The 241,565-nt window shown below is 49.9% G+C and overlaps 3 protein-coding genes across 10 annotated transcripts; 1 reads left to right on the forward strand and 2 right to left on the reverse strand.

Annotated features, from left to right (window-relative positions):
* Positions 1-13,939: 13,939 nt before the first annotated feature.
* POLR2E (RNA polymerase II, I and III subunit E) lies at positions 13,940-52,178 on the forward strand. The gene is made up of 8 exons (XM_078669520.1): positions 13,940-14,092; positions 17,395-17,569; positions 35,992-36,107; positions 41,072-41,152; positions 41,426-41,484; positions 42,441-42,519; positions 48,823-48,891; positions 51,626-52,178. The coding sequence occupies exons 1-7, from the start codon at positions 14,036-14,038 to the stop codon at positions 48,886-48,888; spliced, it is 633 nt and encodes a 210-aa protein (XP_078525646.1). The 5' UTR covers positions 13,940-14,035; the 3' UTR covers positions 48,889-48,891; positions 51,626-52,178.
* A 2,505-nt stretch (positions 52,179-54,683) lies between these two features.
* Positions 54,684-56,967, reverse strand: LOC144798793 (uncharacterized). Its single transcript, XM_078669841.1, has 2 exons — positions 56,008-56,967; positions 54,684-55,799 (listed from the first exon to the last, which is right to left on the reverse strand). The coding sequence occupies exons 1-2, from the start codon at positions 56,965-56,967 to the stop codon at positions 55,740-55,742; spliced, it is 1,020 nt and encodes a 339-aa protein (XP_078525967.1). The 3' UTR covers positions 54,684-55,739.
* On the reverse strand, positions 54,684-236,810 carry ARHGAP45 (Rho GTPase activating protein 45). 8 transcript variants are annotated; one of them, XR_013603644.1, is made up of 24 exons: positions 236,491-236,791; positions 194,703-195,042; positions 176,348-176,491; positions 149,721-149,805; positions 144,605-144,677; positions 143,961-144,039; positions 133,775-133,912; positions 132,670-132,734; positions 117,175-117,285; positions 103,410-103,490; positions 101,640-101,819; positions 101,024-101,161; positions 95,255-95,445; positions 94,634-94,776; positions 93,772-93,870; positions 85,565-85,675; positions 84,046-84,215; positions 81,886-82,074; positions 81,456-81,593; positions 79,147-79,367; positions 60,897-61,080; positions 59,490-59,601; positions 56,162-59,409; positions 54,684-55,681 (listed from the first exon to the last, which is right to left on the reverse strand). XR_013603644.1 is itself a non-coding variant. In XM_078669838.1 (23 exons), exons 1-23 carry the CDS (start codon positions 236,581-236,583, stop codon positions 59,120-59,122), a joined length of 3,375 nt encoding a protein of 1,124 aa, XP_078525964.1. In that variant the 5' UTR covers positions 236,584-236,791; the 3' UTR covers positions 54,684-59,119. The 8 variants fall into 8 exon arrangements, 4 of the variants coding, with proteins under 4 accessions (XP_078525964.1, XP_078525963.1, XP_078525965.1 ...); XR_013603643.1 differs by having other exon boundaries at positions 56,093-59,409; XR_013603646.1 differs by lacking the exon at positions 93,772-93,870 and having other exon boundaries at positions 236,491-236,810.
* Between the last annotated feature and the right edge of the window lie 4,755 nt (positions 236,811-241,565).

The following is a 241,565-nucleotide window of genomic DNA, read 5'->3' on the forward strand; positions in this document are numbered from 1 at the left end:
GAATGTCATCCGTGGCAGCGATGAGGGCGGTCTCGGTGCTGTGGTTGGCTCGGAAGCCGGACTGTGAGTGGTCGAGGGATCCGTTCGTCTCGAGGAAGGTGGCAAGCTGTCTGTTGACGGTCTTCTCGATGACTTTGGCGGGATACGGGAGGAGCGAGATGGGGCGGTAGTTCTTGAGGTCGGTGGGGTCTGCTGATGGTTTCTTCAGGAGGGCGCTGAGTTCGGCATGCTTCCAGCTCTCCGCGAAGGTGGCGGTGTTGAAGGAGCAGTTGATGATGTCCCGGAGTTGGGGTGCGATGGCGGAGACGGCCTTGTTGAAGATGTGGTGGGGGCATGGGTCAGTTGGTGATCCGGAGTGGATGGTGTTCATCGTGTGGATGGTGTCTTCGGTGCTGACCGGGGTCCAGGCACGGAGGGTGGTGGTGGGGGGCATTGGTTCTGTGGATGGGTGCGTGGACTGTTTGCCGAAGCTGTTGTGTATTTCTGCGATCTTGCTGTGGAAGTACGAGGCGAGTGAGTCGCAGAGGTCTTGTGAGGGGGTGATGTCGTTGTTTCCGGTGCTGGGGTTGGAGAGCTCCTTGACGATGCTGAAGAGTTCCTTGCTGTTGTGTGCGTTGTTGTCTAGTCGATCCTTGTATGCTGACTTCTTGGTGGTATGTATCAGCTGGTGGTGTTTGCGGGTGGCGTTCTTGAGGGCGGTCATGTTGTCTGTGGTCGAGGTTTTTCGCCAGGCTTTCTTGAGGGTGCGGCAGTTTTTCTTGGAGTTCTTGAGGTCATCGTTGAACCAGGAGGCTCTCTTGCTTCCGGGCTTGCTGGGATGGTTTTTCAGGGGTGCGAGGTCATCAGCGCAGTTGGTGATCCACTGTGTGAGGTTGTTGGCTGCTTGGTTGGGGTCCGTAGATCTGGTGGGAGGGTTCTGGTTCAGTGATGTGGTGAGCTGGTCCTTGGTGATCTTGTTCCAGCTCCTGCGGGGAACCTGTTGTGGGAGGTGGTGAGTTGTGGTCTTTCTGAAGCTGAAGAGGACGCAGCTGTGGTCTGTCCAGTGGAGTCCGGTGGAGTGGCTGAAGGAGATGTACTTGCTGGAGGAGAAGATTGGGTTGAGCGTGTGTCCGGCGTAGTGGGTGGGGGTGTTTACCAGTTGCTTGAGTCCGAGGTTGGCGAGGTTGTCCAGCAGGGTGGTGGTGTTGTTGTCGTTGTTGTTCTCCAGGTGGAAGTTGAGGTCCCCTAGGAGAATGTAGTCAGCGGAGGGGAGGGCGTGTGGGCTGATGAAGTCTGCGATGTCTTCACTGAATTGTGTGCGGGGTCCTGGGGGTCTGTAGATGAGGGTTCCTCTGAGAGTGGTCTTGGGGTCGGTGTGTATCTGGAAGTGAAGATGTTCGGCGGCTGTGAGGGTGTCGTCGGACTTGGTCATGATGCGGATGGTGTTCTTGTGGACGATGGCGATGCCTCCTCCTGTCTGGTTGACGCGGTCCCTCCGGGTGATCTTGTATCCGTCCGGATTTAACGGATTTAACAATTTATTAGTTAAAAATGTCAGATTATGCTAAAGATATTGTATAATGTGGCAAATATGGCAGAACCATAATTATATAGAAAACTTATGCAAACTAGGATATTTTGCCATTCATGTTTGTAATGCTCTTGTGGAAATAGGGAGGAGAAAGGCTGATGACAGAAACTCCAAGGACTCAGAGACAAATGGCTTGTGATTCCACTTCTAAGTGTATTTGGGACATTCTGTGATTGGAAACATATCCCACTTTGTGAATATATTTTACTGTCAATAACTCAAATAAACCTTAAATAATCATCCGTATCAATTGGCTGTAATAAGCTGTAACTGGTCAGTGAAAATGCCAAACAAATACTAAATATTGGGATACTTTGCGCAATCTGGCCACACCTCTGACTGCGCCCACTGAGCCAATCCTCTGGTTATTCCCGCCCTCTGATTCTCTGCCCACAGTTCACCTACTTTTTTCCCCTTCTTTGACCACTGGTTAGATGCAGGGCCGGCTCTGGGGCAGTGCCATCGGTGCCACCGCACCGGGCGCTGACTTGGGGAGGGGGCATCATTTCTGCAAGTATATTATCATTATTAGAGCACCCACTGCCGCGTCCTGGCCTCCAGCAATTTTCAGGCATCAATTAAAATGTCAAGATAACTCCAGTGAATCATCGTCTTCGTGGAAAGAGACTGGAGGTTTGTTTCGTGGAAGTTTTAACTAATCCTAAGGTAGCACAGAGGGTTAAAATGCCTGCTGCTAAGAATGTGTACCTTGCAGCTAACAAACTGCATATAATGTAACTCGGTCAGAGGGTTACTGCTTCTGTAAGAGAGCTCCTTGTGTTACTTGTCGTTTATAAGTCAAAATCCTAATATAGAACATTGAGCTATGAACTTTAATCAAAGAGCTGCTGCAAACTGCAAGGTATATGTTAGCGCTATATGTTTTGTTGCCCAGTCTATCATTATCCTAATCTTGCCAAAAGGGTTCATTTGAGTAGAAAACAATTCTTATTATTAAAAAGAACCCCTAACAATGGTGTTACATTTCAAATTCTGAATTTGTGCTTTAAAGAATAAGGACTCTTAAACGATATTGCCTACCAGTATTGATGACACGTCACTCCTACACTACACCTTGTAGTCTTGTCTGTTGTAAGATTTCCTATACACTGATTTACACATGTATGAATGTCTCTGTGCAATGTGTGTGTGATTTAAAGCGCCCTGACACCTTACACTGGTGTGAGCGGCGCTATAAAACTAAATGAATCTGAGAGACAGAGGATATGGAGACTTGAGCGGAACTGTTGAAGGGTTCTAGTGAGGGATTCCGTGGCAAAGGTGGTCGTTGAGGGGCTCCAACAAGCATTGTCGCACAGGGCGCCACCAGCGTAAAAGCAGGCCCCTATTATATGAACTGAAGCAAGAAAAACCAAAGGTGGTGATGGACGGAGCGTTGACAATACAAACACTCACCCCCAGTCAACTGATCTGGGTTTAATCCATATGAACTGAAGCGACACTTCGACGGATTCCCGGAAAGCTCCGGCAGGTGATGTGTGAGCAGTACAGCAACACCCTGCAGCGTAAACAATAATTATCAGACTTTTCACCACAGAAACACCTGGACCAAGGGATATGAAAACAAGGGCCTGTGCTCTGTGCCCAACAGAAGCAAGGGTACTGCAGGTGAACGTACCCACAGGGCGGTGGGTGGGCCGGGGCAGTTCTTGAAAGCAGCTGCTCAGACAGGTCTCTATCGGGCTCTCCATATCTGCCCTCACCCTCAGGGTGGAAATCAAATCTTACCTCTGCCGCAGCGCCCCCTTCACTGCCTCTGATGGTTCTTCAAATAGACTCGTTATAGTTCTTTCAGTCTCATCATTTCAGAACGGAAGCGTTTACAGTATTCTATTCAACGAAGCCATTTTAATCTCTTATTTCTCGTATGCAACTAACAACCATTGACAAAGCCAATAGTCCTCGCTTGTTGTAGGTGTAATGATACTTGTTGCGGAGGCGTAACTAGAGCCACATTTGTGGGGGGGAGGCTACTAAAAATTTCACGGGGGAAGGTGTCTCAGTCCGGGCTGACACACACGATGGGGAGGCTGAAGCCATTTGCCCCCTATGGGGGGTTGCGCGCCTGACTTGTTGTATTATATATCCGGATGCAATGACAGAAGCAGCAAAATGCCAGTCTGGGGCACACTATGCCAACTCAGGTTTTAAGCATACTTGTTTTAAGCCACACCCTTGATGTCATCTGCCACGCCCCTTTGAGGGACCCCCCTAGTTTTTTTTCTTCCACTTAAACCCTGTCTACACAGCACCAGGGCGCAGAGATCTCTGACCGCCTGGAGGCCTCCTGCTAACTTTGGGTGGTCGTGGGGCAGAGGAGGGGGCCTTGGCAGGCCTGGCAAAGGCCAGCAGTGGCACAGAGCCAGGCAGCAGGGACCAGCAGTGGCTGCCACTGCTGGTCACAGAGAGGAGAGCCTCCAGAAGGCAGGGGGTAAGGTGGGCTCAGACATGGAGAAGATGGGTGCGGGACCCCCAAACTGTAGCGGAGTGAGGCCGCTGACGGGGTTCCTGGAGGCATATGGAGCCGAAAGGTGATGCAGCAACCAACCTGAAGCAGCAGCAAAGCCCCAGATGCTGATTGGAGCGAAAGCTGTTCTGTGTACAGCTGGGGGGGGCATGCACCCCCTGATTCCATGGTACCCACACACAGGGGTGTCTAGGATGCCAGGCCCAGTACCAGTTCAAGGAGGGGACTTTGCTGCATATGAGGGCAGTCACACTGTTCAAACATGCTTGTCCTAGCACCTGGACACCCTTCAGCCTCCTTCTGCCAGAGAGGAACAAGGCCTCTGACACACAACAGCTGGCAAAAGAGCAGTCACCCAGCGGTTGTTAAAGAGGAAGAAAGGGCGAAGCCACAGATATCCGAGTGATGCCCCGCGTGCAGATGCAGTTGGATGGCCTGGGGTTGTGTAATGTTCTCTGTTGCTCAACCGTCTGTTGAGGCACAGGCCTGGTCACCCGCCGGTGCTTCAGATGGAAAGTATGTGTCACAAAAGTGTTTATTCCACAGGCTGACTCAAAAGAATCCAACAGCACAGCATCTCACTTCAGAGACCTCCACTGGCTCCCCAGACACAAATGCACCCCCCAGTTCAAACTCCTCAGGCACACATACAAAGCACAAATGCAAAAACAACAGTTGATGGACAGAATGCAGAACAATGTCATACATTCACCCCTGTACAGAGATCTGAGCCTAAATCCATCGTTTTTTTGCACTCCACATCACCCCAGGTCAGACATGGCCATATGCAAATCAGCCTTGACCCTGTGCCTCATGTGAACAGTCCAGTCCGAACTACCAAGCCATGTCTTTCCCAGACCGGAATCAAGCATCCAAGGACCAGTTTCTGGCTATCAGCCGTCTTCAGCCAGGATAGCTTGACTCCGGTGGCGTGGAGAGCACGGGACTCACGTCTGAGCATACCCAGCACACTCGGGGTGACAAATGCAAAAACAACAATTGATGGACAGAATGCAGAACAATGTCATACATACAAAGCACTACACAACATCGGCCTGCACACCTAAACCCCGGAATATAGTCAACCCTCCAACCTCTGCTCGGCAGGACGCTCAGCAGGACGCTCTCTTGCACGCGTTCCCCACATACACACCTGCAGGGCAGGAGATAGCGCCTCTCCGTCATCTCCCCCAAAGTCTGAAACGACCTCCCACTCCACTTCAGAGCCTCCCCTGCACTTCTCCAGTTCTGCAAGAAGGTGAAGACGTTGCTTCTCGAATAACTTTCTGGGAGTCTGTCGCCTAACACCCTCTTTGCTCTGCGCTCGGATATCCTTATGGGTCATTATTGTGCCATACCAATCCTCTTTAACACAGCGCTACAAGGGCGATCTTCGGCAGCTCTGCTAAAGAGATCCTGGAAATCTTCCCCAACCCGCCATGACCGCCCAGCATCTGTCGATGCACTGAAATCATCAAAATCACAAAGGTTCCCACGGAGGAAGCTTTAAGTCTATGCTTCCTTGGCATAAAAAATGTGTAAGCGTACAGACATATATAAACAGTTACTAAACATATTTCACAAGCTGGTAGCTTTTCCAACCCCAAACGTCTGGGATTCAAATCCATCTTTATGTCCATGTGACGAAAAATCATTACAAACCACCCTTCATACCGTCTTGTTCTGCAAATTTTATCAGGAATTCCGTAAAGTTTGGCTACTGACTCTTCTAAAATCTTGGGGTCTTAGACAATGCCGACCAGCCATGTTGAGCCTGCAGCTCTTGGACACTGAAGCCACCTGCTACCATGTTCTCAACTTCTTGAAGTGTATACAGACACAGAAAAAAATCTCTAAATTAACAGTATTGAACAAATTAATTGATTTTTCAAAAATTAGATATGTAATTTTTCATGTTATCTGTAATCTATTTTGCACTGCATATTTTATTGTGTACCGCTTTTATGGATTTCCAAATAATCCGAATAAAGTTTATTATTATTATTATTATTATTATTATATAAACAGTTATTTAATCACTGCTCTATGTTATCATGTTACAGGGATTCTGCTCAGGAACAGAACTATACTTGGCATCATAGAACATCGGCTTGTATGGACCGACTCACCATACCACCTCAGTACTTATGAGCCCGAGTCCGACTTGCCATAGTGCCTTACTTGCCCTCCTAACCTTATCAGAGAAACAAGTGAATTGGCACCCGAGAATAGAACACTCTTGACCCTCTCAGGAATCGCAAGAATACGATTCATCCTTTCACTCTCTCACTCGTACTCGCCCACAATAAAATAAACAAGAGACACAAAGGAAGTTTAAAATATTTATCCAAACTATTGTGTCCTAAAATGCAGTATTCGTGCTACAATTAGAAAACAAATGCCAACTAAAACTACTGTTAGCATGGTCAGCAAACCATATATCATAAAAAAGCCCTGTCATGTTATAAGACAGAATATCCTAAACCCTCCTCCCTTCTACTGAAACTAAATGATTATCAAAGATCTCTGGGATAAGTGGCGGGCCCCGTACCTTGGCATACACAGATGGACGTTCCACATCTCAGCTGACGTGGCAATCTTGTTCCAGAACCCTCGCTCAGTGTGTCTACTTAAACTCTTGTGCTCGGTTATGTGACAAGACATGTGTGCTCATAAACAGCAGCTGCATTGACGTGTTGTGTCCAGGTGCTAGTGCCTGACCGCAGAGAATAACAAAGAGCATTGTTGTTTGACCTTGTCCGTGGTGTTCAGACTAAATGCCAGGAAAAGAACAGAACACAAAAACATATGCAGGTTTTGTGTGAAAGTACAATGTGGCACAAAAGCAAGTGTGTTTATATAGTAACGAGTGCAAAAGACAATGTGGCCTACAACATATACAATGGGGCTAACATAGGGAAATCGACACCGGGCCAGGCAGGAAACACATTACCATCAAATACTCAAAATGGAAAAGTAAGTGCTCCAAAAAGCGCAGCACAGTGATGGTAATTGGTGACAAGAGTGAACAACTGTGCACTAGTGTTATTTACAAGAGCAATAGAGTACCATAGCGAACTCCCATGAGATCCTACCAGCTGCCGCAGCCCAAAGTCCACCCACTCCCTTACCTCACCTCACCTCCTACCCAGACTCCTGCACCATCTCAGCTTCTCAACTTTATCTCCAGTTGAAATTTGGGAAAATATTTACCTTCATTGAAATATATGATGTACCGTCAGTGATTTGCGGTTTCTTGCAAACAGCCTGTATGAGAAATGAAACTTCAGTTCCAAAAATGCATTTTTACTCTGTTGGTGAAGAAAAGACAATTTCGAAAGAACAGACCACGTATGTCAGAAACTTGATGAGCCCTTTTGGGGGCATGTTTGACCTCTGTGACACCGGTGTTACCTAGCTGCATTTTTGCTGATTGGCGATTGGGGTATCAATTGTTAGTGTGCTGAGCCCTGCTCATATTACGAGCACGCCTTTTAAGTTGGGCCCTCTGAGAATCATCTGCCATTCCTTATAGCCAGTGTAGCGTACAATTCTGACATCTACAAATTGGCCCTAGCCAAGAATACATGCTCCATCGTTCAAATGTCCACCTTCTAGCCAAGGGTAGACGCTCCATCGTTCAAATGTCCACCTTCTAGCCAAGAATACACCCTCCATCGTTCAAATGTCCACCTTCTAGCCAAGAATACACCCTCCATCGTTCAAATGTCCACCTTCTAGCCAAGAATACACCCTCCATCGTTCAAACGTCCACCTTCTAGCCAAGAATACACCCTCCATCGTTCAAACGTCCACCTTCTAGCCAAGAATACACCCTCCATCGTTCAAATGTCCACCTTCTAGCCAAGAATACACCCTCCATCGTTCAAATGTCCACCTTCTAGCCAAGAATACACCCTCCATCGTTCAAATGTCCACCTTCTAGCCAAGAATACACCCTCCATCGTTCAAATGTCCACCTTCTAGCCAAGAATACACCCTCCATCGTTCAAATGTCCACCTTCTAGCCAAGAATACACCCTCCATCGTTCAAATATCCACCTCAAAATCTAGCAATAGCCTTTGTTTAAGAACAGTCCCACATTGAAATGTACAGAAGCTGTTCTGTCTGTCTTTAAACAAAGCTCTCTGTGCGATTATCCCCTGATTGAGGTGGTCGATGGATAACTGGATGGTGGCGCGAGTGGAACTCCATTACCTTGACCCCTCAGCCGCATTTGATACGATTTCCCGTGATATCTTGCTGACTCAATTACATGAGATTGGCTGCATCCAGACAGTAGAGCAAAGCACCCCCCAGGGTTCATCTCTCAGCCCTACGCTGGGTAGTATAAATCTATTCTCCTATGGCCCTCTTGATTGGGTCAGATGGTTTCTCCTTTATGACATACTCGGATGATACACAACTCATCCTCCGACTGGACGGTCCACCCATCTACCCTAAGGACAAGTTTAAAAAATGCCTCTCTCCTGCTGCATTTTAGATGAGCGACAATATTTTAAACTGAAACTCAGACACAATGGAATTACTTGTTACAGGCGGTCCGGCAGAAGCCTGGTCATGCAGCTGGTGGCCCCAAAAACTGGGCACTCCCCAAACTCCTCATTCTTGTGTTGAGAGTCTGGGTGTCTGGCTGGAGAATCTTTTACCTTGAATCTGCAAGTTAACAAGCTTACCCGCTTCTGCTTCTTTCTAACAATACTGCAAGCTTTTAGGCCTCTCGACTTGCACAAACTTGTCTACTAAGCCACAGTTTTGTCGAGACTAAATTATTGCAGCGACCTGAACGAAGAAACGACTCCACAGACTTCAGCTGATTCAGAATTGGGCTATGCATAATAGGTTTGGTCTGCACAGAATGGCGCTCCTTTCCCCAATCAGACTCCAAATACACTGACTCTCTATTGAGCAAAGGGTTTTGTTTAATTCCCTCTATCTTGATAATCATCCATCTTGTACTACAGGCCCTCGCTATTTTCAGACCAGCTTGTCTGTTTATCAACTCTGCAGATCGCTGCTCTTATCCCCTTCTGCTGGGTTAAAAGCTCCACCATATAAGCATGAGCGAGCTGGGGGCTAGGATCTTAGCAGCCAAGCACTGAAAGCACTCTTTCCTCATCTCAGACAAAACACGACAACCTTTGTTTCTGAAAGTTTCTTAAGAAGCATCGATTTTCATCTCAGCAGAGGTCATTCGCTTGACTCCGGTCCATCTCAGTTTAGTGCCAGGAAGCCTTTAGGGTAGCTGTTTAAACTTTACAAATGTCTTTATCATTAACAATAAGTCATATAGTCAAAATTGGCTTGGGTGTCATCTTCAAAAAAGCCTATTTTAAAAAGAGAAACTGTAAGTTCCAGAATGCAACAAGCTGTTATCTAAACATAAAGGCTTGACTGGCAGGAGTTCTCATGTATGCATGGATTGCTCTTGGCATCTATGGAGGATACCAGCTTGTGTGTCATGACTTAATGCTGACGAACAGGCAGCGCCAAACTTCATACCTACTTTCACGTCCTTGTGGAAGTAACTCGTACATAATATGACTTATTAGGGGCCTGTTGTGTTAAGAATAAAAAAATGTTTTATTAAAGTACAAAACATTGCAGTTCACAGGTCCAAATGTATTTATTTAAAAGAGTTTTATATAGCGCTGGCTAGACCCGAAGGTATCAGAGCACTTTACATGAGAATCAACAATGTAACAGAACAAGTTCAACAAATTACACAATGCATCAAAAAATAAGCAATACAATTAGGAGGGGAGAGGGGAGGTGAGAAAGGGAGGATAAGGGAAGAGACAATAAGGAGAGACAAAAATAAGTCTGTCTAAAGACCGACTGGGTAGGTGACGACCAAGGAGGGAATCCACGCCCCATCTCCTCTATAGCTAAACCATGTAGCTCCATCGGGCATCAGACAAAATAGTTTGGTCTCAAGTGTTGAGGGAAGAGGTTCACTGAGAAACAGGGTGGGGACAAGGGGAAGGGGCAGGTGAAGGCAGAGGATAGAAGCTGGAGAGAGTAGGAGCGGAGAGGGGAGAGGGTTGGGGGAAGGGAGAGGGGGAAGATAAGGTGAGGAGAGACGCCGGAGCGTTTGCACAAAAGTCCGGCTGGATAGGTGATAGCCCAAGGAGGGAGTCCAAAGTTAATCTCCCCTAAGGTTCGCGAGGTAGTTCCTCGCAAATGTGGGGCTCTGCTTGCGTTGGTAGCTGAGGCAGAAGGTGCAGATCTGGTTGGGCTGCTAGTTATCGCCCTCCCGGGCCGGGCTGCTGCCCTGTTGGTTGTCAAAAACAGTTAACTACACAGAAAAATGTATATTTGTTATTTCTCTGGTCTGGGGATGAGGAACATATTTCAGCTGGAATCCTTGTTTGTAAATAATTCATACATGGCCCTCTACGACAACTTCAGTGAACCAACGACGTGCACCACCCCCCTACCTACCGCCGCTGACAAGCCGACCATCACGTCCTGGGACCCCGCTACCGTCGAACTCATCACAGCGACCATGAAGAAAACACACTCAGGAGCCCCAACGGACCCCTGCCCACCGCACATCTTCCAGAGGGCCGCCACTGTCATCGCACCCGAACTAGGACGCACCATCAACGCCTCCCTCTGATCAGGCATCTGCCCAGATGACTGGAAACGGGCAGAGGTAAAACCCCTCCTCAAGAAACCATCGGCCGACTCAACAGACCTGAAAAACTACCAGGCCATCTCTCTCCTCCCGTTTGCGGCCAAAGTCACCAAGGGAGTCTTCAACGCACAACTGACCGCCTTCATATAAGAGAACTCCATCCTGGACGCCTCCCAGTCTAGATTCCGCAGCAACCACAGCACTGAGATCGCCCTTCTGGCCGCCATCGACGACATCTGCATGCTACTTGGCCAGGAACACACCGCAGCCCTTATCCTTCTAGACCTCTCCACAGCCTTCGATACCGTTTCACATCGAACTGTCGCAGCCAGACTGCACAATGCAGGAATACAAGGAACCGCCCTCAACTGGATCCTATCCTTCCTCTCTGGCAGAACTCAGAGGATGTCTATGAAAAATCAGATCAACCATATAGTTGGCTCATGCTTCGGAGTGATGCGAAATCTCCAAAAGGTTTTCAAATGGATCCCTACGGAGGGCAGGAAACCACAAGTACAGGGCCTGATAATAAATCGCATGGACTATGGAAATGCCCTGTTGTCCTTGATAAACGGCTATTTGACTAAACACCAAATCCTGCAGAACACTGCGGCGAGATTGGTTCTGAACCTTCCTCCTAGATCCCAGTCTCCCCCCTGTCTGAGGTCTCTACATTGGCTTCCTGTTAGACAGAGAGTCCTGTTTAAGACCCACTGTCTGACTCATAAAAACATGTATGGAAAAGGCCCAGGTTATTGGTCCAAAAAACTACAATGGTACCAGCCCGGCAGGTCACTCAGATCGAGCAATGAATTTCTACGTACGCCCCTCAGAATCTGCACGGCAAGACATGGAGGAAAGTCTTTTTCCTATCTTGCCCCTGCGTCCTGGAATAATCTCCCTCTTAACCTACGCACCATTTCAGACGATGACTGTTTTAAAACAAAATTGATATCTTGGCCATTTGACAACCAAATAAGTATCTTATCAGAGCTGTCTGCAAGTGCCATGAGACTTCCGAGTGATCTGTGCGCTGCACAAATGTCCCTGATTTGATTTGAGAGGATCCGACTCCCTCCCTTCCTCTCCAAACCCACGGAAATCAACTGCTGAGTACCCATGGGATCATTGCTCAGCCCCACACTCTTCAACATCTACACGGCCCCCCTTGTTGCCATCATCAGGCAGCATGAGCTCAGCATTGTATCCTACGCCGACGACACCCAGCTCATCCTCTCGCTCACGAAGAATCCGGAAGACACCAGACTCTGTTTCAAGGAAGGGATGAAGAACGTGGCAGCCTGGATGAAGGACAGCAGCCTGAAGCTAAACTCAGAGAAGACCGAGGTCCTCATCCTCGGCCCCTGCACCTCCGCCTGGGATAACACCTGGTGGCCCTCAGCCCTCGGGAGCCCACCCACCCCTACAGACCACGCTCTAAACGTCGGCATCATCCTTGACTCCTCCCTCTCAATGAACCGCCAGATCATTTCCGTCGCCTCCACCAGCTTCAACTGCCTTCGCATCCTCCGTAAGACCTTCAAGTGGATCCCCGCTGACTGCAGAATGACCGTCACCCACACACTCATTACCAACAGACTGGACTACGGCAACGCCCTCTACGCCGGAATCAACAAAACTCTTATGCACAGACTCCAGACCATCCAGAACGCCGCAGTCGTCCTCGGGACACCACGCCATGAGCACATGACCGATCATCTATGAAGCCTCCACTGGCTCCCTGTCGAGAAGAGGGTCACCTTCAAACTAATCACCCACGCCTACAAATCTCTCCACAGCATCAGACCCAAATACCTCAACGAGAGTGTATCCTTCCACGTACCCAAGAGGAACCTCCACTCCGCCGACCTCGCCCTGGCAGAGGTCCTCTGCATCCGCAGGAACAGAACCGGCATGATGGCCCCCAGCGGTGAGTGGAGCTCCGGTTGCGAAGAGAGGCGGGGGGCTCCCTAAGCTATGCTTGCCACAGTCATTGGAAGTACCCCTTAGACTTGCGCCTGACCTTAAGATGGCGGCGGTCAAGCGCCATCTCAGCGTTACAGGGGAGCCCCTTTTAGGCAAGCTGCCTCTGCCCGTTTTAGGCAAGCTGCCTCTGCCATGGCGCCCACTCTACATGATTTGGGAAGTCGTGAGACCACCAGACGTTAGCTTGTGGGGCAAATTAATGTTTTCATTGAATCATAGGCGTTTCTGGACTAAAGACTTTCAGTCAACCAAGACCTCCTCCCTTGAGTGCAACACCGCCTGAACACCTGGCTGAACAATGGCAAGAATTTCCTGTTCTGTAAATTTGTGATTTTAAAGTTTATTTGTTTGTATCTCTTCCTTGAGTGACTCTAAGAGGGTAAAGAAAGAATTGGGAGACACCTGCTGAATGCGGGTGAGTTGATAGGTGTGCAAGAGGGATAGCCATTTTAGGAAATAGACATAGGTTAGTGACCTTGCATACATATTTCAGGAGTATGACCATAGTTTAAGATAATCTATAGATCATATTCATACATGCCAATAGACCCGATTCAGGCGGGAAACTACCGATTCTTTAAGCCACAAATGGCTTTATTTCAGCTGTCTCCTGCCTGAAATTGCATTTTCTACACTAGAAGTCAATGAGAAATTTTCATTCTCCCAATTTTTTACTTTAAATCTCTCACGTCCCTGTCCTAAAATGTTGGCATGTATGTATTATTAGACATGTGGTTCTAATGGCTGAACTTTATCTAACTATATGGACATGGCTGTTTTGTTTAAGCAGTGGTAAAATATCACTCAAAGTGTCACACATTAGCACACCGAAAACAGAGGATAGGTCACACGTAATTAAGCAAACCGATACCTATTATAAAAGTCATTATACAGTCCTACACTAAAATAATGATATTCCCTTTTAGTTGTGATAAATATATAATTTATGTTATTTACCTATAAATTGTCTCAACCATATTTAATGAAATACTACACTAATCAAATGTTAGCACTTCTTAGATGGCAATAGTGTCACTAAAGCGCTACAGTTTAGAATTGTAGCGCTATATCGCTCAGTCCGAAGTAGCGCCAAGTGGTCGCCACTTCCAACATGGCCGTTGTTCAACGTCACTAAAACGTGCCTGGAGTTGTCGTCGGCCATGTTGGAATCAGGCATGGTTTCCCGCTGGCCTGACGTCTGAGCCGTGGCTCTAGTGAGCCGTGAGTGACGCCTGCGCAGTACCTCGTCTGCAGCAGTGCGCCTGCGCAGTAGCTTCTGTGGTCGCGGTTTGCGGACTGCGCCTGCGCAGAGAGAGCACCGGGGCAAGCATGGACGACGAGGAGGAAACCTACCGGCTCTGGAAGATCCGCAAGACGGTCATGCAGGTGCGGGGGAGGAGCTGGAGGGAGCCCCCGGAACCACCCCCGGTCACAGGAACCACCCTTGGCCATCCCCACCTGTACCACAGCCCCTCACCCTGTGCCCTCCACCTGTACCACAGCCCCACCACCTATGCCCACCCCAGCCTCTCCATCTGTGCCCACCACCAGCCCCTCCACCCTGTGCCCACCACCAGCCCCTCCACCCTGTGCCCACCACAGCCCCCCCACCCTGTGCCCACCACAGCCCCTCCACCCTGTGCCCACCACCAGCCCCTCCACCCTGTGCCCACCACAGCCCCTCCACCCTGTGCCCACCACCAGCCCCTCCACCCTGTGCCCACCACAGCCCCTCCACCCTGTGCCCACCACAGCCCCTCCACCCTGTGCCCACCACCAGCCCCTCCACCCTGTGCCCACCACCAGCCCCTCCACCCTGTGCCCACCACCAGCCCCTCCACCCTGTGCCCACCCCAGCCTGTACCACAGCCCCTCCAACCTGTGCCCACCCCAGCCTGTACATCTTTGTTACAGGAGGTGGGTACAGGACGAGGGGCTGTGTGACAGGGGGTGGTTGGCACAGGTTGGAGGGATGTGGTACAGGTGGTGGTGGACACAGGGGGGAGGAGCTACAATACAGATGGTGTTGGGCACCGAATGGAGGGGTTGTGGGTACAGGGGGTGGTGGGCACAGGATGAAGGTATTGTGGTACAGTTGATGGTTGGCCAATGCTGGGAATAGGGGGCCCAAAGGTGATGGGCCCAGGGTGGAGAGGCTGTGGTACAGGTGGTGGTGGGGACAGGGTTAAGGGGCTATGGTACAGGTGCTGGTGGGCACAGGGTGGAGGGGCTGTGGTACAAGTGGTGGTGGGCAGAGGACAGAGAGGTTGTTTCTAAGGGGTACGGCACCACCTCCATCCTGTGCCCACCACCATTTGTACCTTTTAAACCAAGCCTGTACCTCCATCCCTCCATTCTTTGCCACAGACCCTCTCCCTGTGCCCACCACCAGCTGCACTGCTTATCCTCAGTCTGTGCCACAACGCCTCCATCCTGTGCCCACCATCACCTATACCTCTTATCCCCAGCTGGCACCACAGCCTTTTCATACTGTGCCCATCACCAGTTACCCCTTCTCCTCAACCAGTACCACAACCCCATCATACTGTGCCTGCCACCACCTGTACCTCGTGTCCCTCTCCTGTACATCACTACCTGAACCACATGCAAATAGTAGCCCCAGTATCGTCAGCTTTGGCCTCCCCATATTTTTATACTCGCCAGATTCAGTCTGTGCTCCCAACAACCCCATCCTTTGCCCACCAACACTTTTCATCCCCACAAACGAGAGGTATGCCTCCCACATCACAAGCCTGACCCACTTCCAGCTTGTGCCCCTATATCCATATACTGTGCCATCAACACGCTTGTCTGTAACTCCCATAGACAGTGTGACAACCATAGACAACGTGACCAGCAACTTGCGTCTATGCCATTATATCCTAAACCGTACTACCCCCATGCTGCACCGATAATTGTAGGTGATCCGCTACTATAGACTGCCTTCCAAACATATAGACTTCCTACATTTATCTGTGTTCTTGTAGCTCAGGTAATACAAGACTACGTCAACAACTCCCAATTTTGAGCCCACGCCTCGCAGCATCACCACGCCACATACCTGTTTCTTATTTTTAGAACCTCCCATAGCACAGTTCACTGGAATTATAGGTGCACATGTATCAACATTAGGAATGGTGCTTACCTAATTGGGATTTTCTGAAAATCACAATTAGGTAATCGCTATTCCTAATGTATGAAACTAATAGATTTTCATTCAGCGATTCCTAGTGGGTTGCAAATCGACCTACCTCATTATTATTATTATTAAAGAGGTGGGTCGCAATTTGCAACCCCCTAGAAATCGCTAAAATCACCGGGATGGTTGACTGCTAAGGTCAGCAGAACACCATGACTGCTTTTCAATAAAGCAATCATTAAAAAAAAAATGCAGCCTATTTTCCTTAAAGGGAAACCGGTTGCATTTATGAGAATAAAATGAAAAGTTTTCTTAACATTTTTTAAGAGCAGGCAGTGGTCCGTGGAACCACTGCCTGCTCTTAAATGTTTTTGCCATCATTCCCAAAGTGGAAGGTGGGACCCCTTCCCATTTGCGAATGGGTTACCACTAACTTGAAGTTGGTAAAATGCGAATGTTTTGCGACCGCATTCACCATCACAAAACATTCATACATACCACTGCGATTGGGTATTTGGAAGGGATGCCCTAAACACCGCCCCTCCCAAATACCGAATCGCAAACCTATTTTGCGATTTGGTAACGGGTTACCGAATCGCAAAATAGGGTTTGATACATAGGAAAAGCGAATCAGCCTGTTTGTGAACGCAAAATAGTTTCATGCATATGGCCCGTGGGGAAGTAAAGGAGCATAGTAGGTGACAGTACAGGCTAATTTATGTCAAAGAAGAAATAAGTGCATATTTGGTGGTAGGAGTAGGCTAACTGTGTTACATTCTTTGGCTTTTTCTTCCCTTTTTAATGTAGTTTGTATAGAGTTCCCGATGCTGTTGAAAAGACAATGGGTTCTTTTAAATGTGACAATTAAAATGTTTCTTTAAAAAGCTAATCATCACCATCGATTTTTTTTTTTTTTTTTTGAGCATGGAAGCTGAGAAACCCTATTAACACTGGTGCTTCTAACTATTAAAATAGTTTGTGTAAAATATGTGTTAACCGAATCTACAAGTGCCCACTTTTTGTAATAACCTGTGCCCTTATACAATGTGATGCTGCTTTGTAATTTTCGAAGTAATTTAACTGTGGGGGTAACTCTGCCCTCACACTACAGAACATTCCCCAATTTTTTTTCCCAAGAATAAACCAATGCACACCGTCCCTTAATTAGTGATATTAACACCATCTGGGCAAAATAGTCATTTGTTTAATACCTGAAAGTAGCAATCAGCAGGTAAGAGATGAGTTAACGTTTAAGTGTCTGGAGAAGTATTACACTGAGTGCAGCATTTTTAAAATCGTTTGTTGCCAGAGCACTTTTTTAGTTGAAATCTGAAACGTATGTGGAAGAGCCATATATACGCAAATAATGTGGTAGAATTATGTAATTCTTGTATGCACCGGGGTGCTCCCAAAAGCTCAACTGAAGCCTCACACCTAAAGCGTGTGTGGCTCTCATGCTGCATTCCCTTACTGAACTTGCGCGCACACAGACACCTTCTCTGCTGTCAGCCACGACCTTCCTTGAAACTATAATCTTTGGTCCCCACAGCTCTGCCATGATCGTGGTTATTTGGTGACCCAGGATGAGTTGGATCAGACCCTGGATGAGTTTAAGGGTCAGTTTGGGGATAAACCCAGCGAAGGGCGTCCCAGACGAACTGACCTCACAGTGTTGGTGGCCCACAATGACGACCCAACAGACCAGATGTTTGTCTTTTTCCCAGGTAAGACCCTTTATACATTCTTCATTGTCCCAACTTTGTTCTCTGGTGAATCTCTTCAGGAAACTGTATAAAAAGTTCACTTGTTCTTAGACTTTTATTAAAATTCCGTAGAACATTTAGAAAAGTTGGTGTAAGAAGTGGTCACACAAAACACATTACATTTACTGTAGTTGTGACTAGTTTTGGTGGTGTTTTGATGGATGCCTCCCGCGTGTTGGTGGCCAAGAGAATCAGTGTTTTAATGACTCTTGCCCAAAGTGGTGATGGTAGAAGTATCTTTCGAATTGTTCTCATCCCATGTAGCAATGGTTGCAAAGTGCGGTTTTGGTCACTGTTGTAACTGTTCTCCTCCAGTGTTGCAGTGGACAGCTTCAGCTGTGTACTTGCAGTGGCAGTACCACCGTGTTGGGATGGTTTCTTTGATGACGCTGTTTGTGATATCCATATTCTAACGGGTCTTTCCTTCTGAGGTGATTTGTCACAGTATGGTGGTGTTCTGATAGTCCTCAAACCTTGTGATGGTGGTCTGTAGGATTCTTCAACTCAGCAGCTCTTAGCTTTCGGGAGGTGAAAGCCTACCATGGACTATATCAAGAACTTGTATTTGGCTTTGGCATAGGCCTTTGCCACTTTATTTTCTTGTGTTTTAGGGTCGGCCCTCTGGGAGCAGCATGTGCTCTCGCTTGCGAGACCATATTGTTTACAAAAAGGGCTTGGAGCTCTCCCATTGTTAACCGTTCGTTGGGCTTCAGAGTCACTCTTCTTGGACTGCATAGCCCAGGCACCACTTCCTGTCCTTTGGAGCACGGACCAAGCACCGATGGATTCTTTTTAGTTAGTGCTTCTCCACTGCTCATGCTGTGATTGAGGTAAATTTTTTTACTTGCCCGCACTGTGATTGAGATTTTCTTTCCCTGTGTTGCTTCTTTCTCCTCCCACCCGCCACTTCTGTTTTGCTTCTCCCACTCCTGTTTTGCTTCCCCCCACTCCACCCACCCTTCCCGGCCATCCGTGCTTACACATACATCTTTGCATCATTTTATCTTTGTTGCTTCCCAGTCATCTGTCATTTCCCAAAACCCATCTCCTCCCCTGCTTGCCATCGTTGATGTTTGTCCAGGCTCCCACCCGCCATCCCCTCCTTGTTAATCCTCTCCCATCTCAACAGAAGGAAAAAAGTGCTATTACTAGGCCAGCACTGTTCGCTTCATAGCTCTATTTTTTTATAACCATCTTATTCCGGACCTCGAAAAATCATAAAAAAATGTTACTAAACCTGCAGGTCTAGTGACTTATATCATCTACTCAACCTATTTGTAATGCTCTTGACCCATACACTGGTTTTAAATTATGTGAATGTGGGGAACTATTTTAATTGATGACGCCACCATTTTCTTCATTATCACATATCAGAGCACCTTCAAATATGCAAGTTAAGCATGTCTGCTGTACAAAAAACTTTTTTTTCTTTCTGAAATCATGTTTAAAAACTATCACTTTTAATAAATATACCATTAAAGCATGAAGTGGTAGCACACTGTCATATGTAATCTTTAGATTTTACATTGAAATGGCCACAAACTTTCCCACTGACACGCAGCTTTTCTGATAAAACTATATAGTGTACAAACAATAATGTTTGGAAATTGTTTTTGCATATATGTGTCATTTTCATATCACTGAGTAAAGTTTTCTGGTTTGTTTTTCTCCTATTTAACTCTTTGTTTGGATAACTCTTCTTAATACCCAAAATGTGCTTTCATAATTCCTGTTATATTTTGAAATATTTGTAATATTAATTAAGGTTTATTTATTTAAATGTTATGTGTTGGAGAATAATAACTGACATCTTCAGACAGCTTACCCGAAAAAACCTCTAACTCTAGTAAGAGAGAGAAAATAAACTAAATTTTACAAGCAGCAGTTAGTAAAAAGACAAACTGGCATTTGACCTCTTTCCTTGAACAGACTGCAAATGTGTCAAGATAAAAACAAAATTTAATGGCATCTTTATTGCTAATTCACTTTCTGAATGAACAGAACACCTGCTCCTTTCCAGCCTAAATTCACTCGCCAAATGGGACTAGTAGGTGCTAAAAATAGCTCGACCTGATAACATTTCAATTGCGAGTGGGCGAGTATATTTGTCGAGGCCTGCACCCACCTGATTGCCAAAGCCAATTGCTTGCCCCTAGGGGAGACCTATTGGCTTTGCCAATGTTTGAAGTTTGATGGCATTGCTTGCCCATTATTGTTTGTCCCTCAGCTGGAGCATAACCTCATTACTGTCTGTTTGAATGGATGACTTGTATCCTTCCACTGTTCACGTTTAGAAACAACTTTTTTCCTATTCTTTCAGCACACATTGAGGGTGTGTGTGTTCTAGCTGGCGCCCATCTCTGCTGCTTCTCGCCCCTGAACACCCTTCCTGTGTGCTCCCTGTTGAGTCCTGAATCCTCCTCCCAAGCTTGTCCTTTGCTTTCTGCACCCCTCCATGGTTTGTCCCTTCCCTGGCCCAGCTGCTACCTCTTCCATAGTTCCCTTGCCCCTGTCCTCTCCCTGCCGATTTAAACTTTTTTGTGTATTCATGCTAGTCACATTTAGATTTATTTTTTTTTAATTTTAATTTTATTTCAGTTTGCAGAACACAAAATAAAACAGTACAACAAGCGACACTTCTGAAATACAGACTACATACGGGCAGCGCACTTTAGGAGGAAGAGTCTCAACGGCAGTGTAGCATAGAGAATTCAAAGTCAAAGTCTGAATTCCAGTCAAGGAGGGCAGCCGGAGTTGAGGCAAGCTGTCTCGTGCACAAATTGCTGAACCCATCTAAAGGTGCAATGGATGTCGCATAACGGGATCAACCCTCAAAGAAACCCCCCTCCCATCCTACCCCCCGTGGTGATGACAGCCATTCACACATACAGACATACTTCTCACAATTAAAGTTGAAATAGGTGGAGCGCGCATACCGAGGAAGGGCAGACTGCCGAGGGCAATCCACGTGAAAGGAATCGGACCAGAGGGCCCCAGCGAAAGATGAAGTTCTTAAAGTTTCCCAGAAAGATGTCCGCCACTCTCTCCACACTCAGGAGTCTCCACAGTCTCGCGTGCCGGAGGGAGATCGCTGGAGCAGCTGGCGTCTTCCACGCTGTTCCAAGGGTGAGTTTAGCCGCCCCAAGGCAGAGCCAAAGAATCTGCTTGTCGGCTCTCGTTTGGTGCGCAAGGTCCGGGTCCCGAAGCCCGAGTAGGACATGTTCCAGCGAGGTAGAGATTGTGTAGCCAAGTATGTCCTTGAGGTGGGACAAAATCTCATCCCAATAAGGGCGAATGATCAGGCAGTCCCACCAGATGTGGCGGAAATCCCCCAGGAAACCACAGCCTCTCCAGCAGCGGTCCGAAGAGGACGGAAAGATGCGGTGCAGTTTGGATGGGTACAAGTACCAGTCCATCATTGTTTTGAGGTGGGCTTCTCGCAGCGCCACCGAGCGATTGTGCGCCGAGATGTCCCGCCAGAGGCCTGCCCATTCGGAATCGGTGATGTCTCTTCCGAGCGTTTCCTCCCAATGTCCCATATAGCGTGGGCGGGGCGATGCCGCTGTAGCGAGCAGCAACTTATAGAGAAAGGAGATGGCCCCTTTCATGGTGGTAGTGCGCAGGAGGAAGGCCTCGAAGGTGGAAGGTGGTCTCGTAGCTGCATCGCCCGTCCCGGCGGAGGTAGCCCAGTGGAGGAGCTGGAGATGGTGATATCTTTCAGACGGGGGGACCCCATAGTCTCTCATGCAATTAGCGAAGGTGAGCGGAACGGTACCGTGGAAAAGGTGAGTAAGTGCTCGACAGCCTCCCTCGCGCCACAATCGGAAGGGACCCTCTTGCAATGCTGGGGGTAAGGCCGGGTTGAAATGAATGGGGGTAAAGGGCGACGGGAACGTCGTCCAACGATCATCGCCTTCATCGCCTGAGACTGTGTCCCATACTTTCAGCACCGTGCTGGTGGGGGTACAGATATAGGCATTCCTGGGCCTATCTCCCTTGGGCTTCCAAGCCAGATCCCATACGGACCTACCCGTGGCACTCCTGTCCATATGCAGCCAGTGTTTTTCTGAGAGTTGCTGGGACCATTCCACAAGGACTCGTAGTTGTGCCGCCTTATAATACAGGTGCATATCAGGAAGACCCACGCCCCCCTCCGAACGCAATTGGCGCAATGTAAAAAAGGAGAAACGGGCGCGCCCGTCTTGCCAGATGAAGCGGAGCATCAAAGTTTTGAGGCGTCTAAAAAAGTCTAGATCCAGCGGAATGGGAAGGGCCTGAAAAAGGTAGAGGAACTTGGGGAGGAGAACCATCTTAATGGCGTGTATTCTGCCTGGCCATGATATGTATTTGGGCCTCCAGCGGGCTAAGTCAGCCCGTATGGACATCAGCAGCGGAGGGAAATTTGCAGAGAACAGGCCCCCCACGGTAGGTGTCAAGTGGACCCCCAGATACAAGAGGGAGCCGGTCGCCCAGGACAAGGGGGTCAAAAGCCGCACTCGCTCCATTTCAGCCGGTGACAGTGTGAGGTTTAGGATGTACGATTTCCCAAAGTTAACCTTAAATCCGGCTACCTCCTCAAACTCGGACAGGACCCTCTGGACGTGTGGGAGCGAGCGAGCAGGGTCTTCTATGGACAGTAGAACGTCATCCGCGAAGAGTGAAATCTTGTGTTGCTCTCCTGTGAAGGGGAGGCCCCGAATCCCCTCGTGCTCCCTCACCACCAACGCCAGTGGTTCAATGCTAAGCGCAAAGAGCAGAGGGGAAAGGGGACAGCCCTGCCTTGTGCCGCGGGAGTGAGAGAAAAAAGGGGACAAATGTCCATTAACGGCTACCCTGGAGCGGGGAGTACTGTAGTTCGCCCGGATCGTCGTGATGAATTTATCCGAGAATCCGAAGGCCGCCAGTGTACCAAACAAAAACCCCCAATCCACCCGATCGAAGGCCTTCTCCGCATCCAATCCCACTAGCACCGCTAGGATGCGGAATCTATTGGCCTTTTCATTCAAATGGATCACCCGACGCAAGTTATCGTGGGTCTGTCGTCCCGCGATAAAGCCCGACTGATCCGGGTGGATGAGGATCGGCATCAGATCCTGGAGGCGCCGTGCAATAATAGCTGAATACAATTTCGCATCAATATTTAAAAGGGCAATCGGTCGGTAGGAGGAGCATCTAGCGGGATCCTTCCCGGGTTTAGGAATGACCGAGATCACTGCCTCGGCCATAGAGCCAGAGATGCAGCCAGTCTCGGCCATCGCGTTGAAGAGATCCACTAGGTAATCACAGACCTCGGTGGAGAAAGTCTGATAAAAAAGGGCGGTATACCCATCTGGCCCCGGCGCCTTGTGAGGCTTCAGGGCTTTGATGGCATCTAGAATTTCCTCCCGGGAGAAGGGGGCCGTTAAGAGTTCGTTTCGATCAGCAGAGACTTGAGGTAGTGATAAGTCTGCCAGATATCGCCTTTGCGCTTCAGGATCGTGATCGTCGCGTTTATAGAGGTCAGCGTAAAAGCGGCCAAACAAGGCCGCCTTTTCCTCGTCACGGTGGAGGGGGTCCCCCGCCCCGTCTCGCATGCTCCCAATATATTCTCTTTCTCGTTTGTCTCGAAGTTGTCGGGCTAAATGTCTCCCCACCTTGTCACCCTGCGCGTAGGAGGTGTGGCGCAGCCGTAGCAGAGTAAATTCCGCTCTGTTGTTGTAGTGGGCCCTCAGTTTCCCCCGCACCGCCGTAAGGGGGCGAAGGGTGAGTCGGGAGGGGTTCAACTTATGCGCCGATTCCAGAGAGGCCAGCTCGGCTTCTAGCTCCTCCCGTTCCGCCCTCCGCAATTTATTAAGATTAGCATTTAGGGCGAGGCACGTGCCCCTCAAGGAGGCCTTGCAGGCATCCCAAGTAGTGAAGATAGAGGTGTCCGAGACCGGGTTTAGGGCCCAGAAATCTCGGATGGCCGTTCGCAATGCTTTACAAGAAGTATCATCTCGGATTAAGGCAGCAGGGAAATACCATTTGCGCAATCCGTTTCCCTTCGCCGACCAGCGCAACCCAAGGACCAGCAAGCTGTGATCTGAGACAGAGAGCGGAAAGATGCTGGAGTCGCGGACATCGCCCCGGAGGGCCTGGCTTAGAAAGATATGGTCTAGACGGGAATAGGAGCGATGGACAGCAGAAAAGAAAGTGTAGTCTCGGGAGTGGGGGTGCAGTGCGCGCCAACTACCAATCAAACCCATTTCACCAATCTTACGCTGCGTGGCTGAAGAGAACGAGCCGGCATCGGCTCTAAGAGTGCCTGAACTATCCAGGAGTTTGTCCCACACTAAGTTAAAATCACCAAGAAGAATCAAATGACCCTCAACAAAGTTCTCAATTTTTCGCAGCAGGTCCTGGAGAAAACTATTCTGCCCTGAATTAGGAGCATACACCACCACAAACGTACATATCCTTTCATGCAGCAATCCTTTGACCATCAACCAACGGCCCTCCCTGTCACTTTGCATCCCCATTGGTTGAAAATGAAGGGCCGCTCGAAACAGAAGGGCCACCCCTCTATGTTTGGTGGAGGCGGAGGACCTATAAATAAGTGGAAAGTGCCTATGCCTAAGACGGAGCTCATCCTTACGCGCCAAGTGGGTTTCCTGCAGGCCCACCACATCCAGCTGATGATCAGTCAGGTATTTCCAAATTTTTTGGCGCTTTTGCGGAGAGTTCAAGCCCTTCACATTCCAAGTAGCAATATTAAGTGGCATAGAGATAGAGTAGATTCACCCGCTCTGCAGTCATCACAACCACCCGCCTCCCCGAACCAGCCAGCATATCAGCCCAAGTCCCCCAGTCTCTCCAGTACACAGCGTCCCTTGCACCGACATCAGCACGCACAACAATCCACGCATTCCTGTCATCACCACCCGTTCGAACAACCCACCCAACCACCCCAACCCCCAACCCCACCGTCCCCTCAACAACCCCCTCCGCATTCAACACTTCTAAACCCCAACAACCCTCAAAAGCGGCCCAACCATCCCAGATCCCAACGGACCCCCCCTCAGGTGACCTCCAAGTCTCTCCCATCCCCCCTTTCCCAACCCCAAACCAAAAACAAAAACAGTGTACTTAGCAGTCCCATCGGGGAATACGTCGTAGTGGTCCTCTTGGGCTGGGGATGTGGTGTCCAGGGTGTGACCCCACAGGCCACGGTACGGGGTGTCTTCTCCAAAAGTACACTGAACCCCACGGTACCTGGCAGCCCGTGCCCCTCCGGCACCAACCGGCTGGCGGCTCAAGCGGCACCGGAGCTTTGCTGGGACGACGCCAAAGTCGCCGAGGCCACCGATGCCACTGCATCCCCTCTCTCTTGTAAGCTAGCCACACGATCAGGCCGCCCACGATCCGCGGGCGGGCCTACTCTCTGCCATGAGGAAGAACGCCTGCGTCGTCGCGGCGGCGATCTGCCAGACCCCTGCGAGGGAGTCTCATCATCCAGCCCCAACAGGTCTTTCGCCACCTGGAGAGATCGAATCTGCGCAAGCCTGTTCTCCCACCGGAAGATGATGCGGAAGGGATGACCCCACGAGTAGGAGATATTGCGTTCCCGGAGGAAGGTGGTCACTGGGCGGAACTCCCGCCGCTTCTGGAGGGTCGATGCCGCTAAATCCTGGTACAGCTGCGGATGGTGTTCTCTGAATTGCAAGGAAGGGATAGTTCGCGCCTTCCGTAAGATCCTCTCTTTTAGCTGGAAATCGTGCACACAGGCTAGGATGTCCGGGGGCGGCCCCCCACCCCTTCTAGGGAGACCGACCCTGTGCACTCTGTCCATTCTGATTTCCTGGACATCAGCGTCGTCCAGAACTTGCAAGAAAAGAGCTTGGACATAACCCCGCAAATCGCCTGCTTCACCGTCCCAGGGTACCGCCCGAATACGGATGTTGTTCCGGCGGGAACGGTTTTCCAGATCCTCCGTATGAGCCTGGAGATCCAAGTTCTGCTCCGTGAGCCTAATTATATCTTGCTGCAGCTGATGGACATCGTTCGCCACGTTCAGGTCGTGGTCCTCCAACGTGGCCACTCTCTCTCCGAGGCCATCCACGTCCCTCCGCACTTCACGGAGGTCCGACGCTAGTTGGGCGCGAAGATCAGAGATGTCCTCCTTGATAGAGGCAAAGAGTTCCGTCATAAAGGCCTTGGTTGCAGGGGCCTCATCGTCCGAATTCTTGGGTGATACGCTGGGTCCGGGTGAAAGCGGTTGTTGAGAGTTCTTTGCTGCGCCATCTTTCCCAGGCTTCCCCTTGCGTAGTGTGGAGGACATCGCGACACCTCTGGGAAGGGTAGCAGGCACCTCTCCGGTATTCACAAGGCTCCTCAGCCCCAGTGTCGGGAGAGCAGATCGTGTATCGGTTCCCCCCCGGCCGGGGTACTCCAAAAGGCAGGTCTCAGTCCGTATCTCAGGTGTCCGCCTCTGGCACTCCGCCTCTGGGGGCTGCGCCGCCGATTCCACTGCTAGTGCCCCAAGGGCAGGGGACCCCCCGTGCTCACGGTCCCGTCCTATGTCCGGCCCCGCCGCGGCCAGGCGGCGCCGCTCAGTTCACCACACACTACTAGAGTTGCAATGCTCTCCAGCCGGCCCCCAATGAAGGTCACCTCCGTGACGGACCGGCACCGCAGGGCACAGATGTGGCGCAAGCAGGGGGGCGCTGAGTCTCCTCCGGGGGTCCCCCCCAGGTGCTCGAGTCCCAGGGGGCTGCTCTGCAGCAGGGCCGTCCCAACCTCCTGGGCACGTCAAGGATGCGGTGGGGGAAGATAGCGCTGTTGCTGGGGCTCCTATTGGCAGCCGGCCCTCCTCCACGGTCTCCACTCTCCGGCCACACCGCACATCCACCCTCTGCTCGGAGCCGCTCCCCAGGGCCGCGGGGGGTAGGCGCTAGCCCAAAGGTCTGGAGTCCCCTCCGCCGCAGTTCCACCTTCACGTCTTCTCCCTCCACGTGCTGCGCCCGGGGCCCGAGCCCGCCAAGCTCCCAGGGCCCGGGATCACGAAACTCGAGCTGCTAGGGAGGGCGCTCCCCCGTCTCTCCGCTCGGCTCCCCCGCCAGGTGGCAGCCCGACAGGGCAGAACGCCAAGAACCTAGTCTGCCGCGGCCCCTCTCCAATGGGTCCTCACCGCCTCCTCAGAGCAGGGAGCCCGGGTCCCTCAGTTAGCCCAGGCCGGGGATCCCTAGGCCGCAGGCTGCCAAGTCTCCGCTGCTCCCTTCCAGGCCCCCGCCGGCTACTAAATCAACCACGCCGTGCAGGGGCCCACAACAGGACCTCGCCCGGGGAGCTTGCGTGGCCGGGCGGCCCCGTGCCACAGATCAAGTTAGAGGTGGCGAGGGGGCAGCACCGCGGCCGCCGTGCTTGCTGGTCCCAGCCGGCCTCTCTAACCGGCACCTGTCCGTCGACCGCCGCGGGGCTCCCAAGGCGGCTACTTCTCCCCAGGCGTGTGGGCAGTGTCCGGCAAGCGGCGGGGTGAGAGCCGAGAGCTCCGAGTCCGCCGCGGCTCTACGCTGGTGTCTGTGCCGCGCCGCCGCAGAGCAGGAAGTCCGGCCCCTCTCCTACGCGAGGCCGAGGCTCGCAGGGCCGCAGTCCGCCGCCGCACCCAAGACCGCCTCCAGCCAGCCTCCGCTCTTGGTCGCAGGACCGGACCCTACCCCTCCGTTCCGGGGTCTACCGCTGGCCTCTGGTAGTCGAACAGCACGCCGCTAAGTATGCTGAACAAGGCTAAGCTGGGTTCGGCGCCGGAGGGACTCGAAAGAGCGTCTCACTCCGTCGCCATCTTGGCCACGCCCCCCCACATTTAGATTTTAAATTTACTGATCCATCTCATCAATATATTTAAATAAGCATTTGCAATTCAATAGGTCTCTTATTTACGAAAGTTTGAGCTATTGGCACTGCAATAGCTTAAAGTCTTGCAAATGTGAGACCTAATGCATTGCAAATATTTGTTTGTTTGCTAGCGCCCTTGCGGCAGTTTCATATTCATAGAGACCGTGCCCCTTTCTTTATACAAGCCGCGTCTAAAAAAGGGCCGTGGCCAACATTAAAGTGAAACTGCGGCATGGGGTGCATGTGACAAAAAAAACATCTGTTCGTCAAGTTGACAAACAGGTGGCTTTTTGTAAAAGCGCCCATAATGCGCTTTTACTTAAGTAGCGGCCGCACACCTTTCTTTAGATGTGGCTTGTCTAAAGAAAGGGGTGCAGCCTCCATGAATGTGAAAGTGCGCAAGGGCACTAGTAAACAAACAATAAATAAGCGCAACCCCTATACATAAAGCTGACCACACTGGTAAAATAAATAAACACTGCTGCCAATAGTAAATAAAATAAAAGTGGGCGGCGTGCTGCGACGTAGTGGGTGGAAAAGGGGCAAATCGTTAAACAAAGTAGTACTTCCAGCCAAGATAAAGCAGACCATGTAACAAGAGAAGTAAAAGGTCCAGTCGTTATGGGAGGTAACAAATGCAGACAAGGCGGTACCAAGGAGGGACTAATAAGCCTAATAACGAATCGGAGGCCAGCGTTTATGAAGGACAATGACACAAGCCAATTAAAAATATGGACGGTGAGTATGCAGGGCTTCAAGTCAATACCCCAATACTGCATGCATTGCAGCAGTGCATGCGCTGCCCAGGCTTGACCAAAAAAAGATGCCTGCGTCCTTTTGTAGGCATGTGCGTCATCATGCATGTGCACAAATACGAAATTTTGTAGTCGCGCCATTGTGTGTCATTGGCTTTGCTAATGATTGTTTTTCCATGGTGGTGGTCACACGATCTGGTGATGGTCAGCCTTCAGTACTGATGACACTGGGGGTAGCAGTGGTCTTATTGTTCCTCTGCTGTATGGCAGTAACTTTCCACTGTGAGCTGGCTGTGGTAGTGATGTTCAAAGGTTTCCGTGTCCTGGGTCAAAGCCCTTGCTTTGAGGTCAACCATACCTGCTTAGCACTTGATTTAGCTAAGGGTACTCTAGGAGCCGTTAGTCGGTCGCTGTTGTGAAACCTTTGAATGAGAAGATTAGTCTTGTAGTTTCCACACATCTTATTGTTCATAGGGTGGTGTGGAGGTTCTGCTAGATCAGTCAGCTTTGAGTTTCCCACCAGTTCTGAGTAGGTGTGTCGGTGTGTGCTGTCGTTAGAGCTGTCAAACGTGTTGCTTACAATGTGCACAGAATGGGCTTGGGTTTTGCTTCTTTTTAAAATTGTCTTTCTTTGGTCAGACTCTTTGAGCGTCTGGCCTGAGACTTTGTCAATCATGCTTTAGCACAGCTGAGTGAAGTAATCTCTTTGTAACTGCTTTTGAATGTTTGAGTGTATCCTTCCGCCTTCTTGTCAGTTGTGCTTTGAAATGCATGGGGTGCAGTGATTTCAGTGGTATCACCAGATTCAGGCAAGTATTTAGTAAACGGAGAGGCTTTCTTGTTAAAGCAGCCTTTCCTTTAAAAGCAGCACATTTACCACATTTATTTATTTATTTGCGGGTTTGTAACGCGCTTGAATAAACTCCCGGAGGAGTATCTCTGCGCCTGGGAGCAAGGAAACAAAGACAGAGCAAGAGTAGAATCAGATGGATCTAGATCTGGTTTCTAAACAGCAGGGTTTTGAGCTGCCTTCTAAATTTTAGGTGTTCTGAACATTGTCTGAGAGACAGAGGGAGCTTGTTCCACAGTGATGGTCCATAGAACTTTGCCTCCGTGTCTGGCCTTTCTTGCACGGGGCACCACCAAGAGAAGGTGGTTGCTAGATCTGAGAGATCGGGTAGGGACATATGGAATGAATTTGTTTTCCAGGTAGACGGGCCCTTGTCCGTTTAAGCTTTTATGTATTAAACAGCATATTTTAAACTTTGTTCTCTGTCGGATTGAGAGCCAGTGTAGTTGGTCCAAAAGAGGTTTGGACGCAGTTCTCGGAGGGACATTCAGGACCAGGCGGGCCGCCGTGTTCTGGATTACTTGGAGCTTGGCCAGCACTCTCTCGTTTGCAGAGAGTAGCAAGCCGTTACAGTAGTCGATCCGACTTAGAACAAGAGCCTGTACCAGAGTTCTCCTGAAGGAATCTGGGAGCAGGGGAAAAACTTTGCGCAACAGGCTAATAGTGTGGAAACAAGAGCCTATGACATAGTTGCTGTGCTGTTTCAGCGAAAGTTCTTGATCCAAACGGATCCCCAGATTTCTAACGACCTGCTTTGGTTCAGGAACTGTTCCCAGGTCGTGTGGCCACCAGTCAGGAGTCCATAGCATTTTAGCCTCCCCGAACAGCATGACTTCTGTTTTACTGACATTGCACTGAAGGCAGTTAGAGGACATCCATTGTGCTACAGCCTTCATGCCTGATGAGAAGGAGTTCTTTACTTCAGTGGAGAGAGTTTTGAAAAGAAAGAGGAGCTGCGTGTCATCCGCATATGACACTGGGATGAAGCCATACGTCTGCATCACTCTTGCCAGGGGTGCCACGTAGATGTTATAGAGGGTTGGGCTCAAACAAGAGCCCTGTGACACCCTTTTCGAAATCTCTACCTCCACTGAGCGATATGCACCCATGGTGACACTCTGGGTGCGATTGGATAAGAAACCCCTTAGCCAGGCAAGGGCTTTGTCCTTTAGTCCAATGTTCGCCAACCGGTCAGTCAGGATGGAATGTGACATGGTGTCGAACGCTGCCGACAGATCTAGTAGTACCAGGATCACGGCGTAGCCCTTGTCCTGATACATATGCAAGTCGTCTGTGACTGACAGACGGGTGGACTCCGTGCTGTGCTTCGGCCTGAACCCTGATTCAGAATAGTCCAACTCCCCTGCATGCTCAATGTAGTTTGACAGATGACGATTGACATGTTTTTCGGTCAGTTTCCCTAAGAATGGTAGCAGGGATATGGGCCTAAGATTGGATAATTCGGTCCATGGTATGGCGGTATTTTTCCTGATCGGTCTTACCAAGGCCCGTTTCCATCCCCTGGGGACGTCACCTGAGTTTAGTGAGAGATTCACGAGCCTCTGAATCACAGGGCATAATTTTTCAGCATGCATGGGCATTATTCTAGCTGGAATCGTGTTATCCGGACTTCCACTCTTTATCTGTGAGGTTAAAGATAATACCTCCTCTGCGGTGATAGGGGGGAACATGTCAAAGGTGTGGATGATAGAATTAGGTTCATCCTTGATCTGAGGGAGTGACTTGTCTGTACTAAATGCCATATTAGAATTAACAATTTTCTCATAAATTGTGTCTATTTTATTAGTGAAGAACTGGGAAATCTCATCACATAGCTGCTGTGATGCCAACTCAGAACTTTCACACGCTACAGGTTTGACAAAAGATTGTAGGATTTGGTACAACACCCTAGGAGAATTTCCTGCAGCTGTGATTTGGGACGCGATGTATGTTTTGCATGCTGTGCGAATGGCTTTGTGATAAATTGATAGGGAGTCCCAGTAGCGGTTCTTGTCATCCGCCAAATGGGACGTTCTCCACCTCTTTTCAAGTTTTCTGGCGGCTTGTTTCAGTGTCCTTAAATGCTCTGAAAACCAGACATTTCAGAGGGGCTATATCATTTATAGCTGCCTTAGTTGCCCCTTCGAATTTCTTTAGAGCTGTTTTGATATTCTCTAAAGGAGTGATAGCGGGTTCTACAAACCTCTTTGAATGAAACTTGATTAATTTTGTGCCACTGTCTTCATTTGCTGGGCAAAGGGACCGGGCCTGAGGGGGTAGGTTTAATGTGGGGAGTATGAAATTCAATGATAAAATGGTCAGTCCAATTTACTTGTATTGGGGGAAGGCAAGTGACCAAAGGAGAATTGGATAGGATCAAATCCAGGGTGTGACCTGCCTGATGTGTGGGCCCGCAATTTCTTTGTATTAAGCCCAGTAGGGATAGGTCCGTCGGTAAAGATTGTGCCTCACTGCAATCTCCTAATTCACTGTGTACATTAAAATCCCCTACTAGTAAAAAGCCACTGTCATTATTCACATATGAGGCAAGTGTTTCAACCAGTGTATTGTGTATTGTGCACGATCCAGGGGGGCGGTACACCAAAGCTCCCATTCGGCTTCCCTTGGGTGTGAAGCTAATTTTAAAGATCAGCAATTCTAGTTCTGGTGTGCTTATTTCCTCTAATATGGAAATATCAATTTCCTGTTTGTGAACAATCGCAATCCCTCCCCCTATCTTGGTGGGGCAATCTAATCTAACTATTTTGTACCCAGTCGGGATTCCTAAGGTTATGGCAGGAACCGAGTGGGGTTTTAGCCATGTTTCTGTAAGGAAACACAGATCAGGTTCTTTCGAAGAGATTAGATCCCATACCTCGGCTGTGTGTTTCGATAATGATCTAACGTTACAGAGCAGATTCTTGTACCCTAAAGAAGCATTATTCTTTTCATTACTGATAGGGTTAGGGTGGTACCTATCAATGCGACCAGTAAGGCCACCTTCCTCCTTAAGCGTGTTAAACTGGGATCGACAATGGCGGCAGGAAAAAGGCCCTTCTAGAAGAAAGTTTTCTCCGCCTATACATCCCTGTAACGGTTTCTCCCGTAATTTTGTAAGTAGCTGAGAGGAATAGGATATCCGACTGGTAGAGTGAGCTCCCAGATTTGCAGATGTAGTCCCCATAGCCCCTGGCCCCGTCCAGTTGCGGAAGGGCGCAGACTGGACTGGTCTTTGGCTCGTCTTAGGCACAAACTTAGGCGCCCCACTGCGCGCAACCGCTGCGCGCTTGTGCTGACGAGTGGCTAAATAGCCCTTTGAGCTGTAAGGCTAGAGCGCTAACCGCTCGACTGGCTGGGAGTGTCTGGGCATGTCTGGTTCTTACCTGTCCCGCTCTACGGTATTGGATACCGAGTCGGACCGGGGCGGGCAGGCTGAAACACCGAGCACAGACTTCGGAAAGGAGCCCCAATGTCCCTGGCAGCTCCGGGAATGAGCGTGGGTACACGGTGGGTGAGTGGTTTGAAATTATTAATCAATTTCAACACAGCGTGAGTGGATTAAAATCGTAGTCAATTTTTACACAGCGTGAGTGAATTAAAATTAGTAATCCATTTAAAAAGAGTAACATTTAAGTTTTGCAACAAGATCAACAATACCATACAGAGTGTTCCGCTCTGAAAATGTTAACTGGCGCCAAGCGGGGTCGGGAGACACTGCCACCGTCGTTCCCTTACCGCAATCAGCCAATGCCTCCTCGCAGCCTTAATAGCCCTTTGAGCTGTAAGGCTAGAGCGCTAAACGCTCGACTATCTGGGAGTGTCTGGGCGTGTCATTCATTTTGAATTTCTTTGCTCTGCCTCCCAACGTTTCCATAACCGGGTTGCTTCTCCAATCGCCTTCCAATGGGTTAGTGTTCCCTCTCCTTTCAGCGGTCCCACCTGTGGCCCGCTCCCCTGTGCCAATTACTTTCCTTTTCAGTCGGTACTTCCTGTGGCACCTTTTCAGCTTGTAAGTACAACCAGACCGACAATAACAAGCGCTTCAGCCCCTGTTTGTATCCTGTATGGACCAGCTGCATCTTCAGCCGGTCACTTTGTCCGCTCACTTGGCAGCGAAGCATGAGGTACCAGCATCTTCAAGTTGGAAAGCGCTCCCTTTCCTTCACTGGAACTACACACGCAACACGTGCATCACAGGGAATTAGTTTTAAACCGGAAATGACAACCGAATATACCATCCAACCAATGAGGGTCCCAGTTCAGCATGGCCGCGGTAATGTGCCCGGCGCTGTTGTGTAGTCCATCTTGCCATGCTGACAGTGGCATCAAGGAGGTTCTGTGCTGGTGTGTGAAGTTCACTGAACTGCTGTGAGCATTGTGCTCACCGGAAGACCTTGAAGGAGAGTGCCATCTGCTAGAAGGCCTTCACCTGGCGGTGGTGGTAGGTTCCTCATCCGTCCAGATGTGGACTCTTCACATATTTACTGAGGCAGCGGCTTCTGATCACATGGTGGTATCATGCCAGAATTGCTTCTGTTATCTTCTTTTACTTGCCGCAGCCCCAGGTCTCAGCGACCCCTCTGAGCTGAGCCTATAGTGCACACTGAAATGGAAAACCTGCTCAGAACGGGCCTTGGAGTTAAGTGGGGAGCTGGTACAAGAAGGGGTGCATTGAATCCAACGCACCATTTCTTGCATTGGCCAAAACAATTTGTTTAAATGTTTTAATTATAGATTAAATAGAGCATGCTTGAGAGCTGTGAATTATTATTTTCAATGTATGAAACACAGAGAAAGGACTCTGTGTCCAACATAGCACCTTGTGTGGTAGAGGTTAAAAGCTCTGGTTTGAATTTGAATTGTTTGAATGAAAAAGATTAAAACAAAATGAAACTCTTTGAATTGTTAGATTTTAACACCTGTATCACCATTGCATCAAATCTCCATGTTCAGTCTCTATCCAAGAAAACAAAGCTGCCCTTCTAAGGCAGTTTAAATGTGTCTCATCAGGTGGCATCACCATGCACGAGAAAACGCAGGAGCGGTGCCCCTCCCAAAGTGTGTGAATGTCCATTGATTCCCTGAATGTGACCCTGATCTGTGGGGGCAGAATGTAACGGCACATTCAACCCCATGGAAGAGGACGAGTGGCTGTTCAGAGTGGCTGTCCCCTCAGCCTACCTGCGCCTGTAGTCTGATGAAAGAGGCTGTTTCCACTGTTGGCTTCTCTGCCTTCACTGCTGCACAAGGCCTGGCTTCTCTTTCAAAGTCCACAGCATAAATATTCTGTAATCCAGGAAAACCATTTTGTGATTAAAAGCCTTCAAATACTTAATAGTCATTCCTGATGTGAGGCCGGCGATTTAATTGGAAAAGCCAATGTGAGGCATGGTGAATTGTGGCCTGGCATTCGTGCAACAAACTCTATATGTATTCACGCTGGATTCCAAATATCACGCGCCTCCCCAACCTGTGCCGTGTTCTGTTCGTATAGAAATGAGAGCAGACCACCATTGAAGGCGCTATTGCCTCATTACAGTACTGTTTTTGTTTGTGAAGTAAGGGTCCTCTAGCATGAAACTGTGATGTCTCTAATAAAATGGAAAGAATAGCAGGACACAACAAAGCCATCTTTACCATCCACCCCAACCAAGCTTTTCACAGATCTGAAACCAAGACTGTATTGAAGGCTCCCTTGCCTTAATTAATCCTGATTTAGCACATTCAAGCCAGAAGTGTTAGGCAGTCGTAGAAGCTCTGATAAAGTGTCTAGTTTCCCTCTATTTGCGTGTGGCTGTTTTTAGGGACTTGTGAAGTCAGACGAAGGTCCTTAAACTTCTACGTATTGAGTGTCTTTTATTCAGGTCTCATGCCTCTGAAACTTGCAACCTGCACTTTTTATGTTTTAAAAAGCGCATGTGTAGTCTAATTAACACATTTGTGTTGGAGAATGTTGTGTAGGTTTGTGAGAGAGTTTTCTGATGTCCATGCTCTACATGTTATGTTGGTAGCTTTGCTCCTTGCTTCATGAAGCAGAATCTGTTCATAAAATCTCTTCCACCTTGAAATGAGTGGAGCAGTCGCTCCACGCAACAGTGCGATGATGGTGTTTCAAGAATAGCATGGTTAGTACTCGATGAACATTGGTGACCGACTGTGCCCCACGGTTTACACTGTTAACCGCGGGGCACAGTCGGTCACCAGGGTTTGTCGGGTATTAAATGGTTTTTAAAGCACTGGGGTTTGTGGCTCTGCGGCTGCTGATAGCCAATCGGTGGAACTGTAATCATTCAAGCAGAATTCTAGACCCTGTGGCTATGAAACTCTTAAAAATCAGTATGTGTCTGGGGAAGGAGGTGGCAGCAGCCCTGTGAGTTGAACTCTGTAGACTGATGAAAGCTTTGCCTTGTAACATGATTGCGTAATGTGGAGAAAACATGGATACGAAGGCAGAGTGCGCTGGATTACCATGGGGGATCGGGTGCTAAAATATCATGACAGAAATGCGTGACTGCTGGGAGATGGAATAGCAAGCGGGAGGCTTTGCAAGAAAAATTGTGACAGCGCTTTATAGTAAAGACTCAGTTAAAGAAAAGGAAATAGTTGAGTACTTTACTGTGAAAGTAGGTCTGTGATTAGGAGAGAAGAAACCAGTGTGGTCTGTAAAAGCAACTCCCTTCAGTGTTGGACCAGTGGTGACCGCGTTAGACCGGTGCCGACTCTGAATTTACAAACTCGCGAATGGGCTTCTTATGCGTCTCTCCTTCTTTATGTTTTCTGTTCACATCCTACGCCCCGCGTTCTTCATGAGTAACTGCAGTTTCCTGTGTTTGAACATCTTGTTCTAGCATGTAACCCCTGGAGTTGTCAATGGGATGCTGACCCTTTAGTTAACAGTGCTATAAACCAATCTCTTGTTTTCTCCACAGAGGAGCCCAAGGTGGGAATCAAAACCATCAAGATGTACTGCCAGAGAATGCAAGAAGAAAACATCACCAGGGCTTTGATCGTGGTCCAGACGGGCATGACTCCCTCAGCGAAGCAGGTAACCCGCTCTAGCTGCCCAGTTACAACCGCAAGAGGGCAGGACGAGGAGGTGCACATGAGCAGGAGGGTCATCTCCAGAGCCAAACCTAGAGAAAGCTAGTGCTCCCAGGCCGTGCTCTGCTAGGAGGCTTTGGAGGCCAGGGGCAAAAAGCACCACTCTGGGTACACGCAGGAGAGCTTGAGAAGATGATAACTTAGCCACTGCAGGGGTTGGGTAAGAACCCTTCAAGGCAGCTCACAAAATTATTTCGCTGCTGCTGAGAGTTTTGTTTAATCATCAGGTCACTGCTTCTTATCCGGGAAGCACCAACATAGCCTTCGATCCACCCTGGGTTGTTAAATGGAGTGCCACGACACTGGGTAAAAGTAACATGCTGTTCTACCTTAGCTCATGGGGTAGGGAGGGAGCTACTTGCCATCAGCAACAATTCCAGACCGGTGTTGAGGGACTGGGCTCCTTCCCCTGCGTGTCTAAGGTACAGAGGGCGCCCTCGTGCTCATGGCCCACTGTACCGCTGTTTAAACACCATCTAACGAAACGGCCATGAGCCCGACAGTCCAATCCCGCCTCCAGGTGCTGGTGTGTGCATTTTATTTACTCAGTAAACATAGCTGTGAAGGCCGCGAGCGGTGGAGCGCAGTGGAAGAAAGGCTTTTCAAGGTGTCGTTTCTAAGCAGCGAAAGCCCGTCAGAGGCGTTCCAGGTCCAGCTCATTCCACTTGATGCGACCACAAGGAGAGTGTCTGGGTCACAGACATCTTGGAAGGGTGACTGTTGTTTAGTTGAGGCCGAGTCCTTTGTCTGTATTCACCCACACCTGCACAACATCCTGAATTGTACTGCACATCAGTACAGCTGTTGATTGTATAGCAGTTTTCTTACTGCTGTGACTGAGCCGGATAACACCGACCGATTTGGGAAGGACCAACACATGACACTTTTTTCCCCTGCCTGAATCTTAAGCTATAATCTCTGTTGTTGGGTTTGAATGAATATCATGCAGCCGTGGATTGTCACAAGTTTCTTTCTACACGCTGCTTTCAAAATGTCAAAACTGAACTCTTTGTACAGATGATGTTTTTAGTGAATGTTAGTTACTCCGACTTCTAGTTCCTTTCCCGCCTGCCTTGGCCTTGTGAGCTGTCTATTAAGACTCCTCCTGCTGAGACGCCCATCAGGGCTCTGGTGGTTCCCTTGGGATGACCGTGTGCCACCTGGTAGCATTCCCTTTAGAGTGACTGGGAGGAAAACATCTGACTGGTTTCTGTACAACATTAAAACTGTTAAACAAAGATGTCTCGGTGAAGCACACAGAAGTATACGTCAAACAATCTATGGAGGATGAGGGCCCCATAAGAGCAGGTATAGTGCTTTGAAATACAGATAACTGTCCTTGCACGGAGACATAAAGAACTTTATTCGGACAGTTGCAGTGTCGTTATCAAAGCATATTACATAGAGAAGCCAAGCGCCGAGAATAACACTTGTGCTTTTTGCTAGTTAATGGTTTAGGCCAGCTTGATATTTAAGAGCCATCACTGGAAGTTGACTAACGTGGAGAAGGTATTGACGTTGTTAGCTCAGCAGGTGAAGCCGCCTCCAGTCAGTTTGAGGCTTTTCATCCTTAGCAGGGCTTTTCTATGCGAGTGGTCCTGATGCAAGGGATGAAGGATGCTGGAGATGCTCCAAGGATGCTGTGGATGTGACGCGGTCGATGGGTCTTCTTGCAGGGCTTTTCTATGCGAGTGGTCCTGATGCAAGGGATGAAGGATGCTGGAGATGCTCCAAGGATGCTGTGGCTGTGGCGCGGTCGATGGGTCTTCTTGCAGGGCTTTCCTATGCTAGTGGTCCTAATGCAAGGGATGAAGGATGCTGAAGATGCTCAAAGGATGCTGTGGATGTGACGCGGTCGATGGGTCTTCTTGCAGGGCTTTTCTATGCTAGTGGTCCTGATGCAAGGGATGAAGGATGCTGAAGACGCTCAAAGGATGCTGTGGATGTGACGCGGTTGATGGGTTTTCTTGCAGGGCTTTCCTATGCTAGTGGTCCTGATGCAAGGGATGAAGGATGCTGAAGACGCTCAAAGGATGCTGTGGATGTGACGCGGTCGATGGGTCTTCTTGCAGGGCTTTCCTATGCTAGTGGTCCTGATGCAAGGGGTGAAGGATGCTGAAGACGCTCAAAGGATGCTGTGGATGTGACGCGGTCGATGGGTCTTCTTGCAGGTCTTTTCTATGCTAGTGGTCCTGATGCAAGGGATGAAGGATGCTGAAGACGCTCAAAGGATGTTGTGGATACAACGCGGTCGATGGGTCTTCTTGCGGGGCTTTTCTATGCTAGTGGTCCTGATGCAAGGGATGAAGGATGCTGAAGACGCTCAAAGGATGTTGTGGATACAACGCGGTCGATGGGTCTTCTTGCGGGGCTTTTCTATGCTAGTGGTCCTGATGCAAGGGATGAAGGATGCTGAAGACGCTCAAAGGATGCTGTGGATGTGACGCGGTCGATGGGTCTTCTTGCAGGTCTTTTCTATGCTAGTGGTCCTGATGCAAGGGATGAAGGATGCTGAAGACGCTCAAAGGATGCTGTGGATGTGACGCGGTCGATGGGTCTTCTTGCAGGTCTTTTCTATGCTAGTGGTCCTGATGCAAGGGATGAAGGATGCTGAAGATGCTCAAAGGATGTTGGGGGTGCAATGCGGTCGATGAGGTTCTGGCTGCAACTCCTTCTCGGTCCACGAAGAAGTTGAGGCGGTCCAGGTTACAGGGTCGACGTCCCTCAAAGTCCTCTTGGTGCTGTCAGAAGTCCAGTCGCCACTGGACTCCCTGTCGCCCGCTATCGAAGTCACAGCCAATCCTTACTGGGTCGATAGCTCGTCCTCTGGAGGTCGCAGATGCACTTTGGCGACACTCCTGGGCTTATCAAACGTAGGTGCAACTTTGTGCGTCAGGTACTGGTCCCTGGTGCTACACAGCGGCTGTTGGTTGCGGGTTAGAGATTTTGGGCTACCAACTTGCCCCAGCAGGCTTCTCAGCTGTTATGTCTCTGTGCTATGAATAGGAGGCCAGCTTACTGACCTGGAAGTCTCTCTGCTTTGGCTGGGCTCTACAAACCACTTGTCCTTGAGCAGGATGCAACAGGCACAGTCTCTCTCCTTTGATAGCCGTTAGGTGCAGTCTTTGATGGTGCAACCTCCATTTGCCGCTTGCACGCGGCAGCAAGGCAGTCCTTCTTCGGTCCTCCTTCCATTCCAGTCGAGATCTGAGATGCTCAGAAAGTGACTAGTAGGGCAGGATGCGGTTGGTAGCCACTGGACTACCATGTTCCCTCTCGCCTGATGACTACTTCCTGCAAAATATAGCATCCCAGGTTGCACCATTCTGCCTACTTTCAATATAGCAGGACCCCTTTTCCAGCGTGTGGATCTCTCTAGCCCATCCCAGAGGTGTGGCTACCAAGGGGAGCTAAACATCTCTGGAAAAACGGTTTTGCAACAGATTTCCCGTCTCAAGTGCCAGCCTGCCTCAACAATGGAGCAGCCCCTCCCCCAAGTGTTACTCATTTGCCCTTCAAAGGCGGCTTCTCCTTTGAAACTCTCCTTTTGGGCCAACACCTGAGTGACTTCCTGTAGAAGGGAGTTGACACCTCCGTCCAGAGCAGGCCTCTGTTGTATCCATTCCTGGGAGTTATTAGCTCGTCTCTCTGCGGGGGCAGAAAGTGGTCTCGGCGACAGGACCCCATGTGCAACCAGTATGGGCATAGTGGACCAAAGACCCCAAACTAGCAACCTTGCTAATGTTGCACTCTGCATCTTGTTACATTAATTTTGACCTGAGAGACTGAAGTCCGGCTTAATGTAACGAGTTGTTTGCTACCTTGGATCGATGTAACCCACTTTAGCCGAACCGTTGCAGAGCTAGCACAGCCGAGGGGGCAATGTGTAACGTTATACTTGCCAGTTGGGCAACCAAGCTTTTCCACAGTAAAAACAATAGTTTCGCGTTTTTACTATCGGAGCACGTAAGACACATGTTCTGCTTGTGAGATATATTGTACAGGGGTAAGTCTGGCTTTGCCCTTACTTTAAATGGCAAAGTTGAGTGAGCAGGTTAAACTGCTCTTCCAGTCTGAAAATGGCCGTCTGGGAGTCTTGTTTTGCTCATGTCACACCCAAGGTGAGGGGGGAAGCCTCTAACTTGCATGCCCTGGGTACCATTAACTAGGGACTTACAGGTAAGTTAGTTAAGCCAATTCAGTATGAACCAATTCAACAGATCTGTTTTAACCCCTTCGACGCTGATGACGAGCTGGGCTCGTCATGAGGTAGCCTCCTCGCACGCTCATGACGAGCCCAGCTCGTCACGTAAAGTGCGCTTTTAAAAAAGTCATCGTACGAGCGGAATTCCGCCCGCACGCATGCGGTTAAGGGTGAGGGCACATGCACTGGGGTATGTTTAACAGGCCTTAGTGCACTCTCAGTTGAAAAACCTGCCGCATCAGCCCACAAGCCTAAGGGAGACAATACAGAAAGAGGTATTTCCGTACAGGTGGCTTTGCATGGTCGGAATTGCTTTCGGCCCAACTGCTGTATCCATCTTGTGGCTTCCATAGCGCACAAGCAGTGTTGACAACGGCTCAATTCGTATTTGTAATCTTGATCTGTCAGTGTTTTTCTGATTGAGTCCATTGTTTTGAGTGGGAGTGGCTAGGAGAGTTGGGATTTAGTAATGTCTTGCACCCTGCTGTGGTCTGTTTCAGCATGAGTGTTCAGGAACCTTTCTTGTGCAGTTCTGTGTTCTTGCTCGGTCTGTTTTCTTGAGCTTCGGATCAGCAATAGATTGTTTCCTGCAATGGGTGGGTAGCAAGTTTCATGAATATATCCTGGGAGGCGAGGAGCTGCAGTGAACATAAGGCAGCGTGCGTTACATGAATGTGTTTATAACTCATTGCTTTCCTTTTCAGTCGCTGGTGGACATGGCTCCCAAGTACATCCTGGAACAGTTTCTGCAGCAGGAGCTGCTCATTAACATCACAGAGCATGAGGTGAGTCTGGTCACTGGTGAACGCAGAGCTTATTTGAGACTCACCCTGGCAATGAGATTAACAAGTTTGAAACTGGGACAAGTACCTGCTTGTGTGATCTGTATCAGAGTCAAAGAGGCGCACACGCCTGCTATAGAGCGTAGCAGAAGAGGCCTGCTTTGCCTCTTCCAACTTCAGATGTCAAAATCACCAGTTTTGGGGCCTCCACCCTTTAAAGCATATGATTTGCTTGTTGTCTGTGTTTTGACTATTTTTTGTGTTTGCTCCTTCTAGCTCGTTCCAGAACACGTTGTCATGACAAAGGAAGAAGTAACAGAGTTATTGGCGAGATAGTATCCTTTTTGAGCGGCTGACTTGTGCGATGTGCTTGTTTTCACATTAACCAAAGGCCCTGTTTTTTATTCATCCAGGTGGAAGTAATTGGCAGTGAACTCCTGGCTCTTTTTCAATTTCTTAGAAAGCTAATTACTGTGATTTCTTTGTTATACATTTATAGTTCTTGTATTCTTTTTACATTTGCTGATTTTCCCACCCTTTGCGCCATTCAGCCTGTTTGTGTTGTCCTGATAACCAGTATTTCAGTCTGCCTCCTCTCCCAAGCCAAACATGGATGCATTGTGATGAGTCAGTTCAGGAGATGGTGAGAAATGTTGTTCTGACCTTTGGTTGGCATAAGGACACCAGGGAAGAGGATTGTATATGCTGAAGATGGGTCGATCCAATGAAATCAGTTCAATCGTTCATGTTTTACTTCTTTGTTTTGGTATCGTCCTGTAATCTATGCATGACAGTTCTTTGGGCACCTGGGTGGGTGCAGTGAGACTGCAGTACTGACGTCAAACAGCTTCTGCTGAGATACCCAGATTGTTGCTTGTTTTGTATCTGCTTCTGGGTGGTGCTTATTCCATAGCTAAGGAACAGCAGATTGTAACAGTGCTTTGGAGGTACAGCTCTGTCTTGTTACCATCGGGTCCCTCGTGGTTTTATTACATGTTACGTAGCCTTTACTTTTTTGCAACAGAGTTTTGAGATGCGATTGACAGGAATGTTGAAATGTGTGTGTAATGTTCTGGATACGCTGTGTGTCTAAGCTCAGACCACCGGCTTTGATGAGTGAAGGATTATTCATTTGGCTTTTCCTCCCGCCCTTCTACTTAAATCACAGTTTAGCCGTCAACCAGTTGCATTGGCTGTTCGAACAGAGAGTCTGTTTATTTTGGCCCCACGGCTCCACCCTCTTTATCAGATATGTCCGTCTCTGGTAGTCTTCCTTAACTATTCCTCCCAGCAAGTTGCGTGAATCTCAGCTTCCCAGAATACAGGCCGGAGATCCCGTGGCACGATACTTTGGCATCAAGCGTGGTCAGGTAAGGCGCACTGCGGGGCTTTGTACATGGCGTGCATGGAATCCACCCTTTTGTCAGGGCTTGTATTGTTGTCTTAATGATCCTGGTGGACGATGAAGGCCCAGTGCAGGATGGCCTGTTTGGAAGGGGGTGGATGGGGATTGAGTAACTGCGGGGCTGCCCTGCAAGTGGATACGCTGATGGTCTCACCATGGTGTGGCCACCAGCTTATGATCTTGTATTTCTGTTCACTGTGCAGAGGGCACTGGCTGTTTTGGCTAGCATTTCATCATTTGTACCGATGACTTTTGAGGACATTTTTACTATTTCTAACTGCTTCCAGGACCTGAACATGTGGGATTGGCATTACATGTGGGGTGTTTCTTTTGTCTGTACCTTTAAAGCCTTTGTTACTCACATAGCAGTTCTTTCTCTGCCTCCGCTAGTTTTGCTTCATAGACTGAATTTGAGATTTATGCAACTCATTTTATCACCCTCCCCTTCCAGGTAGTTTCTGTGTCACATTATTACGATAATCCACTGAGAAAAGAAAAGGAAGATGTTAACATTGTAGAAAATGGTGGAGGCTGTGTAGTGGTAACCCAGAGTTTCTGGACATTCAATGAAGTTTAACCATGTTGTAGTTCTGCTTGCAATGTGGAGCACATCTGTTTTCTAAATTACCTAGAGGGGCCTGAGAAGGATTGAAAGCGATGATGTAATCACCTACCTTGTCCCTCCTCAAGAGGAATTGTTCTGAAAGGTCATTGTGTTTGTCCGTCACCAAGGAATGCAGGTGCATCTGATAAAGACATCTAACCACAGATTACTTAACTTAGAATCCTCCCCAGGCGCCAGACTTGATCCGGACATTTTTCAGCAGTACCGATGCGCTTCAATCGAGGGCGTCAAGCGACTCTGCAGCAACTTCGTCTCCTGAATGTGACACAATGGAGTCCATATAAGCCCTCCCCTCATGCGCCGGCATCCGTTCCTTCTTTTCCACACTAGCAACACGGATCTGCACTGCAGCTGCTTGACGTTTTTCCATCGATGGTGCAGTGTGCCTTTTTTTTTTTTACTTTTCTTTAATGTCCTCGGAGTTGAAGCCTTGTGAATCCTGTGGATGACAAATGTCCACCAAAGACCCTCACTTAGTTTGCATGTGGTGCCTGAGTGAGCACCTTGACTCAGATGAATGCGACTTTTGTCCCCCGCTCCTACCGCAAGCACAAAGAGAGCGTCGCATGAAGCTCCTTGGTGTTCAGATATCACAGTCATCGAAGTCTTCTTGTCGTCCCCTGTCCCTACGTGCCGCACTGTATCGTCCGGCTCCGCGTCCGCTGTTGGAGCCGTTCCTTCGGGCATTATTCTCCTTAGACATCCGGAGGTAAGTCTTGACGTAGGCAGTCAGTCGTGGCGCTTCCCACCTTCTCAGAAACAGGAGAGCGGCCCGCCCCGCGTCTCTCCACTTATCCTGGGGCCTGGGCGTCTTTGACCCAGATGAGTCCATATTCTAAATCTCTTCTATTTCTGGGTCTCGTCGCCTCCCTCTGGAGCGTCATTGTGCTCCATGGAAGTGCATGAGGTTGTGCGTGTGTCCCTGCTGGCGGGTACTCCCTCTGCTTCAGTTCAGCTTCTGGTGTCTGACACCATAGCGGTGCCAGTACTCAGCCCGTCAAGGCTACCACCTTCGGCTCGTGCTTCTGGTCTGCTGACTCAAATGTCAGCGTCTGGCTCTTGTCTTCTGGCTCCGATGGTGGTGCCATCGACGCCCCTTCTGATGTCGAGGATTCGCCTTCTTGGTGTCGACTGGCTTCGGTTACCGCATCGGATGCGGCGCTGATGGAGCCGACCGGCTCAGACTCCCTTACTCTGGTTTAGGGGTTTATCCTTCTGAGGAACCTGGTTGTGAAAGTACTACAGCCTCCTGTCTCCTCATGATTTGGTTACGGAGGCGAGTTCCGCTCTGGCAGACTTGCTCACTCGAGTTTCATTTGTACTGGATTTACAACTTCCTTCTGTGGAATTGTCAACAGACCCTTTACTCTGCGTTCTACATTGTGACGATTCTAACTTAAAGCCTGTGCTTCTTTATAGTAACTGTCTTTTCAATATCCTGTTGGGTGTTTAAACTAAACTTGAAACAGGGCTCCATTTGCATCGCTCGATTTTGACCCTCCGGAAAGAGAGGCCAGAAAACTTGTCACTTGTGGTAGGCGTATTTTCTCTAGCTCTTGCCTGTGTTCGCCCAACACTTCCTGTTCCCTAGCCCGCTCCCTTATGGAGGCAGCCTGGAATGCTCTTGTTCCATTGGTATGAGTTAGTCAGCAAGCTGCCACACGTAACGTCTTCTATGGCAAAGATACCACCGATTCTGAAGGTCGGGCTTTGGCCTCTTCCATAGCTCTAGTCCGGCGTGCATGGTTCTGTACTTCCAGTTTTTTAAAGGATGTGCAAACTAATTTGATTGATATGCCTTTTGATGACGCCTTCCTTTTTGACATGCATGCTGACTCTGCTTTACACAGGTTCAGAGATAGTCATGGTGGTACAGAGTCTTAACTCTGTTGTCCTAGGTTTGTCGGGGACAATTTGTTTCCAGACTGAGCCCCCCTCCCTGGAGCTTTCGCCCCCTCCCTCCATCCCCATCTCCCCGTGTTAGGACATGATGACAGCACACTGTGTTCCAGAAGAGAGGCGGCACAACAGTGCCAGCTGCACGCAGACAAAGAGCTGAGGCGGCCCCCCACCAGAGCCCAGAGCGGGGGCTTCTGCACTCAGAGCAGAAGGGGGTGTCTGGCAGGGCAGCCGCGGGGTGTCCAGGATACCAAAAGGGCGTGGGTGGGCTGGATGCACCCGCTGGAAGACGAGAGCACTGGCGTGGGCGCTGTAGTAGCGCCTCGGTTTCTGGTGGGCGCTACCTGCGTGCCCACTGCTGCGTGCTGAGCACGGCGTGGACCTCGCATGTTAACCATTGCACCCCCATATCGCTCAGCGCGGCGATCTGAGAATGAAAAGAGGCGTGTAGCGCTACATTGAGGAGTGAAGCCCTTCTAGGCGCTTTCAGGCTAAATAGGACATGACAGTTTTGAGTGGTCTTGCCAGAACGGCTCCGCCTGTTTCAAAGCTGCGTCTTTTTTGTGTCGGTGCACGGTATCAGACATTTGTTTAATGGGCAGCCTAGATAGAACCCAATCTCTAAGTCACAAATTGGCAATGAAGTCACTGGTCTAGTGACTTTTGCTAACAACAATTGTGTGCACATTTAGCTCATCCCACATGTATAGAAATTTAGCACAAACGCGTGTGTCCATTGTTTTAGAGGCAAGCCAGCAGGTTTATAGGGCGAGCCGAGGTCTGGCGTGGCTCTCGCACACACTACACTAGGCATGTAAATTGTACAACAAACGTCAACTTAAAATATGATAAAGACGCTTCAAAGTTCTAAAGAGTGAAAGGTTTTTGTAAAGCACACTTGATAGGGTGCTCAGCAAAGGGGAGGAGCTCCCACACAAAGGCTCCCCAGAATCCCCAGTTCCAACAGTAATCACAACCACTCCTTCAGATATCACCAGGAAGTGATTGAAAGCTGTCAGATCGATTCTTCTTTATTGGCATTATTCTTTCGCAAATGAAGTTCTTGCCAGCCAACATGTTTCGTCTTGTGCGGTAATAACCAGGTACTTCATCAGGGCTTCTGTAACCAAATATTCAGGCAATCGCCAAGTCAGTCCTCAACCCAGGGTATGGTTAAAAAAAGATTGGAACACTCTGACTGCTTAAACATCAGTACAGGAGGTACAAAAAGGGCCAGTACACAGGAGTGTGTGGGGCTCTGTGTGTGTGTGGGGCTCTGTGTGTGTGTGGGGCTCTGTGTGTGTGTGGGGCTCTGTGTGTGTGTGGGGCTCTGTGTGTGTGTGGGGCTCTGTGTGTGTGGGGCTCTGTGTGTGTGGGGCTCTGTGTGTGTGTGGGGGGCTCTGTGTGTGTGTGTGTGGGGCTCTGGGGGTGTGTGTGTGGGGCTCTGGGGGGTGTGTGTGTGGGGCTCTGTGTGTGTGTGTGGGGCTCTGTGTGTGTGTGTGGGGCTCTGTGTGTGTGTGTGGGGCTCTGTGTGTGTGTGTGGGGCTCTGTGTGTGTGGGGCTCTGTGTGTGTGGGGCTCTGTGTGTGTGTGTGGGGCTCTGTGTGTGTGTGTGGGGCTCTGTGTGTGTGGGGCTCTGTGTGTGTGTGTGTGTGTGGCTCTGTGTGTGTGGGGGGCTCTGTGTGTGTGGGGGGGCTCTGTGTGTGTGTGTGTGTGGGGGGCTCTGTGTGTGTGTGGGGGGCTCTGTGTGTGTGTGGGGGGCTCTGTGTGTGTGTGGGGGGCTCTGTGTGTGTGTGGGGGGGGGCTCTGTGTGTGTGTGGGGGGGGCTCTGTGTGTGTGGGGGGCTCTGTGTGTGTGTGGGGGGGCTCTGTGTGTGTGTGGGGGGGCTCTGTGTGTGTGTGGGGGGCTCTGTGTGTGTGTGTGGGGGCTCTGTGTGTGTGGGGCTCTGTGTGTGTGTGGGGCTCTGTGTGTGTGTGGGGCTCTGTGTGTGTGTGGGGCTCTGTGTGTGTGTGGGGCTCTGTGTGTGTGTGGGGCTCTGTGTGTGTGTGTGGGGCTCTGTGTGTGTGGGGGGCTCTGTGTGTGTGTGTGTGGGGCTCTGTGTGTGTGTTGGGGGCTCTGTGTGTGTGTGGGGGGGCTCTGTGTGTGTGTGGAGCTCTGTGTGTATGTGGAGCTGTGTGTGTGTGTGTGGAGCTGTGTGTGTGTGGAGCTGTGTGTGTGTGTGTGTGGAGCTGTGTGTGTGTGTGGAGCTGTGTGTGTGTGTGGAGCTGTGTGTGTGTGTGGAGCTGTGTGTGTGTGTGGAGCTGTGTGTGTGGGTGGAGCTGTGTGTGTGGGTGGAGCTGTGTGTGTGGGTGGAGCTGTGTGTGTGGGTGGAGCTCTGTGTGTGTGGGTGGAGCTGTGTGTGTGTGTGGGTGGAGCTGTGTGTGTGTGGGTGGGGCTCTGTGTGTGTGGGTGGGGCTCTGTGTGTGTGGGTGGGGCTCTGTGTGTGTGGGTGGGGCTCTGTGTGTGTGTGGGGCTCTGTGTGTGTGGGTGGCTCTGTGTGTGGAGTTCTCTGTGTGTGTGTGACTCTGTGTGTGTGGGGTTCTCTGTGTGTGTGTGTGTGTCTGTGTGGGGGGGGGGCTCTGTGTTTGTGTGTGGCATTTGCGAGAGATTAAGCTATTGGCATTGTAAATGACAATGCCATTTATTTATCTGTTTTCAAAACCAACACATAAATAAAAAGGTTGTCATTTAAAATGCCAAAAGCTCTAACTTTTGCAAAGGCGAGAGCGTTGCATTGCAAATGCTTGTTTAATAAAAACATGCAGGGAATCTTTTCGGTAAATCAGTCGACAATGACTTAAAATCTTCACTATTGTTTGTAATCCACAACTGCTGTTTTTGCAGTCTGTGCAGCCTTGGCAGCCTCTATATCTAAGCACACTATTTGCTTGCTGATCAGAATGCTTAAGAACAGTTTATCGGTCGGTGTTGACTGAAATCAGTCCAGGGTAATGATTCATGTTATTCGGATAAGAGCTGAAGGAGGTTTCTACAGTCCCGGTAATAACACTGGGGAAAAGTGCTTTAATACCTGAAGAATATTGAAGTCAATCTCTTTTGACTTTAAAGTGCTGAGCTCTACTTTTAAGTCACCCAAGCATCTTTGATGTTGTATCTCTCCTGGTGCCACTAATGTGTGTGAACCCAGTGGCAGGAAATAAATGTTGATGGCATCTACAATGTGGTTAATTGTGACCTTTGGTCTGAGGGCACAGTGACTTACTATCGACACTAAAGCACCCACAACTGCTAAATGGTGCAAAAAGCACCAAAGGCAAATCCATTCTATACGTGCATTGTAAATTTGCTACTAGTTGTAAAACTTAGTTCATTCCAGTTCCTGGCATGTGACTCGGTGACCCTCCCCATGTCAGAGAGGCTTCTTAGTAGCTGAGATCTGCTGTTAACAAACCTCATTCCAGTGCCGGAGAAAGCACATATCAGTCCAAGATCTCCATTTTGTGGGGGGGCAGCCCAGCTAAATGTTCATGGTGGGCTGCGAGTACTCTTTCATGTCCACCTTGCAGCTCTCCCAATATACTCTCAGCCATGTTTTTTACCCACACTGTTTGTGATGGAGTGGTTTAGAATGGCTGTTCAGACAACTGCTGAGGCTTTGAAGGTTTTTCCCTCTTTGTTGTTTGAGATTTCCTCTTGTTAAGGATTTGTGAACCTTCTCTGAAGATTGCTCTCCTTTCTGCCCTAGGTGGTGAAGATTATCCGGCCCAGTGAGACTGCAGGGCGATACATCACCTACCGCTTGGTGCAATGATGGGTAAGTGGTTGGAGTCGTGTAGATGTATTGCTGCATGCTTTAGTATCTGCTCTTGTGTCCACTGTGATTAGTACCTGTTGTGCTTTCATGGGAGCCTTCACCTTTCCAGAATCTGGCCCTGTTGTATGCTTCCTAATACTGCAGCTCTAGCACTGCATCCTTCCACTTTGAGCCAAGTCCCCGGAGCTCACCCTTTGCATTTACTCAGGAAAGCAAAGAACATGTTCTACTTTTATTCCTTGACACTTTGTTAGATTGCTTATGCTTGTGAATAAAAAAAATGTCTAGCTTGTGCATCAAGAATTTTCAATTCTATTAAGGACACCTATTTGAGGATTAGGCTTCGCTGTTTTAAATACCAAGCGGGTGGATTGCAACTTCCATTTTGTGCGGTCTTGTTTCTAGCTCGACAACGAGCACTGGTACAATGGGAGCAGGGGCTCTGACTGATTCGCTGCTTAAGCGAGTGAGCACAAGAGCATTCCTATTTCTATGTGCACGGAGTAAATAGTAAGACTATATTGACGGGGAGGGTGCCAATGATTATGTAGAGGATGCCCTCATTGAAGCACTGGACAATTCAGTCCAGCAGGCTGTCAGTCAAGCGCTGCCATTGGGATTTAAGCCCATTAATCCTCAATCGAAGCACTACACGTGGAGGCATCAGGGCGAAAGTTCTTTAGGCTTATCAGATCCTCCAGAGAGCACCACAGTATCAACCCAACTAACAACCAGGGGAAGAGGCAGTGGCCCCACTCTGAGGCTGTGGAGAAGCTTTCACAGCACTACTTACAGGGCCATGAATGTAGTGCCTTACACCCTAGAGTGTGTGATGCCCAGTCTGGGCATACTACTACGGGCACTGATTCAGACACACAGCCCTTCTGATCCCTCGACGGGGCAGCCTTCTGGGTCCAGACGGAAATCTCTCGCCATAACCTGGTGATCACACCTCCGTGCCAGTTGGGGGGATGGTCATTCGACCCTGAGGATATAGTGCATCCGCGTTCTGCCGTGAAGTGAGGGAATCCAAGCAAGGCTTTGGAAACGTATCAAAGAGGTCTGAAACCGCCTCTGTGCGGAATGTCCTCAGCCCGTCTTACAGAGGATGGTGGGGAAGACCTGGATGTTGACCCCCAACATGATTACATTTGTGTGTAAGCTCTTTAGGGACCCCAAAAAAGGAACTGATCAGGCATGAAAAGCTTGCCATGATAAGCTCCTTGATTAGTGTGGGTCCTTTTAAGATCCTCGAACTTGCCTACCAGGCTAAGGAGTTCGGGGAGACTATTAATCTGGACACATTGATTGGCTGGTTGCAGAGGGCTGTTTGTCAGATCGGTAACGCAAACTACGCCCTGCTTTGATCCGAAATTGGTGGAACTATATTCTCAGCGGAGGCGGGCCCAGTTGTGAACGGGCTGCTCTTTGATGACCCGTGTTAAAGATGTAGGAACATTTGTAACTAGTTTCACTGCTCTAGACGGGGCCCAGGTATTGTTGAAGGTGTTCCAGGCTGGGCTTTTTGTGCAGGCTGGGTGATATTAGGGCAAAAGCCAGGCCATTCATACTCACAATGCCCTCAATTAGTATATTCCTCCAGTAGAAAAAGTAGATGGCATGAGGGTAAGAGAGGCAATAATATTTTTTGCTCACGGTCCAGAGGAGGATGAGGCCGCATCCACAGAGTCCGTTATAGAGGGGCGCAGGCAGGAGGAGCCGCTCCATGATATTCAGGTACTGCTGACTCGGGATTCACACGTTCTGGGGTAGAATACGTCCTTTGTGCACAATTAGAAGCTGATTACGAGAGATGCTTAGGTGTTCTAGACAGTGAGAGGATTCAAACTCTTAATTTTACGGCGCACTGAGACAGTCTGTGAGACCATACAGCTACTAATTTTCCCTACAAGAGCGTGCTTTCATAGAGGCAGTGGATTGCTGAGGTATTACCCAAGGAAGCAATTTGTGTCTCGGAAGCCCACTCCAGAGGGTTGGGAAGCAACACTCTTCTGGTACAGAATAAGAGTGGGGTCGATGCAATGTCAGCAAATCTGACCGTGTTATAACCTGAGAGTTCCTCACTCCTGCTGCTTGAGTTATTTCAGCCGTGAGCCAGCGGTGGAACTAGCCGCTCTTTCACGGACTCGAGCCCCAACCCTCCTCAGCGTGCATAGGAATGGTACTGCCTTTGTGTTGAACCGCTTCAGCATCGAGGCAGGGCTATCCCCCAGGCTCATTCCTACTCCTCCGATTCACATTGGCAAGGTAGGAATAAGACTGCATGAATGGGAAGCAGATATCTTCCTGCTTGGTATTGAAAATTGTTAAACCTAATCGAAGCCTCTGATACTGCCCAAACATTGCATTCTATGAAAGCTCTAATTTGTCATCGAGGTTTGATCGTTGCTACATCGATTAAGTGGCTTGCGCTCAGAGATGCTAAAGGGGAACAGGGTTGGTAGTAGCAGCTGATAGATTGTAAGGAAGCTGAAAGAGGCAGTGAATTGCTTCAGATGCACTTTTACTGGTATTTTTGTAGTTGGTATATATCTCAACTTTTGTCTTGCCCCACGTGTATAGCACTTTTTAACTGAAACATAGTAATTGTGATTCCAGCCGTGTTAGGGCTTACTCGAGAATAAAAGGTGAGGTTAGTGTCGACAGCACCTTTTTAGAAGTAGTCATGGACAGATTCCTAGGAAATAAACTATTTTTTTTCTCCCTTTCCCAGTCCTCCCTTATTGGCAATGAAAATCAAAGTACCTGGACTTCTGAATCGGCCTCGCTCCCTGTCCTCTTCCATCAAAATCCTGTTGCAGGCTGCCTGCCCTCCACACGCCTCGAATTGAACCATTAGGCATTGTCGGATTGAAGTTGCCCAGATGCTGCCATCTCCCTTGCTCAAAGACATGGACCTCGAGTCACTCTGCTACCGCCCTTGTCCTTGATGTTGGAACCAGAGTCACTCTGCTGCCTCCCCTGTCCTTGATGTTGGAACCAGAGTCACTCTGCTACCTCCCCTGTCCTTGATGTTGGCCTTCAAGAGTCTATCTGGAGGGAGCGGTAGCAGAGTTTGAGATGTGCTCTAGAGCTCTTGCTACACTTCAGGATTGTGTTTTGGATTCTGAATTTTCCATATCTCTGACTTTCGCTGTTGAAGCTGCATCTGTGCAGCTAGAGAGACATTGTAGTTCCATCCCTTTTTGTGTTTTATTTGTTGTTTGCGCTTTAAGGGTTTTAGTTATTCATTGTGATGCAAAAATAAAGTTATTTTTTCTGTGAAATATTGTTATTTTAATGTTCGCTTCCTAGGTGACAGGGAAATTTCTGGAGGTTGTTACTGTTGGTACTCATTGGTGTGCGAATTCCAGACCTTTAGCTCAACTGCTTCCCTCCCTGCTGCTGATCTTGAGCTAGAACCCATCTCTTGCACCTCAGTCACTTCCCTTCAAAGTCAAATACTGGAGCCTGCTTGCCTTTAGACTCTGTCCTGGCACTGTTGTTGCATCACAGCTCCCACGCAGACATTATAGCTACTCAATTGTTCCTTGGCTGTCAGTCAGTGGTACTTTCCATGGGAGAGTTTCGTGCATAGAAGCACACTGTGAGGCAAGGTGAATACTGGTATGGCCACAAGACACATTCATTCTGCAGACCGTGGGGTAGGGTCTGTAAGACCGTGCTCTTCAGTGTGGGGGGAAGAGGGCAGTACTTTCCCTTAATCACTCAACCCAAGGAATAAACGGGTCATATAAACGAAGAATTTAATTTACTCATTAAGATTGCTGTAACATGTTTTGAAACTGCCTTGACATATATTAGTTTAGGAGGGGTGGGTGACCCAATATACCCTTGCGAGCTTGGGCTATAATTCAATACAATAAAGATGCCTACAAGGGAATTTGTTCAAAATTGAATCACAGGTAGTTGATCGCACAAACTATATGTATTTCTGATCAACTAAATTTAATTAATGCCTGCTGTTATAATATTTTGTCTCATTACTTTGGACACAGTAATCAAAATTACTCTTTATAAAAATTTGTATTAAAAGGGTACTGTTACAATAAGAAGATTCATCAAAAACAAATGGATTAGAAATAAATGAATTATTCGTGGGATCCACTTGCCCTGTAGTCCACTCTTAATGATTCAATAACAATGAACCTTGCACAACCTAAAACAATGATTCAATTGTCTAAATTATTTCAACTTAAATGATGTGGACAAAAAAAAGTCGACGTTTCGGCCTTGTAGTTGTTACATCCTTAAGGCCATCCTCAGGACAATTCAATCTTTAGAGAGTAGAGACCCCCTTTGCTTAGTTAGCATACCAGCAAGAAAAGATGATGGAATCAGCGTTTGCGATATCTAAGATTTTACGATTTCCAAGAGTCCTTATCTTGTAAAAATTTAGGCAAGAAAAAGATGATTGGACGAGCCTTTTGAATTTGCGTCTCCACAGCGTATTTGTTCTAAATTGTGATTCTTCGAAACGGTCTCAATCGTGGCGTAGTCTCGCGAGAGAATAACTCCAATTGAATCATTGTTTTAGGTTGTGCAAGGTTAAAGAGATATTGTTTAACAAACATAATACCCGTGTAGCTTTTCTTCTTCTTGAGTATTTTGTAATGAGACAAAATATTATAACAGCAGGCATTAATTAAATTTAGTTGATCAGAAATACATATAGTTTGTGCGATCAACTACCTGTGATTCAATTTTGAACAAATTCCCTTGTAGGCATCTTTATTGTATTGACATATATTAAGCTGGCGACAGTGTACATAACATGTTTGTATGTGAAGTTTGTATCATGTAAAATAATTTGGATGCGTAAAAAGTTACAAAACTTCCTTGTATTTAATGTGCTGCTGTAGCAGGTACAAGATGGGGTCCTTTGTGGATTTGCAAGTATTTCTATCGCACTTATAGTGAGGTGCAGAATACCTTTTTCAGTGGCTATGTCAAATGGTAATTTTTGGTACTGGAATATGTTTAAATGTCACTGGTTGGAGTCCGCCCTTAAAGGGGTATCAACAAGCAATGGAGTTCCCTTTAACGGGGAGGCAAGTATCTGCCCACACTTGAAAGTTAGTGTTTCTAAAAAGACTGATAAAAGCCACATGTAGAGCATAATTCAAAAATCATTTATTTATACAGTTTACATCCACAGTTTGCCTACTGTCGCAAAAAAGCTCCCTGTTGTATTCCTAAAACGCTGCATGAAAAATTGACCTTGACTTAAACTTTCAGTTTTTCCCTCCCATATTCATTTTGATGTCCCTTCTCCCTTCTCCCTGCCTCTTATATATACTAGAATACCATCAATCTCATGGCTGTCTGAATCTCTCTTTCTTTGAAACCATAGCCCATCAACCACTTGCTTGTCATGCACCCCTCTCTAATGATCACACCTGAGTGATGAATGTATTTCAAAGCAACAGGAGTAAATGCACGGAAGGTTTGACAGCTCAAGACTGATCTCCATGATCAGTTAATTGACCAGTTACTTTGGGTCTGGGTGGTGTGCTTTTGGCAGTAAAGCGCTTCAACGCCTCATCTGTGGAAGTAAGTTCAGTATAAATGCAATACAGGCACCTGCATGCGTTTATGAGAGTGAAGTGGGACAACAGTGCAATGGGGCTGCGTGTTTGAGTTTTTGTAAGAGGGGTTCACGCTGAAGAAAGCCACTAACTTTTCTTATATGCAGACGTCGCCTTTAATGTGAGTCCTTGGCGAGGAGGAGTGCCTCCTACTTAAGTGAATCAGACAGTGCCACGATCATATGACGAATGTGAATGTTTATTTAGAAAGACTTTAACAAACCTTACATTATAATACAGAGCTCATAGCCCAAGCACTTTTACATACACATACAAGAAGGCGGCACATATCGCGGGTTCTTTGTGGCACTCCTGCTCCTCGTGTCCTTGCATCGCTAGTACAGAAAATCAAAACAGAGTTAATTAAAGAAATAAAAACACCTTCATTGTGTTGCCCTCAAAGACTGGTGTGCCTACCTTGCTGGGGTGATGAATACACCCGCTCTGTGGCTGGCTACAGTCTCTGGCCCGCTGTTGCCAGCACCACTGACCTAACTGTCTCTCCGGCAGAAGAGGTGGCTTCAGCAGAAGCACCCCACGATAAACACCGGTAATGGTGGCTACCTGGAGGAGTGAGAGCTTATAATGTGACTAGGTAAGAGTGAAGTCACCCAGGCGGCAGGTGGGGGTGCTCGAAGGGTTTTGTTTAGTGAGGTGTGTGCCTTCTTTCAGAGCTGTATGTGGAAGACCTTGAGGTGTGTGGTTGTGTGCCATATGAATAGGTAAGAGTGAGGTCGCCCAGGAGGTAGGCAGGGGTGCTGGAAGAGTTTTGTTTAACAAGGGGTGTGTGTGCTTGTTTCAGAGGTGGAAGTAGCAGAGTTTTGAGCTCTGGTGTTCCAAAGTTAAGCTGGAGGGATGCGTCGTGAGATGGTGGTTACCGTCTGTCCGTTTTTAATTTGTGAGCAGATGGTGTGTGCGTTGATGAGGCAGACGGTGCTGTGAGGCAGGGGGTGTGCATGCGATGCCGGCGGAGACTTGTAGACATGCATTTTTAGACCACATTATGAGGTAGGGGTCAAAGCCATGCAGCGAGGTGGTCTAGGACATCTGCAAGTTGTGGAGGTTCTGAGGAAGTGACCTCATCAAAGCCATGCAGCGAGGTGGTCTAGGACATCTGCAAGTTGTGGAGGTTCTGAGGAAGTGACCTCATCAAAGCCATGCAGCGAGGTGGTCTAGGACATCTGCAAGTTGTGGAGGTTCTGAGGAAGTGACCTCATCAAAGCCATGCAGCGAGGTGGTCTAGGACATCTGCAAGTTGTGGAGGTTCTGAGGAAGTGACCTCATCAAAGCTATGCAGCGAGGGTGTTCTAGGGCACAGCTGCAGGTTGTGGAAGTTCTGAGGAAGTGACTTCATCAAAGTCATGAAGCAAGGTGTTCTAGGGCACAGCTGCAGGCTGTGGAAGTTCTGAGGAAGTGACTTCATCAAAGTCATGAAGCAAGGTGTTCTAGGGCACAGCTGCAGGCTGTGGAAGTTCTGAGGAAGTGACTTCATCAAAGTCATGAAGCAAGGTGTTCTAGGGCACAGCTGCAGGTTGTGGAAGTTCTGAGGAAGTGACTTCATCAAAGTCATTAAGCAAGGTGTTCTAGAGCACAGCTGCAGGCTGTGGAAGTTCTGAGGAAGTGACTTCATCAAAGTCATGAAGCAAGGTGTTCTAGGGCACAGCTGCAGGCTGTGGAAGTTCTGAGGAAGTGACTTCATCAAAGTCATGAAGCAAGGTGTTCTAGGGCACAGCTGCAGGCTGTGGAAGTTCTGAGGAAGTGACTTCATCAAAGTCATGAAGCAAGGTGTTCTAGAGCACAGCTGCAGGCTGTGGAAGTTCTCAGGAAGTGACTTCATCAAAGTCATGAAGCAAGGTGTTCTAGGGCACAGCTGCAGGCTGTGGAAGTTCTGAGGAAGTGACTTCATCAAAGTCATGAAGCAAGGTGTTCTAGGGCACAGCTGCAGGCTGTGGAAGTTCTGAGGAAGTGACTTCATCAAAGTCATGAAGCAAGGTGTTCTATGACACAGCTGCAGGCTGTGGAAGTTCTGAGGAAGTGACTTCATCAAAGTCATGAAGCAAGTTGTTCTGGGGCACAGCTGCAGGTTGTGGAAGTTCTGAGGAAGTGACTTCATCAAAGTCATGAAGCAAGGTGTTCTAGGGCACAGCTGCAGGTTGTGGAAGTTCTGAGGAAGTGACTTCATCAAAGTCATGAAGCAAGGTGTTCTGGGGCACAGCTGCAGGTTGTGGAAGTTCTGAGGAAGTGACTTCATCAGAGTCATGAAGCAAGGTGTTCTGGGGCACAGCTGCAGGTTGTGGAAGTTCTGAGGAAGTGACTTCATCAAAGTCATGAAGCAAGGTGTTCTGATGCACAGCTGCAGGTTGTGGAAGTTCTGAGGAAGTGACTTCATCAAAGTCATGAAGCAAGGTGTTCTGATGCACAGCTGCAGGTTGTGGAAGTTCTGAGGAAGTGACTTCATCAAAGTCATGAAGCAAGGTGTTCTGGGGGCACAGCTGCAGGTTGTGGAAGTTCTGAGGGAGCGACTTCATCAAAGTCATGAAGCGAGGTGTTCTGGGGCACAGCTGCAGGTTGTGGAAATTCTGAGGAAGTGACTTCATCAAAGTCATGAAGCAAGGTGTTCTAGGGCACAGCTGCAGGTTGTGGAAGTTCTGAGGAAGTGACTTCATCAAAGTCATGAAGCAAGGTGTTCTGGGGCACAGCTGCAGGTTGTGGAAGTTCTGAGGAAGTGACTTCATCAAAGTCATGAAGCAAGGTGTTCTGGGGCACAGCTGCAGGTTGTGGAAGTTCTGAGGAAGTGACTTCATCAAAGTCATGAAGCGAGGTGTTCTAGGGCACAGCTGCAGGTTGTGGAAGTTCTTAGGGAGCAACCTCTTCAAATCTGTGCAGCAAGGTTTTCTAGGACACTGCTGCAGGTTGTGGAGGTACTGTACTCTGGGAGAGCTGGAACCAGCAGTACCTGGGTCAAGACACATTCTAGACTGTTCTATGAAGGCCACATATATAGAAGGCTGATGAGAGGTTACAAATTTGTCAGAGGCATGCGGTGAAAGTGGTGCCTTTTGTGTAGGCCACCAGTCCTACCCAGAACCAAAACGTGTGCCGGAGAGAACAGGAGGAGTGATTTAGAATGGAATAGGATACAGATTCCAGGTATGGAAAGAATACAAGACAAGATGGGTGGGAGTGTAAAAGGCAAAGGGGACACTTTAGAACCAGCTTGCGCTTCCTTTGTGGAGTATGCAAACTTAATTCATAGGCACAATAAGGGCAGTATAAGTACAGCACTTCTACCCTGGCCCACACTGGCACCACCTGGGCAACGCAAACTCGCTTTGGAACTTTGAGAGGAGATGCCCTGCAGAGAGAACAAGCTGCTTGTAAAACAATGATAGCAGCAGCGCATAGTTCCTTTATACACACACACACACACGGCAACCACACTTACTTGCAACCAACATTCAGTGCAGCATGGACTGTGGTGCTCACTTCCTTGGGACACAGAGCAGGCAGCAGAAGTGGAAGAGTTCTGTGCCTAAAGCTGATAATCTGGCAGCTGCAGCAGTCTTTCCTATCACATAGGTAGTACTTGGGCACTTGCCAGTGCAAGGCTCCTGTACACAGAGGTGGCTGGCAGTAGTGCCTATTTTTTCTCTTGCCCTCTGTTACAAGCTTCACCCACAAGTAAGCCTGTGCATCAAAGAGACGGAATAGACCATAACAGTGCAGATGCCTCTCACAGATGAAGAAGAGCAGGCCTTGTTTTACATTTTCATTGTGGCATCACTGGAGTTGGAGAGTATCTACTGCACCATCACTGTGCAAACCTCTTTACCTGCGGCATTTTTGGAGGTGATCTAGTTTCTTCCTTTCATCCAGCTGGTGTACCTGCGCACCGCTAGTGCAGTGCCGCTTCTCTTCCCTACGTACAGTCCCACCCCCCTCCAACCACCCAGTACAGCAGTGCAAGTCATACTTAAAAGAAAAATCAAAATGCTCCAGCTCCGGGATAAAGTGCAGCAGGTTGAGCGAGAACCATCCCATCATTGCTCACTTGTTTTATTCAAAGAGTTCTTCTGAGCAGGATCCGTTTTGGTCTTCCAGTGTCAACTTTTTTTTCCAGAAAGGTGTGTTGCTGACTGGTAGCAACCCTGATCCAGCCAGGAACAGCTACAATCCTTGCAGTGAAGGTGTGAGGCTAATGCCACTAACCGTTCACATTCGCTACATTCACAGGGTGAGATGCACTGATGTGTCCGCACAGCAGACGACAAGGATCAGAAGATTGGCACAAGGGGTTTCATGTTGGGAGGGATTAACCTGAGGCCTTTGAAGCGATGCTTCTGAATCATGTCTGTTATCCATCAGTCACGCTTTCTTTCAGGTTGGTACATGGTTAGAAGGGAGACCATGGTTAGGCCCACCATCAAGGTGGACTGACTGACTGGCTGCCTGCTCACAGCTGAGCTCATGTCCATTCTTCCATTCCTTGGGCAGTCAGCAGCTTGTGACCGGTGCCTCTTGGCCTTCTCCCAGAACGTTATTTGACTGGTTTGTGTTGTGTTCTGCGATTCATCTCTCTGGAGCCCTGCCTGGCTCCACGCCCGAGTGTCTCAGTTTGCTTACGGGGTTGTCTCGTCCTCTGTTTTTGCCAGGTGACGAGTGCTTGAGATGTCAGGATCTGAGTGACCTATGCTGCAGGGCCGGCTCAGCTGTCCCTCACTGCTGTCATCCCCATACAGAGCATCGTCCGTACTTGTTTCACTCTCCTGTTTCATCAATCGGCTCCTCTGTACCTGAGTAGATGTGGCCCCCTCAACTTGAGGCCGTCCTCCAGAGATACCGTCGTCTTCCAGCTCGGAGTCAGAGTCCACCGACTGCTCCCCAGATTCAGTGGAGCCCAACGAATGCTCTGGAGAAGAATGAACAGTGGTCAGTGCCCAGTAAACCCCAGCTCGAAGGAGCTTTGCCGTTCAGACCAGCCTCACTTACCTCTGAATGTCTCCCGGTGGTAAACCGTGTCCAGCGTCTCCTCCTCTGGGGTCACTTGCAACGGGGTACCCCCACTGCTAAGCCCGTCTGATCCCTGCATAGGCGTAGCCTCCTGGAAGAAAGCAGGAAACTGCGTTAGCTCTTGTCCCACCTGTCCTCCAGGTCAGAGTCAAATACGAGTCTATGATTTTTTAAATGTATTTTTTTATTTTTAAATATGGGCAAGCTTTCCTTCTCTATAGGCGGCTACCTTCCCTTTTTCATTTATGTCCCAGCTTTTATTCTAAATAAGTCCTGTTTGCCTTCATCATTAAAGGAACAACTTTTCTGATCAAGATATGACTTTTTATTGTGAATCTACCGCTCTCCGTGCTGCAAACCATGAGTTATAGGTGAGTAACCTTTTCCTTCCAAACGTTGCTAGGCTATATGGTTAGAAGGAAGATCGTTGGTGTCCTCTTGCATCTAGGTCACTAGTGGTAAACCGCACTCTCCTTGGATACGGCGCCCTCCTTGGATACAGCGCACTCCTTGGATACGGCGCCCTCCTTGGATACGGCGCCCTCCTTGAATACTGCGCCCTCCTTGAATACTGCGCCCTCCTTGGATACGGCGCCCTCCTTGGATACGGCGCCCTCCTTGGATGTTGCGCCCTCCTTGGATACGGTGCCCTCCTTGGATACGGCGCCCTCCTTGGATACGGCGCCCTCCTTGGATACTGCGCCCTCCTTGGATACGGCGCCCTCCAGCGCCCTCCTTGGATACGGCGCCCTCCTTGAATACGGCGCCCTCCTTGAATACTGCGCCCTCCTTGGATACGGCGCCCTCCTTGAATACTGCGCCCTCCTTGGATACTGCGCCCTCCTTGGATACGGCGCCCTCCTTGGATACGGCGCCCTCCTTGGATACTGCGCCCTCCTTGGATACGGCGCCCTCCAGCGCCCTCCTTGGATACGGCGCCCTCCTTGAATACGGCGCCCTCCTTGAATACTGCGCCCTCCTTGGATACGGCGCCCTCCTTGAATACTGCGCCCTCCTTGGATACTGCGCCCTCTTTGGATACGGCACCCTCCTTGGATACGGCGCCCTCCTTGGATACGGCGCCCTCCTTGAATACGGCGCCCTCCTTGTATACTGCCTAGTAACCTCTGATCATCCCAAGACCCAAAGTAAGTTCCTAGCCGTATTCTCTTACCATGCCAGGGCAATCTTCACAAAATCTTTATACATAGGCTGCCTTTGTTCCCCAGTATTTAGCCCGGCTTTATCCAACCAAAGGCGCTGCACCCTTGACTAGTGGGGCCACTCCCAGGTCTTCTACTCCTCCCGTTACTTGTTCCCTCCCCATGTGCTGGCGCCTCTGGCTCTGATTGTTGGTCCTTTTGGCCCTGTGTCTGTTGCTCTTACCTTCTCAAAGAAGACTGGGTAGAAGATGATGAGGGCTTCCACGATGCGTGCTTGGTGGGGGTAGTCCACCAGTGAGGACAGTGAGATGGTGGCCTGTGTGGGCCTGGGGCGCATTAATGTCGGACCAAAGACGATTCCCAGGTTGCTTGGGGTCATTTTGTTGTCCTGCTCCACGTGTGCAATTCTAGTTGGTAAAAAGAAATGATTGACTTTGGTTAATACCTTGTTCAATTGAAAAGTCTTCAGTGAACTCTGGGCTTCTGTGGAAAATGCCTTAAATGTGCATCATTAGTAGTGTCTGAGCTGGAAAGGTTCCTGTCTTCAGCATTGATTTCTATATTCCAGTCTGCTACGCCTCCCTTGAACGCTACCTGAACAATCATATGAAAGCTGACTGCTCCTGATATTGGTACCTTGCTTGACTGTTTTCAGTGCAACCTACCTGCTGTGCTGGAGTCTGTGAGCAGCTCTGTCCTCACAAATAGGACGCCGTCTCTGCTGAACTTCATGCTCCTTAAGCTTCTTTCTGTTGTCGGCTGCACCTCCCAGCAGTGCTGCCTACTACCCAAGCCCTGTGTTCTTGGGAGCCTCTTTCTTCTCCCAGACCTGCCTCCTCAAAGACTGAGCCTGTTTTGCCAGTTGTCTGTCACTATGGTTGTGTTCTTCATGCGGCTGTGCTTTGCGTACATCTCCTGTATAAAGGTAATTACTGCAGTTGAGGACTAACCCAAACCCCTGTCTTGCTGCTCTCATGAGTGCCCTCTTAATACTTATTCTGCAAGCTCCAACATGCTTCGTCCATCCCCATCCTTGTGCCTTCTTAAGTATGCTTTTGCAGCTTCAATCTATACCAGATTAACATACATCTAGAAGAGAGTAACACGATGATCTGCAGAGCCCTGCCTTCTATGATTTTCAGATTTGCATGTTTTACTACAAAAATCAGACTTGTGTGTCTGAACCCAGATTCTCCAGTGAATGGGGCGATAAACTCACGCCCTTTACTTTCTTCATTTTTTTCCTGCACTGTTGAGACCTGCTGCAGAAGATTTCTACGAAGGATAGGACAGTCTCCAATTACCAGCACAATCTCCAAATTTGTAGTAAACTGTCCCGTCTCACCAGGCACATCTGGTGTTTCAAGGCAGGGACCCAGGACAAAGGACATGCAGGCTGTCACGTCCACCGTAGGTTGAAGACAACCCGCAAGGGAACCACCATTTTATGTGGGTCCATTCCATGCACTATGCCCTAGATAAGCATTGTTGATCTTGGAGGACAGACATACACATATCTATTCCTTAGAGGTATAAATGTGTATTCGTGAGTCCGTCTGGATGGCTTATGAGATTAATTTCTAACAGAGATTTCTAACCAGAGTCCTCACCGTGGAATATTCCACAGGTGTCAGACTATATCCAGAAAATCTTGAGCAGTACTTCGGCGCGCTGGTAAGTAGCTCTGACAACTCTGTGTCGACAACATCCATATTGGAAGTGACGTGCTTAGTGGTCATCTAGGTGCCACCGCGGCATGCTTACATAAGTTCCTTTCCCTCCGCACCAACCGTGAAGAATCCAGAGAGCTAACTCGGCCCTTTTTTTTAACCACTTTTTTCAACTTTTTGTCAATTTTATTTTAGCTTTGCTCCCAGTGTGCTAGGGACATATCTCCCAACAAATCCATGGGGTTTAAAATGTGTGAGGAATGTCACAGACCGATGTCTGTCTCTGCCCCACTCTTCGTCTGCCTGTGGCACCTGGGGTCGAGGCACAACCCCAAGTCCTGCTCTGACTGCAAGTCCATGAATCCGAAGGCGATTGAAGCTCCTGGCGGTGCAGCAAACCAGGTTTCTGCGATGATCCCGGCCCCTCTCCCAAGAGAGATCATTGGGCCATACTTGAAGTCGTTACTGCAGACTTTTCATCCCACTCCAAGTCCTCAAAGGTGGGTATGTCAAAAAAGCACAAGAAGTTGAAGCATTCTTTGGCTTCCCCTAGCAAACGCTGTGCTTCTAGGCCCCCTCCTGCATTACACCCACAGAGCCAGTCACCGGGTCCTGTATCCAACTTAAGGAGTTTTAAGACCCCATGCACTCCATCTTCAGGTCTACGGCTACCCTATGACACGCTTTTGGGCTCTACAAGGCTGACATGTGTCCCTCTGGTTTACTCTCTGCAGGTTCTCCCAACTTTCCTCTCCCAGCATCTATTCTCCAAGAGCCTCAGGGTGCAGACTTCGACATCCAAGATCAATCTAAGTGAGCTGCCTTCCGCTGCACCAGGAGAGTCTGGACACCTTTGCGAGATGGATTTTTTTCTTCCACCAGGTTGGCATTGAGGGCTGTAAACACCGTGTGTCTCTTGGGATGATAGTCCCATGCCTTGTGGGATCCGGTTGCGCCGCTGGTGCCCGAAGAGTGCTGAGCCATCCTGAACCAGGCATTAGTTGTTGGCCGAGGCGCAGAAAAGTTCACCATTCGATGTGGACCGGACACCAGTGACTCACTAGGCAGGGCCACTGCCTTTACGGTGGCAATCCGCTGCCACACCTGGTTGAGGTCCACTGGGCTTTTTATCAGGGGATATCCAATCGTCTCTGATCGACATACCCTTTGATTGCACCTGTGTTTTCAGTGACAAAGCTTACACGGCCCTCGCGCACTTCAAGGAAAGCCAGGTTACTGCCAGATCCCTGGGCCTTTTCGTTGGGCTCCCAGGAACAGTCCTTTCACTCCTTCCATTGCCACAGTCAGGGCTTCCATGGGGTTTGCATTATCAGCTTTACCCCACAGCCCAGCAAGCTTAGCAATTCTTTCGTGGCTGGTTGATGCAGATCCAATAAAGGACGCAGAGCTCATTTCCAGCATACTATATTGTGTCCTGCCCCTCGGGCTGCCACAGACTCCAAGCCTGTTTAATGGCCTTCCAGCGCAGCACTCCCATCGCGTTGACTGCAGGATCAGGCAACACCTGCTCCAATGGCAGGCCTTAACCTCTTGACAGATTTGTGCTTCAAATTGTACAGATGGGTTATGCCCTTCCATTCCTGAAAACCCCACCACCTTAGCCACCATTCCTGTAACAGCTGATAAAGGACCATCTCTTCTTTCCCCGACAGGAAGTGCAAACTGCTGGCAAAGGGAGCCATCAAGAGGTTGCCAGCATCAGACACAAGATAGGGTTGTTATTCCCGCTAATTTCTGATGCTGAAAAAAGTTCAAAGGCCTCTACCTTATACTAGATCTCAGCCCTCTCAACTCCTTTCTATAGAAAGAGAAGTTTAAAATGCTCACCTTGGCTCAGGTCCTCTCTGCCCTGGACCCAGGAGACTGGCTGGTAGCTTTTTGACTTGCAGGGTGCATATTTCTGCATTCCCATCCTCCAGGCCCACAGGCATTACTTGAGGTTCACGGTAGTCAACAAGCACTTCCACTTCGCTATACTCCTCTTTAGCTTCACCAGTGCCCTTTGTGTGTCCACGAACGTGATGGCGGTGACTGCAGCACATCTGCGAAGAACAGGGGTCCCAGTCTTCTCCTACCTTGAAGACTGGCTGTTGAAGGCGGTCTCGCCACCCACCTCCAGACTATGGCTAACCTCCTGCATTCGCTGGGGTTCACTATCAACGTACCGAAGTCACACCAGACTCCCTCTGATGCTCCCTTTCAGTGGTGCCATCCTGGACACTGCAGTTCTATGCCGATCTTCCGGATCGGAGAGTCCAGGACATTTGGGCTATGTTCCCGATGTTTCATCCTCAGTCTAGGATTTCGGTGAGACTGACTCTGAGGCTCCTGTGTGTAATGGCCTCCTGCATCCTGTTGTTTACAGTTACTCTATTGCATGTGCTTGCTTTGCGTTGGGATAGGAAGTCCCAGTAGGCACAACTCCAGGGGAATCTTTCTGACCTGATCAAGATTTCGACCGAGACTGCAATGTTGGGTGACTAACCGCGATTGAGGCAATGGCAAACACATTTCCTTTCCCCACCAGGAGTTTGTTTTGGTGACCAGTGCATCATTTCTTGGTTGGGACCGCCATCTGGTAGAGGTGGAGATCAGAGGACTGGTCTTCGGCAGAATCTCAGCTCTACATCAGTCTTCTGAAGCTGAGAGCTATCTGCTTGCTATTGAAAACTTTTCTCCCATCCATCGTGGGAAGGCTGGTTCAGGTGTTTATGGACAACGCTACTGCCATGTGATATTGCAACAAACAGCGCGAAGTGGAGTTGGGACCATATTCCAGGAGGGTCTGGGTCTCAGGACATGGTTGCAGTGCCAGGACATCTTCCTGATCGTGCAGCATCCAGCAGGGTCTCTGAACGCCAAGGCTGACACTCAGCCATCGATGCCTTGTGGATCACAAGGGGTGACTACACCCAGTGGTAGCGCAAATTCTCTTCAGAGTGTGGGGAGAACCTTGGTTAGATCTTTTCACCAGTGCCAAGAATGTGCAATATCATCTGTTCTGCACGTTGGAGTTTCCAGAGCAGCTCTCGCTCAGAGACTCGTTCTGCTTACTGGCACCCTGAACTCCTGTACACCTTTCCGCCGTTACCTCTCCTGCCTCAGGTTCTCAAGAAGATCAGCACCGACCAGTTTCAAGTCCTACTGGTGGCTCCAGGCTGGACAAGGAGAGTTTGGTGTCTTGTACTCCTGACCATGAGCATCTGCCGTTCAATCAGGCTGTACCTTCGGGTGGATCTTTTGCTGCAGTAACAGGGCGGGGTTCTGCACCCCAACCTGTGCACACTCCACTGTCCAGGACGGAGATTGAGAATCAACGGTTGAGTGCTTTTTTTTTTGTTTTTTTTGTAAAAACCTTTATTGAGTTCATCAAAGCATGACAAGCGCCGGCCTACAACCACAGAGGCCGGCCGCAAACACAGGAATCAGATCAGGAGTCATGCACATATATAAGACCAAATGATATCGACAATACAGATACAGCATGTGATTGTATATGCCTCAACGCAGCAGGATATCAAAGGTTTAATTTTAAAGTTATAAAGAAGCAGAAGTGGCTGTACTATCGGTGGCGTCACACCACAACATGAAGTTAAGAAGAGATGGGGGGAGGTACCCCGCAGTGCAAACAAGTCCAGGTGATGAGCAATATGAACCTTGGGCACACTATGCCCGCCGAGGCTGACGAGGAATAAAAGACAATGTAATAGCAAGCGATTAGTGAGCACACCCTCCCGAAAACCCACCCTCCGGAGACACTAAGGTATAGGCTAGTATAGACGCCAAACAGAGAAAGAAAAAAGGATAAGGAGAGACAGCCAACCCTACTGTAAGGAAGGAAAACCCCTACCCAAAGAAAGAAAGAAAGGGGACCATAGAACAAAACAAACTAAAATAACAAACCCCCCCAACACCCGCCACCCTGCACCCCTGTAATGGCTACGGCCTACCCCACTAACAGCGTGCCTGTCGCCCCGGAACACCCCAAAGAAGGGAAATAAAGAAAGCGGAGGAGGAGAAGAACAAACATACTCCCGGCCACCTATACCCCCCCGCCATTAGCGACCTCCCCAAAACATATTGTCCATTATTAAAAGCAAGTATTAAGCACCAATATGGGGAGGACCTCAACCAAAACCACCCGACTCCCAGTGAGATACACAGTACAATCCCGGCATAGATCACAAAGCGTAGCTAACCCCAAAAGTCAAAGACAACCATGACAGTTCAGTTCTTCACGATAAGCTACGTCGCCAAAGCCAGCAATTCCGCAGAAAGCGAAGCGTCCCAGATAGTACAAAGCAGTGGCATCGGATCTAGGGCAGGATACAAGATAAAGTCAGCCCGGACCAGTGCGATTCTTTATGAAAACCCATGCCACCCAAGCCACAGTATTCATGTGGTAATCGAAACGTCCATAGCAGTTCGAAGCAGCTGAATCGGACCGAGGACAGGATACAAGATGGCGGCATCCACAGGACCAACGGGGAAAGATGAAGGAGATAAGCAGACCTCTCCGACGGTCACCAAAGAGCTGTTCTTGGCGATCAAAACCTTCGGCAACGATGTTTCGCCGAGCAGGAGTCATACCGGGAAAGCTGACTACGGTCTTAGGTGCAACATTCACGAGGCCAAAATCCTCGACGTGAGCTGAGTCAAGCTGCCGCGCGGGAACCTCAGAACAGTAGGCCAAATCTTCCACTGGAACCACAGAATGCTGGTCATGTGTCGCAGCATCATCGCCCGGTCGCAAGCAGATATTTCCCAGCGTTTCTGACATTCGGTCATACGTGACTGTGAATTGGGAGTGGAGCGCCCTAATGGCGGCCATCACGGACCTCAACGATGGTGCGCCATCCGTCCTCTCCATCTCCCCCCCCCCAAAGAGACGAAGCAGGATTCGAGCCCCAGACTCACTTCCGAGGCTCCAGGCACACACGAAGCCGATGGCAACAGCAGGCGCTCCCTCAGCTGGTGATCACGACACCTTCGCCGACCGCGGGGCCCCCCCCCTTCAACACTGCCGTCCCCAGCAGGGTCTCCGGGCTAGCGGCCCCCGACCGCGGCGCACGATGCACACCCTGTGTCACGAGACCGAGTCCTCAGTGCCAGCTGTTAACTGGATTGCAGATCGGAGATGTAGAAAAAGTTCCGAGCACGGAAGACCGGACGAAACACTGGTTCCACAGCCGCTGTTGATCAATTCCAGCCCGGATGGGCTAGAAATCGAGGTCCCGGCTTCAGCCCTGGAGTAGGCCGAAAATGGAACACGACATAACTCCGCCACCCAGTATGTTAGGGAGTCCGGGATTGCACCACCGGTATCAGGCGAGCTTCATACACACGGGAGTCCGGCGTAGGTAAAGGATAAATGACAGGATATGCGAGCTGCCGGCGGAGGTCAACGGAGCCGGGAGCTTAAGCAGCCATCTTGGATCGTAGCGTAGCTCCTCCCCCCGGTTGAGTGCTTTTGACCTTCTCCTGAGATTTGTGATGTCATTTTGGCAGCCAGGCGTCCCTCACCCAAAAAGGTATGCACCTACCACTGGGACAAATTAGTGGCTTGGTGCTATCCCATAGTGGTAATGCTTTGCCTGCCTCCTTGTTCAGAAGTGCTGTCATTGGCTCGGCAAGGCCTTGCCAGGAGCACTGTTTAAGTTTACTGTACCAGCATTTCTGCTTTCTTGCAGTTATTGTATTAGCCCCCACTGTTCAAGTCACCTGTTATGACGTGTTTCCTTAAGGCATTGCTACCCCTTTTGTGTGCCCCAACGGGTCCTTAGTCTGGTTCTGCCGTTCCTCATGTGTTCCCCGTTCAAGGCCATGCATAGCTATCCTCTGCAACTAGTGACCCATAAGCCAGTACTCCTGGTGGCCGTTACACCGGCCAGGAGTGTCAGTGAGCTTCAGGCTCTTTCGGTTGCATCTCCATACACCAGCCTTTATCCTGCCAAACTGGTCCTTCAGGCTCGTTCCTCCTTTCTGCTAAAAGTGGTGACTCCCTTCGACGTCGGCCAATGCATTATGCTACTGACTTTTTTTTCCTCTGTCTCGTCCTTCTAAAAAAGAGGAGATACTCCATCGTTTGGAGCCAAAGGGGGCTTTGTCTTTTTACTTCCTTCATACCAAAGTCCACCTGGTAGACCATCAGCTTTTCATTGGGGTCGTTGGAGCAAAAATAAAAGCTAGACGGTGTAGAAACAAACCATCTCTCGATGGATTGTACTCTGCTACACACTAGCTAAAATGCAGCGTCCTGAGGGCTTGCAGGCCCATTCCACTTGGGCCCAGGCCGCTACTCCTGCATTTGCACGTGAGGGCGTACCTTACCTGGACATCTGCCAAGCTGCCACGTCTGCATCACTCCACTCGTTGATGAAGCACTACTGCTTGGACAGTCCGGTCTGTCGAGGAAGGCATTTTGCATGTTTAGTGCTCCAGAACCTTCTGGTTTGATCATGTTCACAGACCCACCCCGGGGAGTTATTGCTTGGGTATTTATTCTAAGGTGACGAATCTTTGGTTAGAAGTCTCTATCAGAATAACAAGTTACTTTCCTTCGTTTCTGCTTTTTGTGGTAGAGACTAACCACAGTTTCCTCACAGTCCCTTGTATACTCTTCACTCTGCAATTCAGCTCTTCACCATAAAGCTCGCTAGATATCTGCACACCCGTCACACATCGTTCAGTTGTGGCTCCGTCTTTTTAGTCACGAAATAAACTGTCAGTGCGCGGGGATGGTGGCTATATAGGTACTGCGCACGTCACTTCTGACGCGGAGCTGTCTGACACCACCTACCAGCGTGCAAAGGTTCTGCTCAAGATTTACTGGACCCCCTGTGACGCTTGGGGAATATTTGAAAGTGAGAAAGGAATGGTTTCATGCCAGTTATCCTATCTCTCTCTCAGGGAAGTCTCCGTTGAAATCAAAAGCACCGAATAGTCCCGCCCACGAGCGGGGATCCCTTGTACTTTTTTAGACTATATATTCTTAAGTGTAGATGTTTACCTTTCTTCAGTAAGGCCAGGATAAGCATGTGATTTATTAAAATGTTTTTCAGCCTATAAATTAGGCTATATTGGCCATTTGCTTTAACTTGCATTTAAAAAATGGTTAATATATATTTTTTTTAAAAACAGGAAAAGTAGCAGGATCTGTGTAATGTGTCCTAACTTATTCACAAACCTTTTTTTTTTTTTTCTTTTCACAACAGATTTTATTGAATAGTCAAGCAAGGCAATCAATGTGGTACCCCACAGTCAGGAGAAACCACTAAGCATTTCAAGACATTACATATGGCAGGATCAGAATTCGAATTCGAATCATTTCAAATCATATTTATTAGGAACTACCCCCCACCCCGTCCCTGCCCCAACTCCCACCACCCTCAACAATCCCACCCCGTATTCCCTCCCTAACCCCATGCACGTGTGAGGAAAAAAAACAGCGTTAAGTGAGTATAGAGTAGCCAGCATGGCGCAAGACACAGGCCCAAGCAATGGGGGAGGCCTAGGGCTCCTCTTCGGGTTCAACTGGAGGGTCTAATGGCAGGTCCCTATAATCGGCCCATCGTTTCCATATCCTAAAGTGTTTGCGGGGGCATCCCCGCGCTTCAAAGATCGGGCGCTCCAAACCCATACAAAAATCCAATCCTGCTTTCCATACACACAAAGGAGGGGCCCGTTCGTCCTTCCAAGCCCGTGCCAGGTCTCTCTTGGCTAGTACCAGCCCCAACAGCAGCAAATGGCGCTTGTAACTATTCCCCCCCACTCCCTCAAGAATATGAAGCAAACCTAACCGATGGGTGCGAGGCAGGTCCCAGTGCAGCACTTCAGATAGGCAACTCCACACACCCCTCCAAAAGCCAGCAATTCTCGGACACAGCCACACCGTATGAAGCAGCGAGCCCACCTCCATCCCACAACGCAGGCATTCCGGTGATTCAATCAGTCCAGCCTTCCAGAGGCGCTCACGGGTAAAATAAGCCATGTGGAGAATTTTAAAGTGAATAAACCTGAGCCTCACTGCGATGGCTGTCCCTCGTGGGGATTCCAGGGCCTCTCGCCAATCGTCCTCGTCCATGGGACCAACATCCGCCTCCCAGGCCGTCCGCAGGGGAAGAAGGTCGGAGGCGCAGTGAGTGACCATCGTTTGGTATATTCGGGATACTTTTTTGTCTCCGAGATCACCCATGAACAACTTCGCCTCAATAGGGCTGAATTCAGGGAGCGAGTCTAAGTCGGCAATGTATGGTGCTAGCGCATGCCGAAGCTGCAGATAACGGAAAAATTGGGTCCGCGGCATGTGGAACTCCGCACGAAGTTCCTGGAACGACTTAAGGGCAGTCCCAGACATTACATCGCCCAGCGACGAGATCCCGATCGCATCCCAGCCACCGAAACCCGACAAAGAGGCCATCGCAGGCAGTCTACCGTTACGCCACAGCGGTGTTTCCGCAGTCAGCTTACCCCACCAGCCCATGCGGCGCAACGCCTGACGCCAAACAAGGAAGACAGTTTTCGTAACACTGGGCAACTCCCGCCGCAGCCGGGCAGAATAGAGGAGCATGTGGAGAGTGTTGTCGCCCATCAGAGCACGCTCTAATGCATACGCCGGGTCACCCCTATCACTGTACCACCAGTCATTAAGGATGAGGAGGTGAGCTGCTTGATAGTAGGACATAAGGTCCGAGGTGGCGAGTCCTCCACAGTACGTAGATAGGAAGCACGTACGGAGCGCCACCCTGGCAGAACCCCCAGCCCATAGGAAGCGCCCCAAGACCGAATTCACCTGCCGAAACCACGAGGCTGGGACCGGATGGGGATAGTTTTGCAGCTGGTACAGAAGAAGTGGAAGCGCCACCATCTTGAATATGGCGGACCTGCCAAAGATATTAAGAGGCATCCGGGACCAGGTTTTCACTTCGGCCTGCACCCGCTCCCAGACCGGCAGCACAGAACGTTCCCACGTGAGGGTCACTGATTCGGACAGGAATACTCCCAGGTATCGTAAGCCTTCGGTCGCCACCCGCAGGTCTAGCGTCCAGGGGTCTGAGACTGCACCACCCCCCAGGACCCACAGGGTGGATTTACCCAGGTTCAGGTACAGGCCCGAGACCTCGCCAAAGATCTTCATTATGTCCAATACTCGCGGCCCGGAGCGTCGCAGGTCTGTAAGGAAAAAGAGGACGTCATCTGCGTATAACGCTATTCTATCAGAGAGGCCCCGGGGCCACACAAACCCTCGCATCTGCGCATCCATACGTACCCAGGCGGCCAAAGGCTCCATGGCAAGGGCAAAGAGATATGACAAACCTTTTAAAAATGTTTTTAAAAGTTGTAGGAAGCAGGCTCTGTATATACTATACCAACATGAGGTATAGTGTGCACAGAGTCCAGTGGAACCCCAAAGGTAGGCAGAGGTAAAAGTAGATAGCACCTTACTCTCAACTTGGGGTAGTGTGGGCGAGCAGTAAGGCTTTATCAGAGGGTAGTGTTAAACATTTGTTGTACACACACAGGCAGCAAATGATGTCACAAATTCAAAGACTGAACTCAGACCAATTTGTTTGTATCAAAAATGTTAAGTTATTGTATTTCTTAGAACCTAGCCTCGTGCAGGTAAGTGAAATAAATGCTTTGCAAAAACCTGATGCAATGTTTTACAATTGAATGCAGGTTCAAATGCAGTTGATTGGCTTACAGGTAAGTCAATGTTTCAAAATGACTTTGCAGATTACTATGCATGTTACTCTTTAGATTACTTTACAGATTCTGTTTGCTAATCAGTGTGATATGCTAGATATCACACTGAGACACCTCCTAGACAAAAGGTAAGTAATTTACTTTTAGTACATAGGCAGTTTTCCAATATTTCATACTAACCAACTCCACACTTAGAACGATTTTCAAGGAAAAACAGTCAATGTATTCCTATGGAGAAAAATGAAGTTAACGGTTTGAGGTAAGTACTGGTTTGTGGGAGTTGGTATTCTGGAGTTAGAACCAGGGTTTCCCCAGGGGCATGGATACACTCCTGAAACACCCTCAGCGGCACTGGGGCGGCTGGGTGCAGATTGATGAGGCCCAATGTTATCCAATGGGGGATAGGGGGCCTCTGGTTGGTGGCTGCTCACGAGCAGGCCACAAGGTTGTGAGAGGAAAGCGCCTGGTGTTCGGCTCAGGGCAAAGGGGGACACAAGTTAACACCCAAAGTACGCCTACAGCGGCAGCTGGGTGCAGGGTGCTGTTTTGGCATCAGGTGCCCTGTTGTTTTTAATGGGGATTCTCCGGTTGCAGCAAAGACTGCAGGCTTGGGGATGAAGATCTTCTGGAGGTGACCACTGGTCGGAGAGCTAAGTCTGGATGACTTGGGATGCTGAGACACCCATCGGTTGGGTCACCCAAGGCCGTGGGACGTCTGTTGCAGGGGTGTCTTTAGGCATCGGACTTTTCTTACCAGCTCTGGTCTTGGTCAAGGGGATCCTCCAGAAAGGGACTTCAGGCTTCACTCGGAGATTCGTGGCAGGTCAGAGCTCACCAGATCTCGGGCCAGGATCGCCAGGTAGACCTCCTCGTGGGGTTGGGCCACTCGTATTCGGGCTGTGGGCGTCTGGTGCAAAGTGGTGCAGACTTGTGGATTTGGCTGGGGCCTGAGTCTGTGGTTAAGCAAATCCGGTGCTCACAGGAGACAGTCTTTGGCGTGGAAGGCAGGGCAGGGCCTTCTGGTTCTTGAGGCTGCTTGCTGCAGGACACACCGGGATTTCGCTAGAGCAGGTTCGAGGTAGAGACAGACCAAGAGGGCTGGTGCCAAGACAGTGAGCATCCTCCTCTTCTTAGTTTCAGCATGGTTTCTTCGGTCCTTCTCCTTCTCTTCTTCTTGTCGATTCTTGTCTTCTTTTTTCAGTGCTGCCCCCTAAATACTATATTTAGAGCACGTTTTAGGGGTCTTGAGACCAGTAGCCAACGGGCTACTGACTTTAGCGTGACTACACCCTTGGTGTGCTCACCCCACGTGGGGAGTGGACACAATCCCTAATCCTGATGGGAGCGTGCCTGCCATCGGCAAGATGGCAGGCACGGAAGAGTGGGATTCATCTAGCCTCTCCCACCTGAGGAGTGGGGTTGGCAGAGGTGGGCACACCTCGGCTGTGCTAATTTTTCCTGCCTGTCTTCCCGCCGAATTGGAGGGGAGACAGGAAGGGGGCCTGCTCCTGATAGCAGGAGAGGCTGGGGTTTGCATTATGAAGGCAACAAGGCCTTTGAAGCTCCCCTGCCACAGATGGCTCTTCCTGTCCTGGTGGAGGTGTGAACACCTCTGCCCATGAAAGGCTTTGTTTCTGGGCTCAGGGAGTGAAGGCTCCCACCCCGGGGTCCAGAAACATATCTTGCGGTGTCAGGCTGGTGTGTACCAGTCGGGGAACCCACCAGAGGCTGGTCGTTTTTCAGGGGGCATCTCTAACATGCCCTCTGAGTGCATTTTTCATTAAATCCCACACTGGCATCAGTGTGGGTTTAATGTACTGAGAAGTTTGATACCAAACTTCCAGTTTTCAGTAAAGCCATGATGGTGCTGTGGAGTTCGTAATGACAAACTCCCAGCACCATATACTCTTAATGGCATTAGTGCACATACAATGTCTAAGAATGGACTTAGACACTGTAGGGGTACAGGGCTCATACCCCTGTACCCTCACCACTGGTATAGTGCACCCAGCTAGAGTGTTGGCTGACCGATGCCAGGGCAGTGGGTTGTAGGCATGACACACAGGGATGTGTGCTATGTCGACTCTTCACTTTGTTCTGTACCAAAACACACAGCCTGCAATGGCTGTGTGTGTGTATGTGTGTGTTAAGGTACAGGGCGTATAAGGGGGGCACAATAAGTGCTGCATCCCTTAGAGGTCTTCCCTGGCCACAGTGCCCTGGGTACCCATTATAAGGTACTGTCGTGTGGCCAGAGAGGTGCCAATTGCCGGTACAAGGTACAGTTTTGGGAAATAACTCAGGCCGTAGGAACCTGATTCGCAAGGAATCAGGGCACGTCAAGTCAAAGTGCATCAGTAGTCTGGCAAAAAGTGGGGGGTTACTGCAGCAGAAACCCAGCTTCCTACAAAAGGAAAATGGTGAAGGAAGAGGACAATTTAGACTTGTAGGCTGCAGATATGAAAGGAGACTCAAAGTCCCCCAATAACCCATCATTCCCAGTAGGTGGTAGTTACCTCAGTTTTTTTTAACCGAGCAAACAGTATCATTACTTAGGCAAAGAGACTGTCTATTAATCATCTGTCTCTTCCATCAGGGAGAAGGGAGGGTTGCTTATGATTTAAACAGAGATTCCCCTAAGTGAACCAGGATTACAGGTAAGAATCAATTCCTTCTCGCTCAGGGGATCTCAATTGATCATAAGCACTGAATAGAGTAGCAAGCCCATCCCTACCAACTGCTGTAGAAGAGAAAAAAGACGATCAATAGAGAAAGCTAGGGCCAGAGAAATTTCAGGGAAGTCTGTCCTACTCGAGTATCTCTTCTCGCATCGGAGTCCAATCAGTAGTGTCTGGCAAAAGTGTGAACCAATTTCCACGTAGCCGCTTTACATATTTCAACAATAGGAATATTCCTCATCAAAGCTGTAGCTGCTTTCCCTGTAGTGCAATAAGCGTTTGATCTACCGGACAACTTGAATTGCTTTCCGGTAGCATAGTAGGATGTAAGATACTACTTACTTGGATATAGATTGTTTAGACTTAGCTCAACCTGTACGTACAGGGCCATAGTTTGCAAACAATTTATCAGAGTTGCATATGTCTTTAGTTTTGTCTGGATAAAATTTGACTTATCTAACATCTAAAGTGTGGAGAGTTCTTTCTGCTGGATTGGAAGGGTCCTGGAAGAAAGTAGGCAAAGCAACGGACGGATTAATATGAAAATCCAAAACAGGGTTGGGTAAGAATTTTGGGTGAGTCCTCATAACCACCTTACTGGCTTGGAATACTGTATATGGTCCGTGAGAACATAAAGCTTGGATCTCACTAACCCTACGTTCTGACGTTATGGCAGCTAGGAAAGCAGCCTTCCAAGAAAAGAAAGGAATTGTAATGAGGCTTTATGGATGGGTTCGAAAGGAGATGCCATGAGAGGAGAGAGTGCTATGTTCAATTCCCAAGGAGTAGAGGGATGGCGTATTGGAGGGAAAACTTTCTGTTCTAGGCAAGTGAGCTGTAGATTACATGCTGGCATACTGCTGCCATCTAGTGTTGGGTCCGGAGGTTTGCACTTTGTTTTTCTTCGACAAGTCTTTTCCAGTCACAAGGTAGGTGACTCCTCCTTTCGCTGATAGTGCGCATGGGCATCAACTCCATTGTTAGATTGTTTTTTTCCCGCCATCGGGTTCGGATGTGAATTGCTGCGCACAGGCACTGTTCCTTCGGTTTCCCTCGATGCGCAAGACACTTACCCTTAACGGTATTATTTCCGATCGTGTCTCCCATTTTTCACGTATCGTATTTACTTATTAAAAACTATCTTTCTATTGGAAAGCTCGCGGAAGGCCGTCAGGCCTACCCGCGTCGGTCCGACCCGCAGTCGATGGAACGAACTCCCTTCAAATTCTGCCCTCAATGTCACGCAAAGTACCCGCACACCGACTCACACGAAGTGTGCAACCTGTGTTTGTCTCCGGAACACAGAGAACAGGACTGTGACGCGTTGACGTCTTGCTAAGCCAGTCTAGCTATGCATAGACAAATATTCTGGTTTCCAATCTGCTAGATAATGAGAAATACTTCCCCCTACCGGAGATGGTAACGGAAGGGGAAGCAGAGGCTGGTTGTTTTGGAGCCTATAGGAGGCTTTCCTGCTTGGGCAGGTTGGTGGCCCCCTCTTCCCTTGGTGCTGCTGGAGAGTTCTTTGATGCTGCTGTTGGTTGTGTCCTTGCAACCACGGAGGGATCTTAACCCTCTGTGGATAGAAACGCCTTTCGTAAAGCTTCTAAGGCTGCTTATGTTGCGCCTTAAGTTTCTCCAGACCAGCTACCTTCAAGGTCTCCATCTCGTGCTTCATTCGAGCAACTTCATCATCTGCATGACTCCCAAACAAAGTGTTTTGGTGAAAAAAAGATTAAGTATTCTCCGCTGAGATTCCTGCTTGAGCTCTGTGAGACAAAGCCAAGAATGTCATCTGAGGGCCAATCCATGACAGTAGCTGTGGGCTGCCAGCAAAGATTAATCAACAGCAACAATAATCACTTGGTTCGAGACCATCATGCCTTCATTCATAATTTCGATGAAGTCTTCTCTGTAGTCTCTTGGGAGGTGTTTACCAAAATGCAGTAGGGAGTCCCATAAGGATCTGTCCTACCTACCTAACGGGGCAGATGAACTTGCTGCTTTGATGGTTTTGGAAACTGTGCCACATACATTGCTTCCTACTGAATCTAGTTTCCTGCTTTCTTTTGGTGGAACTGAGGATGAAGAAGTAGAATGTACTTTCTTTACAACCAAGATAACAACTGAATCAGGAGGATGATCAGACCGCAGGAATAACGGGTCCTGCTCCAGAGGCTTATATTTTTCGGAAGCCTAGACTGAGCTGCTTTGGCTGCAGCTGGCGTAAGGAAATGTTCTGTGGCTGGTTCAAATAACCCTGAAACTAGGGGTAGAAGGGGTCTTGATGCTGCACGTTGGTAAAGTCTCAAAAATCACTGATGTAGCCGTTGAAGGAGCAGGCAATGAAATGTTCAGTTTTGTAGCTCCTCGTACAAGCACCTCCTGAAACGTGTTGATGTCATCAACTGGCGAGACCCTTGGCTGGCAAGAATCCATCAGTGTTGGTGAGTTTCTTCCAGCACTAGAGGAAGTGGTGGACTATAATGACCTTCCTCTCTGGATCGTGACCTAGTTCTGGACCTGGACCTAGGATGATATCTGAGTGCGCCTAGAGGAGCGTCTTGATGAGGAGTGCCTTAGAACATTGACGACTATGTCTGGGAGTCATTCGTGTTCACGATCTATGGAGAGATCTGGATTGAGGAGACCTCGATCTCGGAAGGGGAGCTGGAGGCCTCGCCAGAGAGGAATCTCCCAAAGGTGTCTGTCTGAGGAATAGGTGGAGGCAAAATACGTGGCATAGGCGCTGAAAATGCTGGTTGAGGTGGCGAAAGCTGCATAGAGTCCGGAATAAGGGTCGGCGACGATGGCGAGTACGCCGTGGAATATTCTGAGTTGAAAGTTGAGGGCAATATTCTTGGTCTCGATCTCCTGACCCCCTCCGCTGGTCTGTAGTGCTAAAATGTTGATTTCCCTCTTACTTGACATCAACAGACCTCTTGACGTCTTGGAATCCTTTGACGTCGACCTATTGTATTTTGACATCAAATGTCATCTTCTCGACATTGACCCAGCTCTTGACGGCAAGCAAGTGGGCACCATACCTCATCTCAATGACCTGAAATGTCCCTCTGCTGGAGTCCTCAGAAAAAGATGCGAGAGCCCTGGTAGAGGACTGACCCTCTCATCGCTCCTGTGACTTCTCACCGTCAGACTACGCCTCCTCCTGTTTGTGTTGCTCTTCAGCTCCATGAAGGCAAACCTTCTCCCTGTCCCTCAGAGTACGCCTAGAAAAGCTCTTGCAGTGCTGACATCTGTCAGGGACCTGGCTATCGGGAAGGCAGATCATACACACACCATGGGGTCTTATTTGGCCTTCTTTCCGCCACAAGCAGGGCACTTTTCAAATAAGGCTGGCATTTTTTTTGTTACTAGAAAAATAATATATCTGTCAGAAAATGACAGAAAAACACTGGAAATGTTGAAAACCCCCAAGAGAAGGCGTTGACAAAAATTTCTGAGAAAAACTTTTGAAGGCCAAAGCCAAAAAATGCCAAGTTCAGTGCTCCAAGATTCCCGCCCAGTACGGGGGAGGAGACCGCCCCCCTACTGGGCATCATGGGAAACTGGTGGACTGCGAGCCCTTAAAGGCACAGTCTCTTTTCATATCTGCAGAGCTGCAGCTTATAAGTCTACATTGTCCAATCCTTCTTCAACATTTTCCTTTATAAAAAGTTTGTGAATGAGATTTAAAAGGACAGATTACACAGCTCCTGCTAATGTTCCTGTTTTTTTAAAAATTGTATATGACGACTCCTTTAAATATAAATTAAAGAAAGGTGAACATCTACGCTTCAGAATATATATTACAAAGACGTGCTTCGTTATCCATGCCCGTGGGCGGGACTATTCAGGGCTTATGATTATCAATGGAGATACCCGGAGAGACAATCCGTGGTTTCAGAAAAAGCGCATCCGAAGATAAGTAACTTATTCATGTGTACCAATAAAAACCAGACTTGACACACTATCATTGAATAACAACAGATGTCGAAACAAAGAAATATTATTGATAATGTTGATGATACATTATTTAATATATTACCACTAATGTCCTGTATGAAGTCATTAGCAACCCTTTTGGAGGGCAACTTTAGGTTTGTGTGCTTTATGACCTTTCCACCTTCAAGTCCTAAAAAAAATAAGATTTGGGAAAAACTCAAAATTCCTAAGACCAACCACCAGATGTTGGGATGTGCAGAGTCTGTGAATAATTAATAGCTCCACCTGTGAGTCTATGGTTGTATGTACGCGGCTTGTTCTTGATTTTTGATTTACTATGTGTTGCCTTTACTGATAATGCTCAGAGTACCCCACCCCCTTCCTGCAGTGACTTCACCCCAGTAGGTGTCTCCCTCCTGTCAATGACCCTCCCCCCATCACCTGGGACTCTGACCTCTTCAGGTGCTGCATGATGTACTGCAGCGTTGCGCGGTTCTCCTGCGGCAGGTCTTGCAGTAGTTCATTAAGCTTCGTCACCATGGCAGTAACCTCCTGGTTCGTCTCGGGCCCCTTGTCCACGAGCTCGGGGGCCTTTCCAGCACCAGCCTGCAGGCTCTCCTTGGCCACGCCCATCAAGCCATTGTACAGGCGGAAGGGCATGATAGGCTCTGGAAGCTGAAGAGAGGGAGGACAAGCACAGGTGTCATTGGTTCTGAAGTGAGTTGTAGTAGAGTCTTAAGGGCCAAATTAAGCAGAATTATAGTTCAGTTCATAAATCTTTATTCGAACTCCAAGAATTCATAAAAGCACATACACAATTTACACAATTATTATAAAATCCAAATAAAATCAATGAAGCCATAGAAACATCAGACAGATTTACAAATTAATATTCAGAGAAAAACTCAGGCATTGTCCATCATTTTACGAGCTCGGACGGCAATTCTCAAAAAAGTGCTAGTGCGACAAATTAATTCTTCATTATACAAGGAAAGCAGCAGTTGATAGGATTCCCCCAAAGTAATTGGTCTATGTTTTTAAAAAAAGGGAGTTAAAAACCATTTTACATATTTTAGATAAAATTTACAGACAAAGAAATTATAGTAACTGTTGTCATTTAAAAAGTAGCTAACGATGGTAAGGTGTGTTTACTGAACATTAAAAATGAAAAAAGTACCAGGAAATGCTCTCCCCCTGTCCTAGCCCCCTGCACTCCCCTTCTTTTCCCAACTCCCATGTACTTCCCCATCTTGAATGCCTCCCTTCTTTAAAGCCACTGTTTCAGACCTGCCCTCCTTCACTAAACTGATTAGACGTAACGATCCATCCTAGGTCGTCCTTAACCCTCAAGCCTTTGTTATAAGCCGTAGGCTGAGAGGGGGAATGTTTCAATCGATGGAGTGCCCTTTGTTGTATTCTTTAATATCAATCATTGCATGTATCCTCTCAGCCGTTTCCTTTTCATTATAAGTTTGGCTTTTGTTTTAGGTTTTGCTTTTTTCTGAAAGTGCCAGCAATGTCTTCCTGCTTTTAAAACAAGCCAGATATTCCTTCGGAAGGCCAAATGCAATCATGAAACTGAAATTTTGTAAGAATTCCACTGTAAGCCCCAAAACACTTGGACTTTGGCCTCTGTATAGTAACGTTTAAAAGCGTCTGGTAGTTGCCCTCTTCCCCCAAATCAAAAAACACCAAAGAGTGATTTTCTCAAGCGGCTTGGTGGAGCACTTTTGACAGAATCATTCTCAGATCAGGGGGCATCCACCTTAGGAGGAGTCAGGTCTTCTTTTCCAGTAGATAGAGGGCCACTCTCTTCCTCCTCTATCCTTCAGAGTCTTTGAAGGAATGGTTTTTGTACATGTCGCATCATAAAGCCTTGAACACTCGATAAAGACGACAAATGCATTTCTCGTGTGGGTCATCACTGTAGGTATTTTTCAGACCACACTTGGCGCACGATTTGAAAAGAGATTTTTTTTGTCTCTCTGTCAGTTACAATGATAGTAACAGAGGAAAGGTTTCTCTGGTCCAGAAAAATTAAGATTTCACAGAAAGCCACTTCCAAAACAACTTACAGTACACTGAAAGCTGAAGGTGGGGCTGGCTAAGCTCCAGAAGAGACCTAAAAGTATCAGGATATCCTAGGGATTTACAAGTAAATTAGGCTTTGCCAATTGGGGACACGCCAATTAAACATGCACGCGTTTAGGGGTAAGAGCACATGCACAGAGTCCTGTTTACCAGGGCTCAGAGCATTTCTGAGCCATTACACCAGTGCCTACTAGTCAAAATGGGGGCAAAAAGCAGGTGCTAAACCTGCAAAAGGCCTGTTTCTTTACAGGACATTAATGACATTTGTCTTCCAAAACTCCACTGAACTGTGATGTGGCCAGTTTTACATGGTTGTTTTAAATTGTGCCTGTATCGTGTTTTCTCTTTTAGGTCCCATGTTTGCCCCTCTCGCTAGATCTTACTTTTACAGCTGCTCGAGTCACTGAAGCTCAGTTCCAGTGTGTATGTGTGAACTGCAAGAATTGTATCATGCTGTTCCACTAGGACTTGCTTGCACTGTGCGCCTCTGATGTTTGCAGCCTTTTTCAGCTTGCATCTTTTGTTCTAAGACTGCTGGCGCTTGCATTTATGCCTCGCATTGTATGCGCATAGAGTACTACCCCTTGGATCATGCTCTAGTTGGCATTTCTGCTCAGAAGCGAGCTATGCCTCTTAGTAAGTCCTGCAGCCCTCCCTCCTGCAGTATCTTACCTGCCGTAAGTACAGTTTGAGGACGTTGCTTAGATCATGAGGCGAGGCGTGGGATAGTTCCACCAACTCCTTTCCGTTCTCAAAGGCCTGACATAGCTTCTCCACGCGCGTCTTCACCCCATTCACACGGTATATCCCCTGTGTGAGAGAAAACAGAGTATTATTGGTACATGGAAACCATGGTTACATAGAATACAAGGACACGGCCTCCCACTGGGACCGCTGCTGCTACCAGGTTATTTTATTCCCATAAGCAAGAATGAAAAGAAAAGTATACTCCAGCGGAGGCTGTAGCTCTATATCTCAGACCCAGGGTTCACTGTGAACGCAGCTCTGGGGAGGGCGGAGAAGCCCACTGTTGACGCTGTGAGAAATAGTTCCTGTAAAGGGGGTGGGAGAAACTGGAGTGTAAGCGAGCACCCATCATCACCTTCATCTTCATGGCTCTCTTCTCTATCTCTGAGATGCACTTTTTGATTATGAATGGAATCCCATCAGCACTCTCCTGCGACGCCTGCAAGAAGTCTCTTCCGAAAAGCAGCAGCTTGCCCTGGAGCTTCTTGTGACCACACTGGATGGCCAGGGTCTCCAGGCACTTCTTGTGACAAGCCAGGTAACACTGTGGAGAGAGAAAAGGCACTCAGAGCAGAAGAGAGTGACCAAAGGGCAGAAAATACTGTGGGGCCATCAGAAAGCATAAATGACATGGAGAAGAACTCCAAAGTCAAGAGAAGGTGCCCCTGGAGCAGAAGACCTTTGGGGAAGAAGGGGCACCGGGGTAAAAAAGTGCAATGAAGAGAAAATAGGGCATCATCAAATTCGCATATGTGGGGCCAGGACCCACGGCGAGGAGGAGCAGGGGCCTCTGTTGTCCAGGAAGGACCCAGAATACAAGAGGAGAAGCCATCGACATGAGCAAGCAGCATGAGGAGCGGAAAAGGGGCCTTGAAGATAGATGTTAAAGTGTACGGCGCCGGTGTCGTGAAGAGGGTTGTGTTTGTGTGAGTACAGCACATCGAAGTCACCATTGTGAATAGAAAAGGCTGTGAGTAAAGTCAGTGAATGTTGGAAGGAAAGGGCGGCTAGAGTGACTACAGTAGATAGTGTGGCCATAGGGCACATGACCGGGGTCAGGAAGCAGGGGACAGGATGAGGTGATTGTTAGGGTAGATCGTACCTGGGTCAGAGAGGGCCTAAGCAATATTGAGAGAAACAAGGTAGAATGTTGATTACTACTGTGGTTTTAAATTGTAATGAGTCTTCTTTCTTGAGGTCCAGATTTTCAAATACCGCGTTGGGAACATTGGTAAGGCAAGGACAACTTTTTACCAAGTCTTAGAATAACTATATGTTTTTAGTGATAAGCAGACAAATCGAATTGCCGACCTTTACTTAACAGAGCATGCAGTGTTCCTGCTGGTACATTTATTTATAGACGCGTGTACCTACGTTGAAACCTGAAAGACAGGAGTGCACTTGCACCGTTAAGAGTGCGTTGAGTGGGACAGGGAAAGGAGATGTGTGCCTTCATCACACCCGCCGCAGTACTCAGACTTTGAAACCTGAGTGATACTTGTGGTATTGCCTTTGTGTATACTTTGCCGTAGCACTTTTCCAGAGGCTTATCACATTTGTGCAGGGTTTCCATCCTAGAGCACCAGCGACTGATCGCGCACATGATCAGCTGCTATCCTAAGCCAGCGCCAGGAAACGCATTTGTGGCGAAAGACTCTGACGCTTCAGTCCCCTTTCTGTTTCTGAGGATAGAAACAGAAAGGGGACTCAGTTTGCATCTTGGCACGTGAAGAGGGTGAAGGCTGCCCTGGCGTCATCGGCATGGAAAACAAAGGTCTGGAGTAGGTGAACGGGAAAGGAGTACAGGATGGTTAAAAGGGAAAGCAATACAACTGGTATTCCTTTATAAAAAAGATCCAATGGAAAATTAGTTCAGTGTGAGTTTTCTATATTCTAGTTTTCAGCAATGCCAGATCACCATTATGGTGTTTGACATTACTGTCTAGATTCTGGTGTATTCGTTGAACGCTATAGGGGTGCATTAAAAGTGACCTGTAAATTCTAATGAGCCTGGTAACATAAGTTACCATGGCCATCGGAATTCCTGCAGCTGAAATCTCCTTGTGAAAGACTGTGGGGAAACACTAGCTTCCACATATTATGTGGCCAAACATTTGTGTTTCCCATTATATACATGTCTCTGATTTTGCCCTCCCAGTAACGGTAATTCTGGGATGGCAAAACATTGTCAGTTTTTCCTGGCCACTTGTGCTCTGGCAGTGAACCTTCTTTAGAAAGTTGATAGAAGCCCTAAGTAGGCGGTCAGAAATGGAGCGGGATGGTGCTTAAGTTAGTAGGTATTGGAAAATGGTCTTTAGTCTTGGAGCCTTTCCCTCCCACCACCTCACTGCGATTATTGGGAGAGGGGGGCTACCATCTAGTCTGGAGCTTTCAGGGATTGTAAGAGCACCGGGGCGAAGTGTCGATCTCGCACTTGGTTCCAACAGCAATGTTATTGGAAGAATATGGTTCGTCCGCCCCATTGCATCAGGGTCCTTGTTCCCTTACTCCATACCTCCTCGCACTCTGCTCCCTGGAAGTAGACGTAGCTGTTGCACTCCCTGCACTTGGAGGGAGTGCGCAGCTTCCTCAGCCGGTGTGTCTGCGCCGCCTTGGATAACCCCATGTTCCTGAAGGGCCCTGTGGGCAGCGGCACAGGGATCTCTGGGTCCATTCCATTCATACCTGAAAAGGGTGTTCAAAAGAACAGTTCAGAGAATAACCTTTCATGTTACAAGTAAATGTTTGCCACAAATTAAAACGCCATTTACATCAGAGACGACACACTGCCCTCTAAAGTCCAGCCATGGTTTGTCTGTGCTCGCCTGTGCAGTCGCCCTTCCCCCAGGCTCTATTCAGCCTGCCTAAAATGCCCATGCCGCCCCATTTGAAGTAACTGTGAAAATTGCATGTCGTGTCTCAAGTCACTCTACCCTACGCTGTGACCTGAGAGAGGAGGTAGTCACTGCCCTTTCTGAAGTCACCGTGCCCCCCCATCCTTCTTTTATGAAATGACTGTAGCTATGCCTTATCCTCCGAAAGGTCTTGTGTCCTGTCCTTTCTGATGCAACTGTGTCCCACACCCTGTCCTCTCAGGTCACATGAACTGCTCTAACAGAAGCAACAGTACTGTATGCCATCTGTCTCTAGCTCTGTTCCATCTGAACTGATAAAACCTGATCCCCTTTATGCAGTCGCTGCACCCCCATGACGGCTGTATGCACTCAGCCCTGGCCTGTTAGAATTCTCTGACCCAGTGCTCTTATTTGTCTCAAACAATGATATACCCTGTGCCCTTTAAGTCAGAGGCTTTCTGAAGTTTCACAGCCCTCATCCTTCACTGTCCAGCTACTCTACCCTAGGCCCTGTGCGTCAGAGTCTCATGCCCTTTCTCATCTCAAGTCTCTGCGTCACACATCCGCCTCTGCCTAGAGTGACTATTCATGATTTATGTGCACTACCTTCTCTATAGTTTTTCTACTTCTTGCTTCTCACTGGGCCATGCCCTGCCTGCAGTTATTGTACCTCACAACTTATTCTGCCCTGTGCAGTCAGAGGTCAAGGGGCTTGCCTTGTCTATACGTATCTTAATCTAGAGCTCATGTGTCCTGACTCGTCTATAGTTAGTGTATACTTAACCCTGTCTTGTAAGATCATATGACCAGTGACCGGTCACTGTGACTACATCTTACCCTGTGTGAAGTTACTGTACCATTTGCCCTCTTGTGTGAGAGGTTTTATACCATGTCTTGTCTATAGTCATTGTACAATATTTACTCATCATGCGTTCTACCTTGTCTGCAGATACTCTGTCCGTCACACTGCCCAGCGAGAGGGCCTGTGCCCTCTAAGAGGTGATCGTGCCCCACATTCTGCTCTGTTTAAAGGTATTCCACCCTGTGATTTGCCCTGGGAGAGGTCCTGTGTCCTGCTCTTTGAGAGGTCTCTGTGCCCCCCCATCCAGACATGTATAAGTTTGTTGTACCATATGCCCTGCCCTGCCAGGCTACTGCCCTGTCACCAGCCCCACGTACTCTGATCCCGATCAGTGGTAGTGGCAGCGCCGCCGTCCTTCTCTTCCAGGTCTTCACTTGATGACAGGGCGCCGCTGGAGGGCCTCAGTGAAATCTTACCGGAAAAGTCACCTAAAAGACACAGCACTTTACATCCATCCTCTCTGGAGAGGGACTCGTTTAAAGACCTGAATGCTGCAGAACAATCTTACATTCCCGCCCACTTGATGTATTCGGAGATTAGAGAAGCTGCCTGCTCACAGCACTTGGAGAGCCTAGCCCTACAGTTTTTGTTGCAACAACAGCTATATTTCAGACATCAATCATTACAACATGTTACAGCTCCCTCATACAGCTGGAGAGGAATTTGGAAGAACCAGCTGCCAATACTTATTTTTGTATGTACATGCCTCCAGAAACTCTTATGAGGAACAACACTTGCATTGATGTCCTCTCCTTGTAAGCAGGTTTCCCCTGTGCCTAGATCATGTTTGTGACTGTATAGCAGCTGAAACCTTGGGGAGAGGGGTACCATGTGGCATTAAAAAGAAGTGATTTTTATTTAGTTTGTTAGGAGTCCTCCCATCAGCTTTATGTGGCCAAGAATACAATTTTGGTTTGAGTGTGAAAGGATTTAAAGTAAATGAGATTTTTAAATATGTAAACGGGCAATTGAAATATTTGGGTGATCGTTCAGGTGTGATTCTGATACCTATAAATAATTATCACCAGTTTCTGGAGCGGATCATGGTTTCACTTCAAGCGATGGGGGTAGAATCATTACCTCCTGGTTTATGGATTCACATCTAAGAGGTGGGAGGCTCTTTTAGCTGCCTTAGGTCAGATTCCCACTGAAGATAATGGAGGCTCCCCGTTCCATCATGGCTACTGATTCTCAGGCTCTGGTGGCTCTGCGTTCTATGTTTGATGCAGAATGAGATCAACAGAACATTAGGTTATGTCGGTTGACAACTGGGATTATTCAAGCCTGTGAATCTATTATAAGATCCAGTGTTGGTGACGATGAAATTACTTACATGTAACACTAGTTCTCGATCAAGGGAATCTTCATTGAATTCAAAACACTCCCATTCTAGGGGTCCAGGAACAACTTCAAAATGGGGAGAACGACAGTCTCCTTATAAAGACACTCCCACGCCTATCAAAGGTACCATTGACTTCATATTTGTATCCTTTTAAAAAGGCAGCATACAAGAATACATAAAAAAAAACTCCATTACTTAACCAGGAATGCAGTAAAACTGAGGGAAATAGCTTCAAAAAGTTAAAACCTGTATATGTTTCTCTTCAAAAGAGAAAAAAACCAAATGTCTCTTAGGCATGCAACTTTTGTGAAGCAAAAAAGAAAACTGTCACTTTAAGGCTGCGTTAGCCGCCCTTTGTTCTGACATGCCCCTCAGTGACCGATGGCCACACTGTCAGTCCCTTTCAATTCTTTGTGACAGATCGTTGAATGCCCATAGCACCTTAAGGGCAGATCTGAGACTATTTCTGTAACCCTGTTGGGGAGGAGGGAGGGTTGTGTATGACTTTAATGAAAATACTCTTGATAGAGAACCAGTGTTACAGTAAGTAACAAAATGGTAACTTACCCGTAGGAGCAGTTTTGCAGCTTGGTGAATTTTCTGGATTCACGTGTTGTGCATTATTCCATCATCTAATGGTTGGGTCTGGTAAAGTCTCCTGGAATTCTCTCTGTTTTTTTACCCCCTTGGGCATTGTTGACCATTTGGGTTTAAACCCCTCCTTGTGTGACGTCAGACATATGCCCTGGAAATCCCTCTACGCAGTTGCCATCTTCAGATTATTTTCCTTTTTTGGATGCTAGCGTTCTCTTTAGTTTGTAAATACATCTCTAATGGTGGAGGTGGGTGGGTGTCATGTGAATCCAGACAATTCTTCAAGCTGCAAAACTACTACTACCTGTAACCAACCATTTCGGTTTGCAATGTGAATCTTTTCTCGATTCACATGCTGTGTATTGATTACAGAGCTGTTTTTCTTCAAGTGGGTTGGTTTTGTTGTTTGGTGCATGTATTTCCAAACACATGTTTCAATACTCTTTGTCCCACTTCTGCTTCTCGGTTGATCTGAATGTCTGCACAGTAGTGTTTTGTTAAGTTATGTATCAATGACCATGTAGCCACTGTGCAAATGTTTTCTAACGCTCCGCTGCCTAAGAAGGTGAGTGTTGCACCATTTTTTCCTTATTGAATGCGCCTTTGGCTTATCTGTCGGGGTTACTCCCCCGCCTTGTGGCAGCATTATATTGTTTAACCTATCCACTTAGCAGTTGTTTTCTTGGTGACTGGGAGTCCTTTCCTCGCGTGTGCGAAGGGTACATGAATTGTTATCTTTTTCTGATGCCCGTTGTTCTCTCCAAATAGTACATAATTGCCCTTTGTACATCCAACTTGTGCAATGCTCACTCGGCTTGCATTTTAGGCTGTTGAAAGAAGGCTGGTAGGTGGATTGCTTGATTTACATGGAAGTTTGCTACTACTTTTGGGTCAAATCATGGGTTTGTTCTCATGATCCCCCTCTCCCTATGTATCCCTAGGTATGGCTCTAGAGTGGTGAGTACTTGTATTGATGAGAAAGGCAGTTTTGAGAGTTAGAAACCTCAGTTGTGCATTCTGCATTGGTTCAAAGGGTGACGTCATCAGCTGTGTGAGCATCACACTCAAGTTCCAATGTAGGCGTTGGCACGCATCTTGGGGGTGCTATTTTCTTCACTCCTAGGAAGTGCTTCACCACTGGAGTGGTGAAGACACTTCTACCCAGTGTGCCTCTTGTGTCCCCTATAATGGCTGCTAGGTGAATTTGAAGAGAGGCATAGGAGAGTTGTCTGTCTAGAAGAAGTGTCAAATATCTAATGACTTCTTGCCTTTTGTGTCCAGTCTCTGTTTATCTTTGGCCTATAACATCACAGTTGGAGCCTCTTCTATTTGTTGCTATAACATTTTCTTGTTGTTGACCACCTTGATTCTTTTAAGATCGCCATCGCCCTTCTTGGCAGCGTGAGGTTCCCCAAATTTTGAATTCCGCAGGAGCCATGCTGTTAGGTAGAGGGTGTTTGGTTCTGGATGCCACACTTGTCCCTCTTGTATCCCTAAGAGGGTTTGGCGTGCTGGGAGTGGTATGTACTGCCCTTGGGATATTTCCACGAGGTCTGAAAATCGTGTCTGTCGAACCCATTGAGGGTCTATGAGGATCAGATTGACTTGTTCCTGTCTGCACTGTTGAATTACCTTCAATATCGTTGGAATCTGTGGTAAGGTGTAAGCAATTCTCCCTGGCCAGTGAGTTTGGGCGGTAGAACCTGGAAGCAAAGGTTTTTTATTTTGTGTTTCGAAAAGATCCACTTGTCGTGTCCCCCAGATCTGGAAGATCTATATTGACTTCTTGTTTTAGTTCCTACTCGTGTGTGGTGTTTGTCTTCCTGCTTAGCCTGCCCGCTTAGGTGTATTGCTACTATTGATACCTTGTTTGCTATTGCCCATCTCATGTCCTGAGCTAGGGTTGATAGGAGGTAGGATCGTGTCCCACCTTGCTTGTTCAAGTAGTGCATTGTCGTTGTGTTGTCCATTTGAGTTAAGATTGCTCTCCCTGTCAAGTTTCTGGAAGGCCTTCAGTGGCAGAAAACACATTTTTAGCTCCACCACATTTGTGCTGCACTACTTCCTTGGAGTTCAGATACCTCTGACGCTGAGCTTGCCCATGTGAGCTCCCCATCCCATGTAGGATGCATCTGTTGTGTTGGTCACATAGGAATGTGATAGTGTGAATTGTTTCCCCGCTGTTGGAGTTTTGTGGTTCCACCATTGCATCTCTTTCTGAACCTTCTCCTTAACAATCACTAGATCATCTCAACTCTGGGTTGACTGTGACCATTGCTGCTGGACCCATTCTTGTATTGGTCTTGTGCAGTCTTGCATGCGGTACCAGTGGAATGCAGGAAACCATCATTTTTCCCACTGCACTCTTCGTCAGACGTTGCTCCTTTTGGTAACTGTGACTCTGCTCTGTGATCGCTTCGATCCTCTTGTCCGGTGGTCTTGCTTTGGCTGCTTGGAATCCAAAATTGCTCCCAGGAATATTTCCTTTTTTCTGGAATCGTAGATGACGTCTCGTAGTTGATGGAGAAATGTAGTGTGTGTAAGTTCTTTATCGCATGTTGATGTTCTTTTTGCATTGTCTGCTTGTCTTTGCTTTCACCATCCTGTCGTCCATCAGTAGGCGTGTACTCCCTGATGCCTTTGGTGTGCTGCTACCGCAGCTAAGCATTTTGTGAACTCTCGTGGTGGGGATTTTATTCCAAATGGTAACACTTTTAATTGGTTGTCTTGCTCATTACAAATGTGAGACATTGTCTGAGACGTTTGTTTACTGGTATGTGGAGGTAGGCGTCCTTGAGATCTATGATTGCCATATAGACTCCTTCTTATATCAGGGGAATGACCTCCTGTAGCACTGCTCTCTCGAATTTTTGTGTTTTTATGAATTTGTTTAATGACCTCAGGTCCAGTTTTGGTCTTAGTGTTTTGTCTGGTTTCGCTACCATGGAGTTGTCTGAGTAAACTCCTTTGAGCCTTTTCTATCTGGAGAACTAATTCTATAGCCTCTTAGCTTAACAACTTTTACACTGCCTGTTGTAGTCGTCGTAGTTGGTCTGTCCTTATCTCGAACTTTGGTTGTGTTGGTGTCTTTGTTAACTGTGCAGTAGCCATATTTTACGATGATCAGCATCCATTTGCTGGAGGCAGTTATCTCCCATTCTTGTAAGAATCCTCTGATGCCTACTCCTACTGGTGGCTTGTGTAGGAGGGTCCCTTGTGGGCAGTCACTTGGTCGTGTGATTTCCCTCTTTCGGGGAGTTGCCTCTTCCCCTTCAGTGAAAGGATCGGCTTGAGTGGTACTGCCATTGGAGGGCGGTGGTGGGCTCACTTTGCTGCTGCTGTAGCGTGTGGGAAGTGTGTAGCTGAAGTAGCCCTCTTTTTCTGGTCCATGCTTCCCTCGCAAGTTTCCCCTGTATTGATGGGCCCCCATTGCCTTGGCGGTCTCGTTGTCCTTTTTCATGTGCTAAAACACTTCTTCTACTGTCTCTCCAAATAGACTGTCTCTTGTGAAAGGCGTATTGATGATGGCTGACTGAACTTCTTGTTTGAATACTGAGATTCTCCGCCCAGCATGTGTGCGCAGGGTTGTGGCCGTACAGCGCTGTCTTCCTGCTGTGTCTGTGTCATCCAGGGCAGATTTTAGGCCTGTGATGGTGATTGTCTTGCCTTCCCACAACACTGCGTTTGTTCTCTTTTTAAATTCCTCTCTGAGGTGTTCTATCAACCCCTCAATCTTGTTCCACTGTTGGTTAGCATTCCAATTTAGTAGGGCATTTTAATTGGCTGTCCGCCACTGTTTCGCGGCTGACCTTTTTAAGTTCCTCCCCACCATACCTATTCTCTTCCTCGCCTTGTAGACGTGGGTGTAGTTGCTCTTTTCTTGCCGTTGCTATGATGAGGGAATCTGATGGTACGTTTCCCCTTACGTAAGGCAGGTCTCTTGATGAGAAACCGGATGGTTTTGGGCAGGAGCTCTACACACGCCGGGCAATCCCCAACGCTGTGGTCTTTGGGGAGACAGAGGTTACAGACCTGGTGTGTGTCTATCTGTGTGTATTTGTGGTGACACTTGTGGCAGACTCTAAATGAGGTATGCCCCATGCATCTTTCTCATTGTCCAACCATGTAGTTTTCTTAAGTTGATCTTCTCTCCTCTGTGTTCCTCAGTGGTTTTTGGTGTATTCCCGGTGCTTTCTTCTCCATATTGGTCACTGCCAATCCTCCGCCCTAGACAGTGATTTTCAGAGGGAAAAACTGTTTTTTCCTGCAATTTGTTCTTCCTCGACTCCGGAGCTCTCATTTAGGCATCCAGGCCCATCGTCAGAAAAAAGAATCCGGAGATGGCACCTGCGCCGAGGAATTTCTGGGGCATACGTCTGACATCACACGAAGAGGTGTTTAAACTCAAATTGCCGACGACGCCCAAAGGGGGAAAAAAAGAGAGAAGAGCAGACTTCAGGGAGACCCACTAGCTAGCCGAATAATACATAGCATGCGAATCCAAAAAAAGATTCACACTGCAAAACTTATCTTTGCTACCAAGGGATCTTCATTGATATTCATTAACACTGAATAAGATAAAATAGCATTAGCTAGGAAAAGAACCTTCAAACAGTTTCTTTTGTATGTGTTTGAACATACTACAGGTGTAGGAAAATGGAATCTAATTTGGAGGTGAGAAGCGTCCTGCTCAAACGATGAAGCCGTCTCCTGCTATTTGTCACACAAATTAAATAAACATCTACTCATTCCCTGGTAACGGGACAAGAAGCAGTCCGGACTAAATCTGAGGCAATGTGGGAAGTACTTAAGCAGTGCACATGCAATAGAAAAAGTAAAACAAATTAAATCAAATTCTGCAACCAATTTTTAAATAAAGAAACAAATGTTATGAGTAAAATAAATCCCAAACAATAAAAATCCAATAACGGCAACCAGACATATGAATTTCTAAATGTTTAATTGAAAGGGTGTCAAAAAAGCACATGGCACCAATAATAGTCTAGAGAAGCCGTAGTCCGAGACCCTAGGCGCGACTTGAGGCAGACCGCAGTATAGTCCCAGTGAAAGTCTGCAAGTCAAAACATGTCTAAGACCTATCGAAGAAAGCGACTGTGCCACTTCTTAAGGGGAAAAATCCTCCCTCCGCGGGCTGCTGCTGAAATTGAAGCGCGTTGAGTTGAAGGCTGGAAACTTAAAGCAGATTAGTCCTGCTTCAGCCTTAGAGCTTTGGAGATTTCTCGCAGAAAATTTCTAATGTCCAAAAGCAGAATAGGAATAAGTTGTTTTTATCTCAAATCTACTTTAAAAAATTGAAGCAAATTGTGCATTTCATAGGATTTGAAGTGTTTATTATTACATTTGGGAGAGTGTTTTGTACTTCCCTGGGTGGAGATATTCAGTGCCTATGAATATTGGAAGAAGACCCATCGAGAGAGATGAAAGGCTTCCCATTGGCTGATTGCGCTGTCATTAGCGAGAACGTATGTCTATATTAACACAGCTACAAGGCCACATTTCCCATTGTAAAGTAATGAACGGTCTACATTCTGCCAAGTGCCGGGCTCCCATTAAAGTGAATGGTGTTTCTAATTCTTTCATGGCTGCCCTGTCACATTCCACATGCCCACTAAAGAGAAGGGTGGCTCGCCGTATTATCATGGTTGTCGCGAGCCAGATCCCCTTCGAGTGGAAGCTCCCTCTCCTTTCATGGCTGCCATGCACCAAACTCCCCTCTCTGATTACTTCCCAGATTTCTTTGAACAGAATTAAGGCTCTTCATTCTGCATTTAATCTATATGTTTATAAAATGCTTACAGGGTTTTGAAAAATACACCTATCACACAAGGGAGTTACGGCAGCGTACTCTGGTATTGAAAAATGGATTCTCTAGATGCGCTGAGCCATCTTGGAAGGAAGGAAGGGAGGCAAGCCGGTTCAGAGGACTATGTGGGCTTTGAGAGATGGCCGGTGGTTAGGTGTGCTTCAGAGGAGCTTCAGTGATGTGTAGGTCTATGTACCTGGGTGCACGGCTATTCTTTAGGTTCTAGTCATTCATTCCATAGTGTTAATTTTAAGCATAAATTCAATTTATTTCAGTTCACTTAAATACCCGAATGCCACTGAGGCAAATGTTTTCTTCCCATGCCACCTTAGCTACCAATCATCACCATCTCTTGAAAAGCTTGTGGGGCAATCCTATCCTTCAGTGCCACAGACCTAGCGTTTTATCTGTGCTCCGCCTTCAGAGTTAACCTTGTACCACCCGTTCCTGTAGGCAAAGGATTGCCATTCTATGGTTGCCACTGCAGCACCCACTCTCCTAGCCTCTCTGCAGGTAGAGGGTTAGAAAGCAAACACTACTGCCATCTTGGAGAGACTGAGATTTCACCTCCTGCTGGTGCTGCTGATCCCGTCGGCCACACTCTTCCCATGCATGCTGTGGTCAACACTGCTGTTGGTAGAGAGCAGGGGAAAATGGATCTCTGCTAGAAGACGGGCCCCCTGTCTGGTTAGTTTTGAGGGGTGAGAGAAGGTTAACATGGGTAAGTGCGGCTGGTGGGTGATGCTGGGACATGCATGCGGTACCTGAGTGCGTTGATGCGGAGTTCCTGCTGCTGCCTCCAGCACTCTCTGTGTCGCTGATGGCTGTGGGCCAGGATTTGTGAACCTGGTGCCCTCTCCCACCTGAAGAGTAAACCAGGGGATCAATTAAAGCCCTGCAGAAGTCTGCTAGAGTAGGAAGTGATTTATGCCTAATCTATATACAGCATTTTAGAGGGAGGACTAGGTCAGTGCTGGTTGAGCCTGAGATGTAAAGACAGCATGTCCGGAGTGGCTCCCACTAGTCAGAGCTACGCCGCTCAATGCTGGAAGTCTGCTCCGCTCTTGGGACATCATATCCCCAAAAGCATATGTATCTAACCCATGGCTACTGACTGACAGATCTGACCGGGAAGTATTAGGTTTGCGCCTCAGTCAGCCCACCATCGGAGGTAGCTCAAGACTTCGCATCACTGTACCTTCTGGGTAGGAGGCTTCCAGTCAATGCTGCAGATGCAGTGGAGGGAAGCAGATCATGTCACATGTCAGTGACAAGTGGTGCACAATTAAATCCTCTGTAAGAAAATAAATACAGCCTGAGATCCCACTTATTGTTAGAGATGGTTTTGTCACACCCCCGCCTAAACAGCAGAGAGTCCTAAACAGCAGAGAGTCCTTAATGAAATATGGGCAGTTAAGTTCTTGGTCCCAGTAAGCTTCTTCCAATAGCCTTGTCTTCTAACTAGCACTTCACAGCCGCCTCATCAGGTGCTCGAATGGTGACATCCATCTGGTCCTCCCTCTGGCCCACACAAGCCATGGGTCTGTGGCCCTTCGTAAGCCCCTGCCACCGCTCTGTGCTCAGCCTCCCTGGGAAGTTACCAGAATGTAAACAATAGGAACTGACCTCTTCGCTCTACGTTAGTGCTGCTCTGGTCCCTAGGCGCTGACTTCTCTTCGAGTCCTCCAGGTTCTTTGCTATCGGAGCTGCTCTGGGCAACCACGTCGCTGGTGTTGAAGCTGGATTTCCGTTGCCGGATCCATGGAGACCTGAGAAAGACATTTTGCAATTAATTGTCACTGACAGGAGAAAAGTAATACTTAACTGTCATGTGGTCTGATATTATTGTGAGAAATCAGATTAGCTGGCGGACAAAGTAGTATTCAGAGCAGTCATAAATAAGCAGAGCACCTTGACAAGACTTAGGGTTGTACTCTGAAGTTGAGCTCCTCAGTGTGCCTTGCTGCAGACAGCACTTCTCTGAGGATGTTCTGGCTGCAGATCAGATGCTGAAGAATGGACTCTGAGGCATCTCTCCGAGGAACGTGCCAGAGGCACTCGTGCCTCAGAACTGAGGGAGAAGATGGTTTCTCTCTGAGAAACATACCAGGAGCTGTTTTCTCTAAGGAATGTGTTAAAATCATAGATAAACACTTTGATATTTCAAGGATTGAGTTGGTTCTATAAGGAAAATGTTTCTAGGAAGCAAGCACATTGTGATCAGCATCCGTCCATGGTTCCTCTTACCACGTAACCTGAGGTGTGTATGGTTCGAAGTCGTAGACATTTTCGCGGTCGTCCACTCGCTGCAGCTGCCTGACGTAGGAGGCGTACTGCTGGCCCAGGTCGTACAGCTTGCTGCTCTCACACAGGGTCTGGAAGTTCACCGGAAGAGGGGCCGTCTGCATGTGCATGATCTGGTAATAGGAGATGGTGGCCTAGAAGGAACGGATATTGAGGTTAGAGGGAACCAACCTGTGCACTGTGTGTGAATGTACATGTACAGAGCTGGTCATCTTAGAACTTTTGGTGTTGTTGCAAGAATTCATCTGAACCCTAGGGCTACGGCTGGCGGGTGACTTATTTTTGTACTAGATCCTAATGTTTTAATAGTAAACACTGCAAACAACCTTCAGGGGCGGTGCCAGAGTGAGAGTACTTTAGCCGGAATAAAACTGCAGCAGGTTATTGATCAGCACACCAGTGGGTGTCACTTGTGTGGCTCCCACTGTAAACTCCTGATACTGCCCACCGTAGTCCGCTTCAATCCAACTGCCAATAAAAACTTCTCATACTGCCCAGCACTGCCAGTTTCTCACACTGCTCATCAGCAACTTCCTTACTTTGCTACCTAGTGCCAGGTTCTTATATTGCTCACCAGTACCAGCTTCTCACTATGCTCACCAGTGCCAGATTCTCACTCTGCTGACCCGTGGCGGTTTCTCACTTTGTTGACTAGTGCTAGTTTCTCACAAGTGTCCGTATTCCAGAGTGCTGTTAGTTTCCACTCTGTCAAACATTCCTGATCACACTGTTGCATCTAATTGTCCCTTCTTTCCTGCTGTTGTTATACCCCTCTGGTGGGGAGCAACGGAGCAGGTGCCAGTGCTTGGTAACTCTGTCACCCAAGAGCGAGGCTGAAAACACCATCTTGAAGTTGTTGAGAACCAAAGTATTGGCAGCCATTGCTGTATGTGCATGTTGTTCTAAGTCAACTGTTCTTTGCTTACATGGAGGTCCCTCACCCATGTGCTCATTGGTAAGAAGTATATTATGTGACGGCTCTGACAAAGAGCAGGGGACAGTGGGCCAGAGTGTTTGGAACGGGAGATAAGAAGGAACAAAATCACTGTAACCATGACTTTATCCTATGTCCTGGGCACAGAGAGCCAAGTGGTTGCCGAATGCATGTGTGGAGACCAACTGCCTCCTTGAAAGGAAGTATCCGGGGGTAACTGAAGCCACCTTGGCTCAGATAAAATGTGTCCACATCTTCAAATGAAAAGTATCTGGGCTGTAAGTCGTGGCAATGGGAGATTGAGGGGGTGATCTGTCGGGTAGTGGTGCTCTTGGGGGAACCCTCTCTTGGCTACTGAAACTTCAAGTGATTGAATGTTCATCAGTGGAACACAGTTTCTTCACCATGTACCAATAAACTCCAAGAGGTTACAGGACTTAAAAAAGAGACACGAAGAAATAAAAATCATTGTTTATCGGAGATTCGAATGCCACCTTTCGGACAAAGGCTGGACATGTTTGTAGTACCACCTTCTAGGGATGGAAGCCACAGATGACCTGCTTCTTGGAGGTATGAAAGACACAGAAGACCTGCACCCTGTAGGGATGGAAGACAAGACAGACCTTCACCTTGTAGCGATGGAAGGCAGAGAAGACCTGTATCTTGTAGGGATGGAAGACAAGGAAGACCTGCACCTTGTAGGGATGGAAGTCAAGGAAGACCTGCATCTTGTAGGGATGGAAGACCTGCACCTTGTAGCGATGGAAGACGAGGAAGACCTGCACCTTGTAGAGATGGAAGACAAGGAAGACCTGCACCTTGTAGCGATGGAAGACGAGGAAGACCTGCACCTTGTAGGGATGGAAGACGAGGAAGACCTGCACCTTGTAGGGATGGAAGACGAGGAAGACCTGCACCTTGTAGCGATGGAAGACGAGGAAGACCTGCATCTTGTAGGGATGGAAGACAAGGAAGACCTGCATCTTGTAGGGATGGAAGACAAGGAAGACCTGCATCTTGTAGAGATGGAAGACAAGGAAGACCTGCATCTTGTAGGGATGGAAGACAAGGAAGACCTGCATCTTGTAGGGATGGAAGACAAGGAAGACCTGCACCTTATAGGGATGGAAGACAAGGAAGACCTGCACCTTGTAGCGATGGAAGACGAGGAAGACCTGCATCTTGTAGGGATGGAAGACCTGCACCTTGTAGTGATGGAAGACGAGGAAGACCTGCATCTTGTAGGGATGGAAGACAAGGAAGACCTGCATCTTGTAGGGATGGAAGACAAGGAAGACCTGCATCTTGTAGGGATGGAAGACAAGGAAGACCTGCATCTTGTAGGGATGAAAGACAAGGAAGACCTGCACCTTGTAGCGATGGAAGACAAGGAAGACCTGCATCTTGTAGGGATGGAAGACAAGGAAGACCTGCACCTTGTAGGGATGGAAGTCAAGGAAGACCTGCACCTTGTAGCGATGGAAGACGAGGAAGACCTGCATCTTGTAGGGATGGAAGTCAAGGAAGACCTGCACCTTGTAGCGATGGAAGACGAGGAAGACCTGCATCTTGTAGGGATGGAAGACAAGGAAGACCTGCAACTTGTAGGGATGGAAGACAAGGAAGACCTGCATCTTGTAGGGATGGAAGACAAGGAAGACCTTCATCTTGTAGGGATGGAAGACAAGGAAGACCTGCACCTTGTAGCGATGGAAGACGAGGAAGACCTGCATCTTGTAGGGATGGAAGACAAGGACGACCTGTATCTTGTAGGGATGGAAGACAAGACCTGTATCTTGTAGGGATGGAAGACAAGACCTGTATCTTGTAGGGATGAAAGACAAGACAGACCTGCACCTTGTAGGGATGGAAGACAAGGAAGACCTGCATCTTGTAGGGATGGAAGACAAGACCTGTATCTTGTAGGGATGAAAGACAAGACAGACCTGCACCTTGTAGGGATGGAAGACAAGGAAGACCTGCATCTTGTAGGGATGGAAGACAAGGAAGACCTGCACCCTGTAGAGATGGAAGACAAGACCTGTATCTTGTAGGGATGGAAGACAAGACAGACCTGCACCTTGTAGCGATGAAAGGCAGAGAAGACCTGCACCTTGTAGGGATGGAAGACAAGGAAGACCTGCACCTTGTAGGGATGGAAGACAAGACCTGCACCTTGTAGGGATGGAAGACAAGACCTGTATCTTGTAGGGATGGAAGACAAGGAAGACCTGCATCTTGTAGGGATGGAAGACAAGGAAGACCTGCATCTTGTAGGAATGGAAGACAAGGAAGACCTGCACCTTGTAGGGATGGAAGACAAGGAAGACCTGCATCTTGTAGGGATGGAAGACAAGGAAGACCTGTATCTTGTAGGGATGGAAGACAAGACCTGTATCTTGTAGGGATGGAAGACAAGGAAGACCTGCACCTTGTAGGGATGGAAGACAAGGAAGACCTGCACCTTGTAGGGATGGAAGACAAGACCTGTATCTTGTAGGGATGGAAGACAAGGAAGACCTGTATCTTGTAGGGATGGAAGACAAGGAAGACCTGCATCTTGTAGGAATGGAAGACAAGGAAGACCTGCATCTTGTAGGGATGGAAGACAAGGAAGACCTGCACCTTGTAGGGATGGAAGACAAGACCTGTATCTTGTAGGGATGGAAGACAAGGAAGACCTGTATCTTGTAGGGATGGAAGACAAGGAAGACCTGTATCTTGTAGGGATGGAAGACAAGGAAGACCTGCATCTTGTAGGAATGGAAGACAAGGAAGACCTGCATCTTGTAGGAATGGAAGACAAGGAAGACCTGTATCTTGTAGGGATGGAAGACAAGACCTGTATCTTGTAGGGATGGAAGACAAGGAAGACCTGCATCTTGTAGGGATGGAAGACAAGGAAGACCTGCACCTTGTAGGGATGGAAGACAAGGAAGAACTGCACCTTGTAGGGATGGAAGACAAGGAAGACCTGCACCTTGTAGGGATGGAAGACAAGGAAGACCTGCACCTTGTAGGGATGGAAAACAAGGAAGACCTGCACCTTGTAGGGATGGAAGACAAGGAAGACCTGCATCTTGTAGGGATGGAAGACAAGGAAGACCTGCACCTTGTAGGGATGGAAGACAAGGAAGACCTGCATCTTGTAGGGATGGAAGACAAGGAAGACCTGCACCTTGTAGGGATGGAAGACACGGAAGACCTGCATCTTGTCGGGATGGAAGACAAGGAAGACCTGCACCTTGTAGGGATGGAAGACAAGACCTGTATCTTGTTGGGATGGAAGACAAGGAAGACCTGCATCTTGTAGGGATGGAAGACAAGACCTGTATCTTGTAGGGATGGAAGACAAGGAAGACCTGCACCTTGTAGGGATGGAAGACAAGGAAGACCTGTATCTTGTAGGGATGAAAGACAAGACCTGTATCTTGTAGGGATGGAAGACAAGGAAGACCTGCACCTTGTAGTGATGGAAGCCAAGGAAGACCTGCATCTTGAAGGGATGAAAGACAAGACCTGCACCTTGTAGGGATGGAAGACAAGACCTGCACCTTGTAGGGATGGAAGACAAGGAAGACCTGCACCTTGTAGGGATGGAAGACAAGACCTGTATCTTGTAGGGATGGAAGACAAGGAAGACCTGCATCTTGTAGCGATGGAAGACAAGGAAGACCTGCACCTTGTAGGGATGGAAGACAAGACCTGCACCTTGTAGGGATGGAAGACAAGGAAGACCTGCACCTTGTAGGGATGGAAGACAAGACCTGCACCTTGTAGGGATGGAAGACAAGGAAGACCTGCACCTTGTAGGGATGGAAGACAAGACCTGCATCTTGTAGGGATGGAAGACAAGGAAGACCTGCACCTTGTAGGGATGGAAGACAAGGAAGACCTGCACCTTGTAGGGATGGAAGACAAGGAAGACCTGCACCTTGTAGGGATGGAAGACAAGGAAGACCTGCACCTTGTAGGGATGGAAGACAAGACCTGCACCTTGTAGGGATGGAAGACCTGCACCTTGTAGGGATGGAAGACAAGACCTGTATCTTGTAGGGATGGAAGACAAGACCTGCATCTTGTAGGGATGGAAGACCTGCACCTTGTAGCGATGGAAGACGAGGAAGACCTGCATCTTGATGGGATGGAAGACGAGGAAGACCTGTATCTTGAAGGGATGGAAGACAAGGAAGACCTGCACCTTGTAGGGATGAAAGACAAGACCTGTATCTTGTAGGGATGGAAGACGAGAAAGACCTGCATCTTGTAGGGATGGAAGACAAGGAAGACCTGCATCTTGAAGGGATGGAAGACAAGGAAGACCTGCACCTTGTAGGGATGGAAGACAAGACCTGTATCTTGTAGGAATGGAAGACAAGACAGACCTGCACCTTGTAGGGATGAAAGACAAGACCTGTATCTTGTAGGGATGGAAGACAAGACAGACCTGCGCCTTGTAGGGATGAAAGACAAGACCTGTATCGTATAGGGATGAAAGACATAAAGGGCAGAACATTTCTCTGACATAGAAGGTTTGCATCTTTTACAGATGGAAGACACAGAAGACCTACATCCTCTAGGGATGGAAGACACAGAGGGCCTGCATCTTTGGATTTCTGTACCTGCCAGAGTGGGTGAACATTTGTGTCAGTGTGAAGGGTATGTTGTTAAATGTCTGTGTAGCGTGGCGTTCATCTGTGGTGTGAATTACCTCCAGACTACACCCTGTTCCTTCTTCCCTGTTCCAGCATCACTCCCCCACCCCTGACTTTTCCTACCGACTTGAGGGTCTGGTCGCTCTGCTTGATGACTTCTTGGATTTGCCGCAGAACATTAACTTTCACATCCTCCAGCTCCTGCTTCTGCGTCTTGGCATCAGCTATGCAGGTACGGTAGGTGGCCATAGCTTCCTCCGCCTGAAGAAGAAAGGACAGTCCAGTGAGTGCCTGATTGTGCAAAAGGTTGTGGGTGTGCAAGAGAAACAAGCCAGTGTGACTGGTGTTAAGGGGCGGCAGGAGAGACAAGAGTGAGTTGTGCAGCATGGGAGTGAGCGTCTTCTGGTGGACAAGGGAGGGGTGAGGTTGAGGCCTGATGCCATATCCCCTCTGTTTTGGCATCTGGCGGTAAAGGATGTATGGATGGATATGAGTGAGTTTGCGAGCCATGAACATCTCCTGGTGTGCGAAGGAGGGATGTCAGTGAGCCCATGCACCCTTACAATTGGATATTAGTGGTGGGAGGGAGGTGCCTGTGCGTAGCAGCTCACCCTGCAGTGGATAGTTTGTGGAAAGACAAAGAGGCACATGAGTTACACTGAAGCCTGGGGTGGTTGCACTCACCATACCTAGAGGCTGGTTAGTTAGCCGTGCGCACTGTATAAAAGTTCCCGCTCACCTTGCCCTTGGCGTCGTCCTCCAGCCGACGCTTCTTGTCCAGGCTCTTAGAAGCATTTGTGCTGCTGGTGCTTTGAAGTTCGTCTTCTGCCTTCTTGGTAGAAAACTTCGCTTTCTCGTGCTCTTCGCTGCGCAACATGTACGCCTGCTTTGCCTTGCGCAGATTTGACTCTGCTTCTTGCTGCAGGATGAAAAGTGCTGACTTATTAATTTCATGAGGCTTTATACTCACTCCTGCGTCACGCACAAGCTCATGGCCTACAGTTGGGACACAATGCTTCCACCACCGCTCTGTGCAGACGTGTTCCTAAGACTGTATCTAGCAGTGCTATTCTGTACTGGTTTGTGTCCTTGCGACTCTCGCCATCAGTCTTGCCAAAAGAGTGAATTTTGGTGTTCGTATGTCTCACTCTGAGAGACCTAACCTGCTCAATGATGTGCCCCTGGATCCTCTTGAGAGAAGCCAGGGTGAGTTCGTGGAAGCAGATGTTCCATGTTCATGGCTTTTGATTGGTGATCATTCCATGCAAGAGGATGAACCCTGAAGGGACCCTTATTGAAGGAACCATTGTAAACAAGCAGCAGCAGGGCCTACCTTCAGAGGGTTAGATCTTTTGAATGTACCTTCCCAAAATCTCTGCTCTGGGAGCACGGCAACGATGGAAAGCAAATGCAAAGCCCCTGAAAATTCACTGTCCTATATCTCGCCTACTAAAACTTCTGAAAATAAGAGCACAAGCCACTCCTTCTCTTGCCAAGCACTGGCTACATGATTATCCACAACTGAATGCTAATTTACTGCCCTTCCTGGAAGACTGAAATATGCCTCAGTTCAAAGATGTTCCTGTTAATTTAACTCGATCTCCCTCTTCTCCACCAATAGTTACTTTCTTGTTCTAATTGAATGTGAAGCTGCCCGTTGCCCTCTGGCCCCGTCCGCACAAGACAAAAACTGTAAATAAGTAAAGAAGGTTACACGATCCTCTGATCCAACTCATCTGAGAGTCAGCGTTGCTTGGCAAGCCAATTCAAAGGATATAATGAGGGAAGCAAGGGAGCCATGTCCGCAATAAGTAGCACATTTGTTCGACCTTGGCTTATGTCCTTGAATGCCTGGCGCCTTGGCCCTGCCATGTTCTGGGAGGTGCTTTTGGCCTAAGGGCCTTTACACCTGCCAATTTCTGGCCTTGTCTATGTTCTAAGCCCTGCTGCCTCTTCAGCCCTCCTCTGTTCTGCCCCAGAGTCTGTGCCCTGCTCCTTCAGCCCTTCAATGTTCTGCCCCAGTTTGTGTTCTTATCCTCTTAGCCATGCTTGATTATGCTGTAGTCTGTGTTCTCAACTGCTTCAGCCTCCCTGCCTTCCCCCTTCAGCACTAGTTTGTGTTCTCCCTTACTCCTTCCCTTAGCCCAGCCACATTCTGTATCATTGTGTGTTTTCAGATGTTCTGGCCCCTCAGCCCTTTCAGATCTCCACTGGTTGGTTTGTGTTCACAGTTGTGCCTTCTCTCAGCCCTGCCATATTCTGCACCAGTGTGTGTTTTCAGGTTTTGAGCTTCTCTCTCCCACAGCCCTCCCAGTTCTGCCTTGGTTCTTGTTTTTGGCCCCCCGCTTCTGCGCTAGCTTTTGTTCTCATGGCTCTACCAGTTCTGCAGTAGCTCCTGTTCTCGTCGCTCTGTCCCTGCTCAGCCAGTTCTGCAGTAGCTCCTGTCCCCGGTCGCTCTGTCCCCACTCAGCCCTGCCATGGCACATGTGAGTTTGCAGACAGTACATACCAGCTTCCTCTGCGCTCTGTGCCACTGCTCTTTAATCTCCTTCCTGCGCTTCTCGTGCTCCAGACGCCTCATGGCCAGCGGCTGCAAGAAACAGATGCTCAGATCACAGGAGGCTGTGAAGGTTCATGCAGGTGTGTTCCCCACAAGATGCTGGAGTGCTAAGGAAAGCTATTGCTAGAGTCCGCTTTGGCACAAAATTCAGGCAATAAACCAGCCATGCAGTTATGTCATCTATCTTTTACAGCTTGAAACAGCAGTAGTCTAATGCTTGTTGTTGTTTACCGACACCTGTGCATAGTCTCTGCAACGTCTGTAAAAAAAGATCCAGTTCCTGCAACTAAACTAATTAACCAAACAAAAGAATCCAAATAATTATTTTAAGCAATTTCAAAAGTCAAAGATGCTCCCCATGGTTGATACTCTATGAACATTAGGACACTTTTCCCAGCCCACACACTAGAGGTTATGTTAGGTTAAGTTAATAGAACTTGATAAAGCACAACAAATCATACCCAGAGGTATATCTCGACATTCAGCCAGCACAGAACCAGAGGCTAGAACAGCCATGTTTTCAACATTGATGGCGTAGCAATGCACAGCATGTGAATTTACAATATCGTCAAGCTACAAAACTACTGTGACAGGTAAATAACGTTTTCCGTTTCATTCCCTACAATTGAACCTTCATAATTGTTAACATTATTTTACTGTATCAGGGATTCTCAGCCTAACGGGTAATGGTTCAAGCATGTGAATATATAAAAGGTTCCAATGTTGGAGAACTGAAGTCACAGGTAAATAACTAATTTCTACTAGATTATGGTAATTTGTAATGACTGCATTAATCAGGACTACAGGACTGCCTCCTAATTTTGCAGTCTTCATATCACCCTTAGTACTTCCAAAAAGAAGTTACCCTAAGGAGCTACCGGTATCAGCGTGCACTTCTTAAACCAATGGTAGTGAAATGGCAAAAGTCTCCCCTTTATATGTGAATAGTCTGTTTTGTGCATAAATCTTATAAAGTTGATTTTAATTCTGCTTGTAGAGCCCGGGGAAGTGTGATATTGTGTCTGCAGAAAAAGGGGTATAAGGTTTTATCTCCACATAGTCCAAAATAATGTATTTTAATATTCAAAGGAACTATGTGTCTATTTAGTCTCGTGTTTCTTGAAAATGTAGAAACATTTAGCACCTTTTATGTTTTGCACACAGTGCTTATAAAAAGTCTACATTCCTTTTAAAAAATGTTTAGCTTTTATTTCCCATTGCTTAATTTAAAATGCATTAAAATAATCTATTTTATCTGCATAATCCAGCCCACCACTTTCAAGTGAAACATTTTTTTAGAAAATAAAACTGTAATTAACTTGGTTGTCCAAGAACCCTCCCTCATAAAAGAAGTTTTGAACTATATAAATGAGCCTGGTCACCTTCAAAATCATAAAACAGTTTTCTCTACTTGAGTTAAATTGTCTCAGCTCAAGTGATTTCAGGAAACTTTCAGCAATTCCTATAGATTCCACCTGCATGGTGATGCATTTCAAGGCAAAAACCTAGCCATAAGCGCCCGGAATCTGCCAGACAAACTCTGGGACAAAGTTGTGGAAAGGCACAGGACAGGGGGTGGATATTAAAATTTCCAGTGTTTTGTTATGTTATATAAATTTCTATAGAAACCGGTCCTCGGAAGCTTGTTTCCGGTCCAGGGAAGGCATGGCTTGGCAGTTCGGGCTGGACTGTTCCCATGAGGCACAGGGTTAGACTGATTTGCATATAGCCATGTCTGAACTGGGGTGGCAGAGTGGGCTAAAGAACGGTGATGGATCAAACCCAGATCTTTTGACTGGGTGTGAGTGTTTGATTGGTTCAGATGCTCCGTCCATCACCACCCCCTTTTGTACCGCTTTTGGCCGCCATAAGTGTGGCAGGGTATGCTCAGACGTGAGTCCCTTGCTCACTTTGCCACTGGATTCAAGCAAGCCGGGCTGAAGACGGCAATAATACCAGAAACCGGTCCTCGGAAGCTTGTTTCCGGTCCAGCGAAGGCATGGCTTGGCAGTTCAGGCTGGACTGTTCCCATTAGGCACAGAGTCAGACTGATTTGCATATACCCATGTCTGAACTGGGGTGGCAGAGTGGGCTAAAGAACGGTGATGGATCAAACCCAGATCTTTTGACTGGGTGTGAGTGTTTGATTGGTTCAGATGCTCCGTCCATCACCACCCCCTTTTGTACCGCTTTTGGCCGCCATAAGTGTGGCAGGGTATGCTCAGACGTGAGTCCCTTGCTCACTTTGCCACTGGATTCAAGCAAGCCGGGCTGAAGACGGCTGTAATGCCAGAAACCGGTCCTCGGAAGCTTGTTTCCGGTCCAGGGAAGGCATGGCTTGGCAGTTCGGGCTGGACTGTTCCCATGCGGCACAGGGTCAGACTGATTTGCATATAGCCATGTCTGAACTGGGGTGGCAGAGTGGGCTAAAGAACGGTGATGGATCAAACCCAGATCTTTTGACTGGGTGTGAGTGTTTGATTGGTTCAGATGCTCCGTCCATCACCACCCCCTTTTGTACCGCTTTTGGCCGCCATAAGTGTGGCAGGGTATGCTCAAACGTGAGTCCCTTGCTCACTTTGCCACTGGATTCAAGCAAGCCGGGCTGAAGACGGCTGTAATGCCAGAAACCGGTCCTCGGAAGCTTGTTTCCGGTCCAGGGAAGGCATGGCTTGGCAGTTCGGGCTGGACTGTTCCCATGAGGCACAGGGTCAGACTGATTTGCATATAGCCATGTCTGAACTGGGGTGGCAGAGTGGGCTAAAGAACGGTGATGGATCAAACCCAGATCTTTTGACTGGGTGTGAGTGTTTGATTGGTTCAGATGCTCCGTCCATCACCACCCCCTTTTGTACCGCTTTTGGCCGCCATAAGTGTGGCAGGGTATGCTCAGACGTGAGTCCCTTGCTCACTTTGCCACTGGATTCAAGCAAGCCGGGCTGAAGACGGCTGTAATGCCAGAAACCGGTCCTCGGAAGCTTGTTTCCGGTCCAGGGAAGGCATGGCTTGGCAGTCGGGCTGGACTGTTCCCATGAGGCACAGGGTCAGACTGATTTGCATATAGCCATGTCTGAACTGGGGTGGCAGAGTGGGCTAAAGAACGGTGCTGGATCAAACCCAGATCTTTTGACTGGGTGTGAGTGTTTGATTGGTTCAAAAGCTCCGTCCATCACCACCCCCTTTTGTACCGCTTTTGGCCGCCATAAGTGTGGCAGGGTATGCTCAGACGTGAGTCCCTTGCTCACTTTGCCACTGGATTCAAGCAAGCCGGGCTGAAGACGGCTGTAATGCCAGAAACCGGTCCTCGGAAGCTTGTTTCCGGTCCAGGGAAGGCATGGCTTGGCAGTTCGGGCTGGACTGTTCCCATGAGGCACAGGGTTAAACTGATTTGCATATAGCCATGTCTGAACTAGGGTGGCAGAGTGGGCTAAAGAACGGTGATGGATCAAACCCAGATCTTTTGACTGGGTGTGAGTGTTTGATTGGTTCAGATGCTCCGTCCATCACCACCCCCTTTTGTACCGCTTTTGGCCGCCATAAGTGTGGCAGGGTATGCTCAGACGTGAGTCCCTTGCTCACTTTGCCACTGGATTCAAGCAAGCCGGGCTGAAGACGGCTGTAATGCCAGAAACCGGTCCTCGGAAGCTTGTTTCCGGTCCAGGGAAGGCATGGCTTGGCAGTTCGGGCTGGACTGTTCCCATGCGGCACAGGGTCAGACTGATTTGCATATAGCCATGCCTGAGCTGGGGTGGCAGAGTGGGCTAAAGAACAGTGATGGATCAAACCCAGATCTTTTGACTGGATGTGAGTGTTTGATTGGTTCAGATGCTCCGTCCATCACCACCCCCTTTTGTACCGCTTTTGGCCGCCATAAGTGTGGCAGGGTATGCTCAAACGTGAGTCCCTTGCTCATTTTGCCACTGGATTCAAGCAAGCCGGGCTGAAGACGGCTGTAATGCCAGAAACCGGTCCTCGGAAGCTTGTTTCCGGTCCAGGGAAGGCATGGCTTGGCAGTTCGGGCTGGACTGTTCCCATGAGGCACAGGGTCAGACTGATTTGCATATAGCCATGTCTGAACTGGGGTGGCAGAGTGGGCTAAAGAACGGTGATGGATCAAACCCAGATCTTTTGACTGGGTGTGAGTGCTTGATTGTTCAGATGCTCCGTCCATCACCACCCCCTTTTGTACCGCTTTTGGCCGCCATAAGTGTGGCAGGGTATGCTCAGACGTGAGTCCCTTGCTCACTTTGCCACTGGATTCAAGCAAGCCGGGCTGAAGACGGCTGTAATGCCAGAAACCGGTCCTCGGAAGCTTGTTCCGGTCCAGGGAAGGCATGGCTTGGCAGTTCGGGCTGGACTGTTCCCATGAGGCACAGGGTCAGACTGATTTGCATATAGCCATGTCTGAACTGGGGTGGCAGAGTGGGCTAAAGAACGGTGATGGATCAAACCCAGATCTTTTGACTGGGTGTGAGTGTTTGATTTGTTCAGATGCTCCGTCCATCACCACCCCCTTTTGTACTGCTTTTGGCCGCCATAAGTGTGGCAGGGTATGCTCAGACGTGAGTCCCTTGCTCACTTTGCCACTGGATTCAAGCAAGCCGGGCTGAAGACGGCTGTAATGCCAGAAACCGGTCCTCGGAAGCTTGTTTCCGGTCCAGGGAAGGCATGGCTTGGCAGTCGGGCTGGACTGTTCCCATGAGGCACAGGGTCAGACTGATTTGCATATAGCCATGTCTGAACTGGGGTGGCAGAGTGGGCTAAAGAACGGTGCTGGATCAAACCCAGATCTTTTGACTGGGTGTGAGTGTTTGATTGGTTCAGAAGCTCCGTCCATCACCACCCCCTTTTGTACCGCTTTTGGCCGCAATAAGTGTGGCAGGGTATGCTCAGACGTGAGTCCCTTGCTTTCATTTGCCACTGGATTCAAGCAAGCCGGGCTGAAGACGGCTGTAATGCCAGAAACCGGTCCTCAGAAGCTTGTTTCCGGTCCAGGGAAGGCATGGCTTGGCAGTTCGGGCTGGACTGTTCCCATAAGGCACAGGGTCAGACTGATTTGCATATAGCTATGTCTGAACTGGGGTGGCAGAGTGGGCTAAAGAACGGTGATGGATCAAACCCAGATCTTTTGACTGGGTGTGAGTGTTTGATTGGTTCAGATGCTCCGTCCATCACCACCCCCTTTTGTACCGCTTTTGGCCGCCATAAGTGTGGCAGGGTATGCTCAGACGTGAGTCCCTTGCTCACTTTGCCACTGGATTCAAGCAAGCCGGGCTGAAGACGGCTTTAATGCCAGAAACCGGTCCTCGGAAGCTTGTTTCCGGTCCAGGGAAGGCATGGCTTGGCAGTTCGGGCTGGACTGTTCCCATGAGGCACAGGGTCAGACTGATTTGCATATAGCCATGTCTGAACTGGGGTGGCAGAGTGGGCTAAAGAACGGTGATGGATCAAACCCAGATCTTTTCACTGGGTGTGAGTGTTTGATTGGTTCAGATGCTCCGTCCATCACCACCCCCTTTTGTACCGCTTTTGGCCGCCATAAGTGTGGCAGGGTATGCTCAGACGTGAGTCCCTTGCTCACTTTGCCACTGGATTCAAGCAAGCCGGGCTGAAGACGGCTGTAATGCCAGAAACCGGTCCTCGGAAGCTTGTTTCCGGTCCAGGGAAGGCATGGCTTGGTAGTTCGGGCTGGACTGTTCCCATGAGGCACAGGGTCAGACTGATTTGCATATGGCCATGTCTGAACTGGGGTGGCAGAGTGGGCTAAAGAACGGTGATGGATCAAACCCAGATCTTTTGACTGGGTGTGAGTGTTTGATTGGTTCAGATGCTCTGTCCATCACCACCCCCTTTTGTACCGATATAAATTTCTAAAGCACAAACAATTACCCGGAGGTATTGAGGCACAAGCTCTGTTAAGCGGGCATAGGAATTGTCCATAGTTGCAGAAAAGCCTGTTTTTTTTAGGTCTCGTCTAGACAGTGCGTGTGCGCTGTCTCTCGGAGACATGCTGTATCTACAATATGGACTTCAAGCACCTCCCATCTTTTTCATTGGTTCCTCTTAGTATACTTTTTAAATGATGGCTTTTGTTAGGTGAATTTGCTTAGTAGTCCCTCCTTTTGGAATTTTGTACCCTCCCATTACGACGGCCCCTGTTACATGTGCTCTTACTCTTATTTAGGATACTTTGAGAGCACTCTTTTTAGGTCTCGCCAAGGTAGCGTATGTCCTGTCTCTTTGAGACATGCTGTATTCAGGGTATGTGCATTAAGCAACAACCTTCTATCTAATTGGCTCCTTTTACTGCCCATTGTAAATGGCTGTGTTTAATTGGTTAATTCACGTGTTAATATGGTCACTAGTCCATCCTTTTTTGTGTTTTGTAACCTCCCATGAAGACTGCCCCTCTTACATGTGATGTTATGCTTTCATGTTATTTACCGTGCCTTGTGGGCACTCATTTTGGTTGACTTTTCCCTTTTTCAGCTAACACACACAGCATTTGCATTTAGCTGTTTCATAAACAGACGCTGGTGCTGCTAATGCGATGCGGTCCCAGAGCATCTGTCAGTGCACCTCCCCCTCTGGCTTTCGAGCCGCATTTGCATTTCTTTGTTTACTTTCATCAGAGCGGTATGAGGGGCCTGTTCTGTGCACTTCCCCCCTCCTGCTTTGGCTTTCAAGCAGCATTTGCATTTCTTTGTTTTCTATTGCTCCATTACGTTTGTTCACTCGATCTTGGATGCATTTACATTTGTTACCATCTGCAGTTTTTTAAAGAGCCGATGCTGAGACTCGAATCTTGTTCTCCACGCCCAAAGTAGGCAGCTCTATTTGTTAAGCCACATCCCTTTACAGGTATACTTGCAGCCAGTCACAAGCTGTCCTGCAAGCTTGAGCCTGCTGTAGCCAATCTGTAGACCGCACAAATCTTAGGCACATCATTTTGCTGCTGCACAGGAATTCTGTAAGTGACGTCATGCAAGTGATGAGACGCTGTCAATATTTGGAGATGGTCTCTAACCTTTGAATTGCATCGGTCGGTGCTTTAGGGGCACCATTAATACATTGTTTTTGAGAACAACAAATGCCTTTTATGTTATGGTTTTGAAGTTAAGCCACTTTTATTTTGCCCTACTGCCCACTAAATTCAATTTGTATTTTCTCATTTTTACATGTAGGTTATACATAATGTGGCACTACTTTGAATTTGGGCACCAAATCCATAATTTGCCGGAATCTGCTGACCCCCTTAATGTTCACATTTGCATTTTCAAACACAAATCATGAGCTTTTACAAATATGGCCACTATTGACGGCAGATCCTTACAGGACTTTTAACTTCAAGTCCTCTTTCCATATCAATGATTTTGGTATTTACCTGACATCTGAGGTTTAAAGAAGCTGCCTCGGCGTTCCCTACATCGCGTGTTTGTCCCAAGCATTGATCCATACTCCGGGGGTGATTACTGCTTTTTTACACATATTGCTCTCAATTTCGGCGTGCATACAATATTCAGGTAAGTTACCCATTTGTGCCCTCCGATTGACTCGTGCAGTGGCGTAATTACATATATAGGTCAAATTATCACAGCACTGCAAACAAACGTAATTTAAAAACGGTGTCATTTACGACGCCAATAGCTCCAGCATTCATTAATGCAAGACCCATTGCTTTGTAAATGCTTGTTTTTTTGTAGGCTGTCTCTGCTAGGGTTGTGTTTTGTTTACTTCTTGCACCAGCTTGATGAAAGGTTTGCGACCGTTTCATTTGCCGTGCTTGTTTACGCTTGTCCTCTGTTACTGCTATTCCTTCTCACCCACATTTCTCTGTGTATGTTCCCTTCGACCCACTCCGGGCGCCGCTCTTCAGGTTTTAGCCCCGCGCCCACTTTCTTGCAATGTGACTGCTTCAGGAGGCCAGACGCTTTTAGTTCACAGCGTAAAACTTTTATGTACAGAGGCGCCGCGCTTCATGTATCAGTACGGCACCCGCTTTCATGCAATGCAGCTGCTTTGGGAGGCCGCTCGCTTTTATTTATCACGACAACGCAAAGCCAATAATTATACGCGTTTCTTTCTCGCCCTGTTGCGTTGCGTTCTACTGGTATACAAAAGCTTGTGCGCGGGACAGGCAAAACACAAAAAAGGTGGGGTGGTTAACGATTTTGTGTGTGGAAGTGACGTCTTTAAAAACATGGCGACTGCCGAAAGCTGGTCTCCAGATATCAAAAGCAGGTGCTACAAGGTTTCTTTGTTACAAGAATTAACGAGATCAGCTTGGACGAGTTTAGGAATTGCTACATCTGCGCCGTTCGGACTGCAGTGTGTCTTTCAACAAGGCATGGAAGATGAATGTGCACCTGTGCAGCACACTGGTGAGGTAAGAGTGGGCTTGCCAGGAGAAGTTGTACTTACCCTGACAGGTTCTGCGGTGAGGCACCCGCATATTAATAGGCCAGCCACATGGTTTTGCTGTTGCACCTTCGTTATGTGGCGTCGCTGTTGTTTTATGTAGTCAAAACCACCTCAAATCCAATTGTACCTCGGTATAAACCAGTGACTCGGATTTCACTTTTTATTCATCACTTCTAGCGGATTTATCAAACAGTGACTTGTCATCTGTGTGTGTGTTTGCAGCGAGATGTTACAAAGAGCCCACGTACAGTTCTGGAAATGAAATTAGCCATTTCCATAGCTCGCGAGATGCTACTCTGATAGCGCTGCGGGGGGTTGCAGGTGGGGGAGGAGCTGTGTCAAATATACGGTTGCCTTTTATCTTTATAAAAACCGTAACTGCGGTGCAGATGCGCAAGTTTTCATACCTGTGTCGCGCCGCAGCAAAGGGCTAATTGCGTAAAGCTAGTTAGGCGATTAAGCTGCCGGAGGCAGAAGATCTCGCCTGGGAATATATAGAAACTGCCACCTGCATTACTGCATTATTTAACTCCTTGATACTGAAGTAGACTGCCAATGCCAAACAAAATACATTTGCACAGTCTCAACTTGTATAGGATTTCAAGTCGTCTGTGAGGTTCCTGCCCTTATCAGGGGCCTTATTGTGTTTACGCTCTAGAGTCAATCAGTGGCCTTTAATCACGTGCTCTTTAGCTCCCCTAAGATGCCTTCCGCAGAGGTCCCTACATTCCTCTCAGGTCAAATGGGAGTTGGCAACAGCACACCACATAATTACACTCCACTACATAACACAACACAAAATACCATTCCACATATTTACTCTCTCACACACAGTACCACTCCACATAATTCAAATACACTCAATACCACATAATTACTATCCACATAATCCCACTGCACACCATGCCACATAATTCCACTACAAAATACACCCCACATGATTCCACTCCACACCATAACCTATTAGGTAAAAGACATTTACATTACCAGTAGCTCTAACTCTCGTTTTACTTTCTTTTGTAAAGCACATGCTTGTCCGTTACAAATCGTGCGTTAAATCCTATCCAGGGGTCACTGTGTAGGCCTTATCTGTTAGTTTTTCTAAGCTTAATATATTTTGTTATTTGGAAAAACTTTAAAAGGTTTAAATAAATACATCACGCTAAAACAAAATTTAAATTGTTTAGCGACTATTAATGTGTGGGAGGGGGGTTAGTGCATTTTTAAACATTGTAACTTTTCAACATGTTGCGCAGCAGCCGCGCTGCCCTAAAACATCGCTTGAAGACATTGGCAAAGCCTCCGGCTCTGGCTCAATATTTATAAGGTCCCAAAGGTGAGACCTATTGACTGTGCCACTGCTTGTAATTCCTTCCTAAAGGATAGCAGGTTAGGTCTGCTTCTAATGTGAATAGGAAGTTGGTTCCATTCGTTGGAAGTGAAGATCACAAACCTTCTTCCTCCCCAGTGGTCCTTTGGACCCAGGGAACGACAAGTTTCATGACACTCGAGGAGCGCAGGTTTCTTCCTGGGACATACCAATTGAAGGATTGTTTCTGGAAATCCAGGCCTACACCATGAAGAGCCTTATATGCAAGACAGAGGGTCTTTAACCTTATTCGATGCCTGACAGGGAGGCAATGTAACTTGGGAAGCAGATTTGTATTTCGGAATGCCAGCTGGTAATCTGGCAGCCGCGTTCTGCAGGACGTGTCGCTTGTTAAGATGTTGAAGTTGCATATGTAGGTACAAGACATCGCAGTAGTCTATCTTTGATAGTACTAATGCAGTTACCACCGTTTATTGGGTATCCAACGGGATTGAAAGGGAGATTTTTTTTACCATCCTCAGGATGAAGAAAGCGGAAGAGGTGACTGCATTCACCAGCTGGCCAAATGTAAGTTTGTTAGTAATTACCACTCCATACAATGCTACTGATTGCTTTCTCTCTGAGAGAAAGGATTTTAAAAGAGCAAGAGCGGACCCCTCGATACCAACAGCCCGGAGACGGTCGACCAAGATCTTTTGAGCGACCATATCAAAGGCTGCCGATAAATCGAGGAGTACAAATGCAGCACTGCTGCCTCCATGGAGAATCATTTTCACCTCTTCGGTTGTCTTAAGGTGAGCTGTTTGGGTACTATGACCGCTCCTAAATCTGATCTGGGTCATGTCTAGCTGTGAACAGTGCCAGCTGCTGATTCATGGCCTTTTCTACAACCTTCGCTGGCAGTGGACTGCGAGAAATAGGCCGGTAAATATTTAGGATCTTAGGGCTCAAATTGGCCCTTTTTATGGGGGGGGGGGGGGGGGGGGAGAATGGATGCTTCCTTCCAAAGAGTAGGAAAGATTCCTGACTCTAACAGAGTTGAAAATGCCTGTCAGGTAGGTGGCCACGGTTTCCACCGCTTGTTTGATGCTTGACGGGGGACATGGATACATGGGCGAGTTTGATTTGGTGGCTTGTATGAATGATGTTAATTGGTTCACTAAAAAAGGCGAATTCAGTAAAATCTGAATGTCCCTGGCTTAGTGCGGTTTGGACTAAGCCAGCCTGTCTGGTAGTATTATTTTGATCAAAGTTATTAAAGATTTGTACTACTTTATCTAGGAAAAGGCTGGCAAGTGTGCTGCAGAACGCTTGACTGCTATCGGTACTGTTGATCCTAGGGAATGAGGACAGTTTGGACACCATCTGAAAAATTTATTTGGAGGAATTTTTTGCTGATTCGATTTTATGCGTGAAAACCCAAATTTTTTCATTAAGAAGGGGCACTTTATAGTTCTCCATGTGTATTTTGTATTTAGCTTTTTCTTCTAAGATGTATTCTTTCCTCCAGATCCACTCTTGTCTTCAACAGACTTGCTTCTGCAATCCAAGGTTTTTGGTGAACCAGGGCGCTGATGGGTTTGACTCTTCTGGAGTGTGAGACTCTGAGCGTGACCGAAATAGATCTAGCCGAGTTTACCCATTCAGTATATTTCAGGGTGGCACCTTCCAGATTTTCAACATGTGTAGGCAAAGAGTAAGCTCATGTTTGTTTAAGTAAGCCTGCCTCTACTTATCCCAAGCTCGATTTTTAAAGGTGCAATGGGGGGCTTTTCTGGGGCACCCTTATATATTAGCATGTCAAGCATTACTGCATAATGTTCAGTCCAAGCTAACTGCAGGGAGTCAATTATTTTCACCTGAGGTTTGTTAGTAAACAGCCCATCAAGTGTATGGCCAGCTAAGTGTGTGGGCTCACAAACTATTTGGGAAAGGCCAAAACCGCCCAGAGTCTCGGTAAGGGCAATTGTATCTTTGTCCGCAATGTTTTCTAAATTAAAGTTGAAATCCCCAAGGACTGGGATATCTTTTGTGCATGAACCTTCCTCTGAGAGTGCCCCTATAGTCTGTATGAAGGTGTTCCTGGGACCAGGGGGGTGATAGATTAATATTCCTCTGAAGGATTGTGCTTTGGAGAGTTCATATTGAACTTCAGTGCCTCATATTCTGGGAGTGACACTTGTTCGGTGATGACTGACATGGTGTCCCTGTGGATCGTGGCTAAACCTCCGCCATGTTTCAGTGGTCTGTCCCCTCCATTCATAACATAGTTTGGTGGGGTTACTGCTGCTAAATCAGGGCCAGGAGCTTGATCCGCCGAAGCTTCAGTGACCCAAACTGTGTCTGGCTGATGGCTATCCATGAATTCTGAAAATTGGAGCTGGTGTTAAGGAGGCACAGCAAATTTTGCCGTTGAAATTAACATGTGTTTGAGTGGAATTGATTGGAAAGTTCCTGTTAGTTCGCTCTTAGGTGACGCTTCCCCAGTAGATATGGGGCCCCCACAGTACGGACATGCAATCTGAGTTCCCTGTAGGAGGGTATAGAAGTCCAGGCGTCGGCACCCGGAGGTCTTACCTTTGGTGTTAAGAGCCAGAAGCTCCTTCACCGTATACACTAGCATCAATGATAGATGGGGCCAAAACCAGCAGGTAGACTGGTGCTGTGCGTGATCTGAGCGCAGACGGGCTTACATTAGGCGCGCGTCTTGAACATTTTATGGAGCAGTTCGAGTGATCACTAACAAGTGGGGAGTGAGCAGTAGCATCAAGACCCTGCCTGGATCAGAAGAGACTGATCAGAGGCCACTCACGGTTTAATTCGAGAGCGGTTCTAGTCTCACTCACATGAGATGGCGTCTCACCTGAAGAAGGTGTGCTATTGTGGACATCAGAAGGTCCTGGGGTTGTGTTCTTACCTGAAGGTGTGATATTGTAGACATCAGAGGGTCCTGGGTGTGTTTGTTTACCTGGAGAAGGTGTGATATTGTAGACATCAGTCCGTCCTGGGGTTGGGTGCTCACCTGCAGGAATGTTTGTATTACAAGTGTCGAAGGGTACTGCAGTTGGGTGCTCACCTGCACAAAGGTTGGATATTGGAGGTATCGGAGGGGTTTGTGGTTGGGTGCTCACCTGTACAAAGTTTGGATATTGGAGGTATCGGAGGGGGTTGTGGTTGGGTGCTCGCCTGCACAAAGGTTGGCTATTAGAGGTATCGGAGGGGGTTGTGGTTGGGTGCTCACCTGCACAAAGTTTGGATTTTGGAGGTATCGGAGGGGGTTGTGGTTGGGTGCTCACCTGCACAAAGTTTGGATATTGGAGGTATCGGAGGGGGTTGTGGTTGGGTGCTCACCTGCACAAAGGTTGGATATTGGAGGGGGTTGTGGTTGGTTGCTCAGATGCATGGAAGTTTTATATTGCAGGTATCAGAAGGTCCCGGGCTTAGGTCATGTGCACAAAGGTGTGATTTTGGTATTGGATAGATCTTGGGTTGGGTGCTCACCGACATATGGGTTTATTATTACGGATATCAGAGGAGTTTGTGATTGAGTGTTAACATGGTCCTGGGTTGGGTGATAACCTGTAGGCAGATCTGATATTACACATAGCAATGCGTCTTGGAGTTGAGTGCTCACCTTTAAGAATATCTGATCTTACACATACCAGTGGGTTCCGGGATTGAGTGCTCACCTGTAGGAAGATCTGATATTACACATACCAGTGGGTTCCGGGATTGAGTGCTCACCTGTAGGAAGATCTGATCTTATACATACCAGTGGGTTCCGGGGTTGAGTGCTCACCTGTAGGTAGATCTGATATTATACATACCAGTGGGTTCCGGGATTGAGTGCTCACCTGTAGGAAGATCTGATATTACACATACCAGTGGGTTCCAGGTTGAGTGCTCACCTGTAGGCAGATCTGATATTACACATATAAGTGGGTTCCGGGGTTGAGTGCTCACCTGCAGAAAGGTTTGGTTCTGTAATGTGTTGGCTGCTTGCAGGACTCCGCAGCCATATTCGCCGTCTTGCTCCAAGGCCAAGGAATAGATGGAAAGGAATGGCATGTATGCCTGGACAGGAAAGAGAGGACAAGATGTAGGGAGTTAACAGGACAGAGTTAACACTGATGGTTGTCCGTTTGCAACATAGCATTAGAAGTGAGATGCATGCCTCTGGGACAGCACATGGAGGTATGCTATCCTTTTTCTACAACCTGGTGTAGTCACCAAAGCCTTCTTGTGTCACGAACTATCCTTAACATTGTTCCACTACCACTTACCCAAATTCTACAATACACCCTTAACCCCACATTAAGGATGGCCACAGCTGTATCACAACCCCCTGGGCTCTCTAACTTAGCCCTTATCCGTGCTCCTACGTTCGCAGCGCCCTAAGGTCCAACTCTGACTGCAAGCCTAACTCCAACTTTAATGCTGGACCGCTATCTATCCCTCGCCTAACCTCAAACCTAACTCTAACTTTAGTACTAGACCGCTATCTATCCCTAACCTAACTTATTAAAGTCCAATCATGTTACCCAAGGTCATCCCACCTACTGGGAGCTGTTGCATGTTTCTGCTGTACCAGAGTGACTGCCGCTCCTGTGTCTCTGCATGTTGTCAATTCCTCATGCTGCCTTCCCTGGGCCGATGCTTTATATCTTCTGCCTCTGCATCCGATGGCTGAGGTAGATGACCAGTCTAGGCCGCCTGTCTCCCTGATATATCTACATTTCCTGGATACTTCTTGAGAGACGGGCAGAGAACTTTTTTGTTTCGTTCTTGTACAGTCAGCTTGAGAGCGAAGCACAGGCGGGGCACGAGGTGTACTGTTCTAGTGCGACTCGCACTCCGAGACGAAGGGAGGTTCTGCAGGCGGGGTACGCACCTCACACTGTCAGCGGTCTAGGCAGGCAGACAGGGGCGTACCGGGCACGTGAGGCGCACAAGTATCACAGGGAAAGAAAACGTTGCGGGCCCCGAGCCTGTGGTGTGCAGTCTCGTACCTGGAAGTGCGCAACGTCCGTTCGTGGCGGAATCTTCTTGGCAGGCGGACGCTTCGTAGGGGGGCAGTGCGCTCCGTAGCACCGACGTACCGTGGGATCTTTAAACGGCGGGTGGCTTCCAGATGGCAGGGCGCGGCACGGGGCCTCCGGTATGGGTTGTACTGGTGGCGATCCCTCTGTGGTGCGGCGCGGCCACTTCCAGAGGTCAGAGGGCACAGCGGGGTGGCCGGGTGCGTTCGCAGCGCACGGGCGGCCGTCCAGGCTTTTCAGTGCGCTCGGGAGACCAGGATTCCGGCGGGAGGGGGGAAGAAAGCACTCAAGGCACTCCAGTGACGAGCGAGGTGACAGAGGAGCAGGCGGCCTGACCCGAGGGGCAGAGAGCGGCTCTAGCAGAGCGAGGCTCTCAACGGGAAAAAGGCAGGCGAGCTCCAGGGTGTCACGACCCTAGGAGGGGGCGAGGGGGCGCAGTCTTGCCTCCGGCAGGACGAAACACATGGCTCTGTTGGTAGATGAGCCAAGGCACAAGGAACCCACTAGTCCTGGGGTTCAATTCACGGGGCAAGCTCAGTCAAGCCCTTGGAGATAGTTTAAAGCACAAGTCAGCAAAGTCCTTCTTGGTCTTCTCCTCTCCTTCCTCAGCAAGGCCCCACTGCAGGCCAGTCCTTCAGCTTTTCTTTGGGTCCTTCTAGTTGGGCAGAGGTTTGTTGTGGTAAAACTGGATCTGATTTCTTGGGAGCATGGCTCCTATACTTATACTCAGTTTCTTTTGTCTTTTCAGGCCAGGGGGGCCTCTGCATAATCCCTTTCAGTCTTGGAGCACTCTGTTGTGCTGTTCCTGGCTTCTCCTTTCAGTGTGAGGGGCAGGGCCATCAGACGCTCCACAGGAGGTGGAGCCAGCATTGAGATGGCAAGTACAGTCAGGAGCACTCTGATGACAGTCCTCCCTCTTCCTGGGCCAGGTGTCTGGCAGAGTCATCAGTCACTCCCTAGGAGGTGGAGCCAGCATTGTGGTGGCAGAGCACAGCCCTATTCAGAGTCAAGGGGCACTCCCACCACCCACTCTGGTGTAATCCCTCCATTCACCACCTGTCATCCTCAGCCCTGTCACTCACACAGCCCAGACAGCAGATAGACATCCTGGCAGAGGCGGGCTGAAATGGTTAGGCAAGCAAAGGCTAACTTTCTAAAAGTAGCATTTGCAAACACAGGATATTAAAATTAATTTGATTAAAAGAAGTATTTTATTATTCTGAGTTCAGGCATACTAAACTTAACTTTCTACCATGTTCCCTGAGCCTGCTGGGATTATAGAGTGTAATAATTCCAGCAGCCCATTCTGGCCTATGAGAACAGGTAGCCTTACAATAGTGAAAAACGAAAATGGATGTAATTCACTATTAGGATATGCCGCACACATCAGGGCTTGTCCTACCTTATGCTTACAATGCACCCTGCCCTAGGGCCTACCATAGGGGTGACTCACATGAAGTAAAGGGAAGGTTTAGAGGCTGGCAAGTGTGTGCACTTGCCCAGCCAGCATGACAGTACCAGACTGCACGCAGGTTCTGCAATGGCAGACCCTAGACACATTTTAAAAGGCTGCTTCTGTGGGTGGCGCAACCAGCGCTGCAGGCCCACTAGCAGTATTGGCATTCACACACCCTGGCACTGCTGGTGCACATTACTGGGGACTGACAGTAAATCTAATGAACCAATCAGGGACATCATTTACAGGTACACTTTACATTGGGAGCACTTGCACTGCGGCACGGATTGGACATGGCGCAGTGCCCTGAGCAGCGAACACCATCAAAACATCTGAGGCACATCAGCAAAAAGTGGAAGGGAGACTCACGCCAAGGTGCCAGGTCTAACACGTGTCCCCTCCAGCTGGAATGTGGGGAGAACTACCCTACCCCAGGGAGTTCCTCATCACTAAGGCGGAAAAACCTGGACAGACCGTCGGCATTGGCGTGATCTGTGCCAGGGCAATGTTCCACCGTGAAGTCCATACCCTGTAGGGAGATGGACCAGCTCAACAGCTTTGGGTTCTCACCCCTCATTTGCATCAACCATCTGAGGGGCCTGTGGTCTGTCTGAACTCGGAAGTTAGACCCAAACAAGTAGGGCCTTAGCTTCTTCAAGGCCCAGACCACAGCAAATGCTTCTCGCTCAATTGCACTCCACCTTTGTTCCCGTGGGAGTAACCTCCTACTGATGAAGGCTACAGGTTGGTCCCACCCCTCCTCAGTCATCTGTGAGAGAACAGCCCCTACACCATGCTCTGAAGCGTCTGTTTGTACTAGGAATTCCTTGGAGAAATCAGGAGCCAGGAGCACGGGCGCCGTGCACATGGCAGTATTCAGGGTGTCAAAAGCCTTCTGACAGGTGTCAGTCCAGATCACTTTCTTGGGCTGCTTTTTCGAAGTCCGCTGTGTCAAGGGGGCAACAATGCTGCCATATCCCTTGACAAACCTCCTGTAGTACCCTGTGAGTCCTAGGAAGGCTCTCACCGCAGTTTGGGTCTTGGGGGGCTCCCAAGCCAGGATGGTCTCAATCTTGGGTTGTAGGGGCGCCACCTTGCCGCTCCCCACTTGGTGTCCCAAGTACACCACTGAACCCTGCCGATCTGACACTGACACTTGCTTGCCTTGATCGTGAGGCCTGCCTTGCGCAGCGCCGTCAACACTTCCCAGAGGTGGCGCAGGTATTCTTCCCATGTGCTGCTGAACACTGCGATGTCATCCAGGTAGGCGGCACTGAACTCATCCAGCCCAACCAACACCTGGTTGACCAACCTCTGAAAGGTGGCAGGGGCATTCTTCATCCCAAAGGGCATAACCCGGAACTGGAAATGCCCATCTGGTGTGGAGAATGCTGACCTCTCTTTGGCCCCATAAGTCAGGGCGATCTGCCAGTACCCAAACGGTAAATCAAACGTGCTGAGGTACCGGGCAGCCCCTAACCGATCTATGAGCTTATCAGCTCTGGGGATGGGGTGCGCGTCAGTCTTGGTGACTGAATTGAGTCCTCTGTAGTCCACACAGAACCGGAGTTCAGGAGTGGCTCCTGGCGCGGCAGCCTTTGGGACCAAGACCAATGGGCTGGCCCAAGGACTGCTGGAGGACTCAACCACCCCAAGAGCAAACATCTTTGATACCTCCTCTTTGATGCAGGCTCTGACCCTGTCAGTTACTCTGTAAGCCTTGTGCTTTACAGGTAAGCTGTCTCCTGTGTCCACATCATGGACGCACCAATCTGTGACACCAGGAACCAGGGAGAACAGATCAAGAAACTGCCCCAGCAGTTGGCGGCAGTCATCCTGTTGCTCAGGGGTCAGTGTGGGTGAGAGGTTAACTCCATCCACTGGCCCATCTTTCTCTGAGGCCACCAGTAGATCAGGAAGAGGCTCAGTCTCCTCCTCCATCCCATCATCTGTGGCCAAGAGCATGCCTACTTCGGACCTCTCCAAGTGGGGCTTAAGGCGGTTAACATGTAGGACCCTCAAAGGGTTCCTGGGAGACTGCAAGTTCACCAGGTAGGTGACAGGACTCTTGCGCTCCACAACCTCAAATGGACCTGTCCACTTATCCTGAAGTGCACAAGGCTCCACTGGGGCCAAGACCCACACCTTTTGTCCAGGTTGAAGCTCTACCAGAGTGGCATTCTGGTCGTACCACCGCTTCATCTCTTACTGGCTGGCTTCCAGATTTGCCTCAGCAAGTTGCCTGAATTGCCTGGTCTGGTTTCTGCAGGCCAGCATGTAACTGTATACATTCTGGGGAGGTTTCCTGGGAGATTGCTCCCAGCCTTCCTTTACCAGACTCAGAGGTCCTCTGACTGGGTGTCCATACAAAAGCTCAAAGGGGCTGAACCCTAGAGACTTTTATGGCACCTCACGGTATGCAAAGAGCAGGCATGGTAAGAGGACGTCCCAATTACGCCTCATTGGTCCTTCTAGGCCCATGATCATACCTTTTAGGGTTCGGTTGAATCTCTCAACCAACCCATTTCCTTGGGGGTGGTAAGGGGTAGTGAACTTGTAGGTTACACCACACTCTTGCCAAAGGGATTTCATATACTTGGATATGAAATTGGTGCCCCTGTCAGACACCACCTCTAGAGGGAATCCCACTCGGGAGAAAATTCCCATCAGTGCCCGTCTCACCACGGGGGCCGTCACTGTCCTCAGAGGGATGGTTTCAGGGTACTGGGTGGCATGGTCCACCAAGACCAGGATGAACCTGTTGCCCATGGCTGTCTTGGGGTCCAGAGGCCCAACAATGTCAATACCCACTCGCTAGAATGGCATACTGACCACAGGGAAGGGCTGGAGAGGAGCCTTCTGCTTCCTCCCACTCTTCCCACTTGCCTGGCAAGTCTGACAGGTCCTGCAATGAACATCTGAGCTCTTGCGCATTTGGGGCCAATAGAAGTGGGTGACAAGCCTTTCAAAGGTCTTGTCCTGCCCCAAATGTCCTGCTAATGGAACGTCGTGAGCCAGCCCCAGTAGGAAGGCTCTGAACTTCTGGGGTACCACCAGCACACGGGCTGACCCAGGTTCAGCAACCTTAGGCTCGGTATACAGGAGGTCGTTCTCCCAATAAATGAAGTGAGTACCGGACTGACTACCATTGGCCTGGTCTGCAGCCTCCTGCCGCACAACCACGAGAGAGGGACATTCCTTCTGCTCCTTGCAGAATTCCTCCCTGGAGGGGCCTCCGTCTTGCTGCCAATGGGTCAGCTCAGGCAGGTTACCCCAGTTCGGCTATCTGTTCCCCGGTAGGCTCCAGGGCATCCTCCTCAAGGTCTGCTTCTTCTTGGGCCGTGGGAACTTCAGGGGGCGGTCTCCCGCGCCCTCCCTCTAAGGCCGTTTCCTGGGCCTCTTCAACACCCCTACTGGCTGCCATTGACCGGGTGGTCACACATGCCCAGTCGGGTAGACCCACCATCCGCAGATGGGCCGTCCTCTCCACCTTGTCCCAAGGGGAGCTCTCCAAGTCATTCCCTAACAGACAGTCTACAGGCATGGCAGTTCTCACAGCAACCTGCTGAGTACCTGAGACCCCCCCCCACTCAAAAGGAACCTGAGCCATTGGACAACGACTCTCTGAGTTGTCAGCATTGACAACCCTACAGTAGGCATGGGGTACAACCTGCTCTTGAGACCCCAGGTGCTGCCTCACTGCAGTCACACTGGCTCCTGTATCTCTCAGAGCCTCAACCTTCTTTCCATTGATAGTCACTACTTGCCCATATTTCTTAGTGTTAGAGGGTAAGTAGTTCTCAGGGACCATCTCGCTGTCTCCTAGTGAGACTAGGGTCATCTGAACAGGATCCCCACCCCCTTGGATTGCGACCTCCTCCCCGAAATTAACACTAGCCATTTGCCGGGGTTGAGCACCAGTGGGTGCGGGTTTTCCAAATAGGCGACACTTAGGATCAGTGGCAATGTGACCCTGGTCACCACTCCTGTAACAGGTGATGGGCCCTCTTTGAACAGGTCTACCTGTCGGGGCCCCGTTCTGCTTCGGGGGTGGGGGAGGCTGAGAACCTTTCTGCTGGCTCCCTTGGGGATTACTTTGGGGGCCTTTCTGGAACCCTTTCTGTTTACCCTTGTCCCCCCCACTCTTCTGCTGGGGACCCTTCCCACCCTTGGCTGAGTCTCCCACTGGACCCTTGTGCTGAGCCAGCGGTCCTCCTCCTCAGCAAGCTTCCTCGGGTTGGACAACTTGCTATCGATTAGGTGCTGGCGTAGCTCAGGAAAAGAAATACTGGACAAGTGCTCCCATGCCATTAAATCAAGAAGCCCTTGAAAATCATTCACTTTGCTACCCTTCACCCAACCATCCAGTGCTCTGCAGAAAAAGGTCACATACTCCACATACGTACCCCCAGGAATCTTAGTACAACCCCTGAACCTCTGTCTATACATTTCAGGAGTTAACCCAAACCTGGTCATTAAGGCCTCTTTCATGTGGGTGTAGAAATTGTAAACTTCAGAGGGCAAATCTAACAGGGTGTCCCGTCCCTCTCTAAGGAACTTCCCCCACAACCCCGCTCCCCAATCTCTCTCAGGGACTCGGTGGGAGGACATGGCTACTTCGTATGCCCGGAACCACTGCCCTATGTCATCCCCCTTAAAGTACTCCTTTACTACATCTTTAGGCATGTACACCCTTGACTCTACCTGCACCGGCGTTGTGCTGCCACCAGGAGGAGGAGTTTCCAAACTTTTCGCTTTCAGCTCCAACTATGATCCATTTGGCGTTGTTGCGCTTCCATTGCCAGTTATTGCTTCTCCATTTCCATTTGTCCACTTAATTTTGCCATCTCCACTTAATGTGCCCTGTTTGCTGCCCTGTCTGCCAGCTCCTCTGGCGACAGGCCTCTGTTGAAATCCACAATGCCTTCTGGTGGTACCATGTCCACCACATTCTGTGGCTCTCTTGACTCCTTCCAGGCTCTCAGCGCCTTGATGAATTGGCCTTTCTTTTTGCATCCTGTTTGGGCAACTCTGAACTTTTGACAGAACTCTCTCAAGTGTCCTACTGTGTAGCCCTCTAGTCCCCGGTGTTCCCAATCTACTTCATCCATCCCAGAGATTATGGAGGGTGCCCTACCAGCAGGGAGTGAGCCAGGCATGGCTTCAAAAACTGGAGATCTCTTAGCAAAATAAAAAAAAACTGAAATCTGTGGCTGCGTTATAGGTCTGCTCTTACTATGTGGTGATCAAATAATTTACTGTAAACAAATCACAAATGCAAATTCGAAAATCCCACCGCTGCCACCAATGTTAGAATTGGGGGTCTCTGGTTGGCACAGGTAGGTACTTGTGACAAGCAGGGACCCTCTCCTCTAGTCAGGGCAAGGGAATTACCCGTTAAGAATAACCCCTACTCACCCTTTAGGTTGCGTGGCACGAGCAGTCAAGGCTAAACTCAGGAGTGTTTAAGTCAGTTAAACATTTGTAATCCTTCACAATAAATACACTGATTCCCCCACAAATGGACACCAGGCTGTAGGTTGTATCAAAAATACGTCTTCTTTATGTAAGAATATATATATATATATATACATCACAGAGTTTGTCTGGTATGAGTGAGCCCACACGAGTGATAATAAGTAACCTTCTTTATTTCTCCAAAGGACCAGCATTCAGTAAACAGCCCACATGCTTTGCAAAATTCAAGTCCTGTAAAGCTCGACGCGTTTCATGCTTGATAGCATTTCTTCAGGAGCTGCAGGCATGGAAATGAAGCAAGGTGTGGCAACAGAGAAACCACCTTAAATTGAAAAGTCCCGCCCGCCTGGGCGTGGCCACACTGTGGCTTTCTGGATCTTGTGGTTTTGATACATTCACATCAAATTTGCCACTGCCAAGCTGTTTGTATCCTAAATTAACCCCAAGTGGGTGGCAAAAGCGATGGTGCGTTGCTTTCTCAAAGGCTCTTGGTTTCCTTAGGTAGGTATCACTCGCCCCAAAGCTAAGGCGTCGTGTGGCGTCCCAGCGGGTCTGCAACACCGTGCAGCGCGGCTCAACTCGCGGCTCAGACTGCGCCGCTTCAAATACATCACAGAGTTTGTCTGGTATGAGTGAGCCCACACGAGTGATAATAAGTAACCTTCTTTATTTCTCCAAAGGACCAGCATTCAGTAAACAGCCCACATGCTTTGCAAAATTCAAGTCCTGGAAAGCTCGACGCGTTTCATGCTTGATAGCATTTCTTCAGGAGCTGCAGGCATGGAAATGAAGCAAGGTGTGGCAACAGAGAAACCACCTTAAATTGAAAAGTCCCGCCCGCCTGGGCGTGGCCACACTGTGGCTTTCTGGATCTTGAGGTTTTGATACATTCACATCAAATTTGCCACTGCCAAGCTGTTTGTATCCTAAATTAACCCCAAGTGGGTGGCAAAAGCGATGGTGCGTTGCTTTCTCAAAGGCTCTTGGTTTCCTTAGGTAGGTATCACTCGCCCCAAAGCTAAGGCGTCGTGTGGCGTCCCAGCGGGTCTGCAACACCGTGCAGCGCGGCTCAACTCGCAGACATGCGCCTCATATTGCAACAAAGATATTGGGAACGGAACCGCCCTGCACCTCAATTCCAGTCACGGCGAGGAAGGGGAAGGGGCAGACAATGGCCCGGAAAAAACGCCACAGAAGAGGTAAAAGGAGCAAGTGGCGGAGCAGAGAGGACTGGCGTGGAGACGAGAACGATGAGGCAGAGGAAAAAATAACAGATGAATTACAAGTAATAAACTTATCTGAAAGATTATTGACCACAACTGAAATATCATTATTAAAGAGGGGGATAAACTTTTGTCCAAAAAGCCATATGAACTTGGCACAGGTGCGAATTGATTTATACCTGTACATAAGAAAAATTAAACTTGCAAAAGCATTTCGGGGAAAAAACACTGAAAGAAAGAGATACTATTGCAGAAAGATCCAAGGTCCAAAATGTACCACTAACTGATGTTGAAGGTTTTTTGACTCTAATGAATATCACGCAAGATCCAATGCATGAAGTTACCATTTCACAGGCCATAACCCAATGTGGAGCAGGATTAAGTGGTAAAAAACCGAAATCAAAGTTCTACCCCCAATTAAGTCCTGGGAACAAAGTGGATTTGTTCCAAGAAGCAGTTATACAGGATTTATACAAAATGAAATTAAATTATGGCCCAGATAACTTATCGAAAGACGAACGACTGGCTCTCAAGCAGCTAATGGAGGATGATAAAATTGAAATCAAAGTTGCCGATAAAGGCGGCAACGTGATAATTCAGGATCGCAGCGCATATGAAAAGGAAGCGCTTCGACAACTGAGGAACCCAATGCACTATGAAAAATTGAAAATCAATCCAACAATGGAACTAAAAAAGACAATTGATGCAAAACTAAACTGTTGGAAGGAAAATGGTTTACTTGATGAAATGGAATTGAAATTCCTCACTGTGGCTCACCCGATTTTGGCAACTATTTACTTTTTGCCAAAAATACACAAGGACCAAAAAAATCCACCTGGAAGGCCAATCATTTCCGCGAAAGGTTCATTATTGGAGCCAATGGCGGAATATGTCGATCACTTCCTAAAACCCTCAGTATCAAAATTGAACTCCTACATACAGGACACAAGTGACCTATTGAGGAACTTGGTTGATACACCATGGCAGGAATCTTACTGGCTTATCTCAATGGATGTAATTGGTTTGTACACCAATATTGACAACGACATGGGTGTAAAGGCTTGCAAATCCTTTTTGAAAGAAAGAACTTTGGAATTCAACAATCATAATGAAATGTTGGAAGAAATGTTAACAATTTGCCTGGAACAAAATATCTTCACTTTTGCAGGTGAAATCTATAAACAACGGAGCGGGACGGCTATGGGTTTTTCCTTCAGCCCATCGTACGCATGCCTAACCATGGGGTGGTGGGAACAGGAAGTTGCGTGGAACTCAAACAATGAATGGTCGATGAATAAAGTGGTGAGTTGGAAGCGATTCATTGATGATTTGTTTATAATCTGGGATGGAACGGAAACAGAATTCCAAGAATACTTTCAGACGATGAACACAAGTGTGAAAAATCTTAAATTCACATACAATATGAGCAAGGAGAGAATAATGTTCTTGGACACAGAAATTTATATAAAAAATCAGCAAATTCACACAACTCTCCATCGCAAAGCAACATCCACTAATGCCACGCTAGAAGCCACCAGTTTCCACCAAAAGCCATTATTAAACAGCATTCCTTACGGTGAATTTTTGCGAGTCCGGAGGATATGCAGTGAAGAAGATGAATGGAAAAGGCACAGTAAACGTACAATGGAAAGATTCATTCAAAGAAAATACCCATTACAAACAGTAAAAGATTGCCTCGCAAAAAGCTGTACAAAAACACGCGAGGATTGTTTGAAGAGAACAAACAAAGGAAAAGATCCCGAGGAAAACAAGATTCGTTTAATAACAGACTACTCACAAGAGAGTGAAAAAATTGGCAAAATTCTCCGCAGAAATTGGAAATTGTTACAATTAGATAACACAGTCAAAGAGATTGTGGGAACACATCCAACAATAACCTATAGGCGTGCTAAAAATCTAAAGGACCATCTGATACACAGCCACTTCCAGAAAAAGAGACAGGATGATTGGCTGAAAACCAAAGGATTCATGAAATGCCATGGGTGCAAAATGTGCCAGATAGCCAAGCCAACAAAAGAAATAACTTTGGCAAACAAAAAGAAATGGAAAATCAGTCAGTGTATCACGTGCAAAACACCGTTTACTGTTTATGTGGTGGAGTGCCCCTGCCCAATGCAATATGTTGGAAGTACAACTGTTGAATTGAAGAACCGAATCTTACAACATATGAGGGCCACAATTCACAAGGACCGCTCCAATGCCATAGCCAAACACATGGAAATTGCACACCAGGGTGATTGGCAAAAACTGAGATTTTATGGCATTCAAACTATTTTCAAAAGTGAGCGGGGGGGTGATCGAGAGAAAAAACTGCGACAAGTGGAATCTAAATTCATCATTAACCTGAGGACCCTGCACCCGCATGGGTTGAATCAATCGGAGGAATTATATGTGCACCTTTGAACTGTTATAATAATTATTTGTGCAAGAACAATAAGTTTGAGTAGACAGCCTATTGGAAGGCATTACAAAGAACGGTATTTGGCCTATTGGAAGGCAATTGACTAAAATGCATTTAATTTTGGGTATTTCTATTATTTATTAATTGAGATGCACCCTTTCAAAAATAGTCTTTTTGTCAAAAACAAGAAAAAACTACAAGAACCACAATTCTGAGCATACCATGTGACAGGAAACACGGTTTTTTTGAAAAAAATGTTTGTGGTTAAATGTTTGTGGGTGGGGCAAACCCGGTGATCGTGAGCAAGGTGGAGTGACACCGAAACGCGTAGATCTCTGTGCCTGTTGCCCTTGAAAATGACAATAAAAAGGATTGCTGTTTAAATCCCAAAGTTGGCTGTGCGACCCGTTTTTCCCAGCTGGGAGAAAGTTTTGATGATATATATATATATATATATATATATATATATATATATATATATATATATATATATATATATATATACAGGCAGTAGGATTACAAGACCTTCTATAACGTTTCTAGATTGGGGCCACAAGATATAAAACAATGGCAAGTGTTCTTCTTAGCTGCAAATTACTTTGGGTTACTTCTCTGTAGTCCTTATTACTTTAAAACAGTTCTTTGACCCTCTGAGCACTATTTCCAGGCACTGGGGAACGGGCCGTACAGGCTGTGCGCTTCGGAGCGCTCTTCTATGCATCAAACGGGCCGGGAAGCGAAGTCCTGCCGACTCTCACGCTTCTCGCGGTGCGCCGCGTACGGCGCTGTCAATTTCACAGGCGGGGTACGAGGCGTACTGTTCTAGTGCGACTCGCACTCCGAGGCGAAGGGAGGTTCTGCAGGCGGGTTACGCACCTCACACTGTCAGCGGTCTAGGCGGGCAGACAGGGGCGTACCGGGCACGTGAGGCGCACAAGTGTCACGGGGAAAGAAAACGTTGCGGGCCCCGAGCCCGGGGTGTGCACTCTCATACCTGGAAGTGCGCGACGTCCGTTCGTTGCGGAATCTTCTTGGCAGGCGGACGCGTCATAGGGGGGCAGTGCGCTTCGTAGCACCGACGTACCTTGGGATCTTTAAACGGCGGGTGGCTTCCAGATGGCGGGGCGCGGCACCGGGCCTCCGGTACGGGTTGTACTGGTGGCGAATCCCTCTGTGGTGCGGCGCGGCCGCTTCCAGAGGTCAGAGGGCACAGCGGGGTGGCCGGGTGCGTTCGCAGCGCACGGGCGGCCGTCCAGGCTTTTCAGTGCGCTCGGGAGACCAGGATTCCGGCGGGAGGGGGGAAGAAAGCACTCAAGGCACTCCAGTGACGAGCGAGGTGACAGAGGAGCAGGCGGCCTGACCTGAGGGGCAGAGAGCGGCTCTAGCAGAGCGAGGCTCTCAACGGGAAAAAGGCAGGCGAGCTCCCGGGTGTCACGGCCCTAGGAGAGGGCGAGGGGGCGCAGTCTTGCCTCCGGCGGGAGGAAACACACGGCTCTGTTGGCAGATGAGCCAAGGCACAAGGAACCCACTAGTCCTGGGGTTCAATTCAGGGGGCAAGCTCAGTCAAGCCCTTGGAGATAGTTTAAAGCACAAGTCAGCAAAGTCCTTCTTGGTCTTCTCCTCTCCTTCCTCAGCAAGGCACCACTGCAGGCCAGTCCTTCAGCTTTTCTTTGGGTCCTTCTAGTTGGGCAGAGGTTCGTTGTGGTAAAACTGGATCTGATTTCTTGGGAGCAGGGCTCCTATACTTATACTCAGTTTCTTTTGTCTTTTCAGGCCCGGGGGGGCTCTGCATAATCCCTTTCAGTCCTGGAGCACTCTGTTGTGCTATTCCTGGCTTCTCCTTTCAGTGTGAGGGGCAGGGCCATTAGACGCTCCGCAGGAGGTGGAGCCAGCATTGAGATGGCAAGTACAGTCAGGAGCACTCTGATGACAGTCCTCCCTCTTCCTGGCCAGGTGTCGGGCAGAGTCATCAGTCGCTCCCTAGGAGGTGGAGCCAGCATTGTGGTGGCAGAGCACAGCCCTATTCAGAGTCAAGGGGCACTCCCCTCACCCACTCTGGTGTAATCCTTCCATTCACCACCTGTAATCCTCAGCCCTGTCACTCACACAGCCCAGACAGCAGATACACATCCTGGCAGAGGCAGGCTGAAATGGTTAGGCAAGCAAAGGCTAACTTTCTAAAAGTAGCATTTGCAAACACAGGATATTAAAATAAACTTTATTAAAAGAAGTATTTTATTATTCTGAGTTCAGGCATACTAAACTTGACTTTCTGCCATGTTCCCTGGGCCTGCTGGGATTATAGAGTGTAATAATTCCAGCAGCCCATTCTGGCCTATGAGAACAGGTAGCCTTACAATAGTGAAAAACGAAAATGGATGTAATTCACTATTAGGACATGCTACACACATCAGGGCTTGTCCTACCTTATGCTTACAATGCACCCTGCCCTTGGGCCTACCATAGGGGGGACTCACATGAAGTAAAGGGAAGGTTTAGAGGCTGGCAAGTGTGTGCACTTGCCCAGCCAGCATGACAGTACCAGACTGCACGCAGGTTCTGCAATGGCAGGTCTGAGACACATTTTAAAAGGCTGCTTCTGTGGGTGGCGCAACCAGCGCTGCAGGCCCACTAGCAGTATTGGCATTCACACGCCCTGGCACTCCTGGTGCACTTTACTGGGGACTGACAGTAAATCCAATGAACCAATCAGGGACATCAATTACAGGTACACTTTACATTGGGAGTACTTGCACTGCGGCACGGATTGGCTGTGGCGCAGTGCCCTGAGTAGCGGACACCATCAAAACATCTGAGGCACATCAGCAAAAAGTGGAAGGGAGACTCACGCCAAGGTGCCAGGTCTAACAGTGGTCTTGAAGAGGAACCTCTTCACCACCCTTTTTATTGGATATCTTGTGTCCTTCTATAACTACACATTAGGGAACAATTTTTTTTGTTGCATCCAGCTTTCCATCAGAATGCATGTGTTTTCAGCTGTCCCCCCATGTACTCAATCCCTTTCATAATTTTTCCCCCTGCACTCTCTATCTTGCTCCCACCTGATCTCTTATGCTGCTTTCACTGCCCCTCATCACAGGTTATCCTCAAAGTTGCAGTCTGTCCCAAAGTCAGGTGCTCTGCTAGCTGGAGACGAGCTCTGGGCACTGCGCCCTTTCATAACGAGCTCGAGGGCAGGGCGAGCTCCCACATACTATCCCTTCACTCAGCACTCAACGTTTTCAGGAAAAACCTCTCTTTCATGCCAGATGGTGATTTCTCACTAAACAAGGACAGGGCCATGTGTCTCTTGCTTTTCACGAAGAACCTGCAATAATCTGATTAATAGGGCAGGTAAACCTTCGGTGAACTGTGCAGAGTGAAGCAGCAAAGACAGGCGCCAATGTGATGTCACAGACAGCTCATGCCAGGCCAAGATAGAGGGCAGAGTTATGAGGTAAGAATATCATATAACACACCACTCTTCACAGGTCAAGAGAGAGGGCAGAGTTATGAGGTAAGAATATCATATAACACACCACTCTTCACAGGTCAAGAGAGGGGGGCCAGAGTGATGAGGTAAGAATATCATATAACACACCACTCTTCACAGGTCAAGTGAAAGGGCTAGAGTTATGAGGTAAGAATATGATATGATGCACAGCTCATGCCAGGCCAAGAGAGATGGTCAGAGGTATAGGGTAAGACTATGATAGGACACATAGCTCATGCCAGGCCAAGAGAGATGGTCAGAGGTATAGGGTAAGACTATGATAGGACACACAGCTCATGCCAGGTCAAGGATGGATCAGGGATATGGGGTCAAAAGCAGGGACTCACCTCCTGTGTTATGGTCTGTCTGCAGGTGTTCACTAGTTTCTGTAGTCCTTTGGCAAACTCCATCTCTGTAACAAAGAGAGAGCGATGAAGACAATAGCTCTGATGGCCAGCACGCTCCATCAGATCTTTGACCTGTTTCTTGACACACTTGCTCTTCTCACACCAGACCTCTTCCCTCATCCCTAAACTCTGCCCTCTCGTCCAGTGGGTCCCATGCTCAAGTTAGTGGAGCACTTAGAAGTGGAGTCTTGGAGCAGTGAAAAGTGTGCAGGGGGCCAGGCCAGGCACCCCTGAGAGGCCCCTTCTCACCACTTCGCCCCTCACCTTCAACCCCCTTCCTCCGTTAGAGAGGGCAGCCCTCTTCTCTGGATGGTATATGCAGCTCATGTACTTGGAACTGATAGAATGCTGCAGGGCTCGCCCTGTGGCCCCTCCTCACCTTTAAGTCTCTCCACTTCACCAACTCTTCACCCTGCCCCCTAACTCCTGTGTTCCTTCTTCGCACCCAGCCTGGCCCTTTTCTCCAGGTAGTAGATAATGTACTTGGAGTGGCACTCGGAGGATACAGGGCTCAGCCATGACCTGCCCTCTGTGCCCCTCACCTCATCCTGGACCCCTCATCACCAGTTTGACCTTGTGTTCTCGCCTTGGACATCCCTTCGTCACACCAGAGTGTTCCCTGCTTCCCACTGGACACAGAGTTCCCTCCTGACTCCAGAGCTCTCTCCGCTCTCCAGTGGGTCCTCGCTCTGCCCAGTGCCGTCCGTGTCTCCAGACAGTAGGTGTAGCTCCTGTGCTTGGAGACTCAGATACACTGCTGACTCTGTGGCCTCATCACTCTGCCCTGCCATCTTGCCCTGCATGGTCCGCCTCCCAGGCATAAGATATTGTTCACACGCTTAGGGTCTACAGCTGCATCGCTCACCCTGTGGCTCTTGTCTACATTCCTGAGCCCTCGCGTCGCACCTAGTGTGATCCTCTTCTTCAGGTAGGGGAGTAGGCCCTTAAGTCTTGGAGAGGTAAGGAAGTACCCTGGAGCCCCTTCCTCACCCCAAGCTCTCTGCTCGCCCATCCACTGCTGATTCTGAAGCCCCCCTCTTCTTACCTAGTGTGGTCCTCTTCTCCAGGTAGTAGATCAGGTCCTTCATGTACTTGGAGATGCTCTTGGAGTAGTGCAGTGCAGCGTCCACGCCACCCTCAGACCTCTGCAGCATGATGTCTACTTCTTCTGCGGATGGGCGGCCTGAGGGACAGAAAAGAGGTTCTCAGGAGTGAGCGCTCCATGGAATGACATCCCTCAGTATGGGAGGGGTTAGGGAGAAAAAGTTGTTTTAGGACAAAGTGGTTGACGTCACATAGGGGCCATGCGTGAGACTTGCACTTAGTAAGGGAGAGCACAGACCCCTTCCTTCATCCTATCTACAAGTCCTAGACTTGTATGAATCCCTGCTGTGTGTTCACTCTGTTGAATAAGACAGACCAGCGGTAAAGACCCAGGTCCCACCTGTTCCGCAAGCTTCTACTCACTGCGCAGTGCTGGGTGTCAAACCTCTCAGAGGTAAACCTCAGTGACCACTCTAACACACCTTGGAGGGTAAAAATGACTGACATACCTTAGAGGGTAAAAATGCGTGACCCACCTTAGAGGGTGAACATGAGTGACCCACCTTAGAGGGTGAACACGAGTGACCCACCTTAGAGGGTGAACACAAGTGACCCACCTTAGAGGGTGAACACGAGTGACCCACCTTAGAGGGTAAATATGCGTGACTCACCTTAGAGGGTGAACACGAGTGACCCACCTTAGAGGGTGAACACAAGTGACCCACCTTAGAGGGTGAACACGAGTGACCCACCTTAGAGGGTAAATATGCGTGACTCACCTTAGAGGGTACACATGACTGACCCACCATAGACACACCAGAGAGGGTAAGTGTCATTTCATTACAGTTACAGAACCTGCCATTAAATGTGGGTTCCCCGAGGAGGGTAACTGGGCTGCTTTTAGGCTCTCACAGTTGCTCTACACGTTTATACCAACATTCTGTCTGAGCCCTTCAAGTCTAAAAACAACTGTTCTCCTTGTGTTTTGTTCGCCATAATTTGCAGGGTGTGCCAGACGTGGGTCCCTTGCTCCCTTCGCCACTGGACTCAAGCTAGCCTGGCTGATGAGGGGTGAAACCCCGAAACCTGTTTTCCCAGTGTGCTTGTTTCCGGTCCAGGAAGACATGGCTGGGCAGTTTGGACTGGACTGTTCCCATGAGGCACAGGGCTAAGACTGATTTGCATATAGCGGGGTCTGAATTGAGGTGGCGAAGTGAGCTAAAGAATGATGATGGATTCAAACCAGATCTGTTACTGGGGGCTAGTGTCCGAAAAGTTTCAGAGCTCTGTCCATCATCTTCTTGTGTTGGCTTTGTTCGCCCTAAGTTGGCAGGGTATGCCCAGACGGGGGTCCCTTGCTCACTTTGCCACTGTTTTCAAGCTAGCCGGGCTGATGAGGGCTGTTAGCCTGAAACTGGTCCCAGGATGTTTGTTTTCTGTCCAGGGAAGGCCTGGCTTGGCAGCTGGGCTGAACTGTTCCCATGAGGCACAGGGCAGGACTGATTTGCATATAGTACTGATTTGCATATAGTGGGGTCTGAACTGAGGTGGCGAAGTGAGCTAAAGAATGATGGATTCAACCCAGATCTGTGACTGGGGGTGAGTGTCTGAAAAGTTTCAGCGCTCTGTCCATCATCTCCTTGTGTTTGCTAAAAACAACTGTTGACAATCTGCAGGCCAGGAGGGCTGTTGGTCTCATGTCTTCCCATAAATAACTGAAATCTGACAGAACTCGAACAGCTTGTTTTAATATGATGGCATTGACGCGGCAGGCATGCCCCTGAGGCGTCACCAGTGGCTCTTCAACACAGGCCTTTGTAAGTTTCACATTTTTTTGCAGGTTGAACCTGTTCTGCATTCACATACTGCATAATTCTGCCATCTGGCGGTTGGGTCTGGAATGTTCCTTAAACAAAATTAAGTTTCACTTTTGGATGTCAACCTTAGGTTCAGTTAATATGCATTGTGATGACGTCAACGCTAAATGCAAACCCTATCACTTGAGCGCTACTGTCAGGTTGTCTTCTTTTCGGACTTGCCTTCCACCAGGGGTCACTTAGGCTCTGGCAGACCTCATGCGTGTGGCAGTGCCCACAGGAGCTCTGCCACCAGTAATCCCTGTGCGCTGCACTACAAATGGGGCTGGGGGCAGAGAGGACAAGCACCTTTTGTCAGATGCCCGGTCACTGCCCTCCTGTGAGGCCTCCAGTCTCCTTGCGTGCTCAGGTGCTGCAAAGGAGAGAGTCCGCCATCGAGTTTGGGTCTTTTCGGTCTTGAAATATCTAAGACGTGAAGGGCAATTGTGTGAGTATTTCTCAAGGCCTCAACCCAGCATCCTACATCAGGCCCCAGCATAAAGGAGAAACTCAATTTAAATGCAGCCAGACCAGGGAAGGAGGAGTGCGGACCACCGTGGAATCTTCCACTCTGTGCACCCGTTCTAGGACACAAGCCAGACCACAGTTGCTCTACACGTTTATACCAACCTTCTGTCTGAGCCCTTCAAGTCTAAAAACAACTGTTCTCCTTGTGTTTAGTTCACCATAATTTGCAGGGTATGTCAGACGTGGGCCCCTTGCTCACTCCGCCACTGGACTCAAGCTAGCCTGGCTGATGAGGGGTGAAACCCCGAAACCTGTTTTCCCAGGACCACTATCAGCAGGAACAAGACCAAAGTCTGCATGAGGGATCGAAGAGCCCTCGGGCAGACACGGCTCCGTTCCCCTGAGAAGGTGATCTGTGAAGCAGCCACATGGGCTTCGTCACACACTTACTGATAAAGAATATGCTTTTCAACCTGAGATTCAGGGCTGTGCTCTGCGTGTTCAGCCCATACTTAGGCACTTCATTGTCCAGCTCCTCCGCTCTCACGCGAGTCGCAAGCTCCTTGAGATACGTTCCACGAGTCTGGTGGACGGGACGGGGATGTAGAAGAAAGTATAAAGGACTGGGAGTGGTGGACTACATGCTCCTGGATCTATGCCCCTCGCTGCTCCTCTCCCCACCTGCACTCTTTTAAACCAGTGTCTGTGGTGTAGATAAATAAAACAAGCATTTGGCAAAGCCAAGCGGTCACACCTCTGGGGCTTATCAGTTTGCTTTTCTTTTCAACTCTGCACTCTAGAGCACTGCTGTCCATGCCCCAGTGTATGTGTTCTGACCACTAAAACATGGTAACATTGGCTAATTAACATATTTAACTTTACAGTAAAGCCACAGTACATGGTGCAAGAAAATCCCCCAATAGGAATGGCGAGGTAAATGCTACCTGTGGACTACAGCACTTACTGTACTGGGATGACAAAGGAAACGTAGCTTCAGGCCTTCCAGCGTAGCCCGACTACTGCAGCTTTTAAACCCACAGGCACATCTGCCAAAATAACCTTGATGAGGGGAAAGAATCCTACTTTTAAATATTAAGTAAGTAAGCCTGGTAGAGTGGGGATAAGTTAGGGTGCTGAGTATTTAAAAGAGGCAAAAATGAAATGTTGGTATACACCTACAGTGACTAGCCCCAGAAAACATGTTATCTATTCAGACTGTAGGTGTCCTATAAGATAAACTCTCACCACTGTTCGCCTGCATTTATTACACTTTCATTTGTCTGTCTTAGTCGGGCTCCACCCAGCAGTGCACACTCACCTGTCTCTAGGTAAGCCACAGCTGGCAGCATGCACACACCACTGTTCACCTGTCTCTTGGTAGGCTGCACTGACAGCATGCATCACTACCGTTCGCTTGTCTCCTGGTAGGCTGCGCTGACAGCATGCACTCACCACCGTTCACCGGTCTCCAGGTAGGCTGCCCTGGCAGCATGCATTCACCACCGTTCACCTGTCTCCAGGTAGGCTGCCCTGGCAGCATGCATTCACCACCGTTCACCTGTCTCCAGGTAGGCTGCACTGGCAGCATGCACTCACCAGTCAACTGTCTCCTAGTAGGCTGCCCTGGCAGCATGCACTCTCCACCATTCACCTGTCTCCAGGTAGGCTGCACTGGCAGCATGCACTCACCAGTCATCTGTCTCCAGGTAGGCCTCACCGGTAGCATGCACTCACCAGTCATCTGTCTCCAGGTAGGCCTCACTGGCAGTATGCACTCACCAGTCACCTGTCTCCAGCCCTCACCACCATTCACCAGTCTCTAGGTAGGCTGCACTGGCAGCATGCACTCACCACGGTTCACCAGTCTCCAGGTAGGCTGCACGGACAGCATGCACTCGCCACCGTTCACCTGTCTCCAGTTAGGCTGCACTGGCAGCATGCACTCACCAGTCATCTGTCTCCGGGTAGGCCTCACTGGCAGTATGCACTCACCACCGTTCACCTGTCTCCAGGTAGGCTGCACTGGCAGCATGCACTGACCAGTCACCTGTCTCCAGCCCTCACCACCATTCACCAGTCTCCAGGTAGGCTGCACTGACAGCATGCACGCGCCACCGTTCACCTGTCTCCAGTTAGGCTGCACTGGCAGCATGCACTCACCAGTCATCTGTCTCCAGGTAGGCCTCACTGGCAGTATGCACTCACCACCGTTCACCTGTCTCCAGGTAGGCTGCACTGGCAGCATGCACTCAACAGTCACCTGTCTCCAGCCCTCACCACCATTCACCAGTCTCCAGGTAGTCTGCACTGGCAGCATGCACTCACCACGGTTCAACAGTCTCCAGGTAGGCTACACTGACAGCATGCACTCGCCACCATTCACCTGTCTCCAGGTAGGCTGCACTGGCAGAATGCACTCTCCACCGTTCACCTGTCTCCAGGTAGGCTGCACTGGCAGCATGCACTCATCAGTCACCTGTTTTCCAGTGAGAGGTGACTGGTAGCACACACTTACCACTCTTCTGACCTGGTTTAGACACACCTAACAGAACACACACGCCACTCTCCACTCACCTGAACCAGTTAGGACAGGTTATGGCAAGCACACTCTACTCCAACACTCACCTGAACCAGGCAGGACAGATTATGGCAAGCACACTCTACTCCAACACCCACCTGAACCATGTAGGACAGATTATGGCGAGCACACTGTACTCCAACACTCACCTCAACCATGTAGGACAGATTATGGCATGCACACTCTACTCCAACACTCACCTGAACCAGGCAGGACAGATTATGGCAAGCACACTCTACTCCAACACTCACCTGAACCAGGCAGGACAGATTATGGCAAGCACACTCTACTCCAACACTCACCTGAACCATGAAGGACAGATTATGGCAAGCACACTCTACTCCAACACTCACCTGAACCAGGCAGGACAGATTATGACAAGCACACTCTACTCCAACACGCACCTGAACCATGTAGGACAGATTATGGCAAACACACTCTACTCCAACACCCACCTGAACCATGTAGGACAGATTATGGCAAGCACACTCTACCCCAACACTCATCTGAACCATTTAGGACAGATTATGGCAAGCACACTACTCCAACACTCACCTGAACCATGTAGGACAGATTATGGCAAGCACACTGTACTCCAACACTCACCTGAACCATGTAGGACAGATTATGGCATGCACACTCTACTCCAACACCCACCTGAACCATGTAGGACAGATTATGGCAAGCACACTCTACTCCAACACCCACCTGAACCATGTAGGACAGATTATGGCAAGCACACTCTACCCCAACACTCACCTGAACCATTTAGGACAGATTATGGCAAGCACACTACTCCAACACTCACCTGAACCATGTAGGACAGATTATGGCAAGCACACTGTACTCCAACACTCACCTGAACCATGTAGGACAGATTATGACAAGCACACTCTACTCCAACACTCACCTGAACCATGAAGGACAGATTATGGCAAGCACACTCTACTCCAACACTCACCTGAACCAGGCAGGACATATTATGACAAGCACACTCTACTCCAACACGCACCTGAACCATGTAGGACAGATTATGGCAAGCACACTCTACTCCAACACCCACCTGAACCATGTAGGACAGATTATGGCAAGCACACTCTACCCCAACACTCACCTGAACCATTTAGGACAGATTATGGCAAGCACACTCTACTCCAACACTTACCTGAACCATGTAGGACAGATTATGGCGAGCACACTGTACTCCAACACTCACCTGAACCATGTAGGACAGATTATGGCAAGCACACTCTACTCCAACACCCACCTGAACCATGTAGGACAGATTATGGCGAGCACACTGCACTCCAACACTCACCTCAACCATGTAGGACAGATTATGGCATGCACACTCTACTCCAACACTCACCTGAACCAGGCAGGACAGATTATGGCAAGAACACTCTACTCCAACACTCACCTGAACCAGGCAGGACAGATTATGGCAAGCACACTCTACTCCAACACTCACCTGAACCATGAAGGACAGATTATGGCAAGCACACTCTACTCCAACACTCACCTGAACCATGAAGGACAGATTATGGCAAGCACACTCTACTCCACGCTCACCTGAACCATGTAGGACAGATTATGGCGAGCACACTGTACTCCAACACCCACCTGATCCATGTAGGACAGATTATGGCAAGCTCACTCTACTCCAACACCCACCTGATCCATGTAGGACAGATTATGGCAAGCTCACTCTACTCCAACACTCACCTCAACCATGTAGGACAGATTATGGCAAGCACACTCTACTCCAACACGCACCTGAACCATGTAGGACAGATTATGGCAAGCACACTCTACCCCAACACTCACCTGAACCATGTAGGACAGATTATGGCAAGCACACTCTACCCCAACACTCACCTGAACCATTTAGGACAGATTATGGCATGCACACTCTACTCCAACACCCACCTGCACCATGTAGGACAGATTATGGCAAGCACACTCTACTCCAACACCCACCTGAACCATGTAGGACAGATTATGGCAAGCACACTCTACCCCCTACACTCACCTGAACCATTAAGGACAGATTATGGCAAGCACACTACTCCAACACTCACCTGAACCATGTAGGACAGATTATGGCAAGCACACTGTACTCCAACACTCACCTGAACCATGTAGGACAGATTATGGCAAGCACACTCTACTCCAACACTCACCTGAACCATGAAGGACAGATTATGGCAAGCACACTCTACTCCAACACCCACCTGAACCATGTAGGACAGATTATGGCAAGCACACTCTATCCCAACACTCACCTGAACCATTTAGGACAGATTATGGCAAGCACACTACTCCAACACTCACCTGAACCATGTAGGACAGATTATGGCAAGCACACTCTACTCCAACACCCACCTGAACCATGTAGGACAGATTATGGCAAGCACACTCTACTCCAACACTCACCTGAACCATGAAGGACAGATTATGGCAAGCACACTCTACTCCAACACCCACCTGAACCATGTAGGACAGATTATGGCAAGCACACTCTACCCCAACACTCACCTGAACCATTTAGGACAGATTATGGCAAGCACACTACTCCAACACTCACCTGAACCATGTAGGACAGATTATGGCAAGCACACTCTACTCCAACACTCACCTGAACCAGGCAGGACAGATTATGGCAAGCACACTCTACTCCAACATCCACCTGAACCATGTAGGACAGATTATGGCGAGCACACTGTACTCCAACACTCACCTCAACCATGTAGGACAGATTATGGCATACACACTCTACTCCAACACTCACCTGAACCAGGCAGGACAGATTATGGCAAGCACACTCTACTCCAACACTCACCTGAACCAGGCAGGACAGATTATGGCAAGCACACTCTACCCCAACACTCACCTGAACCATGAAGGACAGATTATGGCAAGCACACTCTACTCCAACACTCACCTGAACCATGTAGGACAGATTATGGCAAGCACACTCTACTCCAACACTCACCTGAACCAGGCAGGACAGATTATGGCAAGCACACTGTACTCCAAAACTCACCTGAACCATGTAGGACAGATTATGGCAAGCACACTCTACTCCAACACTCACCTGAACCATGTAGGACAGATTATGGCAAGCACACTCTACTCCAACACTCACCTGAACAAGGCAGGACAGATGATGGCAAGCACACTACTCCAACACCCACCTGAACCATGTAGGACAGATTATGGCGAGCACACTGTACTCCAACACTCACCTGAACCATGTAGGACAGATTATGGCAAGCACACTCTACTCCAACACTCACCTGAACCATGAAGGACAGATTATGGCAAGCACACTCTACTCCAACACTCACCTGAACCAGGCAGGACATATTATGACAAGCACACTCTACTCCAACACGCACCTGAACCATGTAGGACAGATTATGGCAAGCACACTCTACTCCAACACCCACCTGAACCATGTAGGACAGATTATGGCAAGCACACTCTACCCCAACACTCACCTGAACCATTTAGGACAGATTATGGCAAGCACACTCTACTCCAACACCCACCTGAACCATGTAGGACAGATTATGGCGAGCACACTGTACTCCAACACTCACCTGAACCATGTAGGACAGATTATGGCAAGCACACTCTACTCCAACACCCACCTGAACCATGTAGGACAGATTATGGCGAGCACACTGCACTCCAACACTCACCTCAACCATGTAGGACAGATTATGGCATGCACACTCTACTCCAACACTCACCTGAACCAGGCAGGACAGATTATGGCAAGCACACTCTACTCCAACACTCACCTGAACCAGGCAGGACAGATTATGGCAAGCACACTCTACTCCAACACTCACCTGAACCATGAAGGACAGATTATGGCATGCACACTCTACTCCAACACTCACCTGAACCATGAAGGACAGATTATGGCAAGCACACTCTACTCCACGCTCACCTGAACCATGTAGGACAGATTATGGCGAGCACACTGTACTCCAACACCCACCTGATCCATGTAGGACAGATTATGGCAAGCTCACTCTACTCCAACACCCACCTGATCCATGTAGGACAGATTATGGCAAGCTCACTCTACTCCAACACTCACCTCAACCATGTAGGACAGATTATGGCAAGCACACTCTACTCCAACACTCACCTGAACCATGAAGGACAGATTATGGCAAGCACACTCTACTCCAACACGCACCTGAACCATGTAGGACAGATTATGGCAAGCACACTCTACCCCAACACTCACCTGAACCATGTAGGACAGATTATGGCAAGCACACTCTACCCCAACACTCACCTGAACCATTTAGGACAGATTATGGCAAGCACACTACTCCAACACTCACCTGAACCATATAGGACAGATTATGGCAAGCACACTGTACTCCAACACTCACCTGAACCAGGCAGGACAGATTATGACAAGCACACTCTACTCCAACACTCACCTGAACCAGGCAGGACAGATTATGATAAGCACACTCTACTCCAACACGCACCTGAACCATGTAGAACCGATTATGGCAAGCACACTCTACTCCAACACCCACCTGAACCATGTAGGACAGATTATGGCAAGCACACTCTACCCCAACACTCACCTGAACCATTTAGGACAGATTATGGCAAGTACACTCTACTCCAACACTCACCTGAACCATGTAGGACAGATTATGGCAAGTACACTCTACTCCAACACTCACCTGAACCATGTAGGACAGATTATGGCATGCACACTCTACTCCAACACCCACCTGAACCAGGCAGGACAGATTATGGCAAGCACACTCTACTCCAACACCCACCTGAACCAGGCAGGACAGATTATGGCAAGCACACTCTACTCCAACACTCACCTGAACCAGGCAGGACAGATTATGACAAGCACACTCTACTCCAACACTCACCTGAACCAGGCAGGACAGATTATGACAAGCACACTCTGCTCCAACACCCACCTGAACCAGGCAGGACAGATTATGGCATGCACACTCTACTCCAACACTCACCTGAACCAGGCAGGACAGATTATGACAAGCACACTCTGCTCCAACACCCACCTGAACCAGGCAGGACAGATTATGGCAAGCACACTCTACTCCAACACTCACCTGAAGCATGTAGGACAGATTATGACAAGCACACTCCACTCCAACACTCACCTGAACCATGTAGGACAGATTATGACAAGCACACTCTACTCCAACACTCACCTGATCCATGTAGGACAGACAACAGCACACACATGCCACTCTTCCACTCACCTGTCTCCAGGTAGGCTGCTCCGGGTAACATGTCCTCCATGCTCTGTCCTGGCATTCCTCCATACAGGCTCTCCATAGACTGTGGGGTTGAAGGAAAGGGCTGTCAGAGACCAGAGACTGAGGAGTGCAGGGGTCTGTTGGATTTGTTGGAATAAAATCAAGGGTGGGGGTGATGTTACTTTTCTGATAAAGCCTTCTTTCCCCTCTGACGTTGGATAGGAGACTGCCCCTCTCAGCACAGGGCCTGCAGTCCATAGAGAACCATCTCAGACCGTCTGTGTGACGTAGGATGCAGTGACGCCTTCACAGTACAGAGCCTGCAGTCCAGACAAGCTAACTCAGACCAGGCCAGTGCAACATGATGCAGTTATGCCCTATAGCACAGGGCCTAAGGTACATGCAGACCATCTTAGATCAGACATTAGGAACAGGATACAGCAACACCCCACAGCCCACCCTACAGTCCACCCCACAGCCCACCCTGCAGTCCTTGCGGACCATCTCAGACCAGCCCCGCCACATAAGATACAGTCATGCCCCTACAGCACAGGCTCCACAGTAGGACCCCCCCCCCCTGCTCCACTATGCACAGCAGCATCTTCCATCCACACTCACTATAGTAGCAAGGCAGAGACAGCACTGACCTGTGTCTTGTCGCCCGGTGGCAGCGAGAGGAGAGTGCTGCTGTCCACTTCACCCATGAGGAATTCAGAGATTCTGAAGTGGGAGAGAGCAAGAAGTCAGCAGAGCTTGCTCTTGTTGTTAGAAAGATTAGGGGAGCTTCTGTGAGACACGGGATGGCCAGGCCCTGGGCTGCTGTGTGCTGATGCGTGGGGGCTGTTTGGGGATATATGGAGGCTGTCTGGGGATATATGGAGGCTGTCTGGGGATATATAGAGGCCGCCTGGGGATATATGGAGGCCATCTGGGGATATATGGAGGCTGTCTGGGGATATATAGAGGCCATCTGGGGATATATGGAGGCCGTCTGGGGATATATGGAGGCCGTCTGGGGATATATGGAGGCCGTCTGGGGATAAATGGAGGCCGTCTGGGGATAAATGGAGGCTGTCTGGGGATATATGGATGCCGTCTGAGGATATATGAAGGCCGTCTGGGGATATATGGTGGCCGTTTGGGGGATATATGGAGGCCATCTGAGGATATATGGATGCCGTCTGAGGATAAATGGATGCCATCTGAGGATAAATGGAGGCCGTCTGGGGATATATGGAAGCCGTCTGGGGATATATGGAAGCCTTCTGGGGATATATGGAGGCCTTCTGGGGATATATGGAGGCCATCTGGGGATATATGGAGACTGTCTGAGGATATATGGAGGCCATTTTAGGATAAATGGAGGCCGTCTGAGGATATATGGAGGCCGTCTGAGGATAAATGGAGGCCGTCTGGGGATATACGGAGGCTGTCTGAGGATATACGGAGGCCGTCTGAGGATAAATGGAGGCCGTCTGGGGATATATGGAGGCCGACTGGGGATATATGGAGGCCGACTGGGGATATATGGAGGCCGACTGGGGATATATGGAGGCCGTCTGGGGATATATGGAGGCCGTCTGGGGATATAAGGAGGCCGTCTGGGGATATATGGAGGCCGTCTGGGGATATATGGAGGCCGTCTGGGGATATATGGAGGCCGTCTGGGGATATATGAAGGCCATCTGAGGATATATGAAGGCCGCCTGGGGATATATGGAGGCCGTCTGAGGATATATGGAGGCCGTCTGAGGATATATGGAGGCTGTCTGAAGATAAATGGAGTCCGTCTGGAGATATATGGAGGCCGTCTGAGGATATATGGAGGCCGTCTGAGGATATATGGAGGCCGTCTGGGGATATATGGAGGCCGTCTGGGGATATATGGAGGCCGTCTGGGGATATATGAAGGCCGTCTGGGGATATATGAAGGCCGTCTGGGGATATATGAAGGCCGTCGAGGGATATATGGAGGCCGTCTGGCGATATATGGAGGCCGCCTGAGGATATATGGAGGTCGTCTGAGGATATATGGAGGCCGTCTGGGGATATAAGGAGGCCGTCTGAGGATATATGGAGGCTGTCTGAGGATATAAGGAGGCCGTCTGGGGATATATGAAGGCCATCTGGGGATATGTGGAGGCTGTCTGAAGATATATGGAGGCTGTCTGGGGCTATATGGAGGCCGTCTGAGGATATATGGAGGCCTTCTGGGGATATATGAAGGCCGTCTGGGGATATATGGAGGCCGTCTGGGGGATATATGGAGGCCGTCTGGGGATATGTGGGGGCTGTCTGAGGATATGTGGGGGCTGTCTGGGGATATATGGAGGCAGTCTAGGGATATATGGAGGCAGTCTAGGGATATATGGAGGCATTCTGGAGATATATGGAGGCCGTCTGGGGATATATGAAGGCCGTCTGGGGATATATGGTGGCCGTTTGGGGGATATATGGAGGCCGTCTGGGGATATATGGAGACCGTCTTGGGATATATGGAGACCGTCTTGGGATATATGGAGGCCGTCTGGGGATATATGGAGGCCGTCTGGGGATATATGGAGGCCGTCTGAGGATAAATGGAGGCCGTCTGGGAATATATGGAGGCCGTCTGGGGATATATGAAGGCCGTCTGGGGATAAATGGAGTCCGTCTGGGGATATATGAAGGCCGTCTGAGGATATATGGAGGCCGTCTGAGGATATATGGAGGCCGTCTGAGGATATATGGAGGCCGTCTGAGGATATATGGAGGCCGTCTGGGGATATATGGAGGCTGTCTGGGGATATATGGAGGCTGTCTGGGGATATATGGAGGCCGTCTGGGGATATATGGAGGCCGTCTGAGGATATAGGGATGCCATCTGGGGATACACGGAGGCCATCTGGGGATACACGGAGGCCGTCTGGGGATACACGGAGGCCGTCTGGGGATACACGGAGGCCGTCTGGGGATACATGGAGGCCGTCTGGGGATACATGGAGGCCGTCTGAGGATATATGAAGGCCGTCTGGGATATATGGAGGCTGTCTGAGGATATAAGGAGGCCGTCTGGGGATATATGAAGGCCATCTGGGGATATGTGGAGGCCGTCTGAAGATATATGGAGGCCGTCTGGGGCTATATGGAGGCCGTCTGGGGCTATATGAAGGCCGTCTGGGGATATATGGAGGCCGTCTGGGGATATATGGAGGCCGTCTGGGGATATATGGAGGCCGTCTGGGGATATATGGAGGCCGTCTGGGGATATGTGGGGGCCGTCTGGGGATATATGGAGGCAGTCTAGGGATATATGGAGGCCTTCTGGAGATATACGGAGGCCGTCTGGGGATATATGAAGGCCGTCTGGGGATATATGGTGGCCGTTTGGGGGATATATGGAGGCCGTCTGGGGATATATGGAGACCGTCTTGGGATATATGGAGGCCGTCTGGGGATATATGGAGGCCGTCTGGGGATATATGGAGGCCATCTGGGAATATATGGAGGCCGTCTGGGGATATATGAAGGCCGTCTGGGGATAAATGGAGGCCGTCTGGGGATAAATGGAGGCCGTCTGGGGATATATGGAGGCCGTCTGAGGATATATGGAGGCCATCTGAGGATATATGGAGGTCGTCTGGGGATATATGGAGGCCGTCTGGGGATATATGGAGGCCATCTGAGGAAAAATGGAGGCCATCTGGGGATACATGGAGGCCGTCTGGGGATACATGGAGGCCGTCTGGGGATACATGGAGGCCGTCTGGGGATACATGGAGGCCGTCTGGGGATACATGGAGGCCGTCTGGGGATACATGGAGGCCGTCTGAGGATATATGGAGGCCGTCTGAGGATATATGAAGGCTGTCTGAGGATATATGGAGGCCGTCTGAAGATAAATGGTGGCCATCTGAGCATATGGAGGCCGTCTGGTGAGATATGGAGGCCGTCTGGGGATATATGGAGGCCATCTGGGATATATGGAGGCCGTCTGAGGATATATGGAGGCCGTCTGAGGATATATGGAGGCCGTCTGAGGATATGAGGAGGTCATCTGGGGATATATGGTTGCCGTCTGGGGATATATGGTTGCCGTCTGGGGCTATATGGAGGCCGTCTGGGGCTATATGGAGGCCGTCTGGGGATATATGCAGGCCACCTGGGGATATATGGAGGCCGTCTGAGGATATATGGAGGCCGTCTGAGGATATATGGAGGCCGTCTGAGGATATATGGAGGCCGTCTGAGGATATATGGATGCCGTCTGAGGATATGAGGAGGTCGTCTGGGCATATAAGGGGGCTGTCTGAGGATATATGGAGGCTCTGGCCAGCCAGTAGGGGAGCAGGCCACTATGATCCTGGGGTGATAAGTCCACAGATGGTGCAGACCATGACCTGTCCACAAGCGCAACTAAAACATTGTTTAGTGGGGGGGAGGGCAGGAGCATGTGAATGTCTGAAACTTCTTGTTTTTGGGTCCAAGTGCTGAAAAATATCTATTTGTGGATATATACCTTTCGGGGAATGGCCATGTGTAACAAAATCCTAAGGTACTATTGTCCACTCCTGCAGGGCCCAGTGGCTGGAAGAGGGAAACATACCCTGTGGGTATAGGAGGCACAGCCCAGTGTGCCCCTGGTGCCAACACCCTGGCATAGAATGTAAGGCTGCACCTAGCATGAGACGAGGCCACCGCCATGAAGATGGACAACAGGTACTGCCCTGTGTATGGCACCTGCAACATGCACGAACCAGCAGGCTGTGGCAGAATACACACGACACACACTGTGTGGAACGTGGAGAAGACCAAACCAAGTGGTGGCAGGACCCTCCCTACTTGAAAGCGGCAGCAGCCAGTGCCCTATGGGGACACAAAGCACACACCGTGCAGAGCACAGCACTGTGCATGCATGACAGTCAGCATGAGGCCTGCAGTAAGTAAGGGGCCTACAGTCAGCACAGGTCCTGTGGAGCAGTCAGCGTAGGGTCTTCAGAGCTGGCAGCACAGGTCATGTGGAGCAGTCAGCATAGGGTCTGCAGAGCCGTCACCACAGGGCCTGTAGGGCAGTCAACATAGGGTCTCAGTCAGCACTGGGCCTGCAGGGTAGGTCAGGCCAGGGGCTGCAATAAGCAAGTGGTTATTATATATATATATATATATATCTGTCAGTGCATGGCCTGTAGTCAGCACAGGAACTGCAGGGCAGTCAGCACTGGTCTAAAGAGCAATCAGCACTGGGACTGCAGGGAAGTCAGTCCAAGGAGTGCAGTCAACAAAGGGGCCTAAACAGCAGGGCCTGCAGTGCAGTCAGAAGAGGGCCTGCAGGGCTGCCCTGGGCTTACAGTCAGCAGGGGTCTGCAGTGGGCAGTGGGTCTGCAGTCGGCAGAGGGCCTGCAGAGGGCCTGCTGAACAGTCAGCAGAGGGCCTGCTAGGTGTGATACAAGGCTCCTGCCCTGGATGTGTTTAGCAAGCACTCCCTGGTCTGATGTAAGATGCTGAAACAGTGGGGCGTCGGGTAGCCTTGTCCCTACAGACATGATGCCTGCACCATACCAGTGGTGCAAAGTTACTGGGCATCGCTAGTAAGGCGCTGGTGTACTGATGATGCGCCTCCCAGGAATGTGTAGGGCCCCCCATAAATGGAGCAGTGAGGGCACGAGGCAGAATCTACTCCTACCCTACATTTCACTCTTGTCATGCAGTAGTGCTGCGTCTGTAGACATCATGGTATTTCAGTGACCCTCTGTAGGCGGGTGTAGTGTGCCTCATCTGACTCACGTGCTGCTGAAAGCCACGGCGATGGTCTCCAGCGCCTTCTCGAAGTCACGCTTATCCGTTTCACTGTTGGACTCATAGTGAAAACCTAAAAAGCAGAAAGCAGTGGTTGTGAGCGGAATCTACAGATGCAAGTACTGGGACATGTGCAGCACGTGGAGGAGGGCTGCATTAGAGCGGGTCTGTGACCTATGGATGCAGCACAGCACCCTCTTGTTCTAGTAGTGGTGAGATGCACAATTATTGTAACTCCTCACACTGACTCACCTGCTCCCCGTGTGTGGCCCTGCACACAGCAGTAGTGAGACACAGGGATTCTTGTGATTTCTCACACAAACTCACCTGCTCCATGCGTGTGGCCCTACACACAGCAGTAGTGGTGAGACACAGGATTCTTGTAACTTCTCACACTGACTCACCAGCTCCCCGTGTGTGGCCCCGCACACAGCAGTAGTGAGACACAGGGATTATTGTGACTTCTCACACACTCACCTGCTCCACGCGTGTGACAATGCACACAGTATTGGTGACACACAGGATTCTTGTAACTTCTCATAACTCACCAGCTCCCCGTGTGTGGCCCCGCACACAGTATTGGTGACACACAGGATTCTTGTAACTTCTCATAACTCACCAGCTCCCCGTGTGTGGCCCCGCACACAGTAGTGGTGAGACACAAGATTCTTGTAACTTCTCATAATTCACCAGCTCCCCGTGTTTGACCCGCACACAGTAGTGGTGAGACACAAGATTCTTGTAACTTCTCACCAACACTCGACCTGCGATGCCACCCTGCTTCCCTACCCTAACCCATCTGATGCTCCCCTGGCAGCCCTGTTTAACCCATCTGATGCCCCCGCAGCCCTGGTTTAACCCCTCTGATGCCCCCGGCTCGTCCTGTGCTGCCACCCTGGTGCCCCAGCCTAACCCCTCTGATTTCCCCCGCAGTCCCTGCCTTACGCCTCTGTTGCCCCAGGCAGCCCTAGTTTAACCCCTCTGATGCCCCCCGTCTTCTCCTGTATTGCCACCCTGGTGCCCCAGCCTAACCCCTCTGATGCCCCCTGCAGCTCCTGGTACCACAGTTGGGCGCTCGTGGCTTCCACAGCAATTCGAGGTGCTTCCTGCAGCGCTAGCAACCCTCGGTCTCCAGGAAGCGCAGTGATGCACACTGTGGTCTGAGGGGCCACCAGCCCTCTGCCCTGCGAGTGTCTGCGCCAGTCTATGAGGGGGCTACCGGGGCTGGTACTGTCAGCAGCGCCCCAGGTGCCTGAGGCCCCCCGGGTGCTTGAGCCCCCCGGTGCCTGAACCCCTGGTCCCTGAACCCCTGGGTGCCTGACTTCCCGAGTACCTGACTTCCCGAGTGCCTGACTTCCCGAGTGCCTGACTCTTTGAGTTCCTAACTCCCTGAGTTCCTGACTCTCTGAGTGCCTGATCCACCCCGGCGCCTGACTCCCTGAGTGCCTGACTCCCTGAGTGCCTGACTCCCCGGGTGCCTGACTCCCCGGGTGCCTGACTCCCCGGGTGCCTGACTCCCCGGGTGCCTGACTCCCCGGGTGCCTGACTCCCCGGGTGCCTGACTCCCCGGGTGCCTGACTCCCTGGGTGCCTGACTCCCTGGGTGCCTGACTCCCTGGGTGCCTGACTCCCCGGATGCCTGACTCCCCGGGTGCCTGACTCCCCGGGTGCCTGACTCCCCGGATGCCTGACTCTCCAGGTGCCTGACTCCCCGGGTGCCTGACCCCCCTCCCTGGTGCCTGAACCCCCAGATGCCTGACCCTCAGGGTGCCTGACCCTCAGGGTGCCTGACCCTCCGGGTGCCTAACCCCCCTCCCTGGTGCCTGAACCCCCAGATGCCTGACTCTCCGGGTGCCTGACTCTCCGGGTGCCTGACTCTCCGGGTGCCTGACTCTCCGGGTGCCTGACCCCCCTCCCTGGTGCCTGACCCTCCGGGTGCCTGACCCTCTGGGTGCCTGACTCCAGATGCCTGACTCTCCAGGCCTAGAGGTGGCAGGGCCTTCAATGCTCCCGAGGACAAGGCCATCACTCTAAGACTCCTGTGTTTGGGAAAACAAGAAAATGTTCCAAGGTGGATTACTTCTGACCTCTAAGACAGAGCGTAGTTTACCTGCCACCACTCACACCAGCGTCTCAAACTCGACAATGTTATTGAACTTCTACTGAACCTCCTAATGGATCTGATTGCATCATTCAACCTCACTTTATAAAGCTATGCAAATGAGACACAAATCTTTCTTTAAAAAAATGATCTCTGCACCTCAAAACATAACTGCCTTCGCACTATAAATGCACGGATAATAAGTAATCACCTAAAGCTCGACAGCACAAGGACATACATTATGCATGTATGTATGATATTTCTGTAGTGCGAACCTCGTAAAAAGGCAGCGGAGCACTGTACAAGGCCAAATACGAGCATAAAGCCAACGAGTAGCAGGAGAGGAAGCCGGGTTATGGACAGCTAATGCATCACAATGTAGTGTTCTTCAAAGAGACGAGTCCTCAACTCGTTCCAAAATTGGAGCAGCGTTGGGGCAGTCCAGATGCATACAGGGGCGTTGTTACAGATTCTGGGTGCATAGATGGAGAAGGGTTGTTGTCTTGTGGTTTTTTTTTTTACACTTCTCAGCCTGCAGTCTGATGATGTCCTGACTGTGGGTGTGCAAAGAAGCACCAGAGATGGTGTTGGAAATGCCCTTTTTAGGTCTCGGCTAAGCGCGCGGAAGCGCGTTCTCGCCGAGAACCTTTTGTCGCCGTGTCTGCTTTCCAGGAGACCATCCTGGCAGCGCGCATCGCGTTGGAGGCGATTAGAAACTGTCACGCGCACGCGAACGCGTGCTGTGGCCAGCCGCTGGCTCCTGGCAAGCTCGAAACAGCACACACGCATGCGCATACAGACAGACACACACGAGCGCCCATGCACGCACGCACATACATACAGAGACAAACCCCCCCGCACACATACACACACGCGCGCACACACACACGAGTGCACCCAGCCCCCCCCGCCGTCGCACACATGCATACACACACAAGCACACACACACGAGTGCACCGAGCCCACCCCCCAGCCCTTTTCAACTTACCGGGCCAATTTTGGGGGACTCCGCACTCCACACGCGGCAGGCACCGGGCATGTGCAACACTTGCGCAACCTCCTTCTGGCGGCCCCGGGGCTCTCCGCCGCTCACAGGAGCCCCGGGCCGCGAGACGCTTTCACTCCGCCTGCCTCCTCTTCCGGTCCGGACGCGGCACCGCCCCCGTCACAGGCGACTTTGCCTGACTTCCGGTGAGGCTGCGCATCGTTCGTGGCGCTTCAACTTTGTGCCTTCAAAATACCCCCTCATTCTCCCTCCCATTGTCCGTGCCTTCCCCACCCACGCGCCCTCCCTTCCGTCGTCTGTGCTGTCTCTCTGCCCACCTCTATCATCCTCCCTCCCGTTGTCCATGCCTTCTCCGCCCGTCCTCCCGTTGTCCGTGATGTTATTTCTTTTATTTTGTATTTTTTTATTTGTTTTCTTTATTTTCTTTCTATGGCTTTAAATGACTTCCTATATATGCCATGGCCCAAAGATAGTGGGTTGGTAGGGGGAGGTGGTAGAGAGGCTGTCACGCCTCATGGGTCTGGCACTGCCAATGCCGGTGCATTGCAAGCACGACGTGTATTATTTCGGCTACCGAATGTGGCTTTCACCGAGCTTCACACAGAAATCCTTTGAATTGCTGCCAAATGCTGCAGCGTGGCAACACCCAAAAACCCACCAAGGGCCACAACTGAGAGCAGTCAAAAGGACCGAGGACAAGCGGAAGGCGAGAAAGAGCATTCACATTATTTCACAGTGTTTCAAACCAGCCTCTGTATGTGAACTGCAATCATGGGGAGGCTGTGAAACACTGTGCACGGTGGAACCTGACAGCACAGGCCAACAACGTCTTATTCATCTTTTCAATATCACACTGGCCTCCCACTGAAAAGATCATAATGGTATAACCAGCTGCTTACAGCTATGTCAAGGGACAATGCGCGTATCTAGATTTCATTGGATATTCCCAAATGTCGCTCTGCTTTTCCAGGCTTAAGAAAATAATGCTGGGCTCGTGAGTGAGAAACAGTGACTTACTTGGAGTATTCTGAAATTCTTTTTTTTTCTTTTCTTTTTTTGTTTGTGAGGAGGGGGTGATTGGATTTGTGATGTAGTTCCCCGTTTATACGAAAAGGTGACTAGCCTAACTAAGCTGGTGAACAAATGAATGATAGCATAGCACTAGTGAACTTGGGGTCAAAAGTGTTTGCGAAGATGCTGCTAACATGGTTGCTAAAACAAATTGATCAAAAATCCATCGTAAGTAAGAGACAGGGTTTTTGCTGGATGCTTTATGATGCGCAGTTGAACAATAGCCTGCTTCTCTATTAGTTAGCCATGAAGGCACTGAAGAAGGAAAATCCACTGCAGTTTTTAGGTCTTGCATGTGCAAGTTATTGTATATAACAAGGGACCTGAAGCAAGCTCATTGCGTGCATTCGTTGGCTTCATTGTCACTCTTATTATTTGTGGCATTCTAATTGGCCAGCGCGTGAAGGCTTCACTTCCTCTTCTTTCAGCAGGAGCATGGACCAAGTACTGACCTAAGTATTGTGGAAAAGTAAATTTTGCCATGTTATGTGTCCCTACGTGTTCCCCATCCTATGTTATCTGTGCATGATCGATATGCATATGTATCGATTAAAGACGCAATTCCAGTTGTGTCCAACTCTAGTATGCCAGTTTCCAGTCATCGTGAAAGCTACGAATATTAGGCCTATGTAAACCTATGTTGCCACGTTTCACAGTGTGCACGTTAATTCATTGAAAAGTCCCCGTTTCTAGGCCTCAAAAGGGCCCGGACTCAGATTCAGCTCCTGTCTCCTGAACCCTCTCCGAGGAGCGATACAGCCCCCACCTGTATCCCTGACCCTTCACTTACTTCCTGCCTCACAGTGCCCGGCTTGGCCTGGCTCTGCCTCCCAGTCTGCCAAGAGTATGTTATGCTTCTAGTTATCAGTCCAGCCCTCCTTCTCTGCATTCCTAAGCTACTGAATCGCATCAATAGTTCCAGTCATAGTCTAGCCTTTATGTCTCCATGTAAGAGAAATACTGTATTAATGTTCATAGAATATTCCTCGCCCCGCACTACATGTAGAATAATGCATGCACCAGTCTTAGAGTCTGTTAGCCTTTACCCTGATAACTTTTGGATTCTATCAACATGTTCTCTAAACATCAGATACCAGATAGGTTTTAGGTACATGTCGCTCTGACTCCGCAGACTTTAGTCTCCTCTTCTAGCGCAGAAGTCATAGCCCCCAGTTCTCCCTGGTAACACGTCATTGCCCGTTTGCGCGCACTACTAGGTCAGAGGTCCCAGCTCCTCAGATAGCCCCCTCCATGTTCCCGCCCCATTTGTGACATATTCTGTTACGTTTACATCACATGTCTATGTATACGCCCTGTACACGCCTCTTGTTACACCCACTTACTGCCTTATCTTTCGCGACTGTTACAAACCACACCTACTGCTACGCCTACTGTATTGAATGTAATGTGTTTTGTTTAACTATAAATATTGTGCACTGTTATTAAAAGTTGTCCCATTATTCCCATTCCTGCCCCCGGCAGCTGCCATCCTATTCCCGTGCAGGTTGTCCTGTTCCTGTCCTTTATGCTTTATTAAAACCTGCAAACTCCAGCTACCTCGAATCTTGACTCTTATTTATTGAGCTACCCGTTTATTGATTATTCTGAAAAATAGAACCGGTATTTAATTATTTATATACCACATAATGGCGCCCGAATAGGGACTTGCCCTTTCCCCACGCGCCGGCGAAGCCACGCAGGCCCCCTGATCCTCTGCAGCCGTGACGGAGCCATACCGTGCACGTGCAGATATTTCTGCTTCAAGTGTCCCTCAGGCCCACGGAGGAGACGGAGGTTGCGGTCCAGCATCCAGACGAGGCGGTGGAGGAACGCGGCGAGTCCCGACCAGAGCCCAAGCCGAGAGTCCAAGGTCCGAGGTATCCGGAGGCCCACCTGTAACTGAAGTCCGAAGTTCGTCCGTCCGTCGTCGTAGCAGTCCAGTCCAGTCCGAGGCCTTCCGTTCTTGCTGCCCGGTGAGTACCGTTGCTGGGGTAGTATCTAGACAGGGTCAATTAATCTGGTCCGTGGGTTTGGGTACGCAAATCCAACACGAAGTGTCCACCTAGGTGGATGCGGGTCCTGACGTGTCTCTTTATGGGACCGGTAAGTTTCGTACTGTTTTAGCAGTGCATCTAGTCATTCCAGTAAGTTCTGTTCTCGAGAAATTCATGTGTTTCTGTTCTCAGTATTTCAGGTAGTATTCTGTTCGAACTGTTATTTTAAATGTTATTTCATGTATTTTCAATGTCGTGGTATGAGTGATCTGTTTTCAAGTTATTATTGTGTTTATTGTGTATTGTATTGTGTCTAGATGACAGACTAAATCATGCCTCTGTTCTCTAAGTTACGTCAGTTAAAAACTAGAAAAGGTCTGCTCGAGGAAGCAGTTCCTGTCCCGCCTAGGGACAGTCCAGGTCATTTTATGTATCATAAGCATGGCTTAAGTGCCATAATATATCTAGATTTATGGTCTGATTATACCAGACATCTCGAAGAGAAATATAGATGGCCTGTATCAGGCACATGGGATGCCGAGTGCATCATGCGAGTAGAAGAAGCATTATGGAAAAAGAAAGCCAGACAGTCACAGAAAGATGCCATCGAGTTATGGCGCAAAGAATCTCATAAAAGAACCGAAAAAGAATTCAGAAAAGCAGAATTAAGTAGAGAATCCTCAGAAAGAGCCCAAGAAAGGGAATTAATCGAAATAGGTGAACGAGTTAAAGCCGAACAGACAGACAGACAGACCGAGAAATGCCCTTATTAAGGGTATGTATCCTCTTCTTGCCGAGGGCTTGCCAAAAGCAACCCCAGAGGCATCCAGTAATTTTCCGTCATTAGTTCCGATTAAGCTACGTCACAAACCGACCGCAGCTGATATTTTTCTCTCGTCCTACTTGGACGACACAGTCCCCGAATATGCTAATCCTGTTCCGCCAGCTCCCGTAAATAATGTCATTCCTGTACCTCCAGTCACCGGGGCACCCGTTGCAGCACCTGTTACGGTACCCCCGGTCCAGCATACAGTACAAGTACCTGCTACATCAGTCACTCTCCCAGCCCGTACAGTACCCACCGACGATTCCAGTTTAGGAGCCGCGGAGGGAGGTTCTCCTCGTACCCCGCCTCAACACAGACGTATGACGCTACATGAGCTAGCGTTACAGCGTACACCCAAACTTCAGTCAGTTGCAGATATCAAGCGAGCACTTACCGAATGCCGTTATGATCCAGTCCCAGGCGATGATGACATGGTCTTGTATTCATTGCGTGTAAGACGGGTGACCGAGTATTTGGACACCCTGCCGAATATGAAAAGTTATCTAGACAGAATATATCATTTCATCCGTACAGGAAGAGATCCAGAAAGTATTGGCGACACCATGGTCCAAAGAAAAGTTGAGATTCAGCTCATGATTTTAAAGTTTTTAATTAATTGTTTAATAAGAGAACAAGATTATCCAGGAAAAGATTCAGAAGAAATGAAAGTTCTGACCAGGTGGAGTGACCATATAGCCGAGGGAAGACACAAGACACAGAACAGTATAGAGAGTATGTACAAGAAAATCCGTAAAGAAATAATAAAGTTACACGAGAAACGAGAAGCAACACAAGCAACCGAGAAAGAAAATGACTCTTCTACTGAAGAGGTAGACGACGAGAATCCCACCAGAATAGCGTATGTAGGTAGAACTAGACTTTCCGACCAACATTCACGTCTAGACTACAAGAAAACTGTTCCTTCTCTAGTACCAGAACAGTGTTCTCTAGAACAAGTATTCCAGGCTACAGATAAAATCCTGAAATCACGAATAGGTTATAGTGAACTTAGTACTATGCATGAACAAGAACTAGCCCGATCAGCAGTCCGATGGGCTACTGATTCTACCACTTTTCCAGATGAAATAGTGGCACAAATGTTTCTGAAACTGCCCCCAGCCAAGCAGCGACTGGTGGGTATGTATATGATCCAGCACCTCATCACTCTGTATGAGGGTCAGCATTCTGATCCAGGTCCATTACATGATGTTCTGAACGAGTTACTACAGTATAGATGGAAAGGTCTAGGTACCGATTTAATTAGTATCATTCTAGAACAGCGCCACAAATACCGAACGTTTCTGAATCCGCATTTTGTTCACGTCTCACCCCCAGAAAGTAAACCATTCTACATAGACAGACAGCATCCGTTACGAGAAGTGCACCCAGTTAGGACAGCGGGTGGTGATCTAGAACGAGTATTTGTTTACACCCCGATTACCAAGATGGAACTCTTAGAGATGAAAAAGTTAATTCCCTGTCACGACAAAGATCCAGCAGGGTTCCACCGTGAATTAAAAGACATGCTCCGTATGGGAGAATACACGTATCCTGATATCATTAAAATGTTAAAGGTCCTGTTGCCTGCGGGCATATATGAAAAGCTCAAGGAAAAAGAATGGGAGGTGGGAGAGAAAAAGATAGATTGGACAGCTTTAGAAGCTGAAGACAAAACACGTGTACCAGGTACCGGTCTAGGAGATAAATGTAAAGAATTACCCGAGTTATTGATACAAGTTTTGCCAAGATTACTAGCCACGAAAAAGGAAGACTGGGATGCAATCTCAGCCTGTAAACAGAAACAAGATGAAGATACTAGTGATTTTTATTCTAGATTCGAGAAATGTTTTATTATCAACAGTGGTTTGAAGACAAGTAGCGAGTCATACCCTCATCTTTTTGTTACTAAACTAGTCGAGAATTCAAGTCCACAAGTTAAAAACCGAGTATTGAAAGTCGAAAGTACCTGGCAAGCTAATACTCCGTCCCAAATGCTTCAGATGCTCCAGTACCACCAGAACAGAATCAGGGAAGAGCAAGATCATGAAAGGAGACGTATGAAAGACACGAAAATGAAAGTATTAGTTGCACAATCTGTTCCTCAAGACAGTCAGAAGAGGGGTACGAATCAAGCCAGTCATCCTGCAGTTCCTGTTAAAGGGACCTGCAATTACTGTAAACAGCCAGGTCATTTTATAAACGAGTGTGCAGTTCTGAAACACAACATAGCTACTGGTAAAACTAAAGAAAGACCACGTCCGCCTAGACAAGAACAAGTTTTACAGACTTCTCAGTCACCACAGAATGTACAACAGACAGTTACAGTACCGCAGCCTATAGCTGCCACACAGCATGTTACAAAGCAGATGTACCAGTATGCACAGTCCGAGTATCCAGATTATCAGCCGTATTCATGAAACAGCCTAGAGAGGGAGGTAGGCTTGCCTCTCATCGAGATACCTGTAGCTCAAGAGGGTCCCTATGTACACAGTCAAGTATTAGGGAAAGACAGAAAGTTTCTGATTGATACAGGGGCAAGTAGGACTACCATCAGTCACGACGAGGTTCCAGGGGCTCCGCTCTCAGGCTCTAGAAATGTTTCCCTTGGATTTTCAGGAAAGCCAATAGTTAATGAGATTTCGAAACCAGTTTCTCTAGAAGTAGGTCCATTGTCCCGAACTACTGATTTGTTACTTACGAAGTCTTGTCCAGAAAATTTGCTAGGCATCAAGACATTAAAAGAATTAGGTGCAATTATATGCTGCTCCCCAGAAGGAATCCGATTGTTTTTACGAGACTTTAAAGGTCACTATGTATTACGTGATTTTGATCCAAGATTATTGAATGTCCCACAGCATCTATGGGCGCAAGGTCCAACTGATGTTGGATGTATGCAAATCACACCCCATCGTGTGACTCTCAAGCAAGGTATAGTTTTGCCACGAATCCGACAGTATAGATTGCCACCTGAGGCTGTAGCAGCCTTATCCAAAATTATTGACGAGCTTATTGCTCAAGGAGTGGTTGTAGAAACTGACTCCAATGTATGTAATTCTCCTATCATTCCAGTCATGAAACGTACTGATCCAAATGCACCTCCAGTATATCGATTAGTGATTGACCTTCGAGAACTTAATAAATGTATTATTCCCCAGTACCCAGTAGTTCCAGATATTTCTTCCCTATTGACAGCCATTGATTCTGAAGCCACGTTCTTTACTGTTATAGACCTCAAGAACGCATTTTTCAGTGTTCCCATTCATCCAGACAGCCAGTACCTTTTCGGATTTTGTTTAAATGGAAGGAGCTATAAATTTACACGAGCTCCTCAAGGTTTCACAGAAAGTCCTAGTATTTATAGTCAAGCACTCAAGAGACAACTAGACAATATTCACATGCCAACTGATACTGCCCTGCTCCAGTATGTCGATGATCTACTGATCACAGCCCGTTCTGAACGTGACTGCGAACGTGCATCACTTACAGTCCTGTATTTCCTAGCCGAGATGGGGCACAAGGTGTCCCCTTCGAAGCTTCAATTCTGTGTCCAGCAAGTGGTCTACTTAGGACACTTACTGTCCAAGAGGGGTAGGCAGTTGACACCTGACCGTATCCAGTTAATAGCGAGTCTTCCTCAGCCCAAGACCCAGAAGGAGGTACGTGCTTTTATTGGCCTCACTTCTTATTGCAGACAATGGATTCCTCAGTATGCATTTCTAGCTAAGCCACTGATACAGTTAACGACACAGGAGGCAGCCGTATCGACTGTCCTCCCTTGGACATCCGAACATACACTTGTTTTTAATGAGTTAAAGAAAGCCTTATGCCAAGCTCCAGTTCTAGCAACACCGAACTACAGTAAGCCTTTTACACTTTTTGTCACAGAACGTGATGGTACTGCATTATCTGTTCTCACACAAGATCAAGCAGGACAGTACAAGCCCTGTGCTTATTTTTCTAGCACATTAGATCCAGTAGCCCAGGCTCTGCCTGCGTGCCTCAAGTCAGTTGCAGCCACAGCACTAGCTATCAGACAAAGTGATTCCATAGTATTAGGACACTCCCTGACAGTACAAGTTCCACACTCCGTGGAAGTTCTTTTAAACCGAACACAGACCCAGCACTTGACTATTGCACGTTTAACAGGTTATGAACTGACACTGTTCCAGCCACACATAGAAATCAGATGCTGCAACATTCTGAATCCCGCTACACTGTTACCATCAGTTACTTCAAATCCTGCCACACATGACTGTGTGGAAGTTGTTAACACTATGACCAAGCCAAGACAAGACCTGACAGATATTGCATTACCTAACCCCGACCTGACACTTTATGTGGATGGTTCATGTATGAGAACAAGTACAGGAGAACTAGTAGCCGCGTATGCAGTGACTACTGAAACCGAAGTTATAGAGACACACCGTATTGCCACCCTGTCTGCTCAAGCAGCAGAGCTAGTCGCTCTGACCCAAGCCTGCATACGTGCCAAGAACCTGAAAGTAAACATATATACAGATTCACGTTACGCATTCGGAGTCGTACACGACTTCGGAGTGCTCTGGCAGGAGAGAGGTTTCATGACTTCTCATGGAACCAAGATTCAGCATGGTCTCCTTATTCAAGCTCTGTTAGATGCAATACATTTACCGACAGCTATCGCTATCATGAAGTGCAAAGCACATACGAAAGTCACTGACATCATTTCCCAAGGTAACGATCTAGCAGATCGAACAGCCAAGCTTACAGCTCAGACACCAGACATTCCAGTTAACACGACACTGACACACACTCCAGATCCGACTACATGTATGACAGTTAAGGACCCTACACAAGATGTCATAGACATACAGTTACATGCTACTCCCGATGAAATCAAGAAATGGTCCGAACAAGGAGGGGTCCAGACAGATCAGGGATGGGTGACGAAGGGAAAAGCCACATGGTTTCTCCCCGACTCTATGGTTCAAGTCATTATCAATACCGCGCATAGTCCTGCACATTTAGGAGAAAAAGCTATGTTAGACAGTATCCAGAACATTTGGTTCAACAAGCATTTACGAGCTGCAGCCAAGCAGAAAGTCCGTACCTGTATGATATGTTGCCAGTTCAATCCAGGTAAAAGTGTCCCGGTGGAACAAGGTGGATTCCAACCTCCTGACCACCCTTTTGAAGTCCTCCAGATGGATTACATTCAGATGGAGCGATGTCGAGGTTTCAAGTATGTCCTCGTAGTTGTATGCGCTTTGTCCAGGTGGACAGAAGCATATCCAGTTCCAGATTACACAGCTGCGACCACTGCCAAGCAGTTGGTTTGTGAATTCTTTCCCCGCTATGGACTCCCTAGGGTCGTGTATTCAGATAACGGCCAGCCATTCTCATCAGAGATAATGAAGCATGTTTCCCTTCTGTTAGGGTACCAGTGGAAGTTCCATTGTGTGCGCCATCCTGAAGCAGCCGGTCTCGTAGAGAGACATAATCAAACCCTGAAAGTCCGCATTGCAAAAGTTTGTAAAGAAAAAGGTGTAGACTGGCTAGTAGCTTTGCCAGTTGCCCTATTTTATATGCGCATGGTTGCACATTCCAGATCAGGTCTGTCCCCGTATGAGGTCGTATTCGGCCGCCCCCCAAACATGTGGGGTACACCTAGACCCCGCAGTATTACAGATGTTTCCAGTAATATGCTGACAGATTACCTAGCTTCCTTGATGTCTGCCCTACACTCTTGTCGTTCACAGGTTGCCGCCGCATTTCCAGACAATACCGAGGTGAAACCGCATGAAGTCATTCCAGGAAACCTCGTGTTGGTCAGGAATTTTGATCGTTCAAGTCCACTGGAGCCTCGTTGGAAGGAGCCATGACTAGTTCTTCTGACCACCCGCACGGCCGTGAAGTTGGAAGGCCGTAAGGGGTGGGTCCATATGTCCCACATCAAGAAATTCCATGGATTGCGTATAAAAACATTTGCCAAGAACATTTCTAAGGACTGCCTAAAAATTGACTCTGAATCGAAAGTTCCCCTGTTAGAGGAAACTCCGCAGCAGGAGTATAAAAAGAAACTCAGGTCTAGTAAAATAAGTCAGCCAGTTTAATTGTCTAAGTCCCTCTCGGGTGAAACGGTTAGACAGGTTTCTGACATGTATGAGATAGACCCCCATAGTGAGAGAGTTAGTCAAAACTCTATAAGATGTATCGTTATTCTAAGTTTCTTATTGTTTCTAAGTCTTATAGTTACCTGCACAAGTTATGCATTACATTTATGTTTTCCAATTTCTCATGTAAATAAGTATTCTAATGCTACAGTAGAGCACACATTTAGTGATCTGCCTCCTCACGAGTTATCCTATCGTCTTGCTATGCGAAATAACACGTTTATTAGAATGTTACACTATTCACACCAGACCAGCAATGCCACTAATTGTTGGGTGTGTGGTCGACTCCCCCCTTTCCAGACACCGAAGGGAGTTCTGCCACTTTTTCCTTATCCATTTTCACATAATGGTTCATGTGGAGCATGGTCCACGTTAACGTCATCCTCAACTGACATGTCCCTTCTGAATAGTACATGTTTTCCAGACAAGCAAGGTCTCACCCATAGAACAGGGTTAGATCTAGAAAATGAAGTGTATGATTTAGGTAATTATTCTTCGAATTTCATGGTCCTGAATGTTCAGTCCGATACTACTCCAGATCTACCTGCTATTTCAGTACTACCAGTCAAAGGTGAATTATGTGTCAGAAAGAATGGTTCCGCACATGTAGGACATAGTGATTGTACTACTATTGTCAAGTATAGTGACAGTGGGAAATCTATTTTCAAAGCCTCACGTCATTCTTATTTTGTTTGTGGTCAGACCGCATATGTTCGTCTGCCCCTCGATTGGGATGGAACATGTTATATTGCCTTCCTACTGCCACCAGTTTTCCTAGCCCCATCTGATTATCATAGAAACACACATCTAGTACACGTCAGACATAGAAGGGAGATCGAGTCCCCAATTGTCGATCAAACTGAAACTGCTTTGGAACAGTATACAGACTTCTATAGAGGTTTCTTCTTCTTTATAGGACCTATCCAGAATAGTAAGTTAATACGTAGGTTAACCAGAACCCTTGAAGCAGTAGTGAATGAGACTACTTCTGCTCTAGGTAACTTAACCGAAGAGCAATCTGCTATGAGATTTGTCGTGCTCCAAAATCGTCTCGTTCTTGACGTCATACTGGCCGATAGAGGAGGAGCATGTAGAGTCATCGGATCTAGTTGCTGCATTTTCATTCCTAATAACGCACCGTCTGTTTATTCAGCTATAACCAGACTTCATAAAATTGCCCATCAGTTACACCAGAATCCAGGCACCTGGACATGGTCCGGTTGGCTCTGGAGTATTATATCTGCCTGGGGATGGAAAGTATTGTCATTTCTAAGTATAGCAGTAATGATCATATTCAGTTGCTGCCTATGTATACAATGTGGCCCTGCGATTTGCGGCATTTGCGCTACCTCTTGTATTCCTAGTCCTAGTCCTAAGTCCCGTTCCAAGTCAATTCGAGACGAGCAAATGATGCTATATGAAATGATAGATGGTATCATGAATATTGATGTTTCCTGATGGAAACGTAGGGCACAAGGAGGGAATGTGGAAAAGTAAATTTTGCCATGTTATGTGTCCCTACGTGTTCCCCATCCTATGTTATCTGTGCATGATCGATATGCATATGTATCCCCTATGATCGATTAAAGACGCAATTCCAGTTGTGTCCAACTCTAGTATGCCAGTTTCCAGTCATCGTGAAAGCTACGAATATTAGGCCTATGTAAACCTATGTTGCCACGTTTCACAGTGTGCACGTTAATTCATTGAAAAGTCCCCGTTTCTAGGCCTCAAAAGGGCCCGGACTCAGATTCAGCTCCTGTCTCCTGAACCCTCTCCGAGGAGCGATACAGCCCCCACCTGTATCCCTGACCCTTCACTTACTTCCTGCCTCACAGTGCCCGGCTCGGCCTGGCTCTGCCTCCCAGTCTGCCAAGAGTATGTTATGCTTCTAGTTATCAGTCCAGCCCTCCTTCTCTGCATTCCTAAGCTACTGAATCGCATCAATAGTTCCAGTCATAGTCTAGCCTTTATGTCTCCATGTAAGAGAAATACTGTATTAATGTTCATAGAATATTCCTCGCCCCGCACTACATGTAGAATAATGCATGCACCAGTCTTAGAGTCTGTTAGCCTTTACCCTGATAACTTTTGGATTCTATCAACATGTTCTCTAAACATCAGATACCAGATAGGTTTTAGGTACATGTCGCTCTGACTCCGCAGACTTTAGTCTCCTCTTCTAGCGCAGAAGTCATAGCCCCCAGTTCTCCCTGGTAACACGTCATTGCCCGTTTGCGCGCACTACTAGGTCAGAGGTCCCAGCTCCTCAGATAGCCCCCTCCATGTTCCCGCCCCATTTGTGACATATTCTGTTACGTTTACATCACATGTCTATGTATACGCCCTGTACACGCCTCTTGTTACACCCACTTACTGCCTTATCTTTCGCGACTGTTACAAACCACACCTACTGCTACGCCTACTGTATTAAATGTAATGTGTTTTGTTTAACTATAAATATTGTGCACTGTTATTAAAAGTTGTCCCATTATTCCCATTCCTGCCCCCGGCAGCTGCCATCCTATTCCCGTGCAGGTTGTCCTGTTCCTGTCCTTTATGCTTTATTAAAACCTGCAAACTCCAGCTACCTCGAATCTTGACTCTTATTTATTGAGCTACCCGTTTATTGATTATTCTGAAAAATAGAACCGGTATTTAATTATTTATTTACCACAGTATACGTATTAGTCCTTCTCCTCCTACCTCGTTGTCCATGTTGCTTCTTTCCCTCCCACCCCCCATTGTCCTTGATGCTGCTTTCCCCTCCTACCGCCTTATCCATGTTGCTTCTTTCCCTGCCACCCCATTGTCTGTGTTGCTTCTTTCCTCTACCATTCCTCTTTGTCCTTGCTACGTCTTCCCCTCCTACCCCTCACCCTCCTGTTGTCCGTACTACCCATCCCCACCGCCATTAGAAAAAAATTATATAACACAGCCAGTGCTGTCCTTTTGCCCTTTCCCTTCCACCCTGTCTCTTACTATCAGTATTGTTCAGAATACTGTTGTCCGTGTTGCCACATGCACCTGCCATAGGAAAAAAACATATTCAAAAGAAGTGGGTGACCCAATAAACCCTTGCAAGCATCCTAGGACCTGTTTCTGGCTATCAGCCATCTTCAGCCATGATAGCTTGACTCCAGTGGCTTAGTGAGCAAGGGACCCACGTTTGGGCATATACCCTTCCCATGAGGCACAGGGTCCAGGCTGATTTGCATATGACCATGTCTGAACTGGGGTGGTGTGGAGTGCAAACAAACAATGGATTCAGGCCCAGATCTCTGTACTGGGGTGAATGTATGACATTGTTTTGCATTCTGTCCATCAACTGTTGTGTTGGGCTCTGTGTGTGTGGCTGTGTGTGAGTGGCTCTGTGTGGGTAGCTTTTTTTGTAGGTGGCTCTGTGTGTGTGGATCTGTGTGTGAGGGTGGCTCTGTGTGTGTGTAGGTGGCTCTGTGTGGGTGGCTCTGTGTGTGTGTGTGTGTGTGGGGGTGGCTCTATGTGAATGACTGTGAGTGGCTCTGTGTGGGTGGCTCTGTATGTGTGTGTGGGTGGCTTTGTGTGTGTGGGTGCAAATGCAATAGGTCTCGCATTTGCGAGAGAAAAAGCTATTGGCATTGTAAATGACAATGCCATTTATTTATATGTTTTAAAAACAAAAACATAAATAAAAATAATGTCATGAGCAATGCCAATAGCTCTAACTTTAACAATGCCGAGACCATTGCATTGTAAATGCTTGTTTACATGGTCACCCGCACTTTTTGTCTGGTATTTGATGTGATTTCAACTGGAAGTGCACTGGGTTCCTGCTAACCAGGCCCCAGTGCCAGATCTCATTCCCAAAACTGTGCAATGGTGTCCTAAATTGGTGATACCTTTAATACCCTTTGTAAATCCCTAGTAAAGGGCACCCCTGGTACCTACGCCCTGAGGTACTAAGGAGGGTCCCCACGGACAGCAGCACGAATTGTGTCCTCCCTAAGGGACCCCCCCACCAAGCTCATACAAACTGCCACTGCAGGCTGCATGTCTTGGTGCAGAGAAAAGTGAAAACACGACTTGGCACACAGCATGTGTGCAATGCCTGCCGACCCTGCATGCAGTATAAGTAAGTGACCCCTACAGCAGGCCTTACTGCCCCAAGACAGGGTGCACTATACTACATGTGAGGGCATAACTGCATGAGCAGATATTCCCCTGTACTGATGAGTTCAATTACTGCCAGTACAAGGATTAGGGAAACCATTTTAAAAGCATGGGCTGGACACTGGTGAAAACAAGTTTTCCAGCTACACTACGGCTTCACTGAAAATAGCGATGTTTGGTATCAAACATCTCCTATTAATAAACCCACACGGATGCCAGTGTCGGATTTAGTAATAAATGCACCCAGAAGGACACCTTAGACGTGCCCCCTGAAATCCTACCAGCCACTGTTGTGTTGACTGACTGGTTCTAGCAGGTCTGTCACCAGAGACAAGTTGCTGGCCCCCAAGGGTGAGGGCCTTTGCTTTCTGGAGGCCATACACCAAGCCTGCTCAAGCAGGGCTGCTTCATACCCCCTCCCACAGGATGGCCTGCAGGTTAGCATTTCAAGGCAGGGGAGCTTCAAAGAGGCCCAATGCCTTTGGTATGCAATTCTGGTTCTCTCACCCTCAGGCGAGCACCACGCCTGAACTGGGCTACCTGACGTGGGTGCGACTTTTCAGAAGTAACCATCTTGGTGATGGCAAATTTAGGATCTCTGAGACAGGGTTACGCCCACTACACCCAGGAAGTGATCCTATAGAGAGCGTAGTGAACCCAGGTTAAGTAACCCATTGGCTACTATCCTATATTACCCTAACACCCCTAAATGCAGTATTTAGGGGAGCCATGGCACCAGGAAATCAGATCCTGCCGGCCAAAAGAAGAAGAACCTGTTCGTCTGTTCTCTAAAATTGTGCCAAAGTCATCTTGTCCTGCAAGCTGCTGATCCTCCAAAGCCTGGGAGGACTGCCAGCACTTCCTCAAAGACTCAGGAACTCATGTGGATCAACAGAGCTGCTTCCCTGTATCCTACAGATACCCCCAAGAAGACTGTGAGACTAGGGAACTCCAAAAACCTGACACCGCAAAGCACCACTGCACCGCGCTTCCTAGCCTGAACTGAAGTCGGCCAATGTTGCCAGTGTAGCCCAAGCCCACCTTTGAATTGCCCCCTTTACTTCCCGACGCTGCCTACCACCTCTGTTTGCAGGCCCCCTCTACCACAAGTGTTCCAGATAACGAAAATCCAATGCCTAGCACCCGTCACCCCTGGCCGATGGAGGAGAGGACCACAGGCGCCCCGGAGCATCACAAGAGTTTAGCCCCCTTCTTGTTTCAGCTCGCCTGGTCCCCCAGTCCGACACTGCAGCCTCTTTTCCTACGGACTGATCCCCACAGACTTGAGTGGGACACCCGACTCTGCAAGGCACCACTGCACCTGGAGTGAACTGTCGGTGTTGTCTTGGACCTTGACCATGAAGTGCTTCAATTAACCCCTCCACTGCGCTGAACGTTCCGCGCTGGTGCGGAACGTTCTATTGCGCGGGTGGGGCCGCGACGTTCAGCGGACGTGCGCATCACTACCGAGGTAGTGCACGCGACGTCCGCTAAATGGGCGCAGCATTAATGGGGTTAAAATTTGAAGTATCAAAATCACCAGACGCTAAAAAACACCCCTGCACCCGGTCGCCCCAGTGCCTCTGGAGGTGACCTGTTGGTGCTGCCTTGGACTCGCCCCATATTCACCTTGAGACACGAGGAAGAGTCCTATAAGTCAAGTTTACCGCACGTAGTGTATGTTTTTTGGCACAAAGTGCTTCAATTATGATTTAAAGTATAAAAACTTTTTTTCTTCAAACCTGCTATTTAAAACAAGCAATCTTATAGAGACTACTAGCCCCAGATTCCTTAACGTAGAATTATCCCCAGGCGTGAAACTTGATCCGGAAAATTTTCTTTGCCACAGCATCTCTGCGCACCGGGGGGGGGGGGTATCACGTGACTCCGCCCTGACGTCGTCCGCAGGCGTGACGTCAGCGAGGTCACATAAGCCTCACCCCGGTGCGCTGACGTCAGTTTCCTTCTTTTCCGAGTGCAACGCGGATCCGGATCGTGTCCCTGACCTGTTTTCAGGCCTTCTTTTCACACTTTTGGGTTCAGGAACAGTGAGCGAATGCCTTCGCGCTTCAAGACGTGTACTTGTACACGTCAGATGTCGGCGACGGACCCTCACCCTATTTGTATGTGGTGTTTGGGCAAGCACCATGATTCTACGGACTGCAACGCTTGCCAGCATCTGAAGCCGAAGTCCCGGCGGGAGCGCCGGATGAAACTTCTTTCGGCCCGCTTGTCCAGATCGGTCTCGTCACCGTGTCCGTCCCCTACATCGGAATGGTCCAGAAACCGCTGATCCCGACTACGGCATCGTCCTTCACCGAGGCCCCATGGGCGTTGCTCGCCCACCAGTAAGTCAACAGCTTGTCACCGAGGCCTGGTCCCCGTTCTGCAGAGGGCGCGGGTTCTCCTCGGGACATGCGGCCTTGCTCGTCGCCACCCTACCTGCCGTTTCCTGGCGTCGGGGCGACTAGGGCCCAAATGGAAGCCTATGCTACGGCTCTACAGGCTTCTTTGGCTCCTCCTCCTCTTCCTGAGACGTCCGCGGATCCCTTGCCACGTGTAGGGCCTTCTGCGGAGTCGCCGGTGGCTCCAACCCCGGAGCCGATGAGCTCGGCTTCAGATTTTGGGGGTGTGGTGTCGTCGAGGTGCGGCCCTGCGGGGTTCCCCTCTTCGACCCACGGCGTCTCTGCCTTGCCGCAAATTCCCGAGGGGGTCCCTGTGGTGTCGCAGGAGGTCGCCGGGACTCACGGTTCGTCCCGAGTCCCCCTCGGTTCTCTGGGAAGGCAGCTGCCGTACCAGGGGCTGAGCCGACGCTGTTCCGGCGCCGACTGCGGTTGGTGTCTAGGTTCCGGGGTGCCTCCCCAGGTCCCTTTCGGCCCTCAACACAGACGGCTTTTTTTTTAGCCGCTCCTGCTCCAACCCCTCCTCATTCTCCTAGGACGCATGTGGTGGTGGAGGTCGACTCAGCGCACCGATGACCGCTCCGGTGCCGATCGATGTCGCACCGGCGCCTGTGGCGGACTCCAATGGCGCCGTGCCGGCGTTGAGTCATCGACTCGTCTCTGGAGGTCCCCTCCTCTCCAGAGGTTTGTCATCTCCTTGTCTCTTCTTCTCCAGAGTCGGGACGCTGCGTCGTTTCTTTTTCCTCGGCGTCTTCCAGGGAGGGCTCTTCGCCGTCTCCGTGGCCACGGCCCCGCAGGACCCTCTGTTCCGCAACTCGCTATTGGTTGCTCTGTAGGCTTCTCCACCTTCCCCGGAGGCCCCTCAGGCCCCCCACTTGTCCGTGGATCTTCCACCTTTCAGGAGCTGGCTGTTTCTTCCTCCAGCTGAAGTGGGGATGGACGGCTTCGTTTACAGCTGTCGCCCACAGAGGAATTACTCTCTCCCCTGCGACTCCCTACGGAGGTGAGCGCAGCCTTTGTACGGGCTATTTCCACGGCCGCTGGCATTTTGCAAATGGGGGACCCTGTCAACCCATTCCCTAAAGATCATTTGTTAGAGGCTCTGGTGGAAGGGAGCTGCTTCTTTCATTCGAGGCTTCGCTCCACAATTCTCTTCTGGGGGCCTGGGGGCGTCCTGCTACAGGTGATCCGGTGCCTCAGCCGCTGCTACATCGCCACCGTCCTGCTCTGCACGATCCAGTCTGCCTTTCTTTCCACCCTTCTACCCAGGACCCTCTTCTGCAGACTGCTTTTCCTTCCTTGCATTTGGTGTTGTTTCCTCCATCACGGGAGGCCCGGTGGTTGGATTCATGGCGGCGTAACATCTTCGCTTCCTCTAGTGCTGCTTTGCGAGTGCTCAACACACTTTGTGTGATGGCCAGGGCTACCTCCAGCTTGTGGGATTCCGTGGAGTCCCTTCTGTCTCGCGCCTCCCACGAAGGTGTCTACGCTGATCTGCGGCACCATGTGTTGGATGGCCGGGAGTTGGCCGCGTTTATTCTCCGTTCGGCCTTGGATGTTTCTGATGCTCTCGGCCACACTATGGCACGTTCTGTGGCTCTCCGCCACTATGCTTGGTTGCGGGATGGCGTTTTTCCAGAGAATATTAGGGAGCGTCTGGTTGACCTGCTTTTTGATGGGGTTCTTTTGTTTAACACCCACGCGGACTCCGCCAACGGCTCCTTGCGGGGCTCCGTCCTCCTCCCCCTCCGTAAGCTTGGCTTGTCGGTCCTCAGGTGCTTTATGGGAGGCATTCTCCCACCCTTTTTTCTTGGGTCTAGTGTTTCGGTTGACCCATCTGTGTGTTCTGTGTGGTTTGAAGTGCCTACAGGGTCCTTAAGTTGGCCCCTCTGTACTGTTGGCTGCGGGTACAGCCCTTTGGCTTTTGTGGTGTGGTTTTTTGGCTGTTGGTAAACCCGTATAGGTCCTCGGGTTGGGACATCTGTGTATTTTTTGGCTGATTGGTAAGCCGCCGGTGGTACTGCCCGCAGGTCCCTTAGGTTCTTGTCCTCTGCTGCAGGATTTTTTCCCTAAGAGGTGTTCCCATGTTTTCTTTGGGACGTGTCATACCCTAAGTGGGGTACTTGTAGCTATTGTGTAGCTCTGTCCTAAGCTGGAAGGATGTGAACACCCTTTTGCGGTTTCCTCGCCTTTCCTGGCGTCACGGTATTCCGCTGGTGTGGTCTTTTTTGTCTTTTGCCCTAGCGCAGCTTGCGCTGCTCCTGGTTCTGTCACTCTCAGTATCCGCTACATCGCTAGACTAGCCTTGGTATGCAGTCTACAGCGTTGTGTCGTAATGTTCTGCCTTCCTGTCTGGTATTTCGGCCTGGTCCTCTGTCTTGTGTTCCAGGGGGGCTAGGATTCTCCTAGTTTCTCCTGTGTTCCGGTTGACAGCTTAGGTCCGTCCTACGTATTTCTCCTCTTTCTCTTTTGGCTGGTCCCACTTCTTTCGTGGGTCGGCTTGTGTCTCTGGAACGGTCCTCCTCTGTGGGTTGTTCTGGAGTTCCTTGGCCTCTGCCTTCATCTTGCTCTTGGCTTGTTCTGGGTGCACTGCCTGATGGTATTTGCCAGCTGCAGGCTGCGCACGCCTGGTCATTGTGGTGCGCCTCCGTGGGCCTTGATGTGTACACTTGTGCTCCTGCCTCTTGTTCTGCTGGAGCTTTGTGCGACTGTGTCTTTCTTCTCACGCCTGCGTTTCTTGGCTCTGGGGCCGTTCCTGCCTTGTTCGCTGCCTAAGGCTGATGCCTGTTCAGCTGTCCCTTTCGCTGTGTGTATGTTCTCCTGCCGCAGGCTCTGTCTCCGTGTCTGCCTCTTCTTGGAGTTTGTGGTGGTTCTTTTCTTCCTTGGTACTCCTCTGGCGCTGTATGTCCCTTAGGGGGTTTCTGGCGGATGTCCTTTGTACCTTGGATAGGCTTGGGGTATCCTGGCCTTCCCTTCGCCTTGTTCTTGCTTACTTCTGCTTGGTGGGGGCTGGGCCGCCCTTCCTGCCCCCATCACAGGAAGGGGCCCTGTGTTTTTTCAAAGCTGGGGAGGTTCTCTCGCAGGCCATCCTCCCCTCTGGTTTGGCTAGGGTATCTATTCTACGTTTAAGAATCTGCGGCTAGTAGTCTCTATCAGATGTACAAGTTACTTACCTTTGGTAACGATGTATCTGGTAGAGACGATTCTAGCCGCAGATTCCTTCACAACCCGCCCTTCCTCCCCGTTCTGCAAGGACCTTCAGCTTGGTTTTCTGCACTTGCCTCCCTCCTGGTGGCTTGTCTTCTGCGAGTGTCCTCTTCACTTCCTCCCTGGCGGGATGCTTTGTTCTGCTTCATTGTTCCACCTCTTCCTTGCTGGTACTTGGACGGTTGGTTCATGTGTTCTTCTGCATCCCTACACCCTGTTTTTTTCCAGTGTGGGGGCCTACTTTTACTCTTCTTCCCTTTTAATTGCTTGGAGTTCCTGCCTCCTCGGCAGTCCTCTGAGTTGGGGTCTTTTGGCTGTACCTCAGCCTTTAGCTCCTTCCAGGGGATACGACCCTCCTTGATGGTGTTGTCTTGGGGTGATTTGCCGTTACTCATGTGTTCCGGACTTGTTGCCCTTCACTGTTGTGGATTGTGGTTGTAGGCTCTCTTTCGTCTGCTATGACGTTTTTCACATGTTTTTTCTGCCTCCAGGGAGGATGTCACCTTAGCTTTGCAAGGTTGTTCCTCAGAGTGGTGCTCTGCTCTTTCCCTGCTCTGGTTTTCAGTACCACAATGCCTGGCACTTTTCCTACTGGTGCTGTTCCTCATCTTTCGTTTCCTCCCTTTTCTGTTTTCACTGCTTTCGCACACTGTTCCCATATTCCCACAGTTTTGTTTGTGATTGCTCCGCGTTGTGGCGCGGAAAAGTTCTCAGAAGAAAACTGACGTCAGAGCGCCGGGGTGGGGCTTATGTGACCTCGCCGCGGACGACGTCAGGGTGAAGTCACCTGGTACCGCCCCCGGGGCGCAGAGATGCTGTGGCAAAGAAACTTTTCCGGATCCAGTCTCACGCCTGGGGATAATTCTACGTTAAGAAATCTGCGGCTAGAATCATCTCTACCAGATACATCGTTACTGAAGGTAATTAACTTGTACTTTACAATGCAATAAGTCTCGCAATTGCGAGTTTTTGAGCTTTTGGCATTGTAAATGGCAATGCTTTTTATAATATTAAAAGGCATTGTCATTTACAATACCAAGGGTTCAAAGTTTTGCAAAAGCAATACCCATTGTATTGCATAGCACGGTGTCCCTGAAGCGGGCGCCACACGCTCATTAAAAAAGTTGTAAAAAAATTTAAACCGAGCACAGTGTCCCTAAAGCAGGCGCCACACTCCACATTCAAGTTTAAAAAAAAAAAGTGTAAACTGAATGCAATGTCCCTAAAGCGGGCACTGCGCTCCGCATACAATTTAGAGCGTATAAGAAAATCGTCTGCCATTGTCCCCAGTACTGTCAATAAACAAAACAGTGCTCGCCCACTTATAATGCAGTCCGTGTAACAAGCCAAGTAAAAGGTCCAGTTGTTATGGGCGGTAACAAATGCAGGCAAGGCGGTACCAAGGAGGGACTAACAAGCCTATTTACGAATCGGAAGCCAGCATTTACGAAGGACAATGACACAAGCCAATGACCAATATGGGCGGAGAGTGGGTGGAGAGTGGGTGTGGCTTCCAGTGCATTCCTTAACACAGCATGCCTCGCAGAGCGAGCAGTGCATGCTCGCTGCCGCTAGGCTCGACCTAAAATACTTACCTGATTTTGATGATCTTGATGCCTAAAGCAATATAAAGTTATGTTATTTTTTATAAATTGGTGTGGATCTCCTTATTGAGTCGGGGGCATCAATTATTGACTATTATGTGTATTTCCAGATGTCAAACACTCCTCGCTGATAAGCTTAAGGCTGCTCCACCACACTAACCCCTAAAAGAGCACCTTGGGACTACTAGCGCAAGCCCCTGTCCTTTCGTAAGGGATCCTCTTTTTGGTATATCCTATAAAGAGCCGGATTCCTATAGATGGTGAGCGGGTCTGCCAGATAAGCAGGGGTGCTGGTCGTTTTGGTTTTGAATATGGTGTGGGCGGCTAGGGGAGCTCCATCAGGACAGGGGCTTGGCGATCATATTTCCTCAGGCTCTGGATGAGACATGACTGTGGACAGTGTCCAAAATACCACATTTCAGCCATATGGCCCACAAGATCAGGTGGCCAATCCAACAATAACAGGAAACCTAGGGGTGACCTTGGAGTCAGACCTATCCATGACACCACATCAGCTCGGTCATAAAGAGTACCTTCTACACAACAAAATTCTGCGTCACACCTTCCCATACCTTGGTGCCAACAATAGCGACAAGCCATCTTTAGATTTGTAACCTCCCAAGTTTTTATATGCGAACAGCTATAACGAGACACACCCAGTTTCAACGTATGCAAAGTGCAACTGCAAAATGCTGCCGCAAGACTACTCCTCTGCCTTCACCCAGGAGGACCCATGAATCAGTCCAGCAACCCCTCCACTTACAGCTTTGAAGAAATCAACATCGTCTACAGAGCCTTCCAGGGAAAAGAACCACTACACCTACAAGTTAAACAAAAGTAAGACAAACAAAACAGAACACTGCACCCCGGGCTTGCACCACTGATCACACCACCTTACCATAGGAAATCCGTTAAAGGTGTTGCTTTCTCAGTACAAGCCTCTATGCTCCGGAAGCACTTCCAGCCACCATCCAAAGCACCCAGGGGCAAATACACTTCAGGAGAGAGTTAAAAGCATGGCTATTTGAAAGATAACGACAATATCCCACAACCCTGGGATAAAACATGGAATAATAACCGCACCTTCACGTACAAACTACAGTCCTCAAACAGCCCAACCAGCACACTACTTTCTACCTCCAGGTATGAAGGGCGGATCTGTATCTACCCTGGGTAGTTTGTAGCCACGTCAACTTAGATATAACCATCCTGGCCCGCATTATGCTAATATAATACTCAGCTGTTGGGCAGCCGACTGTAGCTCATACAGGCTGTATAATTATTCCCTTACACTGCCTAAACCTACTACGCTCACGAGACAGACCTGGTACGGGGCAGGACTGTCACTCAGTACTGCAGCAGTAGAAAGCAATAAACCACCCATCACCAACAGAACCGGCGTGGAATAACTGGGAAGATCAGATGCTTGCCGCTGGCCAAGGGTGGACTTTAATGTAGGCCACCACTGCAGGCCCCAACAAGCGACACACTTTGACCCTTTCTGAAATCTCACAAAGTCCATCCCACACGATCTCGTCATCATTCCTCCGTCCAAGCTGTGCCTGGTCAGGGCCATGAACAAAAAATCTCAGCGTGGACAACCGAGTGCAGTAACCTGCTAAGAGGACTGTGATCTTAAGAAATATCAAAACGAACCCTGAAAGCTGCCAGATGACTGGAAACCATAAACCGTGCACCTCTCTCTCTCTCTCTCTCACACACTTCATCCACCACACTGCGACCCGTAACACGATAGCCGCGTCTGATGGTCATCACGCAGGACATGGAAACACTTCTCACATAGGATTAAAAACCAAGACCGCCTCTGAGCCACACACTGTAAGCGGTGTAGCTTGTTGCCCGTGTAGCGAACCAATAGGGCGCCCAACATGGGGTGTAAGCACAATATAAATGGTTGGTGTGTTTGTGGGACCCCTCCACAATGATGTAGGAGAGGCCACTAGAGGCCCCCTTGCTCAAGGGAACCTACGCATTGAGACAGAGGTGTTGAAATGCTGCACTTGGCTTTCACAGGAGTCAACGGTGGGGACTAAATGGGGGCCTTTGGAGGCGAGAGAGCCGAAGATGGGGTTCTAGGACTGACCTTTAACCTTGGAGATAAGGGTCCCAGCAGCCGTCAGAGTCTCCATGGTGTTGAGGAGAGGGTACTTGGTAATGACCTGTCGCAGGATGCGCAGCGCCTCCCCCAGGCACTCGTGCGCCATCGGCCGCTGTGAGTCCAGCTTCTCTGCAAGATAGAGGGGTGAGGAACAGAGGTTATATGATGCAAGCGAGCAACCCAAACAACCAGCAAACACAACTTTAATGCACACAGATAATCTACAGACACAGCCAGAGAAAAACACTAACCCAAACAACCAGCAAACACAACTTTAATGCACACAGATAATCTACAGACACAGTCAGAGAAAGAAACCAACCCAAACAACCTGCAAACGAAACTTTAATGCACACAGATAATCTACAGACACAGCCAGAGAAAAACACCAACCCAAACAACCAGCAAACAACTTTGATGCACACAGATAATCTACAGACACAGCCAGAACCAACCCAAACAACCTAACCAGCAAAGACAACTTTAATGCACACAGCTAATCTACAGACACAGCCAGTGAAGAAAAACAACCCAAACAACCAGCAAACGAAACTTTAATGCACACAGATAATCTACAGACACAGTCAGAGAAAGAAACCACCCGAAACAACCAGCAAACGAAACTTTAATGCACACAGATAATCTACAGACACAGCCAGAGAAAAACACCAACCCAGACAACCAGCAAACAACTTTAATGCACACAGATACTCTACAGACACAGCCAGACCCAACCCAAACAACCCAACTAGCGAAAACACAACTTTAATGCACACAGATAATCTACAGACACAGCCAGTAAAAGAAAAACCCAAACAACCAGCAAACAAAACTTTAATGCACACAGATAATCTACAGACACAGCCAGAGAACGAAACCAACCCAAACAACCAGCAAACGAAACTTTAATGAACACAGATAATCTACAGACACAGCCAGAGAAAACCACCAACCCAAACAACCAGCAAACACAACTTTAATGCACACAGATAATCTACAGACATCCAGTGAATGAAACCAACCCAAACAATCAGCAAACACAACTTTGATGCACATAGATAACCTACAGACGCAGCCAGTCAAAGAAACCAACCCAAACAACCAGCAAACACAACTTTAATGCACACAGATAATCTACAGACACAGCCAGAACCAACCCAAACAACCTAACCAGCAAAGACAACTTTAATGCACACAGATAATCTACAGACACAGCCAGTGAAAAAAAACAACCCAAACAACCAGCAAACGAAACTTTAATGCACACAGATAATCTACAGACACAGTCAGAGAAAGAAACCACCCCAAACAACCAGCAAACGAAACTTTAATGCACACAGATAATCTACAGACACAGCCAGAGAAAAACACCAACCCAAACAACCAGCAAACAACTTTAATGCACACAGATAATCTACAGACACAGCCAGAACCAACCCAAACAACCCAACCAGCGAAAACACAACTTTAATGCACACAGATAATCTACAGACACAGCCAGAGAAAGAAACCAACCCAAACAACCAGCAAACGAAACTTTAATGAACACAGATAATCTACAGACACAGCCAGAGAAAACCACCAACCCAAACAACCAGCAAACACAACTTTATTGCACACAGATAATCTACAGACACAGCCAGTGAAAGAAACCAACCCAAACAACCAGCAAACTCAACGTTAATGCACACAGATAATCTACAGACACAGCCAGTGAAAGAAACCAACCCAAACAACCAGCAAACACAACATTAATGCACGCAGATAATCTACAGACACAGCCAGTGAAAGAAACCAACCCAAACAACCAGCAAACACAACATAAATGCACACAGATAATCTACAGACACAGCCAGAGAAAGAAACCAACCCAAACAACCAGCAAACACAACTTTAATGCACACAGATAATCTACAGCTCATCAAGCTATCCAGGCTGATGAAGGCTGATAGCCAGAAACCGGTCCTTGGATGCTTGATTCCGGTCTGGGAAAGACATGGCTTGGTAGTTCGGACTGGACTGTTCCCATGAGGCACAGGGTCAGAGCTGATTTGCATATAGCCAGTTGCCATAATTACCTACAGACCTTGGCGTTTTGGTGTTGCTCACCTTGTCTTGTGCCCTGACTCCTGCCTGTGACTCCCGCTGCCGTTTCCCCCGCTGCCGCCGCCATTTGGGATCAGGCGCGGCCGCCGAGAGGGGGAACGGAGACTACATCTCCCAGGAGCCTCTATTCTGCGCATGCCCACAAGGCGCTAGGAGGCATTTAAAATCGCGGCACTCCTCCGGCTGAGCGGGTTGCCATAATTACCTACAGACCTTGGCGTTTTGGTGTTGCTCACCTTGTCTTGTGCCCTGACTCCTGCCTGTGACTCCCGCTGCCGTTTCCCCCGCTGCCGCCGCCATTTGGGATCAGGCGCGGCCGCCGAGAGGGGGAACGGAGACTACATCTCCCAGGAGCCTCTATTCTGCGCATGCCCACAAGGCGCTAGGAGGCATTTAAAATCGCGACACTCCTCCGGCTGAGCGGGTTGCCATAATTACCTACAGACCTTGGCGTTTTGGTGTTGCTCACCTTGTCTTGTGCCCTGACTCCTGCCTGTGACTCCCGCTGCCGTTTCCCCCGCTGCCGCCGCCATTTGGGATCAGGCGCGGCCGCCGAGAGGGGGAACGGAGACTACATCTCCCAGGAGCCTCTATTCTGCGCATGCCCACAAGGCGCTAGGAGGCATTTAAAATCGCGACACTCCTCCGGCTGAGCGGGTTGCCATAATTACCTACAGACCTTGGCGTTTTGGTGTTGCTCACCTTGTCTTGTGCCCTGACTCCTGCCTGTGACTCCCGCTGCCGTTTCCCCCGCTGCCGCCGCCATTTGGGATCAGGCGCGGCCGCCGAGAGGGGGAACGGAGACTACATCTCCCAGGAGCCTCTATTCTGCGCATGCCCACAAGGCGCTAGGAGGCATTTAAAATCGCGACACTCCTCCCGCATCGCGGGACGCGCGTGGGACGCGCCGGACGAAACCCGGACAAAGGGCGGGCCGTCTGAGGCCGTCCGAGGTTGGCCAAGGTTGGGTTGGGCCCGGTTACTTCGTTTTATGTGATATATACTTAGTTACAGTTTGTAGCTCATTTTGGCGTCTATTATTTTGTGCATCCAATTGTATCTGTTGTGCTAGGAGAATTATGCCTCCGAAAAAGCAAGCGACTCCTAATAACACTATTGACAACTATCTTGTACATGTTGTAGAAAGAATCAATAGTGACAGGAGATCTTCCTTGGGAATAGATTCACCTACCCAATCTCCCCTCATTGATATTGAGTCAGATGATCCTTTTGCGTTCCAGACAAATAGTAGTTCAAATGGTGAAACACTTGATTCTCTTCCTGATACTATCATTATCCAGCCTAGTGGTATTGTCGCTGGTATTGAAGACATTAGTGTTAATGAAGCTTTAATAGAGATATCCACTAGTAATGAGTCCCCTATCTCCCCTGCAGCACCCATTTTAGTCCCAAGGATTAATGGGGAAAACCAAAAGGCTACGACAAAACGGGAGGGCTTAAGGTCAGCCAAAAATAAAGTAGCAAACCTTCCGAGCAAATCTTCAGAGGAAGAGGAGGCTGATCTGTCTAGTGAGGCTTACGTTACACTTTCAAATGCCCAATTTAACAAACTACTGTCATTGATGGAAACAAAAATTAAAGGTGCAGTTAAACCTCTGGTCAGTAAAATAGATAAGTTAACCTCTGAGGTTAACCGATTAGAAGGTTTACTAGAAAAAACCTTGGGCGAAGTTGGTAAACTCCCGGAAATTGTTTTTTCTAGGATTGAGTCTACTTTGAGCAAACCAGCCACTGTAGTTAATAGTGGATTTATCCCTAACCCTGTATCAAATCTTCCAATGGCACCCAAGATTAACATCCCTGGTGATGCTCCTAATGTTCCGATTCCAGTTTCCGCTGTAGTTGACCCAATCACTGAGAAAGGGACTTTTGAGCTTGTAGTTGAAGCTTCCCCATTGGTACTTGTCCTTGCTAATGTCCCTCCCTTGGCCCAAGGAGAACACGAAACAACATCTTCCTTAATAAATAAATCTTTATCATGGCTGACCAACAACATGGTAATTTCTCCATGGGGAAAGCAGCAACTCTTGGAAGAGCTCGTAAATGCGAGAAGGGTTCAGTGGATTGGGGACAGGGTCAAAAAGTTCAAGGGGGAGTGTGTTGTCCTTCATTTTTCGGACCCTGGGGTTTTGCCTAATATCTTGCCCAACATTTTACCACCACAGCGGAGAACAACTTCAATAGTTCCACTGACTCTGGACTTCTTCTACCCAAGGAAGGGAAGTGGTCCGAATTCAAGTATCTTGAGAACCAAATGGAACATTGTGACCAAGAGGGGGAGGAAGGATGTTGCCTCGGTGGACTGGGGCTTGGGGTTGGAAAATCGTTTCTCTGCATTATCAAACTTGAATGCTTGTGACTGACAACCACCCATTTGTAACTCTATGCCATTGATTGTCTGTGATGAAAGCATTATCGGAGAGGCTAGCTACTTAACTAAAGATCGAACTAAGGGGTCCCCTTTTGAGGATCCAGCAGGCCCATCCAATGAAAATATTAATTGTAATAATATTGGTGGAAAGATGATGCATGAAACTATTATAAGCCCTAGCTCTGTCATGATAACTAACACGGGGAATCTTTTGTCTTGGAACGTGGCTGGACTATGTTCCAAGTTGGAATGTGCTGACTGGTTTGGATTTATTAACAAGTACGATCTTTGCATCTTTCAAGAGACTTGGGCGTGTGACCCTGTTTTTGCTTTGGGGTACATAAATTTCCATGTTCCGGCTTCTAAGGGCCCCAAAGGGCGTCCGATGGGGGGTCTTACTATATGGATCAGGCAGTCTTTAAAAACTGTTGTAAAATGTGTGGAGCTTGACCAAAAAGATATCCAGCTCATCAGACTCACTAGTGATCTACCCTTCTCTATAGATATTTATAACATCTACGCTAGAGGCGGAAATAAAGGTAAATCTGAGGTTCTTTTGAGTCTCTTAAATCTTCTAGAGATACACTCTGCAGGGAAAAACATCTTAATTGCAGGCGATTTAAATCGCACTTTTGAACCTCTTATCACTGGTGACTCCCCTCTTGGGGTAGAGGAAGATAAGCTATGGGATATCCCCACACTAGACACTCCTCCGATAACTCGCTGGACGGCTGACATACTAGGCTTAAATGCAATGTGCCTGGAGTACGGGCTCCGAGCCTTGAATGGTCGAACCAAGTTAGATCGAGTCCCTGCTATGACTTTTAACAACGGGCGAAACAAAAGTCGCATTGATTATGTCATCTGCAGCATATCTATATGGTCATCTGTTAGTGACATGGTGGTAACAGCAAGGCCAGACAGCGACCATGACCCCTTATGTGTCTCTCACAATTGGTGGTCGTTTAAAGTAATAGCACCAACCCCTAGTGTCCAACCTTTGCTCCCGACGATTGTTCCAACTAACGATATGCGCAGGCTAAGGTGGTCAGGTGTTAGGACAGACCAGCAGGTCCTCGAAAAAATAGGTGCTGCGACAGACAAGGCCATTGCGGCCTTGGAGAGCGTAGCTGGGACCTCACAGGGATATGAAGACATAACTAAAGCACACACGACTCTCTTTAATGAAGTTAAAAGTTACTTCATAAAACCTGTACATAATAAGAGGGTCTGTTCATATAAAGCTGCAAAATGGTATAATCATGACTGTAGGGCGGCAAGATCCAACCTAGGAGTTGCCATTAAGAGCAACAACCTGGGCGAGATCCGATCTGCTAGGAAGCACTATAAAAATTGTATTGCTAGGGCAAAAAGAGAATGGGACGAAGCCCACTGGCAGAAGTTGAAATGTGCAAGTGATCGCAAACACTCTAGACTATTTTGGCACATTGTCAAATGGGGTCATGAAAGGTCTCCAGAAACTCCCAATAACAATGTTTCCCATGACGCATGGGTCAAATTTTTTAGCGAACAGTACTCTTCTAGGGTCCAATTCGGTAACAGTTCCTGCCCTACTTATCTGTTCGCAGCTGATGACACCTTTGCTCAGAGTGAAGTGCTGTTTGCCCTGAAATCTGTTCACAGTGGCCGAGCACCGGGCATTGACGGAGTCCCCGCGGATGTTTTCTTAAACGACACCGATAGGTGGAGCAAATACATCTGCTTATTATTAAATCACATTGCCAGGGGTGCTGAAATCCCGGTATCCTGGCGGGGTGCTGTCATTATTCCGGTATTTAAAAAGGGAGATCGTGCCCAACCTTGTAATTACCGCCCTATCAGCTTAATTGACACTGTTCAAAAGGTTGTAGGGCGCGTAATTATTAACAATTTGCTTGATTGGGCAGAGGAGCAGAATGTTCTATCTCCTTTTCAGGCTGGGTTTCGTAGAGCAACCAGCACTGTGGACCAGGTCTTCCGTTTCCAATTGATCCAGTGGAGGACCGTGGTACTGGGTGGAGGTAGTCTTTACGCAGCATTCGTTGACCTACGGGCTGCATTCGACCTGGTGCCTAGGGCAAAATTGTGGGAGGTGCTGGCAGCTCTGGGGGTCCCAATGACCCTGCTGACCCTGATCATAAGACTCCATGAGGGTACTTACGCTAAAATCCAATGGGGTGGCTATGGAAATAACACTGTCGACTTCCCTGTTGAGCGTGGGGTTCGACAGGGTTGTTCAATGGCACCAACACTATTTACCCTTTTTATTAACGGCATTGTTTCCCGTATGCAATCTCAGAATGTGGATGCTCCTTCTCTCGCAGGTGTAAAAGTTCCTATTTTAATGTTCGCCGACGACACCTTAATTTTATCGAAATCCCCCAGTGGCCTGCAAAAGGCACTGGTAATTTTTGACAAGTTTTGTAGTGACCACGGCTTGGAGGTAAACGCAGCTAAAACAAAACTCATGGTTTTTAATCCTTATAGAAATTTTAAATCTAAAATATCCATGAGTGGGCGTTACCTTGAAGTAGTAAATTCTTTTACTTACCTGGGGATTCACATTTCTAATGACAATAGATGGAACCAACATTTAAACATTGCAGTATTAAGACATAAGCAATTGGCTGGTACCATCATTAAGGAGCACAGTAAATCATTGACCAAATCAATTAAACCTCCCTTGATCATATACGAGGCTAAGGCAATAGGGTCAGCATTGTATGGGGCTGAATTGTGGGGGCAAGAGAATCTCCAGGAGTTACAGATATCGGAAAATAACTTCCTTCGGAAACTTACAGGCACCCCACAGAGCAGTCCCCTTTTGCCTCTCAGATATGACCTTGGCAGGAAAGAAATCTCGGCAATGTGTAAACTTCGTCCGATATTATATTGGCGCAGAATCTGGACCACTCCTGAGTTGTCACATTATGCAGAAGGGTTTGCTGATGTTATCAAAGCGGACCGATTTAACAAAATCAGTTGGTTTAAATCACTAAAATCAGCATTATGTGAACTAGGACTAAACAAACTCTGGTCCGACCCAGCCGGATCATCTTTCCCATCTAAGTTATTCATAAAAAATCTTTTCTGGGAACGGGTTGAAAACAGGAGTTTGCTTAGTACTAACCATGGGTCTATGACTATTGCTTTCCTAGAAGTCAAGCTGTTTCCTACGTATGAAATGTACTGGGATTTTATAATGAAACCCATGGATAGGAAACTGTTTTTCCAAATGAGGGCTGGTTCTCTACCTCTACGCAACTTAACATCAAAGTGGAGAGATGGAGGTCCAGCTACTTGCCCAGTATGTGGGGAAGGAAAGGAAACGCTAGGTCATTTCTTGTTCTCCTGTCATGTATATTCCGCTCCCAGACGTGTTTGGTTGGCTCCTATGTGTAGAAATCTGGGTACTAAAAGTAGTATGGTAGCCTTGCGCATTGTAAAATCTACCTCCCTAACCTGGATTATAATAGCGACTGCAAAGTACTTGGGGTGGGCGTGGGTAATTAGGCAGAGATTGCTAGTAGGGTAACTACTCTCTGCTTAGTTGAACAGAGACTGCTAGATTATCTATTCTCTGTTCTGTTCCCACGCGAGGTGTCTTTTCGGATGAATAATTTTATGAATTTTACTGATTTTTAATAGTGATATTGGATTGTTTTTTAACCTGATTTTTATCAAATGAACTTTGCACCTGTGATTGTATGAAATATGCTGAAATGTATTGTATTTTTCTTTTATCTTCAATGTGCTTATGTCATATTCGATCTTTGAAATTTAATTGTATTTTATTATGTGTTTGTATGTCTGCTTTTATGAGTAATACTCGAATAAAGCACTTTTGAATCTTGAATCTTGAATCTAACCCAGGGTGGTGTGGAGTGCAAAAAAACGATGGATTTAGGCCCAGATTCTTGTACTGGGGTGAATGTATGACATTGTTCTACATTCTGTCCATCATCTGTGTTTTGTGCAAATTCACAGATAATCTACAGACACAGCCAGTGAAAGAAACCAACCCAAACAACCAGCAAACACAACGTTAATGCACACAGATAATCTGCAGACACAGCCAGAGAAAGAAACCAACCCAAACAACCAGCAAACACAACATTAATGCATACAGATAATCTACAGACACAGCCAGAGAAAGAAACCAACCCAAACAACCAGCAAACACAACTTTAATGCACAAAGATAATCTATAGACACAGCCAGTGAAAGAAACCAATCCAAACAACCAGCAAACACAACTTTAAGGCACACAGGTAATCTACAAACACAGCCAGAGAAAGAAACCAACCCAAACAACCAGCAAACACAACGTTAATGCACACAGGTAATCTACAGACACAGCCAGAGAAAGAAACCAACCCAAACAACCAGCAAACCCAACTTTAATTCACACAGATAATCTACAGACACAGCCAGAACCAACCCAAACAACCAGCAAACACAACTTTAATGCACACAGATAATCTACAGACACAGCCAGTGAAAAACACCAACCCAAACAACCAGCAAACACAACATAAATGCACACAGATAATCTACAGACACAGCCAGAGAAAGAAACCAACCCAAACAACCAGCAAACACAACTTTAATGCACACAGATAATCTACAGACACAGCCAGTGAAAGAAACCAACCCAAACAACCAGCAAACACAACTTTAATTGCACACAGATAATCTACAGACACAGCCAGTGAAAGAAACCAACCCAAACAACCAGCAAACACAACGTTAATGCACACAGATAATCTACAGACACAGCCAGAGAAAGAAACCAACCCAAACAACCAGCAAACACAACATTAATGCACACAGATAATCTACAGACACAGCCAGAGACAGAAACCAACCCAAACAACGAGCAAACACAACTTTAATGCACACAGGTAATCTACAGACACAGCCAGAGAAAGACACCAACCCAACAACCAGCAAACACAACGTTAATGCACACAGGTAATCTACAGACACAGCCAGAGAAAGAAACCAACCCAAACAACCAGCAAACACAACTTTAATGCACACAGGTAATCTACAGACACAGTCAGAGAAAGAAACCAACTCAAACAACCAGCAAACACAACTTTAATGCACACAGATAATCTACAGACACAGCCAGTGAAGGAAACCAACTCAAACAACCAGCAAACACAACTTTAATGCACACAGATAACCTGCAGACACAGCCAGTGAAAGAAACCAACTGATCACCTGCAAACAAAGCTGGTGCACCCCAACTATCAATAAATACAGTTACAAGGTGCACACTCATCTACATATGCAGCTAAACCACCATGAACTACACTATACAAGTACTCCCACACATAGCACATCAGCCAACACAACCAGAAGGCACAGCCATTCAACCTGCAGCTATTTCATCCACTCACCTGCAAAAACAACCCGAGATCGAAACACACAAGACTGACTCTCACCTGGCAGCACAGCCGCTCATATGTGCACACAAACAGTGTCACAAAACAATAAATAAACACAGCATTTATATCCAGCAGTAGACCCAACCGGTACACCAACACAACCAGTTGACACAGCCAGTACACCAACACAACCAGTAGACACAACCGGTACATCAACACAATCAGTAGACACAACCAAGTATACACACTCACCCCCAAAGACAGCCAGTGCAGCAACGCAACCAGACAATGGGACCACAAGGTACACAGATGTCCACCTACAAATGCAGCCAGAGAAGTAACATAACAACTCCTCTGAAAACACAGCTAGAAAACAAAACTATTCAAACCCAGCTACCGGAAACAATCACCTCCAAACAAGACCAATGCACTGGGTCAATTATAGGAATGGGTGAAACCGTGCAGCAGTGTCTGGGGCCACTGATGTGGGCAGTGGGTGAGACTGTTGAAGTGTCTGAGGCCAGTGACGGGGAGTAAGTGAGACCCCCACATGTCTGAGGCCAATGATGGGTGGTGTGTGAGACCCCATTGGCTGTATGAGATCAGTGATGAATATGAGAGATTGTGCTGCATGGTGTGTGCAGTGATGCTGGGTGGATGAGGGCACTAGACAGTGTGTGCAGTGATTCGTGGGTGGATGAGAGGGCACTGGACAGTGTGTGCAGTGATTCGTGGGTGGATGAGAGGGCACTGGACAGTGTGTGCAGTGATTCGTGGGTGGATGAGAGGGCACTGGACAGTGTGTGTGCAGTGATGTGTGGGTGGATGAGAGGGCACTGGACAGTGTGTGCAGTGATGTGTGGGTGGATGAGAGGGCACTGGACAGTGTGTGCAGTGATTCGTGGGTGGATGAGAGGGCACTGGACAGTGTGTGTGCAGTGATGTTTGGGTGCATGAGGGCACTCTACAGTGTGTGCAGTGATGTTTGGGTGGATGCGAGGGCACTGGACAGTGTGTGCAGTGATGTGTGGGTGGATGAGAGGGCACTGGACAGTGTGTGCAGTGATGTTTGGGTGGATGCGAGGGCACTGGACAGTGTGTGCAGTGATGTGTGGGTGGATGATAGGGCACTGGACAGTGTGTGTGCAGTGATGTGTGGGTGGATGAGAGGGCACTGGACAGTGTGTGCAGTGATGTTTGGGTGGATGAGAGGGCACTGGACAGTGTGTGCAGTGATGTGTGGGTGGATGAGAGGGCACTGGACAGTGTGTGTGCAGTGATGTGTGGGTGGATGAGAGGGCACTGGACAGTGTGTGCAGTGATGTTTGGGTGGATGAGAGGGCACTGGACAGTGTGTGCAGTGATGTTTGGGTGGATGAGAGGGCACTGGACAGTGTGTGCAGTGATGTGTGGGTGGATGAGAGGGCACTGGACAGTGTGTGTGCAGTGATGTGTGGGTGGATGAGAGGGCACTGGACAGTGTGTGCAGTGATGTTTGGGTGGATGAGAGGGCACTGGACAGTGTGTGCAGTGATTCGTGGGTGGATGAGAGGGCACTGGACAGTGTGTGTGCAGTGATGTTTGGGTGCATGAGGGCACTCTACAGTGTGTGCAGTGATGTTTGGGTGGATGCGAGGGCACTGGACAGTGTGTGCAGTGATGTGTGGGTGGATGAGAGGGCACTGGACAGTGTGTGCAGTGATGTTTGGGTGGATGCGAGGGCACTGGACAGTATGTGCAGTGATGTCTGAGTGGATGAGAGCACTGGACAGTGTGTGTAGTGATATCTGGGTGGATGAGAATGCACTGGACAGTGTGTGCAGTGATGTGTGGGTGGATGAGAGGGCACTGGACAGTGTGTGCAGTGATGTCTGGGTGGAGGAGCGGGAACTTGGCAGTGTGGGTGGGTGAATGAGACTCCACTGGACAGCGTGTGCAGTGATGCGTGGTTGGATGGGAGGGCACTGGACAGTGTGTGAAGTGATGTCTGGTTGGATGGGAGGGCACGACAGTGTGTGCAGTGATGTCTTGGTGGATAAGAGCATTGGACAATGTGTGCAATAATGCGTGGTTGGATGAAAGGGCACTGGACAGTGTGTGCAGTGATGCCTGGGTGGATGAGAGGGCACTGGACTGTGTGCAGTGATGCGTGGTTGGATGAGAGGGCACTGGACAGTGTGTGAAGTGATGTCTGGTTGGATGGGAGGGCACGACAGTGTGTGCAGTGATGTCTTGGTGGATAAGAGCATTGGACAGTGTGTGCAGTGATGCATGTTTGGATGAGAGGGCACTGGAAAGTGTGTGCAGTGATGTCTGGGTGGATGAGAGGGCACTGGACAGTGTGTGCAGTGATGCATGGTTGGATGGGAGGGCACTGGACAGTGTGTGCAGTGATTCGTGGGTGGGTGAATGATACTGCACCGGTGGTCTCTGATGAATGCCTGCCGGGTGGACATTTCCAAGACCCCCGTATAGGTTCTCAGAGCCGAGCCATGCAGAGGATGGCGCATCACGCACCAACAACACACGGACTGCACACAGCTCACCGGCCTACACAAAACACACAAGGAGCAGAGACACTTCCCAGCAGCACACATCGCACAGGGTTTACGGCAAGAATTGTGGCAGCGCATGTATTACAGACATGACAAATTCCAGATGTTGTGGTGCGTGTGTACGTGAATCGCTGCTGGGTGTCACTGCTGCGCAGGAGCCTGTCTGCTCCCTTGATGACCTCAGCGCTGCTGTACTGTGCATGTCCACTGGGTGTCACTGCTGCACAGGAGCCTGTCTGCTCCCTTGATGACCTCAGCGCTGCTGTACTGTGCATGTCCACTGGGTGTCACTGCTGCGCAGGAGCCTGTCTGCTCCCTTGATGACCTCAGCGCTGCTGTACTGTGCATTTCCACTGGGTGTCACTGCTGCGTAGGAGCCTGCCTGCTCCCTTGATGACCTCAGCGCTGCTGTACTGTGCATGTCCACTGGGTGTCACTGCTGCACAGGAGTCTGTCTGCCCCCTTGATGACCTCAGCGCTGCTGTACTGTGCATGTCCACTGGGTGTCTGCTCCCTTGATGACCTCAGCGCTGCTGTACTGTGCATGTCCACTGGTTGTCACTGCTGCACAGGAGCCTGTCTGCTCTCTTGACCTCAGCGCTCCTGTACTGTGCATGTTCACTGGGTGCCTGCTCCCTTGATGACCTCAGCGCTGCTGTACTGTGCATGTCCACTGGGTGTCACTGCTGCACAGGAGGACCCTGTCTGCTCCCTTGATGACCTCAGCGCTGCTGTACTGTGCATGTCCACTGGGTGTCACTGCTGCACAGGAGCCTGTCTGCTCCCTTGATGACCTCAGCGGTGCTGTACTGTGCATGTCCACTGGGTGTCACTGCTGCACAGGAGCCTGTCTGCTCCCTTGATGACCTCAGCGCTGCTGTACTGTGCATGTCCACTGGGTGTCACTGCTGCACAGGAGCCTGTCTGCTCCCTTGATGACCTCATTGCTGCTGTACTGTGCATGTCCACTGGGTGTCACTGCTGCACAGGAGCCTGTCTGCTCTCTTGATCTCAGCGCTGCTGTACTGTGCATGTCCACTGGGTGTCACTGCTGCGCAGGAGCCTGTCTGCTCCCTTGATTACCTCAGCGCTGCTGTACTGTGCACGTCCACTGGGTGTCACTGCTGCACAGGAGCCTGTCTGCTCCCTTGATGACCTCAGCGCTGCTGTACTGTGCACGTCCACTGGGTGTCACTGCTGCACAGGAGCCTGTCTGCTCCCTTGATGACCTCAGCGCTGCTGTACTGTGCATGTCCACTGGGTGTCACTGCTGCACAGGAGCCTGTCTGCTCCCTTGATGACCTCATTGCTGCTGTACTGTGCATGTCCACTGGGTGTCACTGCTGCACAGGAGCCTGTCTGCTCCCTTGATGATCTCAGCGCTGCTGTACTGTGCATGTCCACTGGGTGTCACTGCTGCGTAGGAGCCTGCCTGCTCCCTTGATGACCTCAGCGCTGCTGTACTGTGCATGTCCACTGGGTGTCACTGCTGCACAGGAGTCTGTCTGCCCCCTTGATGACCTCAGCGCTGCTGTACTGTGCATGTCCACTGGGTGTCTGCTCCCTTGATGACCTCAGCGCTGCTGTACTGTGCATGTCCACTGGTTGTCACTGCTGCACAGGAGCCTGTCTGCTCTCTTGACCTCAGCGCTCCTGTACTGTGCATGTTCACTGGGTGCCTGCTCCCTTGATGACCTCAGCGCTGCTGTACTGTGCCTGTCCACTGGGTGTCACTGCTGCACTGGAGCCTGTCTGTCACCTTGATGACTTCAGTGCTGCTGTACTGTGCATGTCCACTGGGTGTCACTGCTGCACAGGAGGACCCTGTCTGCTCCCTTGATGACCTCAGCGCTGCTGTACTGTGCATGTCCACTGGGTGTCACTACTGCACTGGAGCCTGTCTGCTCTCTTGATGACTTCAGCGCTGCTGTACTGTGCATGTCCACTGGGTGTCACTGCTGCACAGGAGCCTGTCTGCTCCCTTGATGGCCTCATTGCTGCTGTACTGTGCATGTCCACTGGGTGTCACTGCTGCACTGGAGCCTGTCTGCCACCTTGCTGACCTCAGCGCTGCTGTACTGTGCATGTCCACTGGGTGTCACTGCTGCACAGGAGCCTGTCTGCTCCCTTGATGACCTCAGCGCTGCTGTACTGTGCATGTCCACTGGGTGTCACTGCTGCACAGGAGCCTGTCTGCCACCTTGCTGACCTCAGCGCTGCTGTACTGTGCATGTCCACTGGGTGTCACTGCTGCACAGGAGCCTGTCTGCCACCTTGCTGACCTCAGCGCTGCTGTACTGTGCATGTCCACTGGGTGTCACTGCTGCGCAGGAGCCTGTCTGCTCCCTTGATAACATAACATGTGTATTTGTAAAGCGCACGTTCACCCGGAGGTCTCTTGGCGCTGAATAACAGATGTTTCCTGTTACCCAACTCAATGGTACTCATTTTATCGACCTCAGATGGATGAAAGGCTGAGTGGACCCGCCGGGATTTGAACCTGTGGCCATGAGGTCGAACACAGGCCCCTGCAGTGGAAGCATTAGTCCACTGAGCCACCATACCCAAGTTACCTGTGCCAGGCTTGGCTTGGTTCTAGAGATAAAATAACTTAATATTTTTATAAAAAACAAATTGGTCTAAGTTCAGTGTTTGAGCCTGTGGCATCATTTGCTGACTGAGTATGTACAATAATTGCGTAACACGACCCTCTGATCAAGCCTTACTGCTCGCCCACACTACCACAAATAGAGAGTAAGGTGTTATCCACTTTTACCTCTGCCTACCTTTGGGTTTCCACTGGACTCTGTGCACAGTATACCTCATTTTGGTATAGTATATACAGAACCAGCTTCCTACATCAGTGTGGCCCACTAGGCCAGTGAGTGGCTGGGCTATACCACTATTGGCGGGGGGTGTAGAGTGTCTCCCCAGGGCCTGCACCAGTAAACCTTGGTGTGGCTGTCGGTTCAGATGGAGCTCTGAATTCTCCCACCAACTGTCACCAGACCACAGCCGGGTAAACAGGAAGCCTGCTGACGGAAATAAGTGACAGGAAGTGATGTTATTGTACAGGAGCCTTCCTCTGTGGTTACACTTCTGTGGACGCCCTCCCCCGCCTCCGACACATTCCTGGGCACCCAGCTTGTTGCAGCACCGAGCCCCATGTGATGGAGGCCAGCCTGAGCCGGCCGGACTTACGGCAACAACCCGGTGCAAATCTTAACTCCCAGCCACCTCAGGAAGAACCACATTAAACTCTGCAAAAGGTGCGCTTTACTCACTAAAACACCTCAAGAAATGTAAACCTTTCATTCCCCAGGATGATTTCAAGACAATAGTACAATCCCTGGTCCTCTTTAAACTGGACTACGGGAACGCCATCCTCACAGGGACGCCAAAAGCGCCCGAGCCCCACTAAGGTCAGTCCTTAACATGGCAGCTCGACTCATAACTGGTGTGAAAAGACTCAAACACATCACACCTACCCTCAAATCCCTCAACTGGCTTCCCATAGAGGGTAGGTGTATTTACAAACTGGCCTGCACCACACACCAGGCCCTTCACGCACATTCCCCCAACCACCTAAACAGCAAAGCGGTCAAAACAGGAAAATCCAGAACTCTGAGAAGCTCCAACTCTCTTCTTCTCATCCCAGGCTGCAAAGTCCTGCTGGCTAGAAGTCGAGGCTGCTGCACGTGACATGGGGCCACCTACAGCTGTGCAGCAAGCCTCTGCGGTCACCTACAAACAACCAAGCAATGTCCCTGTAACACTGCAGCAAGACACACTGCTTCAGCAACATGATGTTACAACGCAGCAGAGGGCACTGCTACAGTCAAGCAACATGCAGTAGGGCCAGCACGTCCACACCCACTGCTACCACACAGCAACACTCACTGCTACCACACAGCAACGCCCACACCTACAACACAAACACCCACTGCTACGACTCATCCAGTGTTCCCTTTCATCTTGTTTCTCTTGCTGCTGCCCCCTAGTGTTTCACTCTCCCCTCCATTTCATAAGGTGTTACTTTATTTGTGTCTCTCTGTAAAGTCCCCAGGGGTCCCTCTCAAGTCTTCTCTGTTGTGAGAATCCCCCAGGGTGCCCCTTCTTCTTGTCTCTCTTGTTAGAGTCCCCGGGAGTCCCTTTATCCGTGCGTCTCTAGCTGGAGTCCTCGGGGGTCCTTCTCAACTACCCTCTCTTATGACAATCACCCGCTGTTTCCTTGCTTGTTTGTCCTGCTAGTGTCCTCCTCAGGTGTCTTCTACTAGGTTCCCTTGCTAGAGCCCACCTGGGGCACCTTTCTTCTTGTCTCACTTGCTGCAATCGCCCTAGATCCGCCATGTCTCAACTCCTTTGCTGGCTTCCCCCAGGCTCCCTTTCTTGTTGCTTCTCTTGGTAGGGTCTTCAGGACACCCCTCAACTCCCCTGTCATGATAGAACCCCCCCAGTGGCCCTTTTGTATCAAAGTCCTTGAAAGATTCCACTTTTAGTCGCTTTCTTCTTTCTTCTCTTGCTAGAGTACCCCAGGGATCCCTCTTAACTGCCCTTTCTAGCACGAGTATCCCCGGGTACCCTTCATTGTAAATCTCACACTGAGTCCCCCCAGATGTCTCTATTAGTTTCTTTGCGAGCGTCCCCCAGGGGTCCCTTTCATCTTGCTTCGTTTGCTAGTCCCCCCGGGGTCCCTCTTAACTCGCCTTTCTTACTAGAGTCTCCTGGGCTGCCTTTCATCTTGAATATCTTGTGAAGTCACCCTGGGGTCCAGCTCTCTAGAGTGCCCCAGGGGTCCCTTTCATCTTGCTTCATTTGCTAGAGTCCCCCTGGGGTCCATCTTAACTCGCCTTTCTTACTAGAGTCTTCTGGGGTGCATTTCTTAATTTTTAGTTTGTAATGTTGTATTGTGTTTCCACTGTTCTCTTGTAACGTAACTGGTTCTATTGTACAGCGCTCTGACACATTCGGGTAATGTCCGCGCTTTATAAAAATGCACTAAATAAAATAAAATAAATAAACTAGAGTTTCGTGGGGTGCCTTTCATCTTGCATCTCTTGTGAAGTCCCCCTCGGGTCCAGCTCTCCTCTCTTCCCAGATTGCCCCAGGGGATCCCTTTCATCTTGCTTCGCTTGCTAGAGTCTTCCGGGGGTCCCTCTTAACTCACCTTTCTTACTAGAGTCTCCTGGGCTGCCTTTCATCTTGAATATCTTGTGAAGTCCCCCTGGGGTCCAGCTCTCTAGAGTGCCCCAGGGGTCCCCTTCATCTTGCTTCGTTTGCTAGAGTCCCCCTGGGGTCCCTCTTAACTCGCCTTTCTTACTAGAGTCTCCTGGGGTGCATTTCCTCTTACATCTCTCTTAGAGTCCCCAAATTGCTCTCTCTCTGAATCCCCTTGCTAATGTCCCCCAGGTGTCCCTGTTTTATCTTGGTTTGCTTGCTAGAGTCCCCCTGGGGTCCTTCTTAACTCGCCTTTCTTACTCTAGTCTCCCGGACTGCCTTTCTTTTTGGATCTCTATCTTGGTCCCCCAGATGTCCCGCTCGCCTCCCATCCCAGAGTGCCCCAGGGGTTTCTTTCTTCTTGCTCGAGTCCCTCAAGGATCTTTCTCTCCTCCCTTTTTTAACTGGCTTTGTTACAGTTTCTGCATTTGTTCAGCTGCCTCATGGAGGAAACACAGGCCATATTGTGGATCTCTGGGGATGACTCCAGATCATTCAAGCAGGTTGTAGAAGCCTCAGGCAGAGACTCTTCAAGGCCCTGGAGCTGCTGGTGTCTGCACTACCTGGAGCCTGCTGGTCATCTACATGGGATAGTTACACACAGAGCATTCTGGTAGTTTCCTACGAGTGACTCTTTGTTTACACACCACTGCATTGTTGAATTAAGGACTTACCGTCAGCCAGCACCACGTCCCGCAGCTTCTCAAGCCGCTCTGCAAACTGCCCCACGTCGGCCAGGAGCTGCGAGATGTCCTCTGGCTCGATGAAGGGTCCCTCTCCGCTGTCCAGGGGGCTGTGGCCCACCGGTTTGTGGCTCCTGGTGGCGCTCCAGTGGTTTGGGGAGGCGAGTGGGATGCCAGCGGCACTAGCATGGCGGCTGAGGCTAGTGGGCCGCTTGAGTGTACCGGATGAGCTGGGCGAGCTGCTGAGCTTGGTGACAGGTGGAGCGGAGAGCTCAACCTGGCCTGGGGTCTGGGACGCCAGCGAATCCGAGCCATCTTTGCGAGGAAGTTCCTGAGGGACAGAAGAAAGAGGAATACTTTAACATTTCAGATCTAGAGATCAGGAATACCGCGTTTCTTGCATTTTATATATATATATATATATATTTTTTTTTTTTACAAAACATGGGTACCAAGAATCTTGCCCGATGCCGCACCACCTTGTCGACCTAGTCACCCTCTTCTAAGGCAGTGGTCTTCAAACTCGTTGCTCTGATCCTCCACCACCCAAAATTGTAGTCGGCCCCCCTACCTAAACTTTATTGAAAGTTTTGGGTTAGTGGGAGGGGTAGGGTGGAGTGCAGGTTGTGGGGCTTATAAATAATATCAGGGGCACTTTGTCAGTAGCTCATACTCCACACTAAATGTGAGACGCATGAAGAACCAAAGGCACAAAAAACTGAACTAGACAAAAAACACTGCTCCCGCTAACTGAGGTCCTCGTGCTCTTGGGTCCCAGTGCAACTGCTCCCTCTGCACTAATGATAGCTGCGGCCCTGAATAGTAGGCTATTACCTCTGCCTTTCACCGTTTCCCCACCACATCTGGCCATCACTCCATTCTTGAAACAGACTGTCCCTCATGGTACAAATGAGCGCCCACGCGTGCTCCCCCCATGCATTATTGTAAAGTATGGCAGTCTTAATTGTGATGCAGGGGGCCCTTCACACTCAGGGGCCCCAGAGCCACTTCACTTGCTTCACTAATGAGACCCTCTGCCTTGCGGAGCTGGAAGCCTTCCCTGCCTCTTGTTAAAGTCCTCGTCCCTTCCACCCCTTTGTGCGAGTACCACACCCACTACTGGGGTGCAGTGGCCCCTCACACCATTGCTCCATTGCCAGTGCGCCTGCTACACTAATGGTAGTGATAGCCTTTATTAAAAATAAAAAAAGGCACATGCATGCTCAAACCAATCAAACAATCTAAAATGTTACATTTGGGAGGTGATGTGAGATACACTCTGCCTTGGCATTAACCAACAACAGGTATTATTCATTTTAATTCGTCCATCAGTATTTAAAACGTGGAAGAGGGTTTGTGGTCACTCGTCCTACGTGAAAACATCCATGTTCCAGATTTATCATCTTCAGTTGTCAACAGGTGTTGCATGGAATATCCGCGTTCTCAGGCAAGAAACACAAGGTCCAGTCTTGCAAAGGGGATCCATCCAGTGCGCCTGCGCTGTGCAGTGTTACTCATGCTCATCAAAATTCAAACCGGTCTCCTGAACATGTGTTTTAGGTCTCGCCTTGGCAGCGCTTGTGCTGTCTCTTCCAGACATGCTGTATTCAGAATATGGGCATTTAGCTCCGCCCATGTTTTTAATTTTCCAAATGCTTCCGTTTCTTTGGTTAATCTCTTTTCTAGTCCTTCCTTAGTACTTCCTTTTCTCCCATTGTACCCTCCCATAAGGAATGCCTCTGCCTCATATATGTATGAAATTAAATTGTACTCACGCGGGGAGCTGGCCTAGAATCCCCAGAGTAGGCATAGCGCAGCATGGTCAACGAGATATGTAGAATAAAACTAATAAGCTGGAATGTCAACGGGTTAAGGGATAGGAAGAAAGCGAGAAGGATTATTGATTATCTATTTAATTCAGGGGCCCATATCTGTCTACTCGAGGAGACGCATCTAGAGAGGGAAGAGTGTAATCTAATATTCGGTAGATGTAGGTGGATCCAGGATGTCGTCTGCTCGGAACAAGGTGGCAGTACGCGAGGGGTGGCAATAATTATCAGAGCAGGCACAGGGATCAGGCTTATTAAACATGAGACAGATAATTCAGGTAGGTGGTTGGGGACATCATTTATTGCTGGGAGTACCCCTTTTACGTGTGCAGTCTATTACGGTCCGAACCTGGATGCTCCTGGGGCTCTGTTGAAACTCAAAACCAACCTAATAGAGACAGAGGGTCCCATTATTCTTGGAGGTGATTTTAATTTAATCTTTGATAGAGAACTGGATCGAACCTCAAGAGTGAAATTTACATCCCCCAAAAAAACTAGACTGGAGCTGAAGAACATAATACGGGACTTTAACTTGATAGATATTTGGAGGTTCAGAAATCCGGGGAAAAGGGATTATTCCTTCTACAGTAGAAGATATGGACATCATTCTAGGATAGATTTTTTTTATTGGATAAAACTCTTAGATCAGTAGTTGACTCTATATCATATATTCCAGCAATTCTGTCAGACCATTCAATTGTGGAGATGGTGATCAGTCTGAAGCAACAAATGCAGCAAAGGAGATGGACATTGGATCGGACGCTGCTATTGCAAGAGGGGGTCAGACAGGATTTAGTGACCCAGTCGGAGGAGTACTTCAGGGTCAACATTGGGACAGAAAGTAAACAAACGGTCTGGGACACATATAAAGCCTTCTCCCGAGGTCTTTTAACAACCCAGATGATAAGGAGGAACAGATTGGGAAGAGAGAGAAGGGCAGCAAAGATCTCGAGAATCAAATTCAAAGAATCAGAGTTGCAAAGGGCATCAGTAGATGAGTCCGATAATAGACTATCCCTTCAGAAGGAATTGGATTTTCTGCGGGCAGAATATCAAGCGGTGATAGATAAAGATTTGAAGGAAAAGTGGGATACAAGCAATTTGCAACATTTCGCATATGGCGAGAAGTGTGGGAGACTTTTAGCGTGGAAAGCCCGAGCAGACAGAACAAGGAATCAAATAGACAGTCTAGTATTAACAAGCACGGGGGAAAACACCAATGATGACGACCTCATTAGGGAAGAGGCAATGAGGTACATGCAGTCTCTATACGGAACCAACCCTTCTCTGAGTAGGCAGCAGGCAGAAACATGGCTGGTTAATGCACAACTCCCCGAGTTGGCAGATTCAGACAGGTCCTTTCTTAGTTCAGAAATAAGGGAAGGAGAAGTGAGGACTCAGTTGTTGAAGATGGTCAAGGGCAAGGCCGCAGGTCCAGATGGGCTTCCAGTGGAATTATATAAGATCGTACAAGAGCAGGTAATAGGTGTTTTGACTGTATTGTTTAACGAAATTTTACTTCAAGGGGGGCAGGCTCCAAGATCATGGGCTGAGGCTATAGTTACATTACTATTGAAGCCAAATAAGGATCCGAGTAGGATAGAGTCTTATAGGTCCATCTCCTTATTAAACGTAGATTAAAAGGTATTCACAGGGGTGTTGGCAACTAGACTAGCCAAGGTAGTAAAAGCGTTGGTACATTGCGACCAAAGGGGATTTATTCCGGATAGGCAACTCAACGAGTTGACCTTTCAAGTAGTTGCCGCGATAGATGTCGCTCAAGAGAAGAAGTTGCCCCTTACCATTGTGGCAGTCGACGCCGCCAAGGCCTTTGACCAGGTAGACTGGGACTACTTGGATGACGATGGAAAAATTTGGCTTCCCTAAAAGTTTTATAACAGCCATTAAGCTACTATATTCGGCCCCAACAGCAAAAGTCTTAGTAAATGGCTCCCTGACGGAGCAGATATGCATTACCCGAGGCACGCGTCAGGGTTGTCCTTTATCCCCCCTTTTGTTTGATTTATATATCGAGCCTTTTGTTTGTATGTTAAGAGCCGAACCATTAATCAAACCCTTTAAGATCGCTGACATGGAATTGAAGTTTGCATTGTATGCAGATGACCTGCTGATGTATACGGCAAATCCAGAAGAAGCAATACCCAGATTATTAGATCTCGCCGAAGGGTTTGGTAAAATCTCTGGGTATTCTATCAATGTAGAAATAACTGAAATAATGGAATGGAATCAGCAGATAGACTCGGTAGGGCAAAAAATAACATGAGGTATTTGGGAGTCCATCTAGTGAACAAGATAGAGGATATCTCAAAAATTAACTTAGATAGAGTCACTAAAGACATAATTGCTTCAGTACAACGTTGGTCCTCTCTCCCTTTAAATATCTATGGAAGAGTGAACCTCTTGAAAATGATAATCCTTCCAAAAATCACTTTTTTGTTTAATGCTATCCCTTTATCTTTTCCGTTAGCTTTAATTAAAAAACTACAAGGAAAATTAGGATCATTAATTTGGAATGCCAAAGGCCCCCGAATAGCATGGAAAAATTAAGGAGAGGTCTAAAGACAGGAGGGCTTGCTTTTCCTGATTTACTTTTGTATTGTCAAGCTTTCCATTTCAAGCATTTTAGAACCATGGCTGGTCGATTGGACCAATCATCGATGGGTTTGCTATTCTCTGCCTTGTTAAAAGATGTCCCTCAGGGATCGAGTTTCTTTCTTTATTAGTTCGGGGACCCAAAATTCTTCAAAAAAGTGAGGTTGAAGATTTTGGGGACAGCTTTGAAAAATTGGGTATTTGTGAGGAACAAACTGAACATCCCTTATTATGCGTCACAGGCCCCGATATGGGATTCTCCCGGTCTTCCATCATGCTTAAATGACCTTTTATCACTACCACTAAAACAGGCTGGGTTGGAATGCTGGGGGGATCTGCAGGAAGATGGACAGCTCTTAAGCTGGGACACGCTCTCCAACCTAACAAGGGGGACCTTGACCAGGTTTAAATATTATCAACTATCAGGTTGGTAGGCAATGAGACCCGTAAGACCCGCGGATAATAATCCCCCTAATTCCAAATTTGATCCGGTGACGAGAGGGGGCAAGTGGAAGAGTCAAATATCTTTCTGGTATTCAGCACTGTTAGAGGGTGAGGAGGTGACAGAGGCTGAAATTAGCAAAGTATGGGGCAACGCTATAAACCCGGCTAGTGGGTCCTTTATGGAGCTTTGGCACGACTCTTTCAGAATGTTAAACGCTGTAATTAAGCCAGCAGCTCTGAAAAGAAACCATCTGTTTACAATGTATAGGGTCTATATGACACCTAAGAAATTGGCTAAATACTCTAACATAGATTACCACTGTCCGAGGTGTGGCTATCTGAAAGCAGATGATGTACATATGTTCGTTGATTGTCCCGAATTAGAGGAATATTGGAGTAAGATAAGGGAATTCTTGGAAGATGTCCTTTCAATGCCTATATCAGTTTCAAAGTTTACTATAATATCAGGGCTTATCACGACCTATCAAGTAAACGATCTCCCCACGAAATTTGTTTTTTACATCATCTTGCTGGCAAGGCGTGAGATCTGTAGGGTGTGGAAGGATCCAACTCCCCCTACTTTTGTTAATTGCCTACGGCAGATCATGATAACAAGTAAATCAGATGTGGCATGTGATCCCACGAGTGAGACCAATGCTTGGGAGGCCTTGGTGGCATGGCAACTTCGGTGATTGGTATTCCAATGATTTGTCTGGAGCCCTGCTGGTTCCCTGGACTCCTAAGTAGCATGGGTGCCCAAAGATCGGCAAAAAAAAAAAAGGAGTATGGAGGGGAAGGCAGTGGCTACTCGAGGGTGCAGGCTTACCACTTTGCTTTTGGCCGTAAACAACGAGGGCCGGTACAGAACGACCAATGGTGCATGGAGGTGCCAGCTTCCCATCAAGAGTTCCATTCGTGATATATGAGGATTTAAAAAAAAAAAAAAAATAGATTAAAAAAAAAAAAGGACTGCCTCTGTTACATGTGTTGTTACTCAGGATCTGTTATTTACCGTTTGTGAGCACTATTTTCTTGTTGAAGCACCCTTGCATGCCGGGTTGAAGCTTCAATAATGGTGGCTGCTTGACACTTAAAGCGTGCCCCAAATTTTTTTTTTTTATAAAGTGGCATGCCAAGCTTGTTATACATTTTTCTCGGCACGGCGCTGTTTTCTGAGGGCGCCTGTTCGGTTCTCTTTTCTTAGCACCGTTCTACTTTGCAGCTTAACCTCTCCCCCCACCAACTCCCTAATGGCTGCTTGCCTTTTCCTTGTTTCAGGCGGTTGCTCACCTTGTACACTGTGACCGATGTCGGCCACGTAACATGTGTAAATTCCTTTACAAGGCTTAACTTCCCATGCTTGTACTCGAATGTCTTCCCAAATGTTAGGGACCGCATTGCAAGCCGTGGATGAAAAGCCGCTGCTAGATTTGCTGTTGGGGTTCCCGGTGTTAGTGGATCTCGTCTCTTATGTGGCGCTACGCTGGATCCAGTTGCCCTATGGTCGCTAGGCATCATCGGCCTTCGGCTTCTCGTTCTTGCAGTGAGTTACCTTCACTTTGCTGCCCCATCTTACCACTTCCTTGCTTGCCCCAGACGCCGTCCCTACCAAAGCTTATTCTCCTGGGGGGGTGTATCGCTCACTATATACACAGGTGAGAGTTGGTTATTCACACGTGTGTTTAATGTATGTGGAGGGGGTTTAGATACGGTTAAGATATATACTTTCTCGCCCTAGACATACATATTTCAGAAAGTGAAACCCAACTTTTAGCTACAAGTGTTCATTTTTTTTTTTCTTTTCTTTTTTTAGCCCATAGCCACCCCAAACACAACACAGTGGTAGTGGTTAAGCATTCAAAGACCAAGCAGAGCAATAGCATGGCGGCGATCTGAAGCCGTCTCCTCAGTAGAGGAAACAGATGTCCCAATACCCATCCCTCCACCCCCCCATCCCAAGAAACAACCCCAAATCAGCGAACCCCAACCACCTCTCACCCACTCCAACCCCCCAATCAGGCTGAGTTAACCACCCACCCCACCCCCAGAACCAACAACCCGAAAACAAAAAAGCAGTGGGAAAGGAGGGAATCATCCCGTGGGGGCAAGGCTGGGCTAAGCATACACCCCTGCAGAGAAGCAGGGTGGCCAAGCGATATAGTCGTCAGACATCATTCAACAAAGGGAACATGTAAAAGTTCAAGGAATAAAGCACTACTCAGTCATTGTCGCTGAGTCGGCCAGACCCATCAGGTTGAGACGTAGAGGAAGAAGAACGGGCATCTTTGTCCAGTCTTTTAGCAAACGCCAGGGTCTCTCTCGGGTCTGGGAAAACCAGTGGTTTGGACCCCTGGCGGACTCTCAGCTTCGCCGGGTAGGCCAGTGAATAGGAGACCTCATGCTTGAGAAGGATGTGTTTGGCAGGGAGGAATTCTCTCCGAGCGGCTTGCACTGCAAGGGTGTAATCAGGGTAAAAAGAAAGCGCATTACCTTGGTGGGTGATGGCACCCTTGTCTCGTGCCGCACGAAGAATGGCGTCCCGGTCACGATAATTTAAGATCTTAGCAATAATAGGACGAGGGGGTAATCCTGGACCGGGGCGAGGGCCCAAAGAGCGGTGGGCTCTCTCGACAATGAAGACAGACGACAGGACATCACCAAATAGCTCCCTGAGCAACTGTTCCACGAAGTCCTCCATCTTGGAAATGTTTGTTGACTCCGGAAGGCCCGTAATGCGGAGGTTCACCTCCGGGAACGGGCCTCCAAGACCTCGTTCTTATCCCGAATTATGGAAAGGATCTTGTCCATCTGTAACAACTTCTGCCGATCCTGGGTGGCAGCATCCTCCACATCAGAGACCCTGGTCTCGACATGCAACAATCGATTGTCATGAGAGTCTACACGGGACTTCACCGCGTCCAGGTGGGCCGAGAGCTGGTCCAGTTGGGCGGCAATCCCCGTCACCGTAGACTTAACGTCCAACATGATTGCCTTGAGATCATCTTCGCGGGACGGGGGAACATCCATGCCACCAGCAGAATCGGCACCTTCGGCTCCCGCGACGTCCTGATGGGAAGACCTGCGCAAATCAAAGGCAATCTTGGATTGTTTGGGATCACTTTTCCCCATGTTGTAATGGCTCAACAAGCTGGGAACAGACCAGAAGAGAGGAGAGATGCCAGAAGTACAACGGCTTGAAGAGCCTGCGGCAAGAGGGTGCAATGGGTAGGTGGATTATGCCCGAAACATCTCCAGGTAGTAATCTATAGACACCCCTGAGAGCTACGAAGAGGAGGCGAAGAGTGTCAGGAGGAAAACCAAGGAGGCCCGGGTTGATGGCGGCTCGGCCTGGGTCAGCATCACACTGGACCCTAGACCAACCAAGCCAGCAGAGCGGGGCCTGAAGCGGATTTAGGAGCGGGTTGACACTGTCAGCCGACCAGACCCGGTCCCCCAAGAGGATGCAAGGGGGCACCCCCGCAGTCTCCAAGAGATTAGTTGCCACATGAAGCTGGGACGACAATCTGCCCCACCATCGGTCATTCAGCACAGCAGCAATACACTGAAGTTGGCCTCCGACCGCTACACTCCCCGCATAAAAAGACCACAACAGGCAGGCGGGCCGGATTGCAGGCCAGGATGCAGGGCAGGGCGCAGGCAGTCACGGCAGCAACACAGGGGCAAAGGCGGCAGGAGGTGAAGGGGATACAGGCGCCGCCGCGTAGACCGGTGTGGGCAGCGGTGATGAGGGAGCAGGCAGGCCAGCGGCACCGTCACGGCAGGCCCGGGGCCCCCAAACAGAGACCGTGAAATCCACAAGGGGCAGTGCGCTCCAGCGCCCAAGCAGAGGGGGCAAATAGACCGGCCCCAGGCAGCAGCAAAAAGGGGGTGTCCAAGATCAGGCTGTAGACTATGAGGAAGTGCACCAAAGCAGGACCAGGCCGAATCACGCAGGGAGGGGCCCCAGCCGCAACCCGGCAGGGCCCGGCCGCAATCAAAGCGCAAGAAACAGAAGAGCTAAGCTCCAAGGGCTCCCACGGGGACGAAGCAGCACCCACACGTCGGCCACAGGACCCCAATGCGACCACCAGGGCGGCAAAATTCCTCCTGTAAAAGGCTGGCGTGTAGGAGCGTCGTGGGGTGAGAGCAGTAGCCCTCCCTCAGCCCCCTCTCAGGAGCGACTCTTGGAGCCAGGAATCAGGAGCGGCAGGCGGGCCCCAGCAAGGCCTAGACGTGGAGGCGCTCCCGGCAGCACAATCACCGCAACGTGCTGGCCCCAGCGCGTTCGATTTCGGATGTCGGCATCCGCCACGGGAGGGGGAGAAACCAGTAGAGGAGACACGGGGGTGCACCGCTCCTCCAGCCGAGCAGCGGCAGCGCCGCACCAGCGGGGCCGGGGATGGCGCTACTAGGCCCTAACGAGGACGCAGCGCCGCACAGCCAGGCCACACAGCAGGTGACCCCCACCGGCTAAACCCCCCAGGCAGAGACGCGACTCACCGCGGGAGTCGGAGCCGATCGTTGACCTCAGGCAGCAGCTCTTCGTAGCGGAGAGGCGCAGACAGTCCCCAGCACAGGGCCTCAGCATCAGCCACGAGGGAGGTATCTTCGCCGGGGAGGCACGAAACAGCCCGAAGCAGGCCAGGTAGGTGCACGATGCTCCCCGGGGGTAGGAGTTAATCCTGTAGTGCAGTCAGTAGTGCGATGTCTGCAGGATTCTTACGGATAAAGACGCTTAGCCGGCAGAGCCCACTCAAGGTGCGGCCATCTTGCAGCCGGCCAAGCCACGCCCCCAGCTACAAGTGTTCGTTTTAAAAAGCATTGTGTTATATATTTCATTCTGACATAGTTTTGTCTACAGTGACGTCCATGCTAGTAGTTGTGTGTTCTTCTTTCCTTTTCGCAGCTCTGTGTTTGTACTTACTCTAAATCAGGCCCCTCTTACCTGAAAACAAGCATTTGCAATGCAATAGGTCTCGTATTACTGAAAGTTTGAGCTCTTGGCGTTGCAAATAACAATTCAACGCCAATAGCTCACATGCTGGACTCAAAGCCTGCGTGAAAGATCCGGGTCACAACTGCTTGCAGGAGCTACCCGAAGGAAGCAGCGGGTGAGTTTCGCAGGACTGCTGCGAGGCCTAAGGAATGAAACGAGATGCAAGAAGGGTCATTTTCAGCATCAAAGATACATTATCCATGAATAGCTCTGGTAAAAGCCGGAGCTGCAGAGACCTCTCGGGGGTGAGTGCTCGTGCTGCTCCTGCTGCTCCTGCTGCTCCTGCTGCTCCTGCTGCTGCTGCTGCTCCTGCCCCTGCCCCTGCTGCTGCTGAGGTCTGTCTGTAATCTGCAGGTCGCAGGTTCAAATCTCTGCTGGAAGCCTGCGAGGGCTCTTGGAGGCAATGACAGATGGGAATACTGGCCAACTTAACCGTATTCATGTTATCATCTTCAGAAGGATGAAAGGCACACACAGTCACACATGAGGCGCGCGCACAAGTGCCTCTGAAGCAGGTGCATCGACCCACTGAGCTACCCCTGTAGTCCAGTGCCATGCAGATATGACTTCACCCGGCATTCACTCCACTGAGTGACTACGAGGGATGGGTACCTGTGCTGGGCAGGTTTACACAGCTGCGTCTAACACGAACTCGCTGTGTTACCCTGCTGGGGTCTGGGGCGACAGCCTCTCACACACATCCTGGATACAAGCCTCTGCAGCAGGGAGGTTAACCTACTGAGCTACCCACTGGCATTGGAATCTGCGACCTGCTGGCCACACCCTCCTGTCTGCAGCGACGTCCGACTCGCAGCAGGATCATGCTGACGTAGAGCACGTGCCCCCGGGCTGCGCCCCCTCCCCCCCTCCCAGCACTGAGTCACTTCAGCCTGTCACTCGTAGACGAGGAAAGTTGAAGTATGTGTTCAACAGCTGCACGGATGTGGAGTCTTGAACAAATCCAAGTCAGCATCAACTGTCAACTCTTTCAATGTACACACTCTGAGAATGCGCACAGAAGCGGCCCCGTCGCCCAGCAACCCCAGAACTCTGTAAAGAACGCAGAACTCCACAACCTGCAGGGCTCGAGTCCTAAACAAAGAAGTGGAGGCACTAACCTAGTTCATCAGTCAGCACGTGGCATCACGGCGTGTGACGCGTATGACATCACTGGAAGTGGCATCACAGGAAGTGACATCAGATCTTCAGCCCTCACATATATCTTCTGCAGGTCTTTCATGTGTACATTTGAGCACATTTCGAGCATACTTGCAAACCCTCCTGATTTAGGCAGAAGATTCACACTTTTGTAAGCTTCACATAAAGCAATGCTACCTTGAGTCAGCGTGAAGCTTCCTGTAGCCACGGGGCTTTAAAAGAAATAGTGATATTTAAATTATTACAACGCCTTCAGTGGTAGTATGCACTATATAAATGCTATTTATTTTGTGTAAATACTGGGAAAGATCAACACATCTGACGTTATTACTCACAAACAGGGACTGAACAAAGTGAAAAGTGCCTCTCTTAAGTATGTGTGAAGTGCTAACCAGGTGCAGCCTTTGTTTCCCCTCTGCTGCATTTGCAGCAGGTGTGAGGCTCCTGACTGCTGCCAGCCAGGAGACGCCAACAAAAGGAGGCCTGAGGACCCCTCAGACTCTACCTTTGTTAACCACTTCAACGCTGATGACGAGCTCAGCTCGCCATGAGGTACACCTCTCGTACGCTCATGACGAGCTGAGCTCGTCATGAACCGCGGGATTCCGCAATCTTCAGCGCACAGCGGTAAAACGCTTAGCACGGATGCGGTTAAGAGCCAGCAGGAGCCAGAAATAAGCGAGCCCCGCCCCGTCCCCGCCTGCACGTTGTTGTGATCGAAAGAAGACAACAACGTGCAGGCGCTGCTGAAAGGGTCCCGTGTTTGCAAATGACACCGGGACAAATTCAGCATCTTTTTCTGTGGGGCCGGACTTCTTGGCAGGGTGGACGGCGGCCACCCTGTGAAAAAAGTGGGTGGACGCCGTCCACCCGCGTGTACCCCGACTCGTGCCCTGAGTCAACCTGTGCCTCAGGTAATAGAGTGCAGCACTCCTTCACAGAGACAGGATATAACAGACTTCAGCCTCAAGGGTCTCACTCACTGACACCGCGCTGAGCTCTCCCAGTACTGCAGTCTCAAGAGTCTCGGACTGGGTAGTAGGGAGGTGTGGGGTAGTAACGGAGTACCGGCAGGACAGTGGTACAGCGAGGAGTACGAGTAATGGCCGGGATGTACATGGAATTGACCTTTTATATCCCCCCCATGGAACTAGAAAAAGGGACAACCTATGATCAAAGAAGATAACAACCATCTTGATCTGATCAATAAATGACACTTCCCTTCATTTCTTAGCACAACCATTCACAGCAACAAGATGCAAATACGTAACCTACCTCTCCTCCCATAGATCCACACAGAGCCTGACCCTCAGCCATAAAATATGCACCCGCCAAACCCCTCCTGGAACTCTAAACTCGTGCGCTACGGTCCCAACTCAAGGTCCGTAAAGTACCCAGAAAATCTGACTAGTAATGCTAAAAATAACCTAAAGCACAGTACCTTAAAACAGCACCCAGAAACACCTATAGTAGACAACTACCACACCACCACCAATGGCAACACCAAAACTAACTTCATCTTTTACTCAAATTGCCCAACTAAGTGGAAAAACACCTTCCTTCTTCACTTTCAAGTCACCAAATCAGTTAATATCCCCTATGGAGAGAAAATCTCCACAACAGTCACCCCTACCTTTAAAAGGGGAACTCACAATCACTATCTTCAGAACAGGAAACATACTCGTACAGGCCACGACCCGCACCTCACCTTTTTGATCGGCACTTCCCAACATTACTCTCCTCTCTAACCCACCGATACAATCAAACCCAATCCCCCCCACCCGACAAAAAAACCAGAAACAATCCAATCTCCCGCCCCGGACAACGCACGCTACAACTTATGGACATCCACGATCACTAATTACAATCTCATTACCCCCATCATCACACTCCGCCGCCAAACACCCTCTACAATGGCCTCAACGGCTACCACCAGGTACAGCAAACGCTCTGTTAAGAAACACCACAAGGTTGAACCCGCCCTTGACAGGTCAGACTCTAACGACTTTCTTTCCATGACCAAACCTCCTACAGGCGCCCCGTCTCATCCTCAGGAGACCCGACCCTACCCTTGCAAACCATCTCCAACTCCACTACTGTCCCCACTGACTCGGAGCTAGCCAGATCGGACTCTAACGACTTTCGTTCCGTGACTGAGCCTACTACAGGCACCCCCCCTCGACCTCTGGTGACCCTCGCATACTATCCCCTGCTCCACTACTGTCCCCACTGACTCGGAGCTAGGCAGATCGGACTCTGACGACTTTCGTTCCGTGACTGAGCCTACTACAGGCACCCCCCCCTCGACCTCTGGTGACCCTCGCATACTATCCCCAGCTCCACTACTGTCCCTACTCCGCCTGCCCTAACCATCCCCATACCCAACATCACCGTTAATGCCTCGGACACTGACCTCCCGCTAGCCACTGCCCACTCCCCCCTCCCCGACCTTCCGCCACATGCCCTAACCGCCACCACTGCTAATCACACCGCCAATCCCCCGGACACAGACTTCCTCCTTACCATTGCTCACTCCCCTCCCTCGGACGCAAGACTCACAACACCTCCTCCTAACCTCCTGACCAGAAGTATCAACGAACAGACCCCTCACGTCCAATCTATCCCCACTCCTAACCCCAAGGAGGCCACCCAATCCCACAACCCAGTACCCTCTTCCTCCACAGACCCTGATCATACACTGCCCCTGAAGAAGACGTCATGCCCTCTCAGCGCACTCTCCTATCTACTGACCCGAATGGAGCAGAAAATAGACTCCCTAGCGGCAGATATCCTACACCATCATCTAAGCCTCCCCAGCCGAGTTAATCCTCCTTGCTCACACACTGCGGATAACTACACACCTTCCCCCCAGACTGCCTCCTCCATGGCCCCACTTGGCACCTCATGGCCCCCCAATCCTTTGAGAAATCAGGCTCTTCGTCCCAGCTGAACACTCCGACCCATTTCAGAACGTGAAGCTGATGTTATCAGTGACTCTTACCTCGAACTTAGCCAGAACTCGGCCGCATTGACAATCCCAGTTTTAGTGAGCTCTAATAGAATCCCTAGACCGGTCCTCTCGCCCAGACCCCCTGCTCAATACACTTCCATTCACACAGCACACACCACCTCTGAGGCGCTCCAGCCTCTATCGTGCTTGCTCCTCAATTGTAGATCAGCAGCACAACACGCCACAGATATTGCTGAAGTCATACTCGCAGAAGATTTAGACATTGCATTCCTCACAGAATCCTGGATCAGTGACCACTCTACCCCCATCCTAGACCTTCTCACCCCCCCCCCCCAGGCTACAACATCATCAGACACGACAGACCGATCAAAACTGGTGGCGGCCTAGCTAGCATTCATAAAGAAGGAATACAGTTTACCAGATTAAAATCCACAGAATACCTGACTCTTGAGTAACTAGGTGTTGAACTTACAGCCAAAGGCTCCACGCCCATCAAATTTCACACCATCTATCACCCTCCGGGTGATCGTACTCTCTTCACAGAAGAACTAACCGACCTAATAACTCGTTTCTCCCTCACTGACATGGAAGACGTGTTTCTGGGTGACCTCAATATCCACTGGAACAACCCAGAAGACACCACAACCCAGAGCCTCTCCAACCTGCTTGAAATAACCAACCTCAAACAACTCTGCAATGAACCAACTCACATCAAAGGAGCAACGCTGGATACGATCATTACCAAAAACGAGCTGGTCTCCTTGAGATCGATTTCTCCCATTGACTGTTCCGACCACCACCTCATACTGTTTAGTATTGACTCGCATGTCAGAAACCAACCAACACGACCTGACACTGGACCAGGAACATACAAAGAGTCCCCATAACTGAACTAGAACCCAGGATTCATTACCATCTACAACCTCAGCCTTCCACTATGACGACCGATGAACTCACCACCCACTTTAATTCCACAATGACAAAGGTGTTAGACCAAGTAGCTCCACTCAAACTCAAACTTCTGAGATCTACCAAATCTAAATATTGGTTCGATTTGGATCTTAATAACGAAAGAAGACAACTCAGACAATCAGAACGGACTTGGAGACTTAACCCTTTGACTCTTCACCTAGCACAACTTCGTTCAACCCGGTAAGCCTATAAAAAACACATTTTCAGAGAAAAGGCCTCTTTCTTCCGCACCCAACTAGACCAGGCGAAGAATAGATCTAGAGAACTCTTCAGCATTGTCAAAAGCCAAACAAACAGAACACCCCCACTAGAAATAAATGCCTCCAAATATCGATGCAAAGAAATCGCCTCCTTCTTCACTGATAAAGTCACAAAAATTGAGCAATCCTTCACCCTAACCGCAAATCCTCCCTCCCTCGCAACCTGCCCCCGTTAACCATCCCGGATCACACAGATCAAAATCCTACCTCGGACAATCAGACCCACCTCCAACTGAAAAATTACGCTAATTGGTGGAACTTCAAACCCATGTCGGAAACCGAAGCCTTCAAAAAAATTGCAAGCTTAAAACCTTCTTCCCACACTATGGACCCTCTCCCATCCACAATAGTAAAAAACTCAACCACATCATTGCCCCTGTCTGGACAAAAATCATCAACTCCTCTCTCGCATCAGGTTGTGGCCCAGACTCCCTTCAGCTAGGACAAATCACACCTTTACTCAAGATACCAGGGGCCGACCCCAACAAGCTCAACAACCTCAGACCTATCTCCAACCTTCCGTTCCTAGCTAAAACATTTGGGGAAGTCGTTCTCCAGCAACGTAACAAACATATTGACAACCTCAACCTCCTCGACACCTTTCAGTCAGGTTTCAGGAAAGGTTGTAGCACCGAAACAGCGATGCTCAATGTTGCAGATGATATCCACCGAGCCTTAGACGAAGGTTCTGCCTGCCTCCTCATCCTTATTGACTTATCAGCGGCATTTGACACAGTAAACCATCGAGCCTTACTTGAGACCCTGAAGAGCAGATGTGGCAATAATGGCACAGTACTAGAATGGTTCACTTCCTTCCTTCAGCACCGTTCACAACAGATTAAAATAAACTCCTGCCTCTCGGTACCAACACGAGTCAAACTTGGAGTCCCTCAAGGATCGATCCTATCACCATCCCTCTTCAATTTCTTCATGGAACCCCTTGCAATTATTTTGAAACAAGCAGGGGTTCATTACCACCTATATGCTGATGACACACAAAGATACCACAAAATCAAATCGCCCAGTGACGTCCGACACCTCAACGTCACGCTTACCGAGACCAAAACCTGGTTTAACGCAAACCACTTAAAGTTGAACACGGATAAAACGGAATTAATACTGTTCTCTCCGAAAAGTAACCACCAACCAATGCAAGTCTGGCTCAAGGAGCTGGATGCTCTCAACTGCTCCCTCGTCCTATCCGACTCAGTAAAGTCACTAGGCATTACCCTGGACAAGAACTTATCAATGAAGGAGCACATCAAGAACTCTGCAAAAAGCGCGCTCTACTCCCTAAAACACCTCAGAAAATTAAACCTTTCATTCCTCAGGATGATCTCAACACAGTTGTACAATCCCTGGTCCTCTCTAAACTGGACTACGGGAACGCCATCCTAACAGGGTCACCAAAAGCTCACCTAGCCCCACTTAACATGGCAGCTCGACTCATAACTAATGTAAAAAGATTTGAACACATCTCACCAACCCTCAACGCACTCAACTGGCTTCCCATGGAAGGTAGATGTATTTACAAACTGGCCTGCATCACTCACAAGACCCTTCACACCCAATTCCCAAACGACCGTAACAGCAAACTGGTAAAGGCAGAAAAATCCAGAACTCTGAGAAGCACCAACTCTCATCCCTCCGAAACTGAAAAAGAAAACGACCCAGGCCCGGTGCTTCTCTGGCAACGTACCCAGGATGTGGAACGCACTCCCGATTGACCTCAGATGCAACCCCTCCTTCTCTTGCTTCAAAAAGGACCTGAAACTCTTTCTCTTCAAACAATACTTTACCGACCAAGGCAACCATCCTAGGCATCAATAACCTAGTAGACTCCCAGCTCACTTTGACCTTCAAGGATGGTGGTTCTATGACTGTGTCAGCCACCGGCGTCATTGTCCCCGCTCTGGATACATAAGTGCTATGTCGTTGCTTTTCTCTTTCTGCATCCTCAGGTACAGCGATGCTTTGTAATTCCTTTTCTTTTCCTTTGTGTATGTAAAGCGCTCTGATACCCACGGGTCTAGCTAGCGCTATATAAAACGTTATAAATAAAAGCATAGATAGAAGCAATGGTTTAGCAGTAGTACAGTGTGAGGGGCACAGCCAGAGTAGGGAGAAGTTTCAGGACCCCAGGTATGAGAGGACATAGGCCTCAGGTGTGAGGGCATACAGCCCCAGCAGGTTCAGGCCCTCCATTGTGAGGGGACACAGTCCCAGCAGGTTCAGGCCCTCAGATGTGAGAGTACACAGTCCCAGCAGGTTCAGGCCCTCGGGTGTGAGGGGACACAGTCCCAGCAGGCTCAGCCCCTCGGGTGTGAGGGGACACAGTACCAGCAGGTTCAGGCCCTCGGTGTGAGGGGACACAGTCCCAGCAGGTTCAGGCCCTCTGGTGTGAGGGGACACAGTCCCAGCAGGTTCAGGCCCTTAGGTGTGAGGGGACACAGCCCCAGCAGGCTCAGGTCCGCCATTGTGAGGGGACACAACTCCAGCAGATTCAGGCCCTCAGATGTGAGGGGACACAGTCGCAGCAGGTTAAGGCCCTTAGGTGTGAGGGGACACAGCCCCAGCAGGTTCAGGCCCTCGGGTGTGAGGGGACACAGTCCCAGCAGGTTCAGGCCCTCGGGTGTGAGGGGACACAGTCCCAGCAGGTTCAGGACTCTGGTGTGAGGGGACACAGCCCCAGCAGGTTCAGGCCCTCGGGTGTGAGGGGACACAGTCCCAGCAGGTTCAGGCCCTCGGGTGTGAGGGGACACAGTCCCAGCAGGTTCAGGACTCTGGTGTGAGGTAACACAGCCCCAGCAGGTTTGGGCCCTCGGGTGTGAGAGTATACAGTCCCAGCAAGTTCAGGACTCTGTGTGAGGTAACACAGCCCCAGCAGGGTCAGGCCCTCTGGTGTGAGGTAACACAGCCCCAGCAGGGTAAGGCCCTCCACTGTGAGGAGACACAGTCCCAGCAGGTTCAGGCCCTCGGGTGTGAGGGGACACAGTACCAGCAGGCTCAGGCCCTCAGGTGTGAGGACACTGCCTCGGGAAGTTCATTATTTATTAGGGTTGCCAGTCCCAGCATGTTGAGGTGCTCAGGTGAGGGGTGCCGCCCTAGCAAGGTCAGGCGCTCAGGCGAGGGGTGCCACCCTAGCAAGGTCAGGCGCTCAGGCGAGGTGTGCCACCCTAGCAAGGTCAGGTGCTCAGGCGAGGGGCTCCACCCAGCAAGGTCAGGCGCTCAGGCGAGGGGTTCCACCCAGCAAGGTCAGGCGCTCAGGCGAGGGGTGCCACTGCAGCATGGTCAGGTGCTCAGGTGAGGGGTGCCACCCTAGCAATGTCACGCGCTCAGGTGAGGGGTGCCACCCAGCAAGGTCAGGCGCTCAGGTGAGGGGTGCCAGCCAGCAAGGTCAGGCGCTCAGGTGAGGGGGCCACCACAGTAAGGTTAGGCGCTCAGGTGAGGGATGCCACTGCAGCATGGTGAGGCGCTCAAGCGAGGGGTTCCACCTTAGCAAGGTCAGGTGCTCAGGTGAGGCGTGCCACCCAGCAAGGTCAGGCGCTCAGGCGAGGGGTTCCACCCAGCAAGGTCAGGCGCTCAGGTGAGGGGTGCCACTGCAGCATGGTCAGGTGCTCAGGTGAGGGGTGCCACCCTAGCAATGTCACGCGCTCAGGTGAGGGGTGCCACCCAGCAAGGTCAGGCGCTCAGGTGAGGGGTGCCAGCCAGCAAGTCAGGCGCTCAGGTGAGGGGGCCACCACAGTAAGGTTAGGCGCTCAGGTGAGGGATGCCACTGCAGCATGGTGAGGCGCTCAAGCGAGGGGTTGCCACTGTAGCATGGTCAGGTGCTCAGGTGAGGGGTGCCACCCTAGCAATGTCACGCGCTCAGGTGAGGGGTGCCACCCAGCAAGGTCAGGCGCTCAGATGAGGGGTGCCAGCCAGCAAGGTCAGGCGCTCAGGTGAGGGGGCCACCACAGTAAGGTTAGGCGCTCAGGTGAGGGATGCCACTGCAGCATGGTGAGGCGCTCAAGCGAGGGGTTCCACCTTAGCAAGGTCAGGTGCTCAGGTGAGGCGTGCCACGCAGCAAGGTCAGGCGCTCAGGTGAGGGGTGCCACCCAGCAAGGTCAGGTGCTCAGGTGAGGGGTGCCACCCAGCAAGGTCAGACGCTCAGGTGAGGGTGCCACACAGCAAGGTCAGGCGCTCAGGTGAGGGGTGCCACCCAGCAAGGTCAGACGCTCAGGTGAGGGTGCCACGCAGCAAGGTCAGGCGCTCAGGTGAGGGGTGCCACCCAGCAAGGTCAGGCGCTCCGGTGAGGGGTGCCATCCAGCAAGGTCAGACGCTCAGGTGAGGGTGCCACGCAGCAAGGTCAGGCACTCAGGTGAGGGTGCCACGCAGCAAGGTCAGGCGCTCAGGTGAGGGTGCCACGCAGCAAGGTCAGGCGCTCAGGTGAGGGGTGTCACCCAGCAAGGTCAGGCGCTCAGGTGAGGGGTGTCACCCAGCAAGGTCAGGCGCTCAGGTGAGGGGTGCCACCCAGCAAGGTCAGAAGCTCAGGTGAGGGTGCCACCCAGCAAGGTCAGGCGCTCAGGTGAGGGGTGCCACGCAGCAAGGTCAGGCACTCAGGTGAGGGTGCCACGCAGCAAGGTCAGGCACTCAGGTGAGGGTGCCACGCAGCAAGGTCAGGCGCTCAGGTGAGGGGTGTCACCCAGCAAGGTCAGGCGCTCAGGTGAGGGGTGCCACCCAGCAAGGTCAGAAGCTCAGGTGAAGGGTGCCACCCAGCAAGGTCAGGCGCTCAGGTGAAGGGTGCCACCCAGCAAGGTCAGGCGCTCAGGTGAAGGGTGCCACGCAGCAAGGTCAGGCGCTCAGGTGAGGGTGCCACGCAGCAAGGTCAGGCGCTCAGGTGAGGGTGCCACGCAGCAAGGTCAGGCGCTCAGGTGAGGGTGCCACGCAGCAAGGTCAGGCGCTCAGGTGAGGGTGCCACGCAGCAAGGTCAGGCGCTCAGGTGAGGGGGCCACCACAGTAAGGTCAGGCGCTCAGGTGAAGGGTGCCACACAGCAAGGTCAGGTGTGTGGAATCGGTCTCTAGGAGGATCAGGTCGTCATTTGTGAGGGAGTGCCAGCTGCAGTAGGTTGAGGTACTTGGGTTTATGGGGAGGGCAGGAGTATCAGGCTGACCCCCCCCCCCCCCCGCATAGGCGGCCCTCTCTGGTCTGTTGTTTGTCTTCAAGTTAAACGTTGATATTTCAGATAAACAGGAGCTGAGTCGGGACCGCCCTGGCCCGGAAAACCACAGACACTCATTGGCACGAACCCAGGATTACAAGCTGCTCAGATCTGTCACATGAGTGGAAAGTGCCCGCCCTGGCATCTGCGAGCATTGCCCAAGTGTCCTCCGAGCTGCCAACCACGAAGTGGTTTCACAAGCTCTCGGCTTAGGCTGGGGGGACAGGCTCTGAAGGGATGCGGGTACTGCTGTGGCATTGAAGAGGGTCACTCTGGCACAGCTGTGGGCAATAAATAGGGTCAGACGGGCACAGCTGTGGCCATAACGAAGGCCATTTTGCAAAGCTGTTGCCATGGAGAGGGCCAGGCTGGCACAGCTGCGGCCATGAAGAGAGCCAGGCTGGCACAGCTGTGGCCATGAAGAGAGCCAGACTGGCACAGCTGTGGCCATGAAGAGGGCCAGGCTGGCACAGCTGTGGCATAGAAGAAGGCAAGACTGGCACCGCTGGGGTACTGAGGAAGGTCGCAAGTGAGGGGTATGTGTGAGGGCACACTGGCAGAAAGCCCTCGACTGAGGGGTATGAAAGAGCACACAGGCAGGTGCCCAACGGGATGGAGTGTGACAGCGCACACTGGCAGTGCCCACGAGACCCACTGGCTGGGTGTCAATGCGCGAGAGTCCACCTGGCAGAGTGCCCACGAGGTCAATGAAGCGCAGGTTTATATATGAGGGCTTCGATACCCATACTTGGTAATTATGATCCTGTGCCAGGTTTCACCCTCTGTGGCCAGGCCCCTGGTGCGCGCAGGCGCACTCCTCCACATTCAAACTGTGTTTACAGCTAATATTCAGGGAGAGTGACGTGTGTTTTCAACATTGTAACAGCAGCAGCTCAGTAATATTACTGCGAATAATCCATGACCCCCTCCCCTTTCTCATAGAAGACACTTCTTTCGTGGGTGTGGCGTGAACACAGTATGCCCCGGCAAGATATCTGAACTAGACTCACAAACATTGCCACACAGGAAAGAGGTATTTAAAACAATCGAGGTTTAAAACCATTCAAGGTCCTCAGGAGAGTGAGAAGGAGAGAGCTGGGTCTATCAGGGGCCCCTGAGAGGCTGGGGCCCCTGGACAGAGCTCCCTCAGCTCACCAGGCATTAACATGTGTCTGCAGGCCCCAGCGAAAACCAACCTACACACGAGAAACACAGCCCCTCACAGGCACTGATTGTGAACAGAAAACCCTACGCCCCAGCCGAGCAACAACACCCACAACCGGTGCCAAAACACAACACCCACTGCTACAGCACCACAGCAACACCCACTGGAGCAACACAGCACCCACGCCTACAACCCGCCCACAGCCAGTGCTACACCAAGCAACACCCACTGCTACAACACAGCATCAACCACTACAACAACATAACAACGCCCACTGCTTCAACACCACAGCAACACCCACTGGAGCAACACAGCATCACCCACTACAACAACACAACAACGCCCACTGCTACAACACCACAGCAACACCCACTGGTACAACACAACAACCGCCACTGGAGCAACACAGCACCCACGCCTACAACCCGCCCACAGCCAGTGCTACACCAAGCAACACCCACTGCTACACCACAGCATCAACCACTACAACAACATAACAACGCCCACTGCTACAACACCACAGCAAGACCCACTGGTACAACACAACAACCGCCTCTGGTACAACACAGCACCCACACCTACAACCCACCCACAGCCAGAGCTACACCAAGCAACACCCACTGCTACAACACCACAGCAACACCCACTGGTACAACACAACAATACCCACTGGTACAACACAGCATCAACCACTACAACAACATAACAACGCCCACTGCTTCAACACCACAGCAACACCCACTGGTACAACACAACAACCGCCACTGGTACAACACAGCACCCACACCTACAGCACACCCACAACCGGTGCCAAAACACAACACCCACTGCTACAGCACCACAGCAACACCCACTGGAGCAACACAGCACCCACGCCTACAACCCGCCCACAGCCAGTGCTACACCAAGCAACACCCACTGCTACAACACAGCATCAACCACTACAACAACGTAACAACGCCCACTGCTACAACACCACAGCAACACCCACTGGTACAACACAACAACCACCACTGGTACAACACAGCACCCACACCTACAACCCACCCACAACCAGTGCTACACCAAGCAACACCCACTGCTACAACACCACAGCAACACCCACTGGAACAACACAGCACCCACACCTACAACCCACCCACAGCCAGAGCTACACCAAGCAACACCCACTGCTACAACACCACAGCAACACCCACTGGAACAACACAGCACCCACGCCTACAACCCGCCCACAGCCAGTGCTACACCAAGCAACACCCACTGCTACAACACAGCATCAACCACTACCACAACATAACAACGCCCACTGCTTCAACACCACAGCAACACCCACTGGTACAACACAACAACCGCCACTGGTACAACACAGCACCCACACCTACAACCCACCCACAGCCAGAGCTACACCAAGCAACACCCACTGCTACAACACCACAGCAACACCCACTGGAACAACACAGCACCCACGCCTACAACACACCCACAACCGGTGCCAAAACACAACACCCACTGCTACAGCACTGCAACACCCACTGGAGCAACACAGCACCCACGCCTACAACCCGCCCACAGCCAGTGCTACACCAAGCAACACCCACTGCTACAACACAGCATCAACCACTACAACAACATAACAACGCCTACTGCTTCAACACCACTGCAGCACCCACTGGTACAACACAACAACCGCCACTGGTACAACACAGCACCCACACCTACAACCCACCCACAGCCAGAGCTACACCAAGCAACACCCACTGCTACAACACCACAGCAACACCCACTGGAACAACACAGCACCCACGCCTACAACCCGCCCACAGCCAGTGCTACACCAAGCAACACCCACTGCTACAACACAGCATCAACCACTACAACAACATAACAACGCCCACTGCTTCAACACCACAGCAACACCCACTGGTACAACACAACAACCGCCACTGATACAACACAGCACCCACACCTACAACCCACCCACAGCCAGAGCTACACCAAGCAACACCCACTGCTACAACACCACAGCAACACCCACTGGAACAACACAGCACCCACGCCTACAACATCCACAACCGGTGCCAAAACACAACACCCACTCCTACAACACCACAGCAACACCCACTGGTACAACACAACCCCCACTGCTACAGCACTGCACCGCCCACTACTACAACACAGCAACATCCACACCTACAACACACCCACAACCAGTGCCAAAACACAACACCCACTGCTACAGCACTGCAACACCAGCTGCAACTACACAGCAACACCTACTGCTGCCACACAGCAACACCAGCTGCTACAACACATCAACACCCACTGATACAACACATCAACACCCACTGCTACAACACTGCAACACTCATTGCTACAACACTGCAACACCCACTGCTACAACCCAACACCTACATCTACAATCCACCCACAGCCAGTGCTACAACACAGCAACAACCACTACAACACAACAACACCCACTGCTACAACACAACACACCCACAACCAGTGCTACACCAAAGAACACCCACTGCTACAACACAGCAACAACCACTACTAGACCACAACAACACCCACTGCTACAACACAACACACCCACAGCCAGTGCTACACCAAGCAACACCCACTGCTACAACACCTCCACAACTGGTGCTACACCAAGCACCTACAACACAGCAACACCCGCTGCTACAGCACAACACCCACAACCGGTACTACACCAAGCAACACCCACACTTACAGCACAGCAACACCCACTGCTACAACACAGCAACGCCCACTGCTACAACACAACACCCATAACCTGTGCCACACCAAGCAACACCCACACTTACAACACAGCATCAGCCACTGCCACAATACAACAGCACCCACACCTACAACACAGCAACACCCACTGCTACAATACAGCACCACCCACTGCTACAACACCCAAACCTGCAACACTCGCTCCGACAACACCCAATGCTACAACACATCAACACCCACTGCTACAATACATCAACAACCACAACTACAACACATCCACAATCACTGCTACAACACAGCAACAACTACAATACAGCAGGACCCACTGCTACAACAGAGCAACACCCACTGCTACAATACCCAGTACTACAACACAGCAACACCCACACCACAGCAACGCCCACTGCTACAACACAACTTCCACTGCTACAACACAGCAGCACCCACTGCAACAACACAACTTCAACACAGCAGCACCCACTGCTACAACACATCAATGCCCACTACTGGAACACAGCGATTCCAAAAGGGATGATGGACGGAGCGCTTGAGCAAATCAAACACTCACCCCCAGTCACTTGATCTTGGTTTAATCCATCATCATTATTTAGCTCATTCCACCACTCCAGTTCAGACATGGCCATATGCAAATCAGTCTGACCCTGTGCCTCATGGGAACAGTCCAGCCCGAACTGCCAAGCCATGTCTTGTTATGAACCCGAAACCGTTCCCAGGATGCTTGTTTCCGGTCCAGGAAAGACATGGCTTGGCAGTTCGGGCTGGACTGTTCCCATGAGGCACAGGGTCAGTCTGATTTGCATATGGCCATGTCTGAACTGGGGTGGTGAAGTGAGCTGAAGAATGGTGATGGATTAAACCCAGATCAGGGGGTAAGTGTTTAATTTGCTCAAACGCTCCGTCCATCATCCCCTTTGGTATCGCTTTGTTCACCCTAAGTTGGCAGGGTATGCCCAGACGTGGGTCCCTTGCTCACTCTGCCACTGGATTCAAGATAGCCTGGCTGATGAGGGTTATGAACCCGAAACCGGTCCCAGGATGATTGTTTCCGGTCCAGGGAAGACATGGTTTGGCAGTTCGGGCTGGACTGTTCCCATGAGGTACATGGTCAGACTGATTTGCATATGGCCATGTCTGAACTGGGGTGGCTGAGTGAGCTAAAGAATGGTTATGGATTAAACCCAGATCAGTTGACTGGGGGTGGGTATTTGATTTGCTCAAACGCTCCGTCCATCATCCCCGTTGGTATCACTACTAGAACACAGCAACACCCACTGCTACAACACAGCAAAACTCACTTCTACCACACATTCATAGCAAGGAAAGTCCTCCTTAACACTCACACATACACAACAGACACACAATCACCCTCCTAGAACCAAGACATTTTACTTCCACGGTAAATGACACAAACAAGGCGGGAAGACTAAAAACCTCCCTTCTGTTCTAACCACACACAAGCGACACACCGTACCAAACAACGACTGTTCTAGCTCCTCGTGAGTGGTTGCCCCGATGGACAAAGTGCTACAGCAGCGTGGGAATGATTGAAAGCGCTATAAAATACCACCAACATGACTGTGCAGTAAGCTCCGGTTAGAGGCGGCGCCGGCAGCCTTGGGCATGTGTCCGAGTCACGGCAGTGGGTCTTAGCCCGGCCCACTGGAATTATGTGATTTTGTGACTGCAGTGTTTTCCACATAATTATGGATTTGCCACATAACCCATGCTCTGCAGATTTTAATAAAAACAATTTCCTCGTTGAAACGGATCAAAAGTTACTAAAACACAGCCATATGCATTATGGAGCAGTGGCAAACCCTGTGCAGAGAGTGGCCCCTTTCTGTTGCTTACTGCTGTCTTCAGGAGTTAAACTTGTACTAATGAGGTGAGGCATTGGCCAGAAGTGTTTACATGTGTACAAATGACAAAATAACAAGGTAATACCATCACAAAATGTGCTGCATTAAGCAATATCATTTGCCTTTTTTCTTGCCCCATAACGTATTCCTCCCTGTCGCATAGTGTGGTGTCCCCTGCTGATTGAGTGCAGGGGCCCTGGTCTCAGCTCAGAGTGGGGCATGGCACTTATGGCCTGGGTGGGAGGGGCGACAGTGGGGAAAGGGGGCGCTCGGGCTGCATCATTTAGGAATTTTTTATTCGTTTTTATATAGTGGTGTCTTTACCAGGATCTGATTTGTAACGCGGGCAGTCAGGCATGGGCCGGAGCCTAAGGGTCACCTGTGGGCCGTTTTTTGTCAAACGGTCACAGAGACTTAGGGGCATATTACCAAGAATAAGCGATAATTATCGCTAAGCTTGGTTAGAGGCAATAATTGTATCGCCGTGCTTCGCCTATTTTTATCGCTTAGAAACCTTGCAATTTTCAAGGTTTATCTCCTAAGCGATAAAAATCGGCCGCAATGCATGAATATCGATGCAAAGTCAGCAATATTCATGCATTACCGAGCTAATGCTCTTAGCCATGTTATCCACCTCCCATTGGACAACATGGCTAAGAACTGCTCTGGGCAGGCGTTGGAGATAATCGCGCTTAGCGCGATTATTTCCAAACGTAGGTAATAGGAGATAGCGATGTTAGCGACTGTTTCCAGTCGCTAACATCTTGGCACGCCCACTTTGCATGTCATTAGCGATAAATATCACTGACATGCAAAGTGGGCCCCAAGATGATCGCTATCTCCTACTAGCTGTCGCTAACTGGTGTTAGCCACAGCTAGGTAATAGGGCGATAAAATTATCGCCGCTTTAGCGGGAAAAATTCCCGCTAAAGCTGCGATAAGGCCCTTGGTAATATGCCCCTTATTGTCTTCCCAACCAGGCCACTGTAAAGGGGGGGGGGCAGCATCATGAGCTGGGAGGCTCTGGAGGGGTTGCTTTCAGCAGTGCGGGTAGGCCAATACTGTTCTGTCCACTGGAGACTTTATCTTGGCCTCCCGTGGGGCCAGCAAAACACACAAGATGATGGACGGAATGTTGCACAATGGCAAAACATTCACCCCCAGTCACAGATCTTGGTTTAATCCATCGTTATTTTGCTCCCCATGCCACTCCAGTTCAGACATGGCCATATGCAAATCAGTCTTGACCCTGTGCCTCATGGGAACAGTCCAGCCCGAACTGCCAAGCCATGTCTTCCCTGGACCAGAATCTAGCATCCTAGGACCGGTTTCCGGCATTTCAGCCATCTTCAGCCAGGATAGCTTGACTCCAGTGGCAAAGTGAGTAAGGGACCCACGTCTGGGCATACCCATCCCACATTGGGTGAACAGCAAAGCACACAAGATGATGGACGGAATGTTGCACAATGGCAAAACATTCACCCCCAGTCACAGATCTGGGTTTAATCCATCGTTATTTTGCTCACCAAGCCACCCCAGTTCAGACACTGCAAATCAGTCTGACCCTGTGCCTCATGGGAACAGTCCCGCCCGAACTGCCAAGCGCAGACGCAATGTTTCACTCCCTAGCTATGGGCCACTATCACCTCAGCTCCTCTGCTTTTTTAAGAATCTGCAAAGGGTGGAACTTAAAATGAGAGAGGATTCTTTATTCAATACTAAGAAAGTCTGTATTCCTTCTTAACATGCCATTTCTTCCTTTGTTTAGTTTTAACTGTCAGTCACGGCTCTTCAAAGAAGCTTTAGGACACATTTAAAACTGCTTTCACCTTATCTACATATCGATCAGGGGAGAAAATACCAGCTTTAGGTGTTTTTGTTCATTTTCATTTTGGCAAAGGCATTAAAATACTGGTAATGCTGGATGAAAAAAACAGGCAGGTGACAAACACAGCCACGTCAGGGGTTGTGGCCTTTGGGCCACTTTATTCCACCTCGCCCGCCCCGCCAAAATGTAGTGCTTCTAGTTTTCACCAATGTTTCTGGTTCAATGAGCTTTAAAAATCATAATTTATCAGACATTTCTCTAAAAATGAGCCCCATGAGACGAGCCAGATGCTGTTTCATACAGGGGCGTGATCCAGGAATGTGGGACACTTTTTGGGGGTGCCGGGGCCGTATTGTGATCCCACCCCGACCCTGGCTTTACCCAGAGGTGTCAGAGCGCGAAAGCAGGTTACATGAGAAATGTAGAGGAACATGCTAGGAGACAATGCGTAGAGCTACTACGGTTAGTCGTGGTGAGAGTTACATGTTTACAAATTGCAAACACAACAGTGATGGACAGAATGTGGATCAATGTCACACATTCACCCCAGTCCAAAGATCTGGGCCCAAATCCATCGTTTTTCCACTCCACACCACCCTGGGTTAGACAATGGCGATATGCAAATCAGCGCTGACCCTGTGCCCCATGGGAACAGTCCAGTCCGAACTACAAAAGCCATGTCCTTCCCAGAACGGAATCAAGCATCCGAGGACCGGCCCGGTTTCGAGGTAACACCTCTCATCAGCCCGGCTAGCTTGACTCCAGTGGTGTGGAGTGCCTGGGACTCACGTCTGAGCATCCCCAGTACACTTAGAGCGGTAATTGCAAACACAACAGTGATGGACAGAATGTGGATCAATGTCACACATTCACCCCAGTCCAAAGATCTGGGCCCAAATCCATCGTTTTTCCACTCCACACCACCCTGGGTTAGACAATGGCGATATGCAAATCAGCGCTGACCCTGTGCCCCATGGGAACAGTCCAGTCCGAACTACAAAAGCCATGTCCTTCCCAGAACGGAATCAAGCATCCGAGGACCGGCCCGGTTTCGAGGTAACACCTCTCATCAGCCCGGCTAGCTTGACTCCAGTGGTGTGGAGTGCCTGGGACTCACGTCTGAGCATCCCCAGTACACTTAGAGCGGTAATTGCAAACACAACAGTGATGGACAGAATGTGGATCAATGTCACACATTCACCCCAGTCCAAAGATCTGGGCCCAAATCCATCGTTTTTCCACTCCACACCACCCTGGGTTAGACAATGGCGATATGCAAATCAGCGCTGACCCTGTGCCCCATGGGAACAGTCCAGTCCGAACTACAAAAGCCATGTCCTTCCCAGAACGGAATCAAGCATCCGAGGACCGGCCCGGTTTCGAGGTAACACCTCTCATCAGCCCGGCTAGCTTGACTCCAGTGGTGTGGAGTGCCTGGGACTCACGTCTGAGCATCCCCAGTACACTTAGAGCGGTAATTGCAAACACAACAGTGATGGACAGAATGTGGATCAATGTCACACATTCACCCCAGTCCAAAGATCTGGGCCCAAATCCATCGTTTTTCCACTCCACACCACCCTGGGTTAGACAATGGCGATATGCAAATCAGCGCTGACCCTGTGCCCCATGGGAACAGTCCAGTCCGAACTACAAAAGCCATGTCCTTCCCAGAACGGAATCAAGCATCCGAGGACCGGCCCGGTTTCGAGGTAACACCTCTCATCAGCCCGGCTAGCTTGACTCCAGTGGTGTGGAGTGCCTGGCACTCACGTCTGAGCATCCCCAGTACACTTAGAGCGGTAATTGCAAACACAACAGTGATGGACAGAATGTGGATCAATGTCACACATTCACCCCAGTCCAAAGATCTGGGCCCAAATCCATCGTTTTTCCACTCCACACCACCCTGGGTTAGACAATGGCGATATGCAAATCAGCGCTGACCCTGTGCCCCATGGGAACAGTCCAGTCCGAACTACAAAAGCCATGTCCTTCCCAGAACGGAATCAAGCATCCGAGGACCGGCCCGGTTTCGAGGTAACACCTCTCATCAGCCCGGCTAGCTTGACTCCAGTGGTGTGGAGTGCCTGGGACTCACGTCTGAGCATCCCCAGTACACTTAGAGCGGTAATTGCAAACACAACAGTGATGGACAGAATGTGGATCAATGTCACACATTCACCCCAGTCCAAAGATCTGGGCCCAAATCCATCGTTTTTCCACTCCACACCACCCTGGGTTAGACAATGGCGATATGCAAATCAGCGCTGACCCTGTGCCCCATGGGAACAGTCCAGTCCGAACTACAAAAGCCATGTCCTTCCCAGAACGGAATCAAGCATCCGAGGACCGGCCCGGTTTCGAGGTAACACCTCTCATCAGCCCGGCTAGCTTGACTCCAGTGGTGTGGAGTGCCTGGGACTCACGTCTGAGCATCCCCAGTACACTTAGAGCGGTAATTGCAAACACAACAGTGATGGACAGAATGTGGATCAATGTCACACATTCACCCCAATTCGATCTTTGGACTGGGGTGAATGTGTGACATTGATCCACATTCTGTCCATCACTGTTGTGTTTGCAATTACCGCTCTAAGTGTACTGGGGATGCTCAGACGTGAGTCCCAGGCACTCCACACCACTGGAGTCAAGCTAGCCGGGCTGATGAGAGGTGTTACCTCGAAACCGGGCCGGTCCTCGGATGCTTGATTCCGTTCTGGGAAGGACATGGCTTTTGTAGTTCGGGCTGGACTGTTCCCATGGGGCACAGGGTCAGCGCTGATTTGCATATCGCCATTGTCTAACCCAGGGTGGTGTGGAGTGGAAAAACGATGGATTTGGGCCCAGATCTTTGGACTGGGGTGAATGTGTGACATTGATCCACATTCTGTCCATCATTGTTGTGTTTGCAGTTACATGTTTACAAATAACATACATACTCCTTATAAATGACACATTTCGAATAGTTCCAGCGCCTGGAGTTGCATGACATTGACAGAGTTGAGGAGCAAAGCTCGCGCTCGCGCTCGCCCTCGAGGGTCCCCAGACTGGAAGGTCAGGGGCAGGAAGTGTCCCTGGTGTTGGGGGGCTGGACCTCGGGGCCCGGGCCCCTGTGGCATCTTCTAGACTCGAGGCCACACACACAGCAGCTATCTGAGAGTAAGACTCCACTGCAGCATGCGCTGCGCGTGCACACGAGGTGTGACCCTGCGCACATCCGGAGGGCATGGGGGAGCAGACTGTCAACAGACAGACAGACAGCAGGGCCTGGCGTGGAGGGCAGGAAGTGGCGGCAGGGCAGGGGGGGCGGGTGCTGTAGAAAGTAAGCGCCTGGCTGGAGGAGGGGTACGGACGGGGGCACAGAGGCGGAGGCTTCCGTGTGAAGAGCGGAGGCAAGGTCTGGACCAGTTCAGTGGGGGCTGGGGCAGGCGCAGGCGCAGGCGCGTCATCGACGCCCAAGAGCAAAGGCAGAGGCTCCGAAGCCACTTCAAGGCGCGCGCAGCGGCCACCCCTGGCAGGAACATGGGCGGGCATCAGCTGCCAGCATTCTCCGTCCCTCCATCCTTCAGAGCATCTATTCATCCATCTGCCAACCAACCCTTCAGGCCATCCATTCATCCGTGCAGCCACCTGTCCACCCTTCAGCCCGTCCATCCACACTTCAGGCCATCCATTCATCCGTGCAGCCACCTGTCCACCCTTCAGCCCGTCCACCCGTCCATCTACACTTCAGGCCATCCATTCATCCGTGCAGCCACCTGTCCACCCTTCAGTCCGTCCACCCGTCCATCCACACTTCAGGCCATCCATTCATCCGTGCAGCCACCTGTCCACCCTTCAGCCCGTCCACCCGTCCATCCACACTTCAGGCCATCCATTCATCCGTGCAGCCACCTGTCCACCCTTCAGCCCGTCCATCCGTCCATCCACACTTCAGGCTATCCATTCATCCGTGCAGCCACCTGTCCACCCTTCAGCCCGTCCATCCACACTTCAGGCCATCCATTCATCCGTGCAGCCACCTGTCCACCCTTCAGCCCGTCCACCCGTCCATCCACACTTCAGGCCATCCATTCATCCTTGCAGCCACCTGTCCACCCTTCAGCCCGTCCATCCGTCCATCCACACTTCAGGCCATCCATTCACTCGTGCAGCCACCTGTCCACCCTTCAGCCCGTCCACCCGTCCATCCACAGTTCAGGCCATCCATTCATCCGTGCAGCCACCTGTCCACCCTTCAGCCCGTCCATCCGTCCATCCACACTTCAGGCCATCCATTCATCCGTGCAGCCACCTGTCCACCCTTCAGCCCGTCCATCCGTCCATCCACACTTCAGGCCATCCATTCACTCGTGCAGCCACCTCTCCACCCTTCAGCCCGTCCACCCGTCCATCCACACTTCAGGCCATCCATTCATCCGTGCAGCCACCTGTCCACCCTTTAGCCCGTCCATCCGTCCATCCACACTTCAGGCCATCCATTCATCCGTGCAGCCACCTGTCCACCCTTCAGCCCGTCCACCCGTCCATCCACACTTCAGGCCATCCATTCACCCGTGCAGCCACCTGTCCACCCTTCAGCCCGTCCACCCGTCCGTCCACACTTCGGCCATCCATTCACCCGTGCAGCCACCTGTCCACCCTTCAGTCCGTCCATCCGTCCATCCACACTTCAGGCCATCCATTCACTCGTGCAGCCACCTGTCCACCCTTCAGCCCGTCCATCCGTCCATCCACACTTCAGGCCATCCATTCATCCGTGCAGCCACCTGTCCACCCTTCAGCCCGTCCATCCACACTTCAGGCCATCCATTCATCCGTGCAGCCACCTGTCCACCCTTCAGCCCGTCCATCCGTCCATCCACACTTCAGGCCATCCATTCACCCGTGCAGCCTCCTGTCCACCCTTCAGTCCGTCCATCCGTCCATCCACACTTCAGGCCATCCATTCACTCGTGCAGCCACCTGTCCACCCTTCAGCCCGTCCATCTGCACTTCAGGCCATCCATTCATCCGTGCAGCCACCTGTCCACCCTTCAGCCCGTCCATCCGTCCATCCACACTTCAGGCCATCCATTCATCCGTGCAGCCACCTGTCCACCCTTCAGCCCGTCCACCCGTCCATCCACACTTCAGGCCATCCATTCACCCGTGCAGCCTCCTGTCCACCCTTCAGCCCGTCCATCCGTCCATCCACACTTCAGGCCATCCATTCATCCGTGCAGCCACCTGTCCACCCTTCAGCCCGTCCACCCGCCATCCACACTTCAGGCCATCCATTCATCCGTGCAGCCACCTGTCCACCCTTCAGTCCGTCCATCCGCACTTCAGGCCATCCATTCACCCGTGCAGCCACCTGTCCACCCTTCAGCCCGTCCACCCGTCCGTCCACACTTCGGCCATCCATTCACCCGTGCAGCCACCTGTCCACCCTTTAGTCCGTCCATCCGTCCATCCACACTTCAGGCCATCCATTCACCCGTGCAGCCACCTGTCCACCCTTCAGCCCGTCCATCCGCACTTCAGGCCATCCATTCATCCGTGCAGCCACCTGTCCACCCTTCAGCCCGTCCATCCGTCCATCCACACTTCAGGCCATCCATTCATCCGTGCAGCCACCTGTCCACCCTTCAGCCCGTCCACCCGTCCATCCACACTTCAGGCCATCCATTCATCCGTGCAGCCACCTGTCCACCCTTCAGCCCGTCCAGCCGTCCATCCACACTTCAGGCCATCCATTCATCCGTGCAGCCACCTGTCCACCCTTCAGCCCGTCCACCCGTCCATCCACACTTCAGGCCATCCATTCATCCGTGCAGCCACCTGTCCACCCTTCAGCCCGTCCATCCGTCCATCCACACTTCAGGCCATCCATTCATCCGTGCAGCCACCTGTCCACCCTTCAGCCCGTCCATCCGTCCATCCACACTTCAGGCCATCCATTCATCCGTGCAGCCACCTCTCCACCCTTCAGCCCGTCCATCCATCCACACTTCAGGCCATCCATTCATCCGTGCAGCCACCTGTCCACCCTTCCGCCCGTCCATCCATCCATCAATCAATCAATCAATCAGAGCATTTGTATAGCGCACTACTCACCCATAGGGTCTCAAGGCGCTAGGGGAGGGGGTCCGCTACTGCTCGAACAGCCAGGTCTTGAGCTGCTTCCTGAAGGCGAGGTGGTCCTGGGTCAGGCGGAGGTGGGTCGGGAGGGAGTTCCAAGTCTTGGCGGCGAGGTAGAAGAAGGACCGTCCCCCTGTGGTGACTCTTCGGATTCGTGGGACGGCGGCGAGGGCGTGGGCGGTCAATCGAAGCTGGCGTTTGGGAGCGTAGAAGTTGAGGCGGCTGTTGAGGTATCCTGGTCCTTGGTTGTGTAGGGCTTTGTGAGCGTGGGTGAGGAGACGGAAGGTGATTCTCTTGTTGACCGGGAGCCAGTGCAGGTCTCTCAGGTGTTCGGAGATGTGGCTGCGACGGGGGATGTCCAGGATGAGTCGTGCTGAGGGGTTCTGGATCCGCTCAAGTCTCTTCTGGAGTTTGGCGGTGGTTCCTGCGTAGAGGGAGTTGCCGTAGTCCAGACGGCTGGTGACGAGGGCCTGGGTGACCGTCTTCCTGGTCTCGGTGGGGATCCACCGGAAGATCTTGCGTAGCATGCGCAGGATGTTGAAGCACGACGAGGAGACGGCGTTGACTTGTCTGGTCATGGAGAGGGAGGAGTCCAGAATGAAGCCTAGGTTGCGTGCGTGGTCTGTTTGTTTGGGTGCGCTGCCTAGGGCGGGGGGCCACCAGGAGTCGTCCCAGGCGGAGGGTGAGGATCCCAGGATGAGGACTTCTGTCTTGTCCGAGTTCAGTATCAGGCGACTGTTCTTCATCCATTCGGCTACCTCTTTCATCCCTTCTTGGAGGTTGGCTCTGGCGGTGGCGGGGTCGTTGGTGAGGGAGAGGATCAGCTGGGTGTCGTCGGCGTAGGAGATGATGTTGAGGTTGTGCTGGCGTGCGATGGCTGCGAGGGGGCTCATGTAGACGTTGAAGAGTGTTGGGCTGAGCGAGGAGCCTTGAGGAACGCCGCAGATGACTTCGGTGGCCTTCGATCTGAACGGGGGGAGGCGGACTCTCTGTGTCCTTCCGGCGAGGAAGGAGATGATCCACTCCAGTGCCTTTTCCTTGATTCCGACGTTGCTGAGGCGCTGTACTAGGGTACGGTGGCAGACAGTGTCGAAGGCCGCGGAGAGGTCCAGGAGGATGAGGGCCGCTGTTTCTCCGTTGTCGAGCAGGGCTCGGATGTCATCGGTGGCTGCGATCAGGGCGGTCTCGGTACTGTGGTTGGCCCGGAAGCCAGACTGCGAGAGGTCTAGGGATCCGTTCGTCTCGATGAAGGCGGCCAGCTGCTTGTTGACGGTCTTCTCGATGACTTTTGCAGGGAACGGGAGTAGCGAGATGGGGCGGTAGTTCTTGAGGTCGGTGGGGGTCGGCTGATGGCTTCTTTAGTAGAGCGCTGAGTTCGGCGTGCTTCCAGCTCTCCGGGAAGGTAGCGGTGTCGAAGGAGGTGTTGATGATGTTCCGCAGGTGGGGTGCGATGACAGCGTCGGCCTTGTTGAAGACGTGGTGAGGGCATGGGTCGGTCGGAGATCCGGAGTGGATGGAGTTCATTGTGCGGATGGTGTCTTCGGTGCTGATCTGGGTCCAGGCGCGGAGGGTGGTGGTGGGGGGCGCTGGTTCGGTCGTGGCGTGCGTCGGTTGGGTGCTGAAGCTGTTGTGTATGTCCGCAATCTTGTTGTGGAAGTAGGAGGCGAGGGAGTTGCAGAGGTCTTGCGAAGGGGTGATGTCGTTCTTTCCGGCGTTGGGGTTGGAGAGCTCTTTAACGATGTTGAAGAGTTCCTTGCTGTTGTGTGCGTTGATGTCGAGTCGTTCCTTGAATGCGGTTTTCTTGGTTGCGCGGATGAGTTGGTGGTGTTTTCGGGTGGCGAGCTTGAGGGCAGTCATGTTGTCCGGTGTAGGGTCTCTGCGCCAGGTTCTCTCGAGGGTTCGGCAGTTCTTCTTGGAGCTCTTGAGTTCTTTGGTGAACCATGGGGCTTTCTTGCTGCCGGGTCTGCTGGGCGGGGTCCTCAGGGGGGCGAGGTCGTCAGCGCAGTCGCTGATCTACTTCGTGAGGTTGGTGGCCGCTTGGCTGGGGTTCGTTGTGCTGGTGGGAGGGTTCTTGCTCAGGGAAGTCGCGAGCTGGTCGGCTGTGATCTTGTTCCAGCTTCTGCGTGCAGCCTGTTGTTGGTGGTGGTGGATCGTGGTCCTTCTGAAGCTGAAGTGGACGCAGCTGTGGTCAGTCCAGTGGAGTCCGGTGGCGTGGCTGAAGGTGATGTCCTTGCTGGATGAGAAGACGGGGTCGAGTGTGTGTCCAGCGTAGTGGGTGGGGGTGGTCACCAGCTGCTTGAGACCGAGGTTGGCGAGGTTGTCCAGCAGGGTGGTGGTGTTGCGGTCGTTGTTCTCCAGGTGGAAGTTGAGGTCCCCGAGGAGGATGTAGTCGGCGGAGGGGAGGGCGTGCGGGCTGATGAAGTCGGCGAAGTCTTCGCTGAATTGTGTGCGTGGTCCCGGGGGTCTGTAGATGAGGGTGCCTCTGAGGGTGGTCTTGGGGTTGATGTGGATCTGGAAGTGCAGGTGCTCTGCGGGTTTGAGGGTGTCGTCGGCGTTGGTCGTGATGCGGATGGTGTTCCTGTGGATGATGGCGATGCCTCCTCCGGTCTGGTTGATGCGGTCCCTCCGGATGATCTTGTAACCGTCTGGGATGGCGATGGCGATGTCGGGCGCTGAGGAGGCGTTCATCCAGGTTTCCGTGAGGAAGGCGACGTCTGGTGAAGTGGTGTCGAGCAGGTTCCAGAGCTCGACGGCGTGTCTGTGGACGGAGCGGGTGTTGAGCAGGATGCACTTCAGGTGGCTGCTGTTGTTGCTCGTCTTGGTCTTGGTGGGTGTGGGGGTAGTGCAGGTCCGGATGCAGGTGAACTCGCATGAGCGGCAGCTGAAGGGTCCGTGGGTGCATCTCGGGGTGGCTCGGTGACATTCCGGGAGTCGGCCGGTGTTGAGTGCGTTGAGGGTGGTGGCGTCGTACATCCGGCGGGTGGGCTGGGGTCTGCGGGGGCCAGGGGTTCTGGCACTGGGCGCGGTCCAGGCGCAAACGGGCGCAGACGGGCTTTCCTTTGGCGCGCCTTCGGCGCACAATCGGCGCTCCCGCTGCGCGTGACCGCTGCGCGTTCGCACGGTCGCCATATATGGCCAAGTGCGAGGGAGGGCGGAGCAGCTGGGAGGCGGGAGCGGGGAGGGCACAGAAAGAAAAAGGGGGCATGGCAAATCAACGGAGGCGGGAAGCGGGGAGCGGGGCGGGAGGAAACCGGGGCAGCGGAGGGGAGCAAGTACAGGGGGACAGGTGATGAGAAGTACAATAACAACAAATACAATAACAGTTACAGCAAAGGGGCACACAGCAGGAGAAACACGGGGCAGAAAAGCCTAAAAAGGCAACAGAGCAGCGAACACAGCAATAGATGCCCCGACCGCAGGAGACCACTCCGCTCGGCGGCAGGGGGCGTGGTCAGACGGCGGCGGCAGGGTCAGCGAGGCAGGTGGGTGGCGGGTGGCACACGCAGCAGCTGGTGGCCGTGCGGCGCGGGGGTGTCCTAAAGCTAGGTCACACTCACCTGCGTCGCACGGTCGCCATCCATCTGGCCACCCATTAGAAGTAATGGGGTAACCCAGTAACCCTCAGAACCTGGTTATGAAACTAAACAACAGCAATGGTTCTGTGGGGGATCACACTTAAATTGAAGAAGTATTGAATACTTAAATAGAACAATATATCCGGTGAAGGATATATCAGAAAACAAACACTGACCACAATGGACGATAAAGGTAAATCTTTAGTATTAACCTTTTAGCGGATTAATTCAAAATGCATTTGAGAAGCTGTCCAAAACAAACAACACATGGACTGAATATACATTGGGTGAGTGAGTCCTGACTGGTGACTGAGTGCTCAAAATGTTCAAACAAGTGCCAAAATAATCCTACATATAGACGAAACATTACATCATAAGTATCCACTGTAAATTACAATAGTCTCAGACGGATACATTATTTCTTTAGTTCGTTGAGACTGTGTGGACGGATACATAAACAGAACGTCGACGTTTCGACCCTAGATGAAATGTGCTGATTTATGTGCATCTCTGGCGGGTCTTCATCAGGACTGCAAGGAGGCAGGACAGCCTTATTAAAGGTAGGTGTATCATCCGACAGTTCTTCAACTTTGGGGCGGAGAGTTACAGTCATCAGACTCCGAGGGCATGGATGGCGCAAGAACCCTGATACTCAACCCTTATCCAAGCCAGAAACTTACACTAACCTATTACCTAACCCTTCACCGAATAATAACCCTACGCTGACCCTAATACCGAACTAGACCCGAGACATTGGGTATCAGAGCGCTTTACATAGCACCAGTTTTGTTACATGAGGACACATTCATTTTTGTTAGTCACGGGGAGATTCATCGATTTGCCCAGAATCACAGGATGTTGAGTGTCGTTGCCAAGACTCAAACCCGGTTCCCCAGATTCGAGGTCGACCGCTCTAGCCAAAAGGCTACATCCCCTCCCTAATATTCATTTTGCATACTTTTTAAGATTAAAAAATATATACATTATTTAAAAGTGAAAAAAATTCAATTATTTACTGTGGAGTACATCATATTTGCATATATTTTCCATGGGAGTGTGTTGCAGCACCTGGGAGTAGCCTTACATGGCACTGAATTTATTATAAGGCCGGACTGGAGTACATTCAAAACTAGTTTGTCACCTTTGGGCAGCAGTAACTTTAGACGTGTAGTAGTTTGTGAATGGCTGAGCTCTTTCTCTGTTGTGGGTGGGTGTTTTTATTGGCATGCCACTCTATAACCCCCCCCTGCCTAAATCGATCCCATATAGTAGAAATGACTCTACAGTTCCCCATCACCCCGCCTGATCCCTCCATTCTTAGGACCGGAAAGTAAACAGAGGTTTCCCCGATTAGTGAAGGTGGATGAAGGTGGGAGGTTTGTGAATTATAAGCAGTCCCGCAGTAGGAATACTCACGAGCTACAAAATGCGGATTCTGAGTGGGCCCATGTGTTTTGCACCCCCACCCCCTTCAGTGCCTACCTTCAGCCATACGCCGGGCGCCCCTGGGAGAGAGTTCGAGGAGCTGTCCAGGGGGGAGACTCTGCCTTTCATCCTTCGCAGCCTCGTCGAGTAGGGGCTGTAAGATTTCTTACCGCCTGACCGTTTACTTATCATTCCCTGAGACCTGCTGCCTACCACCCTGTACCAAGGGGGGGGGGGCTCAGAGGCTTGAGGGGGGCTCAGAGGCTTGAGGGGGGCACAGAGGCTTGAGGGGGGCCACAGAGGCTTGAGGGGGGGGGGGGCAAAGAGGCTTGAGGGGGGGTACAGAGGCTTGAGGGGGGGCAAAGAGGCTTGAGGGGGGCACAGAGGCTTGAGGGGGGCCACAGAGGCTTGAGGGGGGCTCAGAGTCTTGAGGGGGGCACAGAGGCTTGAGGGGGGGCAAAGAGGCTTGAGGGGGGATCAGAGGCTTGACGGGGGCTCAGAGGCTTGAGGGGGTCTCAGAGGCTTGAGGGGGCACAGAGGCTTTAGGGGGCAGTATGAGGGGGAAGGTGGGGGGAGCTTTAACAGGCGAAGGAAGCAGAGAGACAGAGGCCAGGGGTAGAGACAGAAAGTGAGGGAGGGGGGCGGGGGGGGGGGGGCACTGAGAGATGGGGGACAGCCAGGGACAGAGAGAGGGAGACTGAGATGGAGGACAGAGAGAGGGACAGAGAGAGGGACAGAGAGAGGGACAGTGAGAGAGACAGAGAGAGGGACAGAGAGAGGGATAGAGAGAGGGACAGTGAGAGAGACAGAGAGAGGGAGACTGAGATGGAGGACAGAGAGAGGGACAGAGAGAGGGAGACTGAGATGGAGGACAGAGAGAGGGACAGTGAGAGAGACAGAGAGAGGGACAGAGAGAGGGACAGAGAGAGGGACAGAGAGAGGGAGACTGAGATGGAGGACAGAGAGAGGGACAGAGAGAGGGACAGAGAGAGGGACAAAGAGAGGGACAGAGAGAGGGACAGTGAGAGAGACAGAGAGAGGGACAGAGAGAGGGACAGAGAGAGGGACAGAGAGAGGGACAGAGAGAGGGAGACTGAGATGGAGGACAGAGAGAGGGACAGAGAGAGGGACAGAGAGAGAGACAGAGAGAGGGACAGTGAGAGAGACAGAGAGATGGACAGAGAGAGGGACAGAGAGAGGGAGACTGAGATGGAGGACAGAGAGAGGGACAGAGAGAGGGACAGAGAGAGGGACAAAGAGAGGGACAGAGAGAGGGACAGTGAGAGAGACAGTGAGAGAGACAGTGAGAGAGACAGTGAGAGAGACAGAGAGAGGGACAGAGAGGGACAGTGAGAGAGACGGAGAGAGGGAGAGTGAGAGAGACAGAGAGAGGGAGACTGAGATGGAGGACAGAGAGAGGGACAGAGAGAGGGAGACTGAGATGGAGGACAGAGAGAGGGACAGAGAGAGGGACAGAGAGAGGGACAGAGAGAGGGACAGTGAGAGAGACAGAGAGAGGGACAGAGAGAGGGACAGAGAGAGGGACAGAGAGAGGGAGACTGAGATGGAGGACAGAGAGAGGGACAGAGAGAGGGACAGAGAGAGGGACAGTGAGAGAGACAAAGAGAGGGACAGAGAGAGGGACAGAGAGAGGGACAGAGAGAGGGAGACTGAGATGGAGGACAGAGAGAGGGACAGAGAGAGGGACAGAGAGAGGGACAGAGAGAGGGACAGAGAGAGGGACAGTGAGAGAGACAGAGAGAGGGACAGAGAGAGGGACAGAGAGAGGGACAGAGAGAGGGATACTGAGAGATGATGTAGTACAGGGAGAGGGTACCAAGTGATAAGGTAGTACAGAAAGAAGGACCAGGGGAAGGGTTCAGGGAGATGGACCAAGGGAGGAGTACCAAGAGATGTGGGAGTACAGAGAGGGGGGTGGAGGGAAGGGGACAGGGGTGACAGAGTACAGCGGGCGGCTCAGAGTCAGACAGATCTCTACTTTTGAGGGACTCCCAGGGGCAGCCCTGCTACCGCCCCCCACCGAAGCTTTAGGTGGTAATTCCTCCCAGTCTCTTCTTTTTAGGGCCTAGTAGTACCACCTCTCTTTCTCTCCCTCCCTGAACCCCCAAGGTAGGGTCCTGCCCCCCAGCTGCCGCCTCCATGTGATCACAGGTGGGTTTCCTCAAACGAATCCTGTTCTTAGCCCCTTACACCGCTGCCCATAGAAGACCCCCCATTGCCCCATTGGACACCCCTCACCCAGAGCCATCACAAGACTGCATTTCTTGTTCCCTTTTCCTCTCTTGCCATGGATCGGTCAGAAGTCCCTTTTCAGTCAGTAGTTCCACAGGAAGGTCGAGCTCAGAGGGATGAGGCCACCTCAGCGAAACGAGCGAAACACGTGTCGCGGACAGCTGGCATCATGGAGAATACCCAACCGTAGTCGTCGAAAGCACCAGTGACTGCACTAGGGCTCGCCCAGGTACCCCTAGGAAGCACCCCCTGGCCTGCACTTGTCAGCGCCCCACCAGGGCACCCCGCCACCCGTGAGGCCCCGCCGCGCCCTGGCACGGAAAGAGGATGCGACTCACTGCGACAGCGCTCTGCGGCGCGGGGTTTCCTGTCCGGCTCTTCTTAGATATGGAGGGGGTTTTCGTCAGCTCCTTCTTCTTCCTGGAGAACATCTCCGCCCCTGGACCCCAGGCTGTCCAGGGGGGCCCCTCGCTGGTCTGGCCTCGTGGGCCCCTCCAGGCCAGGCCTGAGCCCTGCAGAGGTCCCTGGGCACCTGCAGGCCCCGTGCACAGGCCCCTGCGCCCCTCGGAGCGCCCCTCAGACCCGCCCCGGTGTCTGGCTCCAGCCCTCCCCAGCAGAGCCTCGACGCACTAGTGCTCCCTCCAAGGGCCCGGCCGGCGGCACGTGACCGCAGCGCGCCTCCTGATTGGCCGCTCCGAGCAACCACAGACCTGCTCATGGGGGGAAAAAGAGAGTCGACAGGAAAAGGAAGACAAGCAGAGAACAAACAGGGGCAGGCCCAGCTCTGCAGCTCTGCGGCTTCCGCCCCGACCCGAGGGCGAGGGGGGCAGGGGCAGCAGGGTGGAGGGGGCAGGAGGGTGGGGGGCTGGTGGGGGGGGCAAGGGCAGCAGGGTGGAGGGGGCAGGGGCAGCAGGGTGGAGGGCTGGAGGGGCCAGGGGCAGCAGGGTGGAGGGCTGGAGGGGCCAGGGGCAGCAGGGCGGAGGGCTGGAGGGGCCAGGGGCAGTAGGGTCGAGGGTTGGAGGGGCCAGGGGCAGCAGGGTGGAGGGCTGGAGGGGCCAGGGGCAGTAGGGTGGAGGGCTGGAGGAGCCAGGGGCAGCAGGGTGAAGGGCTGGAGGGGCCAGGGGCAGTAGGGTGGAGGGCTGGAGGGGCCAGGGGCAGCAGGGCGGAGGGCTGGAGGGGCCAGGGGCAGTAGGGTCGAGGGTTGGAGGGGCCAGGGGCAGCAGGGTGGAGGGCTGGAGGGGGCAGGGGCAGCAGGGTGGAGGGCTGGAGGGGCCAGGGGCAGTAGGGTGGAGGGGGCAGGGGCAGCAGGGTGGCGGGGGCAGGGGCAGGGGCAGCAGGGTGGAGGGCAGGGGCAGCAGGCTGGAGGGCTGGAGAGGGCAGGGACTGGAGGTCTGCTCCCTCAGTTTAGTTGTGTTCAGTGTTGTCAGGGGCTTGTTGGCTGCACGTGCCTGCCCCCTGCTGGCGGTGCAGAGCATTCTCTGCATATCTGAGCGTGTGTGAGAATATGGCAATGGGGGACTATTGCAGGTGGGGGTCATTTCTAGTTTGTGAGACTGTTTTTAAACTCTCTTCTCGCCTGGCAGGGTGGAACCTCCTCTTCCCGCCAAGGAGCGGCAGCACCACGTGCAGAAGGCCTCTCTGGCACGTGCGGGGCGTGCAGGCCCAGCAGTCTCCGTGTGTCCCAGGTGCTCTTTGGGTGACTTATCGAGTTTGCCTTCAGGCCAGACTGCAGCACGAGCCCTGAGGCCGCCTGTGGAGGCAGCCCGAGGCCTCCAAAGCCAGCCCGGATCACCGGGTGACCAGAGTCACATCCATGGCTGCCCCCCCGAGGCCCACCTCACCTTACAACCCAGCCGCATCCCCCACAAGGCCACGCGAAGAGGCACACCCACATACCACCCACTGCAGCTCAGAAGCCGAGGGTGCATCTTTACAAACCGCGCTGCCCAGTGGGCAGAGTAGAGTGATGGGACCCCCTGCAGAATGTGAAAAGTCGCCCCTGAGCTCCCATAGCTCACAAAAGTTTAACATCTTTGGACTGAATGGAGGGGGGTGTCCCCCTGAAGAGCTGAGGGTAAGGGGTTCTTCAAGAGACGCGATCCAGAGACCACTTGTGGCTGAAGACAGACAGCTTCATGGCATCGGCAAGTTTATTCACGAGGCGCAATGCCAGCCGCGAGGGAGATGAATGATGCGGCCTCTGTAGACCCAGTGATGGTTTCATCCAGTGATGGTTTCATCCAGTGATGGTTTCGTCATGAGGACAGTGCCACCCGCGAGGGACATGAATCTGGTGGCCTCTCTAGACCCAGTGATGGTTTCGTCATGAGGACAATGTCACACGTGAGGGACATGAAGCTGGCGGTCTCTGTAGACCCAGTGATGGTTTCATCCAGTGATGGTTTCGTCATGAGGACAATGCCAGCCGCGGGGGACATGAAGCTGGCAGCATCTGTAGACCCAGTGATGGTTTCATCCAGTGATGGTTTTGTCATGAGGACAGTGCCAGCCGCGAGGGACATGAATCCTGCGGCCTCTGTAGACCCAGTGATGGTTTCATCCAGTGATGGTTTCATCCAGTGATGGTTTCATCCAGTGATGGTTTCGTCATGAGGACAGTGCCAGTCGCGAGGGACATGAATCTGGCGGCCTCTGTAGACCCAGTGATGGTTTCATCCAGTGATGGTTTCATCCAGTGATGGTTTCGTCATGAGGACAATGCCAGCCGCGAGGGACATGAATCCTGCGGCCTCTGTAGACCCAGTGATGGTTTCATCCAGTGATGGTTTCGTCATGAGGACAATGCCAGCCGCGAGGGACATGAATCCTGCGGCCTCTGTAGACGCAGTGATGGTTTCATCCAGTGATGGTTTGGTCATGAGGACAGTGCCAGCCGCGAGGGACATGAATCCTGCGGCCTCTGTAGACCCAGTGATGGTTTCATCCAGTGATGGTTTCATCCAGTGATGGTTTCATCCAGTGATGGTTTCGTCATGAGGACAGTGCCAGTCGCGAGGGACATGAATCTGGCGGCCTCTGTAGACCCAGTGATGGTTTCATCCAGTGATGGTTTCGTCATGAGGACAATGCCAGCCGCGAGGGACATGAATCCTGCGGCCTCTGTAGACCCAGTGATGGTTTCATCCAGTGATGGTTTCGTCATGAGGACAATGCCAGCCGCGAGGGACATGAATCCTGCGGCCTCTGTAGACCCAGTGATGGTTTCATCCAGTGATGGTTTCGTCATGAGGACAATGCCAGCCGCGAGGGACATGAATCCTGCGGCCTCTGTAGAGCCAGTGATTGTTTCATCCAGTGATTGTTTCATCCAGTGATTGTTTCATCCAGTGATGGTTTCATCCAGTGATGGTTTCGTCATGAGGACAGTGCCAGCCGCGAGGGACATGAAGCTGGCGGCCTCTGTAGACCCAGTGATGGTTTCATCCAGTGATGGTTTCGTCATGAGGACAGTGCCAGTCGCGAGGGACATGAATCTGGCGGCCTCTGTAGACCCAGTGATGGTTTCATCCAGTGATGGTTTCGTCATGAGGACAATGCCAGCCGCGAGGGACATGAATCCTGCGGCCTCTGTAGAGCCAGTGATTGTTTCATCCAGTGATTGTTTCATCCAGTGATGGTTTCATCCAGTGATTGTTTCATCCAGTGATGGTTTCGTCATGAGGACAGTGCCAGCCGCGAGGGACATGAAGCTGGCGGCCTCTGTAGACCCAGTGATGGTTTCATCCAGTGATGGTTTCGTCATGAGGACAGTGCCAGCCGCGAGGGACATGAAGCTGGCGGCCTCTGTGGACCCAGTGAGGATTTCTTCAAAAAGGGGGAAGACTAGTGCTTCATTTGAGCCGGTGGTCTCATGCGCACTTTATTGCCAACACTGGCACTTATTACAGTTTGCCAGATGGTGCTGTTTCTCTAATTTAGAGATGAACACAACAACAGTTGTTAATTCATTGCACATTACAAATTACTATTATCTGCCGCCCAAGCCATTCTTATCGCTTTGGGACCTGGAATAGTCTGAATTGTCACACTTGTCGTAGTGCGATGGTTAGTCGTCGTGCTCATAGTGTCATTGGCTGCACTGACCGGGGCAGTGGGTGGTGCAAGCTGCAGAGGCCTCTTGATGAGGGCCCTGGCATCTATATAGAGATGGCTTTAGAAGAAAAGAGACCTCACAGCAGCATGCAACCTAAGCCAGAGGCCACTGCAGATCAAGCAGCAGGCACCGGGGCACGGGGGAGCAGAGCTGCCCATGAACACTAGAGCAGGCACCGGGGCACGGGGGAGGAGAGCTGCCCATGAACACTAGAGCAGGCACCGGGGCCCGGTGGAGGAGAGCTGCCCATGAACACTAGAGCAGGCACCGGGGCACGGGGGAGCAGAGCTGCCCATGAACACTAGAGCAGGCACCGGGGCCCGGGGGAGCAGAGCTGCCCATGAACACTAGAGCAGGCACCGGGGCACGGGGGAGCAGAGCTGCCCATGAACACTAGAGCAGGCACCGGGGCCCGGGGGAGCAGAGCTGCCCATGAACACTAGAGCAGGCACCGGGGCACGGGGGAGCAGAGCTGCCCATGAACACTAGAGCAGGCACCGGGGCCCGGGGGAGCAGAGCTGCCCATGAACACTAGAGCAGGCACCGGGGCACGGGGGAGGAGAGCTGCCCACGAACACTAGAGCAGGCACCGGGGCACGGGGGAGCAGAGCTGCCCATGAACACTAGAGCAGGCACCGGGGCACGGGGGAGCAGAGCTGCCCACGAACACTAGAGCAGGCACCGGGGCACGGTGGAGCAGAGCTGCCCATGAACACCTGAGCAGGTGAGACCCGGGTTGGCTAGAGAGGAGTTTGAGGTCACTTTTCAAGTGTCTGAACACCTTGGGCGTTGTTCCAAGGTGAGGAGAGAGTGGTTGGTCTTAAAGCCATTCCTGTATTCTAAGCCTTGAAACCTTTTAGATTGTAAAGGCAAGAAGGCGTGAGAGGATCTGTGGTCCTCAACGGGGCATGCGAGCTCAGGAGGGGGTCCCTAAGAAGGGGAGGCTGTGTGATGCTATGATTGAAACTCACTGTGGGGAAGGCGAAAGCAGCTCATCGTGGAGAGCGACAGCTGGCCTGACTGCAGCACAGAGAGCGTGGACCCCATGAGCTCTCCAAGATGACAGAGCACGGTACAGAGTTCCTTCTGGCTGCTGAGGCTTGAGACTTTCCCTGCAGTGCCTTCTGCGGGGGCCTCAGTAGGTCCCCCCATGCTAGGGTGACCAGGAGTCCCCGTTTTGCCATGACGGTCCCAGGTTTTTAACCAGCTGTCCCAGCAAATTTCAAGAAATGTAGCTCATGTCCCTGTTTTTAGGTCTCGCCTCTCAATGCGCATGCGCATTGAGCGGAGCGAGACTAT

The sequence above is a fragment of the Lissotriton helveticus genome, chromosome 12, assembly GCF_964261635.1.
Source record: "Lissotriton helveticus chromosome 12, aLisHel1.1, whole genome shotgun sequence".
Lineage (NCBI taxonomy): Eukaryota > Metazoa > Chordata > Amphibia > Caudata > Salamandridae > Lissotriton > Lissotriton helveticus.

Coding starts and splice junctions, on each gene's coding strand:
- POLR2E (XM_078669520.1), top strand. CDS start 14,036: ATGGACGACGAGGAGGAAACCTACCGGCTCTGGAAGATCCGCAAGACG. Junction 17,570..35,991: donor GATGTTTGTCTTTTTCCCAG/GTAAGACCCTTT, acceptor TTTTCTCCACAG/AGGAGCCCAAGGTGGGAATC. Junction 36,108..41,071: donor TGACTCCCTCAGCGAAGCAG/GTAACCCGCTCT, acceptor TTTCCTTTTCAG/TCGCTGGTGGACATGGCTCC.
- LOC144798793 (XM_078669841.1), bottom strand. CDS start 56,967: ATGACTTTGATGAAGTCACTTCCTCAGAACTTCCACAACCTGCAGCTG. Junction 55,800..56,007: donor AGCTGTGCCCTAGAACACCT/TGCTTCATGACT, acceptor CTAGAACACCCT/CGCTGCATAGCTTTGATGAG.
- ARHGAP45 (XM_078669837.1), bottom strand. CDS start 234,091: ATGATAAGTAAACGGTCAGGCGGTAAGAAATCTTACAGCCCCTACTCG. Junction 94,777..95,254: donor TACACACCTCAGGTTACGTG/GTAAGAGGAACC, acceptor TGTCTTTCTCAG/GTCTCCATGGATCCGGCAAC. Junction 85,676..93,771: donor CTCCGCATCAACGCACTCAG/GTACCGCATGCA, acceptor TGTGTCTTTTAG/GTGACTTTTCCGGTAAGATT.